The following is a 288,358-nucleotide window of genomic DNA, read 5'->3' as shown; positions in this document are numbered from 1 at the left end:
TCTGGGGTCTGTATTAGTTTATGGGGTCTGTATTTAGGGGGCCTGTTCTAGGGTCTGTATTAGTTTAGGGGTCTTTATTTAGGGGTCTGTATTTAGGGGTCTGGTCTGGGGTCTGTATTAGATTAGGAGGTCTGGTCTGGGGTCTGTATTACTTGAGTCAGGTCTGGGTTCATTATTAGTGTAGAGGGTCAGGTCTGTGGTCTGTAGTTAGGGGGTCTGTATTAGTTTGAGGTCTGTAGTCTGTATTTAGGGGGTCTGTATTTAGGGATCTGGGGTCTGTATTAGTTTATGGGTCTGTATTTAGGGGGCCTGTTCTAGGGTCTGTATTAGTTTAGGGGTCTTTATTTAGGGGTCTGTATTAGTTTAGGGAGTCTGGTCTGTGGTCTGTATCAGATTAGGGGGTCTGGGGTCTGTATTACTTAAGGGAGTCAGGTCTGGGGTCATTAGTGTAGGGGGTCAGGTCTGGGGTCTGTATTAGTTTGAGGTCTGGGGTCTTTATTTAGGGGTCTGGGTTCTGTATTAGTTTATGGGGTCTGTATTTAGGGGGCCTGGTCTAGGGTCTGTATTAGTTTATGGGGTCTTTATTTAGGGGTCTGTATTTAGGGGTCTGGTCTGGGGTCAGTATTAGATTAGGGGGTCTGGTCTGGGGTCTGTATTACTTAAAGGAGTCAGATCTGGTTCCATTATTAGTGTAGGGGGTCAGGTCTGGGGTATGTATTTAGGGGGTCTGTATTAGTTTGAGGTCTGTGGTCTGTATTTAGGGGGTCTGTATGTTGGGGTCTGGGGTCTGTATTAGTTTATGGGGGTCTGTATTTAGGGGGCCTGGTCTAGGGTCTGTATTAGTTTAGGGGTCTTTATTTAGGGGTCTGGTCTGGGGTCTGTATTAGATTAGGGGGTCTGATCTGGGTTCTGTATTACTTAAGGGAGTCAGGTCTGGGGTCATTAGTGTAGGGGGTCAGGTCTGGGTTCCGTATTAGTTTGAGGTCTGGGGTCTGTATTTAGGGGTCTGTATTTAGGGGTCTAGGGTCTGTATTAGTTTAGGGGTCTTTATTTAGGGGTCTGTATTTAGGGGTCTGGTCTGGGGTCAGTATTAGATTAGGGGGTCTAGTCTGGGGTCTGTATTACTTTAGGGAGTCAGGTTTGGGGTCATTATTAGTGTAGGGGGTCAGGTCTGTGGTCTGTATTTAGGGGTTCTGTATTTAGGGGTCTGTGGTCTGTATTAGTTTATGGGGTCTGTATTTAGGCGGCCTGGTCTGGGGTCTGTATTAGTTTAGGGGTCTTTATTTAGGGATCTGTATTAGTTTAGGGGGTCTGGTCTGGGGTCTGTATTAGATTAGGGGGTCTGGTCTGGGTTCTGTATTACTTAAGGGAGTCAGATCTGGGGTCATTAGTGTAGGGGGTCAGGTCTGGGGTCTGTATTAGTTTGAGGTCTGGGGTCTGTATTTAGGTGTCTGGGGTCTGTATTAGTTTATGGGGTCTGTATTTAGGGGGCCTGGTCTAGGGTCTGTATTAGTTTAGGGGTCTTTATTTAGGGGTCTGGTCTGGGGTCAGTATTAGATTAGGGGTTCTGGTCTGTGGTCTGTATTACTTAAGGGAGTCAGGTCTGGGGTCATCATTAGTGTAGGGGGTGAGGTCTGGGGTCTGTATTTAGGGGGTCTGTATTAGTATGAGGTCTGTGGTCTGTATTTAGGGGGTCTGTATTTTGGGGTCTGTGGTCTGTATTAGTTTATGGGGTCTGTATTTAGGGGGCCTGGTCTAGGGTCTGTATTAGTTTAGGGGTCTTTATTTAGGGGTCTATATTAGTTTAGGGGGTCATGTCTGCAGTCTGTATTAAGGGAGTCAGGTCTGGGGTCATTATTAGTGTAGGGGGTCAGGTCTTGGGTCTGTATTTAGGGGGTCTTCATTAGTTTGAGGTCTGTGGTCTGTATTTAGGGGGTCTGTATTTTGGGGTCTGTGGTCTGTATTAGTTTATGGGGTCTGTATTTAGGGGGCCTGGTCTAGGGTCTGTGTTAGTTTAGGTGTCTTTATTTAGGGGTCTATATTAGTTTAGGGGGTCATGTCTGCGGTCTGTATTAAGGGAGTCAGGTCTGGGGTCATTATTAGTGTAGGGGGTCAGGTCTGGGGTCTGTAGTTAGAGGTCCTGTCTGAGGTCTGTATTTATTTAGGGTGCTTATTCTGGGGTCTGTATTTGTTTAGGGGGGTCTGGTCTGGGAACTATAATCGTTTAGAAGCTCTGGGTCTGTATGTATTCTATGATCTAGTCTGGGGGGGTCAAAATTTATTAGTCTGAGTAAAAGGGGTTGTCCAGGCACATCGATAGGTCATCAGTTTAAAAAATGTTCTGTGCGCGGACAACCCCTTTAATGTCCTGGGCCTTGGTGTCTGAATTTGTGTTATTTCTATAGAGGCTGAAAATGGCTGCAGAAGTGATGGGCAAAGATGTCTCATCAGGAGAAATCGCCATAATGGTCTGCGTCAGATGGAGATGAAAAGAAAGCGAGTCCCATCAGAGAAGACATCACCTGTGAGTCACTGGATCTATAGAGGATCAGCAATGGTTGAAGACTGTCAGTATGTAGGGACACAGCCCTTTGACAAAGAAATCGTAACACCCATTTGTCAATGCTCACACAAAAAGGTGGTGTTCACTATAGACATGGCAGAGTGGCGGTGGGGAAGGGGGGCCCAAGTTTGGGGATCACCCCAGGGCCTATGGTCTACTTAATCCGCCACTGAACCAATAGGTGATACAATTTTAAGCGAGTGAAAAGTTTTAATTGTGAGTGATAAAAAAGAATTTATGTAATGTTCATACAGTACATGTTAGGCCCCATGCACACGTACGTAAAAACGCCCGTAATTACGGGCCCATAGACTTCTATTGGCCACGGGTACCTCCCCGTATGCTTACGGGAAGGTGCCCGGGCCGTTGAAAAATATAGAACATGTCCTATTTTAGGCCGTAATTACGGCACGGGCAGGCCCATAGAAGTCTATGGGGCTAACGTAATTACAGGTGGTTACGTGTGTGCACCCGTAATTACGGGAGCGTTGCTAGGCGACGTCAGTAGATAGTCACTGTCCAGGGTGCTGAAAGAGTTAAACGATCGGCAATAACTCTTTCAGCACCCTGGACAGTGACTTCCGATCACAATATAGCTCAACATGTAAAAAAAATAGAAGTTCATACTTACCCAGAACTCCCTGCTTCTTCCTCCTGTCCGGCCTCCCAGGATGACTTTTCAGCCCATGTGATCAATCACAGGCTGCAGCGGTCACATGGACTGCCGCGTCATCCAGGGAGGTCGGGCTGGATGTCGAAAGAGGTACGCGTCACCAAGACAACGGCCGGGTAAGTATGAATTTATTTTACTTTTACCTCGGAAAGGGCTGCCCCTTCTATTTATCCTGCACTGATAGAGAGAAGGGGCTGCCGATTAGTGCAGTGCAATTTTGCAGTGAAAACGTGCCCGTAAATACAGGTGGAATACTGGTGACACCGGACCCGTATTTACGGGCACGGGTCCGCAAATACTGGTGCAATACGGGTCAAATATGTGTGACCAAGGACCCGTATTTACGGCACTATTTATGGGAGGAAAAAAATACGTTTGTGTGCATGAGGCCTCAGTGTTAAAAAAAAAGGACCATCATTTTATAGCTGTTGCAGAAGATATTCTATCTGTGAAGGACATCAACCTTTGGTCAGACAAAGAAGTATACACAGAGGCTGGGTTCACACGACCTATTTTCAGGCGTAAACGAGGCGTATTATGCCTCGATTTACGCCTGAAAATACGGCTACAATACGTCGGCAAACATCTGCGCATTCATTTGAATGGGTTTGCCGACGTACTGTGCCGACGACCTGTAATTTACGCGTCGTCATTTGACAGCTGTCAAACGATGACGAGTAAAATGAATGCCTCGTCAAAGAAGTGCAGGACACTTCTTTGGACGTAATTTGAGCCGTTTTTCATTGAATTCAATGAAGAACAGCTCAAATTTACGGCCGTCAAAGACGCCTCGCATAATGCGAGGAGGAGCAATTACGTCTGAAACTACGGAGCTGTTTTCTTCTGAAAACAGTCTGTAAATTCAGACGTAAAAGGCAGCTATCGTGTGCACATACCCTAAAGCCCTAGTGATTTATGCCCTTTACAAATAAGAAGCTCAAAAAGTTCCATTCTATTACTATACAAAATGTGAACTAGGCTAGGGATACCTGTTTTGGGTTTGCCAGGATTTAATGTCACTGGACATCTTTAATTATAGATTAAGTTCTATATAGATCAATTCGGCAACCCATTGATTGCTATCTACCAGTAGATTGGAGATGGGTTCTGAGTATCAGTGTTTAGTTCAAAACTGTGGACAGATCAGTCTGCAGCATTGAACTGACACGAAAAGGTTCCAGTCAACGTTAGCCTAGTGTAATGGCGAGGTACGGAGACAGACAGGTGAGCCCTAATCTACCCACCACTCAGTCCCTGCCTACTTGCAACTGCCCGTCCTAAGCGACGGCGTACAACTGGGCGACGGTCCCTACGCTCACTAAGTGCACGACAGACAAACAGACAAGGGTACACAGAAGCTAAGGGAAATGGGGCTGTTGCCCACGGCAACCCCGTGAGCAACAAGAATAGTGAACGAGCCGAGTCAAACCAGGAGCGGACGAGGTACAAAACGCAGAGCAGGAGAATAGTCAATCAAGCCAGGGTCAATATGAACCAGAAGACAAGTAGTACGCAGCAACAGCAGAGCCAGGAAACAGACTGAAAGAATCACAGGCAAAGGAGGAGCAGGAAGTGAAGGTATAAATAGACGGGAGCGGGAGCTAGCTCTGTCTGGTCAGGCTGTGATAGGTTCTCCCACTCCTCAGCCTCCCAGGCTGATTGGTGGAAGAAGGGGTCACTCGACCAGACTTAGGAGCAGGTGCAGAGTGAGTAACCACGGGCGTAGACACAGAAGCTGTGTCAGGCAGATCCTTTACAGTACCCCCCCTTTTATGAGGGGCCACTGGACCCTTTCTAGGTGGACCTGGCTTATAGGGGAACCGAAGATGGAACCTCCTGAGCAATACTGCAGCATGAACATCCCGGGCGGGTACCCAAGTCCTCTCCTCAGGCCCGTATCCTCTCCAATGGACCAGGTACTGGAGAGAGCCTTGGACCATCCTGCTGTCCACAATCTTGGCCACCTCGAATTCTACCCCTTCAGGGGTGAGAACAGGGACCGGAGGTTTCCTCGAGGGAGCCAAGGACGGGGAGCAGCGTTTGAGGAGGGAGGCATGAAACACGTTGTGTATTCGAAAAGACGGGGGTAACTCTAGTCGGAAGGAGACAGGGTTAAGGACTTCAATGACCTTGTACGGCCCTATATACCTGAGAGCAAATTTTTTGGATGGGACTTTAAGGCGCAAATTTCTTGAAGACAGCCACACCAGATCCCCGACCGCAAACAAGTGGTTAGCAGAACGTCTTCTATCTGCCTGGGTCTTTGGTATGCTCTGGGACACCTCTAGGTTCTTCTGAACCTGGGCCCAGACTGTGCACAGTTCCCGATGAACGACATCTACCTCAGGATTGTTGGAACCACCAGGTGAAATGGAGGAGAACCGTGGATTGAACCCAAAATTACAGAAAAAGGGGGAGACCCCTGACGAGTTACTGACCCGGTTATTAAGGGAAAATTCAGCGAGGGAAATGAAGGAGACCCAATCATATTGACAGTCAGAGATAAAACACCTTAATTATTGTTCTAGAGTCTGATTAGTCCTCTCAGTTGGGCCATTAGTTTCAGGATGGAAGGCCGAGGAGAAGGACAGATCAATCTCCAACTTTTTACAGAAGGATTTCCAAAACAATGAAACTAATTGTACCCCTCTGTCAGAAACAATATTGGCAGGAACCCCATGGAGACGCAGGATATGTTTGATAAACAAGGTAGCTAACGTCTTAACATTGGGTAGTTTCTTGAGGGGCACAAAGTGGCACATCTTACTGAAGCGGTCCACTACCACCCATACCACCGACTTGCCTTGAGATGGAGGCAGATCGGTGATAAAATCCATGGAGATATTGGTCCAAGGTCTCTGTGTAATGGGCAAAGAACATAGTAAGCCCGCTGGTCGGGACCTGGGAGTCTTGGACCTAGCACAAATTTCACAAGCAGCGACGTAGGCCTTAACGTCTTTAAGCAACCCAGGCCACCAATAGTTTCTGGCAATGAGGTGCTTGGTACCCAGGATGCCTTGATGGCCAGATAGTGCAGAGTCATGATTTTCCCTGAGTGCCCTTAGCCGAAATTGCAGGGGAACAAACAGCTTGTCCTCAGGAAGGTTCCCGGGAGCTGAACCTTGATCAGCCGCAATTTCCGAGACTAAGTCAGAATCAACAGAAGAAATGATTATACCTGGGGGCAAAACACAAGCAGGATCTTCCTCCGAAGGAGGGCTGGCCATGAAGCTACGCGACAGTGCATCAGCCTTAATATTTTTAGACCCAGCCCTATAGGTGACCAAAAAGTTGAATCTAGTAAAAAATAACGCCCATCGATCTTGTCTCGGGTTTAGCCTCCGGGCAGATTCTAGGAAAATCAGATTCTTGTGGTCGGTAAGGACCGTAACCTGGTGCCTAGCCCCCTCCAGGAAGTGGCGCCACTCTTCAAATGCCCATTTAATGGCTAAGAGTTCGCGGTTGCCAATGTCGTAGTTACTCTCAGTGGGTGAGAACTTCCTGGAGAAGTAGGCACAGGGACGGAGATGGGTGAGGGACCTGGTACCCTGGGACAAGACAGCACCCACTCCCACCTCGGAGGCGTCAACCACCACGATAAATGGCTCCATTTGATTAGGCTGAATCAGCACTGGGGCCGAGATAAAGCACTTCTTAAGGATCTCAAAAGCCTGGACCGCCTCTGGAGGCCAATGGAGGAGATCAGCACCTTTGCGAGTGAGATCCGTAAGAGGCTTAGCGATGACCGAGAAGTTAGCAATAAATCTCCTGTAATAATTAGCAAACTCCAGGAAGCACTGTAACGCCTTCAGGGAGGCAGGTTGGACCCATTCCGCCACAGCCTGAACCTTGGCAGGGTCCATGCGGAATTCGTGAGGAGTGAGGATTTGACCCAAAAATGGTATCTCCTGCACCCCAAACACACATTTTTCGGTTTTAGCAAACAGTTTGTTTTCCCGAAGGGCCTGGAGCACCTTCCTGACATGCTCAATGTGGGAGGACCAGTCCTTGAAAAACACTAGGATGTCATCAAGGTACACTACAAGAAATAACCCCAGGTAGTCTCTTAAAATCTCATTTATGAAATTCTGGAAGACCGCGGGAGCATTACACAACCCAAAGGGCATGACGAGGTATTCAAAATGACCTTCGGGCGTGTTAAACACAGTCTTCCACTCATCCCCCTCTTTGATGTGGATAAGGTTATAAGCCCCCCGTAGATCAAACTTAGAGAATCATTGGGCCCCCTGAACCTGATTGAAGAGATCAGGAATCAAAGGAAGGGGATACTGGTTCCTTACAGTGACCTTATTCAAGTTTCGGTAATCAATGCACGGCCTAAGACCACCATCCTTCTTCCCTACGAAGAAGAAGCCAGCACCTACCGGCGAAGTAGAGGGGCGAATGTAACCCTTGGCCAGGCATTCCTGGATATACTCTCTCATGGCTTCACGTTCGGGACAAGAGAGATTAAATATCCTACCCTTAGGGAGCTTAGCTCCTGGTACCAAATGGATTGCGCAATCGTATTCTCTATGAGGAGGTAACGCTTCAGAGGCCTTTTTAGAAAAAACATCAGCAAAGTCCTGAATAAACTCAGGTAGAGTGTTCACCTCCTCAGGGAGAGAAATAAAATTAACAGAAAAACAGGACGTCATGCATTCATTACCCCATTTGGTAAGATCCCCAGTATTCCAGTTAAACGTGGGATTATGCAACTGCAACCAGGGAAGACCTAAAACCAAATCGGATGATAATCCCTGCATAACCAGTACAGACCACTGCTCCAAATGCATGGAGCCAACAAGGAGTTCAAAAACAGGGGTATGCTGCGTAAAATAACCATTAGCAAGAGGAGTGGAGTCGATACCCACTACCGGAACAGGTTTAGGCAAATCAATCAATGGAATAGCTAGAGACATAGCAAATTCCACAGACATATTATTAGCAGAAGACCCTGAATCCACGAAGGCACTGCCGGTAGCAGACCTACCACCAAAAGAGACCTGAAAGGGAAGCAAGATCTTATTAGGTTTCATATTTACGGGAAATACCTGTGCGCCCAAGTGACCAATGATCACTTAGGTGCGGAAGTTCTTCCGGCTGCTTATTCTTACGCCTAGGACAGTTGTTCACTTGATGCTTGTCCTCCCCACAGTAGAAGCAGAGACCATTCTTCCTGCGGAAGTCTCTACGTTGTTGGTTAGACACGGAGGCCCCGAGTTGCATTGGTTCATCCGAGTTTTCCATGGAAGAACGAAGCAACGGAACTTCGGGAGCCATCATGGGGGAGCCAGAGGAGAAGGCACAAAAACGTTCAAGTCGTCGTTCCCTGAGACATCGGTCAAGTTGTACCGCTAAAGCCATGACCTGATCTAGAGAGTCAGAAGAGGGGTAGCTAACTAACAGGTCCTTCTGGGCGTTCGACAGACCCAATCTAAATTGGCACCTCAAGGCAGGGTCATTCCACCGAGAAGCTACACACCACTTCCTAAAGTCCGAACAGTACTCCTCAACGGGTCTGTTACCCTAACGTAAGGTCACCAGCTGACTCTCGGCAAAGGCAGTCTTGTCAGTCTCATCATATATGAGCCCGAGAGCAGAAAAAAAAAGGGAAACAGAGGAAAGTTCAAGGGTGTCGGGAGCCAAGGAGAAGGGCCATTCTTGGGGTCCATCCTGGAGTCGGGACATAATTATCCCCACTCGCTGGCTCTCGGAACCTGAGGAGTGGGGCTTTAGACGGAAATAGAGCCTACAACTCTCCCGAAAGGAGAAAAAAGTCTTCCGGTCCCCTGAGAACCGGTCAGGCAACTTGAGGTGGGGTTCAAGAGGTGGGGTGGGGGGCACTACCAGGGTAGCATCTTGCTGGTTGCCGCTCTGAGCCAGTGCTTGGACCTGTAGGGAGAGGCCCTGCATTTGCTGACCCAGGGTCTCAAGGGGGTCCATAGTTGTGACAGGTACCAGGGTAGAAAAGGTATGTGGGCCTGTGATTATGTAATGGCGGGGTAGGGAGACAGACAGGTGAGCCCTAATCTACCCGCCACTCTGTCCCTGCCTACTTGCAACGGCCCGTCATAAGTGACGGCGTACAACTGGGCGACGGTCCCTACGCTCACTAAGTGCACGACAGACAAACAGACAAGGGTACACAGAAGCTAAGGGAAATGGGGCTGTTGCCCACGGCAACCCCGTGAGCAACAAGAATAATGAACGAGCCGAGTCAAACCAGGAGTGGACGAGGTAAAAAACGCAGAGCAGGAGAATAGTCAGTCAAGCCAGGGTCAATATGAAGCAGAAGACAAGTAGTAAGCAGTAACAGCAGAGCCAGGAAACAGACTGAAAGAATCACAGGCACAGGAGGAGCAGGAAGTAAAGGTATAAATAGACAGAGGGCGGGAGCTAGCTCCGTCTGGCCAGGCTGTGATAGGTTCTCCCACTCCTCAGCCTCCCAGGCTGATTGGTGGAAGAAGGGGTCACTCGACCAGACTTAGGAGCAGGTGCAGAGTGAGTAACCACGGGCGTCGACACAGAAGCTGTGTCAGGCAGATCATTTACACCTAGGCTGCAGACCTCCCTATCCCAGTTTTATTTCTTCTGCTGCTCCACTGCCCAACAAGGGAGAGTAAGAGCCTCCGACTTACGGGTACTGATTCTGACTCAGCACCACATACCAGGCATGAATGTTGGTTGCTGAGGGGGAATGAGGAAGTGAGGGGCACTCTGGTGGCATTGTAAATAGGGGCACTTTGGTGTCATTGTAAATGAATGCACTCTGGCGGCAAAATAAATAAGGGCACTCTGATGGCACCGAAAATGAGGACTCTGATGGCATCATTAAAGGAGATTATAGAATTCAGATGGTCTTCATTACTAGAGGGTCATTTTTACGCCCTGTCCTTTTTAATATATTTGTTAATTACATTGTAGAGGGATTGCACATTAACATTTTTGAAGATGATACTAAACTGTGTAAAGTAATTAACACAGAAAAGGACAGCATAATGTTACAAATAGATCTGTATAAGTTGTAGGCTTGAGCAAGGGATTGGCAAATGAGATTTAACAGTGATAAATGTAAAATTATGCACTTGGGAAGGGAAAATACATGTCACCCTTACATACTAAATGGGAAAACTGGGTAAAACTGACATGGAAAATGACTAAGAGGTATTAGTCCATTGTTTGTTTTTTTTTCCAAACTTTTTTATTGAGTTTCTTCCTTATATATATTTCTGTACAGTTACAAGAAGCAAGGTATGACATTGCCCACACCCTGCTGGAGATACATATTTATACATATCATTACATTTATCACAATCAATTACATTGAAAACGCAGTATGAGTCCCATTGCAATTTATACAATAAAACTTGTAAACAGTTAACCCAACAACTGTGGTATTCTAATTAGTATCTTGTCTCTCTCTTCCTCTCACGTCCCTATTCATGCCTCTATCCTATGTGTTTCTGTCTAATTTCTTGGCATTGTAACCTCCAGTTTCCCCAAGGTCCCCTTAAGGTCTTCAGTAAGGTACCATTTAGTGTGCTGGAAACCCGCCATCATTTTTTCTATGTCCGTGCCAGACATTTGTACCAAGAACTGTTTCCATTTTTTGAAAAATGTTGCAGTTTTTCGTTCTTTGTGTAACAAGGTCTCATTCCTATCTGAATATAGGTACTTTTGTAGTTGTTGAATTAGTTGTTCCAGTGTCGGTGCATTAGTTTCTAGCCAATTTTTCAGAATGCACCTTTTGGCTATAAGTATTATTATGTGTACTAGCAGGGGTATGTGTTGCAAGGCCCCATCCTCTTCAGTGTCTATTAACGCTGTTGAATGAAACAATAGAAGTGTAGGATTCAGTGGTATAGATCTTTCCCAGAGCTTCATAACGTATCCTGTTATTTCTGACCAGTATCTCTGTGTGGCAGAACACAACCAAATACCATGATATAGATCCGTGCGTGGCTGGGCACACTTTGGACATGAATGTAACAGATCTGGGTCTCTAACATTTGGCGGTATGTTAAAAGCATAAATGGCTGCATGCATCAGCCTGAATTGCGTCTCTCTCCACACTTCATTTATAACATGTTTCCTCACTGTTTTCCATCCCTCTAGTATTTGCTCCTCTGGAGTTTTAAAAATACGTCTCCAGTAAGGAAATTGATTTTTTTTCCCTACTTGCACATAAATATCTTTCATTGTCTGATATAATATCGATAAAGATTTCCTATGTGGATCTTCTCCTACTAGTGTGTCAAACGGGTTATCAACAATTTCCTTTTCTAAGTTTCCCACCAGCTTGGTACAGAACGTTCTAACCTGCATATATTGCAGAAAATGCATTTGTTGGATCCCATATTCATTGCCCAATTCTGGCAACGTCTTTAATCTCGGTTCCATCGCATGCAACAGATGTTTCACTGTGGCTATCCCATTTTGTTTCCATGTCCTAAATAGGCTACTGGACATCCCTGCCGGGAATTGTATATGCGACCATAGGGGTAAGTATTTAGACAATTGAAAAGAGAGGCCCTGCTTTTTCCTCACCTCCTTCCAGCACATTATAGTGTCACGTAATATAACTGAAGATTTAACACTGTGTGGGAGATGTGTAAGTTTTGTGTGCAATAATGCTCGTAGGTCCCATTTTCCCGCCAGTGCTGACTCTAAGTCGTGATTGGAGTAGTGGTTCGTTTTATGTATCCAGTCCAGGACATGCCGGAAAAGACTAGCAATGTTATATCCCCTCAAGTGTGGTATGTTCACTCCCCCCTGCCAATGGTATCCCTGCAATTTTAGCAACGATATTCTGGGGCGTTTATTTAACCATATGAATTTTGTTATGTCGGAATTAAAGGCATTGACATCTTTGTGCTTCAGCATTATAGGCAGTGTTTGCAATGGATACAGTAGCCTTGCAAAGGATATAATTTTGACTAAATGACATCTACCGAACATGGATAGCGGCAATGCCTTCCATCTCTGCAATTCTAGCTTTATTTTGTGGACGATGGGCTCATAATTAAGGCGGTATAAGGTTCCCGGGGTCCGCCCTATTCGTATCCCCAAGTATGTTATCTGCGATTTCGCAATTTTTATACCCAGTTGCTGGATGTTTCCATCTGCTGCGTGGTTATGTTGTGTTAAACCTAAAAGTTCGCTCTTGAGCGGGTTAATTTTAAGGCCTGCATATTGCCCATATTTCTGAATCACTTCAAAGACTTTAGGCAGATGTCTGGACGGATGAGAAAGGAACAGCAGAATATCGTCTGCAAAAACCGCAGTTTTAACTTTCACTTCTCCCATACGAATACCAGTATATACCTGCCCATGTTCCAAGGCCTGTATCAATGGTTCCAATGCCAGATCAAATAGGAGCGGCGACAGTGGGCAAGCCTGTCTGGTGCCTTTATGCAACTTAAACGTGGTTGATCTAATGCCCGGTGTGCAGACAGCTGCCGTGGGGTTCTCATATAGTGCTTTCAAATAGACCCTAAAAGCCCCCTGTATGTTGAATTTGTCTAGGACCATGTCTAGCCACCGCCACTCAACATTATCGAATGCTTTCTCAGCATCCAGCAATACCATCGCTGATTGGCTGTGCAACTTTGGCTGAGCTACTATCCCGTCCATGACTCCCAGAACTTTTCTAATGTTCATGACTGCCGATCTACCCTTAATAAACCCCACTTGTGATTTCCCCACCAAGAGAGGCATCAGCTGGGCTAGTCTGGCTGCCATTATTTTGGAGACCAATTTGAGGTCTTGATTTATTAAGGATATGGGTCTGTATGAGCTTGGCAATAACAGATCTTTTCCCGCCTTGGACAGTACCTTTATATAAGCCGTATTTGCTGCCGCAGGTATGGCCCCCCCCTGCAACAGTGAATTGAAGTATGCTAATAGCGTTGGGGTTATTTGTTCTTGTAGTATTTTATAGAATTCCGTCGGGTAACCATCCGGTCCCGGCGCCTTCCCAGATCGTAATGATTTTATAGTCTGTTGCAACTCTTCCATTGTTATTGGTGCATTTAATTCCGCTAATTGACCCTGGTCTAGAGTAGGCATGGTGAGGTTGGTTAAAAACGGACTGCCCTGCGTGTCCCCAGGTATATTTGTGGATGCGTACAGCTGTTGATAGAAAGCCTGTAACACGGCATTCATTTTCCCAGGATCAGAATGAATACTACCCTCGTGGTCCCTCAATTTGTTGATATGTGTGTGTGGTCTAAATCCTCTAGACATTCCTGCCAGCATCCTTCCAGCTTTGTTTCCGAAACGAAAAAATGTAGCCTCATAAATTGATCTCCCAAACTTTTCCTTATTGTCAAACCATGTTTCAAAGTGTCCCCTGGCCTCTATCCATTTAAGTTTTTTATCCGTGACTGGATTGGCTAGAAAGGCAGAATATGCCATTCTAAGACTGTCGCTACATTCTCTAAATTTCTGCTGTGCTTGCTTTTTCCTATACGTGACGTGCGAGATGAGCCTCCCTCTCAAGACAGCTTTAGCCGTTTCCCAAAACAGCGTCTGGTCTGCAGTGTGCTCCGCATTATCCATCGCGTATTCTAGCCACCACCCCCTGATCCGCTGTTGAAAGTCATCATCTTCTGCTAGGTGGGCCGGGAATCTCCACTGAACAAATTCTCCCCTGGGATGTGCATCTGTCAGTACCAGTCGCACTGGCGCATGATCAGATATGATCATGTCAGTGATGTCTACCTGTTCTACATGCTGTAAGAACTGTCGGCTTAAGAAAATGTAGTCTATTCTAGACCAGGATTTATGGTATGGGGAGTAGTAGGTGTATTCCCTATCGTCAGGATGGCTATACCTCGAGCTATCCGTTATTTGCGTGGCTTGCGAGAATTCTGGCAGAATGCCATATGTAGCGAGTGCCAGCGCCTGCGCACTTCTTTTCCTATCTTCCTCTATACAATTTACGGAATTAAAGTCCCCCCCACTAACTTCAGTGCACAAGTGTCCGCTAGCAGTGTAGTTTGTGTTGGGTGCATAGATATTATATACACTGACCTCTCCCAATTGCGTGTCTAGTAGTATTTGTAGCATGCGTCCCTCCGAGTCTGCATATTTCGAACGCAATGTGGCAGCAAAATTTTTGTTTATTAAAATCAGCACCCCATTTTTTTTTTAATTGCTAGGGAACCATAAACCTGTCCCACCCAGAATTTGCGCATTCTACAAAAATCTTTCTCTTCTAGGTGCGTTTCCTGAAGTAAGGCCAGATCAGCCCTCAGTTTACCAAGATGTCGTAGGACCATTGACCCCTTGTGTGGGGACAAAAGCCCCTTAACATTCCACGTCACTACTTTCATAAAGGACTTTTATGGTATGTGTCTGTGATAGCGGACAATATTCTCGTGTCCCATATGTGATGTACTTTGATAGGGCATAGATGAGGGATCTGAGCTCCACATATTGTGACCTAATTAGCTTAACACGACTACCACTTAACCGTAAAACCCAACTGTTAACCAACAATTTAACTCCCCCCGTTTCCCTTGGAGAAACCCATTTCTCCTCTTCAGTATTACTCAGGACTTCTCTTTTTTCTGCCATGTGATTTTCTCTAACCTACTCCTAGGCATGTCCTAAGCAGCATAACACGTTTAGTAGGAATTAACATCACATCACCAGGCTACATGTTTATGCTAGTTTACACTGGCAACCGTATTTTAGCTCAAAATAACGTTTAGTGTCACATATATTCCCTGTCAGACAAAACAAAACATTTCTAAAGTCCATCATCTGCGGTACTCACGATTCCCGTCATCCGAGTAGTCAACCAGCGGCTGGTTTTGGGTAGTTCCTATCCGTGTCGTGGGGTCTGCGGCAGTCTTTTTTCTTTTGGTGGTTGTCCCTTCAGTTGCGATGCATTCTGCTGTGCGTTCCCTCTTGTAGATTTGTCATCTGCTTCAGTAGACCCTGGAACAGTGAGCAGTTCTCTGTATACGGCCTCTGCTTCCTGATGATCTGTATAGACTTGTATGGTGCCGCTTGGAGTCGTTACTTTCAAAATCGCCGGGTATTGTAGTTGAAACTTCATTCCTTGCTTGTGAAATGCTGTGCAGATTCTACTAAATAGCTTGCGCTTCTTTGAGACTACTGCTGAATAGTCGCCAAACAACATGACTGTGATTCCATTTAATTTCACCGGGCCCCTTCTGTTCTTGTATAGTCGCAGTAGCGTTTCTTTGTCGGAGTAGTCTAGGTAGCGGACTATGACTTGTCGGGCTCTCTGCATTTGACCTTGGGGCTGTGTCGACTTCTGTCTGTCAGGTCCCACTCTGTGTGCTCTTTCCACTTTGCATGGACTTTCCATGTTCAGTATCTTCGGTAGATCGTATTCACAGATGCGTTTCAATTGTGTGGCCGGTACTGACTCTGGTATCCCTACCACACGGACGTTGTTTCGTCGCGATCTGTTTTCTAGGTCGTCTATTTTGGCCAGCATCTTTTGTTTTTCGGCTACCAGCTCCTGTAGTGTGCCATGTGCGTCTGCTGCATCGTCCTCTAGCATCGAGATTCTCTGCTCTGCTTCATCTAGACGTTTGCCATGTTGTACAACATTGTTCTGCAACGCCTTCAGGGAGGCCGATATAGTAGTGGTCAGGGTGTCCTGTATGTCAGGGGTGATGCGCTTGGCTACTTCCATGGCCAGCTTTCTGTAGTTTATCTTCGTTGAGGTCGAGGTCCCCTCCCCCCGTCCTCATCCGACATTGAATCTTCTTGGCCTGAGGACGGACGACTCGCTGCCTGCTTGTTTTTCCGAGTGATCGGCGGCATTATGCTAGGTAAGTAATTAATGTACGATGCCCTTCTTTATGTGTGGGTCTCGGTTGTACCAGGGTCAGCTTATTTCTTGCAGTCGAAGCTGCAGCAGTGCGTGCTCTGGGCGGTATGGAGGCACAAGATGGCGCTACCTCTCTCTCCCTGCACTGCCCTGGATTTTTGGCGCCAAAATGATTCGACCACGGTACCGTGGTCTAGCTGCCGTTCCCGGTCTTTATCTTGTCGGGCTTCCGTGCCTTACCGCCTCTGGTGATGTGTGGGCAGTGTATCACCGTGCCTCCCCACCTGTTTTCTGGGCCGTTCCGAGGGCTCTGCGGTAAGCACTGGGGTGCTGTTATCAATATCGGGGTATTCGGTACTCGCCCGTCGTAGCCCGTGCGGTTGCTGGCTGCACTTCCCGGTCTCAGTGGTGTGTTTGCTGGCTATGGTAGTCGATTTGTTATCCTGTAGGTCTGGAGAGCTCTTTTCCACCCTCCTCACATGGCAGCGCCGGAACCGGAAGTCGTATTAGTCCATTGTAAACTTAACCCCTTCCCGCAATAGCCATTTTTCAGATTGAAATTTTAAATAGTTTTCCTCCCCACCTTCCAAAAGCCATAACTTTTATATTTTTCAGTCGATATAGCCCTATGAGGGCTTGATTTTTGCGGGATGAATTGTAGTTTTTCATGGCACCATTTATTGTAGCATATAATGTATTAGGAAATGGGATTAATTAATTGTGGGGTGGAATAGGAAAAAAAACAGCGCTTCCTACATTGTTTTTTGCGCTTTGTTTTTACAGCGTTCACTGTGCAATTAAAACGACATGTGAACTTTATTCTGCGGGTCAAATTAATTACGGCAATACCAAATTTATGTATTTTTTTTTATATTTTACTACTTTTACAAGGAAAAAACAACTGTAAAAAAGAGCCAGAACTTTTTTTTCTTTTTTTTATCGAATGAGCTGTGTGAGGGCATATTTTTGGTAGGACGAGCTGTGGTTTTAAATGGTACAGCGGATCTGGTATTTGACTTCTTTTTATTTTTACAGCATTCACTGTGCATGATGCATTGTAAAATAGTTCTGACTTTTACAGATGCAGCGATACCAATTATGTTTATTATTATTATTATTATTATTTTTTTACAATGCTTTATGGGCGAAATGAGGGTTATTTGAACTTTTAGTATCACATTTTTTTGTACATAAAAATAACCTTTCCTTAACTTATTTTTTATTAGTCCCTCCAGGGTACTTGAACCAGCGACCGTTGGATCACTAGCACTATATACTGCAATACTAATGGCTTGCAGTATATCGTCTTAATGACAGGCTTCTAATACGGAGGCAGGGCTTAAAAGGAGCACAAAGGTGGCAGACCTGGGGGCCTTCATTAGGCTTACCTTGCCGTTTCTGGCAGCCCCATAAAAATGGAACAGTAGTGAACATGCTTAGCCACCACTCAATTAATTTATATGTGGCTGCCGACGATAGTGCTCCGCAGCCCTATAGAAATAAATAAAGCGGTCGCCAAACGTGCGCACTACTGCTCCATTCCTATGGGGCTCAGAGAAATGGCAAGGTATGCCCATTATCGTGATTGGTGGGGGTCCCAGTGGTCAGAACCCCACCGGTCAGATATTTATCACCTATCCTGTGGATAGGTGATAAATAATGATTATGGGAAAACCCCTTTAAGGCCCTGTTCACACAGAGTTTTTTTGCAGTCAGAAAAAATCTAGAGATCTTTCAGGAATTTTGAGGCAGATTTTGAACTGCCTGCATGTATTTTTCTGCATTTTTTTTGTGGCATTTTTCGCCCACGGCATTAAAGCAAATGCAAGGACTGCTCAGAAACTAACACAGCAGGTTTTTTCTGCCTCCCATTGATTTCAATGGGAGGTCAGAGGCAGAAACCCGCGTCAAGAAAGGACATGCTGTTTTTTTTTCTTCAAAAGCCGCCTGGAAAAAAAAAAAAAGCTTCTGCCTCCCATTGAAATCAGAGGGAGGCGATTTCGGACGTTTTTTGGCCGTTGTTTCCGACGCTGTTTCCGCATCAAAATCAGCTCCAATAACCTCAGTATGAACTGACCCTAATAGTATTAACAAGTGTCAGGTAACTGTGCCACGGTAAATAAGATCATGGGATGTATCAAAAAGGGACATAGATGCACATGGTGAGAACATTCTTCTACTCTACAAATCAGACCATATATAGAATATTGTGTGTAGTTTTGGGCATCAGCCTAAGAACTATGTATAAATGTATTAAAGAATAGTAGAGAAATATGTCTAGTGATCTATTGATACCCAGGGCCCTGTTTTAGGGAGGGCACCCTGGGAACTTATGAGGCCTCCACCAGAGGCAATATATTAGCCCTGTGTGATTTTGCTTATATTGTATTTTTTCCATGATTTTTAGAAAATTGCAGCACAAATGTCACGTTTTGGCTGCGATTTTTTGGAACACTACTTAAAAAAAAATATCAGTCAATCATGACAAGACCACTGCATTATTGTCCCAATCCTTATCTATTGGATTTGATTAGTATAAGGGATGGAAATCAAATTTAATAGATTAAAAGGGTTTTCCCATGAGAGACATTTATGACATATCCACAGGATATCCTCAGAAAAAGGTGTTTGAATACATTTTTTGGGTCAGATGTGTGGTCTGAATTCATTTTGTGGTCTAATCTGAATTAATATGGGGGTCAGTTCGGAGTTCTGAATTAATTAAATTCATGGTCTTGGTATAGGGTCTGAATTAAATGTATGGTCTGGTATGTGGTCTGGATTCATTTTCAGGTCCGGGGATTAAATTGATTGTGGGGTTGGTCTGGGTGTTCTAAATTAATTTTAGGGACTGGGGTTTGAATTTATATAGGGTTCTAAATAATTTTTAGGGTCTGCTTCTGGGGTCTGAATAAATTTTGGGGTCTGCGTCAGCATTCATTTTGTGGTCTATTAGCTAAGCCTCCAGACAATAATAACATATTTGTGTGCAATTGTTGCCTTTAATAAAAAGACTAAATTATGGAGGGCTCCCAATAGATTTTTTGCAATGGGGTCTCCAACATCCTTAATTCGGCCCTGTTTATGCCAAGGACTGTAACGATATCAAGGGGGCATCTAGGTAGAGGTACGTCTGAACGATTTTTATATAATCATAGAGGGGTTTCTTTACTTTAAAAGCAGTGACACAATGGAACTCTCTGCCACAAGATGTTGTAAAGTTAATTTAGTAAAAGCGTTTAAATGAGTCTAGATGTGTTTTTCAAAGAAATAATATTACATGTTATGAGTACTAGATAACATGAGATGGATCATTGGTCATATTTGGAGTCAAAAAGGAAATTTTCCCCTAAAATGAAGAAAATTGTCATCTGCCTCATAGGAGTTTTTGCCTTTCTCTAGATCAGGGGTCTCAAACTCGGCCGGGTAAGTGGGCCGCATATACAAAAAATGGGAAGTTGACGGGCCGCATTGCTTTCAAATTTGATACGATACAAAATTATATTAATCAATTAGTTATTTGAACTACAATAACACTATATTACTATAATAATAATACATTACTATAATACTACATTACTATAATAATACCGCTAGGTTTAAAATTTGAGATATTTCTCCACGTGCTTATTTCAACAATCCAGCTTTCCAGTTTAAGTGTCGCTAAATGCAGTCCGGAGGTTCAGTTAGCAGCGTTTGGCAGACACACATGTCAAGATTGGGCAGCCCCTTTTTAGATCAATGGGAAGAAGGAAGGAGGCTGGCACTACCAAAACCGCCTAATCGGAATGGGAGTTAAAATATGGCTTGCTTACTGTTGGATAATCGCAGGTAAATTGCCACGGAGTTGCTCATCGAAAGAGTAGCACAATCGGCTGAATATATATGTAGAGGAATGATCGAGGCACTCACCGAAGCTGGCAAACAATTTCTTTATTACAAAAAGATCTTTGGTCAGGATGTGGAATAGCCTACGGCCGTTTCACGTGCTGGTACACGCTTTCTCAAGGCCCTTTTTAGATAGTGCCGCAGTGCCCTCTGTGGATGCTGCCGCAGTGCCCTCTGTGGATGCTGCCGATGCTGCCGCTGTGCCCTCTGTGGATGCTGCCGCTGTGCCCTCTGTGGATGCTGCTGCTGTGCCCTCTGTAGATGCTGCCGCAGAGTCCTCTGTAGATGCTGCCACAGTGCCCTCTGTAGATGCTGCCACAGTGCCCTCTGTAGATGCTGCCACAGTGCCCTCTGTAGATGCTGCCACAGTGCCCTCTGTAGATAATGCAACACACCCCTAGATAAGGCCACAGTGCCCTCCGCAGATGCTACCACAGTGATGTCAGGGTCTTGTCCAGAGCTGGAGTCCCGGAGCAGAGCCGCTTCTAGCACTCGAACTACAGTAGATTTGTGACTGCAGCTCTGGATTTGTTTGGAGTATGGGACCTGATGTTACAATACAGTTGTGACTGCAGCACTGGATGTGACTGGAGTATAGGACATGATGTTACAGTAGAGTTATGACTGCAGCTCTGGATGCGGCTGGAGTATAAGACATGATGTTACAGTAGAGTTGTGAGTGCAGCTCTGGATGTGGCTGGAGTATAACATGTTACAGTAGAGTGGTGACTGCAGCTCTGGATGTGACTGGAGTAAAGTACATGATATAATTGTAGAGTTGTGAGTGCAGCCTGGGATTCCAGCTCTGCTCCTGACATCACTAGAGATGTTAGGGGCAACCCCAGAGCTGGAGTCCCGGGCAGAGCGATAGTAGGCTCTTCCTGGGACTCCAGCTGTGCTCCTGACATCACTGGGAATCCTGCTCTGGGGAAGCCCCTGACATCATTGTCGATGTATGGACAGCGATGTCAGAGGCTTCCCCAGAGCAGAGCCTATACTAGCGCTCTGCCCGGGACTCCGCTCTGGGGAAGACCCTGACACGCTGTCCATATATGGACAGCGATGTCAGGGAATTCCACAGAGTCCCTGAGCAGAGCCTGTACTAGCGCTCTACGTGGGACTCCGGCTCTGGGGAAGCCCCAGACATCGTGTGTCCAAACATGGACAGCGATGTCAGGGGATTCCACAGAGTCCCGGAGCAGAGCCGATACTAGAGCTCTGCCCGGGACTCCGCTCTGGGGAAGACCCTGACACACTGTCCATATATGGGCAGCGATGTCAGAGAATTCCACAGAGTCCCGGAGCAGAGCCTGTACTAGCGCTCTGTCCGGGACTCCGGCTCTGGGGAAGCCCCAGACATCGCTGTTCATATGTGGACAGCGATGTCAGGGAATTTCAGAGTCTCGGAGCAGAGCCGATACTTGCGGCTCTGTGTCCCGCGGGCCGCAGATGACAGCCCCAGGGGCCGCATGCGGCCCGCGGGCCATGTGCTTGAGACCCCTGCTCTAGATCAACATCCAGGAGAATAAGTTGAATTAGATAGACTTATGCTTTTTTCCAACCTTACTAATTATTGTATGTCACTTTGTTACTATTATTTTTCCAGTATCGCCGCGTCTCTAAGGTTACCTACCTCTGATCTAGCAGTTTACTAGCAGTTTAAAGGGTTTGCATTGATGCATTTCTTATTGCTTTATATTCTCTTTTATTTCTCCCTTTACCTTATATACAGTGAAGGAAATAAGTATTTGATCCCTTGCTGATTTTGTAAGTTTGCCCACTGTCAAAGTCATGAACAGTCTAGAATTTTTAGGCTAGGTTAATTTTACCAGTGAGAGATAGATTATATAAAAAAAAAAATAAAGAAAATCACATAGTCAAAATTATATATATTTATTTGCATTGTGCACAGAGAAATAAGTATTTGATCCCCTACCAACCATTAAGAGTTCAACCCCCTCCAGACCAGTTACACGCTCCAAATCAACTTGGTGCCTGCATTAAAGACAGCTGTCTTAAATGGTCACCTGTATAAAAGACTCCTGTCCACAGACTCAATTAATCAGTCTGACTCTAACCTCTACAACATGGGCAAGACCAAAGAGCTTTCTAAGGATGCAAGGGACAAGATCATAGACCTGCACAAGGCTGGAATGGGCTTCAAAACCATAAGTAAGACGCTGGGTGAGAAGGAGACAACTGTTGGTGCAATAGTAAGAAAATGGAAGACGTACAAAATGACTGTCAATCGACATCGATCTGGGGCTCCATGCAAAATCTCACCTCGTGGGGTATCCTTGATCCTGAGGAAGGTGAGAGCTCAGCCGAAAACTACACGGGGGAACTTGTTAATGATCTCAAGGCAGCTGGGACCACAGTCAACAAGAAAACCATTGGTAACACATTACGCCGTAATGGATTAAAATCCTGCTGTGCCCGCAAGGTCCCCCTGCTCAAGAAGGCACATGTACAGGCCCGTCTGAAGTTTGCAAATGAACATCTGGATGATTCTGAGAGTGATTGGGAGAAGGTGCTGTGGTCAGATGAAACTAAAATTGAGCTCTTTGGCATTAACTCAACTCGCCGTGTTTTGAGGAAGAGAAATGTTGCCTATGACCCAAAGAACACCATCCCCACTGTCAAGCATGGAGGTGGAAACATTATGTTTTGGGGTTGTTTCTCTGCTAAGGGCACAGGACTACTTCACCGCATCAATGGGAGAATGGATGGAGCCATGTACCGTCAAATCCTGAGTGACAACCTCCTTCCCTCCACCAGGACATTAAAAATGGCTCGTGGCTGGGTCTTCCAGCACGACAATGACCCGAAACATACAGCCAAGGCAACAAAGGAGTGGCTCAAAAAGAAGCACATTAAGGTCATGGAGTGGCCTAGCCAGTCTCCAGACATTAATCCCATCGAAAACTTATGGAGGGAGCTGAAGATCCAAGTTGCCAAGTGACAGCCTCGAAATCTTAATGATTTACAGATGATCTGCAAAGAGGGGTGGGCCAAAATTCCATCTAACATGTGTGCAAACCTCATCATCAACTACAAAAAAGTCTGACTGCTGTGCTTGCCAACAAGGGTTTTGCCACCAAGTATTACGTCTTGTTTGCCAAAGGGATCAAATACTTATTTCTCTGTGCACAATGCAAATAAACATATATAATTTTGACTATGTGATTTTCTTTTTTTTTTTTATATAATCTATCTCTCACTGGTAAAATTAACCTAGCCTAAAAATTCTAGACTGTTCATGGCTTTGACAGTGGGCAAACTTACAAAATCAGCAAGGGATCAAATACTTATTTCCTTCACTGTATGGAGATATATAAAATGGTGTTCCCCAAACTGTGACTTTGCAACCACATGTGACTCTCTGGCCCAGCTGTTGGCAGCTATGGATACTATTGTGGCACCAGGGACCAGGGCCGGCTCCAGGTATATGTGGGCGCTTGGGCGACACAACCTTAGTGGGCGGAAATTACGGCAGCAGTAAAATGGCAGAAAATGTCACTTTGTGTGCCCATATAGAAGTTAGGCCCTGTTTATGCCCCCTTAAAGAAGTTAGGCCCCCAGTTTGTACCCCCATACATTGAGTGCCCACTGTAGATAGTGTCACACAGCTCCCCTCCCAGGTAGGGCCACACAGCCCCGCTCCCAGGGAGTGCCACACAGCCCCTCCTCCCAGGTAATGTAAAACAGCCCCTCCTCCCAGGTAGTGCTGCACAGCCCCCCTCCTTGGTAGTGCCACACAGCCCCCCTCCCAGGTATTGCCACACAGCCCCCTTTCAAAGTAGTGTCACACAGCCTCACTCTCTGGTAGTGCCACACAGCCCCCCTCCCAAGTACTGCTACAAATTCACCCTCCCTGGTAGTGCCACACAGCACCCCCTCCTAAGTACTGCCACACAGCCACCCTCCCTGGTAGTGCCACACAGCTCCCCCTCCCAAGTACTGCCACACAGCCAACCTCCCTGGTAGTGCCACACAGCCACCCTCCCTGGTAGTTTCAAACAGCCCCCCTCCATGTAAGAGCCACACAGCCCCCTCCTTGGTAGTGCCACACAGCCCCCCTCCCTGGTAGTGCCACAAAGTCCCCCTCCCAAGTACTGCCACACAGCCACCCTCCCTGGTAGTGCCACACAGACCCCTCCCTATAAGTGCCACGCAGCCCCCCTCCCTGGTAGTGCCACACAGCCCACCTCCCTTGTAGTGCCATACAGCCCACCTCATTGTTAGTGCCACACAGCCCCCTCCCTGCAAATAGCGCCTTTGGGGCTCCCTCTAGGAGTGGTATCCCCAACCAGAGCATTGCCAACTCCCTGGCCAGGGATTACGCTTCAGGAGGAGCCCCTGAAGTTACTGTCCATATAAGGACAATGATGTTGGGGGCAACCCCAGAGTCATAGTCCCGGACAGAGCTCTACCAGCACTCTGCCTGAGACTCCGACTCTGCTCCATACATCACTGTCCATATATGGACAGTGATGTCAAGGGCTTCCCCAGAGATTGAGTCCCGGGGAGAGCCGCTTCTAGCGCTCTGCCTTGGACTCCTTCTCTCCTCCTGGCATCACTGTCCATATATTCACAGTGATGTCAGAGGCAACCCCACAGTCGGAGTCCCGGGCAGAGCGCTATTAGCGCTCTGCCTGGGACTCCAGCTCTGCTCCTGACATCACTGTCTATATATGGACAGTGATGTCAGGGGCAACCCCAGAGCTGGAGTCCCGGGCAGGGCGCTAGTAAAGGCTCTGGGGGAGCCCCTGACATCACTGTCCATATATGGATAGTAATGTCAGGGGCAATCCCAGAGCCAAAGTCCCGAGCAGACCGCTACTAGCACTCTGCCTGGGAAACTGCTCTGCTCCTGACATCACTGTCCATATATGGATTGTGATGTCAAGGGCTTCCCCAGAAACGTAGTCCCGGAGCAGAGCCGCTTCTAGCGCTCTGCCTGGGACTCCTACTCCCCCTCCTGGCATCACTGTCCATATATGCACAGTGATCTCAGGGGCAATCCCAGTGTCGGAGTCCCGGGGAAAGAGCGCTAGTATAGACTCTGCTACGGGAGTCCGGCTCTGGGGAAGCCCCTAACATCACTGTCCATATATGGATAGTGATGTCAGGGTCAATCCCAGACCCAAAGCCCCAGGCTATTAGCGCTCTGCCTGGGACTCCAGCTCTGCTCCTGACATCACTGTCCATTTATGTACAGCAATGTCAGGGGAAACTCCAGAAACTCCACTAGTATAGGCTCTGCTCCGGAACTATGGGGAAGCCCCTGAAATGATATAACCATATATGGACAGTGGTCATGGGCTTGCCCAGAGGCGGAGTCCCAGAGCAGAGCCGCTTCTAGCCTGGGAGTCTGCAGCCGAGAAATTGGCAGATTAGGGAGCTACCTCCGTGCTCTGCCATAGCGAAGGATGGCTCCCTCCAGAAGCAGAATCCCACTGGCAACACTCTGGCTGGGGATTCCACTCCTGGAGGAGCCATGAAGCATCAGCACACGGCGGCCGAGTGGGCCCCCCGAAGGGTAGTGGGCCCCGGCACTTGCCCGGGTTCGCCAGATGCTGACGCCGGCTCTGGCCGGGACATTATAGTATTACTCGACAAAATGCTGGCGACCTTTAATCTATAAATATAGCAGATTGGATTTCTTGAGAAAGGAATGCTCAATTATTTCACGTAATGTTTTCCCTGCAATGATGGTGTTGGGAAATAATCACTTGTGTAGAATTTCCCTGTATATAGCAGCAAACAAAAGCACAAACTTTCAAGTATTTAGCTTACCTCCCCAAAATCCGCGCTTTGAAAAGTGGTTGTTTATTCTAAAGTACTATAGAGTGCTGAGGCTACGTCATTACCATTATTTGCATTTTTTTATTGCACTGTTCTTGCACTGTACCATAATCCACCATCTCCGCAACATTACATTTGCTAACCGCAATATCTTGGAGCATTCTCACTAGACATTTACTTACAACTGCAGCACCAAATAAAAATTTTCATCAGCTGGGAGAAGGGATTAAGTTTATCAATTTAGTCTCTTTAATCATCCTGACAAGCTGTCATGTGAAATCATTTATTTGTCTTTTTGCTGCTGGAGGCTTACACATGCTCAGCCAAGAAATACTTTCTACATCTGATTACATGGAACAGACTTTGAAACTATAAAGACAACTTATTGATTAGCAATAAACCTAAAGCTATGTAGGTCACACATACTTGTGAAGATTTACAAATATTATGTCAAATTTACTATTCAAAATGCACCATAATTCCGGCTAAATTGAGCCATAATTCTGGCGTACATGCTGTGGACCACATTTATTAACTGTTTTAGACAATTTTTTCGACATGCTCCACAAGGGGAGTGGCTTATCGGGAAAGGGGCATGGTCTAGTGCAAATGGGATGTGGCTTAAAATGTGCAAAAAACATGCACAATCTAAGCCAACTAATAGGTTGTATAAGGAAAAGAAAAGTGTCTAGCATGTCTAGCTAGATGCAACAAATGTATCATAATGCATTCAACACTGATAAATTAGTTGCATTTCTGACTACCTTGTCTAAATTTACCTTGCTTAAAGAGACTCTGTCACCACATTATAAGTGCCCTGTCTCCTACTTAAAGAGGCTCTGTCACCAGATTTTGCAGCCCCTATCTGCTATTGCAGCAGATAGGCGCTGCAATGTAGATTACAGTAACGTTTTTATTTTTAAAAAACGAGCATTTTTGGCCAAGTTATGACCATTTTCGTATTTATGCAAATGAGGCTTGCAAATGTAGAACTGGGCGTGTTGAAAAGTAAAAGTACAACTGGGCGTGTATTATGTGCGTACATCGGGGCGTGTTTACTACTTTTACTAGCTGGGCTTTCTGACGAGAAGTATCATCCACTTCTCTTCAGAACGCCCAGCTTCTGGCAGTGCAGATCTGTGACGTCACTCACAGGTCCTGCATCGTGTCGGCACCAGAGGCTACAGTTGATTCTGCAGCATCAGCATTTGCAGGTAAGTAGCTACATCGACTTACCTGCAAACGCCGATGCTGCTGCAGAATCATCTGTAGCCTCTGGTGCCGACACGATGCAGGACCTGTGAGTGACGTCACAGCGTGATCTCTCGAGAACACGGCTGTGTCTGCACTGCCAGAAGCTGGGCGTTGTGAAGAGAAGTGGATGACACTTCTATACACAACGCCCAGCTAGTAAAAGTAGTAAACACGCCCCGATGTACACACATAATACACGCCCAGTTGTACTTTTACTTTTCAACACGCCCAGTTGTACTTTTGCAAGCCTCATTTGCATAAATACGAAAATGGTCATAACTTGGCCAAAAATGCTCGTTTTTTAAAAATAAAAACGTTACTGTAATCTACGTTGCAGCGCCGATCTGCTGCAATAGCAGATCGGGGTTGCAAAATCTGGTGACAGAGCCTCTTTAAGGAGATCGGCGCTATAATACAGGTGACAGCAGTGCTTTTAATTTAGAAAAACAATCTATTTTTACCACGTTAGGAGCGATTTTAGCTTTATGCTAATTATTTTCTTAACCCCTTCAGGACCCATCCTGTTTTGGCCTTCAGGACCCAGACGATTTTTTCAAATCTGACATGTGTTAATTTATGTGGTAATAACGTTGGAATGCTTTTACCTATCCAAGCGATTCTGAGATTGTTTTCTCGTGACATGTTATACTTTATGTTAGTGAAAAAATGTTGTCGATAATTTTGGTATTTATTTCTGAGAAACACCACAATTTAGAAAAAATTTGCACAAATTTGCATTTTTCTAAATTTAAACGTATCTGATTGTAAAACAGATTGTAATACCACACAAAATAGTTACGAGTTAACATTTCCCATATGTCTACTTTATGTTTGCACTGTTTTTTGAACATCCTTTTATTTCTCTAGGACGTTACAAGGCTTAGAACTTTAGCAGCAATTTCTCATATTTTCAAGAAAATTTCAAAAGGCCATTTTTTCAGGGACCAGTTCAGTTCTGAGGTGGCTTTGAGGACCTTATATATTAGAAAATCCCCAGAAATAACCCCATTTTGAAAACTGCACCCCTCAAGGTATTCGAATCAGCATTCACAAAGTGTTTTAACCCTTTAGGCGTTTCACAGGAATTAAAGCAATGTAGAGGTGAAATTTACAAATTTTATTTTTTTTGCCGAAATTCGTTTCTAATACATTTGTTTTGTAACACAGAAGGTTTTACCAGAGAAATGCAACTCAATATTTATTCCCCTGATTCTGCAGTATTTAGAAATATCCCACATGTGGCCCTAGTGCGATAATGGACTGAAGCACCGGCCTCAGAAGCAAAGGAGCACCCAGTGGATTTTGGGCCTCCTTTTTTTTAGAATATAGTTTAGGCACCTTGTCAGGTTTGAAGAGGTCATGTGGTGCCAAAACAGTGGAATCCCCCCAAAAGTGACCCCATTTTGGAAACTACACCCCACAAGGAATTTATCTAGGGGTACAGTTAGCATTTTGACCACACAGGTTTTTCGCTAAATTTATTAGAATTAGTCTGTAAATATGAAAATCTACTTTTTACAAGAAATAATAAAGAAAATGAACCCCAACATATGTAAAGCAATGTCTCCCGATTACGGCAATATCCCATATGTGGTAATAAACTGCTGATTGGACCCACAGCAAGGCTCAGAAGGGAAGAAGCACCATTTGGATTTTGGAGCATGGATTTTGCTGGATTGGTTTTCGGTGCCATGTCGCGTTTGCAAAGCCCTGGAGAGACCAAAACAGGGGAAACCCTCCAAAAGTGACCCCATTTTGGAAACTACACCTATCAAGGAATTTATCTAGGGGTATAGTTATCATTTTGACCACACAGGTTTTTCGCTAAATATATTGGAATTAGTCTGTAAAAATGAAAATCTCCTTTTTTTTAATGAAAAAACATAGACATTTTTAATATTTACGAGGAATAATGAAGAAAATCACCCTAACATTTGTAAAGCAATGTCTCCTGATTACAGCAATACCCCATATGTGGTAATAAACTGCTGATTGGACTCACAGCAGGGCTCAGAAGGGAAGGAGGCCATTTGGATTTTGGAGCACGGATTTTGCTGGATTGGTTTTCGTTGACGTGTCGTGTTTGCAACGCCCCGGAGAGACCAAAACAGGGGAAACCCCCCAAAATTGACCCCATTTTGGAAACTACTCCTCTCAAGGAATTTATCTAGGGGTATAGTTAGCATTTTGACTACACAGGTTTTTTGCAGAATTTAGTGGAATTAGGCAGTGAAAGTGAAAATCAACTTTTTTCTGAAAAAGCATAGAAATTGTAAATTTTTACAAGGAATAAAGAAAAAAAAGAACCACAACATTTGTAAAGCATTTTCTCCTGATTACGGCAATACCCCATATGTGGTAATACACTGCTGCTTGGACCCACAGCAGGGCTCAGAAGGGAAGGAGCGCCATTTGGATTTTGGAGCACTGATTTTGCTGGATTGGTTTTCGGTGCCATGCCGCCTTTGCAACGCCCTGGAGGGACCAAAACAGTGGAAACCCCCCAAGTTACGCCATTTTGGAAACACCCCTCAAATAATTTTTCTAGGGATATAGTGAGCATTTAGACTCCACAGGTCTTTTGCAGAATTTATTAGAATTAGGCGGAGAAAATTAATATCACAATTTTTTTCCACTAAAATGTTGCATTTTCTCATTTTCACAAGGGATAAAGGAGAAATAAACAACCAATTTTGTAAAGCTATTTCTCCCGGGTACGGAAATATTTTCGGGTACGTGCGACTTTTTGATCACTTTTTATTCTCTCTTTTGAGAGGGGTGGTGACCAAAAAATAGCGATTCTGGTGTAGTTTTTTATTGATTTTTTTTGGGGTGTTCATCGTGCGGGAAAAATAACATTACAGTTTTATAGTTGGTGTCGTTATGATCGCGGTGATATCAGATATGTGTACTTTTTTTAACGTGTTCATTTTTTTCCTATAATGAAAGACTTATTATAGGAAAAAAATGCAGTGTTTGTTTATATAATGTCTAACTTTTATTTTTACACTTTTTTAAAAATTTTTTATTATTTTTGTAACTTTTTTCACTTGTCTCACTAGGGGACACTTAGACTTGCAGCTCTGATCGCTGCTGGAATACATTACACACGATAACGAAGTGCGTGGATTGTGAATAGACTTCCCATCCTGGTCGGAAGGAATGTCTAGTCACGGTCTAAACACTTCAGTAACGTAAATATGTCAGTATAAGACAGCACATAGCGAACAACGCAGTGTCACTATGCGCTGACTAAATGAATGGAGAGAAGTGCATGGCGCTGATTGGTCAGCGTCATACACTCCTCTGTACAACGCCCACTTGGTCTAAAGTAAAAACACGACCACTTGGGCATTAAGAAACTACTTAGCATAAAACTAAAATCGCTCCTAACGTGGTGAAAATAGATTGTTTTTCTAAATAAAAAGCACTGCTGTCACCTATATTATAGCGCCAATCTCCTTATGTAGGAGATAGGGCACTTATAATGTGGTGACAGAGTCTCTTTAAGAACCTATAAGTAAATCTGCCCCAGTGTCTTAAATTTAAACAGCTGAATTAATCATGTTGGATGATAAATTTGTCTAACTTTATAAAAACTTCTTGGTTGGCTAAATCTAAACCACTGTTTTGCGCCAAAATTTTGGCAGACGAGTCACAAACATGTTTTTATTAACGCATTTATTTGATAAATGTGTCTAAAATGATTTACGCCAAACAGAAGGTGAAACTTAGGAAAGAATTCTGGCACAGCACAATAGTAAATCTGTCCCACTGTGTTCCTAATATGACGAAATAGAGCATTACCCTAGTTATTATCACTTTAGAGAGTTTATGGAGGATATAATTAATGGATGGCTAACCAGGTAAGAAAGTAGATTTGCCAGCTATCTTTTAAATAAGAATGGAGAAGTATACCAACTATATATGTAAACATGGCCAACTTCTCATGGCTATTTTGCTGTGACTTTTTGTCACTGCTGGATTTATAGGGTTAGTTTGAGATTAGAAAAACATATCTGCTTATTATTTTTCCAGAAACAGCACCAATTTTGTTCAAGGGTTGTTTGGTATTGCATCTGAGCTGCATTCACTTGAACTAGGCTGAGCTACAATACTAGACACAGGCCATGGACAAAAGCACAAGTACAATTTATCTAGCCTTTAACCCCTTCCTTTTGCAGCGATTTTTTTAGATTTTCATTTTAGTTTTTTCCTCCCCACCTTCCAAAAGCCATAACTTTTTTATTTTTCCATCGATATAGTCCTATGAGGGCTTGATAGAACCATTCATTGTGCCATATAATGTACTAGGAAACGGGAAAAAAGTTATTTGTGGGGTAGAAAACAGAGATTCCTCCATTGTTTTTTGCACTTCATTTTTATGGAATTCACTGTGCAATAAGAAAAACATGTTAACTTTATTCTGTGAGTCAATACGACTACAGTAATACCAAATATATATAGTTTTTTCTATCTTTTAGTACTTTTACAAGTAAAAACCTGACTGGAGATGTGAGAGGACGCATGGTGTATTAGCTCCTGTTAGAAATCCTTCACTTATCCTGCTTCGGAGCTTTATCCTGGACTAATTTGATTTAGCCTGACGACACTTACCTGGAGGATCATTCTTGCAGGAAGGTATCCTTGCTACGCTGATCCTGCGGCCATGACTCGCCGTAATAAAGACTCGGCGGTGGAGAGAGACAGTCAAGATGGCGCCGGAGCCCTGTCTGCAGCCGCACGTGCTGCGGCCTCTAAGCTGGCAGGCTATGCCAGGCTACAGCCGGTTATGACTCCTAAATCTTTTCGATTCCAGCGCTGGAGGGGACGGATGAGGTGAGCACAGATGCCACAGGTGAAGGGCAGTTAGTGGACGTGGGTTCTCAGCCTGAGAGGGGTGCCTGCTCATCATTACCCCCTATTGCACTGCCTGTGCCGGCGAAGGGCGAACCCTCCATGATTGATGTTTTTATGGCCATTACAAAATTGCAATGCCGCACTGTCCTCCATGTCACTTGCTTTGGGAGGTGTACGTGAAGATGTGGGGCTTATCCGGCATGATTTGCAAAAAGTATCAGACAGGATGTCGGCTGTAGATTGTCGTGTTAGTGAGATTGAAGACGCCATTTTACCTATGCAAAGCGATATTTCAAAGGATGATAGCGCCATTTTGAATCTGCAAGCTAAGGCGGATGACTTGGAGAACAGACTCCGACTAAATAATGTTCGATTGGTGGGGCTGCCTGAACGCACGCAAATCTACTTTTGGAGATACAATTTTGTCACCCATGTATGCTGTAGAACGTGCTCACAGGGTCCCTATGAGACCGTTACCGCCTGGATCACAGCCGCGGACCATGCTTGTCAAGCTTCTACATTATCGTGACAGAGATGTCATTTTGAGAGCGGCCAGAGGTATGAAAGATGTTTCTGTTGATGGCAATCGTATAGCATTCTTTCCGGATTTCTCAGCGGATGTCCAAAAGAAACGTATGTTATTCCAAGAGGTGAAGAGGAGATTGCGTACTCTCCAAATCCCATATGCGATGCTGTATGCTGCGAAACTCCGAGTGGTTGTCATGGGGGAAACGCACTTTTTTGAAAATCCGAAAGATGCCGTGAGATGGTTGGATCGCGGTGATTCGAGATGCCGATGGATAGATGGCGGAATGGGCTCTGATATCTTTGTTCTCTCCAGGGAGCCGGTTGCTCCGAAACACAGATGCTTCTTACAAGTTGATTTGGCGGACTTTCCTTTGAATCCAGGAGTAGTTACAGGACGCTGACGGTTGATTTGCCCGACACATGTTGTCCAGGTTCAAGGAGGACTGGTGCCCTAACTTGCTTTGGCTAAAGCAAGACTTTTGGCATGTGTGGGTTATGTTGGTATGGGGGGTGGGGGTTGGGGGTGATTTTTTGGGGTTCTTCCAGAGTATACATCTATGTTCTGATTACAATATGGGTATGTACTATGACTATATGAAGATACTGTTTTCCTCCTGTTTTATTCATATGTGTAAACCTTATGGCTCTTAATATTAAGATTGTATCCTGGAATGTGCGGGGCCTTGGAGACCCTACTAAGCGTACAGCTATATTTGACTATGTTAAGCCTCAATTTCCAGCTATATTATGTCTGCAAGAAACACATCTCTCCAGGGATAGAATTTCAACTATACACCGTGCAAGGATGAGCCATGAATATCATTCTGTTCACACCAGTTATGCAAGGGGTGCCAGCCTGATGATACATCGTCTGATCCCTTTCTCGTGTCTTCAGGTTGATATTGATGATGAGGGGAGATATGTCTGTCTTCACTGCACTATATATTCTATACAATATATTCTTGTTGGAGTTTATATTCCATCTCCCTTTAATTATGATGTGCTTATAAAGGTTCTGAATTTTACTGGCACTAGGCCGGGTATACCATTTGTCTTGCTGGGAGATTTTAATAACTATGTACATCCTTATTGGGATAAATTTAACAATGATGGCGCAAATGTGGATGGTCCTGTAACAGCTTTTGGGTCTTTTCTTCAGGAGGTACAGCTGCTGGATCTATGGAGATTGAAACATACGCACGATAAGCAGTATTTCTGCTTTTCTAGCTCCCATAACAGCTTGTCCCATATAGATCTTGGCTTAGGCCCTGAAACTGTAGCCAGAGCGGTGGTGCATATTGATTATCTACCTAGGGCGCTTTCTGACCACTCTCCCCTGTTACTGGTTATCTCACTATCTCAATGTCCTACAACTAGTAGAATGCTGTGAAGGTTGAATGCATTTTGGTTAACTATTATTGATGTTTCGGTTGTATCTAATGTGTTGGAGGACTATTTTTCGGACAATGTGGGTACGGCAGACATAGGTATGGTATGGAACGCTATGAAAGCTACGCTAAAAGGGTGTTTGATTCGGTTAATAAGTTGGGTTAAGTCGAAGACTAGAAAGTTGGCGATGCTCTTCGGAGTAGGGTGCAGCAGACTGAAGTGACCTATGTTTTGAACAATACCATCCAGTCTCTGGCGGATTGGCGTGAAACTCAGGACCTACTGCAGAAGCATCTACCAGAGATGGCGGCAAATAAGAGGATGTTTCAGAAACAGCGCTCTAATGCAGAAGGGGAGAAGGCGGGACATATGCTTGCAATGGTGGCAAGGGCGCAGTATAGAGACACAATTAGATACATATTTATCTGGTATGTCATTGCCATGTTTAGCTTCTAGCGACAAGGAATATTTGGAGACTCCTTTAACCTTGGAAGAGTTGCAGGAGGCAGTGGCGTCTTTAGCAAGGATCCGGGATCGGGTGGCCTGCCTGCGGAAATTTTAAAAAAATTGGGTGACATACTCCTGCCGCATCTTTTGGATGTTTTTACGTCAGCTGCTAGAGACCAGGGTCTACCTGACTCTATGAGAGAGACACTGATAGTGGCTCTTTTGAAACCTGGTAAATATCCTTTGTTGGCAGACTCTTATAGACAAATATCTTTGTTGCCTGTGGACATTAAAACTATTGCTAAGGCTAGAGCTGTGCGCCTTTCCAGGATTATCACGTCAATAATACACCCTGATCAAACTGGCTTTATGCCCAATAAATCTACAGTTATTAACCTTAGGCGGTTATTTTTGAACTTGCAACTCCCAGCTGACAACTCAGGTAGGAGGATACTTTCCTCTCTGGATGCAGCGAAGGCCTTTGGAATGGGCATACTTATGGGCAGTGCCTCAGAAAATGGGCTTTAGGGACTCGTTTGTTTCCTGGATTCGGATGCTATATGATAGACCTATGGCTAGAATTAGAGTAAATAACTTTATGACCACTGCATTTCTGTTGGGTAGAGTTACACGGCAGGGCTGCCCGCTTTCTCCATTACTTTTTGCCATAACCATCGAGCCATTAGCAGTATTGATTCGGGGTTCTGTTGATATTGTCGGGTTCCGTCATGGAGAGGAGGAGGATAAACTGGCATTATACGCTGATGATATGCTACTATTTCTGGAGGATGATGCTGCCTCCTTGGATGCAGCTATGTCTACTATTGGGGAGTTTGGCCGATTCTCCGGCTTGACCATTAATTAGTCCAAGTCTGTCCTGATGAAAGTGGATGATTCACACACGCAGGTGCCATGTGCAGATCTCCCAATGAAAGGAGTCTCCTCTTTTAAATATCTTGGAGTGGAAATATCTATGAAACTGGAGGAATTTGAACGATTGAATTTAACCCCTTTACTGGCCCGATTTAAGCTTAAGCTGGATGTGTGGCGTAAATTGTATCTCTCAGGCATTGGCAGATGTAATTTAATTAAAATAATATGGATGCCACATCTGCTATATCTTTTACACAATGCACCTATATGGTTACCTCAGCGGTTCTTCTACAAGGTTAATAGACTATTTAGGTCTCTTATATGGAATACAGGGCATGCGCGCATAAAGCTGGAGACTTTGCAGAGGGATAAGACAGATGGAGGTCTGGCGGTTCCTAACCTCCGATTGTATTATCTGGCTTCTCAGCTGCAACATCTCAGAGGGTGGGATATGAATGACTCAGTGGATTCTAATAGACTGCTTTTACAACATTTCCTATGTTCAGACTCTTTATATGAGCCACTAGAGGCCCATAAATTGAAACAGCATACTAAAACTTATCCAACGCTGTATTTGATGCACAAAATATGGTGGAGCGTTAGACATGTTCAAGGTATCACGGGTTGTACACAATATACGGCTATTTGGGATACGCCGTGGTTGCCCCGTATGAACACTAACAGATTTTGCTTTGTAGAAGGACAAAGGGGTTCGTAGAATGAACCAGTTGTTGGATAATTAGGAATTGAAGTTATTTTCATGTTTACAGACGGAGTTTGGTCTTCCTCATACCCAATTTTATAAATATCTTCAGGTTCGTCATGCATACGGTATGGAGAATAGGAGTAACGCGGTCACAATAATGGATAATGTCCTGATAGGAGTTATTAGCAAGACTAGTCATACCACTGGCCTTATATCTCTTCTGTACAAAAGTCTTCTGATAAGATTCCTAGATGATTCACCTTCCATATTGAAGAGTAAATGGGAAAGAGATCTTGGGCCCATAGAAGAAAGTCAGTGGGGAGATATATTGTCACGGATACCTGAACTTTCTATGAATGAGGCACATCGTATTTCTCATCTGTTTTTAGTACATCGTGTGTATAGAACGCCGGAATTTCTGACTAAAATTGGGGTCAGGGACTCCCCCGACTGTCCTAGGTGTGGTGGGGAACCTGGCACGTTGATACACATGATGTGGCAATGTGTGCAGCTGCGACAGTTGTGGTCCGAGGTAGTGGACACTATCTCTTCTATTGAAACAGTGTCGGTAGATTTCACTCTGTTTGTATGTGTCCTAGGGTATCTGCAAGATATTTCTATTTCTGAACGTGTTAATCTGGCTGTTACTCGTATGCTGTATGTGGCTAGGAAGCTTATTGCACAACATTGGCTGGATGATAAACCACCTACGTTATCGGAATTCTGTAACAAAGGCACGTGGTTAACACGCATGGAAAAAATATTTACACAGCTAGGAATGTTAAGAATACATTTGATAAAATATGGTCTCCATGGCTGGAAAGCAGGGGCCTGAGTTCATCGTCAGATGTTGCGGCTGGGCTTCAGTCTAGACCGCGATAGTCAGGTAGATAATATATGAGGTGTAGAGTACTCTGATTGGCCTTGGGGGGCTTTTGTTCATTCTTTTTCAAATGTGCAATGGATTTGTAGATTATATATTATGTATTTGATACTGATTTATGTGATGTTATTATGTATGAGCATGCATACTATGGAAGAAGGGGGAGGGGGGAGTTTTGTATGTATTGCGATGCTGTATCGCAAATGTTTTGTTTTTGCTGAAAATAAAAAATTACTTGATTTAAAAAAAACAAAAACCTAAGTGTAAAAAATAAAATTTATTTTGCGTCACCAAATTCTGAGAGCCATAACTTTTTTATTTTTCCGGCAATTAAGTGGTATGAGAGCTTATTTTTTTGCGGGATAAGCTGTAGTTTTTAATTATACCATTTTGGAGCACATGCAACGTTTTGATCACTTTTTATATTTCAGTTTATGTGGGAGATGAGGTGACCAAAAAAGAGCGATTCTTGCGTTTACATTTTTTTTTTTACTGCGTACACCGTGCTGGTTAACTAATAATATATTGTAATATATTGACATTTCGGATGCGGCGATACCAATTATGTTTATTTATTATTTTTTTTACTATGCTATAGGGGAGAAATGGGAAACGTTTTTTCTTTTTAACTTTTAATATATATTTTTTTCCATAAAAAAAAAACGATATTTGACTCATTTTTACTTTTTTTATTAGTCCCCCTAGGGGACTTCAACCAGCGATCGTTAGATCACTTGCACTATATACTGCAATACTAATTTATTGCAGTATATTGTGATTCTGACATGCTTCTATTAAGCCCTGCCGGAGGCAGCTCTGAATAGGAGCACAAAGATGGTGGACCTGGAGGCCTTCATTAGACCCCCAGGCAGCCATAGCAACCATCGACAAACCGCGATTGCATTGCGGGGGGTGCGATGAGCTGTTAGAGGGGGTCACCCCCCTCTTTCTAACGATTTAAACACTGTGGTCACTATTGACCGCAGCATTTAACAAGTTAAACGAGTGGAATCGCGCTCGAGCGCGATCCCGCTTGCTACTCTGAAGTGTTGGCTGTAACATACAGCCGACACCCGCATCGTATGGAGCGTGTTCACTCCGTGAGCCCATTCCATACTTCCCCTACCCGACTTTGGCGTATGGATACGTCAAATGTTGGGAAAGTATTAATTGTAAGAGATGTAAGAGACACCTCCCATTTAAATTAACCCCTTCAGGACCGAGCTCATTTTGGCCTTCAGGACCAGCCCCAATCTTTTTAAATCTGACGTGTCACTTTATGTGGTAATAACGCTGGAATGCTTTTACTTATCCAAGTGATTCTGAGGCTGTTTTCTTGTGATATATTGTACTTTATGTTAGTGGAAAAATTTGGTCGATAAATGCATTGCTTATTTGTGAAAAACACCAAAACTTAGAGAAAATTTGCAAAAATTATAATTTTTCAAATTTTTAATGTATCTGCTTCTAAAACAGATAATAATACCACACAGAATAGTTACTATTTCACATGTTCCATATGTCTACTTTATGTTTGCATAGTTTTTTGAACGTCCATTTATTTTTCTAGGATGTTACAAGGCTTAGAACTTTAGCAGCAATTTCTCACATTTTCAAGAAAATTTCAAAAGGCTAAAATTTCAAAAGGCTATAATTTCAGGAACGAGTTCAGTTCTGAAGTGGCTTTGAGGGGCCCATATATTAGAAACCCCCATAAAACGCCAGATTTTGAAAACTGCACCCTTCAAAGTATTCAAAACAGTATTCAGAAAGTGTTTTAACCCTTTAGGCGTTTCACAGTAATTAAAGCAAAGTAGAGGTGAAATTTACAGATTGAATTTTTTTTTGCCAACATGAATTTGTAATACATTCTTTTCTGTAACACGGGAGGTTTTACCTGAGAAATGCAACTCAATATTTTATTGCCCAGATTCTGCAGTTTTTAGAAATACCCCAGATATGGCCCTAGCGTGCTAATGGACTGAAACACAAACGTCAGAAGCAAAGGAGAACCTAGTGGATTTTGGGGCCTCCTTTTTTTCAGAATATATTTTAGGCACCATGTCAGGTTTAACTAACAATTGACCCTAACTGAGTGCTATGAACCAGAAAGTCGGTAATATGGGTAAAAATATATACTTTTATTATTATTTATTATTTTAAAACAACATAGTACAGTGGAATTATGAAAAGATGAAAACAAACACAAAGCTGGTACACATATGGTAATGGCAGACTCTATGCTGATGTGAGCCAAACAGTATAAGTATATAAAATGTTGGCCACACCGATGCCCCTGTATACAATATGAGTAGAAAAGAATGGTGTATCAAAGGATTGATGACAATGTGTCTTATGCTGCTGGATTTGTACTAAGTGATATGCTAGGTGATGCAGTATCCCTTCTAAAAGGAAATCAAGACCAGTAGGATAAATGAGATACAAATTCGAATACAAAGAAATAGAAGGTGATAAGTGTGCAAGGGTGTACCTGGTTGGAGAGTCTAAGTGAAAGTGAAACATCCGCCCCAACGCACGTTTCACACAGTATTCCTCAGGAGGCGTGATCATTAGGGAGAGGCAGAGAGATAATGAATAGGACGATCCGGTTCCGAAAAGCGTAGCAGTTACTTTTAATGTATCATTCATTCTAAAAAACACAATAAATCCATATTTATCTTACTTAAGTCGTGGATTTATCGATGCCCTACCAGCGGCTTTAGATCCAAGGAGCCTGCCTCTTCTTTGACTCTACATTCAGGAGGATCAGCGCCGCACAGTGGGATTCCTTTACCTTCATCGTACATCTATAATTCAAACAACGGAACCCTACGGATCACCGGAAGAATCCCGGGCTGCAGATCCTCTCCATTACTTTGTCTACCAGGACGTTGTGCTCCTAGCACAACGCCACTACGTGAGCACTGCTCTCATTTTACGATCCAGTTCGAGTACTTTGGGTGATGCACCATGTGCGCCGTGTACCTTTTTTCTTTTTTCCACAGTTATCAATGTCAAACTGATATATAATGGTATGGTCACACGTACACGTCCGATACGCCAGAAATTACGGAGCTGAATTTCAGACGTAATGGCAAGTGCAGGCATATTTCGCTGCGTCCACTACTGCCGTAATTGGAGCTGTTTTTCTATGGAGTCAATGGAAAACGGCTCCAGTTACGTCCGAAGAAGTGACATGCACTTCTCTGATGCGGGCGTCTTTTTTACGCGCCGTCTTTTGACAGCGGCGCGTAAAAAAAATGACCGTCGGCACAGTACATCGTAAAACCCATTCAAATGAATGGGCAGATGTTTGCCGGTGCTTTGGAGCCATATTTTCGGACGGAATTCGAGGTTAAAACGCACGAATTACGTCCGTAAATAGGGTGTGTGGGAATCTAGAAACAGACATCTTTAGAAAAGAAACTGCAGTTAACTCATTGCTGCATGCCCAATCTGCACATGCACCGTCCACCATCAGAGGAATACCAGTAGGACAATACCTACGCATAAAGAGAATTTGTCCCACTCCCCAAAAATTTGAAGATCAAGCTAAAGATTCGAGAGTAAAATTCCAGTAAAGTGGCTTTTCAAATAGGAGTATCAAAAAGGATTATAAAAGAGCACATTCCCAACCAAGAGCCAATCTTCTCTGTCCTAATAAGAGGATAAAGTCAGAAAATCAACCAAACAGAATGATTACCACCTATCATTCACAATGGTCAAATATGACCAAGATCTTGCAGAAATACTGGCATATTTTATTAGCCGATCCTAATTTGGAAAACAACCTATCTCCGTCAGTGGCGGATTAAGTAGACGATGTGCTCTGGGCTGTTACCCAAACTTGGGCCCCCCTTGCGCACCGCTGCCCTGCAACTATTTTTAGCACTACCTTTTTGGGCAAGCATTAACAAATGGGTGTTACGGATTCCCCTTGTCACAGGGCTGTGTCCCTACATACTGACAGTATCACACTGTGCAGGGACACATCCTCCTGACAAGGGGAATTGTCTATCAGACCTGGACTGCACAAAAACTTTTTGTGAAATACAAGGATTTCCTATAATAAACATGTCAGGAGAGGTGACAGATTCTCTATAAAGCTAGTGACTCACATGTGACGACGTCTCAGATTCTAGTAGTTTTTTTCCTCTTTTCTTCTCCATCCGGTCCAGAGCACATGACGATGTCTCCCGGCCATGACTGATTTCTGCAGAATTTGCCCCTCAGATGTCCTCGACACCTCACTTTTCCAACATTTCCACACCTATAAATGAAAATAAAGTTATCATGGTGCCACATACTGTACCCCTAAATATAATAGCACCAAACACTGCGCGCCTGAATATAATAATACCACACACTGTAAAACACCACATACACACAGCCCCCTGTACATAGTGCCACACACAGCCCCCTGTACATAGTGCCACACACAGCCCCTGTAGATATTACACCCCCCATAGATAGTGCCACACACAGCCCCATGTACATAGTGCCACACACAGCCCCCTGTACATAGTGCCACACACAGCCCCCTGTTCATATTGCCACACACAGCCCCCTGTACATAGTGCCACACGCAGCCCCCTGTAGATATTACACCCCCCCATAGATAGCGCCACACACAGCCCCCTGTACATAGTGCCACACACAGCCCCCTGTAGATATTACACCCCCCCATAGATAGCGCCACACACATCCCCCTGTACATAGTGCCACACACAGCCCCCTGTACATAGTGCCACACACAGCCACCTGTACATAGTGCCACACACAGCCCGTGTGGATATTACACCCCCCCATACATAGCGCCACACACAGCCCTCTGTAGATATCACACATCCCCCCCATAGAGAGCGTTACACACAGCCCCCTGTACATAGTGCCACACACAGCCCCCTGTACATAGTGCCACACACAGCCACCTGTACATAGTGCCACACACAGCCCGTGTGGATATTACACCCCCCCATACATAGCGCCACACACAGCCCTCTGTAGATATCACACATCCCCCCCATAGAGAGCGTTACACACAGCCCCCTATAGATACAAATGAATATCCCCCCCAAACGGAAATATTTAGCAAAGTTTCCATCACCATTGAGATCAATGGTGATGCAAACGGAAGCTAAGGTTTCCATTTGTCTTTCCGTTGAGGGGTTAACCAGATGGAACCACTCAAAGGAAGGGCAGCCGTGATGTGAACAGGGCCTTAGATACAGGGCCTTAGATACAGGGCCCATGTGCATGTGTGATACTGTTTGTTGGACCCTGTATCTAAGCCTAATGACAGTATTCTTATGCAGTATAAGCTGGGGCCCTGTATCTAAGCCTAACACATGGTAGGCTTTAAAGGTTGTCCAGTCCCTAAACATTGATGGCCTATCCTCAGTATAGGCCATCAATAGCTGATGGGTTGGGGTCAGACACCCGGGAATCGCTGTGTCCGTGTCGGCGATTCAGTGTGAGAAAGTGACCGGAATGAAGGGGAAGTAGCATTCGTACGAGCGGCTGCAACCCCTTCAAAACAACTGATTGGCGGGGGTCCCGGGTGTCTGACCCCAACCCATCAGCTATTGATAGCCTATACTGAGGATAGGCCATCAATGTTTAGGGACTGGACAACCTTTAAAGCCTACCATGTGTTAGGCTTAGATACAGGGCCCCAGCTTATACTGCATAAGAATACTGTCTGCTGGACCCTGTATCTAAGCCTACATTAGGCTTAGATACAGGGTCCACCAAACAGTATCACACATGCACATGGGCCGCCCAAACCGCCCTAATGATAATCCGCCACTGATCTCCGTTTCCTCTAATTACAGCAAGAAGAATCTTTTATACATTGCACTAGGCACTTTATTATACAGATTGTATGATTGTTTTTCTATTCCTAGGATTCTAGGTCTTACATTTAAATATAACATTTTGATTATGTATACTGTTCACCAGATATTACAGTTGCACATATTTTAAGGTATAATTATTTATTTGTGATTCTAACTTGCACTTTATTTAATTCATTATTTAATTTCTCTTTTTTGCACATGTTTTTCTTTTCCCCTTTTTTGTCACTTTTGATTATTTACTTACATCACAGTGATTATATATTTGTTTACATATGGTAGACACTTATATCTTTTTCCCTTTCTTCTTCCCTTTCACAGTTCCGTGATCTCTTTTCCGTGATTGACAGCGTGCATGCGCTGATTTTTTTCCTGCCTTCGTATACTGCTCCGCTTTCGCAATAGGGGGGCGTGTTTGGGGGTGTGGTCCCTGTTCTCTGCTTTCAGCAAAGACTGAGACTCAGCCCTCCGCATTGCCCCTTCGCGTAGTGGTGACATGCTGATTATACCACGGGTGGACATCTGCGCATGCACCACTTGTTCTCTCACAGTCAAGAGATCATGGCACCACGCATTTCCTTAATAGAGCACTGCCACTATGTAATGTCGGGGTAGGGAGACAGACAGGTGAGCCCTAATCTACCCACCACTGAGTCCCTGCCTACTTGCACGACCCGTCCTAGGCGACGGCGTACAACTGGGCGACCGTTTCTACGCTCAATAAGTGCACGACAGACAAACAGACAAGGGTACACAGAAGCTAAGGGAAATGGGGCAGTTGCCCACGGCAACACCGTGAGCAACAAGAGTAGTGAACGAGCCGAGTCAAACCAGGAGTGTACGAGGTACCAAACGCAGAGCAGGAGCGTAGTCAGTAAAGCCAGGGTCAAAATGAAGCAAGGTCAATAGTAATAGCTGGGACAGAAGAGCCAGGAAACCAGATAGAATCACAGGCAAAGACAAGAAGCAAATGAAGGTATACATAGACCGAGGGTGGCAGCTAGAACCGTCTGGCCAGGCTGTGATAGGTTCTCCCACTCCTCAGCCTACCAGCCTGAGTGGTAGCAGATCGAGTCACTCTATCAGACCTAGGAGCAGATGCAGACTGATTAACCACAGGCGTCGACACAGAAGGTGTGTCTGGCAGATCCTTTACACCTGCACTTGCTCCCAGCGGTTCTTACGATGTGTTCGAGGTAAAGGAGATTTTGGATTTCAAGAGGGTAGGAGGAAGGGCTTTGTATTTGGTGGATTAGAAGGTTTGGTCCAGAGGAGAGATCCTGGGAGCCGGAAGAGAACATCAGTGCCCCTATCCTCATTAAGAAATTCCTCTCTCGCTCTGGCCCCAAGAAGAGGGGGCATACGAGGCGGGATACTGTAACGTCCACGGCAGCGGACCGTCGTTCTGACTCACCCCTCAACGGCCACGGCCATGATTCTGTGAGTGCTGGCCCGCATCTCCTCCCCAGGAGACGCCAGCCAGCACTTCCGCTCTGCTCTGCAGTGTCCTGTAAGGTGCGCGCGCACGCTTGTGCCTGGCCTTAAAGGGCCAGATCACATGAAGATATAGTTTTAATTAGCCCCAATCACCCTGAACTATAGAAGGGCCCCTGCCCTTTCACTCCTTGCCTGAGCGTTGTTTGTATTCCTCTGTTAGTCTTGCAAATGGTCCCTTAGTCATATCCTGTTCTCTGTGTTCCCGTGCCCTGCTACCTGTATCCTGTATCTTGTGCTGTTTTTGTTCCTGTGCCATCTCTAGTGTTGGAGTCGTATTGTGCAGTCTACTTTGCCTGCTGACTTACACCACGTCTGGTGTCATCTGCCACGTTTTGCATCACCTGCCCCCATGGTAGCATCTGTGCCTAAGCCGTTGCTACTCTCTGGACTATTACAGGTACCCTTGTGCTCTGACTTTATATTGACTTGGTACACTGTTGTTCGGCCAGCTGCTACTCGGCGGTGCGGCCTAGTGGATCCACATACCCACAGATCGTGACAATATGTCTACAATAAGAACATAACTTTCTATGCTATGGTCTATCCTGATTGTAATGTATGCTTCCAAAGACTGGGATGCGAATCTGTCACCTCCGAGAATTGAATTACACACTGCAATAAAATTTTATAATAAGACTTGGGAAAACCATTAGAAATTCGAAAACCATCTAGTCCCAGACTTTATCTAAATGGTAGAGTAGAGTGGCGAGGACTTCCGTTATCTCGGCTAGGGTAAAAGTGAAGGCAAGCTTATCTTCTGTCTCCAGAGAATGTCTGGGTGACTGGACTGAGTCTAGAAACTTATCTATATGCTCTAACGTAAATGAGGAGGGAAGGAGAGTCTCTGAGAGATTAAGTTCACAAAGATTTTCATAAAAAATTCTTGAATATATTAGCAATGGCAGAGGTTTGTGTCATCAAGAGCCCTTATCCTTCTTAACACCTTCCCGACCACCCCACGTATATTAACGGGCTGCAGCATTGGTCCTTGTGCCTGCAGCCCGTTAATTTACGTGTGCTCCTAACAGAGCACACAGGTGTTCCCCTAGGCCCGGCATATCCCAGTTCGGGCTGCTTCCAGCAGCCTTAGTACTGGGGGAAAACATCGGGTCGGATCAAATCCGTGATCCCCGCCGATTAACCCCTTAAATGCGGTGGTCAATAGCGGCCACCGCATTTAAGTTCTTATAACAATATCGGCACCCCGCTACGCGATTGCGTCGGGCCGATTGTTGCTATGGCAGCTGGAAGCCTAACAAAGGCTTCCGGCTGCCATAATACATAAGTATTGCAGGGTATTATAACAACGATCCAAAAATTGGATCTTCAAGTCCCTAGAGGGACTAGAAAAAAAGTTACAAAAAGTTACAATTTTTTTTTATAAAAGTAAAAAAGTAAAATTTCAAAACAATAAAGTTAAAAATCGCCCTTTTTTCCCTTATAAAGTCCTTTATTATTAGAAAAAAGTGAAAAAAAGAAATAAACTATTCATATTTGTTATCGACGCGTCCATAACGGCCTGAACTATAAAAATATAATGTAATTTATCCCGCACGGTGACCGGCTTAAAAAAATAATAAAAAAAACAATATCAGAATCCCTACTTTTAGTCACTTCAGCTCCCAAAAAATTTCATAAATAGGGATCAAAAAGTCGCATGTACTCAAAAATGGTACGAATAAAAACTACAGTTTGTTCCGCAAAAAAACAAGCCCCCCACACAACTTTCTTGATGGAAAAATAAAAAAGTTGTGGCTCTTAGAATATGGCGACACAAAAACAAAAAATTTAAGACCGTGATTTTATATACATATGGTATCGCCGTAATCACATCAACCCACAGATTAAATTAAATATGTCATTTATAATACACAGTGAACGCCGTAAAAAAAAGAATAAAAAAGAATATAAATTTTCACGGCCAAATTACACTAAATTCAGCAAAAAACCCTATGGGATCAAAATGCCCCAAAATTCACTAGGTGCTCCTTTGCTTCTGAGGCCTGTGCTTCATTCCATAAGCACACTAGGGTAACATGTGGGATATTTCTAAAAACTGCAGAATCTGGGCAATAAATATTTCGTTTAGTTTCTCTGGTAAAACCTTTTGTGTTACAGAAACTAATGGATTAAAATGGATTTTCTGGCAAAAAAAATAAATTTGTAAATTTCTCCTCTACCTTGCTTTAATTCCTGTGAAACATATAAAGGGTAAAGAAACTTTCTAAATGCTGTTTTGAAAACTTTGAGGGGTGTAGTTTTTAAAATTGTGTGACTTATGGGGGTTTCCAATATATAAGGCCCTCAAAGCTACTTTAGAAGTGAACTGGTACCTATAAAAATAGGTTTTGGAAATTTTCTTGAAAATTTGAGAAATTGCTACTAAAGTTCTAAGACTGTTGACGTCCTAGAAAAAAAAACGGTTGTTCAAAAAACGATGCCAACATAAAGTAGACATATGGGAAATGTTAATTAGTAACTATTTTGTGTGGTATTGCTATCTGTTTTTGAAGCAGATACATTTAAATTTAGTTCCTGTATCCGTGCTGTCCTGGTCGTGTGCCGTGCTGAGCCAGAGTCATGCTGTGCTGTATACCACGCCTGTCCTGCTTCACCACACCTGACATCTGCCTGCTGCCTAGTCCCAGCCGAGCCTGCATTGGTACTATCCGAGCTGCCATAGGTACCCTATACGAACTATAGACTTTAACCTGTGCCCTGTTAGCCAGCTGCCATGCCGCCAAGGCGGTACGGCCAAGTGGGTCCACAAACTCTACGTGACAAGGCCTATTTGAGACTGAGAAAAGCTGATTCAGGTGTCCAAATTTTTGCATTGACCCCCTTTCTGGTTGAGATGGGAGCCACCAGAGAAGAAAACTTAGGTATAAACTGTCGATAGTAGTTGGCAAATCCAAGGAAACTTTGAATGGCTTTGAGTCCTTGGGGACGTGGCCAATTAAATACTGCGGACAATTAAGTTGGATCCATTGGAAGTCCCTGATTAGGAATAAAATATCCAAGGTAAGGAAAACTGGATCTCTCGAAAATAAATTCTTCAAGCTTGGCATAAGGATGATTCTCTCTTAGACATTGCAGTACAAGACATACTTTCTTGCAATGGGTATGGAGATCGGGGGAGAAAATAAGAATATCATACAAATAAACTACAACACAGCTGTATAAAAGATCATGGAAAATGTCATCAACTAGTTCTTGAAAGGCTGCAGGCGCATTACTGAGACCAAAGGGCATATCCAGATATTCAAATGCGGTTTTCCACTCATCTCCTTCGCGAATACAAACCAAGTTTTAAGCACCCCATTAATCTAACGGTGACATTCTTGGCTCCTTGTAAACGGTCAAAGAGCTCTAAAATTAATGTGAAAGGCTATTTGTTTTCAAATTTGTTATCTCTGTGATAATCAATACAAGGCCTTAAGGTCCCATCTTTTTTTTTCACAAGGAAGAAGCCTTCTCCAGCAGGAGAAGAAGGCTTACGAATAAAACCCTTCTCCAGGTTTTTTTTATGTAAGGCAACATAGCTTCCGTCTAAGGGACAGACAAAGGATATACCCTAACCTCGAAGAGGAGTAGTATTAAAAAAAAACATGTCAATGGCACAATTGTACGATCTATATGGTGAAAGAGTCTCTGCTTGATGTTTACAGAATAAATCTGCATTACTGGCATAGGGTTTAGGCAAACGGTCCAGGACTGGTTTCATAACATGAGGCCTTGGTGGACGAATGCCTGACAGACCTTGTTGATGACAGATGTCACTCCATTGGGTTATATGAGCAGACGTCCAGTCAATGACAGGAGAATGTTTTTGAAGCCAAGGAAGACCCAGGAAAAAAGGACTGAGGGAATTTCTCAGCGCCAAATGCAGTGCCAAATGCAGCGGTCATCCGCCATTCTAATATACCAGTAACCAGAACGGCACAGTGCCTGATGAAGGTCGTGCTATGACCAAAACTTCGCACTAAGCCTCTGGCATCCACTACTACTTGTAATAAAAATCAAGATTTCTTTCAAAAACTTCAACCTTGTGTGCGGAATACTTATTGTATAGACTTCCTGATGAGTCAGACATGTGCCTGATGAAACACGTAGGAGTAGTGAACAATCCAAATATAATTTAGGCCAATTTTAGTCAGGTCAGGATAAGGTTCCCGCACTGTCCTGTGGTCATTCTTTTGAGAGCGGTCATCAGCCCCAGTACAGCATTTAGGGATAGAATCTTTAATGTACTTAAGCCAGACATAGTGTAGTTTAATAATGTATGCTGAGAACCGGCTTCATTCTCCATATGTCACTGTGCTGATAACAGATACAATCCTAAATAAACAAGAGGTGTTTGGACATTATTTAGGAAAATCACTGCTATGTGAGACATGAGATATTCAATGTTCCTCACTCAACTAAATTACTAGTGAACAGCTACCTGAAAATTATTGCTGTTTTCAGTAACCTCTTTGTTGAAATTGAACCAATACCTATACAAAGGTGTATCCTATACCATTTGTAGCGAAGTTTTAATTCACATAATCACATTTCACAGTGTGGAGGTGCACTTTGTTATTATTTAGAATTATCTAATAAAAGTGAAGTTTTAAAGGGAATTTAGATCCTGCCTTTTTGATGCAATTTTTAGCCTCCATTAGACAGAGGTTGAAATAAAACATCTGCTTGAACTAAATTCTGTTTGTTTTTCCATATCAATTTTTGTATAACTGATTGTATTTCTTTTAAGTATTTCATAGTTAAGGCGATAGGTAGATTTCGGAATAGGTATAAAATGTGCAGCATGATCATCATCTTAATTGAGGCTATGTCTCCCAGCCAGGATATCTCATGTTTAGTCATTTGTTGTAGTTATGGCATGCTTGGAGCTATGTCCCTCCTTCTATATCTGCCCATGGTGAGTTGTTGCTTCACATCTTCTAGCTGTACATAATTTTTCTCCGCTGTAGGAATATTTTTGTGCACACTTTGAGCCGATTGCTATGCTCAGGTCTCGGAGCTATCGGTTAGTGCGTCCGTCTAGCTGGACATCCGGCCATGCCCACCCCCATGCAGTGTCCCCTTCTAATTTATGCTTGCACAGCTGTGGTAATCCAGGCAGTAAACTTGGCTCTGTTACTGTATCTATACACTAAGCTCGCCTGTTACCATATTTATGTGCAAAGCTTAGTTCTAATAATATATGTATATACTGGAGGAACTGGAGGAACATATAGATATAGTTGGTGTTGCTGAAACATGGCTGTAGTCATGGCTAGACTCTTCACATGACCGGGCTGTAAATCTACAGGGTTTTACACTGTTTCGGAAAGACAGAGCAAATAGGAAAGGCAGTGGTGTATGTCTGTATGTGAGAAGTGATATGAAGGCGGTGGTGTATGTCTGTATGTGAGAAGTGATATGAAGGTGAGTGTGAAAGAGACAATAGAGGGTGAAGATTCTGAGGAGATTGAAACCTTGTGGGTGGAATTACAAAGGGAGGTAAACAAAGAAAAAATTACTTTTGGTGTAATCTATAGACCCCCCAATATAACTGAGGAGATAGAAGGTCAAATATATAAACAAATGAAGCGGGCTGCACAGGCTGGTACTGTAGTGATAATGGGAGATTTTAATTACCGGGATATTAATTGGTGTCATGGTTCGGCTTCAACTGCAAAGGGGAGAAATGTCCTGAACCTGTAGCAGGAAAATGTTATGGGCCAGTTTGTGGAAGACCCGACTAGAGGTGAAGCTCTGTTGGATCTGGTCATTTCTAATAAAGCAGAGCTTGTTGGGAATGTCAATGTTCGTGAAAACCTCGGTAACAGTGATCACAATAAAGTTATATTTTACCTATACTGTAAAAAACAAACACAGGCTGGGAGGGCAAAACACTTAATTTTAAGAAGGCCAATTTCCCCAGGATGAGGGCTGCAATTCAGGATATAGACTGGGAAGAACTAATGTCAAATAATGGTACAAATTATAAATGAGAGATTTTAAAATCTACTTTGGGTAATTATAGTGCAAAACTTATTCCTTTAGGTAACAAGTATAAACGACTAAAATTAAACCCCACATGGCTGACACCTTCTGTAATAAGGCCAATATATGACAAAAAAATTGAATTTGAAAAATACAAATCTGAGGGTACAGCTGTAGCCTTTGTTAATTTTAAAGAGCTTAATAAAATCTATAAAAAGTAATAAAATCAGCAAATATACAAAGTGAAAGGCAAGTGGCCAATGATAGTAAAACAAATCCCAAAAATTCTTCAAGTATGTAAATGCAAAAAAGCCAAGGTCTGAACATGTAGGACCCCTAGATAGTGGTAATGGGGAGTTGGTCACAGGGGATCAATAGAAGGCAGAGATACTAAATGGGTTCTTTAGCTCTGTATATACAACAAAAGAAAGAGCAGATGATGTAGCCGGTGCCAGAGTTGTTAATATATCAGTTGTTATACTGAATTGGCTGAATGTGGATATGGCCCAAGCTAAGTTAATTATAATAAATGTACACAAGGCCCCGGGACCAGATGAGTTACACCCTAGAGTTCTTAAAGAGTGTAGTTCAGTTATTTCTGTCACCTTCTTCATAATATTTAGAGATTCTCGCGTGACTGGAATAGTGCCAAGGGACTGGCGCAGGGCAAATGTGGTGCCTATTTTCAAAAAGGGCTCTAGGTCTTCCCCGGGTAATTATAGACCAGTAAGCTTAACATCCATCGTGGGGAAAATGTTTAGGGGGCTATTGAGGGACTATATACAGGATTATGTGACAAAAAATAGTATTATAAGTTGTCAAACCAACCTGATTTGTTTTTATGAAGGGGTGAGCAGAAGCCTAGACAGAGGGGCCGCTGTGGATATAGTGTTTTTGGACTTTGCAAAGGCATTTGACACTGTCCCTCATACATGTCTAATGGGTAAATTAAGGACTATAGGTTTAGAAAGTATAGTTTGTAATTGGATTGAGAATTGGCTCAAGGATCGTATCCAAAGAGTTGTGGTCAATGATTCCTACTCTGAATTGTCCCCAGTTATAAGTGGTGTACCCCAGGGTTCTGTGCTGGGACAACTATTTTTCAACTTATTTATTAATGATATAGAGGATGGGAATAATAGCACTATTTCTATTTTTGCAGATGACACCAAGCTATGTAGTATTGTTTAGTCTATGGAAGATGTTCGTAAATTGCAAGCTAATTTGAACACACTAAGTATTTGGGCATCCACTTGGCAAATTAAGTTTAATGTTGATGAATGTAAAGTTATGCATCTGGGTACCAACAATCTGCATGCATCATATGTCCTAGGGGGAGCTATACTGGGGGAGTCACTTGTTGAGAAGGATCTGGGTGTACTTGTAGATCATAAACTAAATAACAGCATGCAATGTCTATCAGCTGCTTCAAAGGGCAGCAAGATATTGTCTTGTATTAAAAGAGGCATGGACTTGCGGGACAGGTATATAATATTACCACTTAACAAAGCATTAGTGAGGCCTCATCTAGAATATGCAGGTCAGTTGTGGGCTCCAGTTCATAGAAAGGATGCCCTGGAGTTGAACAAAAATACAAAGAAGAGCAACGAAACGAATAAGAATCTAAGTTATGAGGAAAGATTACAAGAATTAAACCTATTTAGCCTTGAAAAGAGACGACTAAAGGGGGACATGATTAACTTATATAAATATATTAATGGCACATACAAAAAATAAGGTGAAATCCTGTATCATGTAAAACCCCCTCAAAAAACAAGGGGGCTCTCCCTCATTCTGGATAAAAAAGGTTCAATCTGCAGAGGCGACAAGCCTTCTTTACTGTGAGAACTGTGAATCTATGGAATAGTCTACTGCAGGAGCTGGTCACAGTAGCTACAGTAGATGGCTTTAAAAAAGGCTTAGATAATTTCCTAGAACAAAAAAATATTAGCTCCTATGTGTAGAAATGTTTCCCTTCCCCTTGGTTGAACTTGATGGACATGTGCATGTGTCTTTTTTCAACCGTACTAACTATGTAACTATTTTAGTGGCGTAGCTAGCACTGGGACCCGACACATATGCTCCGGACCTCTGGCCCGGTTTACCTGATTCCCGGGCCTGTGGCACTTTCAATTGTATCTAATTTACGTCCTCAAGACGCAAATACATTTGAAACCTAAGGTAGTGCAAGGAGGCAAAAGTGTCACTGCATTGCACTACCTGCGCCGGACCGCTGACTTCACAAGCCAGAAGAGGCATCTGCCGCTCTGCTTTTCATCGGATCATGATTACGTGAGTTTCAGTTTTATTTTTTATCTGGGGAACAAAGAGAGCACTATTACCTATCACGGAACACAAAGGTGGGAATTTTAATTGTGTGGCATCACACATTACTGTTTTAGGGCACTCATGACATTATTACTTTCAAGGGAACATAAAGGGGGCATTATTGATTTCTAGGGGGCATGTAGGTAGCATTATTACTTTCTAGGAGGCATTATTACTTACTAAGAGGGACAAAGAGGGTAATTTTTACTGTGGTGAGGCACAAAAGGGGTCATTATTACTATTCAAGATGGCATTATTACTGTCTAGAGGGCATAAAGGCAACATTATTACTTTATAGGGAGGCACGACTGTGGGCATTATTACTATAAGGGGGCACAAAAGAGTGTACTAAGAGGATCACTTTTACTGTTTTGGGCCTAAATGGGGCACTATTACTGTTTGGGTATGTTGGGAATTTCACTATTACTCTGTGGGGACACTATTACAGTGTGGGGTACAAATAATGTTACATTTCTGTAGTGCACAATTACCGTCTGAGGCACAGTATGTGGCACTATCTGTTGGGCACTATTGTTTTTAGGGGTGCTGTCTGTTTTTTGGGGTAGCTATAGTTATGATACTATTTTTTTTGAAGTAAGGTATTTTAGGGCACTATGCAACAGAGGAGTTACAGTAATAGGGACAAATGGGGCAGAAACAGGCACAGAATTGGGTGTAGTAGAAGAATGGGGAGTTTGTGTAGGGTGGCAGGGTGCTGAAAAAGCGAGGAGCGAAAAGAGTCTGGGCAGCAAACTCTGCAGACTTGTTGTGGCTAAAAGAAGTTTTCATGGTGGTCTGGGCCGGATGGAAAAGATTGAAAAGTGAACGACTCTAATCAGAGAAGACGTCACCTCTGAGTTACTGTATGTAAATTTATGTACTCTAATCACTTATACAGGTTGCAAAGAAATTGTGAGGAAAGGACATATTCCTGATCTTTTAAGGTCCTTACAACGCCCCTGATCTATTTATAAATCTTATGTATTTAGGGGGTGTGGAAAAATGCTAGATCTGCTACAAACTCTCACTGGACATTCTAGGAAATTGGCAACACACGCCTATGGCTCAGTGCTTTTACATTCTCAGTTCTAAGGTAAAATGATAATAGGAATAATTTTAGAAGTCTAGTCAGTATGCTCATAAGGGGAAACTATCCTAGAATATTTTTTACGGTGTGCCGCACGACCAAAAATTAGTCCCCTCCATGGGATCTCGTTTCACACCAGATTAGGTTTCCAAATGCAGTGGTTGAGCGTGTGTGTGTGTGTGTGTGTGTGTGTTTTTGTGTATGTATGTTATGTTGTGAGTGTGCTTATGGAAGTACGCTCATACGATAAAGCTGAAAGTGTGACAACATTCTAGGCTAAATGAGGCACACACTTTTATACAGCCCAGGGTCCATGGTAATGTTAATCCGCCCCTGGGAGCATGTCATTAATTTTATTCTGTTGGATTTGTTCAAATCTCATCCACTTTGCTGCTACTGTAATACGCTGCAGATTTTCCGCAATTAAATCCATTGCGGAAATCCGCAGTATTTACGCTACGTGTGAACCCGGCCTTAGAGAGAACCAGCAGTAAGGTATGCAATGCTCCCTGGGAAAATTTGTAAATAGCGCCCCATCACAAGGAAGAAAACTGTCACTGTTCTGTGATTAAATGACTGACTCCAAAAGGAGTCTTAGATATCTGGAGACACCAGAACCTGTATATTTTCCTGTCTAGCGCATTGAAAATTTTTGTAATTAAAATGCATAATCTAAATTTCCCTGATGGTCCCTTAGTTGTATATTATTGTCTACAAGTTAGAATTGTAAATTCATCTTCCTCTCTTATAACAGGAAAAATGTATCTACCTTAGTATACAAACATCTCATAGTAAATGATCTAGATGGTATATGCTGTTTGAATACACAGGAGCAGTTTGCTGAAAGTTCGCAAACGCCTGGGCATTTTGCAGAATCAGAAATAACCAATATCCTGCTGCTCTATTTAACAGGGCTTTCAAATCAATGCCTTGTGTACACAGTTACAGCTGCTTCGCTTTAATTAATCACAGTATCCTCCATACCTCTGACACACGAGCACAGTTTTCTACCATTACATTCTCTGTCAGCCTTATTATTGTAAGCATTATATTTCTCTGATTTCAGTCTGATATATATTTTAAAGATATAAGTGGGAAACTAATCCCTTCAATTCCAAAAATGTCTATGAAGCATCAGAATGTTGAAACCAAATTCAATTCATATTTTTTTTATTTAGATCTGGAGCACCCAGGAGATGCCTGCAAAATGGGATCCTGCCCCAGCTATCACAATTTTCAATTAAAAATCAGCTGTGACCCTGTCGGAACCAACAATTATGGCTTGCATGGGGGCATTGTGGCAATCATGGGGGCATTATGGCAGGCATAGTGCATTGTGGCTGTCATAGTGGCCTTTTGGCCTGCATGAAGGGCATTTTGTCTGGCATGTAGGCATTGTGACTGGCATAATAAGCCTTGTGACTGTCATGGGTGGTATTACGAATGTAGCCGTCTTTACCTTGACTTTTAACGCATTAAATAAACAATAGCTAGATCCCTTATCTTGAGTTTTTCAATGACTTTTCAATGGCTTTTGTTGTGTGATATCACGCTGCAGCAAGTTATCTGAATCAAGTTAAAGATGGCTAGATCCGTATACATTATGGTTGTTATGCGGGTCTTGTGACTGGCATAAGGAGGCTCATGGCTGTCATGGGGGCACTTTGGCTGTCATGAGGGCATTGTAGCTTTTATGGAAATAATTGTGATTGACATAAGGGACTAGTCTCTGCCATAAGGGACATTGTGGTTGTAAAATGGGCATTGGGACTGTCATGAGTGTCACGATCTGTGGGTATGTGGACCCACTGGGCCGCACAGCCGTAGCGGGATAGCAGCTGGCCAAACAACAGTGTGCCAAGTATACAAAGTCCAGCACAAGGGTACCTGTAATAGTCCAGACACTGGCAGCGGCTTAGGTACAGATGGGATCTTGACGGCAGAAGATGCAAAGCGTGGCAGATGACACCAGACGTGGTGTAACACAGCAGACGTGGTAGATGGCACAACACGACTCCAACACTATAAAGGGAATAGAAACAAATACAGCATGGGACACGGGACAAGGGATACAGGTAGCGGAGCACGGGAACACTGGGAACAGGATACGACTAAAGGGGCATTTGCAAGACTAGAGGAATACAAACAATGCTCAGGCAAAGAGCAAAGGGGCAGGGCCCTTCTTATAGTCCAGAGTAATCATGGGCTAATTAATGATGTTTTATATGTGCGCGGGAATATATGGAAATGTCAGCTCACCCTCCTAGGTGGACGAAAAAGACAGCGATTTCCACGCTGTAGAAACAACAATCCAGAAGGAAAAGGTTCAGCACTCCTTGTGGAATATGAAAAAATCTTCTTTATTGGTTAAAATAGATAGCCAGCGGAAGACTGAACAGGAAACAGTGGACAAGAAACATAAAACATACGTTCCCTCTGACACGCTTCTAGCTCTCAAGAGCCATTACTCACAGATAGGGGAAGGAATGAGAATGTGTGGCTAAAATAGCAGCCAGGACAAAAAAACACCCACTTTGATCAGGGGTATGCAATTATCATAGAAGTGGATGACATGTGAAACATACAAAATTGTATAAAATGCAACTATAAAGTCTCAAGCCAAACACGAAAATACAAAAATACAAATATATAAAATATTAGTAGTTCAGAATAAGATCATTTCTCACATTTAGACCATTGGAGACTATAGTATTCAACATGAGAATCCAGTAACCCTCACGATTTAAAAGTGCTCTCCTATGATCACCACCTCGCACTGGTCTAGTAACTCTTTCAATTCCTGAAAACTCAAAGCTACTGGTATCGCCTTGGTGCATAAGACTAAAATGTTTGGATGCATTGGAAGGATTTCTAACTCCAGGATTAGTAGGTCCATTGAGATGTTCTCTAATTCTAACCTTAAGGGAGCGACTAGTGCACCCAACATAAGATAAATTAAGTACAATTTATTTGGTAAACTACATGCCGTGTGTTGCAATTGATGAATTGTTTAATTTTATGTATAGATCCATCAATGGCTGAGATAACTTCTTTAGTTTGGTGTGCATAATTGCAACACATACATATATTTGCTCCACAAGGATAAAAACCCTTTGACAACAGCCACGAATTCTGTTTGGATGAAAATTGCGTTAAACTATGTGAAAGCATAGAACCCAAACTAGGTGCTCTCCGAGAGGAAAATTTACAACCTGGCTCTAATATCTGGCATAAGCCCTCATCTTGAAAGAGGACTGGTAAATATTTGGACACTATAGATCGTATCGTATGATATACTTTACTGTACGATGTAACAAACGCAAGAGATTAATATTTGTTATTTTTATATGTATGCTTTCTTTGTAGTAATTCACAACGTTTTCTGTCCTCATCCAAATTAATAGCCCTATCCAGAGTCCATTGAGGATAACCTCGATTTTTTAAACCGATTACAAATTTTATTTGTTTCTTCCTTATACACTTGTTCAGACGAGCAGTTTCTTTTAGCCCGTAAAATTTCTCCAACCGGAACACCCTTGATGGTGTGCTCCGGGTGGCAGGACTTGCCATGCAAAATTGCATTACCAGCAGTAGGCTTGCGATAGGTGCCAGTCTAAACAGTCTCTAGGCTGGAAATACCACTAAGGTTGGGTTCACACGGCCACATTAACGTCCGTAATGGACGGACGTATTTCGGCCGGAAGTCCCAGACCGAACTCAGTGCAGGGAGCCGGGCTCCTAGCATCATACTTATGTACGATGCTAGGAGTCCCTGCCTCTCCGTGGAACTACTGTCCCGTACTGAAAACATGATTACAGTACGGGACAGTTGTCCTGCAGAGAGGCAGGGACTCCTAGCATCGTACATAACTATGATGCTAGGAGCCCGGCTCCCTGCACTGAGTTCGGTCCGGGACTTCCGGCCGAAATACGTCCGTCCATTACGGACGTTCATGTGGTCGTGTGAACCCAGCCTTAGAGTGAGATCCAGGAACATCATTTTTTGACAATCATAAGCATAGGTGAATGTCAAACCAAATGGATTATTAAATCTCTTTGAACCAATTCCTGAAACCTATCCAAAACAGGAGGTTTGAGATGAATGGGATAAAAAGAGGGATTGTGGACAGAAAAATTAGTGGCTCTGAACAAAGCTTCACATTCAGGCAAAGCCGACTCTTCCTGTAAATCCTACAAAACATTATTGCATATATGATCTAAAAATGAACAAAATGGCATATCATTAGTACTAGGCAGCTCCTGGATCATATGTGTGTAATCCTTGGAATCGTCCATATAATCAATACATGAATCATGATCCAAAAAATGTCTCTTGACAGTAAACAGCACTAATAAAACGATTAACGTCCACGATGGTATTGTATAAATTGAAGTGATTAGTTGGAGCAAATGAAAGTCCTTTGGACAAAATGGATATTTCGTCCATATTCAAAATTTGAGAAGACAAGTTGATGACATTTGTTATTTGTTCTTCGCTCCCATGCGATTTCTCTGCGGATATCTTCCTGCGATGCTTTCACCTCGCCCTACGTATTCGTTTTTTGATTTTTGTCCTTTCTTTGACTTATTGTAATAAGAGGGGGGTTTCTGTAAATTCATGGACTTGGAGGAATCATCAGATTGACCTTCAGAACTTTCTGCTTCCGTGGAACTGAAATTAACAAACTTTCTCACATGATCCGTTGTTTGCGATTGTCTGCGTATTTGCTTTTTGAGGATAGATATAGGGGTGTATTTTTCCCATCGACCCCATTCATATACTGCATCAGTATTATAATCGATAAGATCTCTTTGAAATGTCGATTTTTTACTTTTTGTAATGGCAGATTCCAACTCTTAAATGGTGGTTTTTAGACGATTGTTTGTAACTGATCCTGCACATTTTTTATGTCATGTTTCACTTTTTTCAATGCTTCATCTTCAAAAGATAAAATCAAACCCATAAGGTCTAGAGAGCATTTGGATAAGATATTATTCAATTTTTGCACAAAATCTTGAGAGTATACTGTGGTAGGTATCTTTTTAATTCTTAACCCTCTAGGTATCATTTTTTTTAACATATTTTTGCAGGGTAGAGAAATCCCACCATATTCTCGTTTCTTTGATTAAAAGTTTTTCAAAGTTCCACATTCATTTATGTACAGTAAGTCCACATTACTTTCAGTCTCCTCTATATTCTCCTTGAATATATTGTCTAATTGACTAATTCTAGCTGTGCAGTCTTGCATGTTATGCAGAGCTTGAATAGAGACAGTGGAGGAGGACATTCCGCTGGCAATGTTGACAGACATCATATATCAGTAAATCCACAGAAGGGAGCTAAGACAAAAGGAGCACAAATGTAGGAAATATATGGAAATGTCAGCTCACCCTCCTAGGTGCACAAAGAAGACAGCGATCTCCATGCTGTAGAAACAACAATCCAGAAGGAAAAGGTTCAGCACTCCTTGTGGAATATGAAAAAATCTTCTTTATTGGTTAAAATAGATAGCCAGCGGAAGACTGAACAGGAAACAGTGGACAAGAAACATAAAACATACGTTCCCTCTGCCATTGCTTGTTGCTTTTACATCCATGTATGGATGAACCCCGGCAGGCATCTGCCAATAAAAAGGGTAAATTTTTGGAGGGCTTGTGAAAAGCCATTGCTTGTTGCATAACTTAATGCACATTTAATATCCATTACATGAAGTAAATATAAATGTAGAATTAAAACTTTCCTAACATTCCCCCCTGTTGTAAATTTTTCAAGAACTGTTCTGTGAGACATCCAGGACAGGTTATCTTCTTAAGTTTTAAACCAATCCTTTCATACTTCAGAATCTTGGTAGTCGTCATGGGGTGTTTCTAAGTCATCATATACGTCCTTACTTGGAATCTCTTGGTACATAGTCTTTGTCACTATTAACCTTTGGATCAACCCTCTTATGCAGGGTATCGCACAACATCCACAGACAGTCAATATACTGGCAACAACGGCAATGGTCATGAGTGCCGAGGTTACCAGGCCAGTCCATTATCCAAACCTCCCCTCAATGCATGAGGTGCAGATGTCATTTATTCCTGAGTTTTCCGCAAGCTCTTCGAACAGGGAATTGAGTCCTTCCAATGCTTTGGTAATACTACCATCAGGAGCTGTATTATTGGGAATAAAAGTACAACAGAAGGTACCAAACATTTTGCAGACACCCCTTTTTCTGCTAGTAACATATCCAGGACCACTCTATTTTGCCATGTCATTAAGGATGTAGGTCCCAACTGATCTGCAATGCCCTTTATTGCATCTCTGATATAATTAACAAATCTCTGTTGATTTTGATAAATGTAATTAATCCAGTCGACATTCTTATTTATCATAGACCACCAGCATGCATATCTGATTTTGGGCCTTAAACTCATTTGGCACCCCTCGGGGTACTCCTATTTTATCTATGTATATTCTATGGTCAAAGGAACCTCCAGGGATAGACCTATTATAGCGATTCAAATAGTCTGCAGGGCTTTTTCTCATTCTCTGAAACTCAGGGGCTAAAAACAAGTGGAATGGCATCTGAAGCTGAAGCAGAGTACAGACTCCCTGTCACTTGGCTTTCCTGTCTCCATATAACCACCAGAGATCAGTCCTTACCCTTGTCTGGTTGGTAAACCAATTAGAGGAGTAATTACCATTATCGGTACCAATATCTATGGTGGTTTCGCAAAACTCTTCAGTGAGGTTCCCTGCTTTCTTACCTTGCCCATTCCTCAGAAAGCAGGTGTAGTTGCCAGGGTAAGCAACTACTAAGGGAGGGATTCCAGATCTCCCCACAGGTGGGAACAATAAACAGAGTGTTTTATATAATTTATCCCCTGGATTATATGATGCATTATATAAAGATAACATGCATTGCAGACCTTGTGGGTTCTCCTTATCTGATAGCCTGAAAGGTATAGTACATAGATGTGGCCTAGCTTTTGCGCAAGCGTTACAGTTAGTTCTATTATTTTGGATTGCAGTGTATCCTATCCAGGCTAACCATTCATTTTCATCACTGTAACCTGTTTTTAATGTAATTTTATCCTCATAAGTGAAGTTGGCCAGACAGACTATAGAGGGTAGGTCTATCTTCGGGGCTAAAGAACGTTCAGTTGAATCCTTTTCTTAACCTCAATAAAGAAATGCCCTATAGAGTAAGTACCTGAAACATCAGCTCCTATAGCATATAGTCCCTTATCCTTTTTATTATGGTTTTGAAGAGTCAAAAATAGCTGGTTACAGTTGGTGGAACTTGTACAGGGAGAGGTAGGTTTCTTAATAATAATTAATATCCATAATCATTAGGGGCTGTGCTCCATTTGGCCGAAGACCATGAAGAAAATCTCCTTGCCCCTAGGGCATTTAGATAGATAGTACAAATGTACTTATCTGAATATGCTAGTTTGTGAGCTGTATTTCTATCCATGCATTTATCGCTAACCACAGTGCAGAAATCTATTTCATATGTTGCAGTCTTACCTTCAGTGAAATTAAAATATTTAACCCTCGAAACTAAGTCTTTAGGGAATCCTTTCCTCTGACCCTGTTTCCCAGGGATCCCATATATTTAGTTGACACACCTTGGACCCCCATAGGATGCCCAGAATAACTAATAACATTTTTCACTGTCTCCTCCCATGTTTTCTTCGCTGCAGTTTGAGACCAGTCACTTCTAAAAAATGACCACCCTTTGTAATCAGTCTTTTATAGCCTAGGAGGATAGTAGCAGTTCCCTAACTACCTTACAGTGTGATAAGTGTATCCAAGAGGTACAGTTCGGCTATCTTTACGGCGTGGTAAGTAGAACCTGATATGGTCCTTCCCAACGAGGACGATACCAGTAATTTATTTTTATAACTTTGATCAGGATCCAATTTCCTAGCTTCACAGGTTCAGGTACAGAGTCACCTGGAATACAATTAGAGATAGTGTAACGTCTCTGGTCGCTGAACAAGAACTCCTTCCATCCTGTCGACGTCCTTCTCTCCAGAGATGTCAGCACATGTGGCCGTCCTGTTCCACAGTGACCACCAGGGTGCGATCGCGATCTCAGTGAGCCTGTGGAGCACACACTGGTGTGAGATTGAGCTGATTGCTTCCAGAGCACCCTGGACTAAAAGAAGTACAGTGATTTTTCAATTCTATTTGTAAGTTCTATGATAGTAAGGATATGACATTATTCAGGTATTATCTCCTTTACCGATGCTTTAGCGACTGTGATAGCATACCCATTTGGTAAATGCATCAATAATTACTCAGCAATATTTCTTCCCTTCGCATTTGTTTAATTCAATGAAATCCATATAAATGTGTTGGAAAGGATATTGTTGATTTGGGAACTGCCCTCTCTTTGGTCTTACATTACCCTGAGGATTGTGTTTTGCACAAATCAAACACGTTAAACAAAAAGTTTTTGAGTCGTTTGTAAACCCATAAGCCATGAACAACCTACATATATTCTCTAACATTCCCCCTGTTGAGAAATGGTTCAATATTGCTGCATATCTGAAAAGATTGCTAGGTAAGAATATATATTTCCATGGATATATATAATCCATTTTGGATTGTTGCTCCTTTTTCTTCCCACTTCCTCTAATCTATTAAGGAACAATACATATGTTGTATACTAATTCAGTCTGTGCCCCCCCCCCAGTCACAAGGGACTGTGAGCTTGAGTCATCATAAAAGACACATATACATTATCACGAGTTATCATAAATGTTCTTATCATATTTTTAGCTGTGTGACAGTTTGGGGTGAGCTATATCTGATAGGCATATCTAATAGGAACAAACGTTACAGCTTGTGGCTAACCTTATCTGATAGGCATCTGAGAAAGAGGAACTAAAATTTAAACAGTTGTTACACAAATTAATTCTAGAATTTAATAGTTTTAAAATAAGAGAACGAAAATTTATTATTGTTACAAAATGGATGACATAACACAAAAGCAAATCATCAACATATTGCAATAGACAAGTGGTGGAGTGTTTGGGGGACCACTTATTCAGCGCTTTCATTGTAGGGGTGAAAATATCTACATGTGTAGTGTAATGTACTCTAGCAGCGATCAAAGCTGCAAGTCTAAGTGTCCCCTAGTGGGACAAGTGAAAAAAGTAAAAAAAAGATAATAAAAATGTTTTAAAAAAAGTGTAAAAATAAAAGTTATAAGTTATATAAACAAACACTGCATTTTTTTCCTATAATAAGTCTTTCATTATAGGAAAAAAATTAACACGTTAAAAAAAGTACACATATCTGGTATCACCGCGTTCATAACGACCCCAACTATAAAACTATAATGTTATCTTTCCCGCACGATGAACACCCCAAAAAAAAATCAATAAAAAACGACACCAGAATCGCTATTTTTTGGTCGCCACCCCTCCCAAAAGAGAGAATAAAAAGTGATCAAAAAGTCGCATGTACCCGAAAATAATACCGATAAAAACTACAACCCGTCCCGCAAAAAACAAGCTCTTACACAGCTTTTTTGACTGAAAAATAAAAAAGTTACGGCTCTCAGAATATGGTGAGACAGAAAATAAATTATTTTATAAAAAAGTGATTTTATTGCGCAAACGCTGCGAAACCAAAAAAAACCCTATATACATATGGTATCGCCGTACCGACCCGCAGAATAAAATATAATGGTCATTTATAGTGCACGGTGAAAAAATAAACTAAAAAACATTGTCAGAATTGCTTGTTTTTGGTCACCTGGCTTGCAAAAAAATGTAATAAAAAGTGATCAAAAAAAATCGCATGTACCCCAAAATGGTACCAATGAAAAGCACAGATTGTCCCGCAACAAATAAGCCCTCATGCAGAACCGGTGGTGAAAAAATAAAGACGTTCTGGCTCCCAGGAATATGGCGATGCAAAATGTGAAGTGTTTTCTAAAAGCGGATAAGATCGCGCGCCATTTATCAGTGCGACACCGGCCACATATCTATGAATTATTATTTATTTACCGCATTTTTATACCCTCTTATTATGCCCTGATGTTCTCCGCACAGATTACATATGCCCCCACATTATAAAGTGAAATAACAGCAAAACCCCAAACAGAAAAACTACCAAGCAAAATCTGCGCTCCAAAAGCAAAATGGCATTCCCTCCCTTCTGAGCCCTGCAGCGTGCCCAAACAGCAGTTTGTGCCCACATATATGGCATCGCCATACCTGGGAGAACCCGCTTAACGCTTTATGAGGTATTTGTCTTCAGGGGCACAAACTGGGCACGACATATTATGCACTAAAATGGCATATCAGTGGAAAATTGCAATATTCACACCATCCGCTGTGCATTAACCCCTTTGCACACTATGACTTAATAGCACGTCATGGTGCGGGGGTTGACGTATGGAGCCGGCTCACGTGCTGAGCCCGCTCCATACGCTGCGGGTGTCAGCTGTGTATTACAGCTGACACCCAGGACTAACGGACAGGAACAGCGATCGCGCTGTTACAGGAGTCTGTAAAAATAACAATACACTGCAATACATTAGTATCGCAGCATATTGTACCAGCGATCCAATGATCGCTGGTACAAGTCCCCTAAGGGGACTAATAAAATGCGTAGAAGAATTAAAGTCATTAGTAGTGAGAAAGAAAAAAGTTTAAAGTTAAAAAAAAAACCTTTTCCCATTTTTCTTCAAAAGTAATGTAAAAAAATAAACAGAATTGATATCGCTACGTCCGTAAAAGGCCGAACTATTACAATATACCATTATTTAACTCGCACGGTGAACACCGTAAAAAACTTAAATCATTTAAACTGCCAAAATCGCTGTAGTTTTCGTTTTTACCGAACGGCGAAAGCTGTAAAAACGAAAACCCCAAAAAATGGAATCAGATTTTTTTCCTATATTCCTATATTTTCCTATTTCTTTTCAGTTTCCCAGTACTTTTTATGGCACTTTAAATGGTATCAATAGAAACTACAATTCCTCCCGCAAGAAATAAGCCCTCACGCCGCTCTACTGACGGAAAAAGAAAAAAGTTATCGCTCTTGGAAGGCGGGTAGTGAAAAACGAAAATAAGAAAGCAAAAAAATGGATCAGTCCTGAAAGGGTTAATTCATTTCTAATGAAAAAAATGTATGACCACATGTGGGGTATTTCCGTACCCGGGAGAAATAGCTTTACAAAAATTGGTTGTTTATTTCTCCTTTATCCCTTGTGAAAATGAGAAAATGCAACATTTTAGTGGAAAAAAATTGTGATATTAATTTTCTCCGCCTAATTCTAATAAATTCTGCAAAAGACCCGTGGAGTCTAAATGCTCACTATACCCCTAGAAAAATTCCTTGAGGGGTGTTTCCAAAATGGGGTAACTTGGAGGGCTGTTTTGGTCCCTCCAGGGCGTTGCAAAGGCGGCATGGCACCGAAAAACAATCCAGCAAAATCCGTGCTCCAAAATCCAAATGGCGCTACTACCCTTCTGAGCACTGCCATGGGTCCAATCAGCAGTGTATTACCACATATGGGGTATTGCCGTAATCAGGAGAAAATGCTTTACAAATGTTGTGTTTCTTTTTTTCCATTATTCCTTGTAAAAATTTAACATTTCTATGCTTTTTCAGAAAAAAAGTTGATTTTCATTTTCACTGCCTAATTCCACTAAATTCTGCAAAAATCCTGTGTGGTCAAAATGCTAACTATACCCCTAGATAAATTCCTTGAGAGGTGTAGTTTCCAAAATGGGGTCACTTTTGGGGGGGTTTCCCCTGTTTTGGTCTCTCCAGGGCGTTGCAAACGCGACATGGCACCGAAAACCAATCCAGCAAAATCCGTGCTCCAAAATCCAAATGGCACTCCTTCCCTTCTGAGCCCTGCTGTGGGTCCAGACAGCAGTTTATTACCACATATGGGATATTGCTGTAATCAGGAGACATTGCTTTACAAATGTTGGGGTGATTTTCTTCATTATTCCTCGTAAATATTACAAATTTCTATGTTTTTTTCAGAAAAAAAAGTACTAGGTGCTGCTTTGCTTCTGAGGCCGGTGCTTCAGTCCTTTATCACACTAGGGCCACATGTGGGATATTTCTAAAAACTGCAGAATCTGGGCAATAAATATTGAGTTGCATTTCTCTGGTAAAACCTTCTGTGTTACAATTTTTTTTTTTATTAGAAATGAATTTCGGCAAAAAAAATAAAATTTGTAAATTTCACCTCCACTTTGCTTTAATTACTGTAAAACGCCTAAAGGGTTAAAACACTTTGTGAATGCTGATTCGAATACCTTGAGGGGTGCAGTTTTCAAAATGGGGTGACTTCTGGGGATTTTCTAATAAAAAATAGCCTTTTGAAATTTTCTTTAAAATATGAGAAATTGCTGCTAAAGTTCTAAGCCTTGTAACGTTCTAGAAAAATAAAAGGACGTTCAAAAAACGATGCAGACATAAAGTAGACATATGGGAAATGTTAACTAGTAACTATTTTGTGTGGTATTAGTATCTGTTTTACAAGCAGATACGTTTAAATTTAGAAAAATGCTAATTTTTGCACATTTTTTCTAAATTGTGGTGTTTTTCAGAAATAAATACCAAAATTATTGACAACATTTTTTCACTAACATAAAGTACAACATGTCACGAGAAAACAATCTCAGAATCGCTTGGATAGGTAAATGCATTCCAACGTTATTACCACATAAATAACACATGTCAGATTTTAAAAAATTGGCTGGGTCCTGAAGGCCAAAACAGGCTGGGTCCTGAAGGGGTTAATCTGGATTGAGAAAAACATCTCACATCAAAACAGTACACAATTTCATTTGTTCCTCAGACTAGTCTGCGACACACACACACACACACACTGTATACACGGACACACACACTGTATACACGGACACACACTGTATACACGGACACACTCAATATATACATGTCTACATCCTACTTCTCGTCATATTACAAATTACTCATTGCAATGTACCTATCTGTATTACTCTTTATCATCACTAGTACAGTCACTCTTAACAAAAGCTATTCTTTTATGGACATACTATTCATATCACCATTTATTGACACACTCTTCTATAGTTCTTCCCCTATCAGTTCATGGTCTTTTAACCAGCCAGCATTTTGTTCTATGAAGGTTTTTCATCTTGAACTATATAAACAACCTCCTTTTGTTATTCCTGATCATTTTAACCCCTTCAGGACTGAGCCTGTTTTGGCCTTCAGGACGAAGCCGATTTTTCAAATCTGACTTGTGTCACTTTATGTGGTAATAACTCTGGAATGCTTTTACCTATCCAAGCGATTCTGAGATTGTTTTCTCGTGACATATTGTACAAAATACTGACTAGTTTATATTTCCCATATGTCTACTTTATATTTGCATCGTTTTTGGAACATTCTTTTATTTTTCTAGGACGTTATAAGGCTTAGAACTTTAGCAGCAATTTCTCATATTTTCAAGAAAATTTCAAAAGGCTATTTTTTCAGGGACCAGTTCAGTTCTGAGGTTAGTTTAGGGGCCTTATATATTAGAAAGTCCCCATAAATGAACCCATTTTGAAAACTGCACCCCTCAGAGTATTCAAAACAGCATTCAGAAAGTGTTTTAACTCTTTAGGCACAGGTGAAATTTACAAATTTCATTTTTTTTGCCAAAATTCTTATGTAATCCATTTTTTTCAGTAACACAGAAGGTTTTTCCCAAGAAATGCAACTGAATAGTTATTGCCCAGATACTGCACTTTCTAGAAATATCCCACATGTGGCCCTAGTGTGCTAACGGACTGAAGCACAGGCCTCGGAAGCAAAGGAGCACCTAGGGGATTTTGGGGCCTCCTTTATTTAGAATATATATTAGGCACCATGTCAGGTTTGAAGAGATCTTGTGCTGCCGATACATTAAAAACAGAGAAAAAGTGACCCCATTTTGGAAACTGCACCCCTCAAGGAATCTTTCTAGTGGTATAGTTAGCATTTTGACCCCACAGTTGTTTTGCAAAATTTATTTGAATTCGTGTGTGAAGATGAAAATCTACTTTTTTTCTGAAAAAAACATAGACATTTTTAATTTTTACAATGAAAAAAGGAGAAAAAGCACCACGACATTTGTAAAGTAATTTCTCCCGATTATGGCAATACCACATATGTGGTAATACACTGCTGTTTGGACCCCCAGGAGGACTCAGAAGAGAAGGATCGTCATTTGGATTTTGTAGCACGGATTTTGCTGGAATAGTTTTCAGTGCCATGTCGCGTTTGCAATGCCCTGGAGGGACCAAAACAGTGGAAACACCCAAAAAGTGACCCCATTTTGGAAACTGCACCCCTCAATGAATCTTTCTAGGGGTATAGTTAGCATTTTGACCCCACAGTTGTTTTGCGAAATTTACTTGAATTCATGTGTGAAGATGAAAATCAACTTTTTTTCTGAAAAAACATAACATTTTTTGATTTTTACAAGGAATAAAGGAGAAAAAGCACCACGACATTTGTAAAGCAATTTCTCCCGATTACGGCAATACCACATATGTGGTAATACACTGCTGTTTGGACCCACAGGAGGACTCAGAAGAGAAGGAGCGTCATTTGGATTTTGTAGCATGGATTTTGCTTGAATAGTTTTCAGTGCCATGTCCCGTTTGCAATGCCCTGGAGGGACCAAAACAGTGGAAACACCCCAAAAGTGACCCCATTTTGGAAGCTGCACCCCTCAAGGAATCTTTCTAGGTGTATAGTTAGCATTTTGACTCCACAGTTGTTTTGCAAAATTTATTTGAATTAGTGTGTGAAGATGAAAATCTACTTTTTTTCTGGAAAAAAATAGAAATTTTGAATTTTTGCAAGGAATAAAGGAGAAAAAGCACTGCTACATTTGTAAAGCAATTTCTCCCAATTACGGCAATACCACATATGTGGTTATACACTGCTGTTTGGACCCACAGCAGGGCTCAGAATAGAAGGAGCGTCATTTGGATTTTGGAGCGCGGATTTTGCTGGAATAGTTTTTAGTGCCATGTCGCGTTTGCAATGCACTGGGGGGACCAAAACAGTGGAAACCCCCCAAAAGTGACCCCATTTTGAAAACTACGCCCCTCAAGGAATTTTTTCTAGGTGTGTGATCACTTTTTTAACCCCATCGTTTTTTTGCAGAATCTTGTGGATATCTGGCGTGAAAAAGAACATATGACAAATGATTCATTTATAGGACAGATTTTTCAGACACAGAGCATGCAAGTGAAGAAAAGCACCTCAACATTTATCAAGATATTTCTTCTGAGTTTAGAAATACCCCCAAATTGGCCCTAATTCTCTGTTGCTGGACATATGGCAGGGCCAGAAAATATTGGAACATCACAAGGATTTTGAGGCCTTATTTTACTTGGATGATTATTGGGCACATGTCATGTTTACATAGGCCTAAAAAAATGTGCAGATACTACACCATATTACAAATCCTAGATATTCATCTAGGGGTATAATGGGAATTTTTAGTTTTGTTATGGGGATGTTCAAATTTTAAATGGTGAAATGGTTATGGTAAATGGGAGGGACGGTAATTGTAAATGAAAGGGCCGAAAATTATCAATGAAAGGGACAGATGAAAATAAAATTTAGAAATCCAGAGAGGTGTGGTATATCCGGAAGCACTCCTTCATACACAGTCCAGGGTGGGTGGGACAGGTGTTACACTGGTATGTCGTGTCTTTTCTTATGCCTCTTTTGGCACAGACACGACACCTCTTCTGGGGGTGGCTTTTTTTTGCGGTGGGCGGCACTTCACCAGGAAAGTGCTGACCTGGAACTATCCTGGAGACATCTGTACTTGCAGAGGCAGAACTTTCTCCTACCTATGCCACATTCCCAAAGAGAAGGGATTTGATTACCTTCTCCTGGTACTCCAGGTATGTCCCCTCCTGACCAGTACTCCTGTATATTATAAAGGAGTTGTACAATGCCATTTGGATAAAGTACACCGCAAGTTTTTTATACCAAATTTTTGATTTCCGCATGGCATTGTACGGCTTGAGCATCTGGTCAGAAAGGTCCACTCCCCCCATAAATTTGTTATATGCCTGGATGCAGACAGGCCGTGACGTGGTGGTGGGTGTTGCACCACGCACAGGGACAAGAGAGCAGGTGGCATCATGAATTGATGTTAGCATCAACACATCCTTCTTGTCCCTGAATTTCAAAAATAGGACCCCTTCGCTTTGGACCGCCCTGCTCTCCCCACGCTGCAGGAGTTGGCTGAGAAGGGTTTTTGGGAGCTGTCTCTGGTTTTTGCGGACCGTCCCACACGCCACCGTTTTTTGTTCCGCCAGGCATTTGAACATGGGTACACTTGTGTACCAGTTGTCAATATACAAGTGGTACCCCTGATTAAACAGTGGTTGTAGGAGGTTCCAGACAATCTTCCCAGTTGTGGTCAGGACGGGTGGACAGTTTGGGGGTTCAATCTGACTGTCTTTTCCCTCGTATATTCTAAAAGTATGTGTGTAGCCCGACTCCGACTCACACAACTTGTAGATCTTGATGCCACACCTGGCACGTTTGTTGGGCAAATACTGCCTGAACTTCACCCTTCCCTTGAAATGCACCAGGGACTCGTCAATGGCAATTTCTCTTCCAGGGGTATATGACATGGAAAACTTTTGGGCCAAATGGGAAATAAGGGGTCTAATTTTATAGAGTCGATCGAAATTGGGGTCATCCTGGGGGGGGGGGGCACTGGGAATTATCATTGAAGTGCAAAAACTTCTGTATTGCCTCAAAATGAGCCCTGGGCATTGTGGTGCGGTACAAGGGGCAGTGGTAAAGAATATCAGTGGACCAATAGGCCCTCACCGATGGCTTCTTTGTTAGGCCCATGTTTAGGACCAATCCCCAGTACTGCAGCATTTCTGCTTTGTCGGTGGGATGCCACCTGTATGGTCTGGCATAAAAACTACCGGGGTTGGCAGCAATAAATTGTTGAGCACAAAGATTTGTTTGCTCAACAATTTTGTCCACAATGCTGTCCGAAAAAAAAAGCTGAAAAAACTCAATTTCAGACAGCCCTGCTGTCTGGACTTGGACCCCTGCAGCAGCAGTAAAGTCCGGTACTTGGGGGGTGTAGGAGGTTGGGGGCAACCAATTAGGTTCAGGTGCAGGTGTAACCTGAACACTAACCCTCCTGCGACTGCGAGGAGGTTCCTCGGTATCACTTGAGGAAGAGGACAGCACAAAAGCGGACCCAGCATCACTCACCGTATCTGTGTCCGATGCCAGCATCTCATACGCCTCCTCTGCAGAAAATGTTTTGCGGGCCATTTTTTTATTTTTGTGTACAGTAAAGGTTTATGTACACTTCTATACTGTAGAAAGTGTATACAAAAAAATTTAGAATAGAACTTTTTTTTTTTTTTACATAAAACGCTAAATACTAACACTAACGTACACTAATATATTTTTTTACATTTTATTATTTTATGACACTATAACTGACTAACACTAAACTACACTTGCAAAAAGACGATGACCAACTGACAATCACACACTGACTGACGCTAACTGAAGGACGCTAACTGACTGAGACTAACTGACGCTGACGAACAGGCGGTCTGACGATGACTAACGGACGATCTGACGCAAACAGGCGATCTGACACTAACGGGCGATCTGACGCTGACTAAATTGACGCTGACTAACACTGACTAAATTGACACTAACACTGACGCTGACTAACACTGACTAAATTGACGCTAACTAGATCTGACTAAACTAACACGGACGATCTGACGCTAACAGGCAATCCGACGCTGACAGGCGGTCTGACGCTGACTAAATTGACGCTGACTAACACTAAATTGACACTAACACTGACGCTGACCAACACTGACTAAATTTACGCTAACTAGATCTGACTAAACTAACACTGACGATGACTAACGGACAATCTGACGCTAACGGGCAATCTGACGCTGACAGGCGGTCTGACGCTGACTAAATTGACGCTGACTAACACTAAATTGACACTAACACTGACTAGTGACACTGACTAACACTGACTAAATTGACGCTGACTAGATCTGACTAAACTAACACTGACTAAATTGACGCTGACTAGATCTGACTAAACTAACACTGGCTAAATTGACGCTGACTAACACTGACTAAACTAACGCTGACTAGATCTGACTAAACTAACTAAAGGGTTTTTTTTTTAGATTTTTTTTGAATTTTTTTCAAAAAAAAAGTAAAAGAAAAGCTCCCTTATAGACTGGGAGAGGAGGGGAGGGGGTGATTACAGTTTGGGACTGCGATCAAGGGGTTAATGTGGGTTTTAAGTGTTTTTTTCTTCAACACTTCTTGCACACGACGGCTGCAGGCTCTGATCTCCTCCACTTCCTGACTCGAACAGAGGAGATCAGAGCCTGTGACGTTGATCTCTAACGTGCTAAGCTCCAATTGATTAATCTGTACAGACTAACCAATCGGAGCCTCTCTAACAAGGGACCACTTCGATTGGTCCCTTGTACTCTGCCTGGACACCAGGGCAGACGGACTACCCAGTTAACCGCCGCTGCGGTGTAGCGCCACGCGGCAGTTAACTTTTAAAGTGCAGACGTAACTGCACGTCAAGGTGCATGAACTTACTTCACAGCTTGACGTGCAGTTACGTCAAGGTGCGGGAAGGGGTTAACATTCTGTCAGAACCTTCTACCTTGTTCCCTTTTCTGAGAGTCTTCCAACCATTACGTCCTAATACTCTCTGGGTCTATCTTGTGCATATATTTCACATCACCTTCTAAACTCTCATTTTTCTGACAGCAACAGAAACAACCACATCCCAATCTTTTTCCTGATACGTTACCCATGTTACAAGCGGTGTCCTTTTAAAAGGTTGTCTAATTTAGCAATTTCAATATATGCCTTGGGTTCCTCTCTATTTAATGGACACCTAAATGGGATGTCTTTCAGGATATATAGTTTGCCTCCTTCTAGGTACGTTAATAATGCGGCAATAGTTTTCTAGAGTAGGAGTCTTATGTACTGTATATTGAATCTAAACACTTTAACTGTAAAAAGATTGTTTGTTAACGAACAAAATCCCGTTTGATTAACTTCGTATCCTTTATCAATTATTCTGGCTATTCTCAGACAGACACTCAGGACAAGACATTTAAAAAAATCTGGTGGGCCTTTGTCCTTGTCTAATATTTTTTAGTATCTTAATTATCACAAATACAGTAAATATAATAAAAGACTAAACAAACTTAATGAGAAGCCTTCGGGACAATAGACGTTAATCTATTTTTGTGCTACGTGACAATTTGGCTTACTAATGTTCATTTATCCCTTTATTCTATTATTTGGTCTTGGTTCTATGATCTGACTCTAATCTGATCTCATTCAAGGAGCCTTGTAGGATTTTGATGGTCAGTTGGGAATGTTGAATAACAGTGCTCGCTGCACCTCATAAATAAGGCTACTTACCAAAACGTTATTCTCCCTGGACTGTAGTGCTCGCTGTACTCTAGACGCCCAGAGCCGCTTACCAAAACACAGTCCCAAGACAGTAATGTCGCTCAACCAAGGTGACCACGATGAGGAAATGTGAAAGACTGTCTCAACTTTCACTTTTGCCACATTTAGACAAGACAATTGATTGACGATTAACAAACAAACAAATTCGATATAAATAACAAAACCTACTATCTTATTCTATATTTCTGTAAACCTCGTATATCTTGACCACAAGGTATTTTCACCAAAGTCACAGTACACACACAACAACGTTCACAAGTATTATGTTGATCAGTCATATACTTAATTATCCTGGGAGTTTTAACAGTATTTTTATTATTAATTTGTCCTTGTAACAATTTTACGTAGGACCATTCCTAATTGGACTCCCTTATACACACAGGGTTTTTTTTATTTAACCCTCATACATTCAATCTTCACAGTCAAGGAGTCTCATATATGTTTAATCTATAACAATCATTTCTTTCAACTTCACCAAAGAAATACTTGATTACCTTAAAACTTCTGGTGTCAGGGACGTCCAGAGACAAATAAGGCTGGTCAAGCCAGCAGCAGATGTTCTGGATGAGTCTTTACACCACAGTTTGAAAGACTTTATCTTTCTTTAACTTTGGACTTCGTTTATCTCAATCATTCAATACTTTTAATCACAATCTTAAACTTTATTAAACAAATAATCTTAATACTCTATAAATCTAAATCTATAAGAGATCCTCCAAATCTCCAAGTACTTTATCTTTAACGTGCTTCGTGGAGTTATTTATTCCTGTAGCCTTCTCACACAGGCTATGGACTACTAACCTTGAGGCTGGGTTCACACGACCTATTTTCAGATGTAAACGAGGCATATTATGCCTCGTTTTACGTCTGAAAATAGGGCTACAATACGTCGGAAAACATCTGCCCATTCATTTGAATGGGTTTGCCGACGTATTGTGCAGACGACCTGTAATTTACGCGTCGTCGTTTGACAGCTGTCAAACGACGAGGCGTAAATTGACTGCCTCGGCAAAGAAGTGCAGGGCACTTCTTTGCCACATAATTTGAGCCGTTCTTCATTGAACTCAATGAAGAGCAGCTCAAGATATACGAGCGTCACAGACGCCTCGTATATATTACGAGGAGGAGCATTTACGGCTGAAACGACGCAGCTGTTTTCTTCTGAAAACAGGCTGTGATTTCAGCCGTAAATGACAGCTAGCGTGTGAACATACCCTGAGAATTGTATTCTCAGGTTTTTATATTAAGACCCTTGCTTAAAGGGAACCTGTCAACAGCATTTTAGCTATAAAGTCAGCAATACCTGGTGAAAGTGGGTGAAAAATCATTGTCATCTAAGCTATAAATATGTTCTAAGTAAGCTATGTAGCTTTAGTATTCCGTTTTTCAGTGGTCCCACGCCGTATGCAAATGAGCAGAAAAGAGTCAAATCTTCATCTGAAAAGAGTCAGGTTTTCATTCCTCCAGCATCTCAGAGTGGACTCCACCTCCTTCTTTTTGATTGACAACTCCTTAGCCAGTCAGGGCCGGACAGGTGGTGGCAGTGGGCGTGGTTAAAAAAAGCTCCGTCCCAGAGGGAAAAATAATTACCATAAAAGGCGGGAAAAGTTTAAACGACTATATTTACCGACAGAGGAGGACTTCAGGAAAGAAGAGAACAGGAACGAACTCTGGACAGCTGCGGCCATTGAGGGGTCAGGCTAGTTTAACAGGTAAGATGTTGATGACAGGATCCCTTTAATATAACTAAGACTTCTCTTAGTACCTAAGATCCAACTTAGGTTTTTATAACATAACCTTATAACATCTAAATATGAAAAATAATCAAAATATATATAAACAAAATTATATTACCATTATTCAGATGAAAACTTCACTTCAGCTCGTCTCTCTGTCTGACTGGCCTCAGTTTGATGGCAATTCAGCTGAAGGTCTTCCGATTTAGTGAGTTGATTGAACAACCCACCCCGTGCACGGTGTACAGTCCTTGAGAGGACGAGGGTCCGGAGAAGTTGGATTCCGGTTCGAAGAACAAGATGTTAGGAGAATTTTCCATTCTTCTCAATAAAAGAGTTTCAAGGAATTATCTGAATAAGTTGAAAAGGCGCTTCTTTTAGGGTATCTTCACACGGCCTATTTTCAGCTGTTTTTCGGTCCGTAGATACCCAAAAACTTCAGAAATATCGGAAGAAAAAACGCCTCCAAACATCTGCCGATTTATTGCAATGGGTAAAATGGCGTTCTGTTCCGACAGGCCGTTTTTTTCAAAACAGCCGCGTAAAAAAACGGCCGCGAAACAGAAGTGCAGGTCACTTCTTGGGACATTTTTGGAGCTGTTTTTCATAGACTCTATTGAATACAGCTCCAAAAACGGCCGTAAAAAACGCCGCAAAAAACGCTGCTATAATCGGCAGTTGCTAAAAAAAACGTCTGAAAATCAAGAGCTGTTTTCTCTTGAAAACAGCTCCGTATTTTCAAACGTTTTTGAGTGTGCGTGTGAACATACCCTTATTCTTGCGGCAAGGAGACAAATGGCAGATCAGCAGTTGTCTGGTCTTCATCACATAAGCACAGGTTTATATACATATATCAAGGCGTATTGTGATTCAGACCAACTGAAAACCGTTTGTGGCTTTCCTGTCATATGAAATGTTTAACACTTCTGAATGAAATTAAGTCACAGTTGAACTTCCTCTGGAGATTCCAACCTTTATTGAGAAGTTCAACTTTCTCCCACATTTGATATCAGTTATCTTTAATAGCATATTTAACACTTTGTCAGCTAAAGCATTTTCTCAGAAACTTGCATGGCTTAATGCACATATACTATCCATTACATGAAGTAAATATAAATTTAGAATTAAAACTTTCCTAACATGGAGCAGGCCTGATCAGAAAAAAAACAGGTGTCACGATGGGTCTGTGGACCCACTGGGCCGTACCGCCTTGGCGGTAGGGCAGCTGGCCAACAGAGTGCAGGACAATGTCTATAGTTCGTATAGAGGGTACCTGTGGCATTACGGACAGTAGCTTGGCAGAAACTAGGCAGCAGGTGATGACAGGCGTGGGTAGGCGGCCAAGCGTGGTATCCAGCACGGCACAGCATGGCAATGGCAAGCATGGCACAGCACGGCAATAGCAAGCACGGGATATAGGAACAGGAGCAGGAACGGGAAACACTGGTATCAGGAAACACTAAGGGACCAATTTGCATAGACAGACTAGGAATACACAACAACGCTCAGGCATCGAATTAGGGGGCTGGACCCCTCTTATAGCCCAGGGTACTCACGGGTCAAAGGTCGTTCATGATGTCCGGTGCGCATGCTGCCCCTTTAAGAGCGGGGACGAGCATGCGTGCGCACCCTGCGGGCTCTGGCGGAGGTCAGTGGATGCAAGCGCTGGCGTCTCCTGAGGAGGAGGCTGGGGCCAGCGCTTGCCGACTCGTGACTGCGGCTGTCAGCGGGAGGCTAGAGCTGACAGCCCGCAGCCACGGACATTACAGTATCCCCCTCTTACGCCCACTCTTCTTGGGACCGGAGCGAGAGAGAAACTTATTTAGAAGAGTAGGGGCATTGAGGTTCTCCTCTGGCTCCCAGGACCTCTCTTCGGGACCAAACCCCCTCCAATCCACCAAATAAAAGGTCTTTCCTCTCACTCTCTTGGTGTCCAAGATCTCCTTGACCTCAAAGATGTCCGAGGAGCCGCTGGGAGCAACCGCAGGGCTGGGAGTCTTGGAATAGCGGTTTAGGATCACAGGCTTCAGGAGGGAGACGTGGAAGGAGTTGGGAATCCTGAGGTTAGGAGGCAGCCGAAGCTTGTAGGCGACAGGGTTGATCTGCTGCAGGACCTCGAATGGTCCGAGGAACCTGGGGGCAAATTTACATGATGGCACCCTCAGTCGGATATTCCTGGATGACAGCCAGACCCTAGTGCCAGGAAGTAACCAAGGAGGCTCTCTTCTCTTTGTGTCAGCCCTCCGTTTCATGCGGTCCACTGCCACTAGGATGGAGGATCGAGTCTGCTGCCAGATCTGCAAAAAGTCTCTAAACATGGAGTCAGCTGCGGGTACCTCCGAAGCATCAGGCATCAGAAGAGGAACTTGTGGATGCTAGCCATAGATAATGCGGAAAGGAGTACTCCTAGTAGACTCACTGGTGTGATTGTTATTGGAGAACTCCGCCCATGGGAGCAGCTGTCATCATGCTGCTTGGAGATGAAGTGTCGTAGGTAGTTCTCCAAAATCTTTTTGATCCTCTCGACCTGACCATTAGACTGAGGATGGTAGGCAGAAGAAAAGTCCAACTTTACGCCAAGAAGTCCGTAGAGGGCTCTCCAGAACCTTGAGGTAAAATGAACCCCCCGATCGGACACAATATGCTGTGGCAAGCCGTGCAGGCGGAAGATGTGTTGAATAAATAACTTTGCCAACTGAGGAGCGGAAGGAAGACCGTTCAGAGGAACGAAGTGGGCCATCTTCGAAAATCGGTCCATCACTACCCAGACAGTACTGCATCCAGCAGAAGGAGGCAGGTCCGTGATAAAGTCCATCGCTATATGCTGTCAGGGAGCATTGGGCACAGGCAATGGCTGGAGCAGGCCAGCAGGCCTGGAGTGGGTGGCCTTGTTGGCTGCACATACAGCACAGGAAGAAACAAAGTCCATAATATCCTTGGGCAGCGTGGGCCACCAGAAATGACAAGCAGTTAAATCCCGGGTCTTAAGTAACCCCGCGTAACCTGCCAGTCTAGAGGAGTGACCCCAGCGCAGGATTCTTCCACGATCAGCCAGGCGCACAAAAGTCGTCCCAGGGGGAATGTCCCCAATCTGCAGGGGATTGACAAAGACAATACAGGATGGGTCGATAATATTCTGTGGATTCTCAATGGTGTCTTCTGTCTCGAAAGACCTGGACAGGCGTGGGTAGGTGGCCAAGTGTGGTATCCAGCACGGCACGGCAATGGCAAGTACGGCACAGCACGGCAATGGCAAGCACAGCACGGCAATAGCAAGCACAGGATATAGGAACAGGAGCAGGAACAGGAAACACTGGGATCAGGAAACACTAAGGGTCCAATTTGCATAGACAGACTAGGAATACACATGGCTTACACCTTCTGTGAAAGGGGCAATACATGACAAAAAAAGGGCATTTAAAAAATACAAATCTGAGGGTACATCTGCAGCCTTTGTAAAATATAAAGAGCTTAATAAAATCTGTAAAAATGTAATAAAATCAGCAAAAATACAAAATGAAAGGCAGGTGGCCAAGGATAGTAAAACAAATCCTAAAAAATTCTTCAAGCATATAAATGCAAAAAAGCCCAGGTCTGAACATGTAGGACCCTTAGATAGTGGTAATGGGGAGTTGGTCACAGGGGATCAAGAGAAGGCAGAGTTACTAAATGGGTTCTTCCGCTCTGTATATACAACAGAAGAAGGAGCAGCTGATGTAGCCGCTGCCGGTGCTGTTAATATATCAGTTGATATACTGAATTGGATGAATGTAGATATGGTCCAAGCTAAATAAAATAAAATAAATGTACACAAGGCCCCGGGACCAGATGGGTTACACCCTAGAGTTCTTAAAGAGCTTAGTTCAGTTATTTCTGTCCCCCTCTTCATAATATTTAGAGAGTCTCTCATGAGTGGTATAGTGCCAAGGGACTGGCGCAGGGCAAATGTGGTGCCTATTTTCAAAAAGGGCTCTAGGTCTTCACCGGGTAATTATAGACCAGTAAGCTTAACATCAATTGTGGGGAAAATGTTTGAGGGGCTATTGAGGGACTATATACAGAATTATGTGACAAATAAATAGTATTATAAGTGACAGCCAGCATGGTTTTACAAAGGACAGAAGCTGTCAAACCAACCTGATTTGTTTTTATGAAGAGGTAAGCAGAAGCCTAGACAGAGGGGCCGCTGTGGATATAGTGTTTTTGGACTTTGCAAAGGCATTTGACACTGTCCCTCATAGACATCTAATGGGTAAATTAAGGACTATAGGTTTAGAAAGTATAGTTTGTAATTGGATTGAGAATTGGCTCAAGGACCGTATCCAGAGAGTTGTGGTCAATGATTCCTACTCTGAATGGTCCCCAGTTATAAGTGGTGTACCCCAGGGTTCAGTGCTGGGACCACTATTATTCAACTTATTTATTAATGATATAGAGGATGGGATTAATAGCACTATTTCTATTTTTGCAGATGACACCAAGCTATGCAATATAGTTCAGACTATGAAAGATGTTTGTGAATTGCAGGCAGATTTAAACAAACTAAGTGTTTGGGCGTCCACTTGGCAAATGAAGTTTAATGTAGATAAATGTAAAGTTATGCATCTGGGTACGAAAAACCTGCAAGCATCATATGTCCTAGGGGGAGCTACACTGGGGGAGTCAATTGTTGAGAAGGATCTGGGTGTACTTGTAAATCATAAACTAAATTTCAGCATGCAGTGTCAATCAGCTGCTTCAAAGGCCAGCAAAATATTGTCGTGTATCAAAAGAGGCATGGACTCGCGGGACAGGGATGTAATATTACCACTTTACAAAGCATTAGTGAGGCCTCATCTAGAATATGCAGTCCAGTTCTGCGCTCCAGTTCATAGAAAGGATGCCCTGGAGTTGGAAAAAATACAAAGAAGAGCAACGAAGCTAATAAGGGGCATGGAGAATCTAAGTTATGAGGAAAGATTAAAAGAACTAAACCTATTTAGCCTTGAGAAAAGACGACTAAGGGGGACATGATTAACTTATATAAATATATGAATGGCGCATACAAAAAATATGGTGAAATCCTGTTCCATGTAAAACCCCCTCAAAAAACAAGGGGGCACTCCCTCCGTCTGGAGAAAAAAAGGTTCAACCTGCAGAGGCGACAAGCCTTCTTTACTGTGAGAACTGTGAATCTATGGAATAGCCTACCGCAGGAGCTGGTCGCAGCAGGGACAGTAGATGGCTTTAAAAAAGGCTTAGATAATTTCCTAGAACAAAAAAATATTAACTGCTATGTGTAGAAATTTTTTACTTCCCCTTTCCCATCCCACTTCCCCTTTCCCATCCCTTGGTTGAACTTGATGGACATGTGTCTTTTTTCAACCGTACAAACTATGTAACTATGTAACTATGTAACTATGTAACTATGTAACAACGCTCAGGCATCGAGCTAGGGGGCTGGACCCCTCTTATAGCCCAGGGTACTCACGGGTCAAAGGTGGTTCATGATGTCCGGTGCGCGCGCTGCCCCTTTAAGAGCGGGGACGAGCATGCGCCCGCACCCTGCGGGCTCCGGCGGAGGTGAGTGGATGCAAGCGCTGGCGTCTCCTGAGGAGGCTGGGGCCAGCGCTTGCCGACTCGTGGCTGCAGCTGTCAGCGGGAGGCTGGAGCTGACAGCCCGCAGCCACGGACATTACACCAGGCCTGCATCAACGGAAACTTTATTGCTGAGCCCCGCCAATGCTAGAAACTCCTAGCTCGGGGACTCCTTTGTATCTGAAGGAGTCCCTGTACTAGTTTTATAGTGGCACACGTCCCGAGATGAGACAGAATTTAGGCTCATCTCGGGTGATCCTGCGCCACTTATAAGGCTCGGTAACTAAGCAGTGACAGCTCCAAGCTTTCATTGGTTCGTTTACATCACGTAGTGGCCGGTTACCTAAGTAGGTCACTGAACTGAGGTAACCTGGGATGTAAACTAATTAATGACAGCTTAGAGCTTAGTTTACTGTCACAGACGTAGAAGGGTAAGTATAATAATGGTTTCGCTTTTTTACATATTAGTGTTGCTAAAGTTTTTCTTGTGTGTGTGTGTTTTTACAGGTTCGGTCATTGGACTAAGTCGGATTCGAGGACTACTTCGATGATGGCATTTTATTTTTTTTCAATAAATGTTGTGTGGGGAGTTTTATTTCAATAAAATATATTTTCTGTGTGTCTGTGTTTTTATTTTAACTTCATCATTACTGCCTTAGTAATGGTGCCTGTCTGATAGACAGTGTCCATTACTAAGGCGGGGCTTAGTTTTAGCCAGTGAAAAGGCTAACACTAACCCCTCAATTATTACCCTGGGTGCCTACCGCCACCAGGGGTATAATCCAGTACCCGACCATCTGAAGTGATGGCCGGGCACTGGGGCGGCTGCAGGCTGGTATTACTATACTGGGAAAGCCCAAAAACAATTGGTCTTCCCACCCTGGTAATGCTAGGCTGCTGCTTCTTTATTGTATCTGACTAGTTATGAAAAATGAGTGGAACCCCACGTCGTCTTTTTTGCTGTGGGATCTCTGGTTTTCTGTTGCAGGTTTTTCATATTGTTTTCTAGCCAGTGTCAAACTAGTTGCAGCCACAAGAATCCACATTTCATTTCTTGAATTGTTACTTTGTGTTTAAATCTGATCGCTTATTTTATGACTGTACCGTTTGTGTAAAAAAGTAACATTGAAACGTAACACACGTTGCTCTCAATTTCATGGACTGTCAACTATCATACCAGCTGTACTGTCCTACCACGCACAGCACCATCTTCTCCAAGCTGCCACTGAGCATGTAAGACCATAATGGCATAATGGATTACCACATAGGTATTAGAGGTTTTGTTCACCAGTATTTGTCCAAAAATAGTCGTAAAGTTGAACATTATTTATTGCATGACCATGACATGACACATAATCTAATAAAAGCAATCGTCAATAGGAAAGGTTTGGAACACAAAACATACTGTACTAAATATTGCACTAGGTAACAGGAAAGAGAACATGTTAGAAAAAGCAAAAATACATGGAGATATTATAGTTCTTCAGGGCCCTCATATGGAAACCATATGGATTTAGCATTAGTACTTTTTGATTACTAGAAGTACTTTAGCAATTGTTTGTATATGTGCTACAAGTGATTATTTTATGTAGAGAACCTAGGGGACAAGATATGTTCAAAGGACTAAATTACAGAAAACGAAAAAAAAATTAAGTAATTTTTAATGCCTTTTCAAAATGTAAACATTTTTGAACATGTCAATTCAATGAGGATTCACTTTGTTGAAGCCCATTTGATAATGGCTGCCTTAAAAAAAAGATGATCACCTGTGTTTATCTATCCATATTCTAAAATTTACAATCACTGTTCTAATGACCAAACTTAGCTCACTATAGGGTTCTTTAGTGTAAGTTCGGTTTAGTAGAATTGTGGTGCTCCAGGTGTAACTTCTAGAATGCAGAGATTTAAACATGGGTACAATACACCCATCTGAATGAGGTCATAACTTTTCAGATTACTACTGTTATACAGAAATGGGAATATACAAAATTAATTGAAACATAGGAAATGATCATGTTAAAGGTCAATCAATAGGCGTTAGTCAATGATGTTTGCGTGTGAATAATTTTCTGCCAACAACAGTGTTGAACAAGTTTAGTAAAGTTTAAATTTTACTGACTACCAATATTTTTTATATTTTGTTACTAAATTCCACACCTTTCAAATGTAATTTATAAAAAGGCCTTAGTAATTAATCTTGAATATTAAAAATGCTCTTCAATCTGGCTTGTACAGGTGACCTTGTTTTATCACTACGGCAATTCTCCTGGATGTGATTGCTTAATTTAAATGCATCGAGGGTGATAACCCCCATTTCTTAATGTAGAAATCTTTTCATACTGTAGCAGTAACTCTATCTTGTCTGGTCTGTCCCAGATTTTTAGCAGTGAGCATTGTGTTTGTCTTTATATTTTTATTATACTCATAGTCGGCTTACTTTTCGAATTATTTTTATTACTGGTATCTGATACCTAGGTTTTTATAGGGTGGGTAGGTTCATTCCCTTCATGTAACCCATATCTCTTTGCTTCCTGTCATGGTCTGTGTCAGCTTTAATTTGAGGATATTCACATCATAATTTGAGGAAGGGTTTAGGAATTACAGCTCTTTAACATGTAGCTGCCTCTTTTTCAAGGGACCAAAAGTAATTGGACAAGTATCTCAAAAGCTATTTAATGGGCTGCATGGGCTATTCCCTCGTTAATCCATCATAAGTGAAGCAGGTAAAAGGTCTGGAGTTCATTCCAGGTGTGGCATTTGCATTTGGAAGCTGTTGCTGTGAACCCACAATATGAGGTCAAAGGAGCTCTCAATGCAAGGGAAACAGACCATTGTTAGGTTAAAAAAAATATCAAGAAATCCATCAGAGAGATAGCACAAATGCTAGGAGCGGCCAAATCAACAGTTTGGTATATTCTTGAAAAAAAGAGCGCAGTGGTGATTTCGTAATGCAACCCAAGAGTTTTTTAAGGCAATGAAGTGGAATATTCTTCAATGGCTAAGTCAATCACCAGATCTTAACCCAATCGAGCATGCATTTCACTTGCTTAAGACAAAACTTAAGGCAGAAAGACCCACAAACAAGCAACAACTGAAGACAGCTGCAGTAAAGGCCTGGAGAAGCATCACAAAGGAGGAAACCCAGCGTTTGGTGATATCCAAGGGTTCCAGACTTCAGGCAGTCATTGCCTGCAAAGGATTCTCTACAAAATATTAAAAAAAACATTTAATTTATGGTACTGTTAAGTTGTCCAATTCGTTTTGAGCCCCTGAAATGAGGAGGCTGTGTAGAAAATGGTTGCAATTCCTAAATGTTTCACAGGATATTTTTGTTCAACCTCTTGATTTAAACCTGAAAGTCTACATTTCAAATGCATCTCAGTTGTTTCATTTCAAATCCAATGTGGTGGCATGCAGAGCCCAAATCATGAAGATTGTGTCACTGTCCAAACAATTCTGGACCTAACTGTATGTGTATATATGTATAAACTAACCAATGACAGCTTAGAGCTGCCACTGCTTAGTTGACTGTCACCGACCCAGGAAGGTAATTAGAATAATTGTTATGCTTTTTTACTTACTAGCATTACTATTGTTTGTTTTTTTTGTGTGTGTTTTTTACGGGTTAGTTTTTTGGACTACTTCAGGTTCGAGTACTACTTCGATTACTTCGTTTTTATTTTCAATAAAATGGTTAACGAGGGCTGTGTGGGGGAATTTATTTCAATAAAATATTTTTTCCGTGTTGGTAATTTTTTTTTAACATTACTACTACCTTAGTAATGGCTTCTGTCTGATAGACAGCATTCATTACTAAGACGGGGCTTAATGTTAGTTGGTGAAAAGGCTAGAAGTAATTCCCCATTATTACCCCGGTACACACCACTACAAGAGCCGGGTACGATCAGGGCCGTACTTGTCACTAGGCACTGGGGGTGCAGTGCCCAGGGCGTCCAGCAGGGTAGGGGGCGGCTGCAGAATCCTCTTTTTCTTTTATTAAAAACTGATCTCATAGGGCTGGGGGGGGGGGGGGGGGGGGGTGTGCGCTTCTTAGGCTTAAGACAGGCCCTCTGATAATGGAATAGCCAGAACTGCTGACGTGAGCAGCTGTGGCCAATCCGCGAATAGTAGGCGTGTCATAGACTCGACGACAGAGCAGAGTGCGACAGGATGGCACCGCAGCCGGTCAGGTAAGTAAATGTTTAACAATGTAGGATTTAATACCGTTACTTCATGTCTTTCAATACTAAGGTGTGAAGTCGCCATTGCAAGTGTGCGCACGCGGTCAGCGTGAGGTGATGCGGCCAGCGCTGCACTAATGAGCGCCGGCACTGAAGACAGAGAACATGGTGGTGTTTTGCAGTGCGCCCACCAAGTTCGCTGTCTTCAGTGCCGGCGCCGCCGCTCATTAGTGCAGTGCCAGCTGCATCACCTCATGCTGACCGCGCGCGCACACACCCACTTGTTGGTCAGAAGTGGGGCAACGGCTGTATTAGAGCCCTGCTCTAACGGCAGAGATCAGAAAATTCTCTGATCGCCATTATTCCCCTGAATGCTGCGATCAAAGCTGACCACAGCATTCAAGGGGAAAATGCAAATGAAGATGCCCCTTGGATCATGTTACAGGGATTGATGTATGTCCTAACAACTGCCTAAGTACTAACAGTACACAGGCTAGTGTACTGGCAAATAGATATATGCCAGTACATTAAAGTTTAAAAAAAAATAAAAATAATAAAGTAATGTTACATTTAAAAAAAAAGTAAAAAAAACACCAGTTTTTTACAATAAACATTAAAATAAGTCACAATACATAAAATATACACACATTCGGTATCACAGTGACCGTAATAAACTGCACAACAAATTTTGTAGCATCATTTATAATGTGAACACTAAAAAAAATATAAAAACAGCTTTCTTTCACTTATTAATGTGAGGCACGAGGTGTTATGAATTTCGAACCTCCATGTGCCTCACATTAACCCCTTCCCGACATCCGCCGTATATATACGGCGCTGTCGGGAGGTGCTTCCCGCAAAGCGCCGTATATGTACGGCGCAGTGATGGTGCGGGCTCAAAAGCAGAGCCGGCACCATCACAGGGGGGTGACAGCTGTATTATACAGCTGGCACCCTCCTGTAACTGCCAGGACCGGAGCTATTCTCCGATCCGGCAGATTAACCCCTCAGATGCTGCGCTCAATAGATCGGCAACCCGATCGGCAACCCAGTGATGCAATCGCTGGATTGCTGTGGCAATCGGACGCCAGAAAATGGCGTCCGAGTCTGCCTTGTACGGGAGCCTGCGGCGTGTCCTCATAGGCTTGCTGTCAGTGAATAACTGACAGCGCTAATACACTGCACTACGTATGTAGTGCAGTGTATTAGGGCGGGTTCACACATGGCGGAATTTCACTTAAATTCCGCTGCGGACACTCCGCAGCGTTAATCCGCAGCGGAGCCGTTTCTCCATTGACTTTCACTTTAATTTAGCAGTGTTCGTTTACACGATGCGTACAATTCCGCTGCGGAGCATAGGCTGCGGAGCGGAATTTGGTGTCCGCAGCATGCTCTGTCTGTTGCGGAGCAGTGGCGGACTCATGGCGGAATTTCTCCATTGACTTCAATGGAGATTCAAAGTTCCGCAATGAAGTCCGCAGCTGTCATGCACATGTCATGTGTGCTGCGGATGCGTCTTGCTTTTTTAACTTGACATTTCTTCATTCTGGCTGGACCTATGTATTTCTAGGTCTACAGCCAGACTGAGGAAGTCAATGGGGCTCCCGTAATGACGGGAGCGTTGCTAGGAGACGTCAGTAAATAGTCACTGTCCAGGGTGCTGAAAGAGTTAAGCGATCGGCAGTAACTGTTTCTGCACCCGGGACAGTGACTACCGATCTCAATATACATGTATCTGTAAAAAAAAATGAAGTTCGTACTTACCGAGAACTCCCTGCGTCTGTCTCCAGTCCGGCCTCCCAGGATGACGTTTCAGTGTAAGTGACGGCTGCAGCCAATCACAGGCCAAGCACAGGCTGCAGCGGTCACATGGACTGGCGCGTCATCCAGGGAGGTCGGGCTGGATGCCGAAGGAGGGACGCGTCATAAAGACAACGGGCGGTAAGTATGAATTTCTTTTACTTTCACTAGGGAAAGTGCTGTCCCTTCTCTCTATCCTGCACTGATAGGGAGAAGGGAAGCACTTTTCCCGCAGTCCGCAGCAGCTAGTCCGCATCAATTTTCTGCACATTTTGTGCAGATCCGCAGCCGTAATCCGCAACCCGGATTAGGTGCGGCATTGATGCGGACAGTTGCGGAGGAATTCCGCCATGTGTGGTCATGCCCTTAGAGTAGCGATCGGGGCATCAGGCCCTCATGTCCCCTAGTGGGACAAGTAAAAAAAGTAAAAAAAAGTTAATAAAAATGTGGTAAAACAATAAAAACACACACTTTTCAAATAAAAATAAAGCTAAACTGACTTTTTTCCCATAGTAAGTCTTTTATTATGGGAAAAACGTAAAAATTAAAAAAACTATACATAATTGGTATCGCCGCGTCCGTAACGACCCAAACTACAAAACTATTATGTAATTTATCCCGCACGGTGAACGCGGTAAAAAAAAAACATGAAAAACAACGCCAGAATCTTTGTTTTTAGGTCACATCTCCTTCCAAAAAATGCTATAAAAAGTGATCAAAAAGTCACATTTACTCCAAAATAGTACTAATAAAAACGACAATCCATCCCGCAAAAAATAATCCCTGACATCGCTTTGTGCACGCAAAAATAAAAAAGTTATGGGTCTTAGAATATGGCGACACAGAAAACAAATGATTTTATAAAAAAAGTGATTTTATTGTGCAAAAGCCGCAATACATAAAAAAACTATACATAATTGGTATCGCCGCGTACGTAACGACCCAAACTACAAAACAATTATGTAATTTATCCCGCACGGTGAACGCCGTAAAAAAAAAAAACATGAAAAACAACGCCAGAATCTTTGTTTTTAGGTCACATCTCCTTCCAAAAAATGCTATAAAAAGTGATCAAAAAGTCACATTTACTACAAAATAGTACTAATAAAAAATGACAATCCGTGCCGCAAAAAATAATCCCTGACACCGCTTTGTGCACGCAAAAATAATAAAGTTATTGGTCTTAGAATGTCGACACAGAAAACAAATGATTTTATAAAAAAAGTGATTTTATTGTGCAAAAGCTGCAATACATAAAAAAAACTATATAAATTTGGTATTGCCGTAATCGTATTGACCCGCAAAATAAAGCTAACATGTAATTTAGGGCGCACTGTGGATGCCGATAAAAAAAACAATAAAAAAATATTCCAGAATTGCTTGTTTTCGGTAATTTCCTTTACCAAAAAATGACATAAAAAGTGATCAAAAAGTCGTATGTGTTCCAAAATGGTACCAATAAAATCTACAGTCCGTCTCGCAAAAAACAAGCCCGCACACCGCTCAATCAACTGAAAAACAAAAAAGTTACGGCACTAGTAATGCGGTGATGAAAAAACATCTCAATGCGCAGGCTAGAGGGGAACATTCCTTCAGTTTCAGGGCCCTAGTATTTAGGAACTAGGAAAGGGAATGGACACAGCACATCCGCTGGAAGCGAGGGCGCCCGTATTATACCAGCGCAAAACTTTCCCAGTAATATTTCCCAAACTACGAAGGAGAAAAAGTCCCCAAAAGGTGCAGAGTGTTACAAAAGGGGGATAAGAAAGAAAACCGTTTATCAGTGTGACACCGGCCTGCGCATAACGGATCGCTTCACAGCGTACCACACATCTATGGATAATTGCATTATTTACCCCATTATTATACCCTCTTATTATGCCCTGATGGACTCCGCACAGATTAAATATACCCCTGATATACTCCGCACAGATTACATATGCCACCACATTATAAACGGAAATACCAGCAAAACCCCAAACAGAACTGTTACCAAGCAAAATACATGCTCAAAATGGCGGTCTTTCCCTTCTTAGCCCTACAGTGTGCCCAAACAGCAATTTATGGCCACAAGTAAGGCATTACCATACCCGGGAGAACCCGCTTAACAATTTATGGGGTAAGATTCTCTAGGGGCAAAACATCTTGTGCGGTGAATGGGCAGATCAGTGGAGAAATTGCAATTTTCACTTTGCACAATCCACTGCGTATTCATTTCTAAAAAACACCTGTGGAGTCTAAATTCTCACTACACCCCTTGATAAATGCCTTTAGGGGTGTAGTTTCTAAAACGGGGTCACTTTTGTTTGGTACATAAGGGGTTTTGAAAATGCAACATGGCGTCCGCAAACCATTCCAGCAAAATCTACGCTCCAAAAGATAAATACCGCTCCTTTTCTTCTGAATGCTCCCATATATGTAAACAGCTGATTATAACCACATATGGGGTGTTACCATACTCGGGAGAAATTACTTTACAAATGTTGGGGTGCTTTTTCTTCTCTATTCCTTGTAAAAATGAAAAATGTGTATCTAAAACTACATCTTGTTGGAAAAAAAAATTATTTTTCATTTTCATGGCTTAATTCTAATTAATTCCGCAAAAAACCTTTGGGATCAAAATTTTCACTATACCCCTAGATGATTCCTCAGGGGGTGCAGTTTTCCAAATGGAGTCACTTTTGGGGTGTTTCCACTGTACTAGTACTACAGGGGCTCAGCAAATATGACATGACACCCAGAAACCATTCCAAAATCCAAATGGTGCTCCTTCCATTCTGAGTCCTACCGTGTGTCCAAACAGATGTTTGTGACCACATGTGGGGTATTGTTTTACTCGGGAGAAGTTGCTTTACAAAGGTTGCGGTGCTTTTTCTCCTTCAGTCCTTGTGGAAATGGAAAAAAAAATACCTAAACCTACATTTTCTTTGAAAAAATGTAGATTTTCATTTTTACGGCCTACTTACAATAAGTTCTGTAAAACACCTGTGGGGTCAAACTGCTCACTGTACCCCTAGATAATTTCCTCATGGGGTGTAGTTTCCAAAATGGGGTCACTTGTTGTGTGTTTCCACTGTTTTGTCCCCTCAGGAGCTTTGTAAATGCGACATGGCCTCCGAAAACCATTCCTGCTAAATTTGAGTTCCAAAAGCCAAATGGCGCTCTTTCCCTTCTCAGCCTCGCCGTGTGTCCAAACAGCCATTTATTACCACATGTGGGGTATTGTTTTACTCAGGAGAAATTGCTCTACAAATGTTGTGGTGCTTTTTCTACTTTAGTTCTTTTGGAAATGAAAAAAAATTAGCTAAACCTACATTTTATTTGAAAAAATTTAGATTTTCATTTTCACAGCCTACTTGCAAAAATTTCTGCAAAAAACCTGTGGGGTCAAAATGCTCACTATACCCCTAGATAATTTCCTCAAGGGGTATAGTTTCCAAAATGGGGTCACTTGTTGGGGGTTTCCACTGTTTTGTCACCTCAGGGGCTTTGCAAATGTGACATGGCCTCCGCAAACCATTCCTGCTAAATTTGAGCTCCAAGAGCCAAATGGCGCTCTTTCCCTTCTAAGCCCTGCCGTGTGTCCAAACAACCGATTATTACCACATGTGGGGTATTGTTTTACTCGGGAGAAATTGCTCTACAAATGTTGTGGGCTTTTTGTACTTTAGTTCTTTTGGAAATGAAAAAAAATTAGCTAAACCTACATTTTATTTGAAAAAATGTAGATTTTAATTTTCACAGCCTACTTGCAAAAATTTCTGCAAAAAACCTGTGGGGTCAAAATGCTCACTATACCCCTGGATAATTTCCTCAAGGGGTATAGTTTCCAAAATGGGGTCACTTGTTGGGGGTTTCCACTGTTTTGCACCTCAGGGGCTTTGCAAATGTGACATGGCCTCCGCAAACCATTCCTGCTAAATTTGAGCTCCAAAAGCCAAATGGCGCTCTTTCCCTTCTAAGCCCTGCCGTGTGTCCAAACAACCGTTTATGACCACATGTGGGGTATTGTTTTACTCGGGAGAAAATGCTCTACAAATGCTGTGGTGCTTTTTCTACTTTAGTTCTTTTGGAAATGAAAAAAAATTAGCTAAACCTACATTTTATTTGAAAAAATGTAGATTTTAATTTTCATGGCCTAGTTCCAAAAATTTTTATAAAAAAACTTGCCGGTCAAAATGCTTGCTACACCCCTAGATAAATTCCTCGAGGGGTGTAGTTTCCCAAATGGGGTCACTTTTGGGGGGTTTCCACTGTTTTAGTTCAACTAGACCTGTTCAAAGCTGACATGGTGCCTAAAATATATTCTAATAAAAAGGAGGCCCAAAATCCACCAGGTGCTCCTTTGCTTCTGAGGCCGGTGCTTCAGTCCAGTAGCACACTACAGCCACATGTGGGATATTTCCTAAAACTGCAGAACCTGGGCAATAAATATTGAGTTGCATTTCTTGGGTAAAACATTCTGTGGTACAAAAAAAATGGATTCAAAATGAATTTCTGGAAAAAAATAATGAACTTTGTAAATTTCCCCTCTACTTTGCCTTACTTCCAGCGCAATGTCTAAAGGGTTAAGAAACTTTCTAAATGCTGTTTTGAATACTTTGAGGGGTGCAGTTTTTAAAATGGGGTGACTTATTGGGGGTTTCTAATATCTAAGGACCTCAAAGCCACCTCAGAACTGAACTGGCCCCTGTAAAAATAGCATTTTGAAATTTTCTTGAAAATGTGAGAAATTGCTGCTAAAGTTCTAAGCCTTGTAACGTCCTAGAAAAATAAAATGATGTTCAAAAAACGATGCCAATCTAAAGTAGACATATGGGGGATGTTAGTTAGTAACATTTTTGTGTGGTATAACTGCCTGTCTTACAAGCAGATACATTTAAATTGAGAAAAATGCTAATTTTTGCAATTTTTCGCAAAATTTTGGTGTTTTTCACAATTAAATACTGAATGTATCGGGCAAATTTTGCCAGTAACATAAAGTCCAATGTGTCACGAGAAAACAATCTCAGAATCGCTTGGATAGGTAAAAGCATTCCGGAGTTATTACCACATAAATTGAAACATGTCAGATTTGAAAAATGAGGCTCTGTCAGGAAGGTCAAAAGCGGCCAAAGAGGGAAGGGGTTAATAGTAATTAGTAATCCCCATCAGGTACCTCACACATTAACCTAATGTTGTCCATTATGACTGTGACAAACTCCATGGGGTTAATTACTATTAATGTGAGGCACACGGAGGTTCAAAATTCTTCAGACCACATGCCTTACATCTGAAAATGGAAGAACTTTTTTTATTATTATTATTATTGTTGGCAGGTATTGTTTTGGTATTGAGAATCTCAATACTACACAAAGTATCGGTATCAAAGTCCAAATTATGGTATCGAGACAACCCTAATATAATAAACTGTCTTTAATTGTATCCGCGGCCTTAGGAAGCGGATACAATTGAAAGCGCTGATAAAGCAAGGGAACAATTAGTTCCCTTCCTCATCATTCGGCACTTTCTTGTGGTGCAGGCGGCGCGATGACGTCATCGCGCTGCCTACCGTTGTTCCGCTGGAGTGTTAGGAGAATTTTCTATTCTTATCGATAAAAGAGTTTCAAGGAATCATCTGAATAAGTTGAAAAGGTGCTTCTTTTAATCTTGCGGCAAGGAGACAAATGGCAGATCAGCAGTTGTCTGGTCTTCATCACATAAGCACAGGTTTATATACACATATCAAAGCGTATTGTGATTCAGACTAACTGAAAACCGTCTGTGGCTTTCCTGTCACTTCAGAATGAAATTAAAGAGGCTCTGTCACCAGATTTTGCAACCCCTATCTGCTATTGCAGCAGATAGGCGCTGCAATGTAAATTACAGTAACGTTTTTATTTTTAAAAAACGAGCATTTTTGGCCAAGTTATGACCATTTTTGTATTTATGCAAATGAGGCTTGCAAAAGTCCAAGTGGGAGTGTTTAAAGTAAAAGTCCAACTGGGCGTGTATTATGTGCGTACATCGGTACGTTTTTCCTACTTTTACTAGCTGGGCGTTCTGACGAGAAGTATCATCCACTTCTCTTCAGAACGCCCAGCTTATGGCAGTGCAGACACACAGCGTGTTCTCGAGAGATCATGCTGTGACGTCACTCACTTCCTGCCCCAGGTCCTGCATCGTGTCGGCCACATCGGCACCAGAGGCTACAGTTGATTTTGCAGCAGCATCAGCGTTTGCAGGTAAGTAGCTACATCGACTTACCTGCAAACGCCGATGCTGCTGCAGAATCAACTGTAGCCTCTGGTGCCGATGTGTCCTCGCTCGTCCGACATGTGTACTCAGAATCCTGAAACTTCTGAATATTTTCTGTGAGATTCCAGCAAGCCGCACGTAATCTCGCGAGATTACGAGGTAAACGAGATTTCGTTTCCCTTGCTGGAAATCTCACAGAAAGTATTTAGAAGCATAAGGATTCTGAATACACATGCCGTCCAGGCTGGAGGTCATGTGTATTCATTATCAGGACACTTGTGTATGTGGCTGCACATCGTTCTAGTAAGAACACTATGTGCTGTGTAAATGAATGGAGAGGAGTGCATGATACTGATTGGTCACTGATTCGTCACCATCACACACTTCTCTCCACAACGCCCAGTTAGTAAAACAAGTAAACACGGACAGTTAAAAACACAATACACGCCCAGTTGGACATACGAATAAACACACACCCAGTTGTCCATTTCAAAGCTCATGTGCATATATATAAAATAGCTCATAACTTGGCCAAAAATGAAAGTTTTTTAAAAAAACTAAACGTTACTGTTCTCTACATTGCAGCGCCGATCACATGCAATAGGAGATAGGGATTTGAGAATCTGGTGACAGAGCCTTTTTAATACCCGTGGATGAATGCCGTCTGGGCCAGAGGATTTATCAATATTTAATTTGCTCAGACGCAGCTGTACTTCCTCCTGTGTTAGGCCTCATGCACACGGCCGTGCACATAATCACGGGCGCTGACACTCGCGGGCTGCATTTTCATGCCGTGCTCCCCTACAAAGTATGGGGGCACGGCCCTTAAAAAGTAGGACATGCTCCATAATTCCCGTCACGATTCTACGGCATGGACATCTTTCCGTAGCGGTATGGAAAGGTGTCCGTGGCCAATAGAACCGGGCCGGTCCGTAAGTGCGGACCGTATTGCAGTCCGCAATTATGGAGATTTTTTACGGTCGTGTGCATGGAGCCTTAGGCCCCATGCACATGATCGTATATTCATCTGTCCATAAATACGGATCCGTAGTCATCCGTAATTTATCCGTATATCCGCAAATACGGTCCGTAATGCATCCGTATTTCATCCGTATATACGGATCCGTAAAAAAAAGGATCTGTAAAAAAAGGGAGGATGCAAATGATGTTACCAACATGTTGCATACCAACACTTCCATAAATACACGAGCGCTTCAGCTGCTTCGTTCTAGCGATTGGTGGGGGTCTCAGTGTTCGGACCCCCACCAATCCAAACTTCTGACATGTCACTATTACATGTCAGAAGTTTGTCAAACGTTTAGCTACACTTTAAGAGGGTCAGATTTTTTATTTTTTATTATTTATAAAAAAAATTGGAAATTAATTTTAATGAATTTAATGAAGCGGTTTGTTTTTTTGTAGATAACTTCGTTAACTTGATTTAATTTTTACACTTTCTATTGAGTACTTTGTAAGGCCTTATGCACACGACAGTGTTTTTTTATCAGTAATTACGGACAGTTATTACGGACCCATTCACTTCTATTGGCCACGGACACCTTTCAGTATTTTACTGATGGGTGTCCATGCTGAAGAAATCATAGAACCTGTCCTATTCTTGTCAGTAAATACAGCAAGGACTCTCCCATAGAAGTCTATGGGAGCTTCCGTAAATATGGATGGCTACTCATGTGCATCTGCAAACCGTCCGTATTTATGGAAGCATTGCTAGGCAACATGTTGATGACATCATTTCCAACCTCCCTCTTTTTGTACGGATCCGTATATACGGATGAAATACGGATGCCTACTGATCCGTTTTTACGGACAGTATTTCGGGATAGATGAAAATTAATTACGGCCTGAAATAGGACATGTTCTATATTTTTCAACGGCCTTCCCGCAAACGGGAAAGTACCCGTGGCCAACTTAAGTCTATGAGCTCGTAATTACAGGCGTTTTTACGATCGTGTGCATGAGGCCTAAGTCTAGAACGCTTTTGCTGAGTCCTCAGCCTTCAATGTTTTGAATGCTTTTTGTTTTTGTCTTACAATATTCAGTAATTCCCTATTCATCCATATTTGTCTTTATTCCTTGACATCTTGTCACTAGTGGATATAAACTTACTAGACGGTTCATGTAATAGATGTTTAAAAACTCCCCATTTATCTTTGGTATTCCTATTTACCATTACAAGATCCCAGTCAACAAGTCTAAGTGTTTTCCTCAGTCAATTGAAATTTGCTTTTCTAAAATTCCAGGTTTTTGTTGCTCCCCTTCGTATTGTTTTATTGAAAATTATATTAAAACTTACCATATTGTGGCCACTAGTGCCCAAGTTAACACTAGGCTAATAGTCATATTACTTGGTCATATCTGTATTAGGCTTTTTCTCCTTTTAATATTCAGTGTGGCTTAACACAACCAGTTGTATTAAAAAGTGAAACAAAAAACTAAATTCAAGGACATAACCAGCACTCACTGAAATACAGAAAAAAAAATATATATATATATATCAATATTTAAAAAGTTAATTTAAAATACAATTTTCCCTGGTAAATACCAGACATAACAAAAATTAATATAAATGAAAATGTATAATATAAAAAACTCCTAAAGTCACCTGGCCAGGCTTTCTAGAGGGTCTGTTACCACGTGTATTTGGAGTTAAACTACACTGCAGCTTGAAAGGATTACTGCGACCAGTGTATCTAGCCCTGGTGGTGATATTAGAATCACGTTCATTGTGTAAATCAGGACTGATCAAAAGTCTTTCTTTACTGGCAACATGTCTGGAAAAATTGTATTCCATTGAGCCTACAGATGAGTATATCTTTTTTCTATAAATTTACTTTCAATGTAAAAAGATGTCTACTGGATGGGATATTTTTTGCATAAAACTTGTCTTTGCCATCATTAATTTTTTTTATGAACTACAACTTGTTCCATATCCTGGAACGACCATCATAGAGGGATCCCTTTAAAGTTATTTATATATTGGTATATTGGAATTACTTATGTAAGGAAGACTCAATCTGTGGTTGCCTCTTTTTATTTTGCTCAAATTTGGGGTCATATTTATCTGAGAGAACCTGGCCAGGTGACTTTGGAGTTTTATAATATTGTACATTGTCATTTCTATTGATTTTTGATATGTCTGGTATTTACCAGGGAAAATTGTATTTTAAATTAACTTTTTCAATAAAGTGATATATATATATATATATATATATATATATATATATATATATATGGAGCTTGCGGTCACGTGATCGGGTTTCGGGGCAAAGACGTTTTGGTGTCATGACATCTATTGAATCCCGCGCATGGGCATTGGGGAAAGCTGAACGGCGATGGGCTATAACTTTATTTGATGAATCTTGGCAGTTTGTCCATCCTGACAGTCCGGCTATCCATCTATTAGGGTACTGTATATTTATTTCTATATATGTATGTGTTTATACTGATGTATTTTTTGATAATTTGGTTTTGCCACATGTGAATTTGCATATGCAAACATTATTGTGATGTCACTTCCCCTATATAAACCTCACATTTGCACTTTATTTATTGGTTGAGAAAGACCCTCATTTGGGTTGAAAAGTCGCTATTTACGGTGGAATAAAGACACTCTTTTTGATACCTTGACAACTTTGTGTGCTGCGGTTTCTCTATTTTCTTTGGGTCCTCTTTAAAACTATGAGTCCACTATATTATTTATTCGGGTCTATTAGCCAAATGGGCTAAAAATAGAGGTGACCTGTCCCCATACTATGACTCCTTAAATAGTATGATGACAGATCCACTTAAAGGCCCTAGTCGGACGAGTGTTGGAAAACTTATCTGTGTTTCATCAGGAAAAAACTGACGATTTTCCATCCGAGTTGAATCAGTATTGTGTCTGGGTGCGTTACGTTTGCCCATTTTTTACATCTATATGGCATCATTTTTCAGCCATTTTTTAACATCCGTTCCTGCTTTCTTTTCAGCGTCTCCTAGCAAACAGTCCATGAAAAACAGTATGCGCTAATTTGCTGACGGACCCATTATTACGAATGAGTCTAGCATGAGAATTGGACCAAAGTTGGGCATGCTGCGATTTTCTCTGAACAGACCAACGGTTTCTGTGGAAAAACGGACATGTGAATTGGCCATTAACTTTAATCTGTCAGTGTTCAGTCCATCTTTTTTCCATTCTACGGATGTAAACAATGCTCTTCTGAATTGGCCTTTTGTATACATATTCCCTTGGTTTCAAATAGCATAGCAGCGTTCTATACTTGCCAGACGTATGTCAAATGGACTGCCCCATATAAGTCTTTGTAAAATGTACAATATATGTCTAGACTTTTTTTTTCCACAGGTATACTGCCAACTGTATTTCCAAACGTGCTGTCAATAAAGCCCATATAAAATCTAATACTTATTGGCAAAATCACATATTAATACGCTGGACTCCAGGGTATTCATGTGTAAATGAGTCTAACTGCGACTGCCCATTTTATGAACCCTGGTGCACAGAAAATAAAAAATATTTACCCACAGAATCCATAATAAGAGTCTTAAGCAGCAGCCATCCTGCTTGTTGACGGTTTCCAGACGGTAGCAGGATGTGTTTTTCTACATGAACAATAAAATAATTGGAAAAAAATAAATAAGTAAAGGGGTTGTGCCAAGATAGACAGTTACCACCTATCCACAGGATAGGTGATACATGTCTGACTCCTGGGAGCCCCCACAGCAGGGATCCTAACCGATCACTGGCAGGGGTGTTCCAAGCCCTTCGTACTTTAAATGGACAGGTGGTCGAGCAAGCAAGGTGCCGCTCCATTTAAAGCCTATGGAACTGATGGCGAGCGCTAAGTATAATGCACCATATAAGCACTCGGCTGTTACTGTCAGCTGCATAGACATTGAATGGAGCAGTAGGGTGCATGATCGAACGCCGCTCCATTCAAGCTCCTCATTCAAGGGGGTGCAGTGGGAAAGAACAGGGGACTTGGGACCCCTGTTCTAGTGATCAGTGGGTATCCCAGAGGTGGAACCCCCAGTGATCAGACATTTATCATCAACCCTTTGAAAAGGTGATATATGTCTATCTTGGCACAACACTTTTAACTGAAAAAGGTAATGCAGAAAGGTAATAATCTCACAATACTATAGCATAGTGGCAATAAATATTTGCAACATCATTAAAATGAGAAAAATAAGTTTCAAGTATAAATACAATATAATGCATGGTTGATTTATATTTATTTCAGATCTGTGACACAAGTGCGTTTACTTAATCCAGATATATTTTAATAAATGTTACATACCACTATAATAAAAATGTTAATTCTTTCTAATATTACCATTATATTTTCATTTATCTTGATGGTTTAGCTTGAAAAGTTTGCCAGAAAAATGTATTCCTTTAAATAAAAAAAATCTTGTAATGTTATAAAAACATGTTTTTATAACATTACAATATATACAAATTATATGGATTTCAATGTAACTGATAGGATCTAGTCAAATAGCTTTCTGTAACGTGTTTATATCGACATCAACTAACTCCATCTTTCTATATAACACATTGGAAAAACTGAATGTGGCCTAGATAGATGGGACAAAAATGTAATCAAAATTCTAAAACTCTAGTACACCTCTTAAACATTTGCATAAAGAAGTGAAAAATTGTGGGCTACAATAATTGATATACTACAATCACACAGACTCACAGATTGTTTCAAACACGAACCTCTTTAGTGTTAGTATACATTAACTCTACAAGAATGAGATCAATCATTTTACATTTTATCATGTAAGGGAAACGGACATTTCGTATACATTTATGAAATATGTTGCAAATTAAATCAATGCATATATATTTACATTGAAAAACTTTTTATATTGCTTTTAGAGGAAACAGAACAAAAAATGCATTCATTCTAAAAAAAAAAAATACACTCTCTGTTCTAACATATTTATTTCTGGGTAATATGCAAAATTGTACCCAGCATGCATTTGGGTCACACAGCACAGCAGTGTTAAGCATGTCCTAGGATTAGCATGGATTGATAATTTGGTCATTCTGATTAATCCTCCTATACGCATGAAAGGAAAATCCTTTAAAACTGCAGTTCTGTGTGATGGAGACAGAAGGTTTTGAAATGAAAAAAACAGTGGCGGTTTGGATGATGTGAGCTATAGCCACATTATCCTACATGCACACTATCGTACAGTGTATTCACTTTTACAGCTTAGTAACTTGTTTCATGACAAAGAGGTCAGTGATAGAACATTCAAAATTGACTACTACAGATTTTCTGCCCGATTCCATAGTTTTCTTAAAGATAAGTGTTACCAAAGGTGTCTGGTGTTTGCTCATCCCTGCCAAATCTATAGGCATTACCATGCTTGGCGAGCTGAATGTGCATGTTATTGGGGGAACCAACCACCTTAATTGTCATCAGAAAGCTATTGGCTGACAATTATAAGATGTCTATGGCCTTCTTATGTCATTGTTTACACCTGTGCAATCTTTATCTTTTCCATGGAAGATGTGCAGATAAACAAGAGGGACTCTTGGACGAGAATAATTCTTATTAAAAGTTCCTTTCCTTGTGCTTTCCATAATACTTTAATATGCTTAAAAAAATATCATGGTGCTGTTTTTGTGGTCAAGAGTGTACAATGTTTATGGCTACAGGGTACACTTTGGAGGATTTATCCACAAAGGCAGTAGAACTTCAACAACATCAGCGACACATAGTGGTCCCAAGGAGAAGGGGGTGACATTGTTTTGTCATGGTTGTCAGATAAATATAAAGTTACTTCCCAGTTCAGCAGTTAGGGATGCGCTGGTGCATAGTCTGCTCTTAGCTGGCATGACAATGTTTTATGTGGTCTGTTTTCTCCTTTGATTTCTTGTACTTTCTTATAGTAGGAGATTAGGGGAGATTTATTTAAACTAGTGCATAGAAAAAGTAGAGAAGTTGCCCATAAGTCACTGTTTTTATGTTTGAACAATGAGGGCTGGAATCTGATTGGTACCTATGGGCAGTGCCTCAATTCTTTAGCACAAATTCTGATAAATTCCCCTTTTCAATTGTTGTTAAAATAATTTACGACGATGTGTTTAGGTTTTTAGATAAACTAAAATATAAATTTTTCATATTTCGGTTTACATGCTCTTACATGTAACATGTTTTTATGTGCTTTGTGACCCAATACAAGTATTGCTCCATAACTGGCATCATATAATTTATTGATCATAACCAAGTTCCCCAGGGTGGGTGGGTTGGTTGACTATCAAGATCAAGGATAGTCACTTTGTCATTGGGAGTCAATACTGTGGATTATTTTGTTCCCTTTATTCAATGACAATAATATAATACACAGGGACATATACATTTACTACTGTACTAACCACACAAAGTCAAGTGCCTATGTTTGACAGTAGATTTTATCTTCTAAAACCAGTGCAGCCTTAGCTACACAAAATTCATAAAATTATAACAAAAATGGGCAATGGCTTGATTGTAAATCAGTAAAATCGATTGCTGAATTATTCTATTTTCACTGAATGTTTTTTTGTGATCATATAATGAGCCTCACTAGTGTATGAAAGAACCCTGGTGAGGTGTGATACTGTACAATTTTTAACCACGATGCACTGAGCTGGTTATTTCACATGTCTATACTTTTTTTTTCTTGGGTTTTTTGTTATACAAAGACCCTGTCTAAGGTGAAGACGTACGGTAATATATGGTGCAGACATCTGTGTTGCTTATATATTGCTCTTATATACAACTCATTGTCTTTCATTTTTTGTCAACTTCAGAGTCAAAAAAGGCCGATGTGAAAAGGCGTTTCTGGCACTGCATTTAACGGCACACTTATTGAGATTTCAGGAGCTCAGTTTAATTCTGTTTGCCTATTGGGATGAAAATACAAATTCAAGACATACAAAACTGTTATCAAATGTCAATTCTGGAAAGACAACATGTGAATTTTATCTATTAACATCCACCCTATCATGAAAATGAAAAAAAAAAATATTACATGGTATTGCATTACAAAATAGAGTGATGTGGCAACCACCCTAAACCCTGTACAGTAATCAAATAAAAAAATGTCAATGACATTCTTAAGTGCAAAGAAACATATTTGTCTACTAGTTGATGTGGCAATAGATTTCAACGCTTTTACAGAAAGTTACTCTAAGACAGCAGAAGCAGGGGGATGGCTACAGCAGTTTGGTCGTCTGAAATTCTTGAGTATCGATTGAAATACCCTGTGCTGTCTTCTTTTGTGCTTTTTCCCTGAAGAATCGGAACAAATCGATTTACGGTTTTGCTTTAACTGAGCCCTAATCATTTTCTCATGTTCTCTGATTTGTCTTTGCAAGTGGTTCTGTATTGCAATCCCTAAGGCCTCTGGGTCCATAGAAGCTCCATAAACTTCCCACGTCATGCCCTGTTCATCCCATACCACATCTTTCACACTTTTAGATTGTTGCTTTGCTTGGCTTTTAGCCTCTCCACTTGAAGCTGGACTTGACTTTTTGCCATGTGACTTGTGAGGTTCAGAGGTAGGTAAAGTGACCAAAATTGGTTCCTTTTTCTCTTCCCTAGCTTTTCTTAGTCGTGGTGTGAGCTGTACTGCACTCTGAGTAAAGTCTGTTGCTGGTCTGGTTTGCAGACTTAGACTGCTTGACCTTTTGGCATGTTCTCCTTCATCTTGATCTCTCCTAACTAAAACTTCAAGTATTTCCTCTACTTGACCTCCAGTGGCGCCAATACTGCTGTTGACTTCAACTTCAACGTGAAGTGGAGTTGGTCTTTCTTCTTTCTTTGGCTTTTTTATATCTGTGGTGATGATAGCCTGGGTGGAACCCTGTTCATTAGTAATTTTAAAATGAAAAGGTTTCCGATCAGAGATACCTTCACCAGGGACATTAAGAGTGTCTGTCTGTTCATTGTCTTGTCGAATATTATGTAATTGAATGTTTTCAATGCCACTTAAATGGTGGAGTCTAGCTTTGCTGCCCAGATCATGGGTTGCCCTGAATTGGGGCTGCTCATTAAACTTGTCCTTTGTCATCTGGCCAGCTTTGGGTTGAGTACTATTCTCTATATTGATTTGGTAAACAGGTTTTACATTCATTAAAATTGGAGAAGCATTAGCCATTTGCATCTGTGGCATAGGGTGGCTTTCTCTAAGACACAATCCTTGTCCATCTAGCTCACTTCTATATAATACCTGTGGATTCCTTGCTAGTTCTGGTCTCTGAAATGGGGAACGTATCATATCAGGGGGGCTTTTTGTGTGTAACTGGATTGGCTGGGAACCCTTTGCGTCAGGGGGTTGAAAACAAACTTTTGGAGTTAAGTGGTTTTGCGAGAGCTGTGAATGCAATGCAAAATTAGCACGGTCAATCTGAGGATTCCCTGGGTTCCCCTGATAGATTATACACACTTGTTCCTGTCTTTCTTTAAGTACTGGAGAGCTGGATTTCAGAAATGCAGCTAATATGCTCGGGCTAGTGGACACAGATTTATTTTCTACATTTGCTACAGCTTGTACTTCAGCATCTTGCTTAGTCCAGCTCTCGAGCTGTGATGTCATTGTCCCCATTTCCTTAAACTTGCAAACTAACTGCAATTCCAGGGTTTCATGATCCCTACTTATATTCACCTCTTCTTCAGCTTGGCTAAACTGTGAACATTGCACAACTGCAGGGATATTGTCATGATCTTCTATCTTTGCTTCATCTTGTACTGGATCTGAGTCGAGACTTTTTTCTGTCTGTGTATTCTCAGCTGCTGTTTCTTGGCTAGGGGAAAAAATTTGTCCATTTTTGTCATTATCTAAACTTTTGATGTCCACAGACATTTCAGATATCTGTGTGCTTGTTGTACTGTTTTCTACTTGATATTCTATGGCTATTTGTACCATAGTTACATCTTTTGGCAAGTGACTCTCTTCTGTTGCTGGTTCCTCTGTTGGCAATGTCAAATCTGCAACAATAGATGATACAATAGTTGTAGGTGACTGTATTGTATTGTTAGTAGTGGCAGCATGTTGACTAGTTTCATTGATGGCTTGTGTCTCTTTGCTTGTTTCATCTAAGGGAGGCAACGTATCTGATTGTGTACACTTCCTGAATGAAGACAATGTTTTATTTGTTTGCTGCTCTTCAAATTCACATATATTTTCAATACCAGGACTTTCTGTGGATAGTTTGCAATTTAGATCAGAAGAACATACACCCGTTATTTGTGCAACATTCCCATTGTTGCTTGATGTTGCCTGTTTAAGCTGGAGAATATCCTCCTGGGATATATCTCTAGCAGGGCATTCTTCCTCTGTTGATGTAGGGGATGACTTGTCAGATCCTGAAGGATCTGGTACAGTCCCCATGGAATCTGCTTTTGTTGGACAGAATCTTCAGGCAGAATAACTAGGTTTTTTAAGGCAACCGTTTCAAAGATGAGTTCTTGACTTCTCAAATCTGTGTGAGAAAAAAAATAAAGAGTTTTAATCATAAATCATGAAAAATAATATAATAGATACATTAAACACAACTGAATTTCCAGGAAACTAGTGTCCCTTTAATGCCATTCTTCCGCCCAATCAGGCTTAGAGAGACTCAGGGATCACACTGGGCAGTACAGTTGCCAAGGCAACTATATAATGCCAGAACAGTCTCATTCACAGATCCTATTATTGAAAATAGGGTGCCTGACACTAATTGACCCTTTATGTGTTTATTCAGGTTGCATTTGTCTAATTTTACATTACAGGCTCATAAACCATTTAGTATGACAAATATGCAGTACTAAGTAACATCCAGGAGAGGAAAAAATAACTTTTCACAACATTGTAGCTATAACATGATTCCCGCAATCAGAATAAAGAAGAAACTTGTTGTATTATTTTGTTTTTATGCATCAGGAATTATGGTTTTAGAAATATAAACCTCTGGTTACATCTACACTCGCTTTTTCGCTTCTCTGGTCCATCAAAGAAACAGAAAAAAGACGGAAGCGCCAGATCCTTTGCATGGTGGAAAGCCACGGCGCCCCCTACGGAACCCATTGACCTTAATTGTTTTGTCAGGATTTCCGTCATGGTCTCCTTCATTTTGCCGGACAAAATAGTGCTGCATGCTGCGCTATTCTGTATGGCAAATATTACGGAATCTGCGACAGAGGCTCCTAGAGGAGCCTCTGACACAGCTGTAAACAGAGTCTGTTCATTTTTGACAATGCAAAGAACTGTATGAACAATGAACAATATGTGAATTCCATACTTTGAGAATAATAATACATAGAAATTATGGGTATGGGAAAAGAAGAAAAAGGGGCAAGAAAATTATATATTAAGTCGCCTTCAATTAATATAAAGATTGATACCGACAGTTTATAGGGAAGAAATATCCAATGTAATGTCCCCTTTCAATTGCATTGGCAAAATACCTTTATTAATGTTTTTCATTTTTATTTTTATTGTTTATTTTGTGTTGTTTTTGTTAGTATTACTTTATTATGTTATGTCCTGGGCTCCAGTCCTAATCTCGTTGCCAGGGAGACAATCTCATGGCAGCGACGCTGTGAGACATTATTGCAGCTACCTAGCTACACTCAGTCCTGGGCTGGATAACTCATGATCTATCTACTTGGACGACGGACACTTTATATAGTGCTGTCAACCAAGGAAGAGTGTAGCCATACTTGGTTTATTATTCTAGCTGCCTGCTATTAATAATAGATATGTCCATATGACCTTATGGATTAAGGTCAATTTAGGCGATCTTGATGTGAGAACGGCGAACATTAAAATTACACAATTCTAGCTTCAAGAGCACTTTCTCCCTTGTCCTGTTGATACGGACACAACCATTCATACAGGATGGTGTCTCAACTCAATGGGAATTGAATAACATAATATAGTAATACTAACTAAAACAACAAAAAATAAAAAACAAAAATAAAAACCATTAATAAAGGTATTTTGCCATTGCAATTGAAAGGGGACATTGCATTGGATATTCCTTCACTATAAACTGTCGGTATCAATCTTTATATTAATTGAAGGCAATAATGAAGCCTAATATATAATTTTCTTGCCCCTTTTTCTTCTTTTCCCATACCCATAAGTTATATGACTTATATTGGTGGTGTACACCTGGGCAAGAACTGACAATTCAAATAAAATAATAGGAGGTTCTTTTTCGGGAATAATAATACCCACCATTGTACATTTTCCTGTTATAGACAGAAGTGTCTGAGTTGGGATATGTTGTTGAGAGGGTTTGGCGTATTCATTGTTACATAATTATTGAGGTTGAAAAAAGACATATGTCCATCAAATTCAACTGGACGGAGAAGATGTGGATAAGGGAAAGGGGGATTGGTAAACCTAGAACTTTGTTTTCACTATTGATCCATATAAAGGGGGAAAAAAAGTCATGAGCTAAACTAATCCTTCCCGATTTCTTCATTGGTGCTATTTTGTTCTAATAAATCATCTAAGCCTTTATTGAAGCCAGAAACTCTTTTCACAACTTCACAGCTCTATTGTTTAAAGATAGTAAACCATTAAAAACAAAATATGGTTTAGCAAACTTAAGAACAAGCAGAATAAACTTAACATATTGTTTTGTGTTTTTTAAATCCCAAAAAAATAATTAATAAAAGACTAATTATATCTATATAAAAAGGGTGCCAATAAAAACTACATGGTCCTGTATTGAGATGGCCAGAAGGTTTTTTTGTTTTTACATTACAATATTTAAGTAAGTCGTTAATTTTCTGAGACTAAATTTTGGGTTTTCATTAACTGTTCATCAAAATGAAAAGAAAATTTGCTCTATTTATATATATATATATATATTTTTTTTTATATAGACAAATATATTAATACAGGTTGCTAAGAAAATCTGTACAAGTTGGAGAATATGTGTATTTTGTACAATCTGGGTGTACTGTACAATGTTTGCATAAGGATAAATTATCATGAAGTAGAAAAGAAAGGGTTTGCATTACAATAGACATCCAGATGGTTATTACGTGGAATTAGGGATGCTCATGATTAGGAACTTAGCCAATACTTGACTCAAATTAAAAATACATCATCAACATTATTATGGCTTAACTCGTCTTTCGAGGTATTTTATATTCTTTTCACTCACTAGAAATGCCATCATCACATAGCAACGAGTAAAACAAATCCCCATATATAAAACATATCCTTGGCGTTTTACTATTACCATATCTTTATAAATAGCTATAATTACAACTTTCATTACTTTTTGAAATATTGTTTATTTTTCTCTAAATCATACTTGGCTACATGAGATATTACTGAACATTAGAAAATGAAAAATTGTGCAGCACAGATGTGGACATTTAGGTCGTGTTCACACGTAAATGAAATACTGCAGATTTTCTGCTACAGATTTCATTGCGGAAAATCTGCAGCGTATTACAGTAGCAGCAAGGTGGATGAGATTTGAACAAATCTCATCCACACGCTGTGTAAAAAACCTTCTGCAGGACATTCAAGGGATGCAGCGCCATGGCTATGGGTAAGTATAGATGTTTTTTTTACGTGCTGTTTTCTGCAGCAGACATTGTGGCCGAAAAACTGCTCTACAATTTGGTGCGGTTTCTTGGTCGGAATTCCTGCAGGCTCCAGGGCGGATACGCTGTGTAACTTTACATGTATCCGCCCTGTGTGAACATATCCTTAAACTAAGAGCCTTGGAGCAGCAGCATAAAGATACTTATTCTAAGGGAGAGGAGAGAAGAAAGTAGAGGGCATAACCAATTTCCTAGTTATCACGGTTTTTGATAGATAGGGGCCTTAGATTAATAGCACATAACCTATATTTATATAATGAAAATATCTAAACTTTGCTTAATTCCTATGAAAGTAAATATTCATCAAGATATGCATTTGATAAATGAATACAATATTAATAAAATATAAAATTCAATATTTTTGTTTGGAAGCTGGAGTTGGTGCATTTTACATTTCTGGTATGTACAGCGAACTCCAAAATTTCAAGAAACTGGGTGAAACAAATATAAAATAAACACACAATGATTCAAAAGTTCCTTAGAAATGTTAGAGGTTGCTTATCATTTATATAACAGACATCATTCCTGCATGTGGTTTATTTTAAGAATAGAGTATTTTTTCTCAAAAACATCATTCAAATTTCTTGGCATCTCTAAAGAATATTTTAAATAAAGGAAAATGTTAGCAAAAAACTCTTTTATTGCTCCTGCTCTCCAATAACTCCATTGTTAACTGTGGCCATTTCCTGTTTCTCTGGAATATAAATATAAGTTTGTACATATGTAAAATATTTCAACATGGGTAAAACCCAAGGAGCTGTCAACTTAAATGAAATCAAATGAGCCCAAAATCTGTCTGCCTTTGCCAGAGGGCTTGAAGAGGTACTCCGCCACTGCTGTACATTTTTTTTAAATGTTCTGTTCTTGTTCTGCATTGCATCATAATGACTCCCCAATACCTCTTTCTGTAATTTTCCGCACTCCGGTTTGTTTACTTTTCAAACTTTTTGTTATCCTCCGTTGCAACACCCCCCATACTGCATAGTGCTTCAGCACAGCAAGCCGAAGATCCTCCCATGACACCTCTTTTAGTAAGAAATAGCCCGCCCACTCCACCTCTTTACAATAATAGATCACAATCCATGATAACATTACTGTAATCTAATTAGGCGTGAGCGGGGCATGCGCAGTAGAAGAATAGGGGCTTTAGAAAAGAAGTTACACAAATGCAGGCACACTGCACAAACCAACTGAAATTGACATCAGTCATGACACGTCGTTTGGGAGACCGGAAAGAGGCTTTTAGTTAAAACGGATGGCACTTAACATGAAGTGCGATTTTCTCATACAATCGGTGTCAGGTGACTGGATCGGGGAAACAGTGCACTTTTAGAAAAGTAAATGTTTTAAAAACTGAGTTGGATTACAAGGAGCAGTTAGTTAGTAAAGACGTAGTAAGTCCTGGAAAACCCTTTTAAATGGTCACTAACTTTGCAACAAACTTTGCATAAATCAAAAGTACAAGTGAATAAAAGAAACTTTGTAATATATCTTATTAGAGAAAAATGCCTCTTTCTCCACTTAAATCTATCTTGAGAGACAAAAAAGATTATCAGCAGACAGAGGTAGCGGGTTACATGCTGTCCATAGAAGTTTATGGAGGGAGGAGGGGGATAGAGCAGGAACAGAGTGAGAGAGAAGCACAGAGACTCTGCTGCAGAATCTACCGAGTGTTATAGCTCACCCCAGTGATGGATTCACAGCTACACTGCTCAGTACTGCTATATGATGTCTTACATGCTGCCCTTTTCTGGGTAGCTACAAAGAGGTTGGGGAGCTAGATGTTCTCTTCTCTGTGTGCGCTGTGTATGGGAGACATGGTAGCAGTTATGCTCCACTCGCTAGCTCAGGAGAAACAGAAAATTAGAGATACTGTAGAGCCTGCCGAGAGGAAAACAACAAATGCAGACATTTAATGGCCAGAAATAGTGCTATTCCTCATGCACACATATATAACATCTTTTTCTGAAAAGTTAGCTACGCTTTAAAATTGTGTGATTGAAGTTTTCATGCTCAACCGCTGTTAAAATAAAACTCCTCGTGCAGTAGGGAGTATGGGTACTAGGGCCTTCCACTCTAGTGATCAAAAGGGGGTTCCGGCAAGCCCTCAACTAATCTTAGATTTCTCACCTATCCACAGGATAGGTGATAAATGTTTGTCGCTGGAATACCACTTTACGAGCTGCTTTACTAATTTATTATTGAGTATACTGGGGGATATAGAAATCTGCATGCCACAATATCCTTCTAGTAGTCTAGCTGCAACTCCTGTAAAAATTATAAAAATGATCAGACCTAAAAATAAAATGATATTCAAAGTTTGAGCTACATCTAAAATATAAATAGCAACATGGTAACATACTTTTATGCTGGATTCACAAACAGGCTTCTCTATAGGACTTCAAAAACGGCAGGAACAAGCATTTAGAAAATTTTACTAAATGAAAAACACCTCCAAAAAAGGCTACCAAAAACACAATAAATAACGCTAGTAAAATTTCTGGTTGTGAAGAAGGCCTTATTGGATTTTTTTTTTTTTTTTTTTACTGAAGTGCATGCACTGGTTGGCTGTCTAGAACAGTTTTATATGTACTGTGCTTGTGCCAGCAGGGAGTTTAATTTATTCTTACTATACCCTGTGTGTACTGTACATGACCCTGAAGAAGCTTCTGTCCTTTACAAATAAATTGATTCACCATCTTCCAGCAGCTCTTTCTGACATTTTTTTTTAATATGTAAGTACTTTCTTTATCTGTATTAGTAATCTACTTATATTTCTTTCCATAAATTCCATAAATCATAGATTTGTCATCTTAAATTCCAATATTTTCAAGTTACAATGGCTGTGCCAGGAAAAATTAATATTGTTCAGAGATAAAATGTCTGTGTCCCATCTTTCTTTTAACAAATGGCATAAGGGGATACACATTACCCAAATAAGCCTACACTTGGGGAGAGTATAATACACATGCAGATAAGATTTACCATCATACCTCTATGTAAAACACTTTTTACTAAATTATGGTAGACATTAATTTTAATCACTGTTACTGCTCAGGCTCTGTTCACATCTGCGTTGGCGGAGACTTCGTCGCAGATTTTGTCATATCTGCAAGAAAAAACAGCGCTATATTTTCTGGTAAACTGACTGATACAGTGTCGGACTGGAATACCCTGGGCCCACCAAAGGAACTAATTCTTGGGGCCCACCCCTCAGCAATATGGAAATAATGTGTCCACTCTTCAAGGGGTTGTCCAGTTTTTATTTGTTTTTATTTATTTGTAGAATAGAAAATCATAGTTTTCTAATATACTGTACATGTATTAGATATTCTGTTCACAAACATTTCTTATAGCGCATTGTCACAGTAGAATGGTTTAGTCCACAGATTAGTCCTGTGTAATGCATCCAGAGGCTAACTCAATATGATTAACCCCTTCAGGACCAAGCTCATTTTGGCCTTCAGGACCAGCCATATTTATTCAAATCTAATGTGTCACTTTATGTGGTAATAACTTTGGAATGCTTTTTCCTATCCAAGTGATTCAGAGATAGTTTTCTTATGACATATTGTACTTTATGTTTGTGGAAAAATTTGGTCGATATATTCATTGCTTATTTGTGAAAAACATAGAGAACATTTGAAGAAATTATGATCTTCCTAATTTTAAATGTATCTGCTTGGAAAACAGATAGTAATACCACACAAAATAGTTACAAATTAACATTTCCCATATGTCTACTTTATGTTTGCATTGTTTTTTGAACGTCCTTTTATTTTTATTTATTTTGCAGCAATTTCTTACATTTTTAAGAAAATTTCAAAAGGCTATATTTTCAGGAACGAGTTCAGTTCTGAAGTGGCTTTGAGGGGCCCATACATTAGGAACCCCTATACAACACCCCATTTTGAAAACGGCACCCCTCAAAGTATTCAAAACAGAATTCAGAAAGTGTTTTAACCCTTTAGGCATTTCACATGAATTTCACACGAAATTCATTTGTAATAAAAAAAAAATTGTACGAAGGCAGTTTTTCACATCCGAGGTGCATCTGTGCTCTGCGCTGCGGGACGTGATGGCTCGCGTCCCCCATAGATGAGAGTCTATGGAGGGATGCGCGAAGCATGAAAAAATAGGACATGTCCTATTTTCTCACGGACCCTACACATGGTCCTTTGAAACAACGGCTGTGTGAACGGCCATATTGAATTACAAAGGTCCGTGGGACGACCATTGTTTCAACGGCTGTCACACGGACGTTTATCACGCTCGTGTAAATAAGGCCTTAGTCTGTAAAAATGAAAATCTCCTTTTTTTTATGGAAAAACTTAGAATTTTCATATTTTTGCAAGGAATAAAGGATAAAAAGCAAATACTCCATATGTGGTAATAAACTGGTGTTTGGACCAACGGCAGTGCTTAGAAGGGAAGGAGCGCCTTTTGGATTTTGAAGCGCAGATTTTGATGAATTGGTTTCTTGGGGCCATGTCACATTTGCAGAGCCACTGAAGTACCAGTACAGTAGAAATTCCCCAGGTGTGATCCCATTCAGGAGATTATACCCCTGAAAGAATTAAATTAGAGGTGTAGTGAGCATTTTGATCCCTCAGGTTTTTTATATATTTTATTAGAATTATATGCAATGTTAAATACTTTTGTGTCAAAAAAGACAAAAGTATAGTAGGTATGATACCTTTATACCTTTACATTAGAACTATATGAAATATGAAAATGATAAAAAAAAATGTTTTCCAATAACATGTAGATTTAGCTCATAATTTTTCATTTCCACAAGGAATACAGGAGAAAAGACGCCTCAAAATTTGTTACACAATTTCTCCTGAGTAGGGAAATACCCCATATGTGGTTGTAAACTGCTATTTGGACACACGGCAAAGGTCTAAAGGGAAAAAGTGCAATTTCGTTTTTGGAGTGGAGATTTTACAGGTTTTTGGTGCCATGTTGCATTGCGCTGAGGTACCAGTACAGTGAAAACCCCTTAGAAGTGACCCCATTTAGGAAACTACACCCCTCAAGGAAATCATCTAGAAGTGTAGTGAGCATTTTGACCCCAAAGGTTTTGCAGAAATTAGTACACATTAGATGTTGCAGATTGAAAATTGCAATTTTTCTACAGATATGCTATTTCAGTAGTGCCCAATGTGTTGTGCTCAGATTGTGCCACTTTAGACACACACTACATAACTTGTTAAGCGGGTTCTCCAGAATACAGTAATACCCCATATGTGGTCATAAACGGCGGTTTGGGTACACTGCCAGGCGCAGAAGGACCGCCATTTTGCTTTTGGAGCGCAGATTTTGCTTGGTAGTTTTGTTTAGTGTTTTACTGGTGTTTCAGTTCATAATGTGGGGGCATATGTAAGCTGTGCGGAGTACATCAGGGTATATGTAAGCTGTGAGGAGTATATCAGGGTATATGTAAGCTGGGCGGAGTACATCAGGGTATATGTAAGCTGTGAGGAGTATATCAGGGTATATGTAAGCTGGGCGGAGTACATCAAGGTATATGTAAACTGTGAGGAGTATATCAGGGTATATGTAATCTAGGCGGAGTGCATCAGGGTATATGTTAGCTGAGCAGAGTGCATCAGGGTATATGTAAGCTGGGAGGAGTACATAAGGGTATATGTAAGCTGGGTGGAGTACATCAGGGTATATGTAAGCTGTGCGGGGTACATCAGGGTATATGTAAGCTGGGCGGGGTACATCGGGGTATATGTAAGCTGTGCGGGGTACATCAGGATATATGTAAGCTGGGCGGAGTACATCAGGGTGTATGTAATCTGAGCGGAATACATCAGGGTATATGTAAGCTGTGCGGGGTACATCAGGGTATATGCTAGCTTGGCGGAGTACATCAGGGTATATGTAAGCTGGGCGGAGTAGATCAGAGTATATGTAAGCTGGGCGGAGTGCATATAGGACGCAGATACAGTTGAAACCGGGACATACCACCGGTCACCCGGGACAGCGGGACACCACCCGGAATTCAGGACTGTCCCGCTGAATCCGGGACGGTTGGGAGGTATAGTTATCCTATGGATTAATTTCTATGGACTAATCTGTGAGCTATACCATGTTTTATTTTTTTATTAGAAGAAGGCAACTGCATTGGTATAAGAAAGGTTTGTGATCCAATATTTAAATATGTATATATTAGAAACCTGTATGATTTCCTATTCTATAAATAAATTTACCTGTTCCCACCGCAGTAATTTTTCGGATTTTCACTTTAGTTTTTTCCTTCCCACATTCTAAAAGCCATAACTTTTAAATTTTCCGTCGATCTAGGCACATGAGGGCTTGTTTTTGAAGGGACGAGTCCACCCATCTCCCATGCTACAGTTTGCAAACTGCTTGCCAAGTTTCTTGAAACTGGTTGAGTGTTGGATTTGCCCAAATGTGGACGCATGAAAACTGTCACTAATGAAGAAACATCAGTGGCTGTCCTAGCTTCATTCAGCAAGAGCCCACAGCGTAGCACTCGCTGCATGTCACTGGAGAGTGGCATCAGTCGAACATCCCTTCGGCGGATATTAGCTACTCACAAATGGCACCCTTACAAACTCCAGCTGCTGCAGCATCTCAACGAGGATGACCCAGATCGGCGCACTGAATTTGCAGAATGGGCAAAACAAAAATTGGAACAGGACCCTCAGTTTACACAGAACATTTTGTTCAGTGATGAGGCAAACTTTTATGTGAATGGTGAAGTTAACAAACAAAACCACCGCTATTGGTCTGACACTAACCCACATTGGATAGATCCCTCCAAGACTGTTGGAACACAAAAATTGATGGTATGGTGTGGTATATGGGGTACAAAGATAGTGGGGCCATTCTTCATCAATGGAAACCTCAAGGCCACGGGATATCTGAAAGTGCTACATGATGATGTGTTTCCCCCTTTATGCACTGAAGCTGGCACGTTCCCTGAGTTTTTCCTCCAGCAAGATGGTGCACCACCACATTATGGGTGTCAGGTCCGAGCATTCCTAGATGAACAGTTTCCTGGAAAGTGGATTGGTCGTCGTGGGCCAGTTGAATGGCCCCTTAGGTCTCCCGATCTGACCCCCTTAGACTTTTATCTTTGGGGTCATCTGAATGCAATTGTCTATGCTGTGAAGATACGAGATGTGCAGCAACTGAAACTACGGATACTGGAAGCCTGTGCTAGCATTTCTTCTGCGGTGTTGCTATCAGTGTGTGAAGAGTGGGAGAAGAGGGTTGCATTGACAATCCAACACAATGGGCAGCACTTTGAACACATTTTATAAGTGGTCAGAAACTTGTAAATAACTCATGAAAGAATAAAGTAACGTTAAAACCAAGCACACCATTGTTTTTCTTGTGAAATTCTCGATAAGTTTGATGTGTCACATGACCCTCTTCCCATTGAAAAAACTAACGTTGGATACAAAATGGCCAGCTTGAAAAGTTTCCCCCCTCCCATATACCAATGTGCCACAAACAGGAAGTTAATATCACCAACCATTCCCATTTTATTTAGGTGTATCCATATAAATGGCCCACCCTGTATATTGTCACGGAGCTATTTATTGTACTATATAAAGTAGTGCGAAACAAAAAAAAAAATCTTTGTGGGGTGGAATGGGAAAAAAACAGCAATTCCTCCATTTTTGGGGGGGTTTCGTTTTTAGGGTGTTCACTGTACGGTAACAACTACATATTAACCTGTTACTATGGGTCAATATGATTATGGAGATACCAAGTTTATAGATTTTTTTATGTTTTACTATTTTTACAAGGAAAAAACTAATTGTTAAAAATAAAATGGGTGTTTTGTCGCCATATTCTGAGAGCCATAACTTTTAGTTTTTTTCGTCGAGTTCAGTTTCAATTGGACTACATGAGACTTTTTTTTATCACTTTTTATTCCTTTTTTTGTGGGAGAGGAACTGAACAAAAAAACAGCGATTCTGGCGTTTTAAATAATTTTTTTTTCTTACGTGCAAGTTAAATAATGTTATATTGTGATAGTTTGGACTTAATATTTGTTTGTCTTTTACATTGCGTTTGGGGGAAAATTGGAAAAGGCTTTTTTTCTTAACTTTTAATATTTTATGTATTTATGTGTGTATATATATATATATATATATATATATATATATATACACATATATATGTTGTTACATATATATACATATACTGTGTTTAACTTTTTTTAATAGTCCCCCTATTTGACCTAGCCATCGTTGGATCTCTTGCATGATATACTGCAATACTAATCTATTGCAGTTCATCGTTATACTGACAGTCTTCTATTAGGCCCCCATAATGTGCCCTCATATAGTAGTTAGGCCTTACACAGTCATAGTGCACCTTTGTACTCCCTACAAAGGAATGCCTCTGTATGTGCTCACACACAGTAGCAATGTTACCCTTTTTTCTTATATACAGTAGTTAGGTCCCCCTATAGTAGTTAGGTCCTGCTTTGTGTCCCCATATAGTAATTAGGACCCCTTTGTGCCCCATATAGTAGTTAGGGCCTCTTTGTACCCCATATAGCAGTTAGGCCAGATTTGTGCCCCTATATATTAGTTAGGCCCTCTTTGTGGCCCCATATAGTAGTTAAGTCCCCATATGTGCGTCCCATATAGTAGTTAGGCCCTTGTGCCATCTCTATAGTACTTAGGCCCCCTTTGTGCCCGAGATTAACTTCTTAGGCCCCCTTTGTGCCGACGATATATAGTTAGGCCCCCTTTGCCCCACCCTTCAAGTTTGGTTTCCATTTCGGCAATTGAAAACAACAAAGCACTCACTGGATCCCATTCATACGATGAGCAGATTGGTCGTCTGCCTGTTGTTTGTGGCCCGGCGCAGTGACGTCATCGCGTCACCTGCACTGGGACTCCGACGTCCTCTAGTAGGCCACATGCCTTAAACTGCCTGAGGCCTACAAGAGTAAGCGGTGGGGCAGGCAGCGAATTGCTCTCTGCTCCGCTGCCTGAAAGAAGCAGCTTGCTAACTGGGCCCATCCGAGGATTCTCCCAGGAGACCGCTACAGCCTGTGATTGACTGCAGCGGCGGTCACATGGGATGAAGCATCATCCTAGGAGGCCTGCCCTCTGATGTCATCTAGGCCGGCCTTCTGGGATGACGCTTCATCCCATGTGATCACAGCTACAGCCTGTGATTGGCTGCAGCGGTCACATGGAATGACACGTAGGACGAAACACAAACTTCTGGGTAAGAATTAGATTTTTTTCGCGAGCCCGCCGCAAAAAATGCAATAACTGCTATTTGTTGCGGGTTTTACTTCCCCATTGGATTGAATGGGGAAAACTTGTAACAAATAAGCAGCGAATGCACAAATACAATTGACATGCTGCGGAATAAAATACCGCACTGCAGGACAATTTCTGAGCGTTTTTTCCGCAGCGTGTGGATGAGATTTGTTTTATCTCATCCACTTTGCTTCTACTGTATTTGCTGCGGATTCCGTTGCAGAAAATCCGCAGTATTTGCGCAATGTTTGAACTGACCTTTAGAATTTTCCTATAATGTTGCAATATTGCATTGAATTTATTTCATGAGAAATTAAAGTCCTTAACCAAATTCAAGCAAAGGTAAGGGTGGACACGTCTGTACTTCAACATTTATGAGCACAGCTCTGACTTAGCATTCATCAGTATGTTCAGCGCTTCTAGTGACAGGGAAATTATGATTTCTGTTCCCTATCCCATTTCAGGAACAGGCTGTAATTTTGGCAGCTTGGCGCAATTGAAAGGCAGGTTGCCTAAATGTCATTTTTGAAAATGTAAGATGTTTTACAGGTAAATGGTTGCAGGTCATTTTAAAGATAACATTTATTTTTATCAGGAGAAATTCATTTTTGCTCCAGGCTGTTGTGTATTACAGGGAGTTAAACTAGTGCCCCCCCCCCCCCGATAGAGTGCCTAATTTTATTATGTTGAAATGTAGTTTTGAACCCTGCTACATTACTTTCGCAGAGTCCAAATAGGAGGGAACGTTGAAGGGACTGATCAGGTAGTTTTGTTTTGTGTTTTATTTTGTTTTTAATTAATGAATTTGGTTCTAGGAGATCTACAAAATGTGTATGAGCTTCAAGGAGTAACCCAGATTAAATGTGTATGACAGTAACCTACATTTTGAGTTTTTTCTGTGTAGATGGTTCCAGATCCTTCCAGAACAGTGAACATGGCACTGGGTAAGCTGTGTTGTAGTCTCCACCCAATATGAGGTATTGTGTAAGAGACCATCCCCCTCCAGCAAATTTACACAGGAGGCGAGGTGACGTCTCTCACAGATGAGTCTTTACAGATTTAGATGGGGAGAAGGCAAAACAAAAAAAAATTGTTTGAATATTGTTTATTTTATGCCAGATTTCAGTAACATATTTTGTTTGTTTTTGTATTAATCAGGTATTTACAGGACCTGGTGGGTGGGATTTACAAGTGTTCTTGATCATCAGATGAATGTGGAACAATAAAACTCCACCCTTTTGAAATGTTCTATCTATATGTGACATGGGTTTCCAATGTAAATTTGTCATGTAGACATACTTCATCATATACAGTATGTGTAGAACAGGATACGAGGCACAAGGTAAATTACCCAGAAACCACTCTCACCTTCTTGTTCATCTCAAGGAGCGGAGCTGGAGGTGCTCGCTGAGGCTGTAACCTGGCAGAAGGTAAGACGGCCGACATTTACACTGACTCTAGGTACGCTTTTGGCATTGCCCACAATTATGGGCCCATTGGTAGTAGGAACTTTATTGGATCATCGGGTAAGCCAATTGAGAGAGCAAGAGAAAACAGACCTGACAACAAAGGTATGTGCAGCCAGGTATCAGTAAATTGGCTTGTCCCTGGATACAATAATGCCACCACTAGGTTTGTAGCAGCTGGCATGATGTGCGCACGGCATGACATAGGTAAAACAGCAAAGGTACCTGTGAAAAGTGCAGCCCGGCCAGATTAACAGTCCCAGCGACTGCAGAACATACAACTACCCGAGGTAGAAGTGTATGACAATGTGCTCGTGTGTGTAGATCTGTTCTCAGGGGGGGCCTGAAGCCCGGCATGTATTTTCCCCACTGCAGACGTTGTATGTAAGTGACAGGGAAACAATGTTATCCCAAGTATTGACCTGATGTTTGTACAATAAGATATCAGCAGTTCTCCAGATGTTATTCCAAAGTTAGTTTGTTTAATAATTGTATTTAAGAAGTGTTGTGGGAATATTAAATACTGAAGTTAAGTTTTATGTAAAGTTCTGGACCAGCCTTAGCATTGGACTATTAGAGTCATGCGTCAGATAAAAAGTACAGAAGTGGAATATTCCCATTTGAAAACATTTTTAGTTATGTGTTTTTTGTCGTTGTTATTGTGAAAGGAAAATTCTGTGCAGTGTTTGTGTGTGTGTGTATATATATATATATATATATATATATATATATATATATATAGAAAAAGAAAAATGAGTTTGCATGTATCATTTCTAGTTATTGCTCAATGTGAACATTTGATGTAAAGATGTTATTTGTTAATATTTTTCTTCAAATTAATTATTTGATTAAGATCAATTAATGTTTATACAAAGAAAAAGTTTGTTCTCCACAGGAAGAGTCCCACTGGGAGCGGAAGGCGTGAGAACCAGATTCTAACAGAATGTGGACGGATAAGGGAAGGTGAACCGGTAACACCCAAGGCACTCTTGATGGCGCTTGCATTGATGGTGTATGACCTCACATATGCCCCAAGACTACAAGGATCGATTTGGTAAGATCTAATTGGTATGTCCCAGGCTTTACAGCTGTTGCTGCTAAATTCTGTTAGAGCTGTTTGATTTGCCTACAGAACAGTCCTGGCAGACCGATGCCAACCTTATCATACCTGCCTCCCACAAAGAGAACAGACCTTGAGAGGCCTTCCCATGCAATACAAATTAGAGTAAGAAAAATTGGTTTGCGACATTTGTCAGATAAACATGTGGAATCTGTGTATATTTTGGTGAGCTGGAGATGTTCCAGGCAATCAGCTCAGATCAAGGTACAAATCCTGCTGGAAAGCGTGACACCAAGTGCAAATGAAATGTACCCAATAATTACACATCTTCTAGGTGCCATGTCCATTGGAACAGAGAAGTTTTTCTTATATAAAAGGAGTTTGTTTGATTTAGTTTAAGGGCCTGACATTGTTATTGTATGTACTTAGAACAACTTTTATAGTACGTAGATGTTATCACCAGATTAGTATTTATTTTAACAATTGACAAGGGTTGGGGGTCCCCAGCAAGTGCCAGTAAACATGAACTAAAAGATTTTTAATACGATGAACTCCATTACTGAGGTGCGGCAGGCGCAGCCGGAGCCAGTACAATGCGTTTGTCATGAACTGACGGCAGTGTCACAATTCCAAGCAGCCGCCCAGACAAGTAACTTACCGGAGGAAGAAGGCAGATGCGAAGGGTTTGTGGTGGTCACAATAACACTCCACTAATCCGCCTACGTGGGATCTCACACCAGGCTCACAGCATGAGGTGCTGTGTACAGCCTGGTGACATATACTAAAAGAGACGGGGTCTGAAAGATGAGAAGGACCAAACCAAGTCCTGATGACATCAGCAAAGTTAAAAGTAAAGACCAAAGACCTGAGTGAATCCGTCAGCAGTATCAAGTGTTCTAATCAGAAGACAGGAGAAAAAGAGGACGATGATGTACAGGACTTGTCAATACACTGGTGGGACCCCATACCCTAACCGGACATTGGTGATGGCATCATATTAGTTGTGGCCCTATTGATATATTGCTTGAGTTTCATAATCATAATATATAATTTCTGTAATTTAATATGAGAAAAAGGGGGGTTTGTGAAGGATGATTTATTTGCTTATATTCTCTGTATGAAATTACATTGTGAATTATCAAGCAGGATGCCGAATTACTAAGATATGTATTATGTGAAAGTGATGATAATGTTTAAATTATTTAGTTTCATGCAGCAGCCATCTTGTCTGGAGTTCCCATCCTGGTTTTATTGTAGTGAATAGAAAAGTCATTGTTCCTTTAATACAAGTAATGTTGATTTCGTATGTTTTATCTTTGACCTTGGTTCCCATGCGAAGTTGGTAGAGAATGGACAGGGAGGGAGATGGGAAGGTGGCAAGTATGCGTGAAGGAAGGTCTCTCCCCCATCTCCACGAGAACATTCTGTCCAAAAGAGATAAGGCCTGCAAAACCTAATGTGTGAAGAATTATAATGATGTATCTGGGACGTATTTTATTGTATGCTTTTTACTGAATAACAAATATTGTTACATTGTCTCTGATTGGTTTACCTCAAGCCTACACCCCTTCTGAATTTCAGTTTAACAGTTTGAGTTTGGTAATGAATCCTTCAGAGGAGCATTTTGAACATATCAGCATGTCTGTGTGTTTTCTTCTCCTCTCTCAATATATATCAGTGAAATATCCTAATTAGGATACTGACTAATGGGGTCTGGCCTTGAGAGTCTGTTTGGACTCGTATAAATTTCAGTCTAATATATTTTGAGCGATGGATTTTCACGACAGGAGTGTGTACTGCTATGAAACAGTAAGGCCGGATTCACAGGAGCGTGTTCAGGCCAGGATATACGGTCCGTATGTCGGCAGTATTTCCCGGACTGAGCACACTGCAGGGAGCTGGGCTCTTATCGTCATAGTTATGTACGATGCTAGGAGTCGCTGCCTCGCTGTGGGAAAACTGTCCCGTACTGAAAACATGTTTTCAGTACAGGACAGTAGTTCCGTGGAGAGGCAGTGACACCTAGCGTCATAGGTAACGATGATGCTAGGAGCCCGGCTCCCTGCACTGTGTTCGGTCCGGGAAATGCGGCCAACCTCCAGACCGTATATCACGGACTGAACACGCTCGTGTGAATCCGGCCTAATGTTGTGATTAAACCTCTGGACATTTCATGGGATAGCTTGGTCTCTGCTTGCTTTCAATTAATTTAAAAGATCAGTGTATCAAAACGCTATTAGACTAGAATGCAGGAGAGAAGGACTTGTGCTGTTGCTGTGTTTAGCATAGAAGTTTGCCTAGACTGGATACATTGTAACACACCCTCAGCTGTGAAAACCGCTAAAGCTGTGTTCACATCAGTGTTGGTTTCTATTGAGGGGTTCCGTCTAAACTTTCCATCGGAGGAACCCCTCAACGGAAAGGCAAACAGAAACCATAGGTACCGCTTGCATTACGATTGATTTCAATGGTAATGCTTCCGTTGCTAATCGTTTCCGTTTGTCACGGTTGTGTACGTTTTCAGTTTTTTTTACGGAATCAATAGCGCAGTCCACAGAAAAGCTGAGCTGTGTTTATTACCCATTACCAATGGTAAGATCCTGTATGCCTCCAGTTTTATAATAGAGGTGTTTAATAATAAACCTGCCCCACTGAAGATATTAATATTACTTCTGAAAAGTGACATAACATTTTTTAATAAAAAAACAACAAATTTGATTTAAAAATATTATAAAAAAATTGATTTATAGAATAGTAAATTTTCTGTCATTAGATTCGCTTTCAACTTTCTCAATCATAGTTTCTAATATGTAAGTTCGAAAAAATCAGGTACATTATCTAGCAATGTCTAATGTTAATGTATATATGCAGTTAAGGGTTTGCTATATCTGAAGACCCACACAAATCATTGAAGTTATGAGCAACAGCTTCAAAAGCGGATTCTTTCATGTCACATATATCTAAATTCTAATACTCCCATGCAGTTGTCTTATACAACAGATCAAGGCTCTCTCTTTTTGGAATCTTCGTAGAAAGGTCAAATACGGATTTCTGCGTAATTGCCATCTCTTGCCTTCTAGGAAGTGCAAGACACATCCAAATCTACTGTTTCTTCTGAGTCACTGGTTATTGTGCAACAGCTAACACAGCCACATGCTTTATAGTAAATGATAAATGCGTAATAATAAATCATTAGGCCTGAGCACGTTGTATAAATATATGTATACATTGTTTTCAGCCTTCTTGAATTTATAAGTCCTAAACTTAATGATAAAGATTTATAAGTTGAAATGCCCACCATGCCAAAGAGACTTGCCCCATATGAAGTCAACACGACTTGTGTCGTGCAGAGTGGAGCAATCCTGTTTGGCTGTTTTTATATCCGCTTTTTTGAGAAATGCTAGTCATTGGTGTGTCCCGTCCGATTTCTTAAAGAGTAATGTAAGGGAGCAGAACGCACCCAGACCCATAGGCCCAGTTTACACAGAGTTTTTTTAGGCTGATTTTTATGTGGAAATTGCATCGGAATCAGCGGCAGCATCTGAATGCCTCCTATTGATTTCAATGGGAGGTGGAGGCATTTTTTTCCGCAGCAGTTCTTGCCCGCTCGCGGGAATAAAAAGCGGCCTGCTCTTTCCTGCCGCGGTTTTGCCTCTGACCTCCCATTGAAATCAATGGGATGCAGAGAAAGCGTTTTTCACTGCATTTTTTGCCCGCAGCGCTCAATGGCAGCGGGCGAAAAATGCAGCGAAAATCCCGGCAAGGATTTGCAGGCCGGTGAAAATCTGCCTCAAAATTCCTGAAGGAAATTTGCGGCAGATTTTTCAGCCTGCAAAAATACTCTGTGTGAACAGGGCCTTACTGTTTAGCAGGCACAGGGCAGTGCCTGTAAGTGTGGTCATGTCTGGTACTGGCCCAATTTACAGATTCAAGTGACTGTGGCAGCATGTTCAGACGCGCCATTATGCCTGGAAAATGGTGATGTGTGGGGGTACAACTCCCGTTGATCACACACTGATGGCCTGTCATAGTGTATTCAATGAAAACCCCTTTAATACTATATTATGTTATCATTTGGTACCACAGTTAAATTGCTGACAGTATTTTTGGAAAGGATGCAAATATAGTACATGGTGATTTTGGATTCTGATTTAACAGGCATTTCCATGCAGTGGTCCTATTCTTTACTGGCATTCTAACACAAGCAAGGACACTATACAATAGTAATCTTAAAACAGAATCAGTGATATTGTAACGTACTGCAAATATTATAAAATAGATTTCAGTAGTGTACACTACAATATGAGTATTTTGTTTAAAATATTATATGAAACGAGAATTCAAATTTTAATAGGGAAAGGAAAAGAAAGGAAACATCATTGAAGGCTTGAAGATGAAAAGGGGCAGATTTTGAGAAAAGTTAGGATGGAACGTAGAGAAGAGGGGAAAAATGGAAAATGGCTCATTAACTGGTAATATTAACCCCTAAGACCCCCAATTCCTAGTGTCAGAAAAATCACAATGGTGTCTAGATGTCATATTCTGTTGCTGTCATAAACTCAAGCCACTAACATAATGTACTATTGAAAGCAGCAATGGTGCTGTTTACGGAGAAGATAAAATCCTTTAAAACGTACCTAACCTTTCAGGTGACTTTTCAGAATAATCTGTCATATGTGTGTACATGAGAAATAACACTATTTCTGGCCATTACATGACTTGTACAGTGGATATTAAAAGTCTACACACCCCTGTTAAAATGCCAGGTTTTTGTCATGTTACAAAATCAGTCCAAGGTATACAGATGTAGCTATCTTTATCTTGACTCTGATAACTTGTTGCATATCACACAACAAAAGCCATTGAAAAAGTCAAGTTAAAGTTTCTTGACACTTTGTATTTAATGCGTTAAAAGTCAAGATAAAGACGGCTACATCTGCATAATTTCAGAACTTGTTGCACCTTTAATGTCACCTATAATCTGTACAACGTATTTAAAAACAAACTGAAATATTTTAGGGTGGAAAAATAAAAATAAAGAACAAAAATAATGTGGTCGCATAAATATGCACACCCTTAAACTAATACTAGATTAAATTTCCTCACCGTCTGAAAGAACGATTAAAATGTCTCTTTATTAGTTCAATTCTTAAAATTGGCTCTAAAAGGCCAGTTATCCAATGCAGGCAAAAGCAAGTGGTCAGGAGAGTGAGAAGCGTCAGTGGGTGATAATGTGTGTGTCCACCCATAGATCGCAATTCCTCCTTATTTGATAGACGTTCACTGAACCCTTGCCAAAAATTATCTACGTAATAATCAGGGATTATTTCGAGATTCATATATCAGCCGGTTAACTGTTTCTGTGCTCATTAAGCCTCCGATGCGCCCTGAGGTATTGACCCTTAGGTATCCCTCGCCTAAGAGTCATCGGATGCCAGCTTTCCCAGCGCAACAGGCTGTTGGTAGCAGTCTTTTTGCAATACATATTGGTTTGAATAGTTCCCGAGGCCATCTTGGAAATCATTACATCAAGAAATGTGATCTTATTCTCATGAATTTCCAACTTGAAAAACAAACCTAGGTCATTAGCATTAAGAATGCCAACAAACTCTTCAAAATCACCCTTTGTTCCTGTCCAGAGAATCAGAACATCATCAATGAATCTGATCCATAAAAGGATGCAAGATGTCCATTTTTCCATTAAATCACTGAAGACAACCTCTTTTTCCCACCAACCCAGGTACAAATTGGCATAGGTAGGAGCACAGGGACTCCCCATTGCCACACACCTGAGCTGATGGAAAATCTTTTGATCAAATAAGAAGAAGTTGTAGTCCAGGATAAATCTGAGTAATTCAATGACAAACTCGTTATGTGCTTGATATTGTGTTCCTTTCCCATTCAGGAAATATTCTACAGCTCTACATCCATGATCATGGGGGATGGAGCTATATAAAAACTTTACATCAAGAGAAGCCAATAGAACATCATGATCACACCGTATATTTTCTAATTTTCTATTTTCTATAGTGTCCCTATATGATGGGAGGGAGACTACAAACGGTCTGAGAATTTGGTACAGACTGACAGTTTGCGACAGGCTGTCTATTCCCGATACAATTGGGTGACCTTTTAAGGGGGTCACCCCCTTATGTATTTTGGGGAGACCATAAAATGTCGCACATTACTATTGAACGAAATTCAGTATCAGTATATACAGTGAATAATATATTGAATTACCCTTTGACTTTGACTTTATTACCCTTTGACTTTATGACAGCATTCAGTCTTTTTGGGTAGAAGTCTACCAGCATGGCACATCTTAACTTGGCAATTGCTGCCCACTCTTCCAAGCGCTCCAAATCTGTCAGATTGCGAGGGCATCTCCTGTGTACAGCCCTCTTCAGGTCACCCCACAAATTTTCAACGGGATTCAGGTCTGGGCTCTGGCTGGGCCATTCCAAATCTTTGATCTTCTTCTGGTGAAGATTGAAGTTTCTTTCTTTTGTTGATTTAGAGGTTTGCTTTGGGTCGTTGTCATGCTGAAAGGTGAAATTCCTCTTCATCTTCAACTTTTTAGCAAAGGCCTGCAGGTTTTGTGCCAATATTGATTGATATTTTGAACTGTTCATAATTCCCTCCACCTTGACTAAAGCCCCAGTTCCAGCTGCAGAAAAACAGCCCCAAAGCATAATGCTGCCTCCACCATGCTTCACTGTGGGTATGGTGTTCTTTTGGTGATGTGCAGTGTTGGCTTTGCGCCAAACATACCTTTTGGAATTATGGCCAAAAAGTTCAACCTTGGTCTCATCAGACCATAACACGTTTTCCCACATGCCTTTGACAGACTTGATGTAGGCCTTTGCAAAACATAGCCGGGCTTGGATGTTTTTCTTTGTTAGAAAAGGTTTCAGTCTTGCCACCCTACCCCACAGCCCAGACATATGAAGAATACGGGAGATTGTTGTCACATGCACTACACAGCCAGTACCTGCCAGAAAGACCTGCAGCTCCTCTAATGTTGCTGTTGGACTCTTGGTAGCCTCCCGGAACAATTTTCATCTTATCTTTTCATCAAGTTCTGAGAAACGTCCAGTTCTTGGTAATGTCAATCACTCTTTGATATACTGTCTTCACTGTGTTCCATGGTATATCTAATGCTTTGGAAATTCTTTGGTATCCTTCTCCTGACTGATGCCTTTCAACAATCAGATCCCTTTGATGTGTTGTAAGCTCTTTACGGACCATGGCTTTTGCTGTCACATGCAACAAAGAAAATGTCAGGAAAATCCTACTAGAACATCTGAACTTTATATGGTGTTAGGCCTTATGCACACGGCCGTGCCTGTAATCATGGCCCGTGATTGTGGGCATGGCCGGCTGCTGACAGCTGCCCGCATTTTCGGGCCATGCTCCCATACAAGGTATGGGAGCACGGCCCGTAAAACACGAAAGAACGGACATGCTCCATAGTTTCAGGCACAGTTCTACGGCACGGACACTCATCAGTAGCAATACGGAAAGGAGTCCGCGACAGAACTGAATGGGTCTGTAATTGCGGACCACATTACGGTCTGCAATTATGGAGAATTTTTACAGTCGTGTGCATGGGGCCTTACTTATCACTTTAAATAATGGCAGCTGTGTACTGACTACTATTTAACATGAGTTTAAATGTGATTGGATAATTCTGAACACAATCACATCCCCAATTATAAGAGGGTGTTCACACTTATGCAACCACGTTATTGTAGTTTTGTTATTTTTATTTTTGCCCCTTTAAATGATTTCAGTTTGTTTTTCAATGGAATTGTACAGATTATGGGTCACATTAAAGGTGGAAAAAGTTCTGAAATTATTCATTTTGTACTGATTTTTTTACATGAAAAAAACTTGGCATTTTAACGGGTGTGCAGACTTTTTATATCCACTGTATCAGACATTTTTAAGCAGTTTTAGTGGGTGGAGCCTAACAGCTATCATGTCTGCCATACACTGCACATAGAGAAGAGGAGAATCCTGCTCTTCTATATCTGTCCATCACATATATTAAAGAATTAGAAGAAGAATAAAGGAGATTATACAGCATTAATGAGCAGTGTAGCTTTGCATTCAGAACTGGGGTGGGATATACTTAATAGGAAGCTGCAGCAGCGTCTGTGTTTCTCTGCCTCTTTCTTACGCTGCTCCTGCTGCCTCCAACCCCTCCCCTCTCCATACAACTCTATGGACAGCTGTAACCTGATCAGTCAGTAAGCTGAGTCCGTTTTGTCTTGAGGAGACGGAGAAAGCAGTACATTTTGAGTGAGCGAACAGTTATGATGTTAGGGTGAGGGAGGAATGGAGTATGACAAGTGAAGGAAGAGACAAAATATCATATATTTACTTATACTATTGATTTATGCAAAGTTCGTTCAAAGTGCAGTGCCTATTTAAATTCTTTGTTGTAAGAACATAGAAAACGGTCTATCGAAGGACAAGGAGACCATATACTGCCTTATCAGAACTTAATGCAATAAGTAAGATATACTGTACAAATATTCAACTAGAAGAAACAGTGGCTACTAATTATAAGAAGTCAATTTTGTACTGACTACTTCACATGTAATAGCTTTTTGTTAGATCCCTAATACTAAACAGAATAACTTAATATCAGTTTATACCAATATCTTTTTTGAAATAATAAAAAAAATGAGCTTGTAAATGCCCTTGTTCTTAGTATTCACAGTATTTCACTTGTTAGAGCAGCACTTTTTTGTCCAAATCTGCTCTTACTATTGTATCAGGCTCAGGAAGTTTCAACGATTGTCAGCCATTAAAGCAGGCTATAGATACCTTTCTTTAGTCACCCAGTCAAAAACTGCATAAAAGTATACACAAACTCTTCTCTGGTCTCCTTCCATTAACCCCTTCCTCTTTCTCTCTATGTCTATTAATCTTGTGTATGTAACTCCTACAGTCACGCATCTGTGCCTTTATTGTATTAACAAAGTCACATATAACTTTAACCCCTTGCCGCCGAATTACGTACATGCATGGCATAGAATGCAGCGATTAGCGCATTCTGCCGTGCATGTACGTGATGGAGATCGTCCGGGCACAGAAGCTGTGCCCGCACAATCGCCGCGGGAGCCCGGCTGTGACTGACAGCCGGGCTCGCGCTGCAATGGCTAGGATTGGTGAAACCTCCAATCCTGGCCATTTCACACCTTAAATGCCACGGTCAAGAGCGACCGCGACATTTAAGTTGTTTGACAGGGGAGCTCCCTCTGTCACCGATCGGCGACCCACAAATGTAATCGCCGACCGCCGATGGGTTGCCATGGCAGCCGAGGGCCTAACAAAGACCCGCAGGCCTGCCCTGACTGTATGCCTATTAGGCCGTGCTAGAGGCATGGCCTAATACATTGCCTGTCAGTTTTACAATGACAGACAGTAATGCTTTGGTATACTAAGTATACCAAAGCATTATATAAGCGATCAGAAGATTGCATGGTAAAGTCCACTAGGGGGACTAACAAAAAAAAATTAAAACACTTCAATAAAGTTTATTAAAAATAAAAAATAAAGATTACAGTAAAAATTAAAATAAAACCACTTTTTTCCATAATAGCCCAGACTCTATTACCTCCGAAAACCCCCTTAAAGGCTATGTACACCTTTGAAATCATTTATTTATTTATTTTCTAATAAAAAATGTCTATCAGTGTGATTGGTGCAACTTTTAAATACTTTTTATTAAAAATTATTCTTACTTTTTGAGATGCAGCTGCTTTGTATACTGTATACAGAGCAGCTGTATCTAGAACTGAAACCTGTCAGGTCGAGTTGAAACCCATCACATCTAAGTTCATAACTTAGATGTAGGTGGATCCTGCTTGTCAGAGTACCCGCTTTCAATAAACCCGTCAGTCCCGCGGACCTGACAGATTCAGGTCTTAGAGCACGATACAGCTGTATACAGAATACAAAGCAGCTGTATCTAAAAAAGTTAAAATAATTTTTAATAAAAAGTATTTTGAATGTTGCACCAATCATACTGATAGACATTTTTATTAAAAAATGTATTTAAAAAAATGATTTCAAATGTGTACATAGCCTTTAAACAACAGTAATTAGTAAATAGCTTAAAAGACACTGATTATGAATCAGTAATTTCTATCTTTCTACTCACTTGCATTCCCCTGCTGTAAGGGGCCGTTCACATATGTCCGATGCTCCTGTCAGTTTCCCTCCGGCGTGCTGCAAAAAAGCCAGAGGGAAACTGATGCTAGAACGGATCCCATAGCTCCCTGCTTCAGAATTAGTTCAGAGCGCTATTGAGTCGTCTGCGCTATTGATTCCGTCGAAAAAACTGAAACCTGCCGGAACGGTGACAAACGGAAACCATTAGCAATGTTTCTGTCATCATTGATATCAATGGTGATGCAAACGGAAGCTGTGGTTTCCGTTTGACTTTCCCGTTACGGGGTTCCACGACGGAAACCTCAGACGGAACCCCTAAATGGAAAGCCAACACTGATGTGAACAGGCCCTAAGCAGCGCACGATTCGTTTGAGTGCTTACAGCAGGGAATTACAAATGAGAATAAAAATTACAGGTCCGGAATCTTCTTTTAAGCGTGTTTTAAGTTATTTACTGATTACTGTACTTTAGGGAGCCTTTCACAAAGTAACAGAGTCCCTTTAAGTAAGTTCTTACAATACTGTCTCAATGCCACTCTAGGTTTTCTTTAGACCCTAGAAAACGTGTCTTTATTATTTTCTGTGATCACACACTGGCAGACAGTTTGTATGTAGATGTCTGAAAGACATCCACATAAAACTTCACTCCATCCTCAGCGACAGTGACAAAGGCCATGGATTGGCCGAAACTTCAAAAAAATCGAGTCGCCATCAATATTTAAATATATGATATGCAGCCGTTAGTGCTACAATAATAAAAAATATTTTGCATTTAAATCTAGTTGTTCCTTCAGTGTGTGCTGGGGTTCCATGACTACATATTTTGGGATTTCTTCCCAACCCTACTAGCACCACGTGATACTATAGGGGAATGCATCCCAATATTTATTCTGAAAACGGTCCATGTGTCGGACGGATTTCCTGGCCCAACTGCAGTACAGGTGAATGGGACTCTTGGCATCATAGACATTTATAATTCTAGGAGTCCCCGTCTCCTCACGGAACTGCTGTTTCTTACTGAACAAAGTGATACAGTACGGTACAGCAGTTTTGTGGGGAGGCAGAGACTCCTAGCATTGTAATTGTCTATGATAGCAGAAGTCCCGTTCACCTGTACCGTGGTCGGGCCGGGAAATCTGGCCGACACGGACCGTTTTTCACGGCCCGAATGCGGTTTTGTGCCAGATGTGCTACTAACTAAGACGGACAGGATAAGCAAGAAAAAGTATATATATAAAAAAAAACTGCATTGACGCTGGGCTGGTCTGATAAGGTGATGCGCTTATATGAAAATGAAATTCTTTTAAAGGTAATTTAAAGATAAAGAATGATTTAAGAGGAATATAGAAATTAAGATTAGCTAAAGGTCAGATGAAGGAATAAAATGTCTTGTAGGGAGGAACATGAAAGTAACAATAAGAAGAAATCCATTAATATGAACAATGGTTATGGGATTTTTAAAGGGCATTTCCAGGCAAGTGAAATTACATTATTTAGGGCATTTAAAACACACTATTTTTATGACTTCAAATCAAGTCCGATCAAAAACAATATAGACTGCACAAAAGCCATACTTACACAGCTCCTAACTGAACAAAAACCTTTCCCCCACAAGTCTCACTTTCCACACAGACTTTTATGTAGAGGCATCTAAAAGAAACAAAGAAATGCACAAGGCGCTCCAGAAGAAGATACCTGGATATAAGGAGTACCGTTCACTTGAAGTTGTTGTGTAGTCCAGGCACAATACTTGTACAAAGCCTATATGGCTGCTACACTGCCTACTGGATGAGGAGTAGGAGGAACATTCTGTAACAATATCGAAGCAGGTAGATAATACCGGACACAGCGGCCAATGCTACGGAGAAGAAAACTGAGGATCAAGGCTGCCACAAGGATGAAACCAGGAAGGGTGAAGGCAAAAAAAAGTTTATTTTAAAGATTTATATTTTAAGGTCGAACTTTCCTCTTGTTCAGGCTCAAAGGGGTTGGCTCAATTTCAAAACATGAAGTTATGGAACAAACTTAATGTTACTTCGCCATTGGGGGGCTGCTTCTCTGTGTCAGCGCACATTGTGCCAGGCCTTTTCTATTTACCTGGCTGTATGTAAGGGAGGGGTGGCACCTGTGTTAGTAGTCACTTTTTAGGTCCCAGGACTGTAGGAGTGGTTTATCTGCAGATACTTGTGTTATAGATTATGCATAGTCACATCATTTTTAATTACAATGCAAACTGTTACACTTAGAATAAAACAAAAATGCAGTTGTGGAAAATATTTGAATGTGATGTTATTTTGGTTTTGTTCCTCTTTACAGTACTACCACTTTACAGTAGTCAGGAGGAGGAATGGTAGTCAGAAATCTATGTTGCCTATCTTGTGAAATAGAAGCAGATTCTGTTTTCAAGATCCACTGTAAGGTATATTGCAAGCGATTGTACATTATATGTAGATATTATTGAAATAACCAGTCCCAAACCAACAGCTCCACTACGACAGTATCTCAGTGACAAGACTTTGTCGTGTTCTCCCAGCTCAGCTTTAATGAGGATCACACATGCTAATGACCATTGTAAAACTTAACTAGTATGTGTATATTAATAAATATGACAATTAGAATCCACACTTTGTCCTTTTGATAAGGGTTAGGAATTGACACTAGAGTAGAGGATCTGTAGGCTTGTATGATTGCATTTCAATTAATAATACACTATAAGGCAAAAAGTCCATGGTCACCTGACCATCACACCTAATGAGCTTGTTGGACATCCCATTACAAAGCCATGGGCGTTAATATGGAGTTGAGGCCCGTTTTGCGGCTATAACAGTCTCTACTATTCTGGGAAGGCTTTCCACAAGTTATTGGTGTATATGTGCGAGAATTTGTGCCCTATCAGCCAAAAGAGCGATTGTGAGATCAGGCACTGATGTTAAATGAGATGGAGTGGATCCTAACTGGTGCTCTGATTAATCCCAAAGGTGTCAGATGGAGTTAAGTTCAGGGGTCTGTACAGGCCACTCGAGTTCTTCCACACCAAACTCATCAAACCATATCTTTACGGACCTCGCGTTGTGCACTGGTGCACACAGCGCCGTATTTGCCATTAGGCACTGGGGATGCAGTGCCTAGGGATCCTGCAGGATCTTTTTTTTTTTTAAATAAAAAAAGCACTCACAAGGCAGGGGGGGGGATTGTTTCACCAGCGCTCCTCAGGCTGTAAGACACGCCCTCTGTTAATGGATTGGCCAGAACTGCTCAAGTGAGCAGCTGTGGCCAATCTGAGAACAGTGGGCGCGTCTTAGACTCAGTCTAAGTAGCGCTGTGTGGAGCGGATGGCAGAGCAGTACAGGAGGGCACCGCACCAGGTCAGGTAAGTAAAGGTTCTGTGTAATGTACTGTCTTCAATTGTATCCGCGTCCTTAGGAAGTGGATTCAATTGAAAGCGCCGGTGAGGCAAGGGAACTATTAGATCCCTTCCTCATCATTCGGCACATTTCTTGTGGCGCCACCTGCCATCTTTCCGCTGGAGCAGGTCTGATCAGAAAAGACCAGGCCTGCATCAACGGAAACTTTATTGCTGAGCCCCGCCGACTCTAGTAACTCCTAGCGCTGGGACTCCTTTGTATCTGAAGGAGTCCCCGCACTAGGTTTATAGTGGTGCACGCACCCGAGATGCGCAAAAATTCTGGCGCATCTCAGGTGATCCTGTACCACTTACAATGCTCAGTAAACAGTGACAGCTCTAAGCTGTCATTGGTTAGTTTACATCACGTGATGGCTGGTTACCTAAGTTCATTGGCCTAATTTTAAAAGTAGAACAATGAACTGAGGTAACCTGGGACCATGTGATGTACACTAACCAATAACAGCTTAGAGCTGTCACTGCTTACTTTATTATTTATTGCATTACTGCTATAGTTGTTATGTTAATAAACGTGAGGTTCTTAGCGCTCAGTTTGATCAAATTGTGCGAGACCACCTGCCACGACAAGGCGACCTCTATCAGAGGGTCCCTACACTGAACATTATATTCCTATTTTGGAGACTTACCTCTCTCTCTTGGGACTAAGCCCACAGTTAGCTCAGGATAGGTAGGAACCAAATATATCTTGTTCTAACCTCACATTTATTAACATAATAACTATAGCAGTAATAGAATAAAAATAATAAAAATGCATAATAAACATAAAGTGTGTGTGTATATATATATATATATATATATATATACATATATATATATATATATATCTCTTAGCGCCTGCGGTGTGCATCTGCATTTTTTTGTTACCTGTAATACAGTAGTCACGGCAGATTAGCACCTGCATATCCATTTCATGTTTTAGGAGGAGCTGACTAACTCTTTGTTTGTACTGCTTAGTTTACTGTCACAGACCCAGGAGGGTAAGTATAATAATGGTTTTGCTTTTTTAGTTATTAGTGCTACTGATGTTTTTTTTTTTTTGTGTTTTTTTACAGGTTCGGTCATTGGACTACATTGAATTCGAGGACTACTTCGATGACAGCATTTTTATTTTCAATAAATTGGTTAACAAAGGTTGTGTGGAGGGGTTTTATTTCAATAAAATATTTTTTTCTGTGACTGTGTGCTTTTTTAAACTTTATTACTACTGCCCTAGTAATGGCGGCTGTCTGATTTACAGCGTCCATTACTAAGGCAGGGATTAGTGTTAGTCGGTGAAGAGGCTAACACTAACCCCCATTATTACCCTGGTACCTGGTACACTAGGGGCGAGGGGAAGAGCCGGGTACAATCTAGTACCCGACCATCTGATGTGATGGACGGGTAATGGGGCTGCCGCAGGCTGGCATTATCAGTCTGGTATGGCCCAAAAACAATGGGCCTTCCCACCCTAGTAATGCTAGGCTGCTGCTGATTTATTATATCTGGCTGGTAATGAATAATAGGAGGGACCCTATTTATTTATTTTTTAAATAAATAATTGAAGAAAACAACATTTTTCATAACTAGCCAGATACAACATAACAGCAGCAGGCTAGAATTACCAGGATGGGAAGGCCCACTGTTTTTGGGCTTTCCCAGCCTAATAATACCAGCCTGCAGCCACCCCTTCACTTCACATGGTCAGATACTGAATTGTACCCGGCTCTTCCCGACACCCCTGGTGGCGGTGGGTACCGGGTTAATAATGGGGGGTTTGTGTTAGCCTCTTCACCGGCTAACACTAAGCCCCGCCTTAGTAATGGACGCTGTCTACCAAAAACACCAACATAGAAAAAAATATTTTATTGAAATAAAACACCCCACACAATCCTCGTTAACCATTTAATTGAAAATGAAAACACCGTTTTCGAAGTAGTCCTCGAATCCGACGTAGTTCAACGACCGAACCTGGAAAAAACACAGAAAAAACATTAGTAACACCAATTACTAAAAAAGCAAAACCATTATTATACTTACCTTCCTGGGCTTGTGACAGTAAACTAAGAAGTGACAGCTCTAAGCTGTCATTGGTTAGTTTACATCACATGGTCCCAGGTTACCTCAGATCATTGGCCTACTTTTAGCTGTAGGACAATGTACTAATGTAACCGGCAGGGCGTAATTTGCTCCAGTCGGTAAGGGGGCCGCTGCAGGAGTTTTTTTTTCTAAAAAAACAATAAACTGCGACCTGATTAATAACAGTGTTCATGTGGGGGGGGGCAGGGGAGGGAATTTTAATGGGGTAGCACTGAGCATTTCTTTTAGTGTAAGTTCACATGTAATGGATTTCATTGTGAAAAATCTGCAGTATAATACAGTAGCAGCAAAGTGGATGAACAAATCTCACCCACCGAAAAAAACATTCATTAATTGACCTGTGGTGCGTTTTTTTAATCTACAGCATGTCAATTTATACTGCGGGATTGCTGGTTTTCTGTTGCAGGTTTTCCCCATTGAATTCATTGGGGAGGTAAAACCCGCAACAATGAGCACATTTTGCGATTTTTGCAGTGAAAAAGCTGCGTTATGGGGGGGCGCCAGAACTAAAAGTGCCTAGGGCAGCACCAACTCCAAATACGACTCTGGGGGCACAGCCATGATGGGACAGGAAAGGACTTCCCCAAACTGTTGCTACAAAGTTGGAAGAATACAATTGTCTAAAATGTCTTTGTAGCATTAACATTAACCTTCACTGGAAATAGGGGGCCTAACCCAAACCATTATCCCCCCTCCACCAAGTTAAAGTAGACACTTTGCATTTCCGCCAAACCAGATTCATCCATCAGACTGCCAGATAGTGAAATGGGATTTATTATCCCAGAGAACACATTTTCACTGTTCATGAGTTTTGTGGCAAAAGTGGCAACCTATGACAGTGCCACGTTTAAATAACAAAACAAAGTTGATGTTACAGAACTAATGCCACGGGCACGGGCATGTATCATGTTTTCCCCTCCAGACAAACTCCTCTCCAGTTCTAAAATCCTCCAATGACTGTTGATGACAGAACTCAAGTCCGACATGATATAGAAAAATATTTATTGGTCCAACTTCTAAAATATAGCAACATTTTGTCCCATATGTGTCATAATGCGTGAAAAAGGCCCGACCACACATAAGGGCTGATACGTTGCTATGTTTTACATAGCTACGTTGAAAGTAACTGAGCTCTTCAGTACGATCCATTCTACTATCAAAGTTTGTTCATGGAGATTGCACGGCTGTGTGCTTCATTTTATATACCTGTTTGCAATCAATATGGCTGAAACACCTGAACTTTATAATTAGGAGAGGTGACCACATACTTTACGCCGTATTGTGTATCTCTACACAGGAATGAGATAATGAAAAAGGTAATGGAAGTATAGGAGCTTGTATAGAATTTATTTATTAGTTATCCATAAAAGAAGACCTGTCTCATATCTATAAGGCTCCATTTCTAAGAAAGATGCTCTGTTTTAGAAGCTAGTGTATGACTGCATTCACTGCAAGGGATAGGCGATCACCATTGGTGGGGGCACAATTAAAAAAAATGTTCTGCCTTTAAATTTGTTACCAATCAATTTTTCCCTGTATAAACTGGGAATTTGAGGGGAAAAAGTACAAAAGGGGACAATTAAATTAATTATTGTCCATCTGGCAACTATAATGCTGAACTTCAAGGATCGAGTGTGGTGGGGCACAATCTGAAACCATCACATGAGCACCTACAGAACTTGTCCCACCCCTGCGCTAAATCACCACTGCTGGTGATCCCCCACCGACTACAGATTCCTTCACATCATAGATTACTGCTGTTGATGGATCTTGTTTCTACGGATAAATGACTTTCATTCTTACCTCACATACTAATATTATGACACTTTTACAACCCATAACTACCGATTAAAAAATCCACACACTCTTCTCCTTTGAAGCATTACTTTTCGGATGAAGTAGAAGTATATCTCCCTGGTGCACCACTATCAACACCTGTGAATCCATCCAAAGGGCATTATGTGAGCACTCCTGGTGCTTCTGACTGACAAAGACGTCTCAGAGAGACATGGAGCATGACACTTTAATTTGACACCCCAACTGCCATTCGGAGAAGTTTTTGGGTAAATGGAATTTCTCCCTCTATTTTAAACTTTATTAGGATATCTTATGGATATCTTATGCATGTCTTATGCAAGGGATATTCTAATTTCAGCAAAATAATGTAATTTTTGTGTAATGAAAATGTCTAAAATTTTCCAATTCATTTTGTTTCAACTCCTTGCGGTTTTCAGGATCTCTGCTTGCAGTCAATGTATAAATAGAAACCTTCACCTGGAGACACATAATGGTCATCTCTTGACCACGGCTGATTTTTATCCAAGTAAACAATGAAGAATCCCATTGAATGACAGCAAGCAGAGATATTAAAAACCGTGGAGAATGGATATGCAAAAAGTATATTAGAAAATTGAATAGTTTTTTTTTATTATACAAGGAATAACTTTTATTTGCGGAAACCAGAATAACCCTTTTATTTTAAAAAATCTGTCTGGATGGCAGTCTCCATGTAATGTTACAAGTAATATTATTGTCATTTTATGTATGTGAGTTTATAGGTAAACACTTTGTGTAATAGCTCTGTGAAAAGGTTTCAGATATTACAAGAGCTATTTATTTTACTGATAATCTTTCATGATATTGATGTTAAAAGCATTTGAGCATTGACTGTGACGCCATTTCTCAAGGAGAAAAAAAGGTAAAAAAAATAAACAGCTTTGCCTGTGGAAGGATGTGTTCCTCAGTTCTATCTTGGAAAAGATTAGATAAAGTTCTTAAATTTTTCCAGGGCAGTGTTACCAGGGGAACATTTAAAATAAAACCACTAAACAAACAAATTTGTATTAAATAGATTATAAGGATTTTGTTATTAGGCACGGTTCCACGTCGCTGTTAAAATGTTTTTTTTTTGTTGCCATAACCATTTTTTATGCGCAAATTAGCAGCAAAAGAGCGCAGTTTCGCATCAAATCACTGCAAAAAAAGCGCATTTTGACTGCGACGTGAAAACACAGCCTAACCCTTCCCTTATCTATTTAAATCAGGGGAACCGTCAGCTGAGTGGAAGGCAGATAGCGACTGCTTACAGCAATGAGGATAGAAGAGCTTATAGAGAAATCAATTTACGCACCCCCATCTTTATAACAGCAAGCAGGAACTTGGCTGTAGGCACTTTCTTCCCCTCTTCCTCCTAGGTGTTCCCCATTGTAGCCACATTCTTCACCAAATATAAGAAAATTGTTTATAGCAATTACAGTAGCTTATATTCCTTCATAATTAAAATATGGTTGTAAATTCTAAAAATTGTGTAGAAATTGCTGGGTTATATAGAAACATATATATATATATAAACTTCAAATAATTTACATTTCCTTGAATTCCTCACATATATTACAATCGAACACTTCAGTGAAGTTACAGTCTTCATTACATATGTGGACTTGCTTTTATAGCAATCTCCTAATATTTGTTTTTAGCTACTACTTCTATGCACATTTTAATTGTGAGGGTTTATAGAATTCCTGCACTTGAACATCCCCTGCTGACTACAGACTGCTAGCAGTAGTTCATGACAGCCTGTAGTGGCTATTGGATAGTTCTCCAACTACAGACTGCAGTGACATCAACAGTAGTTGGCAGGGGATGGGCAACGAAAGAAATTTTGAAGGGCTTCTCTTTGCACCGCAATGTAGTAACATAATTATAATTTAGGCCTAACTGTTGCACATACTGTAAAGGTGTCAGTCAATTATAGCTAATTTGGGGAAATTTCAGAAAATCATGGTACCACAGATGTGGAGACTTGTGGGCTATTTAACATTTAAGAACCCTAAAATAAACAAAGTATTCTAAATATAAAATGATTACATGTAATACAACAAGAATTATTATTAACCCCCATTCACGCTACTGAGCAACAAAACAGAGCCATAAGACAGACATGCGCATAAGGCCTTATATAGAAAGCAAAAAGGAATGAACATAAAAGTAACATAACATATAAGTATATGAAACATTCAATTTCTAAACCTTTTTAAATTGTGACATTTTTCAGACCTAAAACCTATTACTGTATAATTAATTTAATCTACAATCTATAGGACCTGAAAAACACCAGAAAGTCAAATATTCTGGATTGTCAAATGTTCATAGAAAAGCATATAAAACCCACTTTTAAGGGTGGAGAACCTCCAAGAAGAAAAACTCTAAAATAAAATAACACTAAATGTGCTTCCATAATTAATTTTTTTAATCAGAGAAAGTTCTGATTGACTACATCTCTGTGCTGTAAATAAGTGTCAGACATTTTGGATTATTCAGCCATTTGACCAGGCATTAGGTTGCATTTTTAATCTTGATTTCTGATTGCTTTGGCTTAGATGGTAAAGGAGTTTTTCCAACCATAGCAACTTATTACCTATCAACAGTGTTTGATAAGTGTTTCATCGCTGGGACCTCCAAGATCACGAGTACGGGGGTCCTGTGTGTCCTGTTTGAACCCTTGGACACCAAACGATCAAACTCTTATCACCTATCCTATGGATAGGTGATAAGTTGTTATGGTAGGACAACCGCTTTAATCAAGGACATTATTACTGGTGCGGCGGTGCCCATATATGCAAATGAAAGATTAACAATGGATTTATCTAATAAAATATATAACTAATATAAAACTTAATTAAAGCTGAGATTTTTCTAGTTCAGGTTAGAAAATGAAAGTAGTAATCTGTTTGTCTGCTATGGTCAACTTTTTACCCTTTTCTATGGACTAGTTTTTATAAAGAAGGCCTGTTGTGTGTGAGCATACGGCTTACAATCCTTCATACTAAACCTTACAGAATTATTCATTATTCTTTATTATTCATGTATGGAGTTAGCTGTTAGAAATACGGATACTCCAAAGTGAATCTTCAGAGAAACAGGTTTAAAGGGGTACATAAATATAGTTTCGAAAGAGCACATGACATACTCCAACTTCATAATATAGAGAATATAGAGATCAGATCTCTGAACAGCAGCTAGACATATCTAGGACAAGTTGTGAGTACATTCAGCTCTGAATAAGCATAACTCATCCAGAACTTACAAATTAGTCCCCCATATACAGACCATGGGTGGACTGAGAGTGGTTTGGTCCCCCGTGTAATTATGGTGATGGGCCTTTACTAACCACCATACTTATTATACAAGATTAACATAATGGTTAACATAATGCATTTAAGCAGCATCTATCTCATGTATCTCGTTTTTTTTCTGATTAATTTTCTAAAAACTAATTCCAGTCACTGCAAGCTGGTTCTAGAAATACGACAATTAACTCTGTATACTCCAACGGCCCGTACAATCACCAGACCAAAATCCAATAGACAATTATAGAATGTTATATTTATAGCTTGAATGGTTGGCTAACGTATTTATCGGAAAATCTTAATGCTATCAAGACAATATTAAACAAAATATTTAAAGGGTTTGTCTCACCAACTCTTTCTTGAAATGAAGCCAGACAAGGCTTCTGGAATCCCTGGAGATCAGCTGTTATCAATCATGGGAAGCCATTTAGTATTATATCAAATGAATGGAGACCCCCCTCTATCACATCCATATTCTGAAATAGAGCATATGGAAAGGGGATGTTTTAGTGAGACAACCACTTTACGGAATGTTTCCAGCCCCTTCTTAAATCTATTCTATGAGCGGCCACTTTATTAGCTTTGAATATGCATATATTAACTAATATTAAATACAACCAACACAAGCGTGTATAACTTGTTTATTACATCATTTTAAAAAGCCAATCACTTCTCAGTGGAAACAAATCCTAATAAAAGGGAATGTATCACCTTTACTTTTTTTATGAATTAAAACCAGATACTGAAACACATAATTTTTTTCTAATCTGTTTTTGCTTTCTTGTTGTGTCTTTCTTTTTTTACCATTTTCTGTACATGATTATGGGGGCTGCCATTTGGCTTGGGCTGCTGCTCTGAGCTGTAAACAGCAGTTCCAGGGATTTGCTTTACAGCAGCTACCTGGGCATAATAAACTTCCGCCAGAAAACTGCTCTGTGACCTGTGCGGGGGTCAAAACAGACAGTGTCAGCCTACTGTTAGGTTCAGTGGTTAGTGAGAAAACTGCAATATGTCAGGAATTCTCTATTTTCAGATAATGACACAGGAAATTAAGGGCATGGCCAGACGTGGCGTGTTTCTGCCGCCACTGTCCGCATCAATGGCGCACATAATCTGCGTTGCAGATTCTGTTGCGGCTTTGCCTAAAATGGGCAGGAAATTGATACGGATTAGCCATTGCGTCTTCAGGTGAAGAGTACTTCCCTTCTCTCTATCAGTGCAGGATAGAGAGAAGGGACAGCCCTTTCCCTAGTAAAAGAAATTGATACTTACCCGGCCGTTGACTTGGTGACGCGTCCCTCTTTCGACATCCAGCCCGATCTCCCTGGATAACGCGGCAGTCCATGTGACCGCTGCAGCCTGTGATTGGCCTGTGAGTGGCTGCAGCCGTCACATGGACTGAAACGTCATCCCGGGAGGCCGGACTGGAGGAAGAAGCAGGGAGTTCTCGGTAAGTAGGAACTTCTATTTTTTTAACACGTTGATCTATATTGTGATCGGAAGTCACTGTGCAGGGTGCTGAAACAGTTACTGCCGATCGTTTAACTCTTTCAGCACCCTGGACAGTGACTATCTCCTGACGTCGACTAGCAACGCTCCCGTAATTACGGGTGCACACATGTAGTCACCCGTAATTACGGGAGCCCCATTGACTTCTATGGGCCTGCCCGTGCCGTAATAACGGCCCGTGATTATGGCCGTTTTTACGTTAGTGTGCATGGGGCCTCAGTCTGGCTATAGACCTAGAAATACATAGGTCCAGCCAGAATGAAGAAATATCATGTTCGTAAAACCAATACGCTACGCAACACACATAACATCTGCGTATTTCATTGCGGAATTTTGAATCTCCATTGAAGTCAATGGAGAAATTCCGCAATGAGTCCGCAACAAGTCCGCTACACGCCCGCAACAGCCAGTGTAGCGAATTCACCAAATTCCGCACCGCAGCCTATGGTCCGCAGTGGAGTTTTCCGCAACATGTGCACGAACCTAACTAAAAAGCAGTGGAAAGCAATGGAGAAAATGTCCGCTGCGGATTTCCGCAGCGGACTGGCCGCAGCAGAGTTCCAGAGCAATTTGGCCATGCCCTAAGGAGAAACAGCACCAAACATTTTTAATATCTGTTTAATATAAAAACTTGATCTAAACAATAGGTCTTTTTCGGATGATAGATTCCTTATGAAAAACATTGATACTGCACTAGATACAACACTAGAAGTCATTTTCACCTGATAGAACAATACTATTATTAAAAGGCAAAACTGCATTTCTGTTTTATTTTAATAGGAATGTGCATGGATAAACTATCTTTTTAAAACAGATTTTTGCCTGTGAACATAGTGTTTATGACATAATACTAATGGAAGTACAAGTTACATAGCTAAGATGGTTTTGTTCTTGGTAGTTGTAGAATATTAATGATGTATGCACAGAATACATTTTCTATGACTTCTATGTCTCCTATACTTAACCGCTCTTCAGGTGTCATCCCATAAATGCTTATGGGTGGTATCTGTTTTTCTTTTTTTGTGAGATCACCATGATTATCACTGAGGTTTGTATGGTTGATATTTGTTTAAAACACAGGAGTCTTTAACACCCAAGTAAGGCTTCGTTCACATCTGCGCCGGGACACCGTTCATGGGTTCCGTTGGAATTTTCCGTCAGGGGAACCCATGAATGAAATCCAAACTGAAACAAACGGGAACCATCATGCAGTCGACTGCGGTATTGATTCCGTCAAAACAACGGAATCCTTATACAACGGTGACAAACCGAAACCATTTGAACTGGATCCGCCACCATTGAAATTAATGGTGATGCAAATGGAAACCTATGGTTTCCGTTTGTTTCAATGTAAATTCCGTTGATGGGTTGCCCTGAGGGAAAGGTCCGACGGAACTTATGAACGGAGTCCCGACGCAGATGTGAACGAAGCCTTAGCACAGTAAGTTATACTTAATATTCCATGGCTGTAGCTAAGAAGAAGTCACCTTGTAAAAGCATGACGACCAGAAGTCTTAAGAAAAGTGCTGGATGCCCCCGGGCATTTGCCCAACGTGCCCTCCCTATAATTCGGCTCAGTTTTTTTATGAACTCTGTAATTTCTTATGTTGGCAACTCACCTTTCTAACTGCTTAAAGGGGGTTTGCTTGAGACCCCCAATTAGAAAAATTTTGGCTAACAGGCCAGTAGAATAGCAGGTGTATCTAAACAGTGCAGGTTTTAAACATGTGTACCAGATGCTTTGCCATAATTTCCTTTTATTGCAGCAGTGGCTACAGCTGATTATGTTGGTCCCCAAAAGCTGGACATACACGATCAGCTTGCAATGGGAATCTTAAGGTTACTAGGGGTTGACTGTGCTATTCACCTTGCCTCCTCCTTGGCCCCTACTGAAGCGATGCCGCAGCTTCCTGCTTCCATCCGCCGGCCATGTTTTAGTGGCGAGCGGCGGGTCCTGATGACATCAGGCCTGGCAGCTTATTTATATCAAGGTGCTCCCTTGCCTGGATATTGTTCCTAACTGTTATTGAGTCTGTTCCTGACTCCTGACCTTGATCGCGCTTCTGCCTCACCCTTTGGAATTATCAGCTCTGACTGCTAATCCGTTGATGACCTCTGGCTAAGTTGCTAACTTCCTAGGTTCCTAACTTTGCTACAAGTTCTTCGCTACAGTGCCGCCAATTGGGTACTATTCTGGAGATTGAGATCTGGGAATCTGACCAGAAAAGTCAGAATGGAAAAACTCCTTAGACTCCATGCCCCAGTCGAGTCAGTGCCAAACCTATTGCGGCTTAGTGCATCTACTTCTCCGGGGAAAAACATAACTGTATAAACCAAATATCCCCTTTGATATATAGATTTTTTTTAAATTTGGATATAGTAGATTTATTCTCAGGACATCTGTTTAAAGCCAATAGGCCTTGATAAAAAAAAAGTGTCCAGTTAATGGAATGGAATGGTGGTATATTCTTTTTAATGAAAGAAAAGATAACATACAAAAACAATTGATTAGGGAAAAAACATTTAAAACAACAAGACTTCTGCAGTAGGTCAGACTTACAAAAAAACTCTGTAAAGCCTTTTAACAAATGTTGAAAGTCCCCTTTGGCCATTGCAGTTTACATTAAATCAATAGATTTATACAAAAAACAAACCTGTTTTTTTTTTCATTTGCTGAAGCTTAATTGGAAATAATCTTATTATACATTTCGCCAAATTCTTATAGTCTCTCTAGTCAGAATGCAGCAGAATTAATTCTACAAACTGGCATGTATCAGTGGAATATAAATACATGGAAAATAGGTCACGCATTGAAACGAACACTAAGTAGGTTAGATATCATATTATTCACTGTTTAAAATAATCTACTAATATGTTTTCCAAAATCACAGCAGTGTGGATTAAATCTGTCATCAGAACTAGTTTTGAAGTTGCTTTATTTAAACTTGCAGCTTTTAATGGTAAAATAATTTAAAAAACATTATCACAATTTTATTATAACTCGGGCCCTATTCTTATTTTTGTTCATAATTGATGGAGAATCAAACTAATGATCACCTCCTTTTATAGCTACATCCCCGTAGGGCTTTTTCACACAAACGGGTGTCAAATCGGTTGCGAAAAACTGTTGTTTTTTATGGCCTAATTGCACCTGTGCTCGAACCAAGTTCACAGATCCCTCATAGACTTGAATCTATTGAGGGATCCGTGAAAACAGGGAAAAAATAGGACATATGCTATTTTTTCACGGGCCCGTTCACATGGTCAGTTAAAAAGAAACGACCGTGTGAATAGCCCCATAGAAGTGCATTGATTTTAATGCAGCCGTGTGACGGCCTTTAAAAAAACATACGTCACACGTCTGATTAACCCGTTCATGTGAATTACCCCTAAATCAAACTGTAAAAGTTATCCCCACATTCAACCCTATGCATTGCAGGACTCTAATGCTCACCACATGTAATCCTATAGCCCATATCAATCTGTATAAAAATCACATCAGCCTTCTGTCAACAAATATGTTTCCATACTGTGTCCTTGAAGCAGCTACATGACCTTGTGAACATGAGTATTCAAATTTGGATAGAATTTGGTGCTTAACCCGTTGATGACCATACCAGTTTGGGCCATAATAATGCAGTAAATATTTTAGTTTTTTGTCTTTCTGTAATTTGGCAACCATAACTTCCACTGAAGTTTGTATAAGGCCTTTTTTTATGTGGGATAACCTGTAAAAAAATTTAGGTGCCATTTAAGAGTACATGCAGTTTACTGTGTATTTATATCATTTTTTTATTTTTTTTGCAGGATGGATATAAACACAGCCCTGGGTTCCATCTAGAGATTCAGAGCTAACTGTTTTCGGGATTTCCAGTAATGCGATTGGGGATTGGGAAACACCTGTACACTCTTCACTGCACTGGTCAAAGGGTAAGGCAGGGGCGTAGCTAGGGGGGGGGGGCCCCGGGCGCAGTTCAGAGGGGGGCGCCAGCGCCACCTCCTCCAGCACTATAATTATACCTGTGTCGCAAGGACACAGGTACAATTAGAAGCAACGTTCCGTGCCCGGCGATTCAGCGCCTTTCCGTGAATGAAGCGACTGGTACCTTTTGTACCAGTGACGCTTCCGTTGATGAAAGGCGCTGACTGACTGACAGGGAAAGTCATCCTGCCCAGCCAATCAGCACCTTTCATAGACACTGTGTTCAACCCCCTGGAGACCTGCGCAGAAGAGAGCAGGTCTCCATGGCTGCCGGACGGCGTGGGAGCGGGAATAAGGTGAGTTTGAATTTTTATTTTTTTTTAAATTGTAATAGAAGTGTGGCTGTATCTACGGGGAGGACTTTGTCTACACGGGGGACTTTATCTACGGGGGGTGTCTATCTACAGGGGGACTTTATCTACAGGGCTGGGCTATATACAGGGGGACTATATGTACAGGGCTGGGCTATATACAGGGGGACTATATCTACAGGGCTGGGCTATATACAGGGGGACTATATCTGCTGGGCTATATACAGGGGGACTATATCTACGGGGGGTTATATACAGGGGGACTATATCTGCTGGGCTATATACAGGGGGACTATATCTACAGGGGGGCTATATACAGGGGGACTATATCTACAGGGGGGCTATATACTGGAGTGGGCTGTCTATAGAGCACCATATACAGGGGTGGGCTATATAGTATATAGCCCACCCCTGTATATGGTGCTCCATAGATAGCCCACCCCAGTATATAGCCCCCCTGTAGATATAGTCACCCTGTATATAGCCCAGCCCTGTAGATATAGCCCCCTGTAGATATATTCCCCCTGTATATAGCCCACCCCTGTACATAGAGCCCCCCTGTGTATAGCCCCCCCTGTGTATAGCCCACCCCTGTAGATATAGCCCCCCTGGATAAAGCCCAGCCCTGTAGATATAGCCCAGCCCTGTAGATATAGCCCAGCCCTGTAGATATAGCCAAGCCCTGTAGATATGGTCCCCCTGTAGATATGGTCCCCCTGTAGATATGGTCCCCCTGTAGATAGCCCACCCCTGTATATAGTCCCCCTGTAGATATAGTCCCCCTGTAGATATAGCCCACCCCTGTATATAGTCCCCCTGTAGATATAGCCCACCCCTGTATATAGTATCCCACAAATAGCTCCCCATATAGTGCTCCACAGAAACCCCACCCCTGTATATAGCCCCCTTGTACATATAGCCCACCCCTGTATATAGTGCTCCACATATAGTCCACCCCTGTATATAGTTTTTCACAGATAGCCCACCCCTGTATATAGCCCCCCCCTTGTACATATAGTCCACTCCTGTATATAGTGCTCCACAGATAGCCCACCCTTGTATATAGTTAATACAGGGGTGGGCTATCTGTGGAGCACTATATACAGGGGTGGACTATCTAGTGGAGCACTATATACAAGGGTGGACTATATGTACAAGGGGGGGCTATATACAAGGGTGGGCTATCTGTGAAACACTATATACAGGGGTGGACTATATGTGGAGCACTATATACAGGGGTGGGCTATATCTACAGGGGGGCTACATACATGGTTGGGCTATCTGTAGAGCTCTATATACAGGGGTGGGCTATATCTACAGGGGGCTATATAAAGGGGTGGGCTATCTGTAGAGCACTATAGGGGGAGTTATTTGTGGGACACTATATACAGGGGTGGCCTATATGGGGGCACTATCTACAGGGGCTCTATGGCAGGCACTATCTACAGGGGGCTCTATGGCAGGCACTATCTACAGGGGGCTCTATGGCAGGCACTATCTACAGGGGGCACAGTGTGTGTGTGGGACACGGTGTATGGTGCTATTATAATTAGAGGTGCAGTGTTTGGCGCTATTATATTTAGGGGCGTAGTGTGTGGTATAATGATAACTTTATATTTATTTATAGGTGCAGAAATGTTGGAAAAGTGAGAAGCTGAAGACATGTGAGCGGCAAACTGCAGAAATGGACCGGGAGAAGTCATCATAGAGGTCTGGACCAAATGGAGAAAAAGAACTAGAATCTGAGACGTCACTGGTGAGTCACTTAATGTAAATGTTTATTCTGCCTCTAATCAGTAATGTAGTCACTGTATGATCTGCAGCGAGATGATGGGTGGTGTAATTATGATAGGATTTATTTTTTGTGAAACGGCATCTCCCAGCATATCCTTACCATTGTTCGGGCCATGCTGGGAGCTGTAGTTTTACGCCGTACAAACCTATACGGCAGGGGTTGCACTAAATTGAGCTGTATTTGTGCTGGTGCTGTATTTATGTACTGAGCTTGGTTCTGGTGTTGTGTATAGAACCATATTGCTTGTGAAATGTACAAATAATTTTATGCTCGCGTTACATGAAAAGAAATGACACGTCGATTGGTAGAGAAAACAAACACGGCGAGGGGGAAGGAGATGTCGGGAAAGAGGTTGGGGGGGGGGCGCCAAACTGAATCTTTGCCCCGGGTGCTGGAGAACCTAGCTACGTCTCTGGGTAAGGTCACATTCAGACGTGGCAGAATTGCTGTTCAATTCCGCTGCGGACAGTCCGCAGTGGAATTCTTCAGCAGCCGTTTTTTACATTTGTTTATATACATTTTTAGGAAAGTTAGTTCAGACGTTGCGGAAAATAACTGTGCGGAAATTAGGCTGCGGTGCAGAATTTTCCCTCCGCAGCATGCTCATTACATTGCGGAGATGAAGCGGAATTTCACTGTGGATTTCAGCCTTTGCAATGCAAAAACTGAAATCTGTGCCAAGTCCGCTGTGATATCCGCAATGTCTGAATTACCTGTCAAATATGCAAATGTTGGTGTAGATTCATTGCGTAATTGCCCCGAATCTGCACCAAAATTTGCAGCTGAGAAATTCCGCCACGTCTGAACATGGCCTTAGACTAATTAGACAGAGGCATACCTGCTCCAGGTTAGCACAGGACACCCATACAAGATGTATACTATTGCATCCAAAAAAAGGGTGCTGTAGAATAGTCACCTCAACCCTCTCACTGCCAGGTGTTTCTGGACATTTTTCAGAGGTGTTAGCCGCTACAATTTTTTTTATTATTTTGACATATAAATACCTAAATTATAAAATTCAAATATTCATACTAAACCCCCATATCCATATATTTTCTCAAAGCAGACACCCGACACATTGTCATAATGCCATTTGACACTTTATACACACAGGCGCCTTCATGCAAATTTGCGTCAAGATGAAATTTCTCATAAAACATGCATAAAAATTTATGTTTTAACCTCTTCCCGCGCTACGCCGCAACTGTACGTCCTGGATAAGGAGTTGCTTCCCGCATCAAGACGTACAGTTGCGGGCCTGGAGGTCAGCTGTCCCCGACAGCTGACACTCCAGTCTTGCTGGTCAGCGGACCATCGCCGCTGATTTAGGAAATCAACCCCTTAAATGTGGCAACCGATTGTGATCGCCACGTTTAAGGGGTTTGAAGCATATTGGCAGCCCCCACTAAAAGATTGTGGGGGCTGCCAATGCTTGCCAAGACAACCGGATTCCAGACAATGGCCTCCGGGTTGCCATGTATGGAAGCCTAGGAGGAGCAGCCGGAGGCCGGTCCTCCTAGGCTTCCTGTCAGTGTGACTATCATGTCACAATGACAGTTAGAATACATGACACTACTTAGGTAGTGTCATGTATTCTAGCAGCGATCATAGCTGCAAGTCCTCAAGTCCCTTAGTGGGACAAAAAAACAAGTAAAAAAAAGTTAATAAAAAGTTATCGTATGTTAAAAAAAACATGATTAAGAACGCAGCTCGCGTTCGAAACGCGTAGGCTCAGGTTCAAATCCTGACTACTTGCATCTTGGGACTGCGTCTCCCTTCCGATTTTACTACTTTTTTCTAATAAACATGGGACTCTCATCTCCCTTTTAATACCATCATCAGCGCTGGATCAATTCTTTCTCCTCATTGAAAAAAAACAAGAACTGCTTTCTTTCCTATAATAAGGCGGGATTCACACGACCGGGTCCCGCCCGAGCCCGAGTGCCGGCCGGTAAAATCGGCCATTCTTCCCGGCCGGTTTGCATAAAGTTTTGCATCCGTGCCGGGCCGGGCAGATCTGGACAGTGACATCAGCGGCAACTCCTGAAGGGGAATCCCCATGTGTTCGGGGATTCCGCTTCAGGAGTTTCCCCTGATGTCACTGCCCAGATATGGACAGAGACATCAAGCGCTCTGTCCAGGAGCGGAATCCCCGAAAACACGGGGATTCCGCTCCTTCAAGGAGCTAAAGTGCGACTAGCACATAGCAGAGCGGGGAGATACCTCCCTGCTTTGCTATAGTGGCGTCGCTACGGTAGTAGCAGCAGCAGCAGCTGCTAGCGGCGCCATCGAAGGTGTCGCCGGGCCAGGGCGCTTTTAACAAGCAGGGCAAGGGAGCCAGCGCAGCGCTCCCTCCACCTGCTGTACACCCCGGCCCTGCCACACCGTGTACAGCGATGCCATTCGTCAGAATGGCATCAACTCCTCCTCCTCCTCACATGCACTCTGCGCTGTGAGGAGGAGGAGATAGAGCGCAATCGCTGGAAAACCCGGCCATCACTCGGGACACATCCCGGTGGTGGCCGTGTATTACCCGGCCCCATAGACTTCTATGGGAGCCGGGCGGCCGGGTATCCGGCCGAAGATAGAGCATGTCCTATTTTTTGACGGCCGGTTTTCCAGGCCGTCAAAAAATCGGTCGTGTGAATAGCCCCATTAGGGGTCTATTATTCCTAATGCAGCCGGGTGCCGGCCGATTTATGAACGGCCGGCACCCGGCCGGGAAACCCTGTCGTGGAAATGAGGCCTTAGTCTTTTATTATAGGAAAAAAATGTAAACGTTAAAAAAACATATTTGGTATTACCGCATTTATAACGACCCAAGCTATAAAACTATAATGTTATTTATTCCGCACGATGAACACCGCAAATTTTTTTTATAAAAAACTATGCCAGAATCGCTATTCTTTGGTTAACACCCCTCACAAAATAGAGAATAAAAAGTGGTCAAAAAGTTGCATGTACCCTAAAATAGTACCAATAAAATTTGCAACCTGTCCCGCAAAAAACAAACCCTTACACAGCTTTTTCAACTGAAAAATAAAATGGCTATGGATATGGTGATACAGAAAATAAGTGATGTTATTGTGCAAACTCTGCAAAACATAAAAAAACTATATACATATGGTATCGCGGTAATTGTACCGACCTGCAGAATAAAGTAAAATTGTTATTTATAGCGCACGGTAAACGCTGTAAAAAAAAATTAACTAAAAAACATTGCCAAAATTGCTGGTTTTTGGTCACCTGGCTTGCAAAAAAATTTAATAAAAAGTGATCAAAAAAATCGCATGTAGCCCAGAATGGTACCAGTGAAAAGTACAGATTGTCCCACAACAAATAAGCCCTCACACAGATCCGGTGGTGAAAAAATAAAAAAGTTCTGACTCTCAGAATATGGTGATGCAAAATGTGCAGAGCGTTCCAAAAGCGGATAAGATCGGGCGCCATTTATCAGTGCGACACTGGCCACATATCTATGAATTATTATTTATTTACCGCATTATGATACCCTCTTATTATGCCCTGATGTACTCTGCAAAGCTTACATATGACTCCACATTATAAACTGAAATACCAGCAAAACCCCAAACTACTACCAAGCAAAATCTGCGCTCCAATAACAAAATGGCGCTCCCTCCATTCTGAGCCCTGCAGCGTGCCCAAACAGCAGTTTGTGCCCACATATATGGCATCGCCATGCCCGGGAGAACCCGCTTAACGTTTTATGAGGTATTTGTCTTCAGTGGCACAAACTTGGCACGACATATTGTGCACTAAAATGTTATATCAGTGGAAAATTGCAATTTTCACATTGAACCATCCGCTGTGCATTAACCCCTGTGCGTACTATGAATTAATAGCAGGTCATGGTGCGGGGGTTGATGTATGGAGCGGGCTCACGCGCTGAGCCTGATCCATACACTGCAGGTGTCAGCTGTGTATTACAGCTGACACCCGGGACTAACGGACAGGAACAGCGATCGTGCTGTTACAGAAGCCTGTAAAATTAACAACATACTGCAATACATTAGTATTGCAGTGTATTGTACCAGCGATCCAATGATCGCTGGTTTAAGTCCCCTAAGGGGACTAATAAAATGTGCAAAAGAATTAAAGTTATTAGTAGTGAGAATTTTTTTTTTTAAAGTTAAAAAAAACAAAAACTTTTCCCATTTTTCTTCTAAAGTAATGTAAAAAAATAAAAAATAAACAAAATTGGTATCAATACATTCGTAAAAGTCCGAACTATTACAATATACCATTATTTAACTCGCACGGTGAACAGAACACCATAATTTGTTTTATAAATAATTAACATTTGTCACCTTAGCTCTCAAAAAAAAATGTAATACAACTTTTTGATCAATTTTTATGTACCAAAAAATGGTACCAATAAAAAACTACAGCTCATCTTGCAAAAAATAAGCCCTTACACCGCTTAATCGACTAAAAAATAAAAAAGTTACGGCTCTCAGAATGTGGTGAAACAAGACAATTTTTTATTTTAACAAATAAGTTTTTCTTTGTAAAAGTAGTAAAATATAAAAAAAACTATATAAATTTGGTATCACCATAATTGTATTGAGCCGCAGCATAAAGTAAAGTTTTAGTTTTTACAGCACGGCAAAAGCCGTAAAAACGAAACCCCCAAAAAATGGAAGAATCACAGTTTTTCCAATTTCGGCCCGCAAATAATTTTTGTTCAGTTTCCCAGTACATTATATGGAACCATAAATGGTGTCAATAGAAACTACAACTCCTCTCGCAAGAAATCAGCCCTCACACCACTCTATTGACGGAACAAGAAAAAAGTTATGGCTCTTGGAATGCGGGGAGTGAAAAACGAAAATAAGAAAGCAAAAAATGGATCAGTCCTAAAAGGGTTAATTCATTTCTAATGAATGTTTGACCAGATGTGGGGTATTTCCGTACTCGGGAGAAATTGCTTTACAAATGTAGTGGGGTTTTTCCTCCCTTGTGAAAATGAGAAAATTCAGCATTTTAGTGGAAAAAAATTTGATCTTCATTTTCGCGGCCTAATTCTAATAAATTCTGCAAAAGACCTGTGGGGTCTAAATGCTCACTATACACCTAGATAATTTCCTTGAAGGGTGTTGTTTTCAAAATGGGGTCACTTTTGGGGGGGTTTCACTATTTTGGTCCCTCCAGGGGGTTGCAAACCCAACATGGCACCGAAAACCATTCCAGCAAAATCTGTGCGCCAAAATGTTATTTTTTTCCTTTATTCCTTGTAAAAATTAAAAATTTCGAAGTTTTTTCTGAAAAATTGTACATTTTCATTTTCACGGCCTAATTCCACTAAATTTTGCAAAAAACCTGTGGGCTCAAAATGTTACCTTTGCCCCTCAGAAAATTCCTTGAGGGGTGTAGTTTCCAAAATAGGATAACTTTCAGGGTGTTTCCACTGTTTTGGTCCCTCCAGGGAAATGCAAATGCGACATGGCACCGAAAACCATTCCAGCAAAATCTGTGCGCCAAAATGTTATTTTTTTCCTTTATTCCTTGTAAAAATTAAACATTTCTACGTTTTTTCTGAAAAATGGTAAATTTTCATTTTCACAGCCTAATTCCACTAAATTTTGCAAAAAACCTGTGGGGTCAAAATGTTACCTTTGCCCCTCAGAAAATTCCTTGAGGGGTGTAGTTTCCAAAATAGGATAACTTTCAGGGTGTTTCCACTGTTTTGGTCCCTCCAGTGAAATGCAAACGCGACATGGCACCGAAAACCATTCCAGCAAAATCTGCGCTCCAAAATCCAAATGGCGCTTCTTCCCTTCTGAGCCCTGCTGTGGGTCCAATCAGCAGTTTATTACCACATATGGGGTATTGCCGTTATCAGGAGACATTGCTTTACAAATGTTGGGGTGCATTTTCTTCTTTATTCCTTGTAAATATTAAAAATTTCTATGTTTTTTCAGAAAAAAAGTAGACTTTCATTTTTACAGACTAATTCCAATATATTTAGCGAAAAACCTGTGTGGTCAAAATGCTAACAGAAGCCATAGATAAATTCTTTGAGAGGGGTAGTTTCCAAAATGGTGTAACTTTTGGGGTTTTACCACTGTTTTGGTCCCCCCAGGGCATTGCAAACGCGACATGGCACCAAAAACCATTCCAGTAAAATCTGTGCTTCAAAATCCAAATGGCGCTCCTTTCCTTCTGAGCACTGCTGTGGGTCCAATCAGCAGTTTATTACCACATATGGGGTATTGCCGTAATCGGGAGACTTTGCTTTACAAATGTTGGGGTGCATTTTCTTCTTTATTCCTTGTAAATATTAAAAATGTCTATGTTTTTTTCAGAAAAAAAGGAGATTTTCATTTTTACAGTCTAATTCCAATATATTTAGCGAAAAACCTGTGTGGTCAAAATGCTAACTATAGCCCTAGATAAATTCCTTGAGAGGTGTAGTTTCCAAAATGGGGTAAATTTTGGGGTGTTTCCACTGTTTTGGCACAAGACCTCTTCAAACCTGACAAGGTGCCTAAACTATATTCTAAAAAAAACGGAGGCCCAAAATCCACTAGGTGCTCCTTTGCTTCTGAGGCCTGTGCTTCAGTTCATTACCAGACTAGAGCCACATGTGGGATATTTCTAAAAACTGCAGAATCAGGGCTATAAAATATTGAGTTGCATTTCTTGGGTAAAACTTTCTGTGGTACAATAAAATGTATTACAAATGAATTTCGGCAAAAAAAATAAAATGTGTAAATTTCACCTCTACTTTGCTTTAATTCCTGTGAAACGCCTAAAGGGTTAAAACACTTTATGAATGCTGATTCAAATACTTTGAGGTGTGCATTTTTCAAAATGGGGTGATTTATGGGGACTTTCTAATATATAAGGCCCTCAAAGCCACATCAGAACTGAACAGGTCCCTGAAAAAATAGCCTTTTCAAATTTTCTTAAAAATATGAGAATTTGCTGCTAAAGTTCTAAGCCTTGTAAAGTCCTAGAAAAATAAAAGGACGATCAAAAAAGCTGCAAAAATAAAGTAGACGTATGGGAAATGTTAACTACTAACTATTTTGTGTGGTATTACTATCTGTTTTACAAACAGATACGTTTAAATTTAGAAAAATGCAAATTTTTGCAAATTTTCTACAAATTTTGCTGTTATACAGAAATAAATACTGAATTTAGCGGCCAAATTTTTTCACTAACATTAAGTACAATATGCCACGAGAAAACAATCTCAGAATCGCTGGATAGGTAAAAGCATTCCAAAGTTATTACCACATAAAGTAACACGTCAGATTTGAAAAAATCGGCTGTGTCCTGGAGGCCAAAAAAGGCTGGGTTCTGAAGAGTTTAAGCTAAATGTCTAAACCAAAAAGGAAAATTAGACACACAGCACCTCTTTAAAATAAAGGTTTAAGATGTGCATAGTTCATACATTTCACTTATGCATTTGTCTTCATGAAAATATTAAAAACACCGAAATTGAAGAAAGCAAAAATTGTGTATATATATATATATATATATATATATATATATATATATATATATAAAAAGATTGTACACCCTGAAAAATTAGTGCACCCCCACACACTATATATTTCTTGAAAGCAAACAACCTGACGATTGTTGACTTAAAGTGGTTGTCTGGGAATAAATTTTATTTTAATTTTAACTCAATTAGTTATATTTAAAAGCATTTGTAATATAGTGTCTACTTACCTATGCCAGCTTTCTCCTGTTCTGATCTGCCGTCACGTGACCGCTTCAAGGGTTAATTTTTCATTTCCTGTGAGGTACCGTGTCTTTGCTCAGCCAGCACTTCCGGCTGAGAAAGGCACGGCGCGTCATCTACTACATTTACAGGCACTGGGCTGGGCGGATGTTTTATGAGTTCTTCAGAGCTCCGCCTCCTCTGGTCCCGCCGCCTGTAGATGTAGTTGATGACGTGCCGTGCCTTTACACAGCAGGAAGTGCTGGCTGAGCAAAGACACGGAGCGTCATCAATCTTAGTACACGCCCCCTCCTTCTATCTCGTCGTCCATGCCTCCTCAGCCCTCTTCACACTCGTAGTTCCCGCACTGCCTGGCCATCTTGTCTCTTCCCTAACACACCCCCTCCTCCTTTTATCTTGTCCTCCACGCTCCCTCCTCCTCTTCTATTGTCCTATCGCTAATGGAACCTTTTTTTTATCTATTAGCCAAATTACTGTCTGCAACATCCTGTGAGCATAGAGGGGCGTGGCAGTATGCAAATAGCTGAGATGCTTTGGAGGAAGGGGGGATGTAAACTGTCTCGTCAGATGCAGCAGGGGTTCATGGGTATGGTGGGTTACAAGACAGGAAACAGCCAGGACCAGAAGCAAAGGATGTAAACAGACAGCAAGGGATGTAAACAAACAGAAACAACAGCAGTGACGATGGAGATCAAACAGAAACTGGTTAGAAGTTTAGCAAAAAAAAATTTCCTGGACAACCCCTTTAATGTGCTGTTTACGGCCATGTTTACCTTCATGTAACTTTGTGACAAATTGGAATTCAAGTAAAGAAAATCTTACGTTTGCACCACAAAGTCGCATTTAAGCAGAGGCTTACTCATAAAAACAATGTAAACATAATAGATCATGGTATGCAAAGTTTGTATATACAACAAGTGTCTAAATCCACAAGAGAAAACATTGAAACGGGCTATGCAATATTTCATCTTCATCCATAGATTTGATAAAAATATAAATTGCACATGGCAAACAGCTACTATGCAGCTAAAATCATTAATTGTTGAGACAGTACATAACATACCATGTATAAAAATTTATTGTAATAATTTATAGTTTACCAATTTCATGGAATATACCATCAAACAGTAATTATAAGCAAAATAACCTTTGCAACTAAAGCACTTATTAATTCAGACCCCACATGCAAACAAAATGTGCTCTGCAAAAAACTGTAAGATGTGAGGAGTTCATACATACCAAAAACGTCTACATTCACTTTGTGCGTTAAAAAAATGTCAAAACCGCAGGAATACACCAACCTATTTTTTTGCATGTAAATTAAATTGGAGATTATATATGTATATAATTTTTGTCCCCCTATATTAACTCTAGCCCTAATCAACAATCACAAATCACTAATAACTATTTTTTTGTGAAACTAGTTGAAAATAATTGTTTGCAGTGAAAACCAGTGGGTGAAAATGGAATTGCTGAATGAAAGAAACTTATTAGATATTATTCTCTAGTGAAAATCACTATGACTGTACAGTGTAACAGATATTGCTAGAAAAGCAGCCATTGGATATGGATTTGGTAAGGACAGAATACAGATAGTGTAAAATGCTTAAACTTTAAGCAAAACTTTTTTAACAATAGTTCATGTTATCCCCGACTCAGGGATCATCTAAAGACATACAGGGACAGAAATAGGATGACAGATCCTCCTCCTCTCCCTGCACACAGTATGTCCCCCGATGTCTCCTTATCTGCTTCTTTACACAGGCTGAAGTGGGAGCTGCACATCTATGCTCTAGCCTGCTTTAGCTTAGTGTAGATTATTGGCTCTAGCTGCAATTTATCCCACAATAGAGCCACTTGTATGAGCTACTAAAGTGCGTCCCTGCCGGGACATATGAGATATGTACTTAGCAGGGAAAGGGTCAATGACAGACGTAAATGATATGTCAGTGGTCATTAAAGAGTGATTTTGGACATGGAATACAGATGTATTTTATTTATATTTAAGGCTTTATTTATCTTTCAATTTTGCCCCTACTGATTTATTTTAACCCCTTAATGACCTGCCTATTTTAGACCTTAATGACCAAGCAATTTTTTAAGTTTTTCCATCGTCGCATTCCAAGAGCTATAACTTTTTTATTTTTGCGTCGACATAGCTGTATAAGGTCTTGTTTTTTGCAGGACAAGTTGTAATTTTTAATAGCACTATTTTGGGTACATAGAATTTATTGATTAACTTTTCTTAACTTTTTTTGGGGGGGAATAGAAAAAAACCTGCAATTTCGCCACACTTTTTTGCATCCTAAATTTACGCCGTTTACCAAGTGGTATAAATAACACAATAACTTTATTCAGTTGGTTGTTGTGATTGCAACAATATCAAATTTGTATAGTTTTTGGAGGTTTTACTACTTTTACACAATAAAAACACTTTTTTTTCAAAATTATTTGTTTTTGTGTCTCCATATTTGAAGAGCCATAACTATTTTATTTTTTCGCCGATGCAATTGTAGGAGGGCTTTTTTTTTGCCTCTGGCATGACCTAGCAGGCATTCACTACAGGCAGACTTGGGGACATTTATTAGGCCCCCGGCTGCCATCGGAGACACAGACACTCGGCGATTTTATCGCTGGGTGTCGGTGGGATGAGAGGGAGCTCCCTCCCTCTCTCCAAAACCACTCAGATGCGGCGCTCGCTATTGAGCGCCGCATCTGAGGGGTTAAACGGGTGAGATCGATACTAATATCAATCTCACCCGGTCGAGCAGGGATGCCCCCCAGCCCTCAGCTACCTCTGGCAGCTGAGAGCAGGGAGATTTGAATGTTCCCTGCTATGTTTACTTATTCCGATGCAGTGCCGTAAAAAGGCTATTGCATCAGAATAAAGCTCGTTAGTGGACACCGTGAAAACACTATGGGGCGGTCACTAACGGGTTAAAGCCCTGTGTTGTGTCTATGTTTTTTTCAGTCATATTTTCTCTTAGATGACTGCTATGGACATTTCTATGGCTATATTGAGTTCTATTTGGAATGTGTACAAAAAACAAACATACTTTGTGTCTGAAATACAGAAAAATAGACATACACTACCGTTCAAAAGTTTAGGGTCACTTAGAAATTTCCTTATTTTTGAAAGAAAAGCACAGTTTTTTTCAATGAAGATAACATTAAATTAATCATAAATACACTCTACACATTGTTAATGTGCTAAATGACTATTCTAGCTGCAAACGTCTGGTTTTTAATGCAATATCTACATAGGTGTATAGAGGCCCATTTCCAGCAACCATCACTCCAGTGTTCTAATGGTACATTGTGTTTGCTAACTGTGTTAGAAGGCTAATGGATGATTAGAAAACACTTGAAAACCCTTGTGCAATTATGTTAGCACCGCTGTAAACAGTTTTGCTGTTTAGAGGAGCTATAAAACTGACCTTATATAATAATAATAATAATAATCTTTATTTATATAGCGCCAACATATTACGCAGCACTTTACAATTTAGAGGGGACATGAAACAAACAATATCAGACATTACATAGTGACAAAGTTCATTTACAATTCAAATCTGGGGAGTGAGGACCCTGCTCACAAGAGCTTACAATCTATGAGGAAGTAAAGGAGACACAAAGTGTAACTGTGTTTGTTCTGTACAATGGTCCGGCCATTTTTATACACATGCGGTGGTAACATAAAGCTGCATGAGCCGGTCACCAGCCAGTATCCGTGTATGACAGACATGAAGAGAAGGAGTGTGAGGGAATCTTATTCTGATGACTAATCTAAAAGGAGGGCCATGGAAAGGAGTCAGATTAGGGAATGTTATAGGCCTGTCTAAATAGATGTGTTTTCAGGGCACGTTTAAAACTGTGGATATTAAGCTTTGAGCTAGTTGAGAATCTAGAGCATTACATTTGTGGGTTCGATTAAACTCTCAAAATGGCTAGAAAAAGAGAGCTTTTATGTAAAACTCGAACGTCTATTCTTGTTCTTAGAAATGAAGGCTATTCCATGCGTGAAATTGCCAAGAAACTGAAGATTTCCTACAACGGTGTGTACTACTCCCTTCAGAGGACAGCACAAACAGGCTCTAACCAGAGTAGAAAGAGAAGTGGGAGACCCCGCTGCACAACGGAGCAACAAGACAAGTACATTAGAGTCTCTAGTTTGAGAAATAGACGCCTCACAGGTCCTCAACTGGCAGCTTCATTAAATAGTACCCGCAAAACGCCAGTGTCAACGTCTACAGTGAAGAGGCGACTCCGGGATGCTGGCCTTCAGGGCAGAGTGGCAAAGAAAAAGCCATATCTGAGACTGGCTAATAAAAGGAAAAGATTAATATGGGCAAAAGCACACAGACATTGGACAGAGGAAGATTGAAAAAAAGTGTTATGGACAGACGAGTCGAAGTTTGAGGTGTTTGGATCACACAGAAGAACATTTGTGAGACGCAGAACAACTGAAAAGATGCTGGAAGAGTGCCTAACACCATCTGTCAAGCATGGTGGAGGTAATGTGATTGTCTGGGGTTGCTTTGGTGCTGGTAAAGTGGGAGATTTGTACAAGGTAAAAGGGATTTTCAATAAGGAAGGCTATCACTCCATTTTGCAACGCCATGCCATACCCTGTGGACAGCGCTTGATTGGAGCCAATTTCATCCTACAACAGGACAATGACCCAAAGCACACCTCCAAATTATGCAAGAACTATTTAGGGAAGAAGCAGGCAGCTGGTATTCTATCTGTAATGGAGTGGCCAGCGCAGTGACCAGATTTCAACCCCATAGAGCTGTTGTGGGAGCAGCTTGACCGTATGGTACGCAAGAAGTGCCCATCAAGCCAATCCAACTTGTGGGCGGGGCTTCTGGAAGCATGGGGTGAAATTTCTCCCGATTACCTCAGCAAATTAACAGCTAGAATGCCAAAGGTCTGCAATGCTGTAATTGCTGCAAATGGAGCATTCTTTGACGAAAGCAAAGTTTGAAGGAGAAAATTATTATTTCAAATTAAAATCATTATTTCTAACCTTGTCAATGTCTTGACTATATTTTCTAGTCATTTTGCAACTCATTTGATAAATATAAGTGTGAGTTTTCATGGAAAACACAAAATTGTCTGGGTGACCCCAAACTTTTGAACGGTAGTGTATGTGTTACTGCATTATCAAACACTGACTGGTCAATTCAATATAAGACACCTACACCATTCAGCCATAACTTTAAAACCACTGAATGGTGAAGTAAATAACATTAATTATCTGGTGACAATGGCACAAGAAATGGGATATATAAGACAGTAAATGAACAGTCAGTTCTTGAAATTGGGTGTGTCAGAAGCAGGAAAAATGGGCCAATGGAGAGATCTGAACGATTTTGTCAAGGGCCAAATTGTGATGGCTAGATGAGTGACTCATAGCAGATACAAAATGGCAGGTCACATGAGGTGTTCCGGGTATGCAGTGGTTAGTGCCTACAAAAAGGCGTCCAAGGAATAAAAACCGGTGAACTGCTGACAGGGTCATGGGCGCCCAAGGCTCATTAATGCACGTGGGGAGAAAAGGCTATCTATCTGTTCGAATTCAACATTAGAGCTATTGTAGAACAAATTGCTGATAAAGTTAATACTGGCTATGATAGAAAGGTGTCAAAACACACAGTGCATCACAGTTTGCTGCACTTGGCGCTATGTAGTCCATGCTGACACCTGTCCATCGGCAAAAGCGCCTACAATGTGCATATGAACACCAGAACTAGACCATAGAGCATTAAAAGAAGGGAGCCTGGTCTCATGAATCACATTTTCTTCTACAGTACATAATTTGGATGTCAGGTGCCCGTGCATCCGTTACCTGGGGAAGAAAAGGCACCAGCATGCACTATGGGAAGAAGAGAAGCCGACGGAGGCAGTGTGATATGCTCTGGGCAACCCTGCCTTGTAACGTTATTACCTAATGGCAGTGGCCTCTTTGAGCAGGATAATACGCCCTGTGACACTACAAAAATTGTTCTGGAATGGTTTAAGGAACATGGCAAAGAGTTCAAGGTGTTGACTTGGCCTCCAAATACAATACAATATTAGGCAGGTGGTTTTAGTGTTACTGTCGAACGGGGTATATAAAATTGCAACGTGTGCAAATTAGCAATCGAGTGCCCACTTTAATAACATATAGATTACAGCCATATGCTCAAAACACTAGTCTGTGAGTCAACTTCTAACTAGGAACTTTTAGATAGAGTCACCAAGCAACACTTTCTCATGTCCAACACTTTCTAATTCCTTTCAGAGACAGCAATATATTCTTGAACTTGCAGCCTAAACTTAAAATGTAAAACATTAAAGTAAAAATTCACTAAATTATATAATGCAAAATATAGAAATCTTACATTTTGAGGACAATTATTTATTTATTTATTTCCTGTTGCTTATATAAGACCAACATACTCTGCTGCTCTTTACAAAATTGTGACCATTCCCATTAGTTTTGTCTTAAATGGGGCTCACAATCTAATGTCCCTTTCTCACACACACACCCAAATGCATAGGAAGCCAATTAACCTATCAGGATCTATTTGGAGTGTGGGGGAAAAAAACAAAGTACCAAGGGGAAACCCAAGCAAACATGGTGAGAACATACAAACTCAAGTATCCATAAAAATGATTACTGATGGGCGATGAACAAAAATTGTTCTTGGATGGTCAAAATGGCTCTCTCGTTTACAGTATTTCATACAGCCTTGAGTTAAAATGCATGTTCATCTGACTGTCATTGGAGGTTATACACATTGGTAGTGAAAAGAGAAGGATGAGATCAAATTGAGGTGATTTTAACCAGCAGAATGATATACATGACCACCATTCTCTGTGAAATGGTTGTTCGACCACAATAAACAGGCTGGTAGAGCCCTGTGATGTGTGGTTAGAAAACTATGACAAGCCACCACCATCTGCAATCATTTTAAGGCGGTATGATTTCAACATGCTTGATGATAATATGTTTTAATAAGCTCTTTACTGGACATTTGGTTAAAAGTCTCTCCATAGATGCTACAATGTCAAGCTTGTTACTAAAATCCAGCCAGTATATTGCACAAGAATGTAAAAATGTGAACTTTTTGAAAAGCGAGAAGACATGGGTAAAGGGTTTTACTGTGTAAAACCAAGTTCCATTGTATTTTTTACAAAAAGGAGCACCACTCACCTGGTGCTAGTTTAAACATAATAACCATTATACAAGCAAGATGGAGAACAATGCTAAAACACAACTTTTCCTCAGGCAGATCAGGGGAATTAGGATAAGGCCCCATGCCCACTTCAGTTTTTTTCGTTCAGGGTGCTATCCGTTGTTGTCACGGATAGCACCCTGAACCCATTAATTTCAATGTGGCCATGCACACTTCCGTTGTTTTAACAGAACCGTGCGGCCGTTCCGTCAAAAGTAGGGCAGGTCCTACTCCTGCCCATTTTTGATGGAACAGTCTCGGCCTTCTCATTGAATTTGGTCCGTGAAACAATGAGCTGCACACAGAAGCCACCCTTGTGCAGCCCGTGTGTGACAGGACCGTCAATAACGGCCGTTCGACGGCCGACAGAAGTGTGAATGAGGCCTAAGAAGGCATTTCTTATCTGCCTGAGGAAGAGGAAGGTAACCATGAAATGCACTAAAGTCCTTCAATAGTAATTGTAAAATGTTGAGCATACATAGTTCATGCTGTCACATACTTTGCATTGAATTGGGATATTTGTAAAAAAAAAAAAAAGAAGAGAGGAACCATGGAGAACGCTTTTTTGTCTCTACAACAATAATTATTTTTCTACTAAAGAAAGACAAATTGCTCATGATTTAAAGACTAAAGGCCCTTTTACATCGGCCGATAATCGGCTGGTGCAGCGAGCACCAATCAACGAGACATTGTTGCACTCGTTTGCTCCTGTCAGACGGAGCTATGTATGGGGATGAGCGGTCGTTACTCCGATCGCTCGTCCACATACATTATTATCATGTCGGCAGCGCATCTCTCTGTTTACAACGATAATATTTTACTTTTTTAAAATGATACGACCAGCAGATGATCGAGCGTTTGCTAGTTCATCTGCTGATCGCTGCCCTGTTTACACAGGGCAATCATTGGCAACGAGCGTTATATTAACGCTCATCTGCCCGATAATCGCCCAGTGTAAATCCCCCTTTAAACAGGGAAGTGTTATTGGAAGACGTCAATATATACAGTACAGACTCAATCCACAAAAGGAAATACAAAATGATCCATACTATCACCTGTAGCACTATAGTGGTGATTTATGCTGCCACCTGCCCCTGCCATTTTATGTGGGATTAACATCTCGCGAGTTCCACAGAAGGACAAGAGAACATGTCCTAGGGATCACTGGGGCCAGGGAAGAGATGGATCTATCTAAAGTTAAACTGATTGCGAAACATTTCAAATTACATCACAAATTACAGGTGAGAGGAATTGATCACATTTTGCTAGGGAGCAGTGGGGGCACTTGGAAGAAAATCCTAGCCCAGAGAGAAGTAAAATGGATTTTTACCCTGGACAGAGTCACTCCAAAAGGGTCAAATGAGAACATTAGTTATGCACAGTGTTCCCTATAAGGGGGGCTCCGGTGCTAGCGACAGCCACATTCACTTGTATGTGCATCCTCAGGATGCACATACAAATAAATACAATAGGCTGCAGGCAGGGCCGGCCACAGGGCGCTGCACCCTCCCAGCATGTAGGGGGCGCCACTGGGCTCTGCCTCCACTCTGTGCTCTGCTCTTAGTTACACACACGGAGCAAATAAGAGAAGAGGAGGAAGATCCGCCCACAGCCCGTCCTGCACGAAGCCTGTGATCCTGTCAGCAAGGAGAGATGGTGAGTAGTCTGTGTGTGTATATGTGTGTGTATATGTGTGTGTGTATACAGTGTGTGTCTCTGTATGTATACAGTATGTGTCTCTGTATGTATACAGTATGTGTCTCTGTGTTTGTATGTATATGTTACAGTGTGTGTGTGTGTGTGTGTGTGTGTGTATGTGTGCGTGTGTCTGCATGTGTTTATGTCTCTTTGTAAAAGTGTGTTCAATATTAAAGTAGAACAGATAAAATTAAGATATCTGTGCTGCCTCCTATATACCCTGCCTCCCCCTATATACCCTTCTGCCGCTATATATCCTGCTGCCCCTATATATCCTGCGTGCCCCTATATACCCTGCTGCCCCTATATAACCTGCTGCCCTAATATATCCTGCTGACCCTATATATGCTGCTGAACCCTATATACCCTGCTGACCCCTATGGACTCAATGAGTTATCACTGTGTTATCTGTGGTGTTACATGGGACTGCAGGTAACGCTACTACATTATCTGTTCTCAGAGAGTTATCACTGTGTTATCTGTGGTGTTACATAGGACTGCAGGTAACGTCTACTACATTATCTGTACTCCGTTATTACTGTGTGTTATCTTTGGTAATGCGTAGGACTGCAGGTAACATCTACTGCATTATCTGTACTCAGGGAGTTATCACTTTGTTATCCGTGGTGTTACATGGGACTGCAGGTGTCACGTAGGTTTCGTGAACCCACTGGGCCGTACCGCCTTGGCAGTATGGCAGCTGGCCAACAGGGCGCAGGTCAGAGTCTATAATACATATAGGGTACCTGTGGCAGCTCGGACAGTAGCAAGGCAGGCTTGGCTGGGACTAGGCAGCAGGTAGACGTCAGGCGTGGAGTAGCAGGACAGGCGTGGAATACAGCACAGCACGGCTACAGCTCAGCACGGCACTAGATCAGGATACAGGATACAGGAACAGGGAACACTGTGAGCTGGAAACACTAGGGGACCATTTGCAAGACAAACTTAGGATATGACAACAACGCTCAGTCATGGGAGGATGGGGCTGGGACCTTCTTATAGCCCAGGGTGCTCTGGGAGCAATCAGCTCAATCTCCCACATGCGTGCACTTTGGCTTCTTAAGTCTGGACCGAGCTCGCGAACACACCCTGGTGGTCACTGTGGAACAGGATGGCCGTATGTGCAGACATCTCTGGAGAGAAGGGGGTAGACTGAATGGAAGGAGTTCATGGTCAGCGACCCCGGACGTTACAGCAGGTAACTTCTACTACATTATCTGTATTCAGTTATTACTGTGTGTTATCTGTGGTGTTACATAGGGCTACACTTGAAATCTACGACATTATCTGTACTCAGAGAGTTATCACTGTGTGTTATCTGTGGTGTTGCATAGGACTACATGTGAAATCTACTACATTATCTGTACTGGGTATATATGGGTCTTTTTGTGAATGTGTCTTTGTGCTTGTATATATGTGCCTTTTATGTATTTGTATATGTTCCTGTCTGTGTATTTATCTGCCGGTGTGTGTGTGTGTGTGTGTGTGTGTGTGTGTGCGTGTGTGTGTATATGTGTCTGTACGTCTATATATTTACCTGAATGTGTGTATGTATATTTGCCTGTATGTCTAAATATCTGTCTTTATGTATGTACAGTATATATGTTCCAGTATGTGCGTGTCTATATATGTGGTTCATTTTTGGTTTGTGTAGGGGGAGGCAATAGAGAGTCCCGCACAGGGCGCCATTCAACCTAAGGCTGGCCCTGGCTGCAGGTCACGTTAGGCCTGCAGCCCATAAGGCGCCAGAAGTCACGGAGGCCGGGGTGATGACGTTACATCATCACGCCGTTCTGCGCATGCATCCCGCCGGAGAGGCAGGGTAGTGCTCCGTTTGTCGCTGGAACGGGGCAAGGTAAGTACAATCTTTTTTTTTTTTAAGGAACTGTGTGGCAGTATATACAGGGGAACAGGGGCCTGTGTAGCGCTATTTACAAGGGGAGGAGGGGGCTGTGTAGCGCTATATACAAGGGCAGGAGGGGGGCTGTGTAGCGCTATATACAGGGGGGAATTGCTGTGCAGCGCTATATATACAAGGGGAGGAGGGGGTCTGTGTAGCACTATAAACAGGGGGGAATTGCTGTGTAGCACTATATACAGGGGGACTGTGTGGCACTATCCACAGGGGGGGGGTCTGTGTGACACTATCAACAGGTGGGTCTGTGTGGCACTATCTACAGGGGGACTGTGTGGCACTATCCACAGGGGGGGTCTGTGTGATACTATCAACAGGTGGGTCTGTGTGGCACTATCTACAGGGGGTCTATGTGGCACTATCTACAGGGGGGGTCTGTGTGGCACTATCTACAGGGCGTCTGTGTGGCACTATCTATAGGGGGCTGTGTGGCATGCTATCTGCAGGGGGCTGTGTGTGGCACTATCTGCAGGGGGCTGCGTGTGATGCTATCTACAGTGTGTTGACGCTATCTACAGGGGGATGAGTGTGGCGCTATCTACAGGGGGCAGTGTGTGTCTCTATCTACAGGGGGGTGAAGTAGTCTACAGGGGATGTGTGTGGCACTATCTAAAGGGGGGGGGTGAAGCTGTCTACAGGGGGTCTGTGTGGCACTATCTATAGGTGGGCGGTGTGGCAGTGTCTACAGGGGGGTCTGCGTGTGGCGCTATCTGCAGGGGGCTGCGTGTGGCACTATCTGCAGGGGGCTGCGTGTGATGCTATCAACAGGGGGATGAGTGTGACGCTATCTACAGGGGGACTGTGTCGCTATGTACAGGGGGGTGAAACTGTCTACAGGGGGATGTGTGGCACTATCTACAGGGGGGGTGAGGCTGTATACAGGGGGTCTGTGTGGCACTATCTATAGGGGGGCTGTGTGGCAGTATCTACAGGGGGGTCTGCGTGTGGCGCTATCTGCAGGGGGTTGGGTGTGGCACTATCTGCAGGGGGCTGTGTGTGATGCTATCTACAGGGGGTGACACTATCTACAGGGGGATGAGTGTGGCGCTATCTACAGGGGGGATGTGTGTGACGCTATCTACAGGGGGGGTGAAGCTGTCTACAGGGGGATGTGTGTGGCACTATCTACAGGGGCTGTGTGGCGCTCTCTACAGGGGGTCTGTGGCACTATCTACGGGGTGTAGGTGTGCGTCGCTATTTACAGGCGGTCTGTGTGGCGCTGTGGTGTAATGAAGGATTCTTTTGTTGATGTCTATAATTGGTGTTTATAACTGTCGTCTATTTTACTGCTGGACTTTAATATGTATGAACTGTAATATTATAGTATTTAAAAAAGTAATTTAAAACTAATTTAAAATAAGTTTTCTTATTCTCTTATTTAGTCGCTATATTAGCGTTTACTGGGGGTATTACGTTTTGACATCAGACCGCCCACCATTGATGGAGAATTGCCCTGCTCCCTAACAGCCCCACTCAGGAGCTGCCAAGACTTAGAGGGAACATTGGTTATGCACCCTTCTTATAAGTCGATATACCTGAATTTTTGTCATAGCAATATAATACATCTTTGATAGAATAATAACCATTAGTGGGGTTGCTAGTGGTTTTTAAAGTGGTTTTAACAGTTATAATTCTATTATTAATGTTTGTTTCATGTCTATACTGTACTTTTATATATAGGTATCTCTACTCTTATGACGGATCCAAACTACTTTTAATTGGTGATGGAATCCTACAGGAACTGTGGATGAGAGGATTTTCTCCCATTTCCCTCTCAATTCCCCTCCCCTTTTTCTCTTCCCTTCCTTTCCCTATATTCCTCCCCACTTTTTTCCTTTTCCCTTCCTATACATATCCATTGCACTGTGCTCTTTATATTTATTACCCTTATCATGGTGCACTGTATGTTATAAGATGCATTGAGTATACTTTTATGAATGTTCACAATAGTACATATTTTTGTCACCCTATTCATATATATATATATATATATATATATATATATATATATATATATATATATGTATATGTATATATATAATTTTTTTACAATTATTATTATTATTGTATAATAACACAAGACTGGCTAATGATAACACATTTTCTTTATTTTGATTGAAGGGCATGTATTTTTATTATGTCGATCACGTTGAATATGTATTAATACTTTGGATATTAATATCCACTTAAACACCTTTTGCATGCTTCACTAGTTTTGCACTGAGCACTTCACATTTTTCTTACTTTTGTGCACCATCACTGTTTTTCTTTCATTGGATACATTTAACATGTATACTGTGAGTTTTCATTGCCATCTATGGATAGCATATATCAGGGGCGTAGCTAGGGGGGGGGGGGCAGGCGGGGCATGTGCCCCGGGTGCAGCTTAGAGGGGGGCGCCAGCGCCACCTCCTCCTGCACTATAATTGTACCTGTGTCGCAAGGACACAGGTATAATTAGAAGCAATGAATGACCGGGCACGTTCCTATGAAAGACGCTGATTGGCTGGGCAGGATGACTTTCCCTGTCAGTCAGTCAGCGCCTTTCCACGAATGAAGCGACTGGTACCTTTTGTACCAGTGACGCTTCCGTCGATGAAAGGCGCTGACTGACTGACAGGGAAAGTCATCCTGCCCAGCCAATCAGCGCCTTTCATAGACGCTGCGTTCAACCCCCAGGAGACCTGCGCAGAAGAGAGCAGGTCTCCATGGCTGCCGGACGGCGTGGGAGCGGGAATAAGATGAGTTTGAATTGTTTTTTTTTTTAATTGTAATAAAAGTGTGCGGCTGTATCTACAGGGGGGACGACTTTGTCTACGGGGGGACTTTATCTACGGGGGGGGGACTTTTTCTTCATGGGGGGCCTTCATCTACAAGGGGGACTTTACGGGGGGGCTTTATCTACACGCGGGGGGCTTTATTTACGGGGGGTGTCTATCTACAGGGGGGGCTATATACTGGGGTGGGCTATCTATGGAGCACCATATACAGGGGTGGGCTATAGCTACAGGGGGGGCTATATAGTATATAGCCCCCCCTATAGATATAGCTCACCCCTGTAGATATAGCCCACCCCTGTAGATATAGCCCCCCTGTAGATATAGTCCCCCTGTAGATATAGTCCCCCCTGTATATATAGTCCCCCCCTGCATATAGCCCACCAATGTATATAGCCCATCCCTGTATATAGCCCACCCCTGTATATAGCCCACCCCTGTAGATATAGTCCCCCTGTAGATATAGTCCCCCTGTAGATATAGTCCCCCTGTAGATATAGCCCCCCTGTAGATATAGTCCTCCTGTAGATATAGTCCCCCTGTAGATATAGCCCACCCCTGTATATAGTATCCCACAAATATCTCCCCCTATAGTGCTGCACAGAAAGCCCACCCCTGTATATAGCCCCCTTGTACATATAGTCAACCCCTGTATATAGTGCTCCACAGATAGCCCACCCCTGTATATAGTATATACAGGGGTGGGCTATCTGTGGAGCACTATATACAGGGGTGGACTATCTAGTGGAGCACTATATACAGGGGTGGATTATATGTACAGGGGGGCTATATACAGGGGTGGGCTATATGTGGAGCACTATATACAGGGGTGGGCTATCTGTGGAGCACTATATACAGGGGTGGACTATCTAGTGGAGCACTATATACAGGGGTGGACTATATGTACAGGGGGCTATATACAGGGGTGGGCTATATGTGGAGCACTATATACAGGGGTGGGCTATCTGTAGAGCACTATATACAGGGGTGGACTATCTAGTGGAGCACTATATACAGGGGTGGACTATATGTACAGGGGGGCTATATACAGGGGTGGGCTATATGTGGAGCACTATATACAGGGGTGGGCTATATGTGGAGCACTATATACAGGGGTGGGCTATCTGTGAAACACTATATACAGGGGTGGACTATATGTGGAGCACTATATACAGGGGTGGACTATATGTGGAGCATTATATACATGGGTGGGCTATATCTACAGGGGGGCTACATACATGGTTGGGCTATCTGTGGAGCACTATATACAGGGGTGGGATATATCTACAGAGGGGCTATATACAGGGGTGGGCTATATCTACAGGAGGGCTATATACAGGGGTGGGCTATATGTGGAGCACTATATACAGGGGTGGGCTATATGTGGAGCACTATATACAGGGGTGGGCTATATGTGGAGCACTATATACAGGGGTGGACTATATGTGGAGCATTATATACAGGGGTGGGCTATATATACAGGGGGCTACATACATGGTTGGGCTATCTGTGGAGCACTATATACAGGGGTGGGCTATATCTACAGGGGGGCTATATAAAGGGGTGGGCTTTATCTACAGGGGGGCTATATACAGGGGTGGGCTATCTGTAGAGCACTATATACAGGGGTGGGCTATATCTACAGGGGGCTATATACAGGGTTGGGCTATACGTGGAGCACTATATACAGGGCTGGGCTATATCTACAGGTGGCTATATACAGGGGTGGGCTATCTGTAGAGCATTATAGGGGGAGTTATTTGTGGGACACTATATACAGGGGTGGGCTATATGGGGGCACTATCTACAGGGGGCTCTATGGCAGGCACTATCTACAGGGGGCACAGTGTGTGTGTGGGACACGGTGTATGGTGCTATTATAATTAGAGGTGCAGTGTATGGCACTATTATATTTAGGGGTGTAGTGTGTGGTATAATGATAACTTTATATTTATTTATAGGTGCAGAAATGTTGGTAAAGTGAGAAGCTGAAGACATGTGAGCGGCAAACTGCAGAAATGGGCTGTGACCGGGAGAATTCATCATAGAGGTCTGGACCGGATGGAGAAAAAGAACTAGAATCTGAGACGTCACCGGTGAGTCACTTAATGTAAATGTTTATTCTGCCTCTAATCAGTAATGTAGTCACTGTATGATCTGCAGTGAGATGATTATGATAGGATTTATTTTTGTGAAACAGCATCTCCCAGCATATCCTTACCATTGTTCGGGCCATGCTGGGAGCTGTAGTTTTACGCCATACACACCTATACAGCAGGGGTTGCACTAAATTGAGCTGTATTTGTGCTGGTGCTGTATTTATGTACTGAGCTTGGTTCTGGTGTTGTGTATAGAACCATATTGCTTGTAAGATGTACAAATGTGTTACATAAAAAGCAATGACACGTCGATTGGTAGAGAAAACAAACATGGCGAGGGGGAAGGAGATGTCGGGAAAGAGGTTGGGGGGGGGCGCCAAACTGAATCTTTGCCCCGGGTGCTGGAGAACCTAGCTACGCCTCTGCATATATGCAGCGTATATGGGCGCTCACAATACTGACCATTCATATCAAACCTGACCATCACGTGACACTGACGTCACCATTCAGGACATCTCTTTAAATACAGTGATGTAGGCACTAGTCTTTGACAAGCTGCGTCCATCACTATTCGTAACATACGACGCACACACATCACTTTGGCATGTGACTTCAGTCTGGGCTCATAGTGTCATGGCGCTAGCGTCCGTAAAGACACGCGCACGACTCATATATATGGCGCATGCCATCACACGTGCTGACGTGATTAGTTTCATGTTCCAGAGCCAGTTATTCACCTGGTGTGGATAAACAGCATGTGTTTAATGTAGACACCCATAGGCTGCATAAATCAGAGGTAGGATTTAATGTGATTTATGAAGTCCTTTCAGCTGACTTACCTACGTCATGATTTGGTTATGCTTTGTTAAATACCTAGACCCACTTGACACTTCATTACCCCCGGACGAAGCAAATAGCAAAACGTATGTTGGGGCTGGTGTCTTGTGTCTCTGTATCCTCATTGCACCTATGGCTTCCTACTGGCTGCTTTTCCTGTTTGATATTTATGCATGTAATATGTTAAATTGTCAGCATTGTATGTAGTATTCAGTAGCCAGCTATATAACACAGCACTCTTGGACATACAATTGATGTCCGTTTACTTTACTTGCAAGAGACATATATTGACCTTACACCACCAATTTATTGTGGGTTGTCCATCTCCCTTCTTATGTATTTTTATATACATTGTAATATTTTTTTATCCAGTAAAGATTTATGTAATACTTTTCGAAACTATTTTGTCTTGTGTATAGCGGTGCTCCTATATACAGTACCAGTCAAAAGTATATTGTAGATTCATATTAAAGACATGAAAACTTTGTAGGAACACATATGGAATTAAGTGGTAAACTAAAAAGTGTTAAACAAAACAGATTTTTTTTTATTTTAAATTCTTCAAAGTAGCCCCCTTTTGCCTTAATGGCAGCTTTGCACACTATTGGCATTTTTTCAATCAGCTTCATGAGGTAGTCACCTGGAATGGTTTTCAATTAACAAGTATGCCTTGTCAAGAGTTATTTTGTTGAATTTCTTGCCTTTATAATGTGTTTGATGCCATTAATTGTGTTGTGCAGAGGTAGGATTGGTACACACTTCCATAAAGTGTTTTGCCCTATTCCACTACTGTTCTAATCCACATTATAGCAAAAGCCACTCAACTAATTAAAGAGAAACGACAGTCCATCATTACTAAGACATGAAGGTCAGTCAATCTGGAAAATTTCAAGAACTTTAAAGATATCCTCAAGTGCAGTCATGAAAACCATCAAACGCTATGATGAAACTGGCTCTCATGAGGACCGTACCAGGAAAGAAAGACCAAGAGTTATCTCTGCTGCAGAAGATAAATTCATTAGAGTCATCAGCCTCAGAAATCGCTAATTAACAGCACTTCAGATTAGAGACCACATAAATGCTTCACAGAGATCAAGTACCAGACACATCTCAACATTAACTGTTCAGAGGAGACTGTGAGAATCAGGCCTTTATTGTCGAATTGCTGGAAAGAAGCCACTTCTGAGGAACAAGAAGAAGAAGAAGAAGAAGAAGAAGAAGAAGAGAATTGCTTGTGCCAAGTAACATAAGGAATGTACATTAGACCAGTGGAAATATGTACTTTGGTCTGAGGTGTCAAAATGTTTAGATCTTTGGTTCCAACCGCCATGTCTTTGTGAGATGCAGAAAAAGTGTGATTTCCACAGTGAAGCATGGAGGAGAAGGTGTGATGGTGATTTATTCAAAATTCAAGAAACAGTTAACCAGCATGGCTACCACAGCATTCTGAAATGACATGCCATCTCAACCACACCTCCAGGCTATGTAAGGGCTATATGACCAAGTAGGTGAGTGATGGAATGCTGCGTCAGATAACATGGCCACAATCACCCGACCTAAACTCAATTGAGATGGTTGTGGATGAGTTGAACCTTAGAGTAAAGGAAAATAGCCAACAAGTGCTCAGCACCTTTAGAAACCCCTTCAAGACTGTTGGCAAACCATTCCAGGTAACTACTTCATGAAGCTAATTGAGGGAATGCCAAGAGTGAGCATAGCGGTCATCAAAGCAAAAGGGGGCTACTTTAAAGAATCTAAAATATAAAACATAATCTGGTTTGGTTAACACTTTTTTGTTTACTACTTAATTCTATATGTGTTCCTTTATAGTTATCATGTCATAAAGAAAGAATTTATACTAGACATTCGAATAATAGACTGTGGACTGATTAACTGACTGAAGCGTTTACAGAAAACGATGTGCTCTAAGTTCTGGATACTTGCAGTGGCCACTAGAGGGACTGCAAGAGCTTGCTGCATATTTTTATACATTGAACTTAATAATAACATAGTATGCAGTAAGCTCCAATGCTCCCTCTTGTGGCAACTGCCAGCATCTAGAATGTCAACTCTATGTCTACGCAACAAGGCTCTAGGCTAAACATTTTTTTTTAAATTAGGAACCAATTTATATTTTAATTGATGACCATTTTAGCCCTGGAGCCTTGAGAATGGGTTTTAGTTAAACCCTAAGGGCCTGTTCACATCAGCATTAGGTCCCGAAAGGCAATCGGAAACCATAGCTTTCAATGGTAATGCTTCCGTTGCTAATGGTTTCCGTTCGTCTCCATTCCATAAGGTTACCATTTTTATTTTGCCGGAAACAATAGCGCCGTCGATGGATCCCATCAACGGAACCTAATGCTGATGTGACTACACCCTTATTATATGCATTGTACTGTTGATTTTTTTTGTGTAGATTCCGCACCGAAAATCTGCAACTTATCCACAGCAAAACGACATACCCTGCTGTGTCCCTGCACCTTCCAGAGCTATGCACAGTTTATACTGCTCTGCTTTATATTAAAACTAGCTGAGAGTACTGAGTATTGTGTCAAATGATTTTTCTGGATTTAATAGATTTGCTGGAAGTATGTGAACTCTCAAGAGGATGCAGTGGCCTACATTTCGTCAAATAATTTATCTTGTAAAATATGGCATCATACTATTCCATATCCTCTGAGTCATTTTTATCTGAGGCATTACTTCCTAATGTGAAGAGGGACTGTATAGAATTGTAGGTTACCAGCAGGGGATTTTCACCTTATTCATTTCACCGCTGTATTGGGGAACTTAATCACTGCATCTAGGTCAGGTGAGGGAAACATGGCTATTCCATACTATCACATGATCCAGCCTCCTATCTACTGTATTTGACATAGGAAATCTGTAGCTTTAAATTTTCCTAGAATCCATCAGGATTGTCGGGATTAGTGAGAATAGAGGAACGTGTGTGTATTAAGCTTCAGAAAAATGGTAGCCAGATGGACATTCATATGTAGTGTCAGAAAACAGCATGATACGTTCATGGGCATCACAATTGGTGAGAATACTGACAAAAGTAAGATTCTTGTACTTGTAGAGAACAAACTGACCTGTTATTTTCAGTCTTTGTAGAGATGTGTATGGAAATAATTGTAAATGTTACTAACACATGTTCTATAGCCTAAGAAATGCATCTAGTGGAAAGCAATGCAAAATAAACACACTAAGGCCTCTTTCACACGGCAGTATTTAGGTAAGTATTTTACATCCGTATTTGTGAGCCAAAATCTTTCCATTATACTTTTTCTTTGTGCAGGTTCCACTCCTGGTTTTGGCTTACAAATACTAATGAAAAATACTGACCTAAATACTGCTGTGTGAAAGAGGCCTAAGAGCTCATGCACGAAGCAGAGACCAGTGCATGGAGCTACAGACCCTCGGTGTATGACCATACAGGGTTTGTTAGACTCCGTATGTAATGCTTCTAGGGAAAAATACCAGCGCACAGAAAGTCTGATGGAGCAGGGCACGTTTTTTAATCTGTTGGATTCGTAAGGAAACATTTGCTTGCTTGTCAACAGTTGTTTGTAAAAGGGCCTTAAAGAGGCTCTGTCACCAGATTTTGCAACCCCTATCTGCTATTGCAGCAGATAGGCGCTGCAATGTAGATTACAGTAACGTTTTTATTTTTAAAAAACGAGCATTTTTGGCCAAGATATGGCCATTTTTTTATTTATGCAAATGAGGCTGGCAAAAGTACAACTGGGCGTGTTGAAAAGTAAAAGTACAACTGGGCGTGTATTATGTGCGTACATCGGGGCGTGTTTACTACTTTTACTAGCTGGGCGTTCTGACGAGAAGTATCATCCACTTCTCTTCAGAACGCCCAGCTTCTGGCAGTGCAGATCTGTGACGTCACTCACAGGTCCTGCATCGTGTCGGCCACATCGGCACCAGAGGCTACAGTTGATTCTTCAGCAGCATCAGCGTTTGCAGGTAAGTAGCTACATCGATTTACCTGCAAACGCCGATGCTGCTGCAGAATCATCTGTAGCCTCTGGTGCCGGCTCGTCTGACACGATGCAGGACCTGGGGAAGTGACGTCACAGCGTGAGCTCTCGAGAACACGGCTGTGTCTGCACTGCCAGAAGCTGGGCGTTCTGAAGAGAAGTGGATGATACTTCTCGTCAGAAAGCCCAGCTAGTAAAAGAAGTAAACACGCCCCGATGTACGCACATAATACACGCCCAGTTGTACTTTTACTTTTCAACACGCCCAGTTGTACTTTTGCAAGCCTCATTTGCATAAATACAAAAATGGCCATAACTTGGCCAAAAATGCTCGTTTTTTAAAAATAAAAACGTTACTGTAATCTACATTGCAGCGCCTATCTGCTGCAATAGCAGATAGGGGTTGCAAAATCTGGTGACAGAGCCTCTTTAAGCAATAGTTAACAATTGTGGTGAACAGTGTCATACATTTAACATAGATATGACCTGGTTAGTTCCTGAGATTGCCAAGAAATTTCACTGCAATGAAACACTGCATAACATGAGAAATGATCAAAAAAATTGAGGTCTCGAGACAACCTTTCGGATAAGATTAACATTTGGTGACATGTGACGTAACTGTACGTCATGGATGGCAAAGGGGAGTATGGAGCTGGCTCACGGGCTGAGCCCCTTCCATACTCAGAAGGTATCAGCTGTATGTTACTGCAGACACCTCACTGCAATGGATGGGATCAGAGATAACTCTGATGCTGGTCGTTTAAACACTTAGATGCCTCAGTCAATAGCAACTGCAGCATCTAAGAAAGAGGGGCAGCCGCCTCCGTCAGCACATTGCCCCTGCGACACAATGGTGGGATGCCGATGGTAGTCATGGCACGTAGGGTCCTAATGAAATCTCCAAGGTCTGTCATGTTTCTCCTATTAAACCCTGAAAATACCATACACTGTAATACATTAGTATTGCAGTGTATGATACCACCGATTAAATGATCGCTTGTTCCAAAAAAAAAAAAAAAAACAGTTAAAGGGGTTTTCCAGTCCTAAGAAATTGATGGCCTATCCTTAGGATAGGCCATCAATACCTGATCCGTCGTGGTCCGACTTCTGGCACCCATGCCGATCAGCTGTTGTTCACTTGAATGGGAGAAGGCTTTAATACTGTAAACTGCCGCTACAAGTGTGTCGGCGATTCACAGTGTGAACAAGTAAGAAATGAAGGGGAAGCAGAACTTGCATGAGCACTGTAGCCCCTTCAAAACAGCTGATCAGCGGGGGTGTCGGGAGTTGGCTCGCCCCACAAAAAAACAAGTCCTTAGACCGCTCAATCGATGAGAAAATAAAAAAGTTATGGGTTTCAGAATATGGCAACATAGAAGACATTTTTCGTTAACAAATGCTTTTTTCTTTGTAAAAGTGGTAAAGCATAAAAAAAAAAAAAGATATAATTTGGTATCGCCGTAAACATATTGACCGGCAAAATAAAATTAACATGTCGTTTTTACCGCACTGTGAACGCCGTTAAAACGAAACCCTAAAACCAATGGAGGAATTGCTATTTTTTTCCCATTCCACCCCAGAAAGTATTTATTCTTTTAGTTTCCATTACATAATATAAGGAACATTAAATAGTGCTATTATAAACCACAACTCGTCCCGCAAAAAACCAACCCACATACAGCTATGTAGATGGCAAAATAATACAGTTATGGCTTTTGGAATGAGGGAAGGAAAAAATTGAAATGAAATACCGAAAAATGGCTGCAGTGCCAAGGGGTTAAAAAAATACTATGACATAATTAGCACAATGAAGTTGAATTTAGTTGTCATGCGTGGATAAGTGCCTGTGAAAGAAGTGTGAATAATGAAAATTAGTAAGGCTTCACCAGAATGGGTAAAGACCTATGATCTTTCATTATCATAAACTCTCACTCCTATTTTCAAGACTTCTCTCATTCTGCACCTTCACTTTTTAGAATATCAAACATTCTTAAATTTAGACTCTGACCATACTTGCATCATGATTTCCAATTTTACAGAAGCCATGACAGATATGACTAATCCGATCTATTGACATAATAATGGATCAGTCATGTTTTCATCAGGTATAATTTTTTTTTTTTACTGGGTACAATACATGCTACGCTATTCTGACCGTCAAGGAGCCTGACAAAAAAAAAAACAGAAGTGTGTACAGAGTGGTATATGAGTTTATTCAGCTGTGATTGCCGTGTTAGAGCGAATGTGTCACCAAAAATTTACCTTTTGTTTGAATACATTTTTTCTTTTTTTTGTGGTAAACATTTTTCCATTTTGTCATTATCTATATTAAAAAATAATCCTGAAATATTCCTTTTTTCTCCTTGGCCTTACAATAGGCTGACACTTCCTGTTCGTTAAAGATTCCTTCTCAGCAGTCTTATTATTATAATGACAGGCAGGATTAAAATGAAAGATCACAACTCTATATAGATAACACAGGATCCACCATTCATAGTAGAATGACCCTTCCTGTTCTGTAGAGATCACTTCTCAGCAGTAATTATCATCACAGGCAGGATTACAAAAAAAGGTAACACCTCTACATGGATAACACATGATTCACAATTGACAATAGGTGATGGACACAACTCACCTCCTCCTTGCACAGATCACAGAGAATGTCTCAAACACTCACTATATCATCTCCAGACTATTGTTACCTACGGTTCATGTGGCTGCTCTAAACCTTATCTCTAAATGCTGTTACCCGGGCAGAGCAGCAGCTGAGGCAAGATGGCAGCCCTCATAATCATGTACCAAAAATAAAAGAAGAAAACCTACAATCAAAAAATAAAAACAAATTAGAAAAATATGTTTTATTATCTGGTCTTAATTAGTAAAAATAGATTGCAACAAGAAATATTTATGGCATGCATGTCTGATAGGTGGGACTCCTACTTTTAGACGTCATCTTATTGGGAGAACAGGGATCCAGAGGTGGGACCACCTGCCAAAAGACATTTATGGTATATATATAAGTAGTCGACTGCGCTATTGATTCCGTCAAAACAACGGAACCCTGTCACAACGGTGACCGACGGAAACCATTAACAACGTTTCCGTCACCATCGAGATCAATGTTGAGGGAAACGGAAGCTAAGGTTTCCGGTTGCCTTTCTGTTGAGGGGTTAACCTGACGGAAACCTAAGACGGAACCCCTCAACGGAAAGACAACGCTGATGTGAAGAGGCCCTAACTGAACTCACAAGTGACTGATCTACTTAACAAAATAAGCTTTTCGTCTCAATCACGCAAGGCCCTGTCTTCTGTTTGTTCATTAATAGTAGATGTCTATGTAGTCTACTATATTTGTCATTTTTTTTAAAGAGCAGTAGAATATGTTGGTGCTATAAAAATAAAAGTTGATATTACAGTTATATTCTAAAGTGCAGGTCTCTTTAGCTTCAGCTAAGGTCTGTGTTCATGACTATACAATTATACGCACATTGTAGCCCATGGCCAACAGGAGACGTGAGAGGCTCCGTTTATAAACTATGACTGCCTATTTCATCCCTTTGATCCCCTGATAAATCCAGTTGTAAGGTCTAGAGGAAACGTGTCAGGACAAAGCAGTAGGTGCAATCTTTTAGGGCTTTTTTGGAGGAAACTGCTTTCTTTTTTTGGTCGCCCTGCATTATCAGGCAGTTTAGGATAATGAGCAGAGAATAGGGCTCAATAGAAAATAATGATGTCCCTTTCCTCCTGCTGCAACACCAGACTGTTCCATCAACCAGGCGATCTGCATGATTTAGTAAAACTGTTCCATATCTTGCTTCAACATTATGTTTAAACACTGACGTTGTTATCACCTTTTTCAAGTGAATTATTCCACTTGTATGGAAATACTTGCATATATGTGTGTTTTTATCATGGATTTTTGGTCTTTTATATGCATTAACAATTAAAAGTTACATTTAAAAAAAAAATAATCACCCCTTTGATGTTTCATGACTATACAATGTCAATTGGTAATGTCAATGTGAAATCTAAGAGTAACATCAACATCCACAGTGAGTTATTTCTTACACAGGTTCCAGGTGAGTCATGAAAATCACTGCCCAGGACCTAGGTATGCTCGCACGCTGCAGGAGAGGCCTGCGAGAACTCCAAGGATCTCTGGTTCAGTGGGGAACATGTAAAGTAAGTGAAACTTTAGGGGTGGGGTGGACACCTCCAATCTAGGCAAAAGATGGATGTTTTGCTTTTGCCCAGAGTTTCACTTTAAGAAAACTGGAAATTGACATACTGCAGATTTCAAAATTCGCACCGCAGGTCAAAATCCGCAATGAAAATGCGTGCGGCATGTGAACGAGATTTGGTAAAACCTTGTACTCTATTCTGCAACGGATTTTACAGGTGCAAATCCACAGGTAAAATCTGCAAACAATTCTGTCCCATGTGGACTTACTGCTGCTAAAGATGGTGCAACCAGTTATTAAAGTAAGGCTTTACTCTTGCACAAATTTTTACAACATTCCTGTTTAAATCTAGCTAAAATGATGAGTAATTCTACTTTACTTTCTGCTTTTTAATTATTCAAAATGTATACTAGATTCTTGTTATTGAAAAAGCAGTGTATTGTTGGAGCTAAAATGAGTTACATAGTAGAGCTAAGTTGTTTAGTCAAGTGACTATCTGCAGAGTGCAGATCAGGGCACGTCCACACTAGTTTTTTTTGCAGTATGATTTTGTAAAAATAACTGCTCATGACAGATATGTTAACATGTCCTATTCATTTGGCTATTAAAACACATCCTGGAAAAGCATTCACATGCTCTGAACCCACATACAGATTCCACAAAGGAACAAGCAGAATTTTCACTTTGGGCAACTGGTTAAAAAAATGAAGAGAGAAAGAAGATGAAGTAAAGTATTCACAACATTTTTATTTAAAAGAGTTGGAGTCAGAGTGAGTTTTGAGTGGAGACAGTAGAAATGTACAAAATAAAATATTAAATATTTATTATTAATAATAAAATATTAAATATGTATTATTAATATTGTATTAATTTTATTAAATGCATAGAGTATTGTATATTTACTCACAGGAATTTAGAAAAGTTATTTGTTTATAAATAGTTCTTCAATAAATATATTTTAATTAGCCTGATTTTTTACATGATGATGATGAAGATGATGATGATGAACAGCCTGATAATACCATTTCACTACAGTTAATTTGTTATTAATATTTATTATTATACATAAACCATTTATGAAGGAGTCAGACAGAGTTGGATATAGAGTCGGACAGTTGGAAAATAGAGAAGTTCGAATCGGAAGTTTGGCTTACTGATTCCACAGCCCTGAGACTGTGAATGTTGCACAAAAGTATAGTCTTCCTTTAAGTTAAAGGGGACGCAAATTTTACACATTTGTTATATTGTTGTGTTAAATAATAGTTTTTTTTTTAAAAAGCATTAATAATTTAAAAAACGTTGTTATGCGTTAACTCAGGTTCCCTTTGTCTAACAATACATTTAAATTAAAAGTGAATGTCTACTCTGTTGTTTTAAAGTCCAGAATTCTGTGCTGATTAATTTTCTTTATTATGTCTTTATAGGGGTTGCGTTCTGTTTTTGGATACAGAGTTCTACTCCCCTGCAAATATTAAGAGTTAAATGATGACATTCTGGCTGCCTTTAGCTACCACTAGAGTGAGCTGAGTAGCTTACTGTATACTGTTTTATTATTGGGATCAATATATAACAATCTGCCGTAAGTGCCTAAGCTCCCTATAGTGGTGGCTAAAAGTAAGCCAGTTTCTTCATTTAACTATATTTCTTTGCAGTGAATTTACTGTTCTGTGTAAGAAAAACAGGGCTCTGACCACTATATTAAGAAATTAATATATTATTTAGATTAAAACAAAATAGTGTTTAAGGGTTCTAATTTACTTTGAAGTTCAAAAGCCATTTAGGGGTGACAAGTATGAAAAAATGGGTGCAAATGCATTAAAGAGAAGCTGGTGAGACCTTATAGGATATATATATCCATGCTGATATGTACATATTGTTGTTTTTTTTTACATGGTTTGAATTTAAAAAAAAGTTAAAAGAGGAGCTGGTGTGGCATTGCAGGGAAGAATTGATGTGACTGGGAGGATCTGATAAGAGCCAACAGCATAAATGTTTAGCATTCACAATTTTTAACCCCTTGAATAAGGTTAACATGCCATTTTCACCGCACGATGAACGCCTTAAAAACAAAACCTAAAAAACAATGGAGGAATTGTTAGTTTTCTATTCCATCACACAAAATTATTTTTTTACTTTTCCCAGAACATTCAATAGTACCATTAAAAACGGCAACTCGTCCTGCAAAAGAAATACCTCATACAGCTATGTCAATGGAAAAAGTTATGACTCATGGAAGGCGGGGAGAAAAAACAAACAAAAATGAAGAGGATATATACAGTAAAATCTCTAGGCAGTTGTGGAAAAAGGTTGCAAAGTAAGAATGCTTTCAAAAATAGTAGTTAATAGCTTTTTTTTTTATCAATCAACAAAATACAAAGTGAATGAACAGAAGGGAAATCTAAATCAAATAAATGTTTGGTGTGACCACCCTTTGCCTTCAAAACAGCATCATTTCTTCCATGTACACTTGCACAAAGTCATGGATTTTGTTGGATTAGCCAGGTGTATGATTAATCAATTATACCAAAGGTGATAATAATCATCATTTTCATATGTAGGTTGAAACACAGTCATTAACTGTAACAGAAACAGCTGTGTAGAAGGCTTAAAACTACGTGAGGAACAGCCAAACTCTGATACAAAGGTAAGGTTGTGGAAGACAGTTTTTTATGTCACAGGTCCACCATGGCAAGACTGAGCACAGCAACAAAACACAAGGTAGTTATACTGTATCAGCAAGGCCTCTCTCTGGCAAAGATTTCAAAGCAGACTGGGATTCAAGATGTGCTGGTCAAGCTCTTTTGAAGAAGCACAAATAAACGGGCAACGTTGAGGACCATAGATGCATTGCTTGGCAAAGGAAACTTGCAACAGATCAAAGACACATCATTTTTCCTTCCTTTCGAAATTGGAAAATGTCCAGCAGTGCCATCAACTCAGAACTGGCAGAAACCAGTGAGACCCAGGTACACCAATCTACTGTTTGAAGAAGTCTTGCCAGAAGTGGTCTTCATGAAAGAAGTGTGGCCAAAAAGCCATACCTTCAACATGTTAACAAGGCCAGGTGACTCGAAAACACGAAAAAACTATGCACAAAAACATAGGAACTGAGGTGCAGAAAACTGGCAGCAGTTGCTCTGGACTGATGAATCAAAATTTGAAATATTTGGCTGTAACAGAAGGCAGTTTATTTGCCAAAAGGCTGACGAGCTGTACAATAATGAGTTTCTTCAGGCAACAGTGAAGCATGGTGGGGCTGCATTTCAGCAAATGGGTTTGGGGATTTGGTCAGGTTTAATGGTGTTCTTAATGCAAAGAAGTACAGGCAGATACTTATCCATCATGCAATACCATCAGGGAGGCGTCTGATTGGCTCCAAATTTATTCTGCAACAGGACAACGACCCCAAACATACAGCCAATGTCACTAAGAACTATCTTCAGGGAAAAGGAATACAAGGAGCCCTGGAAGTGATGATCTGGCCCCATAGATTCCTGATCTAAACATCATCGAGTCTGTCTGGAATTATATGAAGAGACAGAAGGATTTGAGCAAGCCTACATCCACAGATCTGTGGTTAGTTTATCTTCTGTTCATTCACTTTGCATTTTGTTAATTGATAAAATAAAACTATTAACACTGAAAGCATTCTTAGGCCCCATGCACATGAACGTGCTTTTGCGGCCGCAATTCCCCCAAAAATCCACGGGAGAATCGCAGCCCCATTCACTCCTATGGGGCCATGCACACGACCATGGTTGAAAATAATGGCCACGGCCATGTGCACAGCCCGCGAGTTGCGGGCCGGCTCGCGGCTGACGCTCCGTGGCCGGCCGACCTGAAAATCACGGCCGTGCATATATATATTTGTCCATGTGGGTGTTTTATATGATACATGATCAAAAATAAGGTCGATATCAGTCATTTTGATTTTGCGTCCAGAAACTTCTGTTGTTTAAATAAGTAATATAGTTATTGTACATTTTCTGAGAGAACTACCAAAACCTTTTTATACACCCACATTCTATCCCCCCGAAAACCTTTAGAGGAAGTACCCGGGTATATGCCGGACAGTGTGATGAGTGTGAGAGACAAACACCTGAGCACCATGTGGTATGGATAATTTATCAGTACTCTCTGCCAAAGCCTGTCAGTCCTGAAGGGTTAATGATTTTCATAAATCCTCGAAGCTAGAGGGAGGCAGACGGGGCATGTGCCCCGGGCGCAACTACAAGGGAAGGAAGGGGGGCGCCGACCAGGGGAGTGGAGGCATGTGCCCTCTGGGCCGGTACCCCCATAGACATTTCATGCCATGGGCAGCTCATGGGACAGGAGTGGGAGGCACTGGGAGCTGTGTAAATGTAATGCACGATGTTCTCCTGCACAGGCAAAGGGCGGCTGCATTATACGTCACATGTGACGTCATATAATTCAGCCGGCCATACACTCTGCCTGTGAGGAGAACACCATTGAAGTGTTCAGCCCCAGCTAGCAGACAGGCAGGGAGGATGGAGGAAGAGAGGGCTGGGAGGAGCAGTCTTACACACAGCTATCCTCCTGCCTGCAACGTGTGACCCCTCATAACATGAAGATCCCTATATCACATCATATATTACCTTTTTCTCCAGAGGAATGAGAGCTTAAATACTAAAATATCAGCATTTGGCAGCAGGGTTCACCAGATTTTTAAATGCATTATACAATATCTTTGAAGTTTAGGCAACCATAAAGTGTAGCTAAACGTTTGACAAACATCTGACATGTTTCTGTTCGGCTTTTTCCGGAAAGCCAATGTATCAGAGTACAGGCTCATAGAATTTATGTTGAGTCCGTACACTGATACATTTATTTCCGGAAAAAGACGAACAGACACGAAGCGGCTGAGCCCTCACACGAGTGCTTCAGCTGCTTCGTTCTAGCGATTGGTGGGGGTCTCAGTGCTCAGACCCCCACCAATCCAAATTTCTGACATGTCACTATGACATGTCAAGAGGTTTGTCAAACGTTTAGCTACACTTTAATAAACTATTAAAGCGTATTTCCAATGACATTGCATAAAAATAATTTTTGCACATCTTAACCCCTTAAAGACGCAGCCTGTTTTGGCCTTGTGGGCACAGACGATTTTTCCAAATCTGACGTGGTAATATTATGTGGTAATAACTTTGGAATGCTTTTCTTTTTCCAAGCGATTCTGAGATTGTTTCTCGTGACACATTGTACTTTATGTTTAATGGAAAAATTAACATTATAAATAAAGATCTCTCCAATTCTCCTTACTGATGTGATAGCGACTAAAAATGCTGTTTTTAGAATTAAAGATCTTATATTAATAGAGTTGATGGGCTCAAAGGGAGGGTCACAAAGATCCATCAAAACTGCATGTCCCAGGAAGACAGACTTTTTTAGGGATGGTTTTAATTTAGAAATTGCCTGCGTAAATCTTGATCCACCTATGTTGAGCTAGGGAATTGTTGAAGAAATGACTTAGAGCTGAAATTTTTACCTTTAGGGAACTATGGCTAACCTCCTATTTGAATCCAGGATTTTTGTGATGTTTGGAGAAAAGGGATGTGGTGCTGGCCCCCACCATGAACATAATTTTTTCCATATTTTACGATAGATCTTTAGGATTACTTCTTTATGGCTCAATGGTTGAAATTACCTCCTCTGAAAGACCATGGTTTCAAAGGATCTGCATTTCAGGATCCATGCTGATAGTTTCAGAGTCTCCACTCCTTGATAAAATAAGGGATCTTGGGAGAGAAGGTCCTTTTTTACTGGGAGCATAATAGGGTCTTTCAATGCCTGGTGTTTTAGGATTTGAAACCAGCTTCTCTTTGTCCAATATGGTAGGATAATGATCACCTTTGTCATCTCTTCCTGAACTTTCCTTAGAACCACTGGAATTAGTATAAACGGCGGGAACGTATAGGCCAGATTCATGTCCCAGTGTTGGGTCAATGCATCTACTCCCATTGGATTGACTCTGATATTTAGGAAACAGAATGTATCTACATGAAGATCTACATGATAACCCCATCTTTGGGTTAGGAACTGAAAAATGTCTTTGTTCAGAGTCCATTCCCCTAGACATATCTTCATTCGGTTCAGAAAGTCAGCTGATATGTTCTTTGTGCATTTTAAGTGGACTGCTGATACAGACAGAACATTTTCTTCTGCCCAACTGAAAATTTGAGCAGAAAGGAATTGAAGATGAGCATGTCTTGTTCCCCCTTGATGGCGAAGAAAGGACACTGCTGTGGTATTGTCTGATAGGACCCTAACATGCATCCCTTTTATGAGGGGAAGAGCATCAGTGAAAGTTTCCCATATAGCTCTCAGTCCTCTGTAGTTTGTAGACATTGTCTTAATCTGAGGAGACCAGGTGCCTTAGAAATGTCTGTCTTGAACCACAGACCCCTAACCTTGTTTGCTTGCATCTGTGGTAATTACCACATATGGAGAAAGTTTCCATGGGACTCCTTTGTTTGGATTGTTTGGGAAAAGCCACCAAAGTAGAGATATTTTTACTGTTTCGGAAATCAAAAGTTTTGAATTTAGTGAATCTTGTGTGCGATCCTACTGGGACAGAATTAGATTCTGTAAGGGGCGAGAGTGGAATTGACTCCACGGAATGGGCTGGATGCAGGACGTCATTAATCCTAAAATCCGCTCAGCATTTCTTAATGAACAGCTCTCTTTCCCCCAAAATTTTCCCACTTCGGTCTGTAGATGAATTTTTTTTTCCCTTGATAAGAAGGAATGTTGAAGGGAGGATTCTAATAGCACTCCTATGAATATTTTTTGATTTTGGGGAGGAAGATTTGATTTTTTCAAAGTTTATTATCCAACCCAAATTCTGTACCAGGTTAAGGACCTGGGTTTGATGGTACTTTAACATGGACAGGGTATCCGCCACCAGAAGAAAGTCGTCTAGGTATGGGATGATAACCATGTCCTGACTTCTTAGAAACGCCATTATTTCTGCCATAATTTTTGTAAATATCCTGGGGTAAGAGGAAATGCCAAAGGGAAGGCAAACAAATTGGTAGTAAAGGATGGAGGGACCATCCTGAATCGCAAATCCGAGGTATCTCTGATATGTTGGGATGACCGGGACGTAATAGTAATCATCTTTTAAATCTATCGTACACATTGATGCACCTTTACCTCTGTAGCTCGGCTGTTGTCAAAATCTACGTAACTGAGGAGTCTTCTTGGGTCTTTCTTCTGTAAACCCTATTTTCTTGTCTGCTGCGTTCTCCAACATATTATCCAAGAGAGAGCCAAACATCAAGGATCCCGAGAAGGGGATAGAACAAAGCTTGTTTTTTTTATTTTGTGTCCCCAGACCACATTTTTGGCAAATCTGACTGATTCGGCTGATGCTTCTACAAAAAAATCCAGTCACCATTTTGAGTAAAGGCAGAGATTCTAATATATCTTCCCTGGAAGTTTTCATCATTAAGCGGTTCTCGAGTGGATTCAACCAGATAAACATCGATCTTGCGACTGACGTAGCAGCGATGTTAGTAGAAATTAAGGCGGAAGATGATTCCCAGGTTCTTGTTAGCAGTCCATCTGCTTTGCGGTCCATTGGATCCTTTAACTGAGAGCAATCTTCGAAGACGATTGCTGTTTTCTTAGCAACTGTTACCACCAGCACGTCTACCTTCGGGATTTCATCTCAGGGTTTCGTGTCTTCTGGAGCGAGAAGAAGTCTGTTCTTGAATTCTCTTGAAATTAAAAGCCTCTGTTCTGAAACATCCCATTTCACCATAATCATTTTCATGAGATTTTCATTCTTTGTGAAAACTTTCGTTTTTCTTTCCGCACGGCCCCCGAACATTTCATCCTGGATGGTACAGGTTTGGTCTACTTCTGGAATATCCATCGTCTCCCTAATTGACTGAATTAAGGTATCTGACATGTCAGAAGAAAAATAAAATTTATTTTCCTGTGTGGATGAGGTTGAAGGTAACGGTTCTTAACCTTCTTCCAATTCTCCTTCAGATAAATAATAGCATTCTTGATCTGAGTTGGAGCCCTGAGAAGGGGAGCACCACTTTTTTTTTACTTTTGCCCGGGAGACCGATGGAGTATCTTGAGGAGGGACGAGGGAGGCTACAGACTGATTCACTTCCTCACAAATAATATCCCTCAGCTCGGATATGAACGTAGGCTGTACTTCTTTCAAAATTTTTGTGATGCAATCTTGACACAATTGTTTCTTATGCGAATCCTTCAATTTTTTCCCACAGGTCGCACATTTCTTTAACTTTCTTTTTTAGGTCTGTTTGTCTCTGGGAAGGTTTTTTTTATCTTAGAGAGAAATGGTAGCTAAATATACCTTATGCTGGTAGGTGCTGGTAGGTTGTCTCAGGTATCTGGAGCCATGCTGACTGCAGTACATCCCACATTTGCTGGAGGGTATGTGGTGGAGAATCCATAGAGCGAACAAGACGATCAAGGTGGTCCCACAGATGCTCAATTGGGTTCAAGTCTGGCAAATTAGGGGGCCAGGGAAGTACTTGGAAGTCTTGGTCGTGCTCTTTCAACCACTGTCGGACATTTCTAGCCGTGTGACATGTCGCATTGTCTTGCTGGAAGATTCCATCTGCCTCAGGGCAGACAAACAGCATGTATGGGTGTACGTGATTTGCAACGATGGATTCATACCCAAATCGGTTCAGAGTGCCTTCCACATGGATGAGTGGGCCCAGAGAATGCCATGAAGAAATTCCCCAGACCATAACGCTGCTGCCACCAGCTTGTGTTCTTCCAGAAATGGTTGCAGGGAGTTTGTTCTCTGATGTTTCTCACCTGGCACGCCAACGTCCATCCGTTCGATGAAGCAGAACACATGACTCATCGGAGAAGGCAACAATTTGCCAATCATCGGTGGTCCAATTCTGATACTGCCGTGCAAATTTAAGCCTTTTTTTCCGATGCACCTTTGTTAGAATAGGATCAGTCACCATCCGTCTGCTATGGAGCCCCATATGCAGTAGGGTTCGCTGAACTGTTGTTTTAGACCCACGTCTGGTAACCCACTAGTGGATTTTTACAATGTGCTGCTCCACTGTAGCATGTCGTTCGGCACTCGCTCACCTTGGTAGTCGACGTTCACCTCTCACATCAATTGCACGTGGTGCTCCACAGTTTCCACGGCGGTTATTCCCAATGGTGACATTTGTACACTCACGATACCCTTTTACCACAGCAGCACGAAAACAGTTCACAAACTGCTCTGTTTGAAAACTACTGCCACCCTTGGCCCGAAATCCAATAATCATCCCTTTTTTCAACTCTGATAAATCTCCCCTTTTACCCATGACAACATTGACAACACATCACTTCCTTCATGGGCTATGCACTGCCGATGTCGAAAGTAGGAGGTGGTCATAATCTCGACTGCGTATATGCACATATACACACATATATATGTATGTATATATATATTTATTTTATTTTTTAATTTAATTTAGTATTTAAATTAATTATATGACCTGACTGACTGGCGATCAGGTCACTCACAGTGGAAACACAATTGTTCTTAATAGTATTCGTATCCTTGGATACAATTAAAAAGCGCTGGTGAGGCAAGAGATTCATGAGTTCTCTGTCTCGCCATTTGGTGCTTTTCTTGTGATGCAGGCCGCTCTGTGACGTCATCACATTGCCTGCATCGTTCCGCTGGAGTAGGACTGGTCAGAAGAGACCAGGCCTGCATCACTAGCTTAGAGGACGGCGCAGGAATGCCAACAACAAGGTGAATGATTGCTGGTAACCTGGTTACTAGCGATCATTTACCTACTTTAGAAAGTAGGTGAATGACCACTAATAACTCCTAGTGCAGGGACTCCTTTGTATCTGAAGTAGTCCCCGCACTACGTTCATTTAGTGGCACACGCACCCAAGATGCGACAAAATTCTGGTGCATCTCGAGTCATCCTGCGCCCCTTATAAGCCTCAGTAAACTAAGCAGTGACAGCTTTAAGCTGTCATTAATGAGTTTACATTACGTGGTGTCCGGTTACCTCAGTTCATTGGCCTTATTTTAAAGTAGGCCAATGACCTGGGGATAACCTGGGACCCCGTGATGTAAACCAACCAATGACCGCTTAGAGCTGTCACTGCTTCGTTTACTGTCGTGGAGGACAGCTGGCTGACATTGCGTCTCCAGCGCTGGACCCAGGAAATGTAAGTATAATAACTGTTTTGCTTTTTTATGTGTTACTAATGTTTTGTTCTTTGGTGTCTGTGTTTTTTTACAGGTTCGGTTGTTGGACTACTTCAAATTCGAGGACTACTTCGAAAATATATACATATATTTTTTTAATAACTTTATTGCTACTGCCTTAATAATGGCTGCTGTCTGATTGACAGCATCTATTACTAAGGCGGAAAAAAGGGAGAGAGATGGGTAGGCCCACTATCTATATTAGGAGTGCACAATCTATTCCCTAAGGGAAACTATAGCTACGAGAAAAAGCAGGGCAAAAAAAATGTATATGCACATCCAAGAATATATCAAAGCAACTACAAAATTTTATTTGACACCCAAAAAGGACACAGACAATTTAAAAACGTTGTATACAAAAGTACAAACAATGATCCACAATAAGAAACAAAGTAAAGTGTGTGTAAACCCCAAGCTGAATAAGCCCTGCCAGACTATGTGGGAAATCCCAATGTGGGCCCCACTACTATACAAGACAATATAGACCATAGGAGATGTGACATGCAATGCACTAAAGCACATACCTAAATCATAGTAAGAATCAGACAATAGCTCTTAGCCTGGCAGGGGGCACACACTAAAATACATGCATGGACAGTGATATCAGGAGCAGAGCTGGAGTCCCAGGCAGAGCGCTAGTAGAGGCTCTGTTCCGGGACTCTGGCTATGGGGAAGCCCCTGACATCAATATCCATATATGGACAGTGATGTCAGGAGCAGAGCTGGAGTCCCAAGCAGAGCGGCAGTTGAGGCTCTGCTCCGAGACTACGGCTCTGGGGAAGCCCCTGACATCAGTGACCATATGTGGACAGTGATGTCAGGAGCATAGCTGGAGTCCCAGGCAGAGTGCTAGTAGAGGCTCTGCTCCAATACTCCGGCTCTGGGGAAGCCCCTGACATCACTGTCCATATATGTAAAGTGATGCCAGGAGCAGAGTTGGAGTCCCAGGCAGATCGCTAATAGAGGTTCTGCTCCGGGATTCCGGCTCTAGGGAAGCCCCTAAAATCACTGTTCATATATGGACAGTGATGTTAGGAACAGAGCTAGAGTCCCAGGCAGAGTGCTAGTAAAGGCCTAGCACTCGCTATTAAGAACCGCATTTGAGGGGTTAAACTGGAGAGATCGATACTGATATCGATCTCGCCCGTTCGAGCAGGGCTGCTCCCAGCCCTCAGCTACCCAAGGTAGCTGAGAGCAGGGAGATTTAACGGCTCCCTGCTCTGTTTATTTATTCCGATGCAACACAGTGAAAAGGCGTATGCATTGGAATAAAGCCCATTAGTGGCCGCCGTGAAAAGGCGTATTGGTGGTCACTAACGGGTTAAACTAGGTCTCTTATTTCTTATGAAGGATAATGTTAATGCTACAGAATTCAAAAACATTTTAGACAATTGTATAACTCCAACTTTATGGCAAAAGTTTGGGGAAGGCCCTTTACTGTTCCAGCATGACTGTGCTCATGAAGACATGGTTTGACCAGTTTAGTGTGAAAGATTCAAGTGGCCAGCACAGGGCCCTAACTTCAACCATATCAAACATTGCGATCAATTGAAACGCCATCTGTAGTTATTCTAGGGTCTGGTGAGGGGTGTGTAGTTATTCTGGGGTCTGAAATTATTGTTGGGCATTAGTCTGAATTTATTTCGGGGTTTGGTCTGGGGTCTGAATTTATTTAGCAGTCTAGTCTGGGGTTAGAATTTATTCTGGAGTTATGTATTTACTCTGGGGTCTTTTTTTGGTGGTTCGAGTCTAGGTTCTGTATTTATTCTGGGGTCTGTATTTATTCTGGGATGCAATCTAGGGTCTGTAATTTTTCTGGAGTGTGTTCAGTACTCTCTGTTTGATCACCGGTGGTCTAGTCTGAAGTCTGTATTTATTCTTGCGTCTGTTTTTACTACGATGTCCTAATTAATTTTAGCGTCTAGTCTAGGATCTGTAGTTATTCTGATGGTTTGCATGGGGTCTATATTTATTCTGGGGGCTGAATTTCCTTTTTGGTCTGTAATTAGAGGTTTGGTTTGGGGTTTCGAGTTATTCTGGGGTCTGTATTTATTTTGGGGTCTGGTCTGGGTTCTGTATTTATTCTGGGGGTATTTAAGAGATCTGTTCTGGGGTGTGTACTTATTCTGGGGTCTGGTCTGGGGTCTGAATTTATTCTGGTGTCTGGTCTGGAATTTATTACGGGTTTGATCTGGGGTCTAAATTTAGTTTGCAGTGTGGGTCTAAAAAAATTCTTAGGATCTGTGGGGTTTACTCTGGGGTCTAGTCTAGGGTCTTTAAATTTTGAGGTCTGTATTCATTTTTGGGTGTGGTCTAGAGTCTGTAATAGTTTAGGGGGTCTGGGGTCTATTTATTCTGAGATTGGGTCTGTATTTGCTCTGGATTCTGGTCTGGGGTCAGTATTTATTCTGAGGTCTGTTTTTTCTGAGGTCTGAATTTATTTCAGGGTCTAATCTGGAATCTCTATTTATTCTGCGGGTATGTATGGGGTGTGGGTCTGAATTTATTTTGGGTTCTGGTCTGAGGTGCACATTTATTTTGGGGTCTGGTATGTATTCTAGGGTCAGGTCTGGTCAGGGCTCCATATTTATTTTGGGGTCTGGGTCTATATATTAGGGGTCTATTTTTTTTTGTGCTAAAAGTTCTGTATTTATTTTGAGGTCTGGAGTCTGTACTTATGATAGGGTCTATTTATTCTGGGGTTTAAATTTATTTTGGTGTTTGAGTTTGAATACACTTTGGGGTTTGAGTATGTGGTCTGTTTTCATTTTAGTGTGTGATGTTTGCACTACTGTATGCACTACTAATGATTGCGAAATAATTAAGTTAGCGGTGTTTGGGGGCATATGTTAAAAAAAAAAATCTGTGCTTCACATATCACACCGCTTCTCAGAATCTCTCTGATGTAACTACTCAAAAGTAGTCGAGTATGGCATGCAAGTTTATGTGTGTATAGGGGTTAAAGCTTCCTCTCTTTGGATCTTTTTTTAATAACTTTTATTCTGCCCTGATGTACACCACCATAGGTAAATAGTAAATAGTAGGAAAAAGGGATGGGGATAAGAAAAAAGAGGAGCAAGAGTTACTTGGATCATTCGATCTCTTATAGTATAAAACTGGCACTGGAAGGCAGATTATGCCTACCAAGGGGATATATGCAGAGCCGGCCTTAGGCTAGAGTGCGCCCTGTGCAGTAGAATAGTTTTGGTGCCCCCTCCCATATTACATACCTTCCACACAAATAATGCCACCATATACTGTTCACATAAATAACACTGGTATATCCTGTACATATAAATAATGCTACCATTTACGTTATACATAAATAATACGTCTGTAAAATGCATACATATTTAATACCGCCATATACAGTACATATTAATAATGCTGTACATATAAATAATACCCCCATTTACTGTGTGTCCATATATATATATATATATATATATATATTATTATTATTTTTTTATTATTATATATTTTTTTTTTTGCATAAAGTGTTTGATTAATAGGGATACAGCCTTAAATTTGTAACTCAGCCTCCTATTCCCATTCTTATTTCTGTATTCACCTCTGCTAGCTATTGGAAGTACCAGTGGCAGGTCAGGAGGTGAATAATATTGATTTTATAACCACATAAAAATACTTAAAAAATGTAAAAATAATAATAGAAATATTAATGGGATTTGAAAATTAATTATTGGTGTTTGCAACAGAGGGACCGTTCACCATATATCCCCATGGTAGGCATAATCTGCCTTCTGGTGCCGGTTTTATACTATAAGAGATCGAATGATCCAACTTACTTTTGCACTTCTTTTTTCTTATTCCCATCCATTTTTCCTACTATTTACTTTGTGTGTGTATATACTGTAGATGTGTGTGCTTGTTACGTGTGTATGCCTTCCCCTAATTGTCCTTATGAATGTTAGTGATCACACACCTGTCCCTAGCTGTCCTTATGGGAGGATCCCTACACTCTAAGCTCCCGCCAGCCTAGTTGTGGACCTGTGATTAGGTAACCAGACAGTCCTGGAGCCTGCAGAGTTGATTCAACCACTGGACAGCAGTTATTTGACTCAGTATGCCCATTAACCCATCCATTTCCATAGACCACCAGGGATGTTCCTATTAACCCGGTCACTACCAATAACCTTCAAAATATACTATCACATGCAGTGGAAGTTATCGACTGAGGACAAGCCCCAAAAATCAACAGAAAAGTCCTACCTGTTTTTTTTGCCATGGATTTTTTCCTCCAAATTTGACGCCAGATTTTACCCTTTGCATTGTGCAAAATTATATCTAAGGCCAGCTATATAGGGCATGTACTATGCGCCTTTTTATATAAAGAATGTGAATACGATTTACGTAAATTCTATTCACTTGCGTGGAATTAGTTTCCGACATTGTAATTTTCCAAAACGGAAAACTTCAATGTGAGATTAAAGGGGCTGGGGCACCATGTAACTTTTTGTCTCAGGCAGCAGAAAGGCTAGGTACAGCCTTGTGTCAAACATTACTTGGCTGGCCTCACAAATTCTGTTTTGGACGAATAGGCACAAATTGCCACATACACACATCAAAATCTTGTGGGAAACCTTCCCAAAATTGTGGTGGCTAAGTTGTAGCAGCAAATGGGAGCCCAACTCCATATTAACTACTATGGTTTTGGAATGGATTGTGCAACAAGCTCATATAGTTGTGATGGTCAGATGTCCACATACTTCTGGCCATAGAGTCTATGTGAACATATGCACAGAAAACGAAAAACTGTCACACAATTAAAAGACAGTTGGAGTTGCTTTAACTGGTGGTGGCTTCATTGAATTAGGTGCAGCTGGAAATAAGGTGCAAAGCATGGCAATGCCCAAATAGTATGCAACTAAAATTGCCATATAATGTTTAAATAAAACCATCATACAGCGATCAAATAACAGTGCTTGACTGTATTCAAATAATAACTTGATATATTGCTGAAATAACAGTGCCATACAATGCTCAAATAATACCACAGTTAATTGCCAAAAAATAAAGGACAAATAATACAACCATACAGTATATAAATACTAGTATATGTAACATTATAGATCGGCTGAATGAAGAAAATCTGATTCCCTTCACTGTACCTGATGTCTTTGCTCACACCAGTTACTGCATCTATACCGTGAATGTTGGATGGTCAGATGCATAGAGAAGCCAGCAGATCAGTCGCTAGAAAAGGACCAACTTTGGCTGGCACTCTGGGGGCATCTGTCGCTGAAATGACGGCATCTTTTGCAGGTAATCCAGGGGTATGTGGCAGGCATCCTAGGGACATCTGAGGCTGGCACTCTTGGAGTATCTCTGAAAAGAATGAAGGCTCCAGAGGCAGGCACTCTGTGGCACTAACTGTAAGGGACAATTGTGGCAGCCACTTTGGGGGGCATCTGTGGCAGGCACCCTGGGTGGAAGGACCTATGCAGGGCACTCTGGTGGACATCTCTGCCTGGCATCCTGGGGGGACATCTGTGGCTGACATTTTAAGAGACATCTGTAGCTGGCACCAGGGGTGTCGCTGGCACCGGACCTCCGGGACCCAAGCCCCGGATCTTTGGCCTGATGCCCCCCGGATCCCCAGGCGACTGCCACTGCAGGGGTCGGACCGGACACAATTGCGACCAGGCAGCGGTAGCCGATTGCGACCGGGCCGTGGCCCCCGCACTGCGTCTATAGAAATTTACTGAAGTAACTGAGGCCTATGTGATAAAATACATGGGCCCCTGTTACTATAGTAATACCACTATACTTACCCTGCTTCCCGAGCACAGCGGAAGTCCTGACCTCTCGCGTCATGACGTCCCGACGCTGTGCGCTGCACATGACGTCAGGACGCTGGATGGTGTCGGGACATCCGCTGCACCGAAGAGCTGGGTACGTGTAACATCATTAATGCCTGCTGGGTTCCTGTATCTGAGCCTGCCTTATGTTATACTTAGATACAGGGTCCAACAGACAGCATCAAATATGGGCTTAGATACAGGGCCCATGTGTGGAACTGTCTATTAGACCATGTATCTAAGCTTACTACAAGGCAGGCTTAGATACAGGACCCCAGCAGACATTAATCTGATACTGGATAAGTTTACTGTCTACTGGGGTCCTGTATCTAAGCCTAACATGTGGTAGGCTTAGTTACAGGGTCCGACAGACAGTATCACACATGGGCCCTGTATCTAAGCCTACCACATAGTAGGTTAAGATACTGTATAAGATTATTGTCTGCTGGGGCCCTGTATCTAAGCCTAACATGTGGTAGACTTAGATACATGGCCCATGTGTGATCCTGTCTGATTGGCCCTGTATCTAAGCCTATCACATAGTAGGCTTAGATAAAGGGCCAATATGTGAAACAACAAAAAAAGGAAAAGGAATTACAGAAACACAAAAGGCACTCTTGGGCTTGTAAGAATTAGAGAAAAATACTTTATTAAGTTCTAAATAAATTTTAGAATATAAATATATAGAAAGTCAGTTGCATATAATTTGACAAAATTTGTTTGATTTATGTTTAACAACCGCTGGGCTCCGTTCACACTTGCGGTTTCTACATATACCTATTAGCCTAGGAGCTTATAAAATATCTGAAATCACACCGAGAGGTCTACGTAGATGTCACATTTCAAGAGAGGCGTTTTTAAAAAAATGGAGTGCTTAAGACACTCAAGAAATTTGATCGATCTGTTAATAGAGGAGGAAAAAATAATGTTAGGGTCCCTTACTTCAGAAATCGAAGAGAGTGTTAAAAAATTTGATGCCTTTTGTACTTACCCAGACTTTGAAAAATTAAATAATAGCCTTAAAAAAGAGGTGGTCAGAACTTAGAGAAATATCTACATGTAAAAGAAAGAAATATCAAAGGGATACTTTTGATTTTGAACAAAAACAAATTTTCACTTTTGCAACATATAAGGAGAGACAAAATAGACGCAGACCACGGATGAGAAGAAATACATTCATGTCAACAGATGGGGAAACGACCAGTGACCCATCTAGTGATAATGAGATGGGAAAATATACTAGATTAGAGGAGACACAAACTAAGGTGTCTTTTTTAGGGGATCAGAACAGAGGAAAATACGTAGAGGAAAGAATAGTAGAGAAAAAAGGAGGACCCAATACAAGGCAACGAAGGGGAAGATAGAAAATAATACAAACAATATAATCAACTTGACAAGAATTTGCCTTATCAATAGATAACATCTCCCTATTAAATCGCGGTTTGGGTTTCTCACCAGTTACCCCTGGGAACGAATTTGAGATTTGCAAAGATTTGCATCTCTTTTTGAGAAAAAATATTTTGAGACTCTGGCATGGGGAAAGAAATGAAGGAGAAAAAAATATAGATAATGATATAGAACTACCACCTCTGAGGGAGACAATTGGATCAATCATAATATCTAATTTAGAACTGTCGGATTTGAATACGTTAGTTGATCTAAATGTACTATGGAGGGAATGCAATTTATCTGGAGATATTGACAGGGCTAAAGGATATACGGTCGATATTATTCCAGAATATACAGGATTACGTGAAAAATAGTAGTACAATGCCAAGCGTTTACTCCAATAGATGCACTCATGCATTTATGGAAGCAATGCTTAGAGATATTAATCTCATCAACTAGCCCTCCTTCTTGAGTGAGGACAACCTAACCAAAAGGGAACGAAAAGCATTGAAGGAACTGCGAAATCTTAAAGATATTATGATAAAACCCAGTAATAAGGGTGGAAATGTTGTCCTCGACAAACACATTAGATACAGGGCCCCGGCAGACAGTAATCTTATACAGTATAAGATTGCTGTCTGCTGGGGTCCGGTTTCTAAGCCTGCCTTGTGGTAGGCTTAGATACATGGTCTAACAGACTGCATCACATATGGGCCGTGTATGTAAACCTACCGCCTGTGTTACTAATGGTTTTTTTGTGTGTTTGTGTTTTTTTACAGGTTCGGTTGTTGAACTACGTCGGATTCGAGGACTACTTCGATGACGGCTTTTTTTATTTTCAATAAAATGGTTAATGAGGGTTGTGTGAGTTTTTTGTATTTCAATAAAATAGAAAAAAATATGCCTTTGTATTTTCTTTGAAACTTCATTACTACCGCCTTAGTAATGGCCGCTGGCTGATTGACAACATCCATTACTAAGGGGCGCTTAGTGTTAGCCGGTGCAGAGGCTAATACTAACCCCCATTATTACCCCAGTACCCACCACTACCAGGGGTACCGGGAAGAGCTGGGTACAATCCAGTACCCGACCAGCTGTAGTGATGGTCGGGCACTGGGGCGGCCACAGGCTGGTATTACAAGGATGGGAAAGCCTAAAAACAGTGGCCCTTCCCACCCTGGTAATGCTAGTCTGCTGCTGCTATGTTGTATCTGGATGGTTATCAAAAATGGGGGGGACCCCACGTCATTATTTTTTTTTTTTTTAAATAACCATTTTTCATAACCAGCCAGATACAACATAGCAGCAGCAGGCTAGCATTTTCACAGTGGGAAGAGCCACTGTTTTTGGCCTTTCCAAGCCCCCTGCTGCCCCAGTATCCGACCTACACCACGGATGGTCGGGTACTGGATCGTACCGGACTCTTCCAGGTACCCCTGGTGGCAGTGGGTACCGGGCTAATAATGGCGTAAGTGTTAGCCTTTTCACCGGCTAACACTAAGTCTATTCTTGGTAATGGATGTTGTCAATCAGCCAGCGCCCATTGCTAAAGGCGGTAGTAATAAAGTTTAAAAAAATACAAGGACATAGAAAAAATATTATATTGAAATAAAAAACCCACGCATCCCTCCTTAACCATTTTATTGAAAATAAAAAAGCCATAATCAAAGTAATCCTCGAATCCGATGTAGTCCAACAACAAAAAAACACAAATACACCAAAAAAATTAGTAACACATACAAAAGCAAAGCAATTCTTATACTTACCTTTTCTGGATACAGCGCTGGAGCCGCAATGTCAGCGAGCTGGGCCCTATATCTAATCCTATCATGAGTGATAATGTCTGCTGAGCCAATGTATCTAATGATATCCATAGCTATATGGTCGTAGTGCTATAGATATGCTGTCTCATATATAAATATATATATATATATATATATATATATATATATATACATATACACACACACACACACACACACACACACACATGCACACACATATTTTTTTCGGGGGTAAACATAAAAAACACGTGTAAATCTGGTCGTGTGCGTTGCATTTTGCATCAGTGTGCTTTGTGTGTGGCATGTGTTTTTCACGGACTTGCAAGTGCTTTTTTTTTTTCAGTGTAATTGATGTGTGAAACACGGACAGCACACGGATGTTGCCTTCAATGGGCGGCTAGGTGCGTGAAATACACCAATATAGGACATGCAGTGAGTTTCACGCAACCGACACATGCCGTGTGAAAGCTCACGCAAGTGTGAATAGACCCATTGAAATCAATGGGTCCGTGTGCTGTGTGTTGTTCTTGCAACGCACAGCATACAGGAGAGAATCACGCTGGTCTGAATGACCCCTAAGTCTATCATGTGCGATACTGTCTGCTGGGGACATGTATCTAAGCCTATCATTTGTGATACTGTTTGCTGGGGCCATGTATCTAAGTCCATCATGTGTGATACTGTCTGCTGAGACAATGCATTCAATTCTATCCAGCGGTGTAGCTATAGAAGCCTTAGTGTTATAGATATGCTATCTCCGATATGTATGTAAAAATGTATTTCTTTTTCAAGGGTTGTGGAGTAAATATATGTCTTGGGGCTTGTGCCCCTGATCTTTTAAGACCATAGCAACGCACCTGGCTGGCACTCTAAGGTAAGTTACTGCGGTAAGAAATTGTACGTCTAACTCTAACCTGTGTTTTTGGGTCTTTTTTTCATCACCTTGCATGCATATTTTGTCTGTCATGACTCCTGAGTGGATTTAATACTAGCGCTGCATCCAGCCAATCAGAGGATTCTTCATTTAAACTTTATTAAGAGCCAAAATATATTTTTTTATTTAAAATTCATACATAGCAGTTATGTTAAATTTTGAATATTTCCTAATTTGTGCTGCATTAAAACTTTAATTGGTCTTGTTTTTAAGATACGCTGAATCTGTAGGGTACTTTTAGCAAATGTTTGGGAGGTACTACTCTTTTTAAACCATGTGCGCTCTGTCAATATGGCATGGGTTCACTAGCTGAGCCCGCACTGTTTTATACAGCTGACACTTGCCTGCAACGGCCGGGATTGGTGATAACTACGATCCCGGCCATTCAACCTTTCAAACCCCGACAAAATTGCAGAGCAGTTGCCACAGTAGTCGGAAGCATTCAGGTCTGCCAGAGGCAGAGCTTAACAGAAGATAACAGAAAAAGTCAACCCATCGATCACATGATAAAGTCCCCTAGGGGGACTAAAAAAAAATAGTAAAGACATGTTTAATAAAATTTTTGCAAAAATACAAAAAAAGATCAAAGTAAAACATAAAAAAACCTTTTAAAATTTTTTACTTAAAATAATGTAAACAATAGAAAATGTAAACATTATTGGTATTGCTGCAAAAGTCTGAACTATTAACATATGTTATTTAACTCGAAGGGTGAACGCCAGAATTACTTTTTTTAGCCACCTCGCTTCCCCACAAAAATATAATAAAAAGTGATCGAAAAGTAATATTTACCCCAAAATGGTACCAATAGCTCACCACACAAGGATCCCTCACACAGTTTTATCAACTGAAAAATAAAAAAGTTATGGGTCTCATAATATGGCGACACAAAACAATTTTTTTTTAACAAATTGTTTTTATTTTGTAAAAATAGTAAAACACAAAAAAAAATTGGTTTTGCGGAAATTGTATTTACCCACAGAATAGAGTGCAAGAACATGCAATGTTTACTGCACAGTAAACGTCTTAAAAACTAAACCCAAAACACTATGGCCAAATTGCGTTTTTTTCAATTCTTTCCGACAAAATGTTTAAAAGTTGCTCAGTACATCATATGGTAGATTAAATGGTGTTATTAAATAATACAACTCAACCTGCAAAACACAACCCCTAATATGCCTATATCGACGAGAAAATAAAAGAGTTGTGGCACTTGGAATGCGAAGATAGAAAAACGAAAATTAACAAAAATTGTCTGTCCCCTCAAGGAATTAATACAGAGGCTTTCCCCAAAGAAACATACAATATGTAGGGCTAGGCGATTAATTAAATTAATTTGATCAATTCGCCTTTTCAATGCAAAACGATTTTGATTCTTTCAAAATTGTAAAATTGACTTAGGCCCTGCCTCCCCATGACAGCGGCTTCTCCTCCCCTGCCGCCAATTAATTTCTTATGGTAGATACTAGAGTGTATGGGCTCCCTAGAAGTGCTAATGTCATGCGGTCGTGACCACTTTCATGTTTCTTCCATAGAGTACAAAAAGCAGGTGGACGACAGTAGAGACGATAAGAATGGCTGGTCTTGGATTTGTCTCGTCTGGGGTCTCTGTTGAGAGGCGGGTGTCTGCACTAGGGTTTGTCTGGTCCATTTTGTGAATGGCTGGTCTGGGGTCTGTATTGAATAGGGGTCTGGGGTCTGTCTTGATAGAAGATGTCTGCTCTGGGGCCTCTGTTGTGGGAGGGTCTGCTATGGGGTCTGTGTTGGAGGGGGGCTACTAGGAGAACAAACTACAACGTAGCTGCTACCATCACACCTCCTAGGAGCCTATACATTCTAGTCACTTCAGTACTGAACTGGCTAGAATGTATGGGCTGCTAGGAGACCCTCCAAGGAGCTCGTACTTTTTAGTCACAACCAATACTTATGGATGTGACTTTTGGCGCCCCAAAGTAAGGAGAGTAATACTGACTGTTCCTCTCATCAAATACGTACATGTACGTACGTACGTACGTACGTACGTACGTACGAAGGAATTTTGCGGGATAGAATTCCAAACAACATATGTTAAAATTTTGATGTTAGCAAACCAAAAAGAGCCTACACTTACGGCATTTATTAGGTCATTAACATACAGCAATTCCCTAATATTTCCCTTTATCGGCCTATGGGAAATTTGATATCCTCATTGCTTCATATTCTGGTATGGGATCACTCGAACTGTCCTATAAAAAATAATTTCAACAGAAAAAGTGTTTGCGGGAGTATATGCACTCTACATCTTGTGAGACTAGGCTTGTGAAATTTAAAATTACCAATCAATTTTGAAAAAAATTAACTGCTAGACTAATGGAGATTCAAAATTTATGAAATTTGAGTTTTATTGCTGTGCAAAAAGGAAATATTTTTTAAAATACTTATTTTTGCTCTATGTAAATGGTTGAAAATGATTTGTTTTATTTTAAGGAGAAAGGAGTGGCATGACGCTGAAAGCAAATATGCTCGCTGTAATATGTCAGAGTGTGATTAATATATAAAAACAGCACTTGTTCTGAGTTCAAAGTCCAAAGAAAACCTTCCATAGATACAAAAATATGAGAACACAAACATAGGATACATCATCAATACTGAGAAGTAATGGGACATTTCTATTTTCTATTGAATTATTATTATAGCTTGGAAGCTAAAAAAAACATTATTTAGGTAAAGCATATAAGAAGATTCATAATTGAAAAAAATATAAAACCAAATATTTTTACAACCATATATTTTATCCATTTGATTAACCCTGCCAACTTTCTAATATCGCATTATCCTTTCCGTAAGGACCATTAGTTGAAAAAATGGTTAAATCCATGATGCAGTTTTGGACTTCTCTCCCTCATACATTGGCTCTTTTTCCTCAGTTGATAGTTCTCCTTCATGAACCTCTCAAATTAGTTGTTCTCAACCGGTGAGAAGCTATGCTTAGATGTCCTCCCATAGTCAGTCTACTATGAACAAAGTTACTTATCTGGCGCAAAGATTTGCATAGTTCTCAGTATTTGCTAAGCATACATTATACAGAAGGGGATATGTATCACACCATTTAAAGGGGTTGTCTCTCCAATACAAACCCTAAAAGGGCATATGTAGACTTCACCTGCCTTCACTTTCTGACACAAGAAGCTACTTCCTCTCAGTCATATTAGGTGTCATACAGGCTAATATTTCAGTCTCCTGGTCACAAAAAGCTTCTGCCTGGACATAAGATTTTTCTCCATCTTTCAGCTCTCTATGGCAGCCACTCATTGTGAGACAAACCTGTCGCTTCCATCCCTCTCAACATGCATAGATGTGACCCCAGTCTCTCAATGTCGGTGCTTTGTTTTGATTGCAAACTAGTGACATGACACCCAGGGTCGTCGTCAAATAACACGAGCGTGGAGGACAATCGCTGCACACTGCAGTGTATTTATGCCCACTTAATCATGCACCAGTGGAAAGGCATGGTAATATCCTTACTATTGTCATCACTTCACTACTTTTTAATCAACACACAGTAACATTGGCGGGTAACTGGAATAAAATTCATATGGTAATTATCTTGATTCATTTATAAGATTTCTGCTTACTGTCAGTGAATGGGAACATTCTAGTTTACATTCAGGTGCTGAAAACCTGTAGAGATCTGATACGTCTTCCATCAGGACCAGAGAGAGAGAGAGAGAGAGAGAGAGAGAGAGAGAGAGCACCATTGCTGATGTATTTAGCTTACAGAAGATTGCCTAGACTGGCCAAAAATTTAACAAACTCTTGTTTGGGTTCCCATTTATTGACAGTAAGTATATATATTTTGAAAATAACGAGAATTGAAACACAAAAGGGAGATCAATTATGCCATTTACACCTGTTTGCGTAATTTTTGTAAACTTTTTTTCGCCGCTTTTGCCAGGGCCACACACCGCCCATCAGATTTACTAAAGGAAATGTATGCCAGCATGTAGCTGGCATAGATTTCAATGTGTGGCGCACAAGCCGCTCACGATGCTACAAATTTATTAGGAGTCGTGCGTGTTATGGAATCGCTAGTTGAACAATTGCCAGTGAACGTTTATGGAATTGCTATTTGAGTGATTCCGCAAAAGGCCGCTGGAGACTGTCAGGCCAAGCGAGCAATAAATCCACAACCTCAAATCTGTCACAACTCTGATCAACAGAGTCTAAGGCTACTCTATGTTTTTCGCCATAAGTCAAAAGCCAAAAGGTACAGGGGATAGTCAGTAGCTTGATCAAACACAGGAAACCAGGAAATTCACAAGCAAAGACACAGAAGCAACCCAGGTTTAAGTACTCCACCCTTACACCTGATAGGAAAACAGACAGAGAAAGGGGATAGGCTCAACACTAAAACCAGAACCGCCCAGAAGCTAGACATGATAATCTTAAAGGGACAGACATTTCCAAAGAGTGCGTATCTTGATAAATTTTCTCCTGTTACTCCAGCGTATGAAACGCCAGTCTTAGTAAATATTTTTTGTGGTAAATAAGAACATAGAAAACATTGGTTTGCTTTAAAATCACCTAGGAATTTATGCTATTTCTAATGAAGTGGAAAAAAGCACAGTATATATTTCAATTACATCTAAACCTCTGGCTTGCTCACCGTTATTTTTATAACATTATTACCTACTAAAATATATAATTACTGCAGACGTTTGCCTGTAAGGGTATGTTCACACGGCTTAGCAAGATACGTCTGAAAATACGGAGCTGTTTTCACGCGAAAAGAGCTCCTGATTTTCAGACGTTTTTGTAGCAACTCGCGTTTTTCGCAGCATTTTTTACGGACGTTATTGGAGCTGTTTTTCAATGGAGTCAATATAAACAGCTCCAAAAATGTCCCAAGAAGTGACATGCACTTCTTTTTTGCGGGCGTCTTTTTACGCGCCGTATTTTGACAGCGACGCGTAAAATAACACCTCGTGGGAGCAGAACATCGTAAAACCCATTGAAAGCAATGGGCAAATGTTTGTAGGCGTAATGGTGCCATTTTTTTCAGATGTAATTCGAGGTGTAAAACGCCCGAATTACGTCTGAAGACGTGTGAACATACCCTTGCTATACTAAAACTGCATTACTTTAGTCTGCAAACATAAAAAGATAAGCTTGATAACAGGTATAACAGTCAGCATGATGAGTCAGTCAAACTAGCTTATAAGTCTCTATTAATGGTTAACTGAATGTTTCTACAATACTCTGGGGAAGATTTACTGATACTGTGTACGTTTTAGACAACATAAACAGACCAGGCAGTATTTGGCGCATCTTGCTAGACATGTTAGACACTTTTATCTTCCTTATTAATTGACTTCGTTTACGCCAGTTTTTTTTAGCCCAAAGGGGAAAGCAAAAAATCAAACATAGCCAGACATTAAAAAAAATTCTTATGTAAATAGAGCCTAAACTAATCAGGTTTAATGGCATGAACCTTGTAAGGTAGAAACAGATGCTATTTTATGTTGGAAACAATATAAGCCAAATTATTCGCAATACATTATTTTCCCACATGTTATAACATCTGCATTTTATATTTCAATCACCCTTCATCAAGGTCATAAACAACATGCAGATGTTCATTCTCTTATAAGGCTGACTATGACATCATCATGTTTATCAAATTGTACCATTCCTCTTTTAGACTGGTTTTAGGTGGCCTTAATACAGCCACATTTTAATATCTGTATTACAGCCACAAGACCTAAAACACCTGGGGTTCTACTGAACCAAACTTAGAGCACCATTGAACCCTATGGTAACCTAAGATCAGTTCACTTGAACCAAAGGGCGGTGTTACGGGCTTAAAGAGGCTCTGTCACCAGATTTTGCAACCCCTATCTGCTATTGCAGCAGATAGGCGCTGCAATGTAGATTACAGTAACGTTTTTATTTTTAAAAAACGAGCATTTTTGGCCAAGTTATGACCATTTTTGTAGTTATGCAAATGAGGCTTGCAAAAGTCCAAGTGGGTGTGTTTAAAAGTACAAGTCCAAGTGGGTGTGTATTATGTGCGTACATCGGGGCGTTTTTAATACTTTCACTAGCTGGGCGCTCTGATGAGAAGTAACATCCTCTTCTCTTCAGAACGCCCAGCTTGTGACAGTGCAGATCTGTGACGTCACTCACAGGTCCTGCATCGTGACGGCCACATCGGCACCAGAGGCTACAGTTGATTCTGCAGCAGCATCAGCGTTTGCAGGTAAGTCGATCTTACCTGCAAACGCTGATGCTGCTGCAGAATCAACTGTAGCCTCTGCTGCCGATGTGGCCGTCACGATGCAGGACCTGTGAGTGACGTCACAGATCTGCACTGTCACAAGCTGGGCGTTCTGAAGAGAAGAGGATGTTACTTCTCATCAGAGCGCCCAGCTAGTGAAAGTATTAAAAACGCCCCGATGTACGCACATAATACACACCCACTTGGACTTGTACTTTTAAACACACCCACTTGGACTTTTGCAAGCCTCATTTGCATAATTACAAAAATGGTCATAACTTGGCCAAAAATGCTCGTTTTTTAAAAATAAAAACGTTACTGTAATCTACATTGCAGCGCCTATCTGCTGCAATAGCAGATAGGGGTTGCAAAATCTGGTGACAGAGCCTCTTTAATATAGACACTAATAAATGTATTATGACTGCCTGAAACTAGCCTAATCTTTATATATTTTATGTATAATCCATAGAAAAAGTTTATTACATAGGCCTTTCAGCCTATTTTGTTTAGATTACTGATTTCTAACCTGCTGAGAAATAGTTAATAGCTTAATAGTGTCTGATTTTAATATACTGGGATATAAATGTGCATATGCCTGTCTTCACAACTGACATTGGAATTCATTCCACAGTGGATGAGCTGTGGGTACACAAGAGATGACAGAACAGAACCATTCATGCAAAATAACAGGTAGCGCTGTTCCCTGATTCCAGCACTATTTTTCTTCTTTCCTAGACCCCCCCCCCCCCTTCCAGAGATATATTCCACTCTTGTGTTGGCCCCCTATGTGCTAATTTGCTGTAGTTAGTCAACGGGGTTGAGCCAGCTTCCCTGCCTCTGATGCTGATCAATCAGCGCGAGGCAGCTTCAGGGTAGTTCATGCCATGTTGGCTAACTCCAGCAAATAAGCATATAGGGAGCCAACACAACAGTAGGGGAGGGGAGGGAGAAAAAAAAGCGCTAAAATCTGGGAGACAGCGCTATTCAGGTCAGTAAACCAGTTCAATTTATATGACATAGTGACAAGTCCTGTTTAAATGTTAAATAGGATTTAAAATGGAGATAATCTCTCATTTAGACTCCTAACATTTTTCTAAACATGCTGAATAAAACATCTTTTAGAAACTGGGCCTTTAAAAATTTGGGCAAGCAAAATCAGACAATGTTTATTGGCCTCAACTGTGGTACAGAAATACTAAATTAACTCACGATGGATAAAAAAAAACCTTTACCCCTATTTGTCATCCAAATATTTGCTTATATCTAGCTATGTAACTTCTCAAAAGCTGGACATAGACATAAGATTTAAATTGGCCATCAGACAGGTCAATCTTCCGGCTGTACAATTGGCAGGCAGCATTACAAACATTTATAACCATGCAAAGACAAAAATTTCTGATGCAGTAGAAAGAAAAAAATATTTTAAAAAAGCCCTTTTTTAAAAAAAAAAAGTCTGATCAGCTGTTAATTGGTTGATTGTATCATAAACTTCATGTTATTGCCGACCACACGCTAAAAAAAATCCAACACAGCAAATCAAAATGTATTACTTGTTTACATGATAGAATGTGACCAATTAAGGTCTGACACTTGTGAAAACCAACCAAACTTGGCCATTCTGACAAACATTTATCTCATATCTATATCTGGCTATTGGCTATACTACACAAGTATATCAGTAAGTAGGGTCACTTTCTAGTTTTAATCAAATAGGCAATCAATTTTTTGTGCCCTTATAAGGGGTTATCCAGGCACAAAAATATCAATGCCTATTTGATTAAAACTAGAAATTGGCCCTACTTACCTTTATGCTTGTGTAGTATAGCCAGTAGCCAGATATAGATAGTGAAAGTAGGAGACTATTTCAACAGAAGAATAATAAATAAACATTTTTGTCATATTCATTATGGAAAACTGTGGAATCTATAGAAAACCAAGTTTATACATGCAAACTGTTTTATTTGTATAGACAAAAAAGTGGAAATTGAATCCAGCGCTGAGTCCTTTTGGGTCTTGTTAAAATAGGAAGCTTCTTCCAAGTTTTATTTGCAACAAAGTTAAAACAACAAATGTAGTGAGTACGGGTAATTCCAAAGTACAATAGAGGGTTTTAGCAGTGTGAGCGGTGCCTACGCGTTTCTGACGCCAACTGCGTCCTTAGTCATGGCTTCTGTTTATTTGTACTAACAGGTACAATTTGAAAACTTTTCTTTATTTTCTGTTAACAGAGACATCTGGTCCCTAAACATATTTAAAGGCTATGTACACCTTTAAATGTTATTTTTTTACAATCTATGCTTTTGGTGATTTTAAGCACTTTTTGAATTGACTTTTATTTTATTTTTTACTTTTTACGATACAGCTTCTAAAAGTTAATTTAAAAAGTGCTTAAAAATCACAAAAATTTTTTATTTAATAAAAAAAAAAGTACATAGCCTTTAAGATATGTTTTTATTTAATTTTTATGTGTGCTTCCTATATACACATGCACTATTTAGACTAAAATGCATGGTTACCAGCCCTAAGTAGAAAAGATAAATCTGATTATCTTCATACTCCATGGATTAATATTAAGTCATGCTAATATCACCATATGCCTTTATACTTTAAATTTTTCTTAAAATGCTGAACTTTTAAAATATGACTGTAATCTGTTAATCTCACATTTCATTTCAATCACAGGCTTACATTTTATTATTTTCTGTGTGCAAAAATACACACTAAGTCAAAGTGCTTCTCCTTCAACATTTTAAAGTAATATTTATTATTCAGTAATATATACTTAAATAGGTTGAAAAAAGACACAGGTCCATCAAGTTCAACTATACATTATTCATTGTTAGATTATTCCCTCAATGCCATTTGTCATTAGATAAGAATCTAGTATTTCCCATTACTACCTCTTAGGTCCCTAGTCTTTCGTAAAGTCCTTGGAAAGAATAAATCATGTGCCATTTCTTTGTATTGACCCCACATATATTTATACATGAAAATGAGATCAACTCTAAGGCGTTTTTTTTTCTCAAGCTGAACAAGCCTGATTTTTCTAGCCTCTTTGTCACGAGCCCGTGAATAGTGAGATTGTCATTGAATCTGCAGAGGGTACTGTAAACCAACTGTGTCACTAAAGGATTTGACATGGGGCCAAACCAGGGAGCAGAGTCTAAGGGGACCCCAGATATTTACCCTTAAACCCCTATACAGAGATTTGAACTTCGCTGCTGGGGAACCCCAGGTCGCTACCCCTGGATAAGTCTCCCTTACGATGGCCGACACAAACAAGGTGTGGTACAGAAAAAACCCATAGTATGCAAAGTCGGGTACATCAAAAGTCAGCGCAGGCAGGAGACAGGCACTCACAGTTGGTAGAGCAAAAGGTTAGGGCTAGCAGCAGAGGTTCTTCACGTGTAACAAACAAGAGGACAGGGCAGGCGGCAAGCAAGGATATTCAACAGTACAGGCAGAGGTCAATCACAGCAAAACAAAGTATAGCACAGAGTATCTAGCAAGGAACCTAATTGCTCAGGCATTATGTCTAGGAAAGAGGGGTCCCTTTATTTCCAGGGAAAGTTGGGTGTAAAATTTGGTGCATGGTAGTCCTTTAAGCAGGGAGAATCAGTGCGTGCACTAGGAGGCACAGAAGATAGGCAAGGAGGTGAGTGCCAGCAGCGTGAAATGCCGCCAGCAACAGATCGGAGGAGAAGAGCGGCGCCAGCCAGTAGCCAGAAGAAGCCGGGATTCGGAAGGAATATGGCAGCGGTAGGGAGCAGAGGCCATTACACTTTTATTATAAAAAAGGCCTCCCACACCATTTAATAATTTAGTTGTCCGCTATTGAACCCTCTCCAGCACTTCTATATCCTTTTTACAATGTGGAGCCCAAAACTAAATCCCCTATTGGAGATGTGGTCTTACAAAGGATTTACTGGTTTTTAGCTCTCTTTTTATACTCCTTAAAATCCTACTTGCTTTTGCAATTGCTGCTTGATATTGAGTGCTGCTTCTTAGCTTACTTGTAACCAGAATACCAGATGCCTGTATTGGTCCTGCATAAAAGTAGTAAATTCCAATGTTTGTGCCTCTGCCACAAATTCCTTTGTCTTTATTTTCTCAAGAAATTCACATCTAAAGACTCTCTGTCACCACATTATAAGTGCCCTATCTCCTACATAATGTGATCGGCGCTGTAACGTAGATAACAACAGTGTATTTTTATTTTGAAAAACGTCAAATGTGAGCAAGTTATGCACAATTTTAGATTTATGCTAATTAGTTTCTCAATAGACAATTGGGCGTGTTTTTACTTTTTTACCAACTGGGCATTGTAAAGAGAAGTGTATGACGCTGACCAATCAGCGTCATACACTTTTCTCCATTCATTTTTAGCAGTACTCACAACACAGCGTGATCTCGCGAGTTCATGCTTGTGCAGTCACATACTCCCATATTAACTTTACCGAAGTGTCTTGGGAGTGAATATACATCACCTCCAGCCAGGACGCAATGTCTATTCATCACTCATGACACTTCGGTAAAGTTTCTGTGAATGACAGCAAACGTGATCTCGCGAGATTGGTCAGTGTCATATACTTCTCTTTACATCGCCCAGTTGGCAAAAAGTAAAAACACGCCCAGTTATCTATTAAGAAACTAATTAGCATAAATCTAAAATTGAGCATAACTTTATCAAAATTGATCGTTTTTCAAAATGAAAAACACTGTTGTTATCTACATTACAGCACCGATCAGATTATGTTGGAGATACACTTATAATGTGGTGACAGAGCCTCTTTAAGGTCTACAAATAGGCTTTATAGGGAATCTTAATTCTTAAACACCATTTAGAATATTTTTTTTTTGTTATCAAAATAGGTCCAAATTTATGTGCTGGTTAATTTCTTAATAAATCTGTATAGCGGTTTAGGTCAGTTTTGTTGATGCAGAGCTCTCAGTCCCCTGCATGGACAGAGATTATCAACTAAGGGGGAAGGGCTGTAAGGAGAGAAGTAAACGTAATACGAATTAAACAATGAATATGTAGAACCTGCAGTGGTTAAGATTTACTAATTTAATAAAACACCTCTATAAAGTGCTTTTTGCTCCTAACAGCGAGAATCCATCTATAATATTTGAATGTGATTAAAGAGGTTTGGTACTCAACTAAGAAAAATCTTCTAATTCTCATACATTTAACATGTAAACCCATTACAAAACAGGGATCTTGTTCAGTATGAGGGGGTTTATGTACAGTGAGCTTATCTGCAGTGTATTCAGCGAGAGTAAATTGCTTTTCTAGCAGCTGAAAAACACATGATCCAGGTGACTCTACTCGCACCTGTCTATAGCAACAGGTTAGCTGCAGTCAATATTGTGTTTGCAATATATTAACTAGGGCTGATCTATAGCCACAGACTGTAAATAACTGTATATGAAAAGATATGTTGTCACAGGGACAATGCTTCCAGAAGTTGCATTTTTTTCACATAGATAAGGTGCAATTTATTTGCAATGAACGTAATGTTAAAAAGTTCTGGGTCATATATGTTCCCATGCAGGGGGTATATTATACCCTTCAGCTGCTACACAACATTTTTTTGAAGAGGTGACGGAAGTCTCAGGTCAGTCGCTGAATAAACCGCCAACTTCCCCTTCAAAACAAGGTCTACATAAGCTGGGTCAAAGTACTGTATAATACATACTGCGCAACCTCTGTAAAAAAGAAGAACTTAATGTCAGTCAACGAGAGACAAACATGAACTTCTCACTTCCTTTTAACAAAAAGGTTCTGCATTAGCTGCAGCAGTACTATGCCCAAGCTGTTACAGAACATTTCCATATTGCCCCCAAAAATTGGAAACCACAGTACCTTTAAACAGTGCCTGCCGCATTGAACATTCCACATAGTACCTGCTACAGTGTCCCAAATCAGTTACAGATAATGTGCCTATATAATACCAGCCAGAGTGCGGCCTAATCGGTATTATACAGAGTGACGCAAAAAAAGAACCAGCCCCTGGCTTGAAGCAATGCCAGTCACAATGCCCTTTAACAGTGCTAGTCACAATGTTGTCATCGGAAAACCTGTTTCAGCTGAGCCATATTAGCTAGTGCCTAGAGCAGTGATAGTTAACCAAACACATTATGGGATTACAAATGCAGTCCATGACTCGATAACAAAGGATAAAACAGGTTGGGCAGAGTATTCAGTATACAGGAGTGCTTCTCACTGATCAGTGTCCTGGGGATGGCAGTTGCATCCTATGAAGTTGATTTTCCCTTGGCAAGAGTTGCACATCAGGCCCATGAGGGTCACAAGCTGCTCCCAAGCCATAGGTTATTTTTCTTTTGGTCAGGATAGGTCTCTTATAATACACAGGGGGAGTAACTATTCATAAATTTATTGAACAACAGGATTCTGTAAACACACATCACGGTGCCATCATCCCCGGGTGTCAGCTGTATGTTACTGCTGACAACATGCTGTAATGGAGGGGACCAAAATTAGTCTCAATTAACAAAAGCGACCACTGCATTTAAGGTGTTTGCAGCCAATTACCACCCCAGCAACGAGATCGCCGGGGTGCCGATGGCTGCAATGGCGACCGGAGGCCTAATACTCTCCTTCTGGTTTGCCTAGCATGAAAGCCTTCTAGGCCCCCCCCACGGTCACTTGCATTAGGCTTTAGATGCAGCAATCGGAAGCGATCGCTGCATCTCAGTGGTTTGTAGCAAATCGACAGCCCTGCGATGTGACAGCAGGGCTAACGACGGCTGCTATGGCAACAGGAGGCCTAACAATGGCCCCCTGGTCTGCCATTACAGAAGCCGATTAGGCCCCGCCCGGCCATAGGTAGTGCTATGTAAAAGAAAATAAATCACACGATTAGACCTTCATGTCCCCTAGTGGGACTAAAAAAAAGTGGAAAAAAGTTGTAAAAAATAAAATAAGTTTCAAGTAATAAAACACAATCACCCTTTTTCACTTATCAAGTAATTTATTATTGAAAAAAACAAAATAAACCATACATATTTGGTATCGCCGCATCCGTAATGGCCTGAACTATAAAAATATAATGTTATTTATCCCGCGTGGTGAACGCGGTAAAAAAACAAACCATAAAAAACAATGCCAGAATTGCTGTTTTTTGGTCACTGTGCCTTCCAAAAATTGGAATAAAAAGTGATCAAAAAGTGGCACCTATAAAAACTTTAGCTCGTCTTGCAAAAAACAAGCCCTCATACAGCTCTGTCAACAAAGAAATTAACAGTTCTCTCAACATGGTGACAGAAAAAAGAAATTATTTTTACAAAAGTAATTTTATTGTGCAAAAAGTTGTAAAACATAAAAAAGTGCTATACAGGGGTGGGCTATCTGCGGAGCACTATAGGGGGAGCTATTTGTGGGACACTATATACAGGGGTGGGCTATATGGGGGCACTATCTACAGGGGGCTCTATGGGGGAACTACCTACAGGGGGCTCTATGGCAGGCACTATCTACAGGGGGCACGATGTGTGTGTGTGTGTGTGTGTGTGTGTGTGTGTGTGTGTGGGACACAGTGTATGGTGTATGGTAAACTATTATATTTAGGGGCGTAGTGTGTGGTATAATGAGAACTTTATCTTTGTTTATAGGTGTAGAAATGTTGGAAAAGTGAGAAGCTGAAGACATCTGAGCGGCAAACTGCAGAAATGGGCTGTGAGCGGGAGAAGTCATCATAGAGGTCTGGACCGGATGGAGAAAAAGAACTAGAATCTGAGACGCCATCGGTGAGTCACTTAATGTAAATGTTTATTCTGCCTCTAATCAGTAATGTAGTCACTGTATGATCTGCTGCGAGATGATGGGTGGTATGATTATAACATTATTTATTTTTTGTGAAACAGCATCTCCCAGCATATCCTTACCATTGTTCGGGCCATACTGGGAGCTGGAAACAAATGAGTGAAAAACCTATATGGCAAGGGTTGCACTAAATTGAGCTGTATTTGTGCTGGTGTTGTATTTATGTACTGAGCTTTGTTCTGGTGCTGTATATATGTACTGAGATTGGTTCTGGTGTTGTGTATAGAACTATATTGCTTGTCAAATGTACAAATGTTTTTATGCTCGAGTTACATAAAAAGAAATGTGGAAAAGAAATGACGCGTCATTGATTGGTAGAGAACAAACATCGCGAGTGGGAAGAAGATGTCGGGAAAGAGGTTGGGGGGGCGCCAAACTGAATCTTTGCCCCGGTTGCAGGTGAACCTAGCTACGCCTCTGCCCTGGAGAACCCTTTTAACAATTTTTGGGGTGTGTGTCTACAGTGGCACAAGCTGGGCATGACATATTTGCCATTGAAATGGCATATCTAGGGAAAAATTTCAATTTTTACATTGCACCATCCACAGCGCATTCATTTATGGAAAAGACTTGGGTGAAAATGCTCACTACCCCTCAATAAGTGTCTTGAGGGGTGTAGTTTTCAAAATGGGGTCACTTCTCAGGGGTTTCTTTTATTATTTCACATCAGAGCCTCTGCAATTGTGAACCAATACTTTGGTAATTAGGCCTCAATTTCGCATGGTACTCTTTCACTCCTGAGCCCTGTCGAATGTCCAGGCAAAAGATTAGGGCCACATGTAGGGTATTTTTAACTGGCGAACACAGCATAAAAATTGGAGAGCTGTATTTTCATGGTGGCACAAGCTGGGCACCACATATTGGCTTATCTATGGAAAAATTGACATTTTCACTCTGCAACATCGAGTGCACACTAATTTCTGGAAAACACATGCGGGCTTAACATGTTCACTACACCCCTAGGTGAATACCTTGAGGGATGTAGTTTCCAAAATTAGGTCACTTCTAGGAGGTTTCTACTGTTTTGGTCCCACAGGGGCTTTGCAAATGCGACATATTGATCAGAAACCAATCCAGCAAAATCTGCACTACAAAAGCCAAATGGCGCTCCTTTCCTTCTGAGCCCTACTGTGTACCCAAACAGCAGTTTATGACCACATATGAGGTATTTCCGTACTCTGGAGAAGTTGCTTTACAAATGTTGGGTTTCTTTTTTTCCTTTATTTGTCGAGAAAATGAAACATTTTGAGTTAAAGATATGTCTTATTGAAAAAAATGTTTTACCACATAAAGTGACGCGTCAGATTTGAAAAATAAGGCTCTGTCATGAAGGTCAAAAGTGGCTGCAGGGGGAAGGGGTTAATGTCACTAATATCATAATATATTTAATTAATATATTGACCACATACAGAACAGACAATTGTGTTTAAAAGTGTCCATGGACTACCATTAATTGACAATATTTTTTAGTCTCGATAAGGGTGACCAAGGATAATTATTTGGGGTTAACCCCCTTTCCTTTATTGAAAAATTACTTTTTGATATTTTAACATTCTTGAAGTGTCTGATGAACTACCAGATAGTAAATGGAGGCATTCCTCCCAATTGTTCCAGAGAAAATTACCGATACAGACGGACAAAAGTTTTGATATTGCCCTATAATTGTGAATGCTGGAATTATCACTAAGTCAAAGGGATTTGATCCCCAAATAATAGAAGGACTAATACTGATAGCACCATAGGTTAATTAATTGCTAAATAGCAAATGAAGGCATTCTTCCCAATAGTACTATACGCTAATACAAGGGGGTAATTTTTTGATATTACTCTATAATTGTGAATGTTGAAAGTCAAAGAAATTTGCTAACTAAAAATGGTAGAGGCATTCCTCCCATTGTTGTTAATGCAAGTGAGTAATCAAAAATATAGTCCTACAATTGTGGATTTACAGACTCCTCAGGATAGGTGGGTTTCTAACTAGAGAATGGAGGTATTCCTCTCATTAATACAGCGAGCTGAGCTCAATGGTTGCTTCTGCCTTTGCCCTAAATAAGTACCTATAGATTGGCTAGTCTACATGGATGTGTGAATTAAAAGTTCCCTAATCTGCCTCCCTACATGTTTCATGACCTATAGTGGTGTCTTCAGGGGAGATGGCTGTTTGAGCCATATTAGCTAGTGCAGGGGCGTAGTTAGGGGGGGGGGCAGGCAGGGCATGTGCCCCGGGCCGCAACTTAGAGGGGGGCGCCAACAATCAGTGTCAGCGGCCTGCCTTCTAGGTGAGCTTCTGGCCTCAGGCGCAGGGCACAGCAGCTAAGAACTGCCACCCGACTGTAACAGCAGCTGTAGTCTGTGCTGCTAACAAATATCCCCCTCAAGCCCCCCTCCCTACTCTTTACACCTCTCCTCGGGCTGCTGCTGTTATCAGTCGGACTTGAGGGAGGGGGAGAGAAGACTGTCTGCTTCACTGTGTCAGACCATCAAGCTGCAGAACTCCCTTCACAATTTTCTTACATAAAAGGTAAGTGTATGTGAGGTTACAATGTGTACTTTATATGTGTATAATGTGTGCATGTAATGTGCATATTTGTGTGTCTGTGATGTGTACATGTGTGTGTATATATAGTGTATGTGATCTGTACATGTGTATATATAGTGTGTGATGTGTTCATGTGTGTATATATAGTGTATGTGATGTGTACATGTGTATCTATAGTGTATGTGATGTGTACATGTGTATATATAGTGTGTGATGTGTTCATGTGTGTGTATATATAGTGTGTGATGTGTACATGTTCATGTGTGTTTGTGTGCCTATGACCTTCAACGGAATTGCTGCAGAAATTTTCTGCTGCAATTCTGTTGTGTGTGTGTGGACAAACCCTAAATCCGCAGTATAAGGGCTTCTCCACACATATTGGAATTGCTACAGAAAATTTCTGCAGCAACTAGCAGAAAATAGTGCAGATTTTGCTGCGTTTTTCACAATGCTGGGGGATGGTGACAGCTCTGAAAAACGCAGCAATTCAGTCCACTTTCCGCAGCAGGAATTGACATGCTGCGGTATGAAAAATACGTACCGCAGGTCAATTTCTGGTCAAAAATTTTACGCAGCGTGTGAATGGGATTTGATAAGTATCACCCACTTTGCTGCTACTGTATTTTGCTGCATATTTTCCATCTGCAATTCCGGATGGAAAATACGCAGCAATTCTGTTACGTGTGGACAAGCCCAAATGCAGTAGCAACAGAGTGGATGAAATCTCACCCACACGATGAGCGGGAAAAAGGCTCAGTAATTGACCTGCGGTACGTTTTTTTAAATCCGCAGCATGTTAATTGTATTTGCGTAAATGCTGCTTATTTGTTTCGGGTTTTCCCCATTTAATTCAATGGGGAGGTAAAACTCGCTACAAATAGCAGATGTTGTATTTTTTTGCGGCGCAAATGCAGCGATTCCGCTGCAAAAAACGCAACTCAGGAAAAATTGTAATCTTATACTTACCTAGAATTCTGTTTCTTTTTCCAGGCCGGCCTCCTGGGACAACGTTTCATCCCATGTGACTGCTGCACTCAATTGCAGGCTGCAGCGGTCACATGGGATGAAACATCATCCCAGGGCTGCAGGATGTAGGAGGGAAGCGTCGCCATGGTAAGTATCCATTTTTTTTTTCTGCTCAGTTTTCCACAGTGCCTTTCCTGGTTGAAAAACTGCACCACAGGGCAGTGCTTTTACACAGCGTATATACCATGTGTGAACATACCCGTACAGTATATACATATAGTAGCTGCTGTCTTACAACAATACAGCTGCAAACCACGTCAACATGCTGCATTCCCATGAGTCAGCACAGTTTTCAAATGATTGTTAATGTCCATGGGGTTTTTTGCAGACATTAAGGGGGGATTCACACGAGCGTGTATTCGGTCCGTGCGGGCCGCGTGGTTTTCACGCGGCACGCATGGACCAATACAAGTCTATGGGGCAGTACAGACAGTCCGTGCTTTTTGCGCAGCGTTTGTCTGCTGCGCAAAAAGCGCGACAGGTTCAATAACTCTGCGTATTTCGCGCATCACGCACCCATTGAAGTCAATGGGTGCGTGAAAATCACGCGCACCACACGGAAGCACTTCCGTGGGACGAGCGTGATTCGCGCAACAGCAGTGAAAAGGATGAATGAAAACCGAAAAGCACCACGTGCTTTTCTGTTTCCGAACATCCAAACGGAGTGTCTTTGCGATGAGCGAAGCCGGACAAGCGTACCGAACTTCACCGGGTTCGGCCAAACTCGTTTTGGCCGATCCCGGCAAAAAAATTATCGGTACGCGACGTCAGGAGATAGTCACTGTCCATGGTGCTGAAAGAGTTAAACTGTTTCAGCACCATGGACAGTGACTTGCGATCCCAAAATACATTAACCTGTAAAAAAAAACCGAAGTTCTAACTTACCGATTACTCCTGTCTCCTTCCTGCAGTCGGACCTCCCGGGATGACACTTCAGTTCAAGTGACAGCTCCAGCCAATCACAGGCCAAGCACAGGCTGCAGCCAATCACAGGCTGCAGCGGTCACTTGGACTGCTGCGTCATCCAGGGAGGTGGGGCCCGATGTCAAGAGAGGCGCGTCACCAAGGACGCGTCACCAAGGACGCGTCACCAAGGCAACGGCCGGGAAGTTCTCGGTAAGTAGGAACTTTATCTTTTTTTTTTACAGGTTTTTCGCTGTTGTGTTCGGCATTCACTGTCGAGGGTGCTGAAAGATTTAGCTCTTTCAGCACCTTGGACAGTGACGGGCGTTGACAAGCCTCATCTCTATGATGCCGGCTGCGCGAAAATCACACAGCCGCGCATCAGACACGCATGACACACGCAGCTGTCAAATGGTTTTTGCGCTCGCAAAACGCTGCGTTGTTTGCGCGCGCAAAAACGCAACGTTCGTGTGAATCTGCCCTAACAATCATTTAAAAACTGCACCGACTTTTGGTAAAACTGCACGTGCTGCGTGTTTTACTGGACAATGGTTGTTACGATCCGATTGTTTGCATTAAATGTTATGTACAACTTTGAAAGAGATTTTTTTTTTAACCCCTTCCCTCTTTAGCCACTTTTGACCTTCCTGACAGAGCCTCATTTTTCAAATCTGACATGTGTCACTTTATGTGGTAATAACTCCGGAATGCTTTCACCTATCCAAGCGATTCTGAGATTGTTTTCTCATGACACATTTCACTTTAAGTTACTAGCAAAATTTGCTCGATATGTTCAGTATTTAATTGTGAAAAACACCAAAAATTAGCGAAAAATTGCAAAAATTTGCATTTTTCTCAATTTTAAATGTATCTGCTTGTAAGACAGGCAGTTATACCACACAAAATTGTTGCTAATTAACATCACCCATATGTCTACTTTAGATTGGCATCGTTTTTTGAACATCCTTTTATTTTTCTATGACCTCACAAGGCTTAGAACTTTAGCAGCAATTTCTCACATTTTCAAGAAAATTTCAAAAGGCTATTTTTACAGGGGCCAGTTCAGTTGTGAAGTGGTTTTGAGGGCCTTATATATTAGAAACCCCCAAAAAGTCACCCCATTTTAAAAACTTCACCCCTCAAAGTATTCAAAACAGCATTTAGAAAATGTCTTAACCCTTTACACATTTCACAGGAATTAGCGTATGTGCACACACACTAATTACGTCCGTAATTGACGGACGTATTTCGGCCGCAAGTCCCGGACCGAACACAGTGCAGGGAGCCGGGCTCCTAGCATCATACTTATGTACGATGCTAGAAGTCCCTGCCTCGCTGCAGGACAACTGTCCCGTACTGTAAACATGATTATACTACGGGACAGTTGTCCTGCAGCAAGGCAGGGACTTCTAGCGTCGTACATAAGTATGATGCTAGGAGCCCGGCTCCCTGCACTGTGTTCGGTCCGGTACTTGCGGCCGAAATACGTCCGTCAATTACGGACGTAATTAGTGTGTGTGCACATACCCTTAAAGCAAAGTAGAGGTGAAATTTACAAATTTCTTATTTTTTTGCAGAAATAAATTTTGAATACAATTTTTTTTATAACACAGAAGGTTTTACCAGAGAAATGCAACTCAATATTTGTTGCCCAGTTTCTGCAGTTTTAGGAAATATCCCACATGTGGCCGTAGCGTGCTACTGGAATGAAGCACCGGCCTCAGAAGCAAAGGAACACCTAGGGGATTTTGGGGCCTTATTTTTGTTAGAATATATTTTAGGCACCATGTCAGGTTTGAAGGGCTCTTGCAGTGACAAAACAGTAAAAATCCCCCAAAAGTGACCTCATCTGGGAAACTAGACAACTCAAGGAAATTATCTAAGGGTATAGTGAGCATTTTGACCGCACAGGTTTTTTACAGAAATTATTGGAAGTAGGCCGTGAAAATTAAAATCAACATTTCTTCAAAGAAAATGTAGGTTTAGCGATTTTTTTTCTCATTTCCACAAGGACTAAGGCTGGGTTCACACGTGGCGGAATTTCACTTAAATTCCGCTGCGGACACTCCGCAGCGTTAATCCGCAGCGGAGCCGTTTCTGCATTGACTTCGACTTCTATTTAGAAGTGTTCGTTTAGACGATGCGTAACATTCCGCTGCGGAGCATAGGCTGCGGAGCGGAATTTGGTGTCCGCAGCATGCTCTGTCTGTTGCGGAGCAGTGGCGGACTCATGGCGGAATTTCTCCATTGACTTCAATGGAGATTCTAAATTCCGCAATGAAGTCCGCAGCTGTCATGCACATGTTATGTGTGCTGCGGATACGTCTTGCTTTTTTGCCATGACATTTCTTCATTCTGGCTGGACCTATGTATTTCTAGGTCTACAGCCAGACTGAGGAAGTCAATGGGGCTCCCGTAATGACGGGAGCGTTGCTAGGAGACGTCTGTAAATAGTCACTGTCCAGGGTGCTGAAAGAGTTAAGCGATCGGCAGTCACTGTTTCTGCACCCTGGACAGTGACTACCGATCCCAATATACAGCAACCTGTCAAAAAATATAAGTTCATACTTACCGAGAACTCCCTGCTTCTGTCTCCAGTCCGGCCTCCCAGGATGACGTTTCAGTCTAAGTGACGGCTGCAGCCAATCACAGGCCAAGCACAGGCTGCAGCGGTCACATGGACTGGCGCGTCATCCAGGGAGGTCGGGCTGGATGCCGAAAGAGGGACGCGTCACCAAGACAACGGCCGGTAAGTATGAAATTCGTTTACTTTCACTAGGGAAAGTGCTGTCCCTTCTCTCTATCCTGCACTGAATAGGGAGAAGGGAAGCACTTTTCCCGCAGTCCGCAGCAGCTAGTCCGCATCAATTTACTGCACATTTTGTGCAGATCCGCAGCAGAATCTGCAACGCAGATTCTGTGCGGCATTGATGCGGACAGTTGCGGAGGAAATCCGCCACGTGTGGTCATGCCCTTAAGGAGAAAAAGCACCGCAAAATTTGTAAAGCAATTTCTCCCGAGTAAAACAATACCCAACATGTGGTAATAAATGGATATTTGGACACACGGCAGGGCTTAGAAGGGAAAGAGCGCCATTTGGCTTTTGGAGCTCAAATTTAGCAGGAATGGTTTGAGAGGCCATGTCACATTTACAAAGCCCCTGAGGGGACAAAACAGTGGAAACCCCCCACAAGTGACCCCATTTCGGAAACTACACCCATTGAGGAAATTATCTAGGGGTATAATGAGCGTTTTGACCACACAGGTTTTTTGCATAAATTATTGGAAGTAGGCTGTGAAAATGATAATCTAAATTTTTTCAAAGAAAATGTAGGTTTAGCTAATTTTTTCTCATTTCCACAAGGACTGAAGGAGAAAAAGCACTGTAAAATTTGTAAAGCAATTTCTCCCGAGTAAAACAATACCCCACATGTGGTAATAAACGGATATTTGGACACACGGCAGGGCTTAGAAGGGAAAGAGCGCCATTTGGCTTTTGGAGCTCAAATTTAGCAGGAATGGTTTGAGAGGCCATGTCACATTTACAAAGCCCCTGAGGGGACAAAACAGTGGAAACCCCCCACAAGTGACCCCATTTCAGAAACTACACGCATTTAGGAAATTATCTAGGGGTATAGTGAGCGTTTTGACCCCACAGGTTTTTTTCATAAATTATTGGAAGTAGGCTGTGAAAATGATAATCTAAATTTTTTCAAAGAAAATGTAGGTTTAGCTAATTTTTTCTCATTTCCACAAGGACTGAAGGAGAAAAAGCACCGTAAAATTTGTAAAGCAATTTCTCCCAAGTAAAACAATACCCCACATGTGGTAATAAACGGATATTTGGACACACGGCAGGGCTTAGAAGGGATGGAGTGCCATTTGGCTTTTGGAGTCCACATTTAGCAGGAATGGTTTGCGGAGGCCATGTCACATTTACGAAGCCCCTGAGGGGACAAAACAGTGGAAACCCCCCACAAGTGACCCCATTTTGGAGACTACACCCATTGAGGAAATTATATAGGGGTATAGTGAGCGATTTGACCCCACAGTTTTTTTGCAGAAATTATTGGAATTAGGCCCTGAAAATAATAATCGACATTTTTTCAAAAAAAATCTAGGTTTAGCTAATTTTTTCTCATTTCCAGAAGGACTGAAGGAGAAAAAGCACCACAAAATTTGTTAAGCAATTTCTCCCGAGTAAAACAATACCCCACAAGTGGTAATAAACTGCTGTTTGGACACACGGCAGGGCTTAGAAGGGAAAGAGCACTATTTGGCTTTTTGAGATCACATTTAGCAGGAATGGTTTGCGGAGGCCAGGTCACATTTGCAAAGCCCCTGAGGGGACAAAACAATGAAAACGCCATAAAAGGGACTCCATTTAGGAAACTACACCTCTTGAGGAATTCATCTAGGGGTGTAGTGAGCATTTTGACCCCACAGATGTTTCATAGAATTTATTAGAATTAGGCAGTGAAAATAAAAACAGTCCTTTTTCTTCAATAAGACGTAGCTTTAGCGCAAATTTTTTCATTTTCTCAACAAATAAAGGAAAAAAAGAACCCAACATTTGTAAAGCAATTTCTCCCGAGTACGGCAATACCCCATATGTGGTCATAAACTGCTGTTTGGGCAAACGGCAGGGCTTAGAAGGGAAGGACCGCCATTTGGAGTGCAGATGTTGCTGGATTGGTTTCTGGGAGCCTGTGGGCCCAAAACAGTGGAAACCCCCCAGAAGTGACCCCATTTTGGAAACTACACCCCTCAATGCATTTACCAAGGGGTGTAGTAAGCATTTTAACCCTGCAGGTGTTTTGTAGAAATTAGTGTTCACTCGATGTTGCAGAGTGAAAATGGGATTTTTTTTCCATAGATATGCCAATATGTGGTGCCCGGCTTGTGCCACCATAACAAGACAGCTCTCTAATTATTATGCAGTGTTTCCCAGTTTTAGAAACACCTTACATGTGGCCCTAATCTTTTGCTTGGACATATGACAGGGCTCAGGAGTGAAGAGTACCATGCGGAGTGGAGGCCTAATTTGGCGATTTACAAAGTATTGGTTCACAACTGCAGAGGCTCAGATGTGAAATAATAAAAAGAAACCCCTGAGAAGTGACCCCATTATGGAAACTGCACCCCTCAAGGCATTTATTAAGGGGTGTAGTGAGCATTTTCACCCCACAGGTCTTTTCCATAAATGAATGCGCTGCGGATAGTGCAAATTAAAAATTTATATTTTTCCCTAGATATGCCATTCAGTGGCAAATATGTAATGCCAAGCTTATGACGCTGGAGACACACACCCATAAAATTGTTAAAAGGGTTCTCCCGGGTATGACGATGCCATATATGTTGAAGGAAACTGCTGTTTGGGCACGCTGTAGGGTTCAGAGCCGAGGGAGCACCATTTGGCTTTTGGAGAGCGGATTTTGCTTGGTACTATATTTTTATTTGAGTATTGCTGGTGTTTCCATTTATAATGTGGGGGTACATGTAAGCGGGGCGGAGTATATAAGGGGCAAAGTCAGGTGGTATAAAGAAAAAAAAAAATTCCATAGATGTGTGTTACGCTGTGAAGCAATCCTTTCCGCACAGGCCAGTGTCGCACTGATAAATGGTGTCATTTCTTATCCCCCTTTTGGTCCACACTCCGCACCTTTTGTAGTTTAGGGAATTTTGCTGGGAAAGTGTTGTCCTGGTATAATACGGGCACCGTCACTTCCAGCGGATATGTTTGGGCTCTCCCCTTCCTGGTTCCCTAATTTTAGGTCCTTGATAAATCGCATCTTGAAACAGAAGAAATGTTCCCCTCGGGCACAACTGCATATTTTTTTATTTCCTGACTTATTGGAGCCATAACTAATTTTATTTTTCATAGACGTAGCGGTATGAGGGCTGGTTTGTTGCGGGACGAGCTGTAGTTATTATTGGTACCATTTTGGGGTACATGTGACTTTTTGATCACCTTTTATCCTATTTTTTGGGATGCCAGGTAAACAAAAAAACGCAATTCCGGCACAGCTTTTTTCGTTTTTTTTTATACTGCGTTCACCATGCGTTATAAACTACATGTTAAGTTTATTCTGCGGGTCAGTACGATTCCGGCGATACCTAATTTATAGCACTTCTTTATGTTTTACAACTTTTTGCACAGTAAAATTACTTTTGTAAAAAGAATGTATTTTTTCTGTCGCCAAGTTGTGAGAACCATAACTTTATAATTTTTTTTGTCGACGGAGGTGTATGATGGGTTGTTTTTTGCGGGACGAGCTATAGTTTTTATAGGTACCATTTTTGGATACGTGCGACTTTTTGATCACTTTTTATTCTAATATTTGTAGGGCAAAGTGACCAAAAAACAGAAACTCTGGTAAAGTTTTTTACGCTTTTTTTTTACGCTGTTCACCGCGTGCAATAAATAATATAATATTTTGATAAGTCAGGTCGTTACGGTCGTGGCGATACCAAATACATATGGTTTATTATTATTTTTCAATAATAAAGGACTTGATAAGAGTAAAAGGGTGATTGTGTTTTATTTGATTACTTGAAACGTTTTCAAACTTTTATTTTTTGCACTTTTTTTTTTACAATTTTTTAAACTTTTTTTACACTTTTCTTCAAGTCCCACTAGGGGACTTGAAGGTCCAACGGTCAGATTTTTTTTTTCTAATACATTGCACTACCTATGTAGTGCAATGTATTAGATCTGTCAGTCATTCACTGACAGCAAGCCGATTAGGCTTCGCCTCCCGGCGGGGCCTAAATCGGCTTCCGTAATGGCAGAGCAGGAGACCATTGTGTCTCCTGTTGCCATAACAGCAGTCGCCAGTCCTGATTGCCTGACAGGGCTGGCGATCTGCTAGTAACCGCTACGTTACAGGTGGATGTCAGCTGTACAGTACAGCTGACTTCCACCTCTGATGACGCCGGATCAGCTCCTGACCCGGCGCCATCTTGCCGGCAGCTACGGAAGCCGATCAGGCTCCGCCGCCGGGCGGATCTTGACCGGCTTCGGTGCTAGGCAGACCGGGAGGCCAGTATTAGGCCTCCGGTTGCCATTGCAGCCACCAGAACCCCGGCAATTTCATTGCTGGGGCTCCGATGAGCTGCAAACACCTTAAGTGCAGCGATCGCGTTTGAGCGCTGCACTTAAGGGGTTAATGGCGGGGATCAAAGCTAATTTCGGCCCCCGCCGTTACAGTCGGATGTCAGCTGTAAGATACAGCCGAGATCCGACGATGATGGCACCGACTCAGCTTCTGAGCCGGTGCCAAACATTTGCCGTAAATGTACGGCATTTTGCGGGAAGTCAATGCTTTCCATGACGTACATTTACGGCAAATGTCGGGAAGGGGTTAAATGTCAGTCAGTGTGTTTTGTGCAACTTTATAATTAGTTTTTATTAAAAAATATTTTTACTTTTTGAGATACAGCTGCTCTGTATCCTGTATACAGAGCAGCTGTATCTTATGCTGAATCCTGAACTTGTCAGGTCTGTGGGACTGATGGGTTCAATGTCAGCATGTCCTGTGTGTCTCTGACACGCTGGATCCACCTGTAATACATCACATCTAAGTTAGATGTGATAGATTACAGGTGGATACAGTCGACTACTCTATTGATACCGCCAATAAAACGGAAACCTTGTGAAACGGAGACAAACAGAAACCATTAGCAACGGAAGCGTTACCATTGAAATGGTAACAGAATTCCATGGTTTCCGTTTGGTTTCCATTCGTGGGTTCCCATGACGGAAAGGTCTGACGGAACCCATGAACGGAACCCCGACGGAGGTGAGAACGAAGCCTAATTATTACTGCATGATTTTTACAGATGGTGGAGGGTACTATTTTTTGGGGTATAAGCAACTCCCAGTATATGATTACCATTATTCAGGTCATACTGGAAGCTGCTAACCTGACGTTGCAAATGATCTCTGTACTGAAATGTATTTGTACTGAGCTTTGTTCTGGTGTTGTATTCATGTACTGAGCTTGGTTCTGGTGCTGTATATATATAATGAGCTTTGTACTGGCACTGTATATATGTAATGAGCTTGGTTCTGGTGTTGTATATATGTACTGAGCTTGGTTTTGGCGCTGTATATGTGTACTGAGCTGGGTTCTAGTGCTGCATATATGTAATGAGCTTGGTTCTGGTGTTGTATATAGAACTATATTGCTTGTAAAATGTACAAATGTTTTTATGCTCGAGTTACATAAAAAAAAATGTGAAAAAGAAATGACACGTCATTGATTAGTAGAGAAAACAAACATGGCGAGGGGGAAGGACCTGTCAGTAAAGAGATTGGGGGGGAGGCGCCAAACTGAATCTTTGCCCCGGGTGCAGGAGAACCTAGCTATGCCTCTGAGCTAGTGCCTAGAGCAGTGATAGTTAATCGAACACATTATGGGATTACAAATGCAGCCCTTGACTCGATAACAGAGGATAAAACAGGTTGGGCAGAGCATTCAGTATACAGGACTGCTTCTCACTGATCAGTGTCCTGGGGATGGCAGTTGCATCCTATTAAGTTCATTTTCCCTTGACAAGAGCTGCACATCAGGCTCATGAGGTTTTATCATTGATTTTATTATTCTATTTTTGTGTATAAGGCTGTGTTCACACATAGGCAAATCCTTTCGTGTATTTTACTAAGAGTCCGTGGCAGAAATCATATTTCTGCACGGCCTCCTGGATGTGCTGGTGAATCGGCATGAGGATTAGCCCCACTATTATTCAATGAGGCTAATCCATGACTTGTAGAAACTGCAAGAGAATAATAAACTTGTTCATTATTTTCTAGGTGATTTTTTTTCTGTGGGATGGACAAAAATCTATGTGGATTTTTTCGGGAGCATGTGAATGGGGTATAAAATGCCCCATTCATTTGCATTGGATGCGTAATGTTCGCGGATTTGATAAGGATTTAGACGCAGACTCTGCACTTCATCAAATCCTGAACATGTAAACAAAGCCCAAATATGGTGTGCGCCAAAATATGCGCCTTTTCTAGCCACAAAAGGCAAATTGACGCAAATCTTTGAAAAATTCCACCTTATGTTTTTAAAAGCAAGTATGTATTCATGTCGATTGAAAATGATAAGAGTGAAATGTTTACAAAATGATGGTGGTTTCAGAGTTCGGTTTGAACGGCAGCACATAAAACTGGAAAACCCCCTTTAATATTAATGCGTGCGGGAGCAAATAGGGCAAAGCAGACAACCACAGACTGCGATATGCAGAAGCAGCAAATAAAGTGAATGCTGTAATAGAATACAATACTTTATAGGGAAACAACATATAATATCAGCCTTACCAATAACTTGCAATAAGAACTGTTTTATATGTATAGACCTAAACTAACTTCACCTAAACCCCGAAATTTTTTTTGATTAACTTAATATCCCATTAACCTTCATGTCAAACTCAAAGAACCATGAAGCTGTGATATACCATAGAGCAGTGATTTTAAAACTGTGATGCGCCCCCCAGGTTTTGAGGCACCCCCCAGTTGTTGGTGAGGCACCCCCCAGTTGTTGGGGAGGCAGCTGTGTACTCAGTTTTGACAGAAGTGATTATATGTTACACAGGCCTTTCAATGGTTGCACCAATCTCTGGCTTAACAACATAACTGACTCCTTTTGTGCATATTTTAATGTTAGGCTCTATTCACATCTGCACCAAGGCTTTCCATTGTTCAGCTCCTATGACCTGAAAAACCAAAGCCGCCGGATCAGTCGCATGAGAGAAAACAACGGTGCCGATAAAACTCATTGAATTTATTGGGGTTTAATCGGGTTTCGTCACTCTGTCCGTCGATTTGCTGGCCAAAATATCTAAGCATGTGAAAAAAGAACGTGTGCGCCGGCCAAGTCCCATCAGTGATCCGAGGAACGATAGAACATGTCCTATCTTTCCTCGGATCGGAGATAATTTTCCACGGACCCGATTCACCCGCTAAAGTGAATGGGTCTGTGAACACTATCGAGTGCCACTCGGATGCCGTTAAAAATGGCCCTAGTGGCACAACAGTCGTGTGCATGAGGCGTAATACTGGGATCATGAGTCAAATTTTAAGATAAACAGAGGCCATTTTTAAATATCTTGCATGGACTACGACCAATGTTGAGGTCCAGGCATCATTACTTTCTGGTTGATGAGGCCCTAGTCCTTGATATAGGGAATAGTTTGGTGGGATCCTCACACTGTAGACCTCTGCCTGCCTATAACATAGGGGAACATTATGATTTTATTCTCCTCATTCAAAAAAAAAACAGTGGCTCTACAGGGCCAAATAAATCAATTTTAACTTATTATTCCCATTGACCATCCTCTTTGTTTCATATTGCAGACAGGCACCTAGATGACTAAAGTAGCTCTAGAGTGAAAGGACTCCAAACACCCCATATCTCAGCTTTCACCTTTGTGACTACAGCTATGGGTGGGGAGTAGAGTTTTGGGGTTAATCGTAGTCACATCTGAAATTCCAGGTTTTGAGTTAAGTAAGGCTTTAATCAATGCTTGGTTTCTTCAACAAAAACACACTTCATAAATAATCCATCACTAATATACCAATACAAAAGCAGCCTTGTAAAAGCTCAATGGCCATGAATTACAAACCTCTGCCAGATGAGCTTCTACGGTTTGTTTTTCAGTTGACTGATGTTTTATTTTTCATGCTATTGTTTAGCTTTCATGTAATCAATTATTTACAGTTTTTCTGTTTGTATTGCTTTCTTACAATATTGAATAAATCTATACAATTTACAGAGTAATCTATATTAAATGAAACACACATAATCCATAGCATTATCCCCTGACATTGTTTTAGGTTATAAAAGCTGTTCATATAAGTCTTGTTTTAATACCCATTCATCCATCAGGAAAAGGCTTGACAAATGATCTGTGTCAATCACTTCTAACACCCCTCTAAGCTCTTATAAAATATATTTTTTTTCTGTGAAATCACCAGCCTGGGCGCCAGACGTTTCTTTCTCTGATGTTAAATTCATTTCTACAGCGAGCTGAAGCTACTAATTGTAATCATACAAGCTTCCAACAGCTTATAGTCACTCGGCTGTCAATAACTTTTGGTTTCTATTGAACCAGATAGATTTCAAATGACAAACAAAATCTCAAAGGATTTTCCCACAGCGTTAATACATGAAAACACCTTGTTTCCTTTAACTAAATGTTAATGTAAAATTCAGTCATCTGGAAAAACATAAGGCTCAAAATGTACTATGAATGGCGGATGGTATATGACAGATCGCTTAGAAATTGCAGTAATATATGGAGTATTTGCCAACGTCAGCATAGATAAGAAGAGAAATATAGATTATATTTTTAATTAAAGTTCTTTGATATCTTAACACCCCCTCATTGTCCTCTAAAGGGGCAACTAATATGTACAGACCAGTGTCAGAAAGCTTGGTACAACGCCCACGTGGTCATATAGAAAAAAACACGCCCAGTTGTCCTTTGAGAAACTCATTAGCATAAAGCTAATATAGGTCATAACTCCGTCAAAAATGATTGTTCTTCTAAATAAAAAACACTGCTGTAATCTACATTACAGCGCCGATCACATCATGTACAATATAGGCCACTTATAATGTGTGACAGAGCCTCTTTAAAAGTCAAGATAAAGATGGCTATATCTGTAATTCCTTCCCAATTGCTGCCTATTTGAGAGTGTTTTCCTTGAAAGAAATTAGCATAATAGAATGTAGGAAATTATTTTTTTAGTCTAATGTGAATCTAAAAATGGTATGCCACCATTGTTACTATATTTCTTATAAAAAAATACACAATTAAAAAGTGCTACTGTATATTGACCAGGGCACACCTACTAATGACATACCTTGTAACAATTCTTACCAAGGAACACTAAGTATCTCATTTGCACAGTTCTGTCCCCACCATAGAGGTCATGCCGTTGCTATGTAGCTCCAAGCAGGAAGTGAATCCTATTTACTGATCGAGTCAATAATCAGCATGTAAACCCTGACACTACTAAGTTGTTCTGTTAAGGGGCCCAATGGCACAAACGAGAACCAGCGCTGGGTCCAAATTTAGATTTCGTTAAAAGATTTCCCATCTTGTGTGTAAGCCTTTGTATTTGTAATCAGTTGTTCCTATATAAATTGTACAATTAAAGCTGTTAGTGACCAGCCTACTGTATTTTGGACATTAATGAACAAGTATTTTTTTTTTTCAGTTTTTTCATCGTTGCATTTCAAGAGCCATAACTGTCGTGTTTTTTTTTTGTTTTTTTACCATTTACCATTTCGGGGTACATATAACTTATTGATTTACTTTAATTTACTTTTTGGGGGGGATTGGAAAAAAACAGCAATTTTAGCATTCTTTAAATATCATAATATCAATATAAATATCATAATAACTTTATTCTGCAGGTCATTACTATTACGGCGATACGAAATTTCTGTAATTTTTTTTAATGTTTTACTACATTTGCATAATAAAAGCATTTTTTTTTTTAAATAAAAAAAGTATTTGTTTCTGTGTCTCCATATTCTAAAAACCATAACACATAGCTGTTATTTTGTGGAACGTGTTGTAGTTGTTATTGGTAACATTGTGGGCTGAATAAAACTTTTTGATTGCTGTCATTGCATTTTTTGAAAGACGGGATGAACAGAGAACAGCAATTCTGGCATTTTTTTTTTACGTTGTCCACCGTGCGGGTTAAAAAACGTAATAGTTTTATAGTTTAGATTTTTTATAATGAAGCATTTTGAAAGGGGAAAAACATGTTTTTTTTAATTTTTATTGGGATTTCTCACACAACAAAATCCATTGAAAAAGTCAATTTAATTTTTTTTGCCACAGTGTATTTAACGCGGTAAAAATCAAGTTAAAGATTGCTACATCTGTATATTTATTATAAACTTTGTTGATCAATGTTTTTCCTTTTTTTAGTCCCTCTATGGGACATTACTATGCAATCGTTTGAACGCTTTTATAATGCACTGCAATACGACTGTAAAGCAGTGTATTATGCCTTTTAGTGTAAAACTGACATAAGTTCTCTTAATAACCATTGTGAAAAGGCGTATTGGCGATTATTAAGGGGGTAAAACTATATAACATACTTCTTTAAAAAGTGCCAGTGTTTACATAGCACATAAATGTGTCCCTATGACAGTATTAAATGTGTTGTCTAACAATGACAACCAATGTCCATATGCCCTTTTAGGGCAAATAGACATCATAGTAGGGGGTGCCCATCTCGGGACCCCTTCTACAAACCAGACTGGACAGCTGTAACAGCAACTCCGACTCCGACCAGACATGTCAATGCATTACATGGGTGGCCATTTATTTTAATTGCTACCACAGAATGCTACAGTTTCCCTGCAGCAGCCATGGAAGACAGATCTACAAAGATTAACCGATGGCTTATTTTTAAAAGGGATTTAACCTCTGTAATAAATCTGCACCAATTTTGTTTCTTGGCAGTACAACAAGATTGCAATATAGTTAGGCCATTGGACATCAGATTTCGCTGACCACCAAAATCCAGTTAATTCCCAGTTCTCAGGTTTGTTAATCATTGTTGAATCAGAACCGCTTGGCTTAACAGGAAATGGAGATAAAATATCTACTTGTTAGTTAGATAAGTTAAATGTTCCTTACCTTTCCACAGAATACTATTGGCTCTATGAACATTGGACCTTGTTTTCTCTTCTAAATCATCAAAACAAGCAACATTTTTTTAGATTATCTTTTTAAAAGGAAATTTCTGCACTACATTATACAATATTCTACACTGAGGTGTAACTAAAGGGGGCAGAGGTTGCAGTCACATTAAACCCACAAGTCTTTCACATTTGAAGATTGGGGGGCCCTAGTACAGATTGTGCATTCGACTTAGGATCTGCATCTCACCATTGTCTCCACCAAACAGTATTATCCGTAATATTATTCCGGTCACATACAGTAGCGATGCACACAGGGTTGTTATTGCTACAACAGTGTCCAAATAAATGTGTTGGGTACAAAATTGCCTATATGTACTGTATGTGCCTATCCCAGTGCCCTTATTCAACACACTTAATCTTCTCTATGGTCCTGCACTGCTCTTTACTGTTCTGTCAAGGACTTACATGTTAGAAGCCAATGAACAGCCAATTATCTCTAATAGGGAGAGATCTGTCAATCATAGGAGGATGGTGGAAAGAGGAAGCTGTAGCATAAAAACAGTCCATGAACAAGAGTGGTGCTGTTTCTAGAAAAAAAAAAAACCCTTTCTTCTAATCTGATACAACTTTTTAACACCTTCCTGCCCTGAACGTATGGCGCAGCTGGCGGGTCATTTATTGTACACTCTTGAGTTTGCCTCATCAGCAGTGGGTGCCAGGTATAACATACAGATGACACCCTGCTGCAACGGCCAGGATTGTAGCTAACACCGTAGATGCCACGGTCAGTAGCGACCACAGCACCTAAGTAGTCAGACAAACGGAGGGGGTTCTCTCGGTCAATCCCTATCGCCTCCCCGGGTGACACGTTCATGGGATGCCGATTGGTAGCTATGGCAGCTGGGGACCTAACAGTGGCCCCCAGGTCTGCCATCTTACTACACCTATTAGGCCCTATAATTTTATTTAACCTGTAAAGTTAACGCCGTAAAAAAATGTTAAATATTGCTAGTATTGCTGTTTTTTTGGCTTTGAACTTTTTTTTTGGTCTCCTGAAAAATGGGATAAAAAGCGAACAAAAAGTGTACCCCAAAATAGTACCAATGAGAACGTCAACTCATACAGCAAAATAAAAGCCCTCATACAGTTCTGTGAATGGAAAAATAAAAAAATATGCCTCTTAGAATATGCTGACAAAAAAACATTATTTATTGTTTTTATTGTGCAAAAGTAGAAAAACATTAAAAAAAAATCGCTGCATGGTGAACGCTGCAAAAACTAAACCGAAATTGTGGAACTGACAATATTTTTTTTTATAAAAAGCTTTTGAATACATTATATGCACTTCAGAATTAAGTAATTGAAAAATACAGATCATCCTGCAAAAGACAAACCCTCGTATGGGTACGGAGGCCAAAATTAGGCAGCATCCTAAAGGGGTTAAAGGCTATGGTAACCGTTGTAGCCATTTTCTTTCATTAAATCTATGTTTTATGTGTTTATAAACGTTTTTTAAATAGACTTATATATAAAAAAAAATGTTTTTACGATACAGCTTTTGTGTATCCTCTATACGTGGAATCTGTATCGCTCTCTATTAGCCTACCAACATAATCTAAACTTAGATGTGATCGTAATAATGGTGATCCTGAGGCACACAGGGCCAACTCTCAGTCAAGCCATTAGTTCAGCTGAACTGACGGATTCGGCAAAGGGTCCGCTCACATGTGGCATATTTGCATTGCATTTCCGCTGCGTAAACATACGCTGTGCAAAAGTTTCCAATAGAAAAATGTTCAGAATATTTTTCCCATAGGCATACATTGTAGCTTTCCGCAGCGTATTGTTAAGCTGCTGAAATACAATGGAAGTGTGCCGCGTGTGAGAGCACCCTAATAGCAAATTATACAGCTTCTATGTATACCGAATACATAGAAGCTGTATCGTAACAACTTCAAAATGTTTTTAATAAAAGTCAATTCAAGAAATGTTTGTAAACACATAAAACATTGTTTTAATTTTTTTTTTAAATGGCTACCAAGATGTTCGTAGGCTTTAAAGGCTATGTACACCTTAGAAAAAGATTTTTTTTTCTTTCTTTCGATTTACTTTTTATTAAAAATTATTTTTACTTTTTGAGATACAGCTGTTTTGTATCCTGTATACAGAGCAGCTGTATATTGCGCTGAGACCTGAATCCGTCCGGTCAGCAGCACTGACGGGTTCAGTGTCAGCGGGTACTGCGTTGTTATGAACTTAAATGTGATGGGTAACAACTCTGACACACAGGATCCGCTAACACTAAACCCGTCAGTGCCACTGAACTGATGGATAAAGGTTTCATAGCTAGATACAGCTGCTCTTTATACAGGATACAAAGCAGCTGTATCACAAAAAGTAAAAATAATTTTTAATAAAAAGTATTTAGAAAGTTGAGCCAAACACACTGATACACATTTTTTTTAGAAAAAAAACAAAACACTTTTTCAAAGATGTACATTGCCTTTAAGGTGAGATCTACCCAGGGCTCATATTATTAACAAATCCTATACACTGCTATACCATGGTACAATTCCTTTTACCCAACACACATAGATCTGGCAACTACAGTATTCCTTTATTTGCTCTTCCTCATAACAGCCTGGTAATTGGACATCTCATTTCCTAGATGTTTTATGACTATATATCACACCACTGAACATTATATTTGACAATCTACTGTTTATGAGGACTACACAGTTTGTGCTAACGAATATTAGAATTAAATGGTAGCTGGTCACCCCAGCCTGTGGCTAAAAAGTAACATTTATTGCAGGTAAGGCGATCAGAGTAAAATCTGCAAGTATCATCGTAAAAAAAATAAATCTTATTTTATAGTCATCCAAGTTTATATTTTAGCACTTATGAAATAACTAGGGTGAGATTTAACATAAGGATCGTGCCTATAGGTGACCCTGTGGAGAAGGGCACGTGCAATTTAGGATCAGGAGCGGACAATTGTTCATGCTTTAGGAAATAGTTAGACAGCCTTTATTCAATACAATAACTGCACAGATTGAAGTTTTTGTTTTCAATTTATTTCAGATTAACATTGCATATATATTTCCCTAGGGGGCATGATTTTTGGAGTGAGTTTGTTAAGGAGTGCGGCCTAGATACAAGGCATCTTGTGCCTACAGCTCCTGGGATATGTCTGGTACAACAAAACCAGGCCTGGCTTACACTTGCTTTTTCTGGCCTTTCTCCCATTTGCTGTCCTCTGTCATGTCCGTTAAAAAAGGTAAAATGAGTCAGCTGCGTAATTTGGAGCTCCTTGGTCCGAATTCCAAAATCTGTAACAGGGCCCCAGCCTACCATGTGCGATTTATAATACTGGTGTCTTTTCATAAGGGAAGGGGCCTTTGAGCCCAATCAGGCACCAGGCACCAATTGGCGACTGCTACCCCTGCTACCCCTTAGCTATGGTGAGCCAAGGGACCAACAGTTTCGTTTTTGTTGGCTTTTCATAATGGCAAATGAGCAGTGCATTCTGCACTACTGTTCCATGCTAAAAATGATAGGCACACTGCCAGTCTCTTTTCTTGCATATTTGCTACTCCATGTCACCCATTTCTTATTTTTTATTTTAACAAACTAAGGTTTATGCAATGGAAGATGTGAACTGGACCCTGGACTTGACGTTGATAATTTTTGGAAAGTCATTTATTCTTTATCTGAATTATTGTTTACAGTAGATTCTAGCTTAACACTATTGCAATACTGTGCATATATCGTCTTTGTGTCTTCAAATACATATAATGTTTATTTCTCTGAGAGCAACTGTTTAGAATTCAGATGATACATATGTAGTTAAATATCATTAACCAAATCATGGTTGCATCCTGCGCTGGCCCTTCAGACTTAAATACTTGGCAGCTATCATGTGCTACCCCAAGGCTATATTGCCTGGCATGACAGTTGAACAACTAGTAATAGATTCCATATTGAAATAAAAGAACACTGTATCCATTGTAGATGCAAGACTGTGACAACTATGGGAGCCGCAAAACAATAGCTCTTGATTCTTGTGCAATTTATTTATAAAAATGTAACCAAATATAATAATAATAATCTTTGTACAGTATCTTTAGTGGAACAATAATGGATACTGACGATGGATTTAGCATTAGTACAATACCTATACTGGACTTCCAGTGCAGATGACATCACTGTCATCCAGACTGCAGCTACACAATAGTGTTGTGATATTGTCTGTATATTAAAAACAGAACAAAAGAGAACACAAAATTAATAATAAATAATATTGGAAGATTGCATTAAGAAAACATAAATGGTAGCTGACTTTTAAACTAGTCTACTATACTGTATCTGCTAAAAATGCTCCAGAGCTAGTGCAAAAATTACTTGTATGCATGACGTTCTTCAACAGGATCATTACATATAGCTGAATACAGTACATGCGGCACTATTATACAATCAATCATATGATTATTCATATATAAAGATGCAGAGCTGAGTTTGTCAGATCTACTACATATGTACAGAATATATATATATATATATATATATATATTTTTTTTTATGTATATATATATATTCCAAAAGGCCTGCATCATAACTATATGCCTTCAATTGTCCACTAATGCTTTTATGGTTATAGACCGTACCGTTAGTGTAACATTTATCAGTATATGGAAGGATATCTACTTCATTGGCAGCAATTAATTTTAGAATAACAGTAAACAAATAGTATGATTTCGTTTTCTCACTATTTTCCAAGAAAATCCACAAATGTAACATTATGTGGCACATATATCAATACCAAACTGATACAACTTTACCTAACTTATATATATTGTCTCATGCCATGTTGACTGTATGACATTTAAAAATGAAAAAAAAAACACAACTGTACCTCTACATAAAAAAATTGCACCAGTTGAAAAGAAAGGAAACGTATCTTGGGAGTAAATTTGACGCACATCATAATAATAACCCAGTAACCTAGCAACACAACACTTTCATATATGTTCCCTTATGTATTCACTTAAGTTTCAGGCTGTATTGGAGGATTCTAGTGGCAAGGAATCCTTCACACTTTCTACACAGCAGGCAATGAATCCCTAAGAGCTTGCTGCATCCCAAGATGGACAATATATAGTTGCATAGCCTATTAGTCAATCATGTCCTTAGCCATAGACACATTTCTTCCAGAAGTCTGTCCTGGTTAATGAGGGGCATCCCTTTACATTGTGCATGTACAGATGCAGTGAGATCCAGTTGATGACTCCATGCATCTGCCAGTGTAGATTGACCCTCTGTCACTGGGCATCAGCATTGCCAGGCACATCCACACTGCAGTCAGACAACACTGGGCACAACAGAAATGCATTAGCTGCTTCAAGTTGTATTTTCCTGGCTTAGCTGTCACTTTGTATTATTAATGCCAGTGTTAGGAATACATGACATAAGGAATGCAACGGCATAGTAATGGATCCAACAAAGGTCATCATCAGCTTCATCCCTGCTATGTCATTAAAACACTAATATGTGATGCTGCCTAATCCCCTGAGACTTGTCTGGAGCGATCACAACTAACAATCATTAGGAGGTTGCAGTAATATCTGCAGTAAATACCTGCAGCACACAATGATGGAAACAAAGGCATTGAGTGCAGCTCTTACCCTCAGTGCAGCACACAGAAGAGCCAGCATTGACCTTGCAGGGAAATTCATCTTTTGCTGCTACTCTAAATGATAATCCAATAGTAAATGAGGTGTCACTGATGAGATCCTGGCTTCCCATCCATGGATGTCACAGACAGGGCGTCGGAAGTGCATGCAAGCAACAGGGCAGTGATGCCAAGGAAGAATGGGCACCGATTGCCCTATATATATGTGTTGTGCTTTTACCAGCCTCTCCCCTCGTCCAGGAGCCGTGCACAGCAGCACAAGCAGCAGCTTCACAGGGAAGCGTTCCGGCTGTCAGTGCTGCCACGCCCCCGATGACGCTGCCTGTCACTCAGCAGCAGGAGGAGGCAGGATCCTAGCTTCTCCTCTCACCACAGGCTGAAGATGTCAGTGCTGTACTACTACATTAGTCACTGTCTACTGTATGTACAGCTGCAGTGACCTTGTAATGTATCAATCCAATATTAATATCAATGGTGAGGATTATTATTACTTTTCCAGGGACCAAAAAAAAAATGAAAACTGCTAAAATTATAAAATTCTCAATATACTTATTATAGAATTCTGTCACCCTGTTCGAATCCATAATCTCTGTTTACACTCAGGTGATGATGATATGTCGTCCTTAGAGCCCGCTTTAGTGACATCACTATGGTTAAATGACCCAAACTGTGAGGGAACTGAGTTTTTTTTACTCCGATTTCGATGCGTTTTCTGCATGGGAATCAGAGGCATTTTTTTCAGGATGGATTTTTTCTGTTTGCTGAAAAAAAAAACGCCCTATCTTGAAGCAGATTCCGCCCTTGAACTTCCCATTGAAATCAATTGGAGGCAGAAAAAACCCATAAAACTGTGTGTAATCTTACCCCAAGGTCTCCTGCACACTTTGCAGATATGTTGAAGAAATTTGTGCCACTGAAAACTAATTCCATTCATCTGAATGGGGTTGTTTCTTCAGCAAGCATAACGTTTGCAACAACATCTGCAGCGTGTGCAGGGGGCCTAAGGCTTGATTCACACTCAGTGTTTTTCTGTGTTTTTGTCCCTGTCTTGCTGCTGTCCGAAGTTGCCTCAGGTACACCTATTTGAACTATAGACTTTGACCTTTGTCCTATTGGCCAGCTGCCATACTGTTAAGGTGGTACGGCCCAGTGGGTCCACGCACCCAACGTGACATTGAGCTTTGTTCTGGTGCTATATTTATGTACTGAGCTTAGTTCTGGTGCTGTATATATGTACTGAGCTTGGTTCTGGTGTTGTGTTGTATTTGTAACGTACACGGCCGCGGACCGTCGTTCCTACTCAACCCCCGACGGCCGCGGCCATGGACTCATGAGTGCTGGCCGCCATCTCCTTCCTAGGAGACGCCAGCACTCACTTCTGCTCTGCTCTGCCGTAGGGTGCGCGCGTTTTAGTGTCCAGCCTTGAAGGGACAGCTTGCGCACATGTATAAAATTACTAATTAGCCCATGATCACCATGGACTATAAAAAGTTCTGTCCTTTCACTCCTTGCCTGAGCATTGTTGTGTTATCACATGTTGGTCTTAGCAAATGGTCCCTTAGTGTTATCCTGTTCCTGTTGTTTTTCCCGTGCCCTGCTGCCTGTATCCTGTGCTATGTTTGTTCCTGAGCCTTAGAGTGTTGGATTCGTGTTGTGCCACCTGTCACGCCTGCTGTCATACACCACGTCTGGTGTCATCTGCCACGCCTGATATCATCCGCCACGTGTAGCATCATCTACCTTTAAGTTCCATCTCTGCCTAAGCCTCTGCTACTATCTGGACTATCACAGGTACTCTTGTACTAGGACTTTGTATAGACTATTGTTTGGCCAGCTGCTACTCAACACAACAGGACCAACTCCTCCAAGCGGTGAACGCCAATGAAAATCGGCTGGATGTGCAAGGTGCAGTCACAGCACCTGTTCCTGTTGCTTCTGCTGTTCCACCTGCTACACCTCCTGTCAGTACCAGTGCCGACTCCCGATTCTCCCTGCCACTACCTCCTCGCTATGACGGAGACACAAGGACCTGCATTTCTGAACCAATGCCAGATCCACTTCAGATTGCATGCAAAGGCCTTCCTTTCTGACGATGCAAGGATCGTCTTCATAATCTCTCTCCTTACTGGCAAGGCCCTGGCTTGGGCGTACCCCATTTGGGAACGTCAGGGACCAGAGACCCATGACTTACAGTGTTTCTTACAGACTTTCCGTACAATATTTGAGGAACCTGGAAGAGTTTCTTCTGCTGCTACATCTCTGCTGACCCTTCACCAGGAAGACATCCCTGTTTGCGAGTACGCAATTCAGTTCCGCACCCTGGCAGCAGAGCTGACCTGGAACAACAAGGCCTTTGTAGCTACATTCTGGCAGGGACTGTCTTCTGAAATTAAAGATGAGCTGGCCGTTTGTGATCTGCTACCTACCCTGGATGACCTCAGCCTTCAAGCTACCCGGATTGACATGAGGATGCGAGTGCGATCCCTAGAGGATCGCTGGGAGAGAATATTCCCTAGGCTGGCTCCTACGTTCCAGCAATCCCTGTTGCCCTCACCAGCTGTTCCACCAGAGTTATTTAGCAGCGTTCCGCATAGGGTTATCTCTCCAACCAATCCTAGGTACTGGAGTTTTTTAGCTTCTGGGGATAGAAATTCACAACATGGCCTCCGAGGCCGAAATACAGACATATGCAGGTGGACCGGTTCAAATTGTCAGCCCAGGAGAAATAACGCAGACGCACTTCGGGACTTTGTCTGTATTTCGGCCTCGGAGGCCATGTTGTGTGTAATGGCAGGAAGGAGGTGAAGGGAAAGTGAGCCCTAATCTACCCACCGCCCTGTCCCTGCCTACTTGCAACGACCCGCCCTAGGCGACGAGGTACAACTGGGCGGCGGTCCCTACGCTGGCTAAGTGCACAGGAAGACAAACAGGGAACACGCAAGGGAAGGGGCAGTAGCCACGGAACGCCACGAGGAAACGGGGCGGCGAACGAACAGTCAGGACCAGGACGAAGTGAGTACACCCGAGCGGGCACGGAGACAGAAGCAAGCCAGGGGCAAAGCAAAGCAGGTCAAGCAGAACTGCAGCAAGGCAGAAGCACGGCAGAAGCAGGCTGGAGCAAGCAGCAGTGGGGCCAGGAATCCAAAAGAATTACAAGCACTGAGGGAGAGCACAGGGCAGGTAATAAAGGGCAGGGGGCGGAGCTAACTCCGACAGACCAGGCCGCGATAGGCTCTTCCACTCCTGAGCCTGCCACCCTGGTTGGTGGGAGATGGTGTCAGTCGAACAGGTCTGGCCTCAGGTGTGGATTGATTAATCCCAGGAGTATAGCTAGATGAAGTACCTGGCAGATCCCTAACAGTACTCCCCCTTTTATGAGGGGCCACCGGACCCTTACTAAGGGGACCCGGTTTAGTGGGGAAGAGGAGGTGGAACCTCCTGATCAATACCCCAGCGTGAACATCACGGGCAGGTACCCAAGTCCTCTCCTCCGGCCCGTATCCTCTCCAATGGACCAGGTACTGGAGGGAGCCCTGGACCATCCTACTGTCCATAATCTTGGCCACCTCGAATTCCACCCCCTCAGGGGTGAGAACGGGAACAGGAGGTATCCTCGAGGGGGACCAGGACGGGGAGCAGCGTTTAAGGAGGGAGGCATGGAAGACGTCATGTATGCGAAAGGATGGGGGGAGCTCCAGACGGAAGGATACAGGGTTGAGGACTTCAATGATCTTATAAGGTCCAATAAATCGGGGAGCAAACTTCCTGGACGGGACCTTAAGGCGCAAGTTCCTGGACGACAACCAGACCAAATCCCCGACGACAAACCGGGGGTTAGCAGAACGTCTACTATCCGCCTGAATCTTTTGTGCGCTCTGGGACGCCTCTAGGTTCTTCTGAACCTGGGCCCAGACAGTGCACAGTTCCCGATGAACCTCCTCTACCTCAGGATTATTGGAACAACCAGGGGAGACGGAGGAGAACCTTGGGTTAAACCCGAAATTACAGAAAAACGGGGAGACCCCTGACGAGTTACTGACCCGGTTATTCAGGGAAAATTCAGCAAGGGGAAGGAATGAGACCCAATCGAATTGACAGTCAGAGATGAAGCACCTTAAATATTGTTCCAGGGATTGGTTGGTCCTTTCTGTTTGGCCATTAGTTTCGGGATGGAAGGCGGAGGAGAAGGACAGATCAATCTCCAACTTTTTACAAAAAGCTCTCCAAAATAAGGAAACAAATTGTACCCCTCTGTCAGAAACGATATTGACTGGGGCCCCATGGAGACGCAGGATGTGTTTCACAAACAAAGAAGCTAACGTCTTGGCGTTAGGTAGCTTCTTAAGGGGCACAAAGTGGCACATCTTGCTGAAGCGGTCGACTACCACCCACACCACCGACTTGCCCTGAGATGGAGGCAAATCGGTGATAAAATCCATGGAGATATGGGTCCAAGGTCTCTGGGGAATGGGCAAGGAACGTAGTAGGCCCGCAGGTCGGGACCTCGGGGTTTTGGACCTAGCGCAAACCTCACAAGCGGCGACGTAAGCCCTAACATCTTTAGGCAACCCAGGCCACCAATAGTTTCTGGTAATGAGGTGTTTGGTGCCCAAGATGCCAGGATGACCAGATAGAGCGGAGTCATGGTTTTCCCTGAGTACCCTCAGCCGGTATTGCAGGGGAACAAACAGTTTGTCCCCAGGGACGTTCCCGGGAGCTGCACCCTGATCAGCCGCGATATCAGAAGCTAAATCAGAATCCGTGGCAGAGACGATTATACCAGGGGGTAAAATACAAGCAGGATCCTTCTCGGAAGGAGGATTGGCCATGAAACTACGTGACAGAGCGTCAGCCTTAATATTCTTGGACCCAGCCCTATAGGTAACCAAGAAATTAAATCTGGTAAAGAATAGTGCCCACCGAGCTTGTCTAGGATTAAGCCTCCGGGCCGATTCTAGGAAAACCAGATTCTTGTGATCCGTAAGGACCGTTACCTGGTGTCTGGCCCCCTCCAGGAAGTGCCGCCACTCCTCAAAAGCCCATTTAATGGCTAGAAGTTCGCGGTTGCCAATATCGTAGTTACTCTCCGTGGGCGAAAACTTCCTAGAGAAGTAAGCACAGGGGCGGAGATGGGTGAGGGAGCTGGTACCCTGGGACAAGACGGCCCCCACTCCCACCTCGGAAGCGTCAACCTCCACAATAAATGGCTCCTCTTGGTTGGGCTGAATCAGCACGGGGGCCGAGATAAAGCACTTCTTGAGAGTCTCAAAGGCCTGGACGGCCTCAGGGGGCCAATGGAGGACATCGGCACCCTTGCGGGTAAGGTCCGTAAGAGGCTTAGCGACGACCGAGAAGTTGGCAATAAATCTCCTGTAATAGTTGGCGAACCCTAAAAAACACTGTAACGCCTTAAGGGAGGCAGGTTGGACCCATTCCGCCACAGCTTGAACCTTGGCAGGGTCCATGCGGAATTCATGAGGAGTGAGGATTTGCCCTAAAAATGGTATCTCCTGTACCCCAAAGACACATTTTTCAGTCTTAGCAAACAGATTATTCTCCCGAAGGACCTGGAGCACCTTCCTGACATGCTCCACGTGGGAGGACCAGTCCTTGGAAAACACCAGTATGTCATCAAGGTACACAACAAGAAAATTACCCAGGTACTCTCTCAGGATTTCATTAATAAAATTCTGGAAGACAGCAGGGGCATTACACAACCCAAAGGGCATGACCAGGTATTCGAAATGACCCTCGGGTGTGTTGAACGCAGTTTTCCACTCATCCCCCTCTTTGATGCGGATAAGGTTATATGCCCCCCGTAGATCGAACTTAGAAAACCATTGGGCTCCCTGAACCTGATTAAAAAGATCCGGAATCAAAGGAAGTGGGTACTGGTTCCTTACGGTGACCTTATTCAGGTTACGATAATCAATGCACGGCCTAAGACCACCATCCTTCTTCCCCACGAAGAAGAAGCCAGCACCTACAGGAGAAGTCGAGGGGCGAATGAAACCCTTGGCCAGACATTCTTGGATATACACCCTCATCGCTTCACGTTCAGGACATGAAAGATTAAATATCCTACCCTTAGGAAGCTTGGCACCAGGCACCAAATCGATAGCGCAATCGTAATCTCTATGGGGGGGCAACACCTCGGAGGCCTCCTTAGAAAACACATCGGCGAAGTCCTGAACAAACTCAGGAAGCGTGTTTACCTCCTCCCGGGGAGAAATAGAGTTAACGGAAAGACATGACATAAGACATTCATTACCCCATTTGGTGAGATCCCCAGTATTCCAATCAAATGTGGGATTATGCAATTGCAACCAGGGAAGGCCTAAAACCAGATCAGACGATAATCCCTGCATCACCAGTACAGAGCACTGCTCCAAATGCATGGAGCCAACCAGGAGTTCAAAAACAGGAGTATGCTGAGTAAAATAACCATTAGCAAGGGGGGTTGAGTCGATTCCTACTACAGGGATAGGATAAGGTAAATCAATACAAGGCATCTTTAGAGACATAGCAAATTCCACAGACATGATATTAGCACATGAGCCAGAATCCACGAAAGCACTGCCCGTGGCAGACCGGCCAGCAAACGAGACCTGAAAGGGAAGCAAAATTTTATTGCGTTTCACATTAACGGGAAATACCTGTGCGCCCAAGTGACCTCCCCGAGGATCACTTAGGCGCGGAAGTTTTCCGGCTTCTTACTCTTGCGCCTGGGACAGGTGTTCAGTAGATGCTTGTCGTCCCCACAGTAGAAGCAGAGACCATTCATTCTGCGAAACTCCCTACGTTGTCGAGGGGACATGGAGGCCCCGAGTTGCATAGGTACCTCCGAGTCCTCCGTGGAGGGGCGAGGAGACGGGACCTCGGGGGGGATCGCAGAAAAGTCAGAGGGGAGCACACTGAAGCGTTCTAGCTGACGTTCCCTGAGACGTCGGTCAAGTCGTACTGCTAGGGCCATAACCTGGTCAAGGGAGTCAGGCGAGGGGTAGCTAACCAGCAGATCCTTCAGGGCGTCAGATAATCCTAACCTAAACTGGCACCTTAGGGCCGGATCGTTCCACTGAGAAGCTACGCACCACTTCCTAAAATCAGAACAGTATTCCTCAACCGGTCTCCTACCCTGACGTAAGGTCACCAGCTGACTCTCGGCTAAAGCAGTCCTGTCAGTCTCGTCGTAAATGAGTCCGAGGGCAGAGAAAAAACGATCAACAGAGGAAAGTTCAGGGGCGTCAGGAGCCAAGGAGAAGGCCCACTCTTGGGGCCCTTCCTGGAGTCGGGATATGATGATACCCACCCGCTGGTTCTCGGAACCTGAGGAGTGGGGCTTTAGGCGGAAATACAGTCTGCAACTCTCCCGGAAGGAGAGAAACGTCTTACGGTCCCCTGAAAACCGGTCAGGTAACTTGAGGTCGGGTTCTAGAGGTGAGGTGAGGGGTACTACTAAAGCAGCGTCACCCTGATTGACCCTTTGGGCCAGGGCCTGGACCTGTAGGGAGAGGCCCTGCATCTGCTGGGTCAGGGTCTCAAGGGGGTCCATGACAGCGTCAGCGTAGGAGAAATGGTAGACTAGGTAAGGGCTTGTAATTATGTAATGGCAGGAAGGAGGTGAAGGGAAAGTGAGCCCTAATCTACCCACCGCCCTGTCCCTGCCTACTTGCAACGACCCGCCCTAGGCGACGAGGTACAACTGGGCGGCGGTCCCTACGCTGGCTAAGTGCACAGGAAGACAAACAGGGAACACGCAAGGGAAGGGGCAGTAGCCACGGAACGCCACGAGGAAACGGGGCGGCGAACGAACAGTCAGGACCAGGACGAAGTGAGTACACCCGAGCGGGCACGGAGACAGAAGCAAGCCAGGGGCAAAGCAAAGCAGGTCAAGCAGAACTGCAGCAAGGCAGAAGCACGGCAGAAGCAGGCTGGAGCAAGCAGCAGTGGGGCCAGGAATCCAAAAGAATTACAAGCACTGAGGGAGAGCACAGGGCAGGTAATAAAGGGCAGGGGGCGGAGCTAACTCCGACAGACCAGGCCGCGATAGGCTCTTCCACTCCTGAGCCTGCCACCCTGGTTGGTGGGAGATGGTGTCAGTCGAACAGGTCTGGCCTCAGGTGTGGATTGATTAATCCCAGGAGTATAGCTAGATGAAGTACCTGGCAGATCCCTAACATTGTGCATTTGTATCCCCAGAAGCTAAAAAACTCCAGTAACTTGGATTGGTTGGAGAGATAACCCTATGCGGAACGCTGCTAAATAAAAAATTCTCTTCTAAACTGTCCATTCCCATGATCATAGTGTCCGGCGAGAAGACGCACCAGGTCTCTGCCTATCGGGACTCAGGGTCCGCGGCAAACTTCATCCAACAAGACCTAGTGGATCATCTCCAGTTGCCCACAGTTCCTCTGGAGACGTCTTTGGCTGTTACCTCGGTGAATGGACTTCCTCTACCCGATCATATCGTGTCCGAGACCAAGTCACTGAAGCTGCAAGTTGGATCCCTTCATACTGAACTGATTACATTCCTTCTTTTGCCTAAAGCCGTCAATTCTGTTCTACTGGGTCTACCTTGGCTCCAGTTACATGCCCCAGTCCTGGACTGGAATTCAGGAGAAGTTTTCCAATGTGGCTCCAAATGTCTCCACCGCTGTCTGTTACAGATCCATCCTGTCCAACCTCCTCTCCCACAGTCATTAGCAGGATTACCTCCTCATTTCTCTCAGTTTGCAGACGTCTTGAGCAAGAGGGAGGCTGAGATGCTTCCTCCACACCGGTCTTACGACTGTCCGATTGAACTGGTTCCAAATGCTTCTCCTCCCCGTGGAGGGGTATATCCTCTCTCCTTGCCAGAGACTCAGTCCATGTCAGCCTATATCAAGGAAAATCTGGAGAGGGGCTTCATACGAAAATCCTTCTCCCCGGCCGGGGCCGGGTTCTTCTTCGTTAAAAAAAAAGACGGCTCTCTTCGACCTTGCTTTGACTACAGTGGTCTCAACCAGATACCCGTTGCCACTGATTTCCCAACAATTTGACCGTATACGAGGAGCCAGGACTTTCTCTAAACTAGACTTGCGTAGGGCTTACAATTTGATCCGAATCCATCAAGGTGACGAGTGAAAGACGTCATTCAACACTCGAGATGGGCACTACGAATACCTGTTGATGCCCTTCGGTCTTCCTTCCAGGAATTTGTCAATGATATCTACCGAGATCTCCTCTATGTCTGTGTTATCTCGATTATATTTTGATCTTCTCTTCAGATCCGACGACTCATCGGAGGCATGCCCGTCAAGTTCTGCTGCGATTAAGAGAGATTTCTCTGTATGCCAAGATGAAGAAGTGCGTTTTTGAAAAAAATTCTCTGCCCTTCCTGGGCTACATCATCTCGCATCAAGACCTCAAGATGGATCCTGAGAAAGTAAAGTCCGTCCTGGAATGGCCACGTCCTCAGGGTCTGCGGTTTATACAGCTTTTTTTTAATTCACCAACTTCTACTGGCAGTTTATCCAAAACTTCTCTTCACTGACGGCTCCCATCTCTACCCTTACCAAGAATGGTATGAACACCAATGTGTGGACTCCAGAGACAGAATTAGCATTTAATACCCTTTTGAGTGCCTTCACTTCAGCCTCAATCCTCCATCATCCTCAATCCTCCGTGTGTCAATAGTTCTCGTTGGAGGTGGACTTCTGTTCCAGAGAAGTTTCAAAGGAAAGGCAGTAGTATGTGGCTATTACTCTAGACTTTTTTCTCCCGCAGAGTGCAATTACTTTATTGGTGATCGGGATTTACTGGCCATAAAATTGGCCCTGGAGGAGTAGAGACATCCGCTAGAGGGTGCAGTTCACCCCATCCTGATATACACACCGACCACAAGAACCTCCCCTATCTTCAGTCGGCTCAAAGGCTAAACCCCCGTCAAGCCAGGTGGTCGCTGTTCTTCCCCCCTTTCCAATTTGTGCTCCACTACCGTCCTGCTGACAAAAATGTGAGAGCCAATGCCCTGTCCAGGTCGTTTGAAACAGAGGACACTGTGGAGTCCCCTAAATGTATCATAGATCCGTCCTGGATTATTACTGCTAATCCCCTTCAAATTAGAGACATCCCTCTGGGGAGGACTTTTGTGCGATTGGTAGACAGCAGGAGAATGCTTCGCAGATCCAAACTGGCTGGGCACGCGGGTGTTCGTAAGACTCGAGATCTGATTGTTCATCATTTCTGGTGGCCCACGCTGCCCAAAGATATTGTGGACTTTGTCTCTTCCTGCACTGTGTGTGCTTCCAACAAGGGTGCTCACTCCAAGCCTGCCAATCTGCTCCAATCTCTGCCTGTGCCCAACCCTCCCTGCCAGCATATAGCAATGGACTTTGTCACAGATCTTCCTCCCTCAGCAGGATGCAATACGGTCTGGGTGGTGGTGGACCAGTTCTCGAAGATGGCACATTTTATTCTGCTGACCGACCTACCTTCAGCTCCTTGACTGGCAAATCTCTTTATTCTGCACATCTTCCGCTTGCACGGCTTGCCCCTTCATATCATGTCTGATCGGGGGGTTCAGTTCACCTCAAAATTCTGGGGAGCCCTCTGTAAACTCCTGGATGTGAAGTTGAACTTTTCCTCAGCCTACCATCCCCAGTCCAATGGTCAAGTCGAGAGGATTAATCAAATCATGGGGAATTATCTTCGTCATTTCATCTCCATGCAGCATGATGACTGGGTACAGCTTCTTTCATGGGCCGAGTTCTAAGGCTGGGTTCACACGAGCATTTTACGTCCGTAATGTACGGAGCGTATTTCGGCCGCAAGTCCCGGACCGAACACACTGCAGGGAGCCGGGCTCCTAGCATCATAGTTATCTACGATGCTAGGAGTCCCTGCCTCGCTGCAGGACAACTGTCCCGTACTGTAATTATGTTTTCAGTACGGGAGAGTAGTTCCACGGAGAGGTAGGGACTCCTAGCGTCGTACATAACTATAATGCTATAACCCCGGCTCCCTGCAGTGTGTTCGGTCTGGGACTTGCGGCCGAAATACGTTCTGTCCATTACGGACGTAACATGCTCGTGTGAACCCAGCCTAATACAACAGTCATACAAGTGAGTCCACTGCTTCCACACCGTTCTTGATTGTCTACAGCCAACATCCACGAATCCCTCTTCCTGTTTGGGCTACATCCCAGGTACATGCAGCTGGCTCTGCATTTGGGGACTTTCTACAAATCTGGCAGCAGAGTCGGTCCTCTATTCTGTTGGCAGTCGATCGCATGAAGCGAACAGCGGATACTAGGAGAAGAGAACCACCTCAGTTTCTTCCGGGTACCAAAGTCTGGCTGTCCTCAAGGAATATCCGTTTGAAGGTGCCTTAGTAAAAATTTGCTCCTAGGTTCCTCTGACCTTTTGAGATCCTGCAACAAATTAACCCTGTCTCTTATAAACTTCGGCTGCCTCCCACTTTCAAAATCCCCAACTCCTTTCATGCGTCCCTCCTGAAGCCAGAGGTTCTGAACCGCTACAGTAAGACTCCTGGTCCTGCAGTTGCTCCCAGCGGTTCTTCCCATGTGTTCGAAGTGAAGAAGATCCTGGACTACATTCTACTCTCTTGTAGGAAGGACTTTTTATTTAGTGGATTGGAAGGGGTTTGGTCCAGAGAAGAGGTCTTGGGAGTCAAAAGAAAGAGGGGGCATAAGAGGGGGGATATTGTAACGTCCACGGCCGCGTACTGTCGTTCCTATTCACACCCCCGACGGCCGCGGCTATGGACTTGTGTGTTCAGGCCGGTATTTCCTTCCTAGGAGACAGCAGCACTCACTTCTGCTGTGTCCCGTAGGGTACGCGCGTGCGCTTATGTCCAGCCTTAACGTGCCAGTGCGCGCACATGTATAAAATTACTAATTAGCCCATGATCACCCTGGACTATAAAAAGGGGTCTGCCCTTTCACTCCTTGCCTGAGCGTTTTTGTGTTATCCCATGTTAGTCTTAGCAAATGGTCCTTGAGTGTTATCCTGTTCCCGTTGTTTCCCCTGCCCTGCTGCCTGTATCCTGTATCCCATGCTGTATTTGTTCCTGAGCCTTATAGTGTTGGGGTCGTGTTGTGCCACCTGTCATGCCTGCTGTCATACACCACGTCTGGTGTCATCTGCCACGTCTTATATCATCCGCCACGTGTGGTGTCATCTACCTTCATGTTCCATCTATGCCTAAGCTTCTGCTACTGTCTGGACTTTCACAGGTACTCTTGCACTAGGACTTTGTATAGACTATTGTTTGGCCAGCTGCTACTCCGCTGCGGTGGTGCGGCCTAGTGAGTCCACATACCCACGGATCGTGACAGTATTTATGTACTGAGCTTGGTTCCTGTGCAGTATCTATGTACTAAGCTTGGTTCTAGTACTGTATTTATGTACTGAGCTTTGTTCTGGTACTGTATTTATGTACTGAGCTTGGTTCTGGTGTTGTATATATGTTATGAGCTTGGTTCTGGTACTGTATATATTTATGAGCTTGGTTCTGGAACTGTAATTATATAGGATATATGCATAACAACAAAATTGAAGGGGAGATTGATTTTAATTAATTGTATATTTAACCCCTTCGCGCACCCAGATGTGCCATTACGTCCGGGTGCGGGAGGTGATGTTTGGAGCGCTGTATTTTACAGCGGACATCCGGGACTAACAGCCAGGAGCAGCGATCGCGCTCCTGGCTGTTATTAGTTTGGCTCCAGTTTATTAGCCCCCCACTAATTTATTGCAGTATATCCAAAAATTACGATATACTGCAATACATTAGTGGGGGGGGGCTATTATAGTTTAAAAAAAAAACCTCTTCCCATTTTCCCGCTAAAGTAATGTAAAAAATAAAAAAAGTTAACAAAATTGGTATAACTGCATCCGTAAAAGTCTGAACTATTACAATATAGCATTATTTAATGTGCACGGTGAACAGAATAAAAAATTAAATATTTAAAATGCCAAAACCGCTGTTTTCTGGTTAACTTGCTCAGCTCTCAAATTTTTTTTTTATAAAAAGTGATAAAAAATTTCTATGTACCAAAACATGGTACCGATAAAAACTACAGCTAGTTCCACAAAAAATAAGCCTTAACACCGCTCAATCGGTGAAAAAATAAAAAAGTTATGGCTCTCAGAATTAGGCGACACAAAACATTTTTGTTTTTTAATAAAAAGTTTATTATCAATAAAAGTAGTAAAATATAAAAAAAACTATATAAATTTGGTATCACCATAATCGTATTGAGCCACAGAATAAAGATAAGTTGTTGTTTTTACCACATGGTGAAAGCCGTAAAAACGAAACCCAAAAAGCAATTGAGAAATCACAGTTTTTTCCAACTTCAGCCCTCAAAGAATTTTTATTCAGTTTCTCAGTACATTTTATGGAACTATAAATGGTACCAATAAAAACTAGAACTCCTCCTGCAAAAAATAAGCCCTCACACCACTCTATTGATGGAAAAATAAAAAAGTTATGGCTCTTGGAATTCGGGGAGTGAAAACCGAAAATGAAAAATCAAACAATGACTTCGTCCCGAAGGGGTTAATGGGACCCTGTCGGGTAGTTTTAACCACTTGAACCACCACCATGCGGTAATACATGACCCGATAATATTTTCAAACATTCCCTTTTTCAGATGCAGGAAAATCTATAAAATCAATTTTTAAAATGGTGCACGCTGTGTGCTAATTACTTGATTGACATCCTCCTGGCTGTTATACATCACTACCAGTCTCCTCCAACTTTCTCAGATATGCCATTGCATTGTCCTACTTGGAAACGCCAGAAAAGTACAAAGCAAAGGCACATCCGCAAGAGTTAGGGTATGTGCACACACACTAATTACGTCCGTAATTGACGGACGTATTTCGGCCGCAAGTCCCGGACCGAACACAGTGCAGGGAGCCGGGCTCCTAGCATCATAGTTATGTACGATGCTAGGAGTCCCTGCCTCGCTGCAAGACAACTGTCTCGTACTGAAAACATTATTACAGTACGGGACAATTGTCCTGCAGTGAGGCAGGGACTCCTAGCATCGTACATAAGTATGATGCTAGAAGCCCGGCTCCCTGCACTGTGTTCGGTCCGGGACTTGCGGCCGAAATACGTCCGTCAATTACGGACGTAATTAGTGTGTGTGCACATACCCTTAGGGTATGTTCACACGCTTAGCAAAAAACGTCTGAAAATACGGAGCTGTTTTCAAGGGAAATATATGTTATCTGGGCTATTTTCAATAACGGCAACAATGCAAGGATGAATATTTAATTATACTTTGATGCTCCAAATCCAATGCAGATGCAAGGGGCCACATAGATAACAGAGCTCATACTATTTGTTTTACATTGAATAGTTTATCCCGGTAACATTTGTAGAATACAATTCTGACATGACAGCAGTCTAATTTCAAAGAGTTTGTGATTTATTTTTTCATCCACCATATTTTAAATATTTTTATATATTTCTTGCTTGTGCATCACTACATTAACGCTTAGGGTATGTTCACACGGCCTATTTTCGTAAAAACGTCTGAAATTCTGGAGCTATTTTCTCCTGAAAACAGCTCTGTCATTTCAGACGTATTTGGCGTTGTTGTGTGCAAATACCCTTAGGGTATGTTCACACGCAGAGTCAAAAACGTCTCAAAATACGGAGCTGTTTTCAAGAGAAAACAGCTCCTGATTTTCAGACATTTTTTGTGCCACCTGTGATTTTCGCTGCGTTTTTTTACGGCCGTTTTTGCAGCTTATTTCACTAGAGTCTATGGAAAACGGCTCCAAAAACGTCCCAAGGAGTGTCTTGCGCTTTTTCGCGGCCGTTTTTTTACTCGTAAAAAAACGCAGCGAAAAATGCTCCGTCGGAACAGAACGCTGTTTTCCCATTGAAATCAATGGGCAGATGTTTGGAGGTGTTCTGCTACCGATTTTTCAGTCGTTTTTTAGGCGTTTATGATAAAAAAAACGGCCAAAAATAGGGCGTGTGCACACAACGCTTAATACGTCTGAAATTACGGAGCTGTTTTCATGGGAAAACGGCTCCAGAATTTCAGACGTTTTTACAAGTGCACGCGTTTTTCACAGTGTCTTTTACGGACGTCAATGAAAAACGGCTCCAATTACGAACTGTCCTGCACTTCTTTGATACGGCCGTAATTTTACGCGCCGTCTTTTGACGCGTAAAATGAAGGCTCGTCTGCACAGAACATCGTAAGACCCATTGCAAGCAATGGCCAGATGATTGCAGACGTATTGGAGCCGTCTGTTCAGGCGTAATTCGAGGCGTAAAACGCCTCCATTACGTCTGGAAAGAGGTTGTGTGCACATACCCTTAGTTGTGTAGACTAACCCCCATGTAGTACTTATATTTGCTGGATTATTCTTTCTTTCATTTTTAACAGTGGTAAAGGTGACACTTTCAAGTTGTTTTCTTTGATCTTATAATGCGTTGCCCAGTACAGGGACAGTACGTGCCGGATTCTTATCCATTTATTCTGAAAGTGTTCATTTGATCAACAAATGCAGATCTAGTAAAACCGTATCTGCTTTACATCTCACTATATTTAACAACTGTTAGTACCATCCAAAAACCTTGTCCAAAATCTAAAATCATGGAAAGTGTATACAATTGCTGTTTAGATGATGATGATGGTTTAGAATGGGACTTATTCATCCAGTAACTTATAGGGGTTTTCCGCAATGCCCATAAAATGTACTCAATGGAGGAAATGGTAAAAAAAAAGTAACTTTATTTAGCTGGTAAACCCACTGCCACTCTAGGCCCACCGCTATGGTGGTCCCCGTCACAATTTGTTTACCTTGCTGCAGCGATGATGTGCCTGTATACCCATGTGACTGCTAAAGCCAATCACTGGCCTCGGCAGTTTTGTGCTGAGGCCAGTGATTGGCTGTAGCGGTCATATGGGTATAGCGGCACATCATCTCTGCAGGTGGTAAACAAAGATCAGCAGGGATCACCCAAACGGCAGAGCTGCAATGGCAGTGAGTTTATCAAGTGAGGATGAGTTATTCTGTTATTTTATGCCAATTCCTTAAATTCAGTCCATTTTCTGGGGATCTTGGAAAACCCTTTAAATCACTTTCATGTCCAACGTTGAACATAACGCTTCATTAGGTCTTTTGGCCGTCGTCGAGCTGGTATATGTCAGTATACATCTTTTTTAGGTATAGAATATCATAGATTACTACGTGTGGAATGATGCAAGAAAACGTTTACCTCACAGTATACACAGATTTTTTTGTAACATAAGAGCCGATGGGTGACATATGCCACTGTATGGCATACGTCACAGGCATAAATGTAATGTATACATCATAAGCTTTTAATGACGTATATGTTAAAAGGGTACCATATTAGGCTATGGGTGATGGATGCCTGTAGCGAATGCTTAATAGTAGCATCCATTACCTACAGACTATAATAGTTTCCGTTTAACGAATACCTCATGAACTGTTATGACCACAGTTTTTGACATATTCGTTTAATGTATACAATTATAGTCTATGGGGATGCATGACAAAATGTTTAATGATTTAATGTATACATCGGGAGCTTTTCCTGGCGCTTACTTCAAACGGATTGCAATAAGCGTGACATGAAGGTGGTGTAAAGTGCACATGCCAATAAACACATATTATCTCACTAGTGTTAGGGTATGTTCACACGACAGCGCAAAATACATCTGAAATTACGGAGCCGTTTTCAGGAGAAAACAGCTCCTGAATTTTAGACGTTTTTGCAAGTACTCGCGTTTTTTTGCGGCGGCATTTACGGACGTAATTGGAGCTGTTCTTCATTGGAGTCAATGAAAAATGGCTCCAAACACGTCCCAAGAAGTGTCCTGCACTTCTTTGATGCGGGCGTAATTTTACAGCGACGCGTAAAATTACAGTTCGTCTGCACAGAACATCGTAAAACCCATTGCAGGCAATGGGCAGATGTTTGCAGACGTATTGGAGCCGTCTTTTCAGGCGTAATTCGAGGTGTAAGACGCCTCCATTACGTCTGAAAATAGGTCGTGTGCACATACCCTTATTACTGAACATAATTCAGAGTACACAACTGCCAGGTGTGTGCTACTCTACCCATCAGTTGTTGCTAGGTGGCTGTCTCCTGAAGAGGAAAAGAGAGTACACAGGAATCTACCATCTGCAAACTACATTTTCTCTAGGGAACAAATAGTAATCTAGCAATAGCGCCACATTCGCCTTCCCACTTTTAGGCCTGCGATTATTCTCTGAATTGCATCCATTCATGTACTGTGGGTACAACCTGTGACAGTTCATAGAGATTGTATGTTATTTCTAAATGAAGGCACAATAAAGGCACAAAAGACTAAAAAGATCCTGAAATCTGTATTATACAGCTGGAACCCTCCTGTAACTGCCAGGACCGTAGCAATCCTCCGATCCGGCCGAATACCCGGCTCTCAATAGAGCGCAGCATCTGATGGGCTTTAACCCGACCGGCAACCCAGCGACGCAATCGATGGGTTGCTATGGCAATTGGAGGCCAAATAATCATTCCGTGTCTGCCTTGTATGGGAGCCTGCAGGTCCTCAGAAAATGCTAATTTTTGCAATTTTTCGCTAAAATTTGGTGTTATTCACAATTAAATACTGCATGTATTGACCAAATTTTACCCCTAACTTAAAGTCCAATGTGTCACGAGAAAACAATATCAGAATCGCTTGGATAGGTAAAAGCGTTGCGAAGTAATTACCACATAAAGTGAAACATGTCAGATTTGAAAAATGAGGCTCTGTCAGGAAGGTCAAAAGTGCCCAAAGCGGGAAGGGGTTAACTTTTATAATTTTTTTGATGGGGGTAAAGAAAAAAACCAGCAATTTTGCCACTCTTTTTTGCGTCCAAAATTTACGCCGTTTACTGTGTGGTATAAATAACACAATAATTTTATTCAGCGGGTCGTTATGACTGTAACAATACCAAATTTAGATAGATTTTTTATGTTTTACTACTTTTATACAGTAAAAACACTTTTTTCCAATATTATTTGTTTTTGTGTCTCCATAATTGAAGATCCATAACTTTTTTATTTTTCTGTCGATGCTGCTGTATGAGGGCTTGTTTTTGAGGGACAACTTGTAGTTTTTATTGGTACCATTTTGGAGTACTTGCTTTTTTTTGTTCACTTTTTATCACATTTGTTTTAAGGCAGGATTCACAGAAAACAGCAATTCTTGCATTGTTTTTTATTATATTTTATACGGCGTTTACCGAGCGGGTTAAATAATGTAATAACTTTATAGTTGAGGTCGTTACGGACGTGGTGATAACAAAATATATGTAACTTTTTTACTTTTCTTTAGTTTTTTTAATAATAAAGCATTTTGTAAGGGGAAAAAGTGTTTTTTAAATTTTTTTATTATTAACTTTATTCAACTTTTTTTTTTACTTTTTCACTATTCGGGGACTTCACTATACGATAATCTGATCGCTTTTATAATACACTGCAATACTTCTGTATTGCAGTGTATTACTACCTATGGCATGGCCTAGCAGGCATTAACTAAAGGCAGACCTGGGGGCCTGGGGGCCTAATAAGCTGTCCCCCAGCTGCCATAGAAGACACCTAAACTCTGCGATCTTATCGCAGGATGCCGGTGGGGTGAGAGAGGGAGCTCACTCCATCACTCCAAAACCACTCAGATGCGTTGCTCGCTATAGAGCGCGGCATCTGAGGGGTTAAACGAGCGAGATCTAAACTGATATCGATCTCGCCTGTTCATGCAGGGCCGTTCCCAGCCCTCAGCTACCTCTGGTAGCTGAGAGCAGGGAGATTTAACGGGTCCCTGCTCTGTTTATTTATTCCTATGCAGCGCCGTTAAAAGGCGTATGCATCGGAATAAAGCCCAATAGTGGCCGCTGTGAAAAGGTGTATTGGTGGTCCCTAACGGGTTAAGTCACAAAAAAAACCATCAGAATTGCTGTTTTTGGTCACTTTGCATTTACCACAAAATGGCACTAATAAAAACTACAGCTTGCCCCGCAAAAATCAAGCCCTCACATCGCTGTCAGGCCTCATTTACACGAGCGTGTGCGTTTTGCATGCGAAAAACATGCTGCGTATTGCGCGTTGCCATTGCGTTTTCCATGCGTATACGCAGCGTTGTTGCATTTTTAACGCGCGCACGACCAGCGTTTAAAACGCGAGTAAAAAACGCAGAGGTCATTAATGCAAGGAAGAAGTCGCATTTGGGTTCATCCACTTGTGGCCCAACGAACCTCCAAAGGGCATTTTCATACTCTGTATGAGGATTTACGTCGGCACCCCGAAAAATCTAGAGCGTTCTGCCGCATATCTGTGGCCACATTTGATCTTCTGCTTGAGCAGATTCGCCCTGGCATCACCTACCAGAATACCAACATGAGACGCATTTCCCCTGAGGAACGTCTGCTTGTGACCTTGAGGTATGTGTGCAGTTGCAATTACTTCTTCAATGACGCTGTCTGTTTTACAAGTCCCCCCTAACATGTGTTGTTGATTGCTTTTGGTTTCTCTTGGCTTTTTAGATTTCTGGCCACAGGCAATAGTTACCATTCGTTACATTTCGAATTTCTTTTGGGAGTGACCACCATTTCCGTCATTGTCACATCCACCTGTGTCGTGTTGTGGCAGAGATTAAAGCCCACGGCCATGCCTCAGCCCACGACAGAACATTGGCTACAAATTTCGGAGGGATTTCTTCGAGCAACTCAATTTCCTAACTGTATTGGTGCCCTAGACGGCAAACACATTCGGGTGAAGAAGCCCCCACGCAGTGGCTCGCGATACTATAACTACAAACAGTTTTTTTCTATGGTATTGTTGGCCTTGGCGGACACAAATTATTGTTTCACAATTGTTGACATAGGCTCATATGGAAGCTCTGCAGATGCCTGCATATTCCGTTCATCAAGAATGGGGAAGCGACTTTTGAATAATCGACTGGCGGTGCCGGAACCTTCCATCCTCCCTTGCTCCAGCGGACCCCCAATCCTATATGTCATCGTTGCGGATGAGGGGTTTGCCCTGACAAGGCAAGTCATGCAGCCTTTTGCAAGAAGGTGCTTGGATGAGCGTCGCCGCATGTTCAATCTCCGCCTATGCTGAGCTCGCAGATGTGTGGAATGTGCCTTTGGCATTATGTCAAACAGGTGCGGGTCTTTCTGTCGACAATGCAATTGTCCATGCAGCATGTGACACGTGTCATACAAGCGTGTGTAGTTCTGCATAACTTCTGCCGCATTCATGATGCTACCTTTGATGCAGAATATATCCTAACACATGCAGCCACCAGCGACACTGTCCCGCCTATTCTTCTCGGGCGATCTCTCACATCCGGACTTCGAGTGCAGGATAGTTTGGCGGCATATTTTGAGAGCCCATCAGGAGCCGCACCATGGGGGCGTGATGTCATTTAAAGGGTTGGCTATTTTTTGGAGGTTTCAGGACACAGGTTCCAAGTGGCCAGTGTTTGTTGTTTTAGGTTATGTTCGTGTAGGGTTAGGGACTCGCAATACATGAGGACCCTTGACGTGGGTTGCGAGCTTACATCTGTTGGGGTTTGATCAGGACATTTGCCATTCCGGAACATGTTGTCATGAGATAGAATGATGGTCGGCCAAAAGTGAGGCAACTCCAATTGAGACTGTCCTTAGTGTGCCTAGAGTCACATGACAGCACCCAAACTTTCTCATCTCTTGCAAACAATGGCAAACCCCTATAGATGAACTAATACCTCATAACACGTGTGCATGAATTTGGGCCCAAGCCCAGCAGTGTGTGAGTGTATAGTCAAAATACATTTGTGGCAAGCATTGTGTGGAGGGGTGTGAAATAAAAACACCACGCAATTGAAACAGTGAACAACTTGGTTTATCTGTTTTCTCTTCACAGTAAACACGGGCTGCAAAAAAACACAACTAGTCATCAAACTATAAACACCAACATGGTGGAAAAACGTCAGAAGGCAGAGTTTACAGCCCTTTCAAACTCTGGCTTGAAATGCCCAGCACACCAACACGTTCACAGGTGCTGGTAGTGGCGGCCCGGGGGAGGAGTAAGCGTGCATTTCAGCACCACTATGCTGGCCATGGAGCTGCTGAGGATGTTCCTCACCAGCATAGTGGTGCTGATGATGCCCCTGGTAACTTGGGGCAGGGAAAGGGGGAGCCATGGGTGTCATATACGGGTGAGGGCGTGCGCTAGGGGTGGGTGGGTGGTATGGGGCGGGCAAATTAGCAGTGGTGCCTGCCAGGGCATTTCCACGCCACTGCTCGATCGCAGTGAAGCAGTGGTGCGGATTGTGGGGGGGTGTGGACGAGTCTATCAAGGTTATGATGGACGCGTGTAGGCGGGCCATACGATCCTCGGAGACCCTCCTTAGCAGAGGAACAATTCCCCGGGCGAAAAAGTCCTGGCCGTCCTCGTCCGCCGCTCGCCTATGGTACTCCAGTACCCGCGTATCCACCTGTCCCGCGGTGGATGGCTGCTGAGCTCGTCGGCGTCGTGTTGTGGGTCGCGGGGGGCGCTCCTTAGGCGGAGAGGCTACGGCACGGTCAGACTCTACAGGGGCGGGGTCCAGGGGTGTAGGCTCCGGGCTAAGGGGCAGCTCTTGACCCGCGGGAGGTTGCGGCTGTGACTGTGGCAGGTCAGTGTCCTCCGTGCTATCCTCCAAATTGTCGGTGGTTCTGGAATGTGAAAACATCATGAGAACACAATAGAGATCATTGCCCCAAACAACACGATGGCAAACATGACCTGGGCAAGAAAACATTTTACACATGCAAAAGCACAATTTCTTACGGGCGCATCTCTATGATGTCCTTCAAAAATATTAGCTGCTTCAGATAGATGTAGGGGCGCTTTCTCGAGGCACCATCTCCACTTTTACCTCGGTCCCCCATTTCTCGCAGGAACTGGTCTCTGCAGCTCCGCCATCTCATTTTGATATCCAGGACTGTTGGAGGACAAACAAATACATGGTCACACATTGTGACAATGCCCTAACAACTCAGCCCTAAAATAAATTAGGGGCCCTACCCTGCAAATAACATGCTACGCGGTGATGCGGCAGCAACACAAAAGGTCAGTTGGCCATTTAGCTAAAGACACATACAGGGCCACAGTACTTCAATAGGGATGACATTGCATTGCTTCGATACACATGGTACTCACCCATCCTACTGCGGTCCCGGGTTCTGTCGCTCTCCCATTCAGCCCCAAAAAGTGCCTGGGCTATCTCCTCCCAGGCGTCCTCCTTGGCCGTGCGGTCGTGGTACGACTCCGCGCGGGTGTCCCAGATTGCAGATTTGGCCTGTACTAGGCTGGTGAGCCTCTCTACTTCCAGCCCACGCGGCATGCCTGCAGTTCTCTTCTGTGTGCAGTTTCTCCTGATTGGCCCACTCGCAGAGGAAACGCAAGCACTTCCTGGTTTGTGCTTGTTTGGACCAGCTTTATAAACTCTTTTTCATGGACATAACAAGTGATGCGTGAAAAACGCGCATGCAACGCAGGAGCTTCCGTGTATCATGCGTGTTTTTCATGCACCCATTGACTTCAATGGGTGCGTGATGCGCGAAAAACGCATGATTATAGAACATGTCGTGAGTTTTACGCAACGCACTCGGGCTGCGCAAAATTCACGCATTGTCTGCACTGCCCTATAGAGTAAGATAGGTGCGTACGACACCCGTGAAAAGCACTCGCGGCGCACACGCGTATATTACGCTCGTGTAAATGATGCCTAAATTTAATATGTCGTTTTTACTGCACAATGAATGCCGTAAAAATGAAACCAAAAAAAGCAATGGAGGAATCGCTGTTTTTTCCCATTCCATCCTATAAAGATTTTTTTTTCAGTTTCCTAGTACATTATATGCTAGAATAAATGTTTTCATAGAAAACTACAGGTTGATATGCAAAAAACAAGCCCTTGTGACGGCCATATCGACAGAAAATAAAAATGTTATGGCTTTGTGTTAGGTAAGAAAAAAAAATAACATTAAAAAAAGAGAAGTTGCTGCGCGACAAGGGGTAAACAATCTGAGACTGAGCTCATTCACGAGCAAATTCACTTTTAATACAAAATCCTTTATAAAATCGTATATATCTCTAGTTAATGGATCGTCTCCCATGCCTGGGCAGCACTTCACCTGAGGGGAAGGTGTGCCCCAATCAGGACTTCACCTGAAGCAGTAATTACATGCACAGTAATGTATTCAATCACTTTTCAGACAGCATTTAGGAGGCTAGTCGTCTGTACCCATCAGTTGTTGCTAAGTGGCTGTCCTTTCCCTAGAAAAATTTATTTTGCAGGTCATAGATTCCTGCTAACTGTCTTGCAACAGCTTTCCACTCTTCCCAAGAGTTGAAGATTCTGAACGGAGGATCCCCTTTCTATTTCCTAAGAGGGCATATGAAAATGGTTTTCTAAACTTGGCAAGCCCTTTAAGAATTAATATCCCATACTACTGTATTTTCCTCTGTTTCAAAAATGTAGTTCTAAGTACTTTGTTAAGAATGTGGAATGCTGAATGTTCATTGCTTTATGCTCTGTTCTTATATTTTGCTTTATATTTATTGTCTGTGCATTCATTGTGTATGTGCTCCATAGTTACACATGAACGTTTAGATTTGTAACCCTGTTTATCTGTCACAGTGCTTTATTTATTATATTGTTAGCATTCTGATCAATGGATCTTATCTACTTCCCTTTTTTAATTCCTGATTTCTGCACATTTGCATGAAAATGTTTGCATGAATGTCTCTTCATATGTTTATATCAGATATTGCATATGTAACAGCTTTAAATAGTTGACTTGGTGTCATAACCAGGGCCAACATCAGCACCCGACAAACCCGGGCAAGAGCTGGGACCCACTAACCTTCGGAGGCCCACTCGGCCGCCAGGTGCTTTATGCTCCTGTCATGGCTCCTCCAGGAGAAGAATCCCTGGCCAGAGAGTTGCCGACGCTCCGGACTTGGATTACGCTGCTGGAGTAGTCCCTGACGTCACTATCCATATATGGACAGTGATGTCAGGGGCTCTTCCAGGGAGAGGAATCCCCGGCTAGAGCGTTGCCGACACTCTGGCCAGGGATTCCACTCCAAGAAGAAACTCCTGACGTCACTGTCCATATATGGATAGTGACGTCAGGGGCTTCTCCAGCAGCGGAATCCCCGGCCAGATCGTCGGCAACTCTCTGGCCTGGGATTCTGCTCCTGGAGGAGCCATGACAGCAGCGTAAAGCACCTGGAGGCTGACACTCTGGCAGGGGATTCCGCTCCTGGAGAAGCCCCTGACGTCACTGTCCATATATGGACAGTGACGTAAGGGGCTACCTCTCGGAGAGGAATCCCTGGCCAGGCAACCCTCTGGCTGGGAATTCCATTCCTAGAGCCCCAATTGCGCTATCTACAAGGGAGGGTATGTCTAGGGCACTATCTAAAATAGAGGGTGTGTTGGGCGCTATCTACAAGGGAAGGTGTGTGGGGCACTATCTACAAAGAATGGTGTGTGGGGCTCTATCTACAAGGGAGGGTTTGGGGGCACTATCTACAAGGGAGGGTGTGTGGCACTATCTATAAGGGTGTGTGTCACTATTTACAAGGGTGTGTGCGGCACTATCTACAAGGGGTTATGTGTGGCACTATCTTCAGAGGGCACTGTGGCACTATCTACAGAGGGCACTATGGCACTATATAAAGAGGGCACTGTGTGATTACAGGGGGCACTGTGGCACTATATAAAGAGGGCACTGTGTCATTATCTACAGGGGGCACTGTGGCATTATCTACAGAGGGCACTGTTGCATTATCTATAGAGTGCACTGTATATATGGGGGCACAAACTGGGGGCACAACTTTTATATGAAGGCATAAACAGGGCCTAACTTCTATATGGGGGCACAAACTGCAATTTTCTGCCATTTTACTGCTGCCATGAATTCCCCCTAAAGGGGCCACTAAGACTGTGTCGCCCAAGGACCCACATAAATCTGGAGTTGGCCCTGGTCATTACAAGCGGCAGCAATATCAGATCCCTAACTAGTTATATACTATTCTCTGCCCCTTTTTTTATTTGGTGGCATCTGACCACCCCGTAATTGTTAATGTAAGAGTGCTCTTTAGGCAGCATTTCAGTCTCCATTTCCGAACCATTTTTTTTTACAACCCCCCCTCCAGTACAGAGCAAAGACAGGAAGACGAGGAGTCAGTGAACGCTAATTGATTCAACTTCTGTCTGCTGCTTCATTAATTCGGACAGCCAGTGGAGGCTGCATGCACTGTAGAAGAAGCTGCTGCTGACTTACATACCCACCCTCCCAGGTCGCCCTTATTAGTCCCCCCTGCTCACAGACTGCCCGCAGCTATAGTCCCCGACTTCCTGCAGGCCTGTGGGGGTACTACCTGTATGAAGATGGGGCACTTTGGAGTGGGCATTCTGTATATGACCCTATTTACAATGGATCACTATCTTTATGGCGCTATTTATTGTGGGGTATTTTTGGGGGCGCTAGCTATATGGTGCTATTTACAGTCACTGGGTGTATGGAATTATTTTAGGGAACAGTGTGTGTATTGCACTATTATTTTGGGGTAATATAGTTATTATTTATGTAGTACAGAATTTGTGCGCACTAGGAGTAATGTGGGGGTGGCGCTGCAGTGAGGTCTGAAGCAGAACAAGGCAACGATGTTTGACATCCTCAGTGGTATATGGTGGGTGTTGATGGAGCTAATGTACTTAGAGATGTGTCTCCAAAGTTGCGGAATGGTCTTGTCTATATAAATATTTGTGCATGAGCAGACAGCTCCATAAATGACTTTCACATTTTGACAGTTTATGAATTGTCTAATAGCATAACTTCTGCCATCCATTCTTAAAGCTTTCTATGGTCAGCAGGGATCGGTTCCTTGGACGCTTGACCTCAACCACGTATCAGGGAATTCAATTTGACAGGAAATATGGCTGTGAACCAAAATATCTAAGAAATTTTCTCCTCTCCGATAGGTTATAGACGGATTAGCAGTCAGTACCTGTCATAGATCTAGATCTATATGAAGTAGCGGCCAATATCTATGGATAATCTGAGTAACTTTATTGGCATGTGTATCATAAGTGCCGATGCATCTTATGATTTAGGAGCGTCCTATTTAGTAATTGCTCCCAAAAGATTTCTGCATTCAGTCGCCCTGGCACTGGAAAAAGTTCTATGTAGCGATTTTTTGGGGATATCCTCTTACTTGAAATCTATGGTACAGTAGGTCAAAATATTTGTGAAAATTTACATTATCTGAGCAATTCCTTCTAGTTCTCAAGTATTGGCTCACTGGAATTCATCTTTTGAGGTCCAGTGGGTGCGAACTGTTCCAATGCAAAAACTTATTCGTAGCTGCTGTTTTGCAGTATATAGTTGACGAGACACTGCCACCAGGCTCCAGAGAAATCTTAAGATCCATGAACTTCATGCCTATCACGTTCCTATTCAAGATTGTAACTAAATCACTAAAGACACTCTTGTTCCCCATCCCAAAGTATGAGCACATCGTCAATATAGCTGCTCCAAAATACATAAATACAATAATACAAATGGTGAAAAATAAAAAATTCTCAGAAAAAACTTGGTGTCTTCCCACCACCTTAAGAATACATTTGCTTTAGTAGGTGGTGGTGCACAGAGTGTGCCTATCACGATACCCCTTGTTTTATAACAGTATTTTCCTTAAAAAGTAATATAATGTGGTAACACAAAATCCAGCTGATTTTTATTTATTTTTTTAATTAAGTACCTTTAGTGCAAAAATACTGCTGTGCTACAGTGATGCCAAGTTTATGATGAATGCTAGTATACAGTGATTCAACATCAAGGCTAGAAATCAGTGTGGTTGGTGTGACATTAATTTCCTGGAGCCTGGTGACAGTGTCTTTGGGGTCTTTCAAGAAGAAAGGAAGACTGGTGACATATATAGATAGAATCTCATTAATATTTGTGCTAATATTTTGAGTAAAATTTTAATTTCCTGAGACTCTAGGTCTGCTAGGGGACAGGGTGAGTGTTTTTATGTATCTTTGGCAATACATAGAACGTTGCAATGGTAGAATTTGTTTGAAACAGATATTTATACTCATTTTCAGAGATCAATTCAGACTGCTTCACATTGGCAAGAAGCTCTTTTAATTCACAGAGATACTGTTCAGTTTAATTTTTCTTCAAAATTACATGTGCTTTTATCATCCATAATTTCTCAAACCATATTAACGTAGTCTGATCTGTCTTAAATTACAACGTTGCCCCCCTTGTCTGAGGGTTTTATGATTATATTTTCACGTTTACAAAGGTCCCCTAAGGCTGATCATTCCAGTGAATTCAAATTAGAATGAATCTGTACGTGGTCGAGTTGAAGTGGTCACGACTGACCATATTAACAAATATCTCTATATTATCATATTGTGAAAGCGGAGGTGTATTGAGAGATCAGGGGCGTAGCAAGGAGAAGAAAGCTCTTAACTCGGTGGACCCAAACTCATTCTCTGTTTGGCTTTCTAATTGCTACTTTTTTCTGAAGTTGTCTTAAAGAGGACCTGTCACTAGCTCATACAGAGTGAGTTATAATTGTAGACCGATGTAGTTGCCGCTGTGTCTGTGAGTCCAGCGGTGTTTGTTCCCTACTTCTGCATCCCCCGTTGCTGAGATAATGCCCTCTCCTTATTTATTAAACAATATGCAAATGAACCACTGGCTAGCCAAGTGTTTTTGGCCGCCAGTGATTCTCAATGAGCGGAGCTAGCAGAGAGCCTCTGAAGCTGACCTAGCAGCGTCAGGCTATATCCTCCAGACATTCCTAGGCCAGCCTCATGGCTAGAGTCTCTATTTTAGCGTTAGTATGGTATAAGTGTAGAGTCAGTTTCCTGGCAAAAATATTAACATCTTTAATGTAAATTGATCAAATTTGGGTCTAGGTGTGAAGCAAAGGGCTTTTTTAAAAAGAGACATTTCTACCGAACTTAAAGAAGCACTCCATTTTTTTATTGCACCCTCCATTTATACATTGGTGTTTCAGTGGGGTGATGTGTGCAGAAATACTTACCGATATTACGTAATCTTCATTCTGACTTGACTGGAGTCACTGTGATTTTGAGTAAACCGGAACTCAGGCTCTCAATGCATTACTATGGGAGCCAGAACGAGGCTCCATAGGAATGCATTGAGAGCCTCACTTCCGGTTTTCTGAAAAGCAGCGATTCCAGACCAGGTCAAAATGAAGATTACGTGAGCGAAAAATGGCAAGATGCGGAGATTGGTAAGTATTTCTTCACACAGTTTTTCTGCGGATGGCATCTGCGGTTTTTATTTTTACCTCTAAAAGTTCTTTGTCTCATAAATCAGAGGATAATTCATCTGTACGCAAGATTTTAAACTCCGTATATCATGTGTCAGGGGTAATATATGAGCGTGTTCTTTTTTGTTATACACCTGACCTGAATGAAAATCTCTTCAATCCCTTATTTGTTCACAATGTTTCGGATCTTTTATTTCAGACTTTTTGTAATCTCTATTCAAGTGTGTTAAATGCCGTAGATGTAGAAAAGATTTGTATCTCACTGAGCTTTTTTTCCAATTGTCTACTTAATTTAATGAACAATCTTTTTTGTATTCCAGAAGATAATTGACCATTCGTAAAGAATTATCTGTGAGGAGATATTCCCTGCTACTTCCCACTCGGCCCTAATATATTGCTTGTAAGTCCAGAGGCTCTGTCACCAGTTTCATACTTCCCTATCTCCTACCTAATCTAAGGTATGTTCACACGGTTTAATTTTGGAAGTTTTTCGGGCCGAAAACGGTCGAAAAGTCGGAAGCAGACCCACTCCAAACATCTGCCCATTGATTGCAATGGGAAAACGATGTTCTGTTCCGACGGGTCCATTTTTTACGCGGCTGTTTTGAAAAAGACGTTCTTGTCACTTCTTCAGCTATTTTTGGAGCCGTTTTTCATAGACTCCATAGAAAAACAGCTCCAAAAACGGCCATTAAAAACGCCGCAAAAAATGCGTCTTTGATTAACCCCTTCCCGACATTTGTCGTAAGTATACGTCATAGAAAGCCAGTGCTTCCCGCAAAATGTTGTATACTTACAACAAATGCATGGCACCGGCTCAGAAGCTGAGTCGGTGCCATCATTCGGTGCCATCATTCCCGGATGTCAGCTGTATCTGACAGCTGACATCCTTCTGTAACAGCGGGGACCGAAGTTAGCTTCGATCCCCACCATTAACCCCTTAAATGCAGCCGTCAAAACCAATCGCTACATTTAAGGTGTTTGCAGCTCATTGACACCCCAGCAATTAAATCAATGGGTGCGTGAAAATCACGCATGCCCCACGGAAGCACTTCCGTGGGACAAGCGTTATTCGCGCAATAACAGTAAAAGAATGAATGTAAACAGAAAAGCACCACGTGCTTTTCTGTTTACAAACATCTAAACGGAGTGTCATAAAGATGGCGGCTGTGCGAAAAGCACGCATGCGCACATCCATATGAACAGGGCACACGGAGCTGTCAAGTGCCTTTTGCGCACGCAAAATGCTGCGGTTTTTGCGTGCGCAAAAACGGCACGTTCGTTTGAATCAGCCCTAATACTGGCCTCCCGGTGTGCCTAGCATGGAAAACTTTCAGCCCCGGCCCAGAGGCGGAGCCTGAAAGGCTTCCGTAGCCGCCGGCATGATGGCGCCGGCTCAGGAGATGAGCCGGCGTCATCAGCTGTATATCCACCTGTAACGGTAGGAACCGGAGCGAGCTCCGATCCCTGCCATTAACCCCTCAGATGCAGCGATTGGATCCGATCGCTGAATCTTTGTGGTTGCTAGCAGATCAGCAGCTGTGCCCTGCAATCGCACGACTGCCGAGTGCAATTATGACACCAGGAGACCTAACAATGGCCTCCTGTTTGCCATTACGGAAGCCGATTAGGCCCCGCTTGGAGGCGAAGCCTAATCGGCTTCCTGTCAGTAAATGACTGACAGATCTAATACATTGCACTACGTAGGTAGTGCAATGTATTAGAAAAAAAATCTGACAAATGGACCTTCGCGTCCCCTAGTGGGACTAAAGTAAAGTGTAAAAAAATTACAAAAAAAGTTGTAAAAAATATAATAAAAGTTTTAAGTAATAAAATAAAACACAATCGCCCTTTTTCCCTTATCAAGTCCTTTATTATTGAAAAAATAAATAAACCATACATATTTTGTATCGCCGCGACCATAACGGCCTAAACTATAAAAATATTATGTTATTTATTCCACGCGGTGAACGGCGTAAAAAAAATTTTTTAAAAAAATAATGCCAGAATTTCTGTTTTTTGGTCACTTTGCCCTACAAAAATTTAAATAAAAAGTGATCAAAAAGTCGCATGTATCCAAAAATGGTGCCTATAAAAACTATAGTTCGTCTCGCAAAAAACAAGTCCTTATACAGCTCCGTCGATGAAAAAATGTAAAAGTTATGGTCCTCACAACATACATTCAACATACATTCAAAATACATTCTTTTTACAAAAGTAATTTGATTGTGCAAAAAGTTGTAAAACATAAAAAAGTGCTATAAATTAGGTTTCACCGGAATCGTACTGACCTGCAGAATAAAGTTAACAGGTAATTTATAACGCATGGTGAACACTGTATAAAAAACCCCTAAAAAGCTATGGCAGAATTGCAGTTTTTTGGTCACCTGGCCTCTCAAAAAATAGGATAAAAAGTGATCAAAAAGTCGCATGTACCCCAAAATGGTACCAATGATAACTACAGCTCTTCCCACAAAAAAACAGCCCTCATGCCACTACGTCTATGAAAAAATAAAATTTGTTAAGGCTTCCATAAGTCAGGAAATAAAAAATATGCAGTTGTGCAGATCAGAGGGGAACATTTCGTCTGTTTCAAGAGGCGATTTATCGGGGCCCTAAAATGAGGGAACCAGGAAGGGGGGGCCCAAACATATCTGCTAGAAGCGAGGGTTCCGTATTATACCAGGACAACACTTTCCAAGCAAAATTCCCCAAACTGCAAAGGTGCGGAGTGTGGACCAAAAAGGGGGATAAGTAAAGACACTGTTTATCAGTGCGACACCGGCCTGAAAGGATTGCTTCACACTGTAACACACCTCTATGGATTATTTTATTGTTTACCCCATTATGCCCCTGATGTACTCTGCCCAGTTTACATATGCCCCCACATTATAAACGGAAACACCAGTAATACTCAAACAAAACTACTACCAAGCAAAATCTATGCTTCAAAAGCCAAATGGCGCTCCCACCCATCTGAGCCCTACAGCGTGCCCAAACAGCAGTTTACTTTCACATATATGGCACCGCCATAGCCTGGAGAACCCTTTTAACAATTGTTGGGATGTGTGTCTCCAGTGGCATAAGCTGGGCACGACATACTTGCCACTGAATTGTCAATTCTGGGGAAAAATTTTAATTTTTACTTTGCACCATACGTAGTGCATTCATTTATGGGGTGAAAATGCTCACTACACCCCTTAATAAATGCCTTGAGGGGTGTAGTTCTAAAATGGGGTCACTTCTGTGGGGTTTCTTTTATTATTTTCCATCTGAGCCTCTGCAATTGTGAACCAATTCTATGTAAATCGCCAAATTAGCCTCAATTTCACATGGTATTCTCTCACTCCTGAGCCCTGTCAAATGTCCAGGCAAAAGATTAGTGCCCCATGTAGGGTGTTTCTAAAACCGGGAAACACAGCATAATAATTAGAGAGCTATCTTGTTATGGTGGCACAAGCTGGGCACCACATATTAGCATATCTATTGAAAAGTCCCATTTTTACTCTGCAATATCGAGTGCACAATAATTTATGCAAAACTACATGCTCACTACACCCCTGGGTGAATACCTTGACGGGTGTAGTTTCCAAAATGGGGGTCACTTTTGGGGGGTTTCGACTGTTTTGGTCCCACAGGGATTTTGCAAATGCTACATAGCGACCAGAAACCAATCCAGCAAAATCTGTACTCCAAAAGCCAAATGGCTCTCCTTCCCTTCTGAGCCCTGTCGTGTGCCCAAAAATGAGTTTATAACCACATATAGGGTATTGCCATACTCGGGAGAAATTGCTTAACAAATGTTGGCGTTCTTTTTTCCTTTATTTGTTGAGAAAATGAAAAATTTTGAGCTAAAGCTACGTAATATTGAAGAAAAAGAATTGTTTTTATTTTCACTGCCCAATTCTAATAAGATCTATGAAACACCTGTGGGGTCAAAATGATCACTACAACCGTAGATAAATTCTTCAAGGGGTGTAGTTTCCAAAATGGGGTCACTTTTTGGGCGTTTGCATTGTTTTGTCCCCTCAGGGGCTCTGCAAATGTGACATGGCCTCCGCAAACCATTCCTGCTAAATTTGAGCTCCAAAATCCAAATGGCACTCTTATCCTTCTCAGCCCTGCCATGTGTCCAAACAGCCGTTTATTACCACATGTGGGGTACTGTTTTACTCGGTAGAATTTTCTTTACAAATTTTGCCGTGCTTTTTCTCCTTTAGTCCTTGTGGAAATTAGAAAAAAATAGCTAAACCTACATTTTCTTTGAAAGAATGTAGATTTTCATTTTCACGGCCTAATTCCAATAATTTCTGCAAAAAACCTGCGGCATCTAAATGCTCACTATACCCCTAGATAATTTCCTCAAGTGGTGCAGTTTCCAAAATGGGGCCACTTGTGGGTGGTTTCCACTGTTTTGGTCCCTCAGGGGCTTTGCAAATGCGACATGGCCTCCGAAAACCATTCCTGCTAAATTTGAGCTCCAAAAGCCAAATGGCGCTCTTTCCCGTCTAAGCCCTGCCGTGTGTTCAAACAGCCGTTTATGACCACATGTGGGGTATTGTTTTACTCGGGAGAAATTGCTCTACAAATGTACTGGTGCTTTTTCTCCTTTAGTCCTTTTGGAAATTAAAAAAAATTTGCTAAACCTACATTTTATTTGAAAGAATGTAGATTTTCATTTTCATGGCCTACTTCCAAAAATTTGTGCAAACAAAATAAATTCCTTGAGGGGTGTAGTTTCCCAGATGGGGTCACTTTTGGGGGGTTTCCACTGTTTTGGTACCACAAGAGCTCTTTAAAGCTGACATGGTGCCTAAAATATATTCTAATAGAAAGGAGACCCAAAATCCACTAGGTACTCCTTTGCTTCGGAGGCCTGTGCTTCAGTCCAGTAGCGCACTATAGCCACATGTGGTATATTTCCTAAAACTGCAGAACCTCGGCAATAAATATTGAGTTGCATTTCGCTGGTAAAACTTTGTGTTACAAAAAAAATGGATTAGAAATGAATTTCTGCAACAACAAAAAATGAAATTTGTACATTTCACCTCTACTTTTGTTTAACCCCTTAAGGACGCAGCCTAGTTTGGGCCTTAAGGCTCAGAGCCCATTTTTCAAATCTGACATATTTCACTTTATGTGGTAATAACGTCGGAATGCTTAAACCTATGCAAGCGATTCCGAGACTGTTTTCTCGTGACACTTTGGGCTTCATGTTCGTGGTAAAATTTGGTCGATATATTCAGTCTTTATTTGAGAAAAATTGCAAAATTTAGAGAAAATTTAGAAAAAATAGCATTTTTCAGAATTTAAATGCATCTGCTTGAAAAACAGACGGTTATACCACCCAAAATAGTTACTAGTTCACATTTCCCATATGTCTACTTTAGATTAGCATCGTTTTTAGAACATTATTTTATTTTTCTTGGACGTTACAAGGCTTAGAACATAAACAGCAATTTCTCATATTTTTAAGAAAATTTCAAAAGCCTTTTTTTTAAGGTACCTGTTCAGTTCTGAAGTGGCTTTGAGGGGCCTATGTATTAGAAACCCCCATAAAGCACCCCATTTTAAAAACTAGACCCCTCAAAGTATTCAAAACAGCATTTAGAAAGTTTTTTAACCCTTCAGGCATTTCACAGGAATTAAAGCAAAGTGGAGGTGAAATTTGCAAATTTCGTTTTTATTTCTGAATTTCAATTTTATTCTATTTTTTTTCTGTAACAGAGACGGTTTTACCAGAGAAACACAACTAAATATGTATTGTCCAGATTCTTCAGTTTTTAGAAATGTCCCACATGTGGCTCTAGTGCGCTCGTGGAATAAAACACAAGCCCCAGAAGCAAAGAAGCACCTAGTGCATTTTGGTGGTGCTTTTTTATTGGCATATATTTTAGGCAGCATGCCAGGTTTGGAGAGGTGTTGAGGTGCCAAAACAGTAGGAATCCCCTAAAACTGACCCCATTTTGGAAACTGCACCCCTCAAGGAATTAATTTATGGTTATTGTTACCATTTTGACCCCGTAGTTTTTTCACAGCGCGTATTTGAATTGGGCTGTGAAATTAAAAGAATGACAATTTTTCCAATAAGATGTCATTTTTGATCAGAATTTCTTATTTTCACAGGGAACAAAATGCCCCATTTTGTTGCCCAATTTGTCCTGAGTGCGGCAATACCCCATTTGTGGTGATAAACTGCCGTTTGGGCCCATGGGAGGGCTCAGAAGGAAAGGAGCGCTATGTGTTTGTTGGAGTCCAGATTTTGCTGTATTGGTTTTCGGGTGCCATGTCGCATTTGCAGAGCCTCAGAGGTATCAAAGCAATGGAAACCCACCAAAAGTGACCCCATTTTGGAAACAAAACCCCTCAAGGAATTTATTTATGGGTGTTGTGACCATTTAGACCCCACAGTTTTTTCACAGAATTTATTTGAATTGGGCTGTGAATTCAAAAAAATGAAATTTTTTCCAATAAGAGGTAGTTTTGGCTCAAAATTTCTTATTTTCACAAGGAATAAAATACCCCAATTTGTTGCCCAATTTGTCCTGAGTGCCGCAATACCCCATTTGTGGTGATAAACTGCCGTTTGGGCCCATGGGAGGCCTCAGAAGGAAAGGAGCGCTATGTGTTCTTTGGAGCCCAGATTTTGCTGGATTGGTTTTCGGGTGCCATGTCGCATTTGCAGAGCCCCAAAGGTATCAAAGCAATGGAAACCCACCAGAAGTCACCCCATTTTGGAAACTACACCCCTCAAAGAATTTATTTATGGGTGTTGTGACCATTTAGACCCCACAGTTTTTTCACAGAATTTATTTGAATTGGGCTGTGAATTAAAAAAAAAAATATTTTTTCCAATAAGAGGTAGTTTTGGCTCAAAATTTCTTATTTTCACAAGGAATAAAATACCGCATTTTGTTGCCCAATTTGTCCTGAGTGTGGCAATACCCTATTTGTGGTGATAAACTGCCGTTTGGGCCCATGGGAGGGCTCAGAAGGAAAGGACCACCATGTGGCCTACTGGGAATTTTCTGGTGCTAAGTCGTGTGTGCAGAAGCCCCTGAGGTATCAGTACAGTTGAAACCCCCGAGAAGTGACCCCGTTTTAAAAACGACACCCCTTAAGGAATTCATCTAGAGGTGTAGTGAGCATTTTGACCCCACAGGTATTGTGTAAAAGATAATGCGCAGCAGATGGTGCAGAGTGAGATTTGCAATTTCCTATACATGTATGCCATGTCAGTGTCCGATATATTGTGCCCAGCATGTGCCACCGGAGACCTACACCCCATAAACTGTAATGTTGGCTCTCCCGGGTACGGCAATACCCTACATGTGGCTGTTATCAGCTGCCTGGGCACACAGCAGGGCTCAGAGGGGAAAGATGAGGAGGGGTAAGCTGTGCGAAGTGGATCAGAGCGAGTAAAACTGGGGTAAATTAAAAATAAAGGGATGGATGATAAATTTGAAAACACTCTTTCATACAGAGCTCTGGTTTTTCGGGACACGCGTCACATTGATATATTGTGTCCTTCCTTATCCCCCTCTTATAGCAGACCCTGCACCTCTTTTGACTTTTTCCCTTCTTGCCAGTTTGGGGAACTTCTCCTAAAAAGTGTTGCCCTGGTACGATGCCTGTGGCCCCGCTTCCAGAAGTACTGTAAGGCTTCAGGACTTGATCTGACAAGTCCACCCCTCCCATGTAACTATTGTAGTCCAGGATGCAGTCTAGTTTGGGGGTCCCTGTACTGGTACCTCGTACAGGTACATGGGTACTGGTGTGGCATCTCCCTGGTCTTGTACTTGAGACACAATATGTTGCTGCTAGATTGTGCCCTGCTCTCACCCCTTCTGAGTGTTTGCCCAAGCAGAGTCGTAGGGAGGCCTCTCAGGTTTCTTCTAGCAGTGCCGCATGCCGCAGGACTTCTGGAAGCGAGGCAGTTGAAGAGTGGGACGCTGGTATAAAAATTATCCAGGTAGAGGTGGTAACCCTGGTCCAGCAGTGGGTGCACCAAATCCCACACAATTTTTGTATTAACTCCCAGTAAGGGGGGACATTCTGGGGGCTGAGAACTGGTTGTCCTTCCCTTCATATATCCTAAATTTGTAGGTATACCCGGATGCTCTCTCACAGCTTATACATCTTCACGCCATACCTTGCCCTCTTACCCGGCAGGTACTGGCGGAATTGAAGCCTCCCTTTAAAATGTACCAAGGACTCATCATTAGAAATACACTTCTCGGGGGTGTATGCTTGGGCAAACCGGGCACTGAAACGGTCTAATAGGGGTCTCCGTTTATACAAACGGTCAAAACTGGGGTCATCTCGGGGTGGGCACGGCTCATTATCAGTATAATGTAAGAAGCCAAGTATTGCCTCATTTTTATTTTATTTTTTAGTTTCCAGCTCAGTTCTGAAGTTGCTTTGAGGGGCCCATATATTAGACACCCTTATCAAACACCCCATTTCAGAAACTAGACCCCTCAAAGTATTCACAACAGCATTTAAAAAGTTTATTAACCCTTTAGGCGTTTCACAGGAATTTAGAGCAAAGTAGAGGTGACATTTAATTAATTTAATTTAATTTATTAGGCACCATGTCCGGTTTGAAGAGGTCTTGTGGTGCTAAAACAGTGGAAACCCCCCAAAAGTGACCCCTTTTTGGAAACTAGACCCCTTGAGGAATCCATTGTAGTTTTCTTGGGGTGCATGCGGCTTTTTGATCAGTTTTTATTCTATTTTTAGGTGGCGTGGTGACTAAAAAAACAGCAATTTTACTATTGTTTTTTATTAAATTTTTTTTACAGCGTTCACCGTGCGCTATAAATGACATATTCACTTTATTCTGCGGGGCGATACGATTACGGCGATACCAGATGTTTATAGTTTTTTTTTATGTCTTATGGCGTTTGCACAATAAAATACATTTTGTAAACAATCATTCACTTTTTGTGTTCCTTATTCTAAGAGCCATAACTGTTTTATTTTTCCATCAGGAAAGCCGTGCGATGACTTATTTTTTGCGTAACGAACTGTAGTTTCGATCAGTACCATTTTTCGGTACATGCGACTTTTTGATCTCTTTTTATTCCATTTTTTGGGAGGTGAAGTGACCAAACAATTGTGATTGTGGTACGGTTTATTATTATTTTCTCTTACGGCGTTCACCGCGCGGGATAAATAACGACATTGTTTTGTAGTTCAGGACGTTACGGACGCGGCGATACCAATTATGTATAGTTTATTTGTTTATTTATATATTTTTATTAATAATAAAGAACTGATAAGGGAAAAAGGGGGACTTTTACTTTTATTACTTTTAAATCTTTTATTTTCTTATTTTTACACAACTTTTTTTTACTTTTTCACACTTTTTTTACTTTGTCCCACTAGGGGACATGAGAGCAGGAGGCTCTGATCGCTATTCTAATACACTGCACTACATGCGTAGTGCAGTGTATTAGAGCTGTCAGCTGTTCGCTGACAGCAAGCATAGTGGGTCCTGATTTTGTCGGGACCCACTAGGCTTCCGTCGATGGCGTAGCCAGAGTCCATTGTTAGGATTCTGGTTGCCATAGTAGCCATCACGGCCCGCTATCGTGTAGCAGGCCGGCGATGGCAGCTTAACCCCTAAGAAGCCGCGATCGCTATTGAACGCGGCTTCTAAGGGGTTAATCGGCGGGGACCACCGCGATCGGTCCCTGCACACTAAGCTGTGATAGCCTGCTGTCGGAAACAGCAGGTATCACAGCTCAGACACGCGCCGGGGAAAGATGGCGCCGTGTTTACTCAGGTCAGTAATAGTACTGACCTGAGCGCGAACGTTCTACTTAGCAGGACGTACTATTACTGACCTGAGCGCGAAGGGGTTAATTCCTGTGAAACGTCTAAAGGGTTAAGAAACTTTCTAAATGCTGTTTTGAATACTTTGAGAGGTGCAGTTTTTAAAATGGGGTGAGTTTTTGGAGGTTTCCAATATATAAGGCCCTAAAAGTCACTTCACAACTGAACTGGCCCCTGTAAAATTAGCCTTTTGAAATTTTGTTGAAAATGTGAGAAATTGCTGCTAAAGTTCTAAGCCTTGTAACGTCATAGAAAAATAAAAGGATGTTAAAAAAATGTCAATCTAATGTAGACATATGGGAATGTTAATTAGCGACTATTATGTGTGGTATAACTGCCTGTCTTACAAGTAGAAACATTTAAATTTCGAAAAATGCAAATTTTTTCAATTCTTTGCTAAATTTGGGTGTTTTTCACATTTAAATACTGAGTGTATCGAGCATATTTTGCCAGTAACATAAATTCCAATGTGTCACGAGAAAACAATCTCAGAATCGCTTGGATAGGTGAAAGCATTCCGAAGTTATTACCACATAAAGTGAAACTGTTAAGGATCTGCCAGGCACAGCTTCTGTATCCACGCCCATAGGTAATCAGTTTGCACCTGCTTCTATGTCTGTGAGACTGACTCCATCTTCCACCACTCAGGATGGCAGGCTTAGGAGTGGGAGAGCCTATCACAGCCTGGCCAGACGGAGCTAGCTCCCGCCCTCTGTCTATTTATACCTGCCCTCTGTCTATTTATACCTGCCTTTCCTGTTCCTCCTTGCTTGTGATTCTTCTCTGTTGGTTTCCTGGCCCTGCTGCAGCTTCTTGAACTACTTGTCCCTGCTTCGTATTGACCCTGGCTTACTGACTACTCTTCTGCTCTGCGTTTGGTACCTCATACACTCCTGGTTTGACTCGGCTTGTTCACTACTCTCCTGCTCTGCGTTTTGCACCTCGTACTCTCCAGGTTTGACTCGGCTCGTTTACTACTCTTGTTGCTCACGGTGTTGCCGTTGGCAACTGCCCCGTTTCCCTTTGTTCTGTGTTTCCTTGTCTGGTCGTCTGTCGTGCACTTACTGAGTGTAGGGACCGTCGCCCAGTTGTACCCCGTCGCCTAGGGCGGGTCGTTGCAAGTAGGCAGGGACTGAGTGGCGGGTAGATTAGGGCTCACTTGTCTGTTTCCCTATCCCTGTCATTAAAGAAACATGTCAGATTTGATAAATGAGGCTCTGTCAGAAAGGTCAAAAGTGGCTAAAGAGGGAAGGGGTTAAAAAAACACCTGAAAATCAGGAGCTGTTTTCCCTTGAAAACAGCTCCGTATTTTCTGACGTTTTTATTTTGTGTGTGCACATACCCTAATAGGTGCTGTGTTGTATATAACTTGTAAAGGATCTGCCAGGCACATCTTCGGGGTTAACTTCCATAGGTAATCAGTCTTCACCTGAGTCTATGTCTCTGAGACTGACTCCAGCTTCCACCACTCAGGCTGGCAGGCTTAGGAGTGGGAGAGCCTATCGCAGCCTGGCCAGACTCAGCTAGCTCCCGCCCTCTGTCTATTTATACCTGCCTTTCCTGTTCCTCCTTGCTTGTGATTCTTCCCGTGTGGTTTCCTGGCCCAGCTACAGCTTCTGACTATTTGATCCTGCTCCGTACTGACCCTGGCTTACTGACTACTCTCCTGCTCTGCATTTGGTACCTCGTGCACTCCTGGTGTACTCGGCTCGTTCACCACTCTTGTTGCTCACGGTGTTGCCGTGGGCAACTGCCCCAATTCCCTTAGCTTTGTGTACCCTTGTCTGTTTGTCTCGTGCACTTACTGAGCGTAGGGACCGCCGCCCAGTTGTACCCCGTCACCTAGGGCGGGTCGTTGCAAGTAGGCAACGACAGAGCGGCGGGTAGATTAGGGCTCACTTGTCCGTTTCCCTACCCCTATCATTACATAATTACTGTGTTGTTGTTTTTAAAAAAACTTATTAGTGACAACGTTATGAGCATTTTAACATTTATGCAAATTTGTTGTAAAAGCCCAACTGGGCGTTTTTTTTTTTTACTTTAACCCCTTCCCGCCGCAGCCATTTTTCAGATTTTCATTTTTGTTTTTTCCTCCCCACCATACAAAAGCCATAACTTTTTTATTTTTCCATCGATGTAGTCCTATGTAGTCCTATGAGGGCTTGACTACGAGTTGTAGTTTTTCGTAGCACCATTTATTGGGCCATATACTGTACTAGGAAATGGGGAAAAAATTATTTGTGGGGTAGAAAATGAAAAAAACAGCGATTCCTCCATTGTTTTTTGCGCTTCGTTTTTACAGAATTTACTGTGCAATTAAAACAACATGTTAACTTTATTCTGTGGGTCAATATGATTACGGCGATACTAAATATATATAGTTTTTTCTATATTTTACTACTTTTACAAGTAAAAACCTAAGTGTAAAAAATAAAATGTATTTTGTGTCGCCAAATTCTGAGAGCCATAACATTTTTATTTTTCCGTCAATTAAGTTATATGAGAGCTTATTTTTTGCGGGATAAGCTGTAGTTTTTAATGATACCTTTTGGGGGTACATGTGACGTTTTGGTCACTTTTTATTTCATTTTATGTGGGAGATGAGGTGACCAAAAAATAGAGATGCTGGCGTTTACTTTTTTTTTTTTACAGCGTACACCGTGAGGGTTGAATAATGATATATTGTAATAGTTCAGACTTTTAGGCGGGATTCAAACGACAGGGTTTCCCGGCCGGGTGCCGGCCGTTCATAAATTGGCCGGCACCCGGCTGCATTAGGAATAGTAGACCCCTAATGGGGCTATTCACACGACCGATTTTTTGACGGGCCGGGAAAACCGGCCGTCAAAAAATGGGACATGCCCTATTTTCGGCCGGGTACCCGGCCGCCCGGCTCCCATAGAAGTCTATGGGGCCGGGTAATACACGGCCATCACTGGAATGTGTCCCGAGTGATGGCCGGGTCTACCGTCGCTTGCGCACTCTCTCCTCCTCCTCACAGCGCAGAGTGCATGTGAGGAGGAGGAGTTGATGCCATTCGGACGAATGCCTACGCTGGAGATACACTGTGTGGCAGGGCCGGGGTGTACAGCAGGTGAAAGGGAGCGCTGCGCTGGCTCCCTTCCCCTGCTTGTTACGGTTCCCGACCGCTGGCTGTGTTTTTACGGCCAGCGGTCAGGGACGGGTCCTTAAAACCCGAGCCATAGACCTTTTATGGCTCGGGTTTTAACTTGCTGCCCGCGCGATCGGGCAGCTGAATGTTGGGTCTCCGGCTGTCAGTGACTGCCGAGGACCCTGAGGAGAAGATAGGAGCAGCTTTCGCTGCTTCTGTCTTCTCCGATGTCTTTTTACACAGCGCTCAATGAACGCTGTGTATAGGAATAGAGACAGCAGCAGCAGCGCTGTCTCTATTCCTCCCGGTGATCATGTGACTGGTCACATGATCGCCGGGTGCCGTTAATGACAGACTGCTGCTGGGTCTTACTAGACCCAGCACAGCCCTATTAGTGACAATCGTCACTATGAGAGGGCTGATTTCCCCTGTAACTGGGGCTGCTGTGCAGCTCCAGTTACAGTGGACAAACATGGTGTAAAAGAAAGAAAAAAAATATTAAGAGTTCCAAAAAGTTCTTTTTTGACCTTTGAGGGACAGACCATAATAATAAAAAAATAAAAGTAAAGTAAAGTGCAAAAAATTAATCCGATTAAAAAACGGTCAATGAAAAAAACGGATTCAAATCGGGTCCAAATCGGCCGGCAAAAACAGCAACACGGCCCGGAACGGAGTCGGAACGGATGCAAACCTGATGCAAACCGGCTGGGAAAATCGGCCAAAAACTGCCGATTTTCCAGGCCGACACTCGGACCCTGTCGTGTGAATGAGGCCTTATAGATGCAGCGATACCAATTATGTTTCTTTTTTTTTTCTTTTTTTTACTATGCTCTAGGGGGAAAATTGGAAAAGGAGGGTTTTGTGAACGTTTAATATATATATATATTTTTTTACATAAAAAAATACTTTATTTTACTAATTTTTACTTTATTTATTAGTCCCCCTAGGGGACTTCAACCAGCGATAGATCACTTGCACTATATACTGCAATACTAATGTATTGCAGTAGATCGTGATTCTGACAGACTCACACTAAGCCCTGCCGGAGGCAGCGCTTATTAGGAGCATAAAGATGGCAGACCTGGAGGCCTTCATTAGGCCCCCAGGCAGCCATAGCAACCATCACCACCCCACGATTGCATTGCGGGGGGCGCGATGAGCTGTTAGAGGGGGTCGCCCCACTCTTTCTAACGATTTAAATGCCGCTGTTGCTATTGACCGCGGTATTTAACGAGTTAAACGAGCGGGATCGCACTCGTTCCTCTGAAGTGTCGGCTGTAACATACAGGGTACACCCACTTCGTATGGAGCGGGTTCACTCCGTGAGCCCGTTCTATACTTCCCCTACCCGACTTTGGTGTATGGATACTTCAAATGTCGGGAAGGGGTTAACCAAGTGGGAATTTTAAAGAAAAGTGTATGACGCTGACCAATCAGCGTCATACACTTCTCTTCATTCATGTCCAGCTTTTGTCTCGCAAGATCACAGTGTGCCGTCACTTACTCCCGTAGTTCCTTCACCGAAGCGTCGGGAGAATGACCAGACATCGGCTCCAGCCAGGAGGCAGCTGGAGGCGATGTCTGGTCATTCTCCCGTCACTCCGGTGATGGCACAGCGGGATCTCGCGAGATCACGCTCTGCTGTGACTAAAGATGGACATTAATGAAGAGAAGTGTATGACGCTGATTTGTCAGCGTCATACACTTTTCTTTACAATGCCCACTTGGTTAAAGTAAAAAAAAGGCCCAGTTGGGCTTTTTAAAAAAAATTGCATAAATGTTAAAATGCTCATAACTTTGTCATTAATAAACGTTTTCTTTTAAAAAAAACAACACAGTAGTTATCTACAACACAGCGCCTTTTAGATTAGGTAGGAGATAGGGAAGTATGAAACTGGTGACAGAGCCTCTTTAAAAGCTGTTTGAATATCAAATCAATTTAGCGGCAAATTCTCAATAGAAAACACTTGGGTGGCTACCGATGAAAAATTATCCAGATTAGGCTTTGAGACAAAAAGTTTGTCATTTTTATGCACTCATGCACAAAACACAAGATAACTCCTAATTAGGGGATTAAGTAAAAACAACTGGGTAATAACACAGAGGAATACAATTTGTCTGCTACACAATATACAAGAAAAAAAAGAAAAGAATAAAGGCCCTAATGGCAGCGGGTAAAATGTATAAATGATCACTGCGATTTACCAAATGGCCACAAAACCCTATTGCCCGCGCCATTAAACTAAAGTAAATTAACTTTTTGTAATTTGAGACTTCTAAAAATGATATCCTTTATTAGAAGGCACATAGCCTGACACTTTAAAAATCATTAAATGTTCTGTGATTGAGACCCAGTGTGTATGACAGACAATCAGGGCCGGCCTAAGATTGGATGGCGCCCTGTGCGGGACTCTCTAATGCTGCCCCCTACACAAACCAAAAATTAACCACATAGACACGCACATACTGGAACATATATGCTGTACATACATAAAGACAGATATTTAGACATACAGGCAAATATACATGCACACATTCTGGAATATATACATACAGATAAATATATAGACGTACAGACACATATACACACACACCCCGGCAGATAAATACACAGACAGGGATATATACAAATACATAAAAGGCACATATATACAAGCAAAAAGACACATTCACAAACAGACCCATATATACCCAGTACAGATAATGTAGTAGATTTCACATGCAGCCCTATATAACACCACAGATAGCACACAGTAATAGCTGAGTACATATAATGTAGTAGACGTTACCTGTAGTCCTATGTATCGCCACAGATAACACAGTGAGTACGCTCTGAGTACAGATAATGTAGTCGATTTCACGTGCAGCCCTATATAACACCACAGATAGCACACAGTAATAACTGAGTACATATAATGTAGTAGATGTTACATGCAGTCCTATGTAACACCACAGATAACACAGTGATAACTCTCTGAGAACAGATAATGTAGTAGTGTTACCTGCAGTCCTATGTAACACCACATATAACACCGTGATAAGTCTCTGAGTACAGATAATGTAGTAGATGTTACCTGCAGTCCTATGTAACACCACAGATAACACAGTGATAACTCTCTTAAGTACAGATAATGTAGTAGATGTTACCTGCAGTCCTATGTCACAAAACAGATAATGTCGTAGATGATAACTATACCCACAGACACATATAAACACACACACAGAGGCATATGTATACATATATATATACAGTGAAGGAAATAAGTATTTGATCCCTTGCTGATTTTGTAAGTTTGCCCACTGTCAAAGACATGAACAGTCTAGAATTTTTAGGCTAGGTTAATTTTACCAGTGAGAGATAGATTATATAAAAAAAAAAAAAAAAAATCACATTGTCAAAATTATATATATTTATTTGCATTGTGCACAGAGAAATAAGTATTTGATCCCCTACCAACCATTAAGAGTTCAGCCTCCTCCAGACCAGTTACACGCTCCAAATCAACTTGGTGCCTGCATTAAAGACAGCTGTCTTAAATGGTCACCTGTATAAAAGACTCCTGTCCACAGACTCAATTAATCATTTCATACACAGAGGAGAAGGAGGAGCATGGAAGCCATATGGTAAAAAACAGAAAAAGCTTTATTAAACATGGTTACATATACAGAAAAAAATATTTAAAAAGGTACAATAGGACAGAGAAACTCTAAAATTCCAGTACAGAAGGCAGACTCAATGCATTAAGTATTAGGCTGGGTTCACACGACCTATTTTCAGGCGTAAACGAGGCGTATTATGCCTCCTTTTACGCCTAAAAATAGGGCTACAATACGTCGGCAAACATCTACCCATTCATTTGAATGGGTTTGCCGACGTACTGTGCAGACAACCTGTCATTTAGGCGTCGTCGTTTGACAGCTGTCAAACAACGACGCGTAAAAATACAGCCTCGTCAAAAGAAGTGCAGGGCACTTCTTTCAGACGTAATTTGAGCCGTTCTTCATTGAACTCAATGAAGCACAGCTCAAAATTTACGGCTGTCAGAGAAGCCTCGCAAAATGCGAGGAGGAGCATTTAAGTCTGAAACGAGGCAGCTGTTTTCTCCTGAAAACAGTCTGTCATTTCAGACGTAAAAGCCTGCTACCGTGTGCACATACCCTAAAGGTACAATAGACAATCTGGAAGACAATTATGGGGAATGGATAGTAGGTGGTATGTAAAAAGCACTAGATAACGTATCCTGGCATAAGTATACAGAAATAGAGGTATAGATACAGTATACTGCCAGTGCAAGTATACGTAGTTACAAGAGTGCAGATGAAAAATAAACAATCAGTCACAGACTGATACTTGCACCCTTTCCCTAAGTACTAGAGAGTCTTACCCATAGCGGAGTGTACACCAGAGCCTGACCAACGTGTGGAAAACCCCAACGCGCGTTTCGCTGTTTGCTTCCTCAAGGACGCAGCACAATAATATATATATATATATATATATATATATACATACAGTGAAGGAAATAAGTATTTGATCCCTTGCTGATTTTGTAAGTTTGCCCACAAGGCATGAACAGTCTAGAATTTTTAGGCTAGGTTAATTTTACCAGTGAGAGATAGATTATATTTAAAAAAAAACAGAAAATCACACAGTCAAAATTATATATATTTATTTGCATTGTGCACAGAGAAATAAGTATTTGATCCCCTACCAACCATTAAGAGTTCAGCCTCCTCCAGACCAGTTACATGCTCCAAATCAACTTGGTGCCTGCATTAAAGACAGCTGTCTTAAATGGTCACCTGTATAAAAGACTCCTGTCCACAGACTCAATTAATCAGTCTGACTCTAACCTCTACAACATGGGCAAGACCAAAGAGCTTTCTAAGGATGCCAGGGACAAGATCATAGACCTGCACAAGGCTGGAATGGGCTACAAAACCATAAGTAAGACGCTGGGTGAGAAGGAAACAACTGTTGGTGCAATAGTAAGAAAATGGAAGACATACAAAATGACTGTCAATCGACATCGATCTGGGGCTCCATGCAAAATCTCACCTCGTGGGGTATCCTTGATCATGAGGAAGGTGAGAGCTCAGCCGAAAACTACACGGGGGGAACTTGTTAATGATCTCAAGGCAGCTGGGACCAGAGTCACCAAGAAAACCATTGGTAACACATTACGCGGTAATGGATTAAAATCCTGCAGTGCCCGCAAGGTCCCCCTGCTCAAGAAGGCACATGTACACGCCCATCTGAAGTTTGCAAATGAACATCTGGATGATTCTGAGAGTGATTGGGAGAAGGTGCTGTGGTCAGATGAGACTAAAATTGAGCTCTTTGGCATTAATTCAAATCACCGTGTTTGGAGGAAGAGAAATGCTGCCTATGACCCAAAGAACACCGTCCCCACTGTCAAGCATGGAGGTGGAAACATTATGTTTTGGGGGTGTTTCTCTGCTAAGGGCACAGGACTACTTCACCGCATCAATGGGAGAATGGATGGAGCCATGTACCGTCAAATCCTGAGTGACAACCTCCTTCCCTCCACCAGGACATTAAAAATGGCTCGTGGCTGGGTCTTCCAGCACGACAATGACCCGAAACATACAGCCAAGGCAACAAAGGAGTGGCTCAAAAATAAGCACATTAAGGTCATGGAGTAGCCTAGCCAGTCTCCAGACCTTAATCCCATAGAAAACTAATGGAGGGAGCTGAAGATCCGAGTTGCCAAGCGACAGCCACGAAATCTTAATGATTTACAGATGATCTGCAAAGAGGAGTGGGCCAAAATTCCATCTAACATGTGTACAAACCTCATCATCAACTACAAAAAACGTCTGACTGCTGTGCTTGCCAACAAGGGTTTTGCCACCAAGTATTAAGTCTTGTTTGCCAAAGGGATCAAATACTTATTTCTCTGTGCACAATGCAAATAAATATATATAATTTTGACAATGTGATTTTCTGTTTTTTTTATATATAATCTATTTCTCACTGGTAAAATTAACCTAGCCTAAAAATTCTAGACTGTTCATGTCTTTGACAGTGGGCAAACTTACAAAATCAGCAAGGGATCAAATACTTATTTCCTTCACTGTATCAGTTGTATCAGCATCAGGTTTTTTTGTCTCTTAAGTGATTACAACTGATGCAAAAACTGATGTAAAAAATGTATCAGTTGCCATCAGGCTTTTTCAAAATTTTTACTACAAAACGATCAGTTGTCATTAGTTGTCGTTAGTTGTCATCAGTTTTTATCATCCGTTTCTAACATCAGTTTTTACCACAATGGTCCACAAAATGGTAGTCTAGGTTCTGAAAATGTGCCCCTGTATATAGTGCCACACACCCCCTGTAGATAATACTGCAGCGCCCTCTGTAGATAGTGCCACACACCCCCTGTATATAGTGCCACATACCCTGTAGCTAATAACGCAGTGCCCTCTTTAGATAGTGCCACACCCCACCTGTATATAGTGCCACACACCCCCTGTATATAGTGCCACATATGCCCCTGTAGATAATGCCACAGTACCGCCTATAGATAATGTCATACAGCCCCCTGTAGATAGCGCCACAAAGCCTCCCCTGTAGATGGCGTCACACACACACGCTCCTGTAGATAATGCCGTAATACCCTCTGTATATAATTCCACAGTATCCCCTGTGTATAATGACACAGTACCCCATATAGATAATGTCACACAGCCCCACTGTAGATAATGTCACACAGCCCCACTGTACATGGCGCCACACAGCGTCCCCTGTAGATTGTGCCACACTGCGGACGCTGTGAGAAGGGATTCCCTCTCGAAGGACCCTCTGACACCACTGTCCATATATAGATAGTGATGTCAAGGGCTTCCCCGAGGACAGCGCTTAAAGTAGCGCTGTGCCCGGGGAATTATCGGTGAGCAGAGAGGCTCCCTCTGCTCCTCCGCTCTGAACTCATTCTGAAGCAGGGACCTGATTGTTCCCTGCTTCAGTATTAAGTTCAACTATGTCTGCGTCCTGAGGATGCAAACACAGTTGACAGTGGGACATACCCCGGCTGCACGGAGCAGCGGGACACCGCCAGGTATCCGGGACTGTCCCACTGAATCCGGGACGGGTGGGAGGGTAGTCATCAGGGTCTCCGCCTGGAGCAGAATCCCCGGCAATGCTGTGGCAATACCGGGGATTCCGTTCCTAGCTCACATTCACCTTCCCGCCCGGTGCTGCCGGAAGGTGGATGCGGCAGCACCCAGCGTTCATCCGCCATAATTAAAATAGATAGGATACGGCGCCGGACCTCCCTGGGAGCCGGAACCAAAAATACTACAGGTCCGGCGCCGTACGACGCTACAACTGATGTCCCCTGTGCCAGAACAGATCCCATAGAAAGCTATGGGATCCATTCTAGCTCTAGCATCAGTTTGCCTCCGGCTTTTCTTCAACACGCTAGAGGTAAACTGAAGCGGACGCCAGACATATGTGAACGGCCCCTTACTTGGCTGAGGTCAAGCGTCCAAGAATTCCATCCCTGTGGGAGATGTTTATTTTGCAGCAATGAAGAGCTTTAAGAATCCAATAGATGGCAGAAGTTATACTAATAGCCAATTCATAAACTCCAAGATATATTGGTTCACAGACATCTTTTCTGTCAAGTTGAATGCCCTGTTACTTGGTTAAGGTGAAGCGTCCAAGGATTCCAAGGAATCTGACTGCATTCCTTTCTGAGAGAATTGCTCCTGGTGCCCCCCTGCTTGTTTACATAAAACACTGCGGGGAGGTTGTCCGACTGAATTTGTACATTGTGACGATGGACTACAGCCTGAAAGTGTAATAGGGCTAGTTTGATCGCCCTGAGCTCCTTCATGTTGGATGAAAGGCAGCTGTCGAGTTTGGACCATTTCTTTTGCACTCATGTTCCCACATGTGCACCCCAGCCTCAGCCTTAGGCATCTGTAGTGAGGAGTATCCGATGAACTGGTCTCAGAGATCTGCCTTGATCGAGATGGTAGGGTACCAACCACCACTGGAGGTCATGTTTCACATCCGAAGACACTGATATTAAGGTGTTGAGTGACACTATTCTCTTGTCCCAGCTTTTTAGTATGTTGAATTGCAACATTCGGATGTCTGCCCTTGGTACCGCCTCGATAGAAGGCCTAACACTCTCATGGCCTGAAGGATGGAGCAGTGACTCAATGAAGTTAGTCGCTGAACACCCTGACGGATAGAACATATCCAGTCGCTGGACAGAGTCAGTGACATTTTCTGTGTATCTAAGCCTAAGTATTTTAACTATGTGCATGGTGTTAGATGAGACTTCTGGAAGTTTGTGATGAAACCGTGCGAGGTGAGTGACTTTTAGGTGTTATCCCAAAGGGTAGGCAGGTGAACTGAAGATGTAGGACTTGATGATGAACAAGAACTGCTAGCCAAAGAAATTTCCTGTGTTTCTTCAGGACCGAAATATGAAGATATGCATCTTGCAGATTGATAGTGGCTAGAAAATCCCTTTCTTGGATAATATTTATGACTGTATAGATTCCATTTTGAACTTTTTCTTTACTAAGAACTGGTTCAGATATGTTAAATCTATCACTAACTGCCACTTGTCTTCCTTTTTTGGATTGGCAAAGATAGGGGAGTACACTCCTTGACCCTGCTGATGATACAGGACTTCTTCCAATGCTCCCTTCCTTATAAAGTCCTGAATAAGACTGAGAACAATAGGATTTCTTCCTCTGTTTATACAGAATCTGTTCTTTGGAACGGTGTTTAGTTCCAGCGAGTAGCCATTCTGGATGGTGGATCAGACCCAAGCGTCTGTGGACGTTTTTAGCCATAGGTGAACAAACATTCCTAGTCTTCAACCTACTGGACACTCCTCTCTCTTGGCGTCATAAGTTAGGATTTCTTTGAAAGGGTGACTTTTCCCTGAAGGAGGGGTTACCCTCCTGCTTGCGTTTGAATCTACGCTGCCTGTCACCCCCACAAAAATATTTTTGACCCTTATGTGACCTTTTGCAACGGTCTTGAAAGGTTTTAAATGGCAGCCTCTTTGGAGGACGTGGGAAGGAAACCCCTTTTTCATCATTTATTAATTTAAGGATGTCTTCTAGCTGAGGGCCGAAGAGAGAAGAGGGATGAAATGGTAGGGAACAGAAATGATTCTTGGATGGCACGTCCCCTGCCCATTGCTTGATACAGAGGTTTCTACATGCCATATTAGAGAGAGCCAGGGACCTGGAAGAAAACTTCAAGACATCCAGAGGCTCGTCACAAAAATTCTGCAGCCGCTTTCATGAGAGGGATATTGTGCAAGATCTTTTTTTCTCGGTACGCCTTCCTCCAGATCTTGAGAGAGCTGACTAAGCCATGTACGAAGGGCTCTGGCAACCAGGATGGAAGCTGATGCAACTTTACACGCCGCAGACGACGATGAGTAGGCTTTTTTTTTTATATAGAATCAGCTCTGCGATCCATTGGATCCTTTAAGAGGGAGGACTCCTCTGAAGGAAACACAGATTTCTTTGACAATCTGGCGACAGCAAGATCAACTTCGGGCGGAACATGCCAGTTAGAACTAAACTTGGGATCTGTTTTGTAGGTGTTTTTAAACCTTGCCCCCTGATTGCCTTTTTGCTTTTATGAGACACATCTTTATTGGTCTCAACGGTTAGTTTGACTGCTTTCAGCAAGTGCGGGACCTTGTCTTTAACAGATAAATATTATCTAGAGGTTCCCCATCAGAGTCTTCTGAATCCAGATCCTCCTCCGATAGATCATATTCGGAAGGGGAATGCGGAGAGGGCGTCCGCTTTCTACCTTTAGATTTTTTCGGAATAGCAGTCGATTTAATCTCCTGAAAGGTATCTGTAAGTTGGTTTTTAAACCAGGACAGAAACCCCACAGCTTTAGTATGGAAGGATTGTTCAGGAGGTCTGCAAGAGGAGCAGAAACTGTGGTCCCAATCCCCTGGCAATGGTTGCTGACAACCTTTACACATATTGTGCTTAGATTTCCTTTTATGTTTCCCTTGAGATGCAGGACTTGCCATCTGGGGAAAAAGGCATGCAATTTACAATCTTATCTGTAAGTAGCCTCAAGGAAGCAAAACCC

General features: G+C 41.8%; 1 protein-coding gene across 5 annotated transcripts; it reads right to left on the bottom strand.

Moving 5' to 3' along the window:
- Positions 1-97,777: 97,777 nt before the first annotated feature.
- GPRIN3 (GPRIN family member 3) lies at positions 97,778-237,215 on the bottom strand. 5 transcript variants are annotated; one of them, XM_075860665.1, is made up of 4 exons: positions 236,902-237,215; positions 139,107-139,233; positions 136,759-136,845; positions 97,778-103,013 (listed from the first exon to the last, which is right to left on the bottom strand). In XM_075860665.1, the coding sequence occupies exon 4, from the start codon at positions 102,920-102,922 to the stop codon at positions 100,715-100,717; it is 2,208 nt and encodes a 735-aa protein (XP_075716780.1). In that variant the 5' UTR covers positions 102,923-103,013; positions 136,759-136,845; positions 139,107-139,233; positions 236,902-237,215; the 3' UTR covers positions 97,778-100,714. The 5 variants fall into 5 exon arrangements, with proteins under 5 accessions (XP_075716780.1, XP_075716779.1, XP_075716781.1 ...); XM_075860664.1 differs by lacking the exons at positions 136,759-136,845; positions 139,107-139,233 and adding an exon at positions 163,739-163,861; XM_075860666.1 differs by lacking the exon at positions 136,759-136,845.
- Positions 237,216-288,358: the final 51,143 nt, after the last annotated feature.

Source organism: Rhinoderma darwinii, chromosome 1 (genome assembly GCF_050947455.1).
Source record: "Rhinoderma darwinii isolate aRhiDar2 chromosome 1, aRhiDar2.hap1, whole genome shotgun sequence".
Taxonomy (NCBI): domain Eukaryota; kingdom Metazoa; phylum Chordata; class Amphibia; order Anura; family Rhinodermatidae; genus Rhinoderma; species Rhinoderma darwinii.
This window is presented reverse-complemented; position numbering and strand designations above follow the sequence as displayed.

Excerpts from the sequence above, each read along its gene's own strand:
- GPRIN3 (XM_075860664.1), bottom strand. The coding sequence starts at position 102,922 with ATGGGGACTGTACCAGATCCTTCAGGATCTGACAAGTCATCCCCTACA.